The 248,635-nt window shown below is 37.3% G+C and overlaps 2 protein-coding genes across 2 annotated transcripts in view; one reads left to right on the top strand and one right to left on the bottom strand.

Moving 5' to 3' along the window:
• Positions 1-89,794: 89,794 nt before the first annotated feature.
• Positions 89,795-204,773, bottom strand: kctd16b (potassium channel tetramerization domain containing 16b). Its single transcript, XM_048166303.1, has 2 exons — positions 202,809-204,773; positions 89,795-93,102 (listed from the first exon to the last, which is right to left on the bottom strand). Exons 1-2 carry the CDS (start codon positions 203,623-203,625, stop codon positions 92,642-92,644), a joined length of 1,278 nt encoding a protein of 425 aa, XP_048022260.1. The 5' UTR covers positions 203,626-204,773; the 3' UTR covers positions 89,795-92,641.
• A 30,921-nt stretch (positions 204,774-235,694) lies between these two features.
• The window catches only part of yipf5 (Yip1 domain family, member 5), a 15,459-nt gene continuing 2,518 nt past the window's right edge, over positions 235,695-248,635 (top strand). Inside the window, exons 1-5 of the mRNA XM_048166011.1 lie at positions 235,695-235,831; positions 236,673-236,792; positions 239,460-239,635; positions 244,950-245,095; positions 245,294-245,475. Of these exons, the coding sequence (XP_048021968.1) occupies positions 236,683-236,792; positions 239,460-239,635; positions 244,950-245,095; positions 245,294-245,475 (614 nt within the window). The 5' untranslated portion in view covers positions 235,695-235,831; positions 236,673-236,682. The remainder of the gene's footprint in view (positions 235,832-236,672; positions 236,793-239,459; positions 239,636-244,949; positions 245,096-245,293; positions 245,476-248,635) is intronic.

Genomic DNA, 248,635 nt, shown 5'->3' with positions numbered 1-248,635 from the left:
TTTTCTAGAGTGGTGAAGCCAGGCCTTATTAATGCTGTCCTGAATTACTTCACTGTCTCCAGTCCAATATTTTATAATACCTACATTCACCATGTCATAATCTCATTCATAAACCGTTCATTGGTGTCTTGATGTGTTATATGAAAATAGACGACATAGATCATGGTGTTGCACTCTTTAAAATGAGACATTTTTTGATGGAAATTCCAAAAGTTAATGTATGCTAATTGTGGAAAACTTGGTCATGATATACTTTGAGCCTGTCAAGTAGCAGGGTTTCTTTGCAGAAGTTTCACCTGAACTTCACTGTTTTATTCACTTTGTAATCCTAATCATTGAGGTTCTCTCAGATTTATGGAGGGTGATATCAGTAGAGACAGGCTATACGAGATAGAGTGGATCTTTTCCTCAATTTGGTCGGGAGGAGAAGCGGTGTGTAACAAATTGTTTCATCATCTAAAACTGCCCCGTTGCACCCCCACACACTTTCACCCAGTCTAATCCGTTTTCCCTTTTCCTTCATCGCTCATATATTCTGCTTAGTGAGGTTTGAAATCCAATGGAATGCTGAGCATCCAACACCATGGATGTATATGGGTCGATGCTATGTTCCAAAATACAGTGGGTACGGAAAGTATTCAGACCCCCTTAAATTTTTCACTCTTTGTTATATTGCAGCCATTTGCTAAAATCATTTAAGTTCATTTTTTTTCCCTCAATGTACACACAGCACCCCATATTGACAGAAAAACACAGAATTGTTTGACATTTTTGCTGATTTATTAAAAAAGAAAAACTGAAATATCACATGGTCCTAAGTATTCAGACCCTTTGCTCAGTATTTAGTAGAAGCACCCTTTTGATCTAATACAGCCAGTCTTTTTGGGAAAGATGCAACAAGTTTTTCACACATGGATTTGGGGATCCTCTGCCATTCCTCCTTGCAGATCCTCTCCATGTCAAATGGAGTAATCCAATAATTGATGATATTTGATATTTATTTATTATTTTTTTTAACTAGAAAAAAAGTGTTTGGACACTCAAGTTTATTCAATGTGTAAAGGAAATAGTATATTATTTTTTACGGATACACCAGGCTTCTGTCACCACTCATGCTGCATCTGAAATCACATCCTGTCTTAGAAGGTATTATATTTGAATTTGAATGTACTTCTGTTAAAAAAGTATAATATATATATAGTATGTGGGTAGTATGAATGAAATTCAGACTGTCACGTGACCTACCAGCATCAATTGAGTCTCTTCGCTGCCATTCATAAATCCTCTCCCGTGGCCTAATGGGGTTCGCCTACTGTTTTTCGAATACTATACATTCAGACATACTACTCTTTTGGCTGTTTTCGCAAACTATATAGTAGGGAAGTATTTGATTTTGCTAAGGGAGCAGACTCTGCACGCAAACTATCACATGCTCACTGCTTTCAACTGCAAAAGATGAGGTAATTTGATTGGATGTCAAGTATTTGACCTTTTACGGCACTACTATTTTCCTGTTTTTACACTATAGAGGCGACATTTTGCCTGTGGGGTTGAATTAAATTAATGGCAAAACTAAATATTATGTTTGCATATCCCGTCCGTCACCTCGCATACACCAGTTTGGGAACCACTGCTTTAGGGGCTCCGTAGAATGCATTGTTCATTTTCCGTGACCTTCTGAATCTGGAATAAAGCTTCAGGCACATCTCTACAACCAGTGGTTGTCTAATCAACCTTAATTTACCAAAAATTCTGTCCATGTGAATAACCAAGCTTTTATCAATACTGTGACGACCTGACAGACCAATCACCAACAGTCCAATTATCCATGACTTCTTCTAAACAAAGCTACAGTCTTTCAGGTAATTGAATATTGAGCCAGTAGTTGCTGATTTCAGGAGGTCTGATATAGTGAAGCTTAAGATCAGTCCTAAGCCAGCTGATAACTTCAGGTGTTAATTACCTTCTAAAACTCAATACAGTTTTTAAAAACAGGGTTTTTGATTATTTTCACCCTCGTGAAGTCCAACGCAGACTCAGAGCCTGAGCTTGCCACAATGCCAGAGCAAACGCCAGAGCCATTTATCCCCCCGGAGCTGTACACATCTGACCAGGTGCGTGAACTGACAAAATTGTCCTAGAGGGATTACTGGTGGAGTATGAGGGGATGGTGTGGAGCCCTGTCCCATCAACTAAGGCGAATGTGGATGAGCTGAATTCTGAGCCCCTAATTGATTTAGAGGAAAGCACCCGCCCTGCATCAAGCCTTCATCAACACCGAGTTGATGAAGTCTTTGAAGTTTCCGCCCTGCCTCCCACTCCCACCTCCTCTGTCGGTTCCGAGTCGGCCAAGAGGGCTATTCCTGAAAATTCTGCCTGTCCTGTATTGGCTGAGGCACCTATGTTTAGATTGTTTGTGTGTGCACCTGTAGTGTAACCTACTTCAAATCATAAAATCATAAAACCACTAGGCCAATGTTATATATTTTGTTTACTTGAGAACTTACAATATCCCAAATGTTTCCAACTATTTGTAAATCGTGAGAAAATTGTAATTTTAACCAAGGCTCCGGGACGTGTGAGTCGCCGCCTGTCAATTGCGTCATACCTGCGATACCTCAGTTTCCGGTTTTATTTTGTAAAAACCATGGAAACACCATATATTACATTTTTTAATAGACGAGAAAAACACTATTTTGTCAAGTAGCTAACATAGCATAATTAGATGCAGCTTTATTTTTAGTAACAGTAATACAGAATTTTCTCCATCATATAATACGTTTTAAAATTAATTGCATGCCATTTATCAACACAAGCCATTCATGAACATGATTTCTTCCTGAGTGCTATCCCGATTGTTTCCACCGGCTGTGATGTGAATACCACATGTCTCAAGATTCCGCGCTCAAGCTACGCCTTTGTTTTGAATAGGCCTCTAGCGACCTCTAGCGGACATAAATCTTACATATTATAACAAAAACTACGACTTTATTCAGCACTGTATTCTCTTCCGGGTCTGTTGTTAATCCGGGTTCACGTCTCTGCAGTGACGCTGCTGACGTGTTATCCGGTGCGCCCGAGCTTCGTTTACAGTCTGAGGGAGACGCACGCTGTATTCAAGCTATTCTACATTGTTTGTATTTTGGTATTGCTATATTTTTTAAAATGGTGCGTAAGCGTGCATGTCGCGGATGTCCTAATCGCCAAAAACAACTACGTAAAAGTGCATTACCAATGCCTACAGATGAAAGGATTCAATGGAATCAATTCAATGGAATCAATTCAATGGAAAGGATTCTGAAAGAGAATACAATGCTGAATAAAGTCGTAGTTTTTGTTATTTTTGGACCAAAATGTATTTTCCATGTGACTTCGCCCCTTCCAGTCAACACACAGGTAAACGCCGAGTCAACACACTGAGACGGCACACGAGCAGTGAGTCTTGCGTTTTCACTAAACTTTGTCAGTTATGTGTTTTAAGGTTTGCCAGTTTAGACATTCAAACAATTTAGACGACCGGATGTGTATTATTTTATCGAGCTACCGTGCTCGCGCAGGTGCATTGTGGCACGAACACTCATAGAAACAGTAAAGTTAGCTGCACAAAACATGAAGATGTGCACTGAGGAGCAGAAACTAGTTGTCAGCACTGTCCTGTGATTTATCACTAAAGTAGCTTAGGAACTCAAAAGTTATTATAGCATATATTTTTCTACTTTTGAAGTAACTATTTACAACCCACAGCTTCACTATTAATAGAGAGACGGTATGACTAATTCACATATGCAATTGCTCTCATTACATACTAATACTGTGCTAATTTATCTTTACCTGATTTACAACGAGCAGAAATCTTTAATGCTGCATTCACACAGGGCGTTGGCATTAACGCTTCTTGTTTACTTTGAATGGGTGACGTCATGCGTTGCCGAACTTAATTGTGGGTTCTGTCGCGTCGCTTCTTTCTCTTTACTCGCGGCAGAAGTTGAAGGTTTCTCACGCTGCATTCACATGGGGCGTCAGCGTCAACGCTTGACGGAGGGCGTGTCTGAAGCTTGTGTTGACGCGACCGGTGTTATGAAATGTTCGGTGTCTGAGATTTTCGGTGACAGTGGGCGGAGCTAATGAATATTCAGAGTTTCCTGTTTTGAGTTAAAGCGCCACTGAAAATGTTAGTGCACGCTCTTCGGCTTACATTAAAGGTAATTAGCATATGTTTCAGCGTTAAACGATGTCAAGCTTATATTCTAACTTTACTATGCAAAGATTTTATATATAAGCATATTGTATTATGTCGTTCATGTGTTATATGTTTGATATGAACACAGCCAATGATTCACCAGAGGTGTCGTTAGGATTCGCTAAACGAGCCAATAGCTCGTTTTTTTTTAAGTAGCCTATTTTTGTTGTTTCTGTATTACCTTGAGTCTTTTAAGCATATCGTTTTGAAAGTTTGCCAAAATGTATGGTAGCATAATAATATTAATTGTAAACTCCTGTGGTGAAGGCAGCAGTAAACTTTCCTAGTTTGCAGAACTTGAAGCACTTCTAATCTGGGTAGACTTGAATTTCTATATGTATGTTTCAAAAATTGCACACATGCAAGAAAACATGTTGATGTACTTTAAATATAGTTTATTTATTATCCAAATAGGCCACAGTGAATTATGCATGCGATAACTAATATAATATCTATAGCCAATATTCTTCATTCCCAAATATGACTTTTGCCAGTAAATATCCTTGTACACCAGACAAAGCAGACACTTTTATTTTTCACTTTATTTTGAACATGACAGTGTATTAAAAATTTTAATACTGCATGTTTGTTGTATGTCATTTTATTATATATTTCAGATTGAATGTGTCAGTAGCAAAGGCTGGTATCACTGGAATCACAAGAGCAGACCAAACTTTCATTTGTCTGGGATCCCAAGACCCTGTGTAAAGTGTGTTAATCTGCTTGCTGTGAATAGAAACATGAGACAGTGATATTTGCTTCCCTGCAGCACGTTCACTATATGGAGAAGACAATTGGCAAAAGTATGAGAAATATTATTGTTATGTGGATAATCAGACATATATACATACTACTGTGATTGTCATTTCTTAATTGCTTGCTCATTTGGTAAATATTTTTAAAGAGACTTTATTAAATCCTAATGTTAAGAGTTTTTTTTTTTTTTCATAATTACATGACATACAAATTTAAATAATAAATGTGGAAAAAACAATAGAAATAACTATTAAAGTATATTTTAGTTTACCATTTCCAAACAATTAAAATTTTATGTATGTTAAATAAGCTGCTATAATAGACCATGTAGTAATTTGCATATCTGTAATATCAAAGATGAAAGTAAATAATGAGAGTAGTTTCATTAATAAAAAAGAGCAACTGTTCTGTGTTGGAATTTTATTCACAACTGAGAAGAAGTTAATATGACATATTTAATTAGCAAAAACACTTGATTTAAACAACTTTAACAGGGTCTTGGGATCCCAGACAAATGAAAGTTTGGTCTGCTCTTGTGATCCCAGATTCCAGCCTTTGCTACTGACACATAATCATATAAATAAAATGACGTAGAAACATTTTTAATACACTGTATGTTCAAAACAAAGTGAAAAATAAAAGTGTCCTTTGTCTGGTGTAATCACTATTTGGGAATGAAAGAATATTGGCTTATGTTCAATGTGTAATTCTAATTTGGATAAACTATATTTAAAGCATTTATAAATTTTTGATTTATAAAATTGCATTATATAAATTTAAACTATAATACAGTTTCATTTAATTGTAAATGACATGCATGTAAGTGTGTAAAATATTACATTTTACAAAATTACATACCATTTTGAAGTGTATTATTAAAGTGTACTTCTTTTTCACAAGAACATTTAATTTAATGAATTTAATATAAAAGGAGCATTCTTGATACACTACAAATATGGTAATCAGCAACTGATTTAATTTTCCCCCTCAAGTTCCAAAGCACATGAAAGAAAGGTTTTTATTTTCATATTGGTTTATGATTTAAACACTGATTTTTCTTTGGATTTGACATGCCCACAGGGCTTTTAATGCTGCACAGCTTAGAATTTCATCTCAGAGTAATCACTTTATGATTAGCATACATTATGTGTGTTTTAATACTCTCAACCTTGGATAAACCAAGTGGCAGAAGATCAAGTGTTTCAGGGTTTTTGAGGCTGGGGGGAATGTGTTTTATTAGCACACCTACATTGTTGGACGTGGGCTTGAAAATCTTCCTGAAACTGTGTAGAACAAGATCACCCACAATAAAACAAATCATGGTAAGTATAATTTAAACATTTTTATGCTAAAAAATTTTACACCTAAAGAAACTGAAAAATCTGTTACATAAAGGTATAGTTACCATGTCTGAACCATCACAGATCACAGAATACTACTACTTTGTACTCAGTTACCTGTCCTAATGTTGAATTGCGACTTTCTTGTTATTACAAAATCAATTTCAATGCAATGGTGATCTGTGTTCATGTCTGTTTTAGGTGGGTTTTAGTTCTGTTCTAGTTTTCAGTTTGTTTCTATGGTTTCTAGATTGATTTGATTATCAGTGGCATCTGTCTTTCATTTCATTAATTGATTAGGTTTAAGCTCGGGTTCATTGTCTGAGTATTTTGTTTGACGATCACACAATTGCAGCTTTTTTTCACGGTTAATTGCAACCTTATATCTCACAATTGATTTTATTTTGTACACCTGCAACTTTATTTCTCATAATTGTGACTGTTTCTCACAGTTGCAAATTTATTTCTTATATCTCACAATGTGACTTGATATTGTTATTTTTATTTACTCCAATGTGTTATTTTTTACTCTAAGGTGCAAAAGAGTACTTCATAGAGTATGCTATCCTCACTATACAGGATATTTATTCTGCCCAAATTCCAATACTGAAGACATTTGGTGTAAAGCTCATAAAGAGTTAAACTCTCACCCCCAAACCCGAATTCCGGAAATGCAGGGACGTTTTTTAACTTTGAGTAAAATGAAAGCTAAAAGACTTTCAAATCACATGAGCCAATATTTTACTCACATTAGAACATAGATAACATAACAAATGTTTAAACTGAGAAATTTTACAATTTTATGCCACAAAATGAGCTCATTTCAAATTTGACGCCTGCTACAGGTCTCATAATATTTGGGACAGGGGCATGTTTACCATGGTGTAGCATCTCCTCTTCTTTTCAAAACAGTGTGAAGACGTCTGGGCATCAAGGTTATGAGTTTCTGGAGTTTTGGTGTTGGAATTTGGTCCCATTCTTGCCTGATAGAGGTTTCCAGCTGCTGAAGAGTTCAGGTCATCTTTGATGTATTTTTCTCTATAGGTGAAATATCTGGACTGCAGGCAGGCCAATTCAGCACCCAGACTCTTTTACGACGAAGCCATGCTGATGTAATAGCTGCAGTATGTGGTTTTGCATTGTCCTGCTGAAATACACAAGGCCTTCCCTGAAATAGATGTCATCTGGGGGGGAGCATATGTTGCTCTAAAACCTTTATATACCTTTCAGCATTCATAGTGCCTTCCAAAACCGTATGCACTTATGCACCCCCATACCATCAGAGATGCTGGCTTTTGAACTGAACGCTGATAACACGCTGGAAGGTCTCCCTCCTCTTTAGCCCGGAGGACATGGCATCCGTGATTTCCAACAAGAATGTCAAATTTGGACTCGTTTGACCATAGAAAACTTTTCCACTTTGAAACAGTCCATTTTAAATTAGCCTTGGCCCACAGGACATGACGGCGCTTCTGGACCATGTTCATATATAGCTTCCTTATTGCATGATAGAGCTTTAGTTGGCATCTGCAGATGACACGGCGGATTGTGTTTACCAACAGTGGTTTCTGGAAGTATTCCTGGGCCCATTTAGTAATGTCATTGACACAATCATGCTGATGAGTGATGCAGTGTCATGTGAGGGCCCGAAGACCACGGGCATCCAAGAAATGTCTTTGGCCTTGTCCCTTACGCACAGAGATTTCTCCAGTTTCTCTGAATCTTTTGATGATGTTATGCACTGTAGAGGATGAGATTTGAATCGCCTTTGCAATTTGATGTTGAGGAACATTGTTTTTAAAGTATTCCAAAATCTTTTTACGCACTCTTTCACAGATTGCGTAATCTTTACTTCTGAGAGACTCTGCCTCTCTACGACATCCCTTTTATAGCTAATCATGTTACAGACCTGATATCAATTAACTTAATTAGTTGCTAGATGTTCTCTCAGCTGAATCTTTTCAAATTTTCTTGCTTTTTCAGCCATTTGTTGCCAACTTTTTTGAGACCTGTAGCAGGCATCAAATTTGAAATAAGCTCATTTAGTGGATAATTTCTGCCTGTAAACATTTGTTATGTTATCTATGTTCTAATGTGAATAAAATATTGGTTCATGTGATTTGAAAATCTTTTAGTTTTCATTTTATTCAAAATTAAAAAATGTCCCAACATTTCCGGAATTCGGGTTGTATGTTCCATTCATAAAAAATCGCCACTTCTAATGCCCAATACAGGCCGAGTTTCACAAGAACTAGAGGAAGAAATAGCACTTTCTAAGAAATGGTGAAAGCATGATGAATGGTGTAATGGTGCATGTTCATACACACACTCATATTTCACAAACTTTATTCCCTTTAGATTTGTCTTCTATGTAGAAAAAGCAATGAACATTCTCCATTTTCTCAAGGAGCCTTGCTGTATTATGCTGGTTCAACTTTGCATTGTTGCATAAGTAAAAAACAAAAAACAAAATAATATTGCATTTCTGTCATATTTCAGGAATCAACAATTGTCATCAAACTTCAAAAAGACCTTAGCTATGAAATTCATATTAATTTTATAGCTACATACTTTCTCAACAGTTGTTTCATTTTTGTCTATTTTTATTTTTATCCAAAGGAATTTTAGAAAAAAAATGAAATATAAGTCACACCACCATTCTGTCCACTGAGCTATAAATAAAATACAAATGTCCTCTTGAGTAACTCAGTAGCATCTCTTTCAAAACTGCGGCACACACTTAGACGTTCCCCGCCTGCAGCTTTAAAGAGTGATTGTGATGAATAGAATGGTAATGTGTCCCGGAGCAAGTTTATGTACACATGCACACAAACAGTTGGGCTGACAATATGCTTCATTAACCTCTAGTGGAAATTACATAACATGGTTTACAATGAACTACGACAACATCACAACATTTCTTATATATGATTTTTCTTCAGTACATATTTTGATTTCACAAAAAATTATCCATATTGAAATATTATAGGCAATATATAATAACAGTTTTTAATTAATAATATATAAAAATATAATTAATAAATTACAGATTATTTATTTTGAGTTACCGTATTCACAATGACAATTAAGCCACACCTTTTGTCCTGAGAACAATGTCTTCATCTTATTGAATAAACAGCTTGAGCTTGCAATTACTTCAAGTAATCTCAATGTTGTTATAATTGAGACTGTCATCAATAAAGCAATTTGTTTTTTCAAAAATGCACTAAAACACAGCAAACAGCAACCAAAAACAAAATCAAAACAGCAGTGACTTACCTCATGCAAATGGGCAAGAGGGCATACAGTAGTTACTACACAAACTTGTTAAGTATAAGTAGTTCTAGTATTATTAATGCAAAATTATTTGACCTTTTCTACATGTAGCACATTTCTGATGTCACTAAATGTTAATTAGCATGTGTTTGTTGTGGCACTCTAATTAACATGAATTAGCCTAATCCATTTAATTAAAAAACAGTCCTTTTTACAGATAAATCTACATCTGTAGCCCTCTTAAACATATTAGGTTCACACCACTGAAGTACAATGTGACAGTGTTGCACACCATAATTTATGACTAATTACATGAGGTAATTAGTGGTTTTGCCCAGACAACGGTACTTCTGGGAAATTTGCAACTCAAAGAGAAATAGAAAACACTAACAATTAGCTCCACCGTGACACAAAAGGGCAGAGGACACATCTGGAATACACTGCAATCAGCCAGTGGAATTAAACAGAGGAGCTCTATAGAGAATAACACTGGCTTTACCACCCCACAGGGGTATGTTGCAATGTTCGACTACACGCACACAATTACCACATTCACTTTTTAAATTAACAGTAGGAGACTAAACTGTGCAACGCATAATAAAATAAAGTCATTGTGACCTCATTAGTATTTCTGAGTATGGGATGTGTTCTAGCGCACATACAGTTTACACAAAAATGTACTATTATGATGTGTAGAATGCTTATAAAAAGTAAAATGTACAACCGGTAAGCAGGTAAATAATACTCTTTTTAACAACTGCAAAATAATGTATAGTTGAAATCCAACCGTATACAGTTGCTGTTGTAAAACAATATTTTATGCTGCAAATTTGTAATTTACTGCATTGCAAGCATGGTGGAAGATGGCTGTAAACTGCAAAACTACAACATGCAATTAAAAGAAAACATTTTCCATATGGCACACTATTTAACACTGCTCATTGTGTTGCCTTCATAACAGAGATTGTTGAAGAGAAACATTAGCTCAGATTTCATCTATCATCTTCTGCTCAATATGTAGCTGTAGCAGCATGAAACATCAAGGCACTTTGATCATACAGTGTTGCCTGATATAAAGGAAGCTTTAGACTCTGCTGAGGATACAGTATGCTGAATTTTGATGCAGTTAATCCTCGTTAAAGCACATTTTACAGCTGCACAGAAATTATTCAGAAGGAAGATTGTGTAATTACCCCTAATTCCGTTCAAATTTAATAATGAAATATGAGGTTTAAATTGATAGCTAAATAACTTTGGTTTTAAACTGAACCTGTTAAACATGATACATTTGCAAAAATAAGCATTTATATTTTAATGTCAACATTCTGATGCAGCGATGAGTTTCCTTTAAAAGGGATCTTAAAGGTGCCATCGAACGTTTTTTTTACAAGATGTAATATAAGTCTAAGGTGTCCCCTGAATGTGTCTGTGAAGTTTCAGCTCAAAATACCCCATAGATTTTTTTTTTATTAATTTTTTTAACTGCCTATTTTGGGGCATAATTAGAAATGCGCCGATTCAGGTTGCGGCCCCTTTAAATCTTTCGCTCCCCACCCACGGAGCTCATGCTTGCCTTAAACAGTGCATAAACAAAGTTTACACAGCTAATATAACCCTCAAAATGGATCTTTACAAAGTGTTCGTCATGCATACTGCATGCATGCGTCGGATTATGTGAGTATTGTATTTATTTGGATGTTAACATTTGATTCTGAATGAGTTTGAGGCTATGCTCCGTGGCTAACGGCTAATGCTACACTGCTGGAGAGATTTATAAAGAATGAAGTTGTGTTTATGAATTATACAGACTGCAAGTGTTTAATAATGAAAATAACGACGGCTCTTGTCTCCGTGAATACAGTAAGAAACGATGGTAACTTTAACCACATTTAACAGTACATTAGCAACATGTTAACGAAACATTTAGAAAGGCAATTTACAAATATCACTAAAAATATCATGATATCATGGATCATGTCAGTTATTATTGCTCCATCTGCCATTTTTCGCTATTGTCCTTGCTTGATTACCTAGTCTGATGATTCAGCTGTGCACAGATCCAGATGTTAATACTGGCGGCCCTTGTGTAATGCCTTTCATAATGTTGGGAACATGGGCTGGCATATGCAAATATTGGGGGCGTACATATTAATGATCCCGACTGTTACATAACAGTCGGTGTTATGTTGAGATTCGCCTGTTCGTCTGAGGTCTTTTAAACAAATGAGATTTATATAAGAAGGAGGAAACAATGGTGTTTGAGACTCACTGTATGTCATTTCCATGTACTGAACTCTGAACTTGTTATTCAACTATGCCAAGATAAATTAAATTTTTAAATCTAGGGCACCTTTAAGTTATTGATATGATAGCACTGCCCTATGTATATTTTTCCATGTGTAACAATATTTCAGATTCATTGCCCACTCATTAAATAATGTCCCCAAAATATTTTTGGATACTTGAAATGAATGTATATATATTTATATATTTCGCACCACCATTTTGTCCTACCAGCCTACATTTCACATATAGGCCTGTAGCACTTGGACTTAATTTAACTAACAAATGGTAAATCAATAAGATACATACATAATTACATAATACATAATACATACATAATACATACTTCAATCAATAAGTAATCAATAAGTACATACATAAGAGTAAACTGAACACTACTTACCACTCATATGGATTTTGGTGCTATGGTTTTGCAGAATGCTTTGTAGTCAATTCACATCCTATTTTTAAGCAACGAAATCCACTTGTAAAAGTAGACAAACCACAGATCTAGATCGCTCCACAAATGCAAATTGTTCTGTCCATTATCGGACTGTAAAGAATGATATCCATCTATTTTTTTATTTAAGCTATTTCACCTTTGTTAAAAACAGAGAGTGGCTATGTAGAGAGTGGCTATGTAATTTATGAATAAGACTGGGACATTGCCACTCCACTTTCACATTGTCCAATGAAATTTGAGCTTGTTGTGCCATATCATAATTGATTGATGTATTATACATAACAAACGGGCATTGATGAATGTGTAATATGTAATATTTTAAAAGGGTTAGTTCATCCAATAATGAAAATTCTGTCATTAATTACTCATCCTCATGTTGTTCCAAACCTGTAAGACCTTCGTTCATCTTCAGAACACAAATTAAGATATTTTTGATAAAATCCGATGACTCAGTGAGGCCTGCATTGACAGCAAGTTAATTTACACTTTCAGTGCCCAGATATATTTAAAACAGTTCATGTGACTACAGTGGTTCATCCTTAATGTTATGAAGCGACGAGAATACTTTTTGTGTGCCAAAAAAAAACAAAATAGTGACTTTATTCAACAATATCTAGTGATGGACAATTTCAAAACACTGCTTCATGAAACTTCAAAGCTTTACGAATCTTTTGTTTCGAATCAGAGGTTCGGAGCGCCAAAGTTACGTGATTTCAGTAAACGAGGCTTCGATACGTCATAAGTGTTTCGAAATTTCAATGATTCGCGTGACTTTGGCAGTTTGACACGTGCTCCACAGAGTTTTAATCAACAGAGTTTTAATTCAGTCGTGGTTCTTGATTGCTTTTGTAAACAGACTGTGGTCACAGCTCACAACTATGAATATGCAACAACTACTGAGATAAATTCCTTGTATTTTAATTTTATAGTGAGCAGAATAATTACAACAAAATGGGGGAAAAAAGAGTGAATAATGGTTGGCAAGCAAGCGGTGTCAGAATGCCAGTCTGTCAGTCAAGTCTGAAGCAAGGCGCAAACCTGTAGCAGCACAACGACATCTCAGACTGTGTGACAGCAGATAGGCTACATAAATAAACAAGAGTTTTCCTACTTTTGAGCGATTTGTTACTGTTTTGTCCACATTGTCATATTAATTAGAATTCAAATACATTTCATTTTATTGGCCACTATATTGTATATACTTGTTAAAAGGGGCACTTTTGATTAATTTAGAAAAAAAAAGCAAGGGCTTAAGCCACCAAAGAGACCCCATCCCCAACCCCCCGCATGGGCCTTTGTTAGATGGACTAAAATGGGTGCCACATCCAATTCTCTGAGATGTGGTGCAAATTAAATGGCGTGTACTTTTATTCCTCATTGCTGTTGGCATTTGACTGTTAGCTAATACATTTTCTACCATAAAAAGACATTCAGAGACACTGACAGTCCCCCAACAAATAACATATGTAGACACATTTGTGAAGTAATGCCTCAGTAAAACAAATAAATAAATAAATAAAATAGGAACAGTGTTATGATGCATCTGTGCTACATACACATATTCTGCTGTGCAATCCCCTGCTAATAGGAGCCAAGCAATAATGGCAGATAATAGCTTGTTTAGTTGCTTAATTACATTTTTGGCTGCTAGCACATATATCTGCTATTTCAGAAGCAGAGCAAAGTGTTCATGTGTGTTTGCATCCAATTCACTGCTCCAGGGTGAAAATGAACTGACATGTTGAGAGTGGCAGTACATGGCTCAGGGTTCCCTCAGGGAATGTTTATTGGCTAAATAGGTTTTTGGTCAATTTAAAGATCATGTTATATAATTTGACTCTGCTACCAGTATATTGATGTTACACTGTTCCTTAGAGGGCTGGGGCCTGGTTTCACAGACAGGGCTTAGATTAAGCCAGGATTAGGCCTTAGTTCAGTTAGAACATTTAAGTAGATTTTGTAAACGTGCCTTAGAAAAAAACATTACTGGTGTGCATCTTGAGACAAAACAATGGCACTGACATATTTTCTCTGGGAATAGGCTTAAACCTTGTCTGTGAAACCGGGGGTGGATGTACTAGATCTGGGCTGAGATTCCTAAGGTAGCATGTAAATAATACTAGACAGCAAATTTTTATATCATATCAACATACAGATGGAAACATCTGTAAATTAACAAGTACAGGCACATAAGCCACAAACAATTTATATTATTTTTTAAAAAAATTTTTATTGCAAAGGCTTGGTACACTATATTCAAGAATAGACAAAGTGTTAGTTAAGAAAAAGTGCCTTTAGAACAATACTCAGCATAAATATTTTTCATTTCAATATTTTCATTTGGACAAAGAGTGTAAAACCATTGTAAAATAATGTACAATAGTTAAAGGATTAGTTCCCTTTCAAATAAAAATTAGCCCAAGATTTACTCACCCTCAAGCCATCCTAGGTGTGTATGACTTCAGCTTACTTTGTAAGTTGAATACAGAAGGCGGTCTGGCGGAAGCTAGATATTTTACTTCATAACTTGTTAATTATGGATATTTTTTTACACATTTAAAAGTACAACAGTACATTTATGATGGATGGATGTGGATGGAGACACTTTCTTCAGCTTCATATTCATTGGTCCTGTTCACTGCCAATATTTCTCTGATTATGTTCATCAGAAAGAATAACGTCCTACACACTAGGGCTGGGCGATATATCGCATGCGATTCTCACGCGCATTTCGTCAGTTCGTCAGCCACGCAAAATCACGTTCAGTATCGAAGATGAATCGACTTCGATAATGAACCCGATATTGCGTGGCTTGTCCGTGAACTACGGCTCTGTCTATTAAAAGGCGCTCCATTTGAAAGCAGGTGATGGCGATTTAGCGGTAATCAGGGAACCGGCTTTACTGACGAAATGCGCGTGAGAATCGCATGCGATATATCGCCCAGCCCTACTACACACCTAGGATGGCTTGAGGGTGAGCAAAGCTCGGGCTAATTTTCATTCGAAAGTGAACTAATCCTTTAAGATTTGAAAGGGATAGTTCACACACACACACACACACACACACACACACACACACACGCACGCACGCGTGCGCTTACACACACACACTTGTATATTTCAAGTGTGTGTTACTTGAATTTCAAAAAAAAAAAAAAAAAAACATTTAGGATGTTTTTTAAGCCATTTGGTTTACAAGGACACAGGAAGTGTCCTCATAAACCATGTTTACGCTGTAATACCATGTCATTATACACATTTGTGTCCACATAAACCATGTATACAAGAACACACACACACAGGGAAATTCTGTCATCATTAATTCAATCTCATGTTATTCCAAACTTGCATTACTTTCTTCTACAGAACACAAAAGAGGATATTCAACTTTTTTGTTCCATTCAGTGGGGTCAAAAAAACACTGGCCTCCATTGACTTTAATTTAATGGAAAAAAACAAAACAAAACATTTTTTCCCCACTGATGTCGAAAAAAAGAAAGCCAGTGATTTGATCAAGCTGCAAGGTATGGTGCTAGCTGTTTTTTTGTTTTTTTTTGTTTTTTTAACATCACCTTGTCTATTTCATGCTTGGTCATTTTTGTCAATTTTTTGCAGTTCTCTGTATAAATCAGATGTATTCCCAGAAGCCACATGTTTGGGTATATTACAAAAATCCTGGCGCAAAATAGTTTTTTCTGCCACAAAATGAAAACTTATTTGAAATATGGCACAGCATTCTGTTCCTCTCAACACAAAGCCAAATATATACACATGGGTTTGGGAAATTTGCAGTTTTTAAGACAGGAATGGACAGTTTTTGCAAAACAACGCCATAAACCTTACAAACTCTCATTAAAAAAAAAAGAAAAGAAACGAAAAAAGAAAAAAGGAAAGAAAATCAAATTTTAACAGCCTAAAAACATCAAAACAACACTTAAAATGTCCAGCTAGCTAATGAAATAATATTGGTAAAACTGCACAGTGGAACCTGGAAAACCATAGAAAAATGGAAATGTCGACATCATTTTCTCACCTTCATGTCGATCCAAACCCACAACACTTTGTTTGATCTTCGAAACACAAATTAAGATTTTTTTAATGAAACCTGAGAGTTCTGTCCCACCATTGAAAGTAGCCAAAACTTCAAAGATCCAAAAAGGTTATAAAGGTTAAAGGTTATAAAAATCCTTTAATTTTTTGCAAAATATAAATTAATCCATGATATACAATTTCAGCATTTATCAAGTGTCTTACATTCTAATATTTCATGCAAATGATGTCTCCACATGCATACACTGAGCTAAACCCTGTATATCTACTGACTACCCTTAAAGGGTTAGTTCACCCAAAAATGAAAATTATGTCATTAATGACTCTCCCTCATGTCGTTCCAAACCCGTAAGACCTCCGTTCATCTTCAGAACACAGTTTAAGATATTTTAGATTTAGTCCGAGAGCTTTCTGTCCCTCCATTGAAAATGTATGTACGGTATACTGTCCATGTCCAGAAAGGTAATAAAAACATCATCAAAGTAGTCCATGTGACATCAGTGGGTTAGTTAGAAGTTTTTGAAGCATCGAGAATACATTTTGGTCCAAAAATAACAAAAACTATGACTTTATTCAGCATTGTCTTCTCTTCCAGGTCTGTTGTATAGCCGCTTTCACTCCACAGTGACGCTGATTCTTCTTCTTCTTTCCTGTTTTACGGCGGTTGGCATCCAGCTTATTGGTGCATTACCGCCCCCTTCTGCTCCGGACAGTGATGCGATTAGGACATCCGCGACATGCACACCTACGCACCATTTAAAAAAATATAGCAATACCAAAATACAAACAATGTAGAATAGCTTGAATACAGCGTGCGTCTCCCTCAGACTGTAAACGAAGCTCGGGCGCACCGGATAACACGTCAGCAGCGTCACTGCGGAGTCGTGAACCACACTCCGGAGCAGAAGGGGGCGGTAATGCACCAATAAGCTGGATGCCAACCGCCGTAAAACAGGAAAGAAGAAGAAGAATCAGCGTCACTGTGGAGTGAAAGCGGCTATACAACAGACCTGGAAGAGAAGACAATGCTGAATAAAGTCATAGTTTTTGTTATTTTTGGACCAAAATGTATTCTCGATGCTTCAAAAACTTCTAACTAACCCACTGATGTCACATGGACTACTTTGATGATGTTTTTATTACCTTTCTGGACATGGACAGTATACTGCACATACATTTTCAATGGAAGGACAGAAAGCTCTCGGACTAAATCTAAAATATCTTAAACTTTGTTCTGAAGATGAACGGAGGTCTTACGGGTGTGGAACGACATGAGGGTGAGTCATTAATGACATAATTTTTATTTTTGGGTGAACTAACCCTTTAAGGCCCCGGTATACTTCAAACGAAGTCGAAGAACGAACTGATGTTACGTCATTTCGAACAAAATCAGGCCAAAACGTTCGTTTTGTGTTCTTTTTGGAAGTTCAAAACGGCTTGCCAAAGCGAACTTTCAGGAAAAGTTCGCTCCATCTGCAAAACACCTTCGTACTACCATTGGTCAGTGACGATAACGTAATATGAGGTGTGCGCTGAGGCTCCGCCTTTATTCCCGTGGAACTAATCTCTGACTTATTTCATCTGTAGAGTTCGTCGAGGTAAGAGCTCCGTGTGAAAAAAAACATGAACACACTGGATAGCCGCTTTATAGTACAAAATGAAGTTGTGCTTTTGATGAAATGAGGCAATGACACTGTTTTTCATGTTTTATACTGTAAAGCTGCTTGATTTTAAGCAATCTATTGAATAAAGTGCTATATGAAGACGTGACGTAACTGGAGTGCTACTTTGCAGAGCTCATGCTAACATACCCATGTTGTTATGATCAGACGCTTTTCTTATTCTTTCTATAATAAATGCTTGCTGTTTTCTCATTTTTGTTGGGTTTGTTTTATTACTGAGAAGAAAGTGCACGGCACATATTTATATATTCATCTAAAAGTCGATCTCAGCAGTGTGGGCGGTGTCAGATGTTCGATTACAGTATATCGCTGGTCACGCATTTCGAACTTCGTTTTACCCCTAAACGAAGTACAAAAAAAAACTGCGTTTTAAGTATACCGGGGCCTTTACTATGTATTTTCTTAAAAATATGTATAAAATAAGGAACAAAATGAATGAAAAATGAAAATGTACACGTACGCTCACACACACTCACTTTTTATTAGCTGTTTTTATATACAGCTAATAATAAACAGTGATGGGAATAACAGCGTTACTAATGGCATTACTTTTTCCAGTAACAAATAATCAAACAAATTACATTTCCCCGTTACAACGCTGTTACCGTTACTGACAATAAAATGCGCCGTTACTATAATTGAGCTCACTGAAGCGGTTTTCATCCGAGGCTCTTGCTCAGCCATTGGACCTGCAAAGTTTTTTCTCTGGTGTGTGTTGGGGTGGGACACATGCTAACTGATGATGATTGGTGTGTGACTAGAGATGATAGACCTGCAAAGCATTTTCTTGTAAAGAAATACACAAATATAATTTTAAACTGATAATAATGTACGATGCTCTGTGTGTTTCTGTGTCAGAGCATGCGAGCGGAGCGCGAGCTCAAACTAGAATACTCTTTGTGAGATGCTGGATCGAAAATATGTAAAATACGTTTTTTTTTTCCTAGTCGACTATTAGTTGTTCAGACATTTCAAGCTTTCTATAGATATATTTCTCATGTCTGTGAGGCAAGCAGCCTATACGCCGAGTTTCGGTTCATTTAGATGCGCTCCAGTTCATGCGCAAGTGATCGCGCCTGCACCTCCATGTCATTATTATATTATCTTCTCTATTTGCTTCTATTTATTAAATCCAGAATACATCTTATGATGTATTCTATCTTACTCATGCTGTTCACTTTTCATAATCAAATAGATGAATTTAAAACATAACATAGGCCTTTTTAAACTTATATATGAAGCTACGTTTTCTTTAATGGCTACCAACACGTATTGTACAGTACAGAGAAATTTCATAAGCAAGAGCGGATCATGAGTCACGAGACGGATCAAGAATTATCTATTCTTAGACTTATATTTAATATTGGGGGCATCCAAGTTATTATTATTATTATTATTATTATTTTTAAGTAATGCAATAGTTACTTTCCCTGGTAATTGGTTACTTTCATAATGATGTAACTCAGTTACTATTTGTGAGAAGTAACAAGTAACTATAACTAATTACTTTTTAAAGTAACATGCCCAAAACTGATAATAAATACTATAACCTAGCCCTAACCCAAACCTTAACAGAAAAAATTCATGCATTTTTAAAAATAATTAAAAACAAAACAAAACTTTACTCCCTTTATTTTTATGCTGTTTTTACAAATAACACTCTAAAAACTGCTGGGTTAAAAACAACCCAAGTTGGGTTAAATATGGACAAACCCAACAAGTTGGGTTAAAGGGCACCTATTATGCCCTCTTTCACAAGATGTAATACAAGTCTCTGGTCTGGTCAAGTTTCAGCTTAACATACCCCACAAATTTGCCCCTATTTTGGGGTGAGCGAAACATGCCTTTTACTATATTAATATATTGCTGGCTAAAAAAATAAATCCAAAATTGGTTGAAAAAAATGGCTGGGTAAAAACAACCCAAATCCCTGGGTTTGTCCATATGTAACCCAGCATTTTTTAGAGTGAAGGACGTCCCCAAAAGATTTGTAAGATTTTTGGATACAAATTTGTCCCCAAAATATGGTTATGTACAAACACATTGTAAAAAAAAAAAAAAAAAAAAAATACAATAAGACAAGTCTGTATAGACAATTGACAGGAGTATTTTTACAGTGTGTACACCAGTCAGAAAAAAAACTTCATATTTACAGATTTTATGTATATTTTAAACCTAGAATCCCTAAACAGATTTTTCTTTTTTTCTTTTTTTTTTTTTTTCGGACATGGAACTTATTTATATTTCCCAATGCTTATGTAAATAATGTATGTAAATAAGGCAAAATAATTTCTAGGGAAGTATTTCTACTGAGGAAGGCAATTTATATTTGAGAGTGTTATATTAAACGTGCCAATTTCTTTAGGAAATACTGCTTGCACAGTACAAAAATAATAATAATAATAATAATTGGGTTTATAGTTCAAATTATAATCCAGGAAAGAAGCCTAAAGCTGCTATCTGCGTTCCTTTTCTTCAACCATAATTATACCATCAAGCAGCTGTTTGGACAAGTATTTTCCAAGGAATTTTCACTCCCAGAGGAAAACCTCTCCCCTTATCCTGCCAGGGTAATGTTTCACCTCCTCCTTATGGTGTAATTAGTGTCATCCATGTGTTTGAGCAGCCTTATGCCCCATTCACACTGACAGTGACTTGCAGCAGCAAAGCGACTGGATGTCATTCATTTTCTTTTAGAGTTGGCGATATTTAGCCACATGAGCGACAGCGATTGTAGAAACGCAATGTGGGCGCGTCTACTGACTTGACAAAGTTGAGAAAAGTTTAAATTTATGCAAATGAGCAGCATCTCAATGCAGTGTCTGTGAATGGGAGTGAAGTCAGTGGAGCTCATGTGATGAGATACTGTAGTTGAAGAGGAGAAGTTCATGGTACTGATTTTACTGTTCTATATGATTTTTCTCTGGCTGGCTACATAATAAATGGCTACACAAAGAGTATTATTATTATTATTATTATTATATTACACTAAAGTATATTGTGCTAAATGTTGCAATAAAATTATTGAATGTCTGAGTGAATTTGATCATTTAATTGAATATTTTGTTCATGATATGACAACACACTGTCACAGTTAGCTGTAGCATAATCCAAACAAAGAGGGATGCGTGACGCAGAATGACAAAAAACTCAGTATTGATTAAGCAGAGAGAGCGAGAATACTACAAATTTAACATAACATTAACAAAAGTCAAAGTACTGAGGAAAACTGAGGGCTAATATATACAAGTGAAGATCATTAATAGAACAGGGAACAGGTGAGACAGTAACAGGAAACCATTACAACTAATGAAAGAACTGGCCCTGCATCCCAATGTGCATACTATCCACCCTATCCGCCCTATGAACGTGAGACACATCAACTGTAATTTATATACAAACATTTTATAATATACAGACCTCCAGAATGCTAATTTTCTCACACTGTATCTCTGCTGTATATAATTAATTTGTGAGGAAAATGATATCTGAGGTCAGAAAGTTTCTTTACTCATTGTCACAGATCCCTTGTCTCCAGAACTCCAATTCCCATGATCCTCCTGTTCTCCACACCTGCACTCACTTCCCTCGTCATCTCCCCATCTTCACTCATCATCATCACCTGGACTTCCTCGTTTGCACTCCCTATATATATGGACTCACTCCCTTCACTCCTTGTCTGTTCTTATATGTTATACCTTGTGTTTAGATGTTGTTTCTCTACGTTGTGTCAATAAAATAATCATTTGCAGTGGACGTCCGTGAACGCCTCTTCTCTACAACATCGAACTGTAACACTCATGCTGTAGTTTTCAATTCTGGATTTTTTTTTTTTTTTTTTTTTTTTTTTTTCCTTCATTTGCTATGTTTCCTGTTCATTAGTTCATAAGAGAAGTAGATGTTATAGAAAAAAATTATACAGTTATTAATGATCAGTTCATAAATCGAGCTAATCTCAATGATCCTGTTGCAGCAGCTCACTGAAATACAAGATTATCAGTAAATAATAATTTTGATCTTTCTCACACAATGTTATCATATTATGCTTGACTTTTAAAGCTATACTCTGTAACTTTTTTAAATGAATAAAACGAAAAATAATGTGCGAGTACGTAATAAACTATCTTTTTAATGAAAAATAAAACTTTTTAAGGAAAAAACATCTTCCAAACCATGTTTTTGCCTTACCCTAAACCACTATGGTAAGCCTATTATAATTATTAATATTTGTTGTTACAATGGATTTCCTGGGAAACTGCCTACTTTCATCATTTGTTCATGCATGTTCACATCATATTTGTAAATAAATGAGGTCAGGCTACTATATGCAGTAGAATGCTACCACAACTGAATCTTAAACAGTAAAGCAAAAAGCAAAAAGGGAAAGTGACAGTACCTGTAATAAAACATGAATCATCATAGCATAGCATCATATCTGCTGTGCATTGACAAGGTTCACAAAACTAGGTTATGTTGGTAACAATTCCAATCTCTAAACCAGTTAGTATTTTCATCTGTTTGCCTATGCCAAGTTTTCCACCATTACCTGATCTGAACAAAAATCATTATGTCTAATGTCAGTATTGCCAAATAATTGATTTTAAAACAATTGATTTCAGTAAGCCAAAACAACAGCGCCACATTTTTCAGATATTGAGAGGTTTGTTTTTTTATTTTATTTTATTTTTTTATTGTTTTTGTGAAATTCAAGTTGGTGTACTTCAAGCTATCAGATTCATCTGAGCAGAATAGAGGAACTGAAGCACAACTCACGTTGTGAGTCTGCTCCAGAGCCCGCTCCAGCCCGTGAGTCCGCTCCAGAGCCCGCTCCAGCCCGTGAGTCCGCTCCAGAGCCCGCTCCAGCCCGTGAGTCCGCTCCAGAGCCCGCTCCAGCCCGTGAGTCCGCTCCAGAGCCCGCTCCAGCCCGTGAGTCCGCTCCAGAGCCCGCGCCAGCCCGTGAGTCCGCTCCAGAGCCCGTAAGGAGGGGGTACTGTCATGATCACGAGTTGGAGTGCCCTATTTAGCCACCAGAGGGCACTCCAACACGGTCTATTGTTCACCGCACTTGGACTTCAATTCCCATAAACCACTTCCCGGACTCATTATCCTGTCATTGCATTCAGCTGTTTGGTGTTTGATCATTTGTGTCTGTCTATTTACACCCTGTTTGTTCTGCTTTTGTTATTGAGGTTTCATTTACGGTCACCAGCTTTTCTGTTTGTTTTCCCTTGTTTTTGTATGGACTGTTTTGTGGAGTTTGACCCTTGCCTGTTCTGGATTACGTTTTGGATTACCCCATTAAAGCTGCATATGGATCTTATCTTCTTGTCTCTGTGCATTCCGTGACAGCATTACATATTTGATAATTATTTATTTAAAGCTGCAGTCCACGAATTTTGGCCCTCTAGTGGTTAATAAACAGAACTGCATGCATCTTGCGGAAGAACATTGTAGCCGGAGCTACTTTTCTCTGTGTACAGGTGCTGGTCATATAATTAGAATATCATCAAAAAGTTGATTTATTTCACTAATTCCATTCAAAAAGTGAAACTTGTATATTATATTCATTCATTACACACAGACTGATATATTTCAAATGTTTATTTCTTTTAATTTTGATGATTATAACTGACAACTAAGGAAAATCCCAAATTCAGTATCTCAGAAAATTAGAATATTGTGAAAAGATTCAATATTGAAGACACCTGGTGCCACACTCTAATCAGCTAATTAACTCAAAACACCTGCAAAGGCCTTTAAATGGTCTCTCAGTCTAGTTCTGTAGGCTACACAATCATGGGGAAGACTGCTGACTTGACAGTTGTCAAAAGACAACCATTGACACCTTGCACAAGGAGAGCAAGACACAAAAGGTCATTGCAAAAGAGGCTGGCTATTCACAGAGCTCTGTGTCCAAGCACATTAATAGAGAGGCGAAGGGAAGGAAAAGATGTGGTAGAAAAAAGTGTACAAGCATTAGGGATAACTGCACCCTGGAAAGGATTGTGAAACAAAACCCATTCAAAAATGTGGGGGAGATTCACAAAGAGTGGACTGCAGCTGGAGTCAGTGCTTCAAGAACCACTACGCACAGACATATGCAAGACATGGGTTTCAGCTGTCGCATTCCTTGTGTCAAGCCACTCTCGAACAACAGACAGCGTCAGAAGCGTCTCGCCTGGGCTAAAGACAAAAAGAACTGGACTGCTGCTGAGTGGTCCAAAGTTATGTTCTCTGATGAAAGTAAATTTTGAATTTCCTTTGGAAATCAGGGTCCCAGAGTCTGGAGGAAGAGAGGAGAGGCACACAATCCATGTTGCTTGAGGTCCAGTGTAAAGTTTCCACAGTCAGTGATGGTTTGGGGTGCCATGTCATGGCTGCTGGTGTTGGTCCACTGTGTTTTCTGAGGTCCATGGTCAATGCAGCCGTATACCAGGAAGTTTTAGAGCACTTCATGCTTCCTGCTGCTGACCAACTTTATGGAGATGCAGATTTCATTTTCCAACAGGACTTGACACCTGCACAGTGCCAACGCTACCAGTACCTGGTTTAAGGACCATGGTATCCCTGTTCTTCATTGGCCAGCAAACTCGCCTGACCTTAACCCCATAGAAAATCTATGGGGTATTGTGAAGAGAAAGATGCGATATGCCAGACCCAACAATGCAGAAGAGCTGAAGGCCACTATCAGAGCAACCTGGGCTCTCATAACACCTGAGCAGTGCCACAGACTGATCGACTCCATGCCACTCCGCATTGCTGCAGTAATTCAGGCAAAAGGAGCCCCAACTAAATATTGAGTGCTGTACATGCTCATACTTTTCATGTTCATACTTTTCAGTTGGCCAAAATTTCTAAAAATCCTTTCTTTGTATTGGTGTTAAATAATATTCTAATTTTCTGAGATACTGACTTTGGGATTTTCTTTAGTTGTCAGTTATAATCATCAAAATTAAAATAAATAAACATTTGAAATATATCAGTCTGTGTGTAATGAATGAATATGATATACAAGTTTCACTTTTTGAATGGAATTAGTGAAATAAATCAACTTTTTGATGATATAATATAATTATATGACCAGCACCTGTAGAACTGAAATGACATTCATTACAAGATGATTAGTTAAAACATTTCAAATGCACCTGCAGTGTTACAAGTGTGGTTGCAGCAGAGATGAAGAAGAATCGGACTTCTATAAAACAGGGTTTATTCAACAAAGGAACAGCAACCAAACACATATAGCAAACAATAGAACAGACAAGGAGTGCAGGGAAGTGAGTCCATAATAAAGGGAGTGCTGATGATGAAGTCCAGTTGCAGGTAATCCGTGGTGATGGGGAGTGGACGAGGAAGTGAGTGCAGGTGTGGAACAGGGAGGATCATTGGAGATGGAGTTCAGAACAGGAGGGACGTGAACTGTAACATGCAGTTTATTTTTCCAGTCATAAATTTTGTCATTGAGGATTTCTTAAAAATACTGTGCAAAAATCTCATCTCGTTCTTGTGAACCCAATCTTGTGTCTCGTCTCGTCACATATTTACCTCCACAGAGATGGAAAAGGGCTCAATAGTGTTTATTGCAGACATTCAATAGACAAACCATCTTATGTAGCTGTCAGTATGAATATGCAGAAAGACATATTAATCATAAAGTGACAATAATTCCATAAAGGAATAAGACAACACCATTACTGCTATAACTTGGATCACAGTAATAAAGAAAATGGATATGAGTTGCTGTAAATGGGCATACATGGGAAAAGCCTTGTCAAAGTGATGAATGCATTGAAGGGGTTTTCAACTGCATTTTTTTCTGGGGGCAAAATAATTAAAAAGTAAATTATATGGGGACAAACATTTTCTATGAGCAATTCTTCACATTAAAAGTATGTCAAAGGAATGACCTGCCAGCACTTTTATAAATGTAGGGTTCTCTTACTTCTATTTAATGATGTTGAAAAAAGTTATCAAAAACTTTGTCATGCTTGTCTTTTTTTGTCTTTTTTTTCCTTTGTTTTTTGTTTTTTGTAACTTTAATTTGGTTCTAGTTTTGCACTATTACAATTTTAATAAAGCATATTTTCAAAAAACATTTCAAATAGCCCTTTTGCGCATTGCGCCTCCCCCAACTCAACCTGCAACGTAAACGAAATTTGTGAAAAGGGAACATATCTTCCGTGCATACATCATAATGCTACAGAGGGCTTGCGCTCCAGACCGTCATGAACACACTCAGAACCATTTGTCGAGGCTGTAGATTACAGGTTATAATGTTGTAAATAATGTTCATTTTCTTGCACAGACCGACTGTTTCGCTTCAAAAGACCTACATGTATCGCCAGGAGCCATGGGTATTCATTTTGTTTTGCCTGTAGTTATTTATTTTTACTCTCAAAATAATGGTAGCCATTGACTTGCATTTTATGATTCGCCATGGACCATGGTTTCAGCTAAAACATTTTTTTTTGACTCTTCTACTGAAGAAAAAAAGTCAAATACATCTTCGATGGCTTAGGGGTGAGTAAATGAACAGCAATTTTTTTCATTTTTTGGGTGAACTATCCCTTTAATAGGTCTGTGGATAGTGACTGGTTGGGTAGCAGGGGGCATGAGAGGCGTTCTTGGAGGATCTCCAGTGCTGTAACAACAGGGCAGTGGACTGGGTTCAAATGACATTGTTCACACCACAACACAAAGAGCTGTTATTTTAGGGCATACAATTTCCTCATGGAGGAAGCTTTAGAACTCAGAATTATCTCAACAACCTCACTTGAGAGACTATGAGCTGGTACCCCTCAGGGGCCAGACCCAAAGCTTCCAAATCTCTGGCCGAGGATGAAAAACGACCACTGCACTTGACACAGAAGGTCTCTCTGAACAGGAGGCCCCCAGATAGAGCAGTCCAAGAGAGATATAAGATCTGAAAACCAGATACAGTAATAATAGGTGGACTCAGTCCTGGCAAACCCTTCCTAGAACTCCTTGGAGTTCCATCCCATGTGTTGAGGAGAACAAAACCATCACTTCCTGGAAAATTGACTTAAAATATCTATAAAATCCGGAAAGCCACTGTGGCTCTTTTTTCCTACATCATAAATGACTTGCGACTCAGAGCGCCCAGATGAATGCAATAAACTCTGTCATGTTATCTTGCATTGAGATGCCTGATGTTTGAAAATATATTCTTATCAGATAAAAAACATTTTTCCATCTCATTTGAGTGCATATATTTTATGCTCATTTTTAGAATTTATGTGCATCTTGGCATTTTTATCCAGCATTTTTATGCAATATCCTAAAATGCACATAAAAATCGGTAGATGGAAACAGCTACAGTCAGCCCCTTCGAGAACTGACTGAGCTTGCTGCACTTCAAAACAAACAACATTGTGTGAGTCTTCACCCGTGAGAAAGTGGGGCACAGCAGCACACATGTCCTAAATTGCTTGCTTGTCCATCTTTTAGTACTCCAATCTAAACAAAAGTCAAACAATACATGCAATTTTGACAGACAATTACACTGAAACACACATACCAGCACAGACAGCTGGGAATTCTGTGAGCCTAGATTTTACTATTTAGATTTGACTCTTTTACTATGTAATCTGACCTAACGTTGGCCAATAGAATTGGTGTGTTTGCACACATGCTTCAGACACCAGTCCTGCAGGAGGAGTTCCTATAGTCTGTTTATTTGTCCACATATAGAGAAAATGGGTTTTGACATACCAGCTAGTCATCATTTAAAAACTTAAAAGAAGAAATGTAAAAGTTGAATTGCTTGGGGGATAAAAGATCATTTGGAACTCTTTTTCATACAACGGGGAACACAATACCATCAGCCAAATGGCAACAGTTCAAAAGCAAAGGCCAGAGGGTGTCACTCACATGGTTATTTCCCTTAGTTAACACTTTCTCTTTATAAATACTTTCTATAGTTGATAATGTAATCCCTAACAATTTACTTGCCATTGTAGTGTCAATGCTATGATGCAGCATTGAGTTCTCTTCCAAAGGGAACAATAATTATGTTCATTTTTGAATGCTCCAAATACATTTTACCCATTTTTCTTGTTGCAATTAACTACTCATCTGTTTCTAGTTAACTATTTCACATAAATGTCCAAACAAGCTCTGTCACATTTATACCCACAAAAGTTTCAGTAACCACAAAAAAAATAATTGGAAATTAGTCAGGGCGGTAAATAGACATTTGTGAATATCAATCATGTTCGCCTGGGGAGGTAACGACAGGGGAGGTAGCAACAATTGGCCGCTTTTCATTAGAATCATTATCGGATGGAATATTGTCTAGACCAGTGGTCACCAACCTTTTTAAGCCCAAGATCCCTGACCTCGACCTTTTTGAAAGACAAGATCTACTAAAGACAGCCCAGATTGTATTTAGTATTTTTTTCGTGGTCAATGTAGATTCTGATTCATTTATTATTTTTACAAGCAAATTGGCCGATTCTGATACTGGTTGCAGATATTTATTATTAATATTATTATAATAAACAAAAATATGTAGCCATTTCAAATTAGAGGGAACCACTGCTTTTTAATCACAATCTAAACAAAGATGCTACGCACGTTGCATGAGCAGTTGTTTTTTATTTGAATTAGATTTAATTTCAAGATTTAAAGCAAAAACAGAACGGTCTGACTTTATCTTTGTGAAATTATAAATGCTACAGTACACACACACAAAAAAAGCATGAAACAAAAACAGCAGGCTGAATGAGACGCAGATTCACTCTCTGACAGCAGGTGGCGCTTATGGAGCAGCAGTGATACAGCGTTTCCTTGGTTACAGCTGTAAACAAAGCTGAAATGCGCTAATAATTAGCTACTTTATTCTTATTAGGTAAGAGGAAAATAAAACGCCATTGCCATTGAAATATTCCTGAAGACTGATCTCATTTTAGAGATGAATTCATAATCCCTCACCCCCAATTCAATATTTATATTTTCTTCCTATATTTCGAGCATCGTGAACAGTGAGCTGCTCTGCCTGCTAAGTTACAGAATTTTCTCCTCTTCGTGTCCGTCTTCAGCGTCTCTGGCCTCTTGTTAACGGCCGTTTACAGACTCAGACATAATGTGGTCTATTTACCTTTATCTGTCTGTCCCAGTAGCTCCAGAAAATAACATAAAAATAAATACAAAAATACAGTACAAAGACTGGAGAAATGTAATGTATTTTTGTACTCATATTTCTGTTATTTTCGCGAGCTACTGGAACAGTGATAAAGATCGACCAGTCGATCGCGATCGACGGGTTGGCGACCACTGGTCTAGACATTGGCATTATTTATAGTTTTATTAAAGATTTACATCTCACAAATACATCATAGTAACCTTCATTTAATTGTGCTATACAGTAAAACAAATTATAAAGTCATATAATCTACAGATAAGTAGCGTCCGAGTTGCCAGTGGTTTGAAGCTTTTCACAACTGAGCCAAGTTTTGAGCCAAGTATTGCAGTTTATGTGTCTACTTTTTCATTCAGTGCCAGTTTCTTAACAGCAGCTAGAATACATTCATTAGGTGCTTTCACACATAGTTAATGATAAAAAAAAAAAAAAAAAATCAAAATTACCATTGAAAATAATGGGAATTATAAAAACCACAGACACACATTAATGAGGCTCTTCCGTTCTTTCTTTTTATATTTTTGGTCGAAATGTAACCCAGTTTTTGTGAGATTCATCCATCTACTGTCTGAAAGTTCATCTTCTTTGATGAGTGCATTAGAACACTCATCCTTATTAGAAGTAGATTTGAGGCTCTCGTATGAGTCATGGTTAAAATGAGGTCACTTACAGTACGGAAACATCACTCCACAGCCTGTCACAATGAGCCCTTAATACAGTCTCACTTCTCTGACTTTGTCAAGCAACTCAACACCAAGGATATACAGAGGCCTTGGACTCAGAATATGTGACTCAGGATGAAACAAGTGAGCAAATTAGGGATGAATAAATCATTTATCTATCTTGATAGTACACAGCAAGACAGAGAGGATTGATCAGAGGTACTGGTGGTGATTAGTATTTTTGGTGAAAAAAAAGATGAGATGGAGATAAATGGTGCTCATTTGCTTTCACCTGTTTATCCCGTTACTGTTATTCTCAACCCCGGTGTCACAGTAAGATGTACAAATTGGCTCTTGATGGAACCAATGCAATTACTCAATGATTTATTAAGAATTCCTTTGTGAGATCTTAAATTGAGCAGTGAGCCATTTGCATGATGGCTCATTTTACTGATTCCAATCTTTTTAACTTTCAACTACAATAGAGCTCAGCAGTAGGGGCACAGAAGGTAAAATTATATCCATTATCCCAGTAAGAAACTAATTTTGAGGGTTTTTTTTAGGATAGTTCACCAAAAGCTGTCATCAGTTACTCACCCTCAAGTTGTTCCAAACTCATATGATTTCTTTTATTCTGCGAAACATAAAAGAAGATATTTGAATGTCTTAGCTGTTTTTGTTCATTCAATATAGGATTCAAATATCTTATTTTGTGTTTCACTGAAGAAGAAAGCAATGACATGAGGGCGAGTAAATGATGACAGAATTTTATGTATTTTTTGGGTGAACTATTCATTGGCCCAATGGTATATGCTACAGCAGAAGTCAAAGGTCTTCTAGGTGAAAAGCTACACTACCCATGAATTTAAAGAAAGACCCACCAGACTGTTAACCTGTGAAGCCCAGAAACTGCCTTTTCACTTCCCAATCAGTGTAGGTTTTTATCTCTCAACTCTGGTCTTTATTACCACACAAGCCACACATTAACACCATTCCAGCAATGGAGTGCTATACTGGTAAGCTTCCATCCGTTTTCAATCTGCCACTCTCGCTAGTGCAATAATCATAAGCCACACCGGCATCTAACACTCCAAATCCGCCCGCCTAGCTGGCATGAATTGAAGTGCTGCTTGGTAGGAAGCTAATTGTCATTTCCTCATCTCAAGATTCTTGATTGCACCCCGGCTGTTAAGGATGACGATCTCCTGTACAGGAATGGCATCGACACATCCAGCTGGAATGCAGAGTTCTCCACCCCACACTAATACTGCTGATGTGAAAATCAAGTTCTGTCAGTGATGTGCTGAGATGAGTGTTTTGAATCATTTAGTATAAGGTAATTGCATAAGGTAATTCTCTGAATAAACAATACAAAAGTAAAAAAAAAATTAAAAAAATGGTTTGGTAACACTTTACAATACGGGTGCACTAATATGCATTGATTCATGCTTAACTAATACACTTTGAAAATGTTAAATTAACTTGCTTGTCAATGCAGGCCTCACTGAGCCATCAGGATTTTATCAAAGATATCTTAATTTGTGTTGCAAAGATGCACAAAGGTCTTACGGGTGTGGAATGACATGAGGGTGAGTAATAAATGACAGAATTTTCTTTTTTGGGTGAACTAACCCTTTAATAGGCTATACACAAATAGTGGTTACTTCATTCTTTGTCACTCTAATTAACACAATTATTAATGTTTAATTAGTATTATATATATACAGTACAGTCCAAAAGTTTGGAACCACTAAGATTTTTTATGTTTTTAAAAAAGTTTCATCTGCTCACCAAGGCTACATTTATTTAATTAAAAATACAGTAAAAAACAGTAATATTGTGAAATATTATTACAATTTAAAATAACTGTTTTCTATTTGAATATATTTCACAAAGTAATTTATTCCTGTGATGGCAAAGCTGAATTTTCAGCATCATTACTCCAGTCTTCAGTGTCACATGATCCTTCAGAAATCATTCTAATATGCTGATCTGCTGCTCAAGGAAACATTTAATGTGTACAATTGTACAACATATTTGTGTACAATATTTTTTTTTTTTCTTCAGGATTATTTGATGAATAGAAAGTTCAAAAGAACAGTGTTTATCTGAAATCTAATCTTTTGTAACATTATAAATGTCTTTACTGCCACTTTTGATTGATTTAATGCATCCTTGCTGAATAAAAGTATTCATTTCTTTAATTTCTTTTCAAAAAAATAAAAATAAAAATTCTTACTGACCCCAAACATTTTGAACGGTAGTGTATAATGCTACAGAAGCTTTGTATTTCAGATAAATGCTGTTCTTTTGAACTTTCTATTCATCAAGGAATCCTGAAAAAAAAAGTACACAACTGTTTTCAACATTGAAAATAATCATAAATGTTTATTGAGCAGCAGATCAGCATATTAGAATGATTTCTGAAGGATCATGTGACACTGAAGACTGGATAACGATGCTGAAAATTCAGCTTTGCATACAGGAACAAATTATATATATATATATATATATATATATATATAGATATATATAGGGTGAATTCAGGTTAATTGGGACAGGTTTGACAAGTCGTCTCAATGGCAAAAAGTGTCCCAATCACCCTGAATTCACCTTATATAAGGAACACTTAATACTAATGCAATTAATGTCTAATAAAGGTTGGTTTAAAGCACTTAATTATTGACATTTTCCCATTTTCAGTAACCTAATCTAAAGTAAGAACTATTTACAGATAATAAGTTGTTAGTAAAGCATAAAATATTATCTAACTCGTTATATATGAGCTAAATAAACAATAATAATTGTGTTAATTACAATGACAATAAATGAAAAACTCATTATTTTTATATAGCCTATTAATATATTAACAGTGTAGAAACTACAATATATTAACTATGAATTAACTATAAACTAATAGTTTGCAAATTATTTGTAAGTACTTTATTACTGTATACTTATTAAAAAATGTTACCAAAATGTCTTGCATTAATGAAAAGTTACAATAATTTCAACAATATATTTTTGCAGTATACCATGTTACATTTTTGGTTTTATTATGCCATTTTAAAAGCTTCATTATGTTATATTTTTTTCTGTTTCTTTTGTATTCTGTTTTTTAAAAAAGTGAAATGGTTCATTATCATTAAATTGACAACAGACAAACAGATGCACCTCATTTCTGTGAAAATCCATTTGAAATATTTTAAGTAAAATGAGTGAATACTGGTTAAAATTGCACTCTAGCACAGATTATAGTGCTGAAAGATTAAAATGATGCATTGACAAATTTCTCTGCAGTCTTATGAATGTTAAAAGTGATTTCAGCAACAGCCCAGCATTAATCCAATATACATGCAAAGCTCTTGTGAAGTGCTGACTTTATTAGCAGGAGCTCTGGGCTATCAAAATTATACAGTTGCGTGCAATGCAAAACTTTGTCTGTTATCTGTCTTAAAAACTTTTACTGTTTTTAAAGTCAACATGAAATCAAATTTGACCAAATTTACTATTTTAATTAGAAGTAAGTTTTTATAACTTTTACATCAAAATGTATAACCTACATCACTTAAGTGTGCAGGCCATTGGGGCAAAATAGATATTTAGCCATTATTTTAACAAACTCACCTTCAAGGACTAGCTTTAAAGGCAACTTTTCATGCTGCAGTCAATTCCACTTGTTTTACTAAAAAAAAAAAAAATAGCTGAATGTAATATGTGTTTTGAACAGTTTTTAACAATAGTGATTCATAAAAAAAGGTTTTAAGAGTTCATGAGTTGGCGATTTTTAAGATGAAGGTAATGTCGTGCCTTAGACAATATTTATCTTATTATGTTGTGGAAAAAAGGTACTGCCAGAGCAATTTTAGGTGCATTTCAGCTCAAATTCAAAGGTGTGTGCTCTTCCTTTGCCGGGTTGTTCAGTTGTTCACAGCCTCCACTTGGGAACTGGTGGCAGAAGTAGGTCAACAACGCCTCAACGTTACTACTCAACACAGCCTGCACAGGCTCTCGACTAAACTGTAACTAGATTATTCTCAAACACAGTATTAGAATATAATAGAAATTAGGGAAGTGCTCAAAGCCATCTACCTTATTTGAAAAAAAAAAAAAAAAAAAAAAGATGCATTCTATGCCCCTACACAGTAAAATCCCCAGAGTTAAATCAACTCTGCTCAGAGTACATATGGTCCCTCTCTAAATAGTGTTAAAATAACACTGAAGCAGAGTTAAAGTTAATGAGATAATTAAGCAATTAATAAGGCTGTGACTGAAGTCAGTTGTAGTTCTTGTGTTTCTCTTTTCTTCAGTGATTCTGCTTGTTAACAGCAGGTGTTCATCACTAATGCACAATCACTTAATTAATTGTTTAATTATCTCATTAACTTTAACTCTGCTTCAGTGTTATTTTAACACTATTTAGAGAGGGACCATATGTACCCTGAGCAGAGTTGATTTAACTCTGGAGATTTTGCTGTGTAAAGGGGCATAGGTGATGGAAAATATATGTTTCAATACTTTTGCATTTCGCAATTATATATTTGGGTAATTATATTGGGTCCCACTTTAGATTATGTTGCCTTAACTACTATATACTTAGTTACATCAAAAAACAAGTACAATGTACTTATTTTGTGTTCATATTGTATTGAAAAACACCTTTGCTACTATTGAGATAAGGATATCGGTAAGGATATGGATGGGTTTGGTGGTATGGGTAGGTTTAAGGGTGGGTTAAAGTGTAAGGGAAGGTCAACAGTGTAATTATAAATGTAATTACAGAAATTAATTGCAGATGTAATTACAGACAGGTATTTTTTATAATAAAAGTAGAATGTAAAACATGTATTTATGAAATAAGTGCATTGTATCAAATTATTAATTTAAATGTAAGTACATAGTAGTTAAAGACACATAATATAAAGTAGGACCTTATATTGTACATAATTTGCATAATTTGGCATCAGGGAGCCTTCAGTATGCAGGGTTTTGGGGCAGTCTGGGCCTAATAATTAGAGAGTCAGACTGGTAAACCCGAAGGTTGCGGGTTCGAGTCTCAATACTGGCAGGAAATGACTGAGGTGCCCTTGAGCAAGGCACCTAACCCCCAATCGCTCTCTGGGCGCCACAGCAAAAATGGCTGCCAACTGCTCCGGGTGTGTGTGTCCACGTTTTGCAGTGTTTGTGTTCACTACTCCTAATGTGTGTTCACTAATAGATGGGTTAAATGCAAAGGACAAATTCCAAGTATGGGTTACCATACTCGGCCACATGTCACTCTTTAAAATCACTTTTGAATCCACTCTCGCTTTTCACTCGCTATCATGCGTACTTTGTGTATAGGGAGCGGCGGTACTGACCACACATTTTACAAGATATTTGTGAATGATGCTCAAGATCTGTTGCGCACCAAATCCTCTGCCATCGTCTTGTCAGTCATCTCTCCTTACTCTCGTCACGTGATCAGTGAAATCTGACTCCTGCTGCACTGAGCAGTGACAGTGACAGAGCAGACGCTTTGAGTTTATAATTGTAGCATCTGTTGTCCAACTGATCTAAATGGTTTTTATTTAATAAAATAAAAATGACAAAAAAGCTGTGCCGCAGTGGACAAGTAACGTGTAGTGGTGTATGGCCGAACACCGTGTACTGCAGCAAGCCTAACCTTGTCCCTTTAGGGGCTCTGTAGAATGCCTTGTTCACATCCTTAGTAGAAAAGTGAAGCACTACACTAGAATTATTTCTGAAATTATCTAAATGATTTTATATTTTATTGATTTAACAACTGACTGTGTCAAAACATCCTTTAGCAATCTAGCCCTGTAGACACAAATCAAATTTGTCTGTTAATGGATTTTTATCCACAGGAAATCTATAAAGAACTCCAAAATCATGACCAATAAATTTTTGGATCAAACTTAATCTGTCTGAGAGGCAGCCCCAGCTGAGTTATCCAATTCCACAATCTGTAGCCACTTGGAACTGAAACTGAGATGATATTCCTGGTGAAGTGTGTTATTTCTGCACCACTAGGAGCACAAAATGGAATTGCAAAAAATAATAATTGTTTGTGTCAGGCTGCTTGGGATGCTCAAACATATAGAACAATGTTCATGACAGAGGGGAACTCAACCTATGAATACTATTCAGTATCTTTAAAAGGGGATAGTATTTTAAAAACAATAAAATCCCATATCTTTAAATAAATATTTAACAGCATATTTGGTTACACTTTAATTTTAAGTTAGGTTTCAAACTAGTATTTACTAACATTTAAATTAATAATTTGATACAATGCACTTATTGTGTGCATACATGTTTTAACAGTATGCTTATCTTTAAAACACATGCATGTAATTACATCTCTAATTAATTTGTCATTACATATATAATTACACTGTTGACCCTTCCCGCCAAGTCCATGAAAGTGAATCTAACAAAACATAATTGTTTGATTGTTAGGGATGGGATTTTTTATTTTTATTTTCATATATCCATTTTGATTTGCAGAATGTGTTGTAACCAGCATGTTTTAGTGTCTTCACTGTCTGCATAAAATAAATAATTAGGTGAGATGCAAGAGTAACAAACATAGCATATATGTGCCTTTGTCTTTAGATTGTTTTGCTTGCTTATTTTTTGAGGGAAAAGCTATGGCCTTCCTCCTTTTGATAATTTTTTTAACCTCTTCAAAAGGTGGCTGGTAAAATGCCTGTCCATACTACATGTTATTCTAAGACACAAAGGTGAGCTGAATCAATCAGGCCTTTTTGAATTAATTTCAGCTTTTTTTTTTTTTTTTTTTTTTGCTTCTACATGAGCCAAAAATATTTCAACCATAATTATCTCTAAATGATATAGGATCTCAGAGAAATGACAGAGAATGATGTAGAAATTAACTTGTATGGTTGGCGATTAAAGGGTTAGTTCACCCCAAAAATATCCCATAATTTACTCATCCTCAAGCCATCCTTTGTTTATGACTTTCTTCTTTCAGTCAAACACAACCAGAGTTATATTAAAAATATTCTGGCAGAAGCCAGGGATTCTCAACATCTCAAGTTATCAATATAGGATATTTTTCTTACAAAAAACTTGCGTTGTGTTGCAGTTTTTTTTTTTTGCATCTTTAGGTTTGGTCTTAAAAATGACAACGTGAACACTGAAGGAAACACTGTAAACTCGACTAAGTTGGCAAAATTCAAAATATTTGAGGTAATCAGTTAAGAAACTCAAAGTTTACATAAGCAGAACTGGCAGACGTTTATTTTGTACATTTTAATTGCTCTTAACTTGAACTAATATTTGAGTAAGTAAACTCATACATTTAACTAAAAATTATCATGTAAATGCTAACTTCTTAATTGTTAAGACAATGCTTTGATAGCATTAGTATGTCATAGCAATTGCCCCCAACCCCCCCCCCCCCCCCCCCAAAAAAAAAACAACAACAACAAAAAAACAAAACAAGAAACTCATCTAAAGTAGCATAGCAAAACATAAAGCACTACTAAATCTCCCACTTAACATTACTCTTGCACAAAAAAAAAAAGAAAAGAAAAAAAAAACATTATATAACACTTAATTTTAACATTTACACACTCTTTAGAGTGTCATAGCAAAGCATGCTGGGAAATAGAAATTCCAGCACAGCTTGAGTTAAATTTAAGTTTGTCTAAATCAAAAGAAACAAGTTCATAAAACTCAAAACAATGAAAGAGATTTCTTAATTTGTGTCAGTTTTGTGAGCTCAAAAGTACGTTCTAAATAAAAGTTTGAACTAATTTGTTTAATTTAAGTTTACCCTACTCAAACCAATTAATTATTTTGAGCATTAGGGTTTACAGTGAATTTACAGGGTTTACAGGACTAAATATATAATTTTTTTTTTTTTTGGTCTGGAACAAAAGAACCAAGAGCACTGAACTACAAGTGTGAACACACTGTAAGGGTGCTTTCACACTACCACTTTTGGTGCGCACCCGGGTTCAGATGACGTCAGAGTTTGGTTTGTTTGGATAAGCGCTGTTTTCCGAACACAGGTGCGCACCCACAAACTTTAACCGAGTCCATTTGGGGTGGTCTGGGGTACGGTTCATGTGAACTCCTGTACAGTTCAATACTGATATAAATGCAATCACACTAAATCACAGAAGTGAACTGCTATTATGATTACATATGATTCGCTAAAACTGTATGTTTGTGAGTGTTTTCACTCACTTTCCTGACAAGCATGAATGACACACTACAAGTTGAGAGAATGTATATCATATTCTCATGACTTTAGTATCAATGGACTCATTTGGTGAATGTGATTTCGGATTTGAGGGACAAAATATGTTTATCTAGGAAAATTTCTTACTTGGCAAAAAACATTTGCAAAGTAAGTGACCAGAGCATTTGCAGTACATTCGTGGCAGATAGACGCAGGTGACGTTATGTGCTTTTGGTTTTGTTTCCATATAGTAACAACAACAAAAGTGATGCGAGCAACTCCGTTTTTTATCCATTTTTCTGCCTTCTCCTTCACAGCCGTTACCTAGCAACATGGGTATGCGCGCGCTGCAGCTTGATGACACAAACGTACCACGGTTCGGACTCAAATGTGCACCAGTGTGGGAAGGGGAGGGGGGAGCAATTGCACTCCACTGGACCACGCAATCGAACCAATTGTGAAAGGACCCTTGAATTGCTTTCAGTTGCTTTTTAACAAACAACAACAACAACAATTAAAAAAAAAACCCTCTCTGTTTCCTTTTCTTACAGGAATTATGAAATAGAATAGTTATTCAAAAGTGCAACATCTTAAGAAACAACATATAAGCTAAACATTTCAAGAAAGACTAACCATGAAATCTGATGTCATTAGAAATAGGTTTCTAACCAGCATGCACTGCTTCAAATCAGTGATCAGTCTGAGCAGCGTTGCGTGAAGTTGAACAGTGAACACATCTATTATATACTGCCTGTCATAAGACATTCTGCAATCATTTCTTGCAGTGTTTTAGAATGTATTTAACCCTGTTGACAATATATAATTCTGTTGTGATGCATAGTTGAAGTAAAATACATTTAGTAAAGTAAAAATCTTAATTTCAACCAAGAGTGTGTAAAATATTCACCTTTATTTATTCATCACACTAAATATGAGGTACATCCATGTGCATTTCAAATTCACGTATTTGGCATAAGCGTAATTTCACAATATATGTCCCTGCTTTTGGTCTTGCTTTCAGTTATGAAGCATCCAGTGTTTCTTCTTTCTTTTTCTTTTTTCTTGTTGGAGGTGAAAACCTGATGAAGGTTAGAAAAAGACTAGCAAAGCTTTGGACCTTCCCTGTATGGAGTATCATGAAGTCCATTGCAACAGACTACTATGATCAGACATCAGGGTCAATTGTCAGATCAAGAAGCCAGCTGCAATGCTGAAAGAGATGCTGAGCTGTCCAGAGAGCTGGGGAAAACCGCTCAGACATCAATAATCTCTTCAGCACTTCACATTCGGTCTCTGAGAGAGTTGCTAAAAGAAATACACTTCTGAGAAAGCTTAACATCAAGTCATGCCTGCAGTCAAGAACCAAAGAGTAAGGTAAATAGAACTTGGAAGCATTCTAAGGGGAGAATGCTTTGTTAAAGTTGGATAGTTTACTCGAAAATAGTAACAATAATAATAATAATAATAATAATTAAAATATCGAAATGAACTGTCCTTGTAAAGAGTTGTTTTCATGTTTATTATATTATTTTGTGTTCCACTGTCAGGATTATGTTCTGTTTAGTTCTTGTTTTCTCTCTCTGTCACCTTTGAGAGGTTACTTACTTACTTATTATGACCTAGTGTGTTTCCATAGTGGCTGATTAGTTTCACCTGCATTTCATTGAGCTCCCTATTTATATCCTGTGAGTCAGTCCTCATCGTTTCTTATTAATATATTGTGTTACTGTGCTCCTGTTATTACTCCAGTGTTCCTTGAGTTTTGTGAAGTTAACTAATTACGGTTATTTCTACCATCTTTGTCATTATCTAGTGCTGCTACCACACAAACATGAGAGAAGAACCGATTTCACAGAACGAGTGAGGAAGAAATTATAATTTAATATGGATTTGTTCACCTCCTCCTCCTCACCCAAGATGATCGCTCCCTTAAGGACCACACAAGTGAGTTCCTGGACCTGGCCTACCAAACACACGACCCCAACAGTGCACTTATTTCTTTTTACTGGACTGATTTAAATCCTTACATCCAACAACTTGTTCCCTTACCTATTGATGGTCCTTGAGGGAGATATATGGATTATGTTGAGCGGGTGCTAATTGACTGTGGATCCTCGTTCCCTGTAGTGGATCCCGATGAAGAGGATACCATCAGCCCGCGCCAGAATGCAACTCTGCCCCAGAGCCCAAGCCCCACAGTGAGTTTGACAGGTGTGACACCGTCCATCTCAGAGGGCATCCTCGTGGAGTGCGAGGGCATGAATTGGATCCCCACCCATACTCCCACCGCTGAGGTTTAGCTGTGTCCAGTCCCCATAAAGTTATGGGAGGAATTAGAAGAGGTTATTCCTCAAAGCCTCCCGTCGCCACTAAGTCTCCTGCATCTCCACTGGTCTCGCCCAGCTCCAAGTCTCATGCATTTTCAACAGGTCCTGCTCAGCACCAAGTCACCTGCATCTCTGCTGGTCCGGCTCAGTTCCAAATCTCCTTCATCGTGGATGGTCCTGCCCAGCCTTCCTCTCCTGCCTCCTCTAAGCCAGCCAGTCCTCTGGCCCTGCCTCCTCTAAGCCAGCCAGTCCTCTGGCCCTGCCTCCACTGGCCCCCTTTAGTTCTTCTGCTCCTCCTTTGTTGGCTCCACCATACTGCACTGATTTGCCTCTGTCCTTCCAGTCCCCATCTCTACCTTGGTTCGTGGATCTCCTGGCTCCACATCGGGCCACTAAACCTGTCACTCCAACTCGGCCCGTCGACCAGTCAGTTCCACCTGGGACCGTCCTACTCATGGCTCCACCAGGCTCCCTCGTCACTCCTGCTCCACCTTGGTCAGTCATCGCTCTGCCTATGCTATAGAATTCCGGGCCTTTGGCTGCGCCTCATCCCTCCACCCCTTCAGCTCCATCGGGCTCCTCATTCCCTCCGGCTCCGCAATGGTCCTCAGTCCCACCGGCTTTGCCGCATTCCTCCGGTACCATGGCTCCTCCTCCTCAGGCACTTGCCACCTTGGCCTCCTGGTCCTACATTGTTGCCTGGTCTCAGTGTCTCCACAGCTCCGCCTGTGTCTTCAACTCACTACTGGTGGTTGGTATTCTGGCTCCAACCTGGCTTCTCCAACTATCGGGATGGGATAATGTCAGGATTATGTTCTGTTTAGTTGTTTTCTTGTTTTCCCTCCCCTTGGTACGTATGCCCTAGGTTGTTTACATAGTGACTGATTAGCTTCACCTGCATTTAATTTAGCTCCCTTTGTTTCTATATTTGTGTTTTAGTCACTCCTGGTGATAAGTAATATCACTCAGAATGGCATTGTGGTGAGCAATTGATGACAGAATTTTTTCATTTTGGGGTGAACTATCCCTTTAAGGCTAAAAGTGTCATTTGAGAAATTAAGGGTTTGGCAATTTGTGGGAAGCAGTCAAAACTTCTAAGGCTCAAGCTTAAAATACATATTCTGAGGTGTTTGGAAATCGCATGCAGTGAAACTTGAAGACAATCATTAATGCATAAATATGCATGAGACTCTCAGGACACATCCGCCTCTAAACCCAAGTATTAGAAATGATGGGACCTAAAAGCTTATAATGGGGCAGAACGATTTGTAATGACTTTGCATTTTCCTGCCTCCCCCTCATAGTGCTAACTTGACAAACTTGTTTCTCAGAGGTGGCTCGGTCTTTTTGAAACTGTTGTCAAATTTAATGGCACAGTAAAAGACCATTCTCTTCTCTACATGTTCTCTACTAACAAGTTATAAACTTAAATTCCTATGAGTAGCTATGGAACTGATTTTTCTTTAAGACACAGATGACAATTATCAATTTAGATGAAGCCACTTAGGTGATGCTCTTAAATCAAATATAATCAAATTATATTGTCAAATGTAATCAATGATATTACTGCATTTATTTAATATGTTTTTTGTTTTTTTGTTTTTTATGGGGATTGGGTTTTTTTGATAGATATTTTTAAAATTTTATATTTATATTTTTTATATTTTGTGTCCTCTATGGAGTTTCACAGACATGGTCACTTTGAAATGTTGTATTAAATTAAAAGATGCTTCAAAAATCATCTTTTGTGTTTGATGGGAAAAAAAATCATATGGAAAGACATGGGGTTAAATAAATGATATATTTAATATTTAGGGTCATTTTAGGCATTGTTAAAATCTCTTGTGACACACTAGACACATGATACCGTTGTCATCTCTATGTGAACAAGAGCACTCGGCTTACCTGTTGCGCCACCACACATATATAGACTACGGTAAACTGGTGTTACTTTGTGTTCTCTCTATAGTGTTACAAGTACAGCTATAAACGCGCAGACTTTATTAATGACAACTATTAATGACAGCACAAATTATATGGATTAAAAGGCTGTGAATCGCCAACAAAATTATTAATGTAGACACAGTAAGTGGTGCGTGAAAATAAACGTGAAACGGCCTGTTGCTATACAATACAAACATGCGTTAAACTTTAAGCTGTTGAAGAAAGAAAACCAGCAGACGCAACATTAACAGTAGGTGCATTGAAGTGCATTAGGAATACACAAATGTAATAAAACTTCTGATTAGGTACGTGAATTTCTTTCACCATTTCAAACTAGGACCAGTATATTTAAATAATTAATTTAATGATTAATAATATTTTGACAGCCCAAAGGGCTGCAGTCCACATTTCAAAGTGTTAAAGTAGCATTAATGGAAAAAGTGTATTACAGTAGGTGCATTGAAGTGCATTAGGAATACACAAATGTAATAAAACTTCTGATTAGGTACGTTTTCTTTATTTGCCATAATTACAAATATTTACTTATGTAACTCCTTTTCTATACATATGTATATCTGTTTGCAACCATGCAAAATTGTGAAAAGTGCTACTTGAATTAAATTAAACAATAGCAAACCTGATATTCAAAGTGTGAGCAAATTATTAAAAAAGGTAAAGGTCATCATTATAAAACTTACTTATGATTATTTTTTGCAACTCAAAACACATTTCCTGTAAACTTTTAGCTATGCCAATACTATTTTTTTATACTAAACAAGTAGAACTCAAATACTGTTCATTGAATTGGACATTTAATCATAACAGGTCAACATAGTGTTCAACAAAAATAAATTACTAAAGTAAAAATGTAACAAATTAGATCATTTTATTTGCAAATTTCTCATGGCTGAGCTGTAGGCAAAAGTTGGATTTGAAAATTCTGCCCTTACAGCCTTACAATTAGCAGAAAAAAACTAGATGTTTCAGTTCATACCTTATGTTTTCTGTGGTTTGCACAAAAAGAAAGTCTCATCTAAAAAATTATATAGCATCATCTAAAAATAATTTGATCATTCTCAGACTTGAAATACATGGTGAGACTTGTGTCTTTAGCTACAATGACTTTCTAGACTCTAAAGTTTCCTTCTGACAAATGTGCCAAAACTGCAACACAGATTCCCATTAGTGTGCACTCCAGCGAGTTTGGTTGTTTAGCAAAAGTACAGCAAAACTGACTTGTCAGTGAGTGTGATGGCATTGGCTTTATGGCGTGTTCAAAACATATCAATCATTGTGGTTCAACCAGTAGTAGGACGTTGGGGCAGGCCAATGGGGGTCAAGATTTAGCTTCAGCAGTTACAGTGTTTTAAAATCAGGTCATAACGAATGTATTTAAAATGCACATGAACATCAGAACAACTATAATTATGAGTTTAGGTAACTCTGGATTTCCTTAAGAGTTTCAGAGTTAAGTATGTGACGGTGAGAAAACATGTCAGAGCAATGGATGCAGAGTCTGCCCTAGTGAAAAAAACCTACCAAAATGTATTTAAAATAGGCCTACATTCATTTCACACTAACTAAAAACCCATTAATATATAGTAGTCAGCATTTGAAGTGGATCAGAAAGTTCATCAAAGTTGTCCTTAGAAGGACAACTTTGATGAAGGGTTTTGATCCACTTCAAATGTTGACTATTTACAGACATACTGACATAAATATTTTAATTAAACTTTATTTGCAGTTCTTCTTTATTGCACAATGCACAATGCATATTTCTAAATATTAAGCATAAAATGTGTTTAATATCACTATTAGTAAGGATAGTATGATCACTGTATAATTTTAATGCAAGATATATATACTTGTACTAAAGTATACTTGCAATAGTTCCACTTATAATCATAATCAAATATACTTAAGTATATCTTTAGTTGGACCTTAACACAAAAATACCAGTTTAACAGACTTTAAGTATATCAATTTAGTATACTAAAAGTACAATTGCAGGGTATTTATATTAAGTACATGCAAATGTAAATGCAATTGTAGTACACTTAGCATAAAATAAATGTATTTCAAATAGATTTTAATATATTTATTTTTCACTAGGGCTGTCTATTGGCGTGTAGTCTTTCTTTAAAAAGTGACATCGCCAACTACTGGCCTAGCGTGCATAATACAGCATTTAAGTTGTTTTTTGGGGGCAGTCGTGGCCTAATGGATAGAGAGTCGGACTTGTAACCCAAAGGTCATGGGTTCGAGTCTCAGGTCCGGCAGGGATTGTCGGTGAGGGGAGTGAATATCCAGTGCTCTCCCCACCTTCAATACCACGACTGAGGTGAGACCCTTGAGCAAGGCACCGTACCCCCAACTGCTCCCCCGCGCCACAGCATTGGCTGCCCGCTGCTCCGGGTGTGTGTTCATGGTGTGTGTGTGTTCACTGCTGTGTGCACTTGGATGGGTTAAATGCAGAGCACAAATTCCGAGTATGGGTCACCATACATGTCACTTCACATTCACATTTGTGAATCATTTTGATAATGTCTGTATGTGAAAAATGCAAAGGAAAACCTTTTCTGTTTTTAGTACATCGTTGTTGTGTAAACTTACCCTCTAATTAATCTGCATGCTTTCTAGAAGTAATAAGTAAGATGCATAAAAGATCTCATGTATAATTTTTCTTTCCATCATAAGTAGATAAAGGAAGAGATAAAATGCCACTGCAGGTATTTATGTTGCAAACCCAGACTTGTTGTCCACCACGAAAAATGGAAGTTTTCAATTTTATGAAAGTGGTCTATGATATTTGTGTTGACCAAGCACTTGTGTACCCCGTGCAATTAATTAGTTATGCTATGCTTATATTGCTTGAATTAACTAGGTAAACAAGTGTTACAAAATATCAGTGTGGCCCAAACCACTAAGACACTCAGCATCACAGACTGAATAAACAAATTAATAAAGCATGCGTGTAAGATTCGACTTTTAAATGCTTTGCCATATGAGAATCAATGATTCATCTGTTTGTTGTACCCAGATGTTGGATCCACATTTAGATTTCTAAGATTGGTAAGCAATCTTCTACTCCACGTCATCCCTCTTTTTACTTTGATTAGAACATGTGAAGATTTGTCTGTTAGGACTAGTACATTAGTCACTGCTGGCAGATGGCATAACTACGCTATTTGGTTCTAAAAAGCGTCTTTCTCCAGTGGTGTAAATATTGTTAGATGCTATTTATACTTTATAAAACAGTATACAATGATAATATTTAGTGTACTGTGTATGATTATATGTATTAAAATCATAAATGGATGCTGCCTCACAGAATTAGAATGATTATTAAAACTCTATAGCTATCGTTAGTTATCATCCTTGGTGTGAGCTGGCCTACTCTTTCCACTGCTCCTGTTATCAAACAGGTTTCTTTTGTAATTTTTGGCTGGCTTAATGAGACAATAGTGGGTGGAGTTAATGTAAAAGGTTTCTGCCAACAAGACGGGCTATTTGCACAAGTGTAAATAGAATCTCCACTTTTTGCAATCATGATACAATATAGCCTATCATTACAGCATATTGCATTATAGCATAGTGTAGGGTCTCTAGACATATGTCCCACCAATATTTTATCTAGTTATTTAGGTTTTAGAAATGTTCTTTTGCACCTGCATGTCAATTTGCATCTTGTGCTTTGAAGATCAAAAATGGTTCTTCTATGGCATCACTGCCATTGAGATGAACAAATTGTTGTCCAAGTACAGTAATATAGGCCTCTTTGAACAGAACCAGTGCAGGCCCACACAAAGCCATCATTGTTCCCATTTGTTTAGTACAATATCATCCGCAGTTGAATTATTCGTAGTACTGTCTGCTGTAAAAAGAATGAACTGTACTTCCCCTGTGTAGAGCTTTAAATAAAACACCCTCCCACTGAGAGTGACAGAAGTTCTTTGATGTTTTTAAAGACTTGTCTACTTTAGTGGATTCAAGGAGCATGAGGATGACGCCACAGGACTGACATGCCTAATACTGGATTTCAAACTGAAGGAGCTTGAATGATGTGTGCAGTGATTCATACTGCTGGATTTTATGTCTAAACATATTTTTGGCATTACCATCTGGTGGTGCCTGTATAAAATATCCTTCTTCCTGATGTCTTCATTGCCTCTTCAGAGCTCAGGCAAACCAGCCAAATGTAAGTTACATCTTAGTGACTCTTTCACACTTTCCTCAAGCCAAGTGTGTGCTGCTTTGTTATTGGTTTCATGTGAAATATGAACGGTGATAGCATTGTACTAACCCACTGCAACTGTGCAAGAGGTTTCACTTAATCACAGTCTATAGAAATATCGCAATACTGAAATGTATAGTACATTTTTCTGTTTGTTTTATTTATATTTATCGTCCTACTTTATAGGTCTGTAAGTGCTGTTAAAGGTGCCCTAGAACCAGTTTTTACAAGATGTAATATAAGTCTAAGGTGTCCCCTGAATGTGTCTGAAGTTTCAGCTCAAAATACCCCATAGATTTTTTTTAATTAATTTTTTTAACTGCCTATTTTGGGGCATCATTAACTATGCACCGATTCAGGCTGCGGCCCCTTTAAATCGCACGCTCCCTGCCCCCCGAGCTCTTGACTATAATACAGTGCATTTACAAAGTTCACACAGCTAATATAACCCTCAAATGGATCTCTACAAGATGTTCGTCATGGATACTGCCTGCATGCTTCGGATCATGTGAGTATAGTATTTATTTGGATGTTTACATTTGATTCTGAATGAGTTTGATGGTGCTTTGTGGCTAAAGCTAACATTACACACTGTTGGAGAGATTTATAAAGAATGAAGTTGTGTTTATGAATTATACAGACTGCAAGTGTTTAAAAATGAAAATAGCGACGGCTCTTGTCTCTGTGAATACAGTAAGAAACGAGGGTAAGTTTAACCACATTTAACAGTACATTAGCAACACGCTAACAAAACATTTAGAAAGACAGTTTACAAATATCACTAAAAATGTCATGTTATCATGGATCATGTCAGTTATTATCGCTCCATCTACCATTTTTCGCTATTGTTCTTGCTTGCTTACCTAGTCTGTTGATTTGGCTGTGCACAGCTCCAGACGATAATACTGGCTGCCCTTGTGTAATGCCTTGAACATGGGCTGGCATATGTAAATATTGGGGGCGTACATATTAATGATCCCGACTGTTACATAACAGTCTGTGTTATGTTGAGATTTGCCTGTTCTTCGGAGGTCATTTAAACAAATGAGATTTATATAAGGAGTAAACAATGGAGTTTGAGACTCACTGTATGTCATTTCCATGTACTGAACTCTTTTTATTCAACTATGTCAAGGTAAATTCAATTTTTGATTCTAGGGCACCTTTAATATTATATACTATATTATACACTATAGGATATTATGTACTAACATTTAAATTAATCATTTGATACAATGCACTTGTTGTGTATATACTGTGTTTTTACATTGGATTTATATTTTTAAAAAAAAAATACTTGCATGTAATTACAGCTGTAATTAATTTCTATAATTACACTACCCTTAAACCTAACATACCATTATGTAAGTGCATTGTAGTTAAAGACACCTAATATAAAGTGGGACCATATATATTTATTATCCCTGATAAATCTGAGGAAAAAACTTAATGACATGAGGGGTCATTTTTCTGTCCAAAAGCCTTAATAATAATAAAAAAGAAAGATATGACATCCAAAGTATGTAAAGTAGTACAACTTTATCTCTTTTATTGAATCCAAAAGGTTTTAATTATATTTTCCTACATATAAATGTATTTTAAAGAAGTGTCAAAAGGTCATTTGGTTTAACCAAAGGCCAATACAGCCATTTCATTTGTGATTAAAACATCTTAAAATGTAACAAATGTATATATTATTTATTCTGGCATGATTTTATAACATCATATATCAGCATAGTGCAAAATGATATTAAAATTATGCGTAGAAGTTATTGCTTTGTTATGAGAAAGATTGTCCGGAAAAATGAATTTCACTGATTTCATTCAGAGTAACCAATATAAAGGAGCCATTTTGGATCAAGTCATGCGGTCAATATCATGTGACAGGATGTGACATCATTCAGACACCTGCAAAGGACCACATGGTCATGAAGCAAAGTAAATCTCTTTTAACTACTTGAAAAATTCATGTTTTCACTTGCTCATACACATCATGAAACATCAGGTCATTCGGTACAACCGCTATAAAACATGGAAAATGTTGTAATATTTTAAAAACTTGTACTAAATATAAAATGTTTAATTGTCCTTTTACTAGCTAGCTAGATATCAGCCTGTTAGCATTGTTTCAAAATATCATCGGTATAACCAAAAGTGTCATAACCAAAATTTTGTTTAAACCGAATGACTTTTTTGGTGACATCTTGTAAAAAATGACAAAAGCAGTGTTAATTGATTATAAATCACATAATCTCATTGTTAACACTTCAAAATTAATTTTGTTAAACTGTTTTTTTTACATTTTTAAAAACCTCATTCATCAATGACCCATATATATATATAGTTTATTTTCTTCTTCAGAAGGCTGCTAGCTTTATGTGAAATAAAAATGATAAAAGAAATAAAAAAAGAAACACAGGTCAACTGAATTTTTTTACTGATAATTAATTCACTTGGAGTTCTGATGAATTATTTTGATACTCTCAGGTTGGTTGTGTATTGTTGTATGCTGAGAGCTGTACTAGCTATAGCTGTGAAGTGTTTCACACTACATTTTGAAGCATCTTAGCATGATACCCACTGGTGTTGGTGTTGGCATTAAGAAGCCAAAATTAAACTGCTCATTCTCAGATTTTCTGTTGATGGCAGTCGCCACAATTGGCTCAGCTTCACCCCCCCACCCCCCACAGGGAGCGAGGGAGATGCTTATACTCTTCCTTTGTGGTGCTGCTAAAAACATCAGACACTGGGACACCCAGAGCCAGATGGTCTGGCGCTATACTTTTGTTGCACTGACATGCTTATTTGAGGGTGAGAAGAAATATGTAACCCTAATACAGAGCACACTTCCTGCCACCTATGAAACACAATGCCCTTACAGCTCAGCCGCTTATTATTCAACTCTATTACAAAGTTAAGTGGCAAAAGTTTTAGTGATGCCCAAAGTCTTGAAATGTCCTTCCTGTAACAACTTGTATTGTTATTTTGCTTAGTGAACCCAGCTTTATTGTTTCTCTGTGTTGTTGACGTTATAGTTGTGCCGTTAAATTCCCTATTCTCATAGAATTAGAGTGATTATTAAAACTTCATGGTTGTGGAAATTATTTTGTATTGACAACAAGAAAAACCATAAATTGGATGTTATTTTGTGAAGCATCACATACAATTTCTTGCTCTTGTTGTACAGTTCAGCTGCAGCAACAACATAACTGCCATAGTATGATAGTATTTATAAGCCTAACCACTACAGTATGATGCATCAATGAAGAAATTAACTAGCTATCCTTGTGAAAAAGAATTACATTTTAGCATATTTTTTAAAAGAGTACTTATTACGGAAGTAATATACTTGTATACAAGCTGAATGTAATGTTTTCGGACACTAAATTTCATGTTATTTAAAATAAAATGAAAATGTATGATAGTTTAAATTTATGTTAAATCCATTTAGTTGAGACTTTGAGACATAATTTCATAATTACTTTTATTGTCTTTGAAAAATGGTTAATGCGTGCTGCCAAATGCTGACAAACATTGATGATGAACTAAAATTTACTCTAATGTCATTTACATTGAAACATGTCATGTATTTAAATATATTTGAAATTACACATTTGTAATGATTAAGCTGCAATTTAACACATTTGAACATATATTAATTTTAAATGTAATGTAAATTAAATTTTAAAATTAAAATTGAAGTACTTTATGTGCTTTAGCATGTTAGTCAACACATCAAAATGAGTGTAATTCTTTAAAGCATGAATATGGAGGCTTGCTTCCACCATGGAATAATAATAATAATAAAAAAAAAAAAGAGTTTACCTCTCACAATCCTGACCTTTTTTCTCGCAATTGTGAGTTTATATCTCACAATTCTGACGGGGAAAAATATTAAACATTTTTTAGACTTGAGTTTATTACGCATTTCTTACTTTATCATGCAACCGTGAATTGTGAGAAAAAAAGTCTGAATTATGAGATAAAAAGTCACAATTACCTTTTTTACTTTTTATTCAGTGGCAGAAACAAGCTTTCATCCATGACAAAAGATTATTAAAACAAAATTATTTAAAATGTACTTGCCACACTCGTGTCTTGTATAGTTTCATTGTCATGTACTGTTTAGTTTTGTTTCCATAGATTTCCTTGTCTCTGTTTTGCCTGCATGTATTCTCCATCGTTCATTTGTTGTCATGGTTTCTGGTTAGTGCACACCTGCTTTCTGTTTCGTTAATGATCTCCTTTGTGTATTTAAGCCCTTTGTTTCCTTAGTTCATTGTCCTGTTGATGTGTAGTGTGTTTAACGTTTTGGTGTTCTAGTAAAAGTATCTTTATTCATTCACTCTGGTCAGGCATATACAAACCCGATTCCAAAAAAGTTGGGACACTGTACAAATTGTGAATAAAAACAGAATGCAATGATGTGGAAGTTTCAAATTTCAATATTTTATTCAAAATACAACATAGATGACATAGCAAATGTTTAAACTGAGAAAATGTATCATTTTAAGGGAAAAATAAGTTGATTTTAAATTTCATGGCATCAACACATCTCAAAAAAGTTGGGACAAGGCCATGTTTACCACTGTGTGGCATCCCCCTCTTCTTTTTATAACAGTCTGCAAACGTCTGGGGACTGAGGAGACAAGTTGCTCAAGTTTAGGAATAGGAATGTTGTCCCATTCTTGTCTAATACAGGCTTCTAGTTGCTCAACTGTCTTAGGTCTTCTTTGTCGCATCTTCCTCTTTATGATGCGCCAAATGTTTTCTATGGGTGAAAGATCTGGACTGCAGGCTGGCCATTTCAGTACCCGGATCCTTCTTCTACGCAGCCATGATGTTGTAATTGATGCAGTATGTGGTCTGGCATTGTCATGTTGGAAAATGCAAGGTCTTCCCTGAAAGAGACGACGTCTGGATGGAAGCATATGTTGTTCTAGAACTTGGATATACCTTTCAGCATTGATGGTGCCTTTCCAGATGTGTAAGCTGCCCATGCCACATGCACTCATGTAACCCCATACCATCAGAGATGCAGGCTTCTGAACTGAGCGCTGATAACAACTTAGCTGGTTAACAACTTAGCCGGCAACAGCGAATGGCACGGCGGATTGTGTTCACCGACAATGTTTTCTGGAAGTATTCCTGAGCCCATGTTGTGATTTCCATTCTAGTAGCATTCCTGTATGTGATGCAGTGCCGTCTAAGGGCCCGAAGATCTTGGGCATCCAGTATGGTTTTCCGGCCTTGACCATTAAGCACAGAGACTGTTCCAGATTCTCTGAATCTTTGGATGATACTATGCACTGTAGATGATGATAACTTCAAACTCTTTGCAATTTTTCTCTGAGAAACTCCTTTCTGATATTGCTCCACTATTTTTCACCGCAGCATTGGGGGAATTGGTGATCCTCTGCCCATCTTGACTTCTGAGACACTGCCACTCTGAGAGGCTCATGTTGTCAATTGACCTAAGTTGCAAATTGGTCCTCCAGCTGTTCCTTATATGTCCATTTAACTTTTCCGGCCTCTTATTGCTACCTGTCCCAACTTTTTTGGAATGTGTAGCTCTCATGAAATCCAAAATGAGCCAATATTTGGCATGACATTTCAACATGTCTCACTTTCAACATTTGATATGTTATCTATATTCTATTGTAAATAAAATATAAGTTTATGAGATTTTTAAATTATTGCATTCCTTTTTTATTCACATTTTGTACAGTGTCCCAACTTTTTTGGAATCGGGTTTGTAGAAGAGAACAAGAAGAGAGGCTCATAGAAGAGAACAAAAGTACTAATGAGCTGAGCTGGAGAGAAAACTACAACACAACAATCAGGTGTGGAACAAAATTGAGGACAAGCAAGTGTAACCCGTCCTGGAGGTCTGAACTGTATTACAGGTTCTCACTATCTCAACTATAATTGAAGGTGAATAATTGAAGGTCTAATTCTGGCCTTTCAAGAGTTTAGAGTCAGCTAGACCCTAGTTGCATCTTTACTCTGCCTTAGTTAGCATACAGACTGCTTCATAAATGACGGATAAAGTTTCGGTCTACTATAAAATCAGTGGTTTGTCTACTGACCATCATGTCACACAGAAAATCAGAATTATTTATTCAGTTGTAAGAACAATATGGAATTGACTAGAATTGCATTGGTGGATTAATAACAATCCTACATTAATCCAACTTTGATAAGATCATATTATTGTCATATTTGTAATATTTTTAATTTTGTAAACTGCACTGCACCCCTAGTAAAACATCACTTTCTCTTCAAGGCACTTTGACAGGCATCATAAATTGGCAAGTCTTATATTCTGCTGCCACAATTGCATCATGGATGGTGAATGCATAATATATATTAAAGGCCTACTGAAGTGCCTTAAAATGTGCAGTGTTATTCAGTGTGTTGACATAATTTCCATTGAAACAGAAAGACAGGGTGAGACATATTGAGCAGCTCCTCCCCTTTTTAAAAATAGCCAATAGCTTTTTGCTTATATCACAGCACGACCAGAGCCATTGAGCTTGGCAAAGCCTCATTTGACAGCCACATTCCCCTTTTAGATTTAATAGAAAACTGTGGATGTGTAGTTTGAAAAGTGTAGATGTGTCATTTTGAAATTTACGTTGGTGCATGCATGGCACCAGTGTTATCTCTTCTATGGGTCTGATATGTTTTGTGTGCACGCTGCAGCATTTCTCTTGACACTAACGCAATACCAGACTTCATTTGCATCAATGGTAAGCATATTTACACTGTCTGAATCATTCCCTATCCTCTATATAGTGCATTATATGGCATTCACCATAAAGAAAACAGTAATTGTGTGAACAAGTAACCAATTTTAGCAGCATCATCAGCGTCTACTTATAGTGTAGGGGGCGGGACATTTCAGCTTCAAGAGAGCACTTGATTGGACAGAAAATCTGATAATGTAGCATCACGCCAGCAGAGGGAGCCCTCTCCCGAGTACTGACTGTGTTCCGCTCCCTCTGCTTCACGAGTTACTTCCTGTTTTGTAGACATTTAAGCATGGCCTGGCTATCAGGCCATTGTGTAGTATTGCCAGTTTACCTGCCTTACCGAGCGTTATAGTATCTTTATCTTGTTTCTCTTGTGTATGACCATTGCCTGTTTAGTTCTGTTTTGTCTCTTGGATTATCCCTTTGCTCTGTCGTTTGGATTGGACTGCTTTATTATGTGTTACCTCTGCTTGGCTCATGTTTATGCTGTCTGCCTGCCGATTTGGATTTGTTTGCTGTGGACTTTATTAAAATACTGCACATGGATTCTAACTCAGCTTCTGCCTCATTACAGATAGGAAGCTGAAGTGCAGGGTGATGTCATCAAAATCACTGATCCATATTGGCAGAAGTGAGAGACTGGAAGTTTTGAACACTTAGATCTTCTCAATGTGAATTTTTTCATTGTTTTAGAGCACACTGGCTTATAGATAACCTTAAGGCTAACATATTCATACTAGAAATCATTTTGATTTCATGGGGACTTTAAGAGTTGGAACAAAACAATGCATACTCAATTTGCAATCTGATTCATAAAGGGCTAGATAACTTTGGACTGCGTTGTGTGCACTCTGATGCAGAACCTGAAAACAGAGTTTGAAGAATTTATGGTACATCAAAGAGGTGTTATAAGGTAACATTTTATTGTTTGCCATATAATAACTGGTGCAGAAAGACAGAGTTCTGAGTTCCTCATCCTTCCTTAATGGTATATCTACACTGGAGCTCCATGCTCTTTATTTTTGAATGAACAATTCCATGGATGTGTTTGTCCAAGAATCTACAATCTGAGTAACTGTATCAACCATTCCAACCATTTATCAAATTACAACTCTGAATAGTGACAGATTCCATGAAGCCAAGTCTTTGTGATGCTGGATAGCATATATGACCTTTGGGCTGTTCCATAGAGAGCTTAGTCTGAAGTGCAGAAATGTCAAAGTGTAATGGAGGCAAGCTAGTAAGAGCTGTGTGTAAACCTCACTGCCCCTGGCCTCAAGAGGCACACTAGTCTTTAGTGTCCTTGTTAACGTGCCCGCCTCCCATGCCGGACATGCCAGTTTGAATCCCACACAGAGCAGGTTGAGTAAGACTGGTTACAAAAGCACATGGATTTGGGAAAAAAAACATTAAAGGTGCCCTAGAATCAGAATTTGAATTTTCCTCGGCATAGTTGAATAACAAGAGTTCAGTACATGGAAAAGACATACATTGAGTTTCAAACCCCATTGTTTCCTCCTTCTTATGTAAATCTCATTTGTTTGAAAGACTTCTGGAAAACACTCGGATCTCAACATAACACCGACTGTTACGTAACAGTCGGGATCATTAATATGTATGACCCCAATATTTGCATAATGCCAGCCCATTCGACGCATTATACAAGGAAAGGCAGTATTAACGGCTGGATCTGTGCACAGACAAGGTAAGCAAGCAAGAACAATAGCGAAAAATGGCAGATGGAGCAATAATAACTGACATGATCCATGATATCATGATATTTTTAGTGATATTTGTAAATTGTCTTTCTAAATGTTTCATTAGCATGTTGCTAATATACTGTTAAATGAGGTTAAAGTTACCATCATTTCTTACTGTATTCACGGAGACGAGAGTCGTTGCTATTTTCATTTTTAAACACGTGCAGTCTGTATAATGCATAAACACAACTTCATTCTTTATAAATCTCTCCAACAGTGTGTAATGTTAGCTTTAGCCACAGAGCATAGCCTCAAACTCACACAGAATCAAACGTAACCATCTAAATAAATACTTTACTCACATAATTCGAAGCATGCATACAGCATGCATGACGAACATCTTGTAAAGATCCATTTGAGGGTTATATTAGCTGTGTGAACTTTGTTTATGCGATGTATATATAGTCAAGAGCTCGTGGGGCAGAGAGAGCGCATCTCTTAAAGGGGTGGCACGCTGAAAAAATCAGTGCATAGTTAATGATGCCCCAAAATAGGCAGCTAAAAAAATTAATAAAAAAAAATCTATGGGGTATTTTGAGCTGAAACTTCACAGACACATTCAGGGGACACCTAGGACTTATATTACATCTTGTAAAAAAACAATCTATGGCACCTTTAAAGTATTTCCTACCAAAATCCAAGTCACAGTTAAAGGGTTAGTTCACCCTAAAATTAAATTTCTGTCATTAATTACTCACCCTCATGCCGTTCCACAACCGGAACACAAATTATTATTATTAACTCCAACTGAAGCTGAACAGATGAGCAGCACGACGCATGCATGTGATACTGACACAGAGTGTGCATATACTTAAGTCCATGCCAACACTCATATTTATAAAAACGGTCTTTGACATGGAAAAGTGCTTAGAGCCACGTCAGGGTCTGAGCAGACGTACGCACTTGTCATTGTCAGATTACTGCAGGTTTTTGCAAATCTAAGCTATTCTTGCAGCTCACTAAGGATTTGGACGATGACTGTTGATCTTTATATGTAAATGACATTAATTAGGTGTCGTTTTAAACGCGGAGAACTGAAACCATTCAGCTGCGAGCAAGTTCAAGATCATTTGCGATTTATAGATTTCACATCTGAAAGAGAGGCGCATGCTCGTTTTCTGTGTACATTCATTCTATGAATCACAGGTATGCACATCTGAGAAATGATTGTAAGATCAAATTTAGGATGGTTTCTTTGCAACATTTTATAAATGAGGCCCATGTTCTTTGTTCTCAGTTTCCCGCTACTTGTTTATTACTATGGTTTCTAATTTGATTAGTGTTTGAGTTCAGCTGTGTCTCGTTACTTAACTCCTCAGTTCTGTGTATTTAAGCCCTGTGTTTGTTCTGTTCAGTTGTCAGTTATCCGTTATGTTCTACTGGTTGTTCTGTTTGTTTCATAGTCATGAGTGTTTTGTTTCTAGTTTTTGTGAATAAACCTTTACTGCTGTGTTTAGATCCTGCATCCTCTCCTTTGTCTTCAACCATCTGGGACAGAAGAACTGATCATATTATGAATCTAGCAGCAGTGGAAATTCTCCTCCTCTCCCAGGTGATCTGTCCCTCGAGGCCCACACACAGAGGTATTTGGGTTTGGTTCCCTTTGTTCATTATGGTGACACCAGCCTCTGTGTTTTTCCTCTGTGTCTCAGAGCATGCCTGCCTGGAGATGGGCCTTAAGGGAGCTTCCAGAGGTATGTAGAGTGGGTGCTTTCCACAATGGATCCCCCTTGACCATCGTGGAGAGTGAGGAGAAAACCAACGTGCCTGCCCCTGACTATCATACAGTGAAGGCTCCGGCCCCAGCCCCTGTCTGTCGTCCAGTGAAGGCTCCGGCCCCAGCCCCTGACTGTCGTCCAGTGAAGGCTCCAGCTCCAGCCCCTGACTGTTGTCCACTGAAGGCTCCAGCTCCAGCCCCTGACTGTTGTCCACTGAAGGCTCCGGCCCCAGCCCCTGACTGTCGTCCAGTGAAGGCTCCAGCTCCAGCCCCTGACTGTTGTCCACTGAAGGCTCCAGCCCCAGCCCCTGACTGTCGTCCAGTGAAGGCTCCAGCTCCAGCTCCAGCCCCTGACTGTTGTCCACTGAAGGCTCCGGCCCCAGCCCCTAACTGCCATCTAGTGAAGGCTCTGACCCCAGCCCCGACTGTTGTCCAGTGAAGGCTCCAGCCCCAGCCCCTGACTGTCGTCCAGTGAAGGCTCCAGCCCCAGCCCCTGCCCCTGATTGTCATCCAGTGAAGGCTCCAGCCCCAGCCCCTGACTGTTGTCCAGTGAAGGCTCCGGCCCCAGCTCCTGACTGTCATCTAGTGAAGGCTCAGGCCCCAGCCCCTGACTGTCATCTAGTGAAGGCTCTGACCCCAGCCCCTGACTGTTGTCCAGTGAAGGCTCCAGCCCCTGACTGTCATCTAGTGAAGGCTCCAGCCCCTGACTGTTGTCCAGTGAAGGCTTCAGCCCCTGTCCAGAGCCCAGAGAGTTCCCGTCCAGTGTCCAGAGAAGACACCAGCCAAAAAGCCCGTTCCAGAGTCTGCTTCAGCCCAGGAGCCCATCCAAGAGTCTGTTCCAGCCCAAGAATATGCCCCAGACCATAAACCCTTAGGTCCTTAGAACCCTTAAATAAATGTCCAGTATGTCCTCAGCCACAGTGGTCAAGCAAAGCCCCCAAAGTGAAGGCCATGGAGGCAGTACCGCCATGGCCCCCTGAACTGCCGGCGCCACCCTGGCCCCCTGAACTGCCGGCGCTGCCCTGGAGGCTTCCTGTCCCGCCTAGCCATGTCCTCGTCAGCCTCCCGCCTTCCCACCCTTGTGGATGTAATACGGCGCAAGGCCGCGCCTGCCGGGAGGGGTAACGTTGGAGTTTTGTTCTATTTAGTTGTTCGTGTTTAGAGTTTGTTTTCCATTAGTCATATGTTCTTCTTTGTTCTCAGTTTCCCACCACTTGTTTGTTACTATGGTTTATGATTTGATTAGTGTTTGAGTTCAGCTGTGTCTCGTTAATTAGCTCCTCAGTTCTGTGTATTTAAGCCCGTGTTTGTTCTGTTCAGTTGTCAGTTCTCTGTTACGTTCTACTGGTTGTTCTGTTCGTTTCATAGTCAAGAGTGTGTTTTTTTTTTTTTTTTTTTTTAAGTCCTTTACTGCTGTGTTTAGATCCTGCATCCTCTCCTTTGTCTTCAACCAGCTGTGGCAGTAGTCATGATGACTATTTTAACCATGTTATTTACTACCTTTCTGGACATCAAAAGGTGCAATGCTGCTTTCTGGACATCAAAAGGTGCAATCCAAGGGTATCTGTGGATCAGCGATAACCGATGATATATGGGGCCGGACCGAGTCTCTCCTGCCCAGCCTTCATCCTCCCGTCTCGCGGCGCCGTCATTTGTCGACTCGACAACAGTCGGCAGTTCGTGCCCACCAGTGAGTGCAAGTTGCCGAGTTTGCTTATGTTTTAATTGGTAGGTAGTCCACAGTAACTCTACTAAAATTTGCAACCATCTAACGTGATTCTTTTGTTTATATGCATCAGTATGTTTGACTCATTAGACTCAAGTCAGTTGATGAGATGGCAGCTCTCGCGAGTGGGTGTGGTTTCAGCGCCAACAGCGGACATGCCCCCAGCGTTTGAGAGCAGAGAGCGTTGCCTATTTTTTTTTTTTTTTTTTTTTTTTTTTTTTTTTTTTTTTCGAGATTTTGATGACTTGTTTCATTTACTTGCAGATTTTTTTTAATCATTCAAATTTGGCTGGGTGGTTAATAACACATTTTTCTGCGGTGTGACAAACTCAGAACACATACTTTAAAATGACTTTACAGGGACTTTAATAACTTTAAACTTTAATAATTTTTTGGGTGAACTAACCCTTTAAGGGTCAAAAATAACTTAAGAAGTGAGGCAGTTTAAAAAGATGAAACGCTGAGATTTGATAGTTTATTGTGTCTATGTGGCTACTCGTTTTTTTTTTTTTTTTTTGGTTTTTTTTTTTGACATTTGACCTAAATCTCATGTTATAAAAGATAAAGTGCTAAGCACAGGCTTTTTAAAGACAATATTGGCTATGACTTGACTAATAAGACTAAGACCATCTTATATACAGTGTTTCTTGAGTAAAGAAAATGCTGTACTTAGTACCGCATAGCTTAATTTGGCAACAATTTAGACACTTTGGCTTTCAAACAATGTCAGGCCTTTCTCCTTTATATAAAAAATCCCTCTTTTATCTTCCATCTCAGATGGAGCTTTTGCATTATGGTTTAGAAGGGGCATTGTAAATATTAATGACCTCTTTCATGAGAATACTTCTATAACTTTTTCATATCTCAGAAATTCAATCTTCCAAAAACTCACTACTTTTGATATCTTCAGACTTGTAAATTCATAAGAAATTCCCACTTTCCTCATGAACCTCCTAAACAAGAGATTGATAATTTTGGACATTGTTGTCACCAATATTTACAAAACAAGTTTTTCATTTACTTCATTCTCAGATTCCTCACCTATGTCTATAAGATCGGTTTCCCAATTATGCTTTATTAACGTTTTTACTGAAGAGGAATGGTCTAAGGTCCTTCGTCGTGTACATACCACCTCTATTTGTGCTCGTCACTCACTAATACAGTTTAAGTTGTTACACCGAATTTATTGGTCAAAAGCCAAACTATCTAAAATGAACCCTGATTTAATCCCACTTGTGACCGACGTCAACAAGCTCCGGCTACTCTCTATCATACTTTTTGGCTTTGCCCTGCGTTGACCTCTTTTTGGACATCAATCTTCAAGTCAATTTCTGATGTTTTTATTTTAGATGTTGAGCCATGCCCCTTAGTGGCGTTGTTTGGTCTTAATCCCATAAAGGTGTCCTTATCACTTGTACAATCAAATGCCCTAGCTTTTTGTGTAATTATTGCTAAAAGGCTTATACTAATGAACTGGAAAAATCCTTCCCCACCCAGTTATTTACATTGGATGGATGACCTATTACAGTTTATTCAAATAGAAAAAAAATGATTTACAATGCTTGGCAGAGCAGATCAATTTTACATGATTTGGCAACCTTTCCTCTTATACTTTAAAACATACTTTTTCTGTAAGTAACCTTATATGTAGCCCTGCCTCTGCGTTTAACCCTTGCTGTTCTTGTCCTTTCTCATGTCCATGATTGATTAAGAAACAGAGTACATAAAGGAAAGAAGTTGTATTTGGTTTTCAGTTGGCAGTGATTGTATAATGATTGTGTTGTCTGTTTTTGCTTCCACACTGTATATATGTAGCACATATTTTAATTTAATATTATTTTAATTGTATTGCTTTGTAATATACTAATATGTTTTGGAGCAAGCATTTATAATCCTTTTGCTTTTTTAAACCAGAAAATGCTGTACTTATTCGATCAACCGTTTCTTTATTTACCCTTGCATTGCAAACAAGCAGAGATGGTGCAAAATGTGTGCAGCACTTAATTCAAGACTGAGGAGGGTAGAGTTATGAGGTATGACTGACCGATTGAGGATCCAATGGAGTTATAAGATTTAGTCATAATAGCCTTTTTAATACTTTAAACAAATAAAATATTTGCAAAACCAGCAGACAGACATAAAAGGTGAACAATGGTAATGATATATCATCTGTAAAAGGTATACACCGATCAGGCATAACATTATGACCACCTTCCTAATATTGTGTTGGTCACCCTTTTGCTGCCCAAACAGCTCTGACCCACTGAGGCATGGACTCCACTAGACCCCTGAAGGTGTGCTGTGGTATCTGCACCAAGATGTTAGCAGCGGATCATTTAAGTCCTGTAAGTTGTGAGGTGGAGCCTCCATGGATCGGACTTGTTTGTTCAGCACATCCCACAGATGCTTGATTAGATTGAGATCTGAGGAATTTGTAGGCCAAGTCAACACCTCAAACTCGTTGTTGTGCTCCTCAAACCATTCCTGAACAATTTTTGCTTTGTGGCAGGATGCATTATCCTGCTGAAAGACGCCACAGCCACCAGGGAATACCGTTTCCATGAAAGAGTGTACATGGTCTGCAACAATATCAAGATTGTCCAATGATGTGTAACAAAATTCCATTCTATTTTGCTGTAGCTTGGAATTGTCCACTTGAACAAAATGGAAAGCATGAGAGATGTTTGTGGTGATTGTGTCCTGTCTCATATGATATTCATCACACGAACATGCAAAAACCCACAGTTATATATAAAGTAAGTAATAATATGCATTATAATCTATAAGTAAGATTAGATAGGTCTTGTTTTGGCAGCAGTCAGCAGACCCAATTTTTCCAGAAAGATGTGGTTTGTATTAGTTGTATTAGTCCATGAGATGCAAAGCATTTGTCCCATGGGGGCAGTAAAGGAGAGATGGAGCACTCATACTTTTTCTTAGCTTTACTGCACTCAATTTTAATGGATGTGAAAAATGAACTTCCCATCTCCTACATAATGTATGAGACATGACTCAATCTAGACTGAGTTCTACACACTGTAGCCTTACACTAAGATGAATATGCAGTCATACAGTATGTGTGTCTGCTGGAGGAAATCTTTAAGCAGCAGCTGCTTTTTCATTCTCTGGATATGAACCTGTGCTTTCTGTTGTTATATTACTGTGCAGTGGGTTGACAGATCCGTTTTCATATATGGAGTGATTTACAAACAGGACAAGGAAAGTCGATCAAACTAAAAATATGCTATTTGTTTTACTTTTTACATACAGTATTATGCTGCATATTGAGCGAGAAGACTTCACTTACAGGAAATGTGATTCCAGTAATTTCTTGAATCTATGAGGATATTTATAGTGCTTGGAATTCAGTAGTCTACTGAATGCGCTTTATGGTGCATTAAACACCAACAATATCAAAGAGCATTTTTCTCTAGCTCTACAACATCAGGAAAATAAGCTCCCTTCTCCGGCCATTTTCTCCTTCTCTCTCGCTCTCGCTCTCCGTCTTGTTCTCAGTCTTTCTTTTCCCTTCCCATATCTCTTATTTAGATCCATTTATTCTTGTTAGGTTGAGTTCAGCCAAATACTGTAATTGCATGAAAAAGAGCATCAAGAACACAACATCTTTTTTGTGTGTTTCATGGCAGAAAGAGTAGTGTAAATAATAATAATTTTTATTTAGATTTTATTTTTGGCTGAACTATTCAACCTAACAAGAATAAATGGATCAATAAGAGATATGGAAATTAACGAAAATGAAAATTAATATTTGTGTCATTCTCAAAACTTTTGGCCACGGCTGTACATTAAATGAGGATTGAAACGTTCAAATTTCCAAAAGGTTGGAAAAGTGCCATAAAAATATCATAAAAGTGTCAGTTACACATTTTTCGTAAGTTGAATAGGGAAGGCATTTTAAACTGCAGGAGGTGTTACACTTTCTTCCTAAGCTGAATACAGAAGGCGGTCTGGCAGAATTAAATATGGATATTTTTCTTACACAAACGTGTCGCTTCGTTTCAGAAGGCTTTATTAACCTCCCAGAGCTGTGTGGAGTACGTTTATGATGGATGGATGCACTTTCTTCAGCTTCATACTCGTTGTTTCCCATTCACTGCCATTATAAAGCTTGGATGCTTCAGGATATTTAATAATATAACTCCGATTGTGTTCATGAGAAATAAAAAAGTCATATACACCTGGCTTGAGGGTGAGTAAATCTTGTGGTAATTTTCATTTTAAAGTGAAGTAATCCTTTAACCCTTAAATGCATACTTCGGGTCTTTAGTGACCCGGGACGTCATTCACTACCCTCCTCCTCGTTCATTTTTTAAAGTTAGACCTATTAACCTTCTTGGTATTCCTCAATCAATTCATTATAAAGAATATAACAAGAAAAAAAAATCATAAAATTATAAAAGAATGCCTATTTTTGTATTAATTTTTTGTGAAAATTGTATAGGGTCGCAAACGACCCGAGGTGTGTATGAGTGCATGTATATTTTTTCTGCACAACAATAATTGAATCTTAGATGACGGAATAAGTGCAATTTACTGCAGAGCAAGTACTGAACGCAATCAAATATTACTGTAACTGTTACAGGATGAATCTGGTGAAGCTGTAAGCAATCAAAATATTGATTTTGAAGATGTTGAAAATTATATAGTTTTGAGAATACGTTTGAGATCGCGAATGGGCTCATATTTGTGACCTCAAACATAAAACTAGCCCATTATTTGCTGAATTTACTGGGAAATGAGCTCTGACGAGGACAGTGATAATGACATAAAACATCTGCTCAAACCGAGCAGTTTCAAGCTCCAAAAGGTAACAAAATACGATTTATTTTATTCTTCTGTAATTGTTACTCTAATATCAGAGGAGTTTTATATTATCGCGACAGGTAGAGATCCTTCCGTGTTAGATATAGATCCGGGTCGATAAAGACCCGAATATGTAAGAATGATTGGCGAAACAGTCATGCATTTAAAGGTTAAGTTGTTTGCGTTCATTATTATTGTAATGTTATGTGCTTTGAGGCATGAGGTGGTTTAACGCCGTCTCTCGTGGCGCTTTTGTTTGCTCCCTGCTGTACGCGTTCACGTGTTTTGAAGGAGGCGTGGTTTTGGAGATGCTCTGAAGGGAGGGTGGGATCTTAAGCTTTCAAAGCTAGCTCACTATTCCTAGCCTCTCTGAAAATGACCCACCTTACCTTTAAAAAAATAAACAGAAATAAGTACTGTATCTCTAGACATGTTTTGAACCCAAAAAGCAATGAAATAGTCAAAGACAAAACAGCATGGGCGGACACAAAAACACTTCCATTGTGAATGACACAAACAGTTTGTAGGTGAATATATCTACTTCATCCTGTGCTGTTTGTTCTCTGTGTTTTTAAGTGTCTTGATACTATCTTTTTATTTGAATTCAAATTCAAACAAATACAAATCAGTTTCAACCCTTTTGCAAACAAAAGCTCAACCAACTCAAAATAATTCACAAATTATTAAGTCCAAAGAAAAAAATCTCAGGTCAGTCGGCTATGTGTATGTGTGGTCCACATGTGGAACGAGTATATATATGACATATAAAGATCTTGATTTTGATACAAAATCATACAGTTTTTGAAATAAATTAGGGTAAATAATGACAGAATTTTAGTTTTACAGTGACCTGTTCCTCTAAAGGTAAGGAAAAGACTTTTCCCTTCCACTGATACATAAATCTACATTTATAGAGGCCTCCCATTTTCTTTCTACACCAGATAAATCCCTGTCCTCATTAAAGTGTTTTGAATAAATGTGTCCTCCTTCTGTAAGGCCTTTTGTTAATGACCAATGATTCATGTGCTGCATTTTCATGGACATGGAGACTAACACAGGGACTCAGAGGCAATTATCAGACTCCCCTGGTGCGACATAAGCATGTTGGACAACTGAAAGGAGAATTCCCCTGTTGTTGGAGATGTAGGATTTGATATTTTCTATAAAAATGTGTTAAATAGGTGTTAGACACTGAAAGGAAAAAAAAAAAAAAAAAAAGGAATCCTGTGTGACAATAGATTGATGAGAGATCTGTAACGGATTGATCCAGATTTTTTTTGTAAAGCAGACTGTGTATACATAGTAACATTGTCGACAATAACAAAACCTTTGTGACATTCTTGTTAAGAAAAAGCTCATGCAAATTATTTGCATGCAATTATATGTGATTGGCTGATGTGGTCAGAGGTGGCCACAATACCACATCCCTTTGGTGTGACGTTTATTTGCATAATTCATTCACAGTTAGAATGGCGTCTTAAAAAGTTTCTGAATAACTATGATTGAATTATTTATGATTAGATCACTTGTAAATCCACTTCCAGATTAACCCAAACATTGGGCTGAAAACATTAAAGTCCAACATCATGCACTCATTTGTGCCTAAATATGTAGGTTTGTACACGTCACAAAACAGCACTTATGTAGTGTATACAGTTCTGTTAGTGAATATGGAGAGGATCTGCTCCATTTTGTTTAATAGACATAGATCTATGAAGATCTGTCCTTCCTTTGTTGCTTCACCCAGGTTGCAAAACTTGTTTTTCCTGGGAGTCCTAAAGAATATTCGATCATTCACACCTGTGGATATGAATGAGGGAGAACAAAGTAGTTCCTGTGATTGAGGTAGTCAACCCTCCTCCTGTTATCCACAAGAATAAGTGTTATCTGAAGGCAAAAGGCATCTGTTTTCATTGTCCCCAGAAATCCGATCACATTAAAGTGAAACTCTTTCCACACATAGGGTGGAAAGGTGTTGCCATTCTGTTCGTCTGCTGTTCACTAAAACAATGACCCTAAGCACACAACCAAGAAACGCAGGAGTGCCTGAGGTGCGACTCTGTGAATGAACTCAATCAACATCTCTGGAGAGACCTAGAAATGGCTGTTAATTTGTGGTTCACATTCAACAGGACAAAACTTCAGATCTGCAGAGAAGAATGGCAGAAGATCCCCAAACCCAGGTGTGCAAAGCTTGTCACATCATACCCAAAAAGTCTTATGGAATGGAATGTATGGAATGTAGATTGTTGTAAGAAAAAAAAAAAAAAAAAAAAAAAAAATCGATTATTTTCTCATCCCTAGCCTCCTCGGAGGAAATGCCCCTGATAGATATATATCTATATCTATATATCTATATCTATCTATCTATCTATATATATATATATATATATATATATATATATATATGCAGGTTCTACTAATTGACTCATGGAGCTAGTCTTTAATAAACGAAAGAATGGTTTTTTTAATCAAGCGCTGTTAGAGTTGAGATTTAATGCAGGGCCTAATGATCTAATTAAATCCAAATTTTGATATCCAATATATTTTTATGATCCCTTGAAGTTTCCATGGAGCAATACTTTATCATTCTAATGCGCAATCAGCCCTTTCATGCTGCTGTTTCTGTACAGGTGCATCAAAGCTAAACATGCAAGCTTTATACTAGTGGTAATAGACTAACGAAATCCAAATTTTGAAAAATGTTTACCAATGTGGACCCTTGAACTTTGCACATATTATTACTGTTGAATTCATTTCACAACTCTGTTTCTCGTGGCCACGTAAATACTTTAACAATCTAACAATATTACTAATTTTAAACAGCTTTTAACGTACCAGGCTTTTTAAATGACGCTTTAAATTCGCATAGCTATATAAATGACTTGGCTAATGGTTAAAAAAAAAGGGGTACTATAGTAAAATGTTCAAATGTTAGACCTTTATCCCTTTGGTGTAAAGTGCTTTTATTTAATGCACCCTATAGTGGCCAAGAAAGGTAGCGGGAGCATTTCCATTGTGTTGTGGCTTTTCTGTTGTGCTGTGGTGTGATTAACTTGTTAACTTGTATTTGCTTTTTTGATTTTTGTTGTGTTGTGCATTATTGGGCCACCGTGATAGAAAATGTCATAATGCATGAATCAAAACCTGAAAAACATGAAAAGGTCTTGGACCTTGGACCTGTCTGGACATGTTATTTGAGATTCAGTGATCTATTCTTATTAATAAATATAGTCTTCGAAAACATGCCAATAGTACTCACAATACAGTGCCCTTTTCATTTTCATTGTCTTGTTAATACACACAGCTTGCAGGGCGAACCTCTGGCATTCAGCATAATGTAGGACAAGGCATTTAATGCAAGCCACTTTGACCTCTCCTCTCTTTTTACCTTCTTTCTGCCGCTCACAGAACTAATGTCCTTCTCTTGTATAATATTCATTGGCCTTACTCAGAGAGATTGTTTTGTTTTGCACTGTTCTTTTCTCCTTGCTTTTCTCTTTATTCATCCTCACACATCTACTTTTTCACACTGTTTCCCTCCTCTCTTCTTTTTTTCCTTTTCCATCATCAGCTCCAGCTAGCTCTGAAGTCTTAATGATATTCTGAGAAGGATGCCCACTGGGCTTTATTTGTTTTTGTTCTTTGCTCTATTTTTCCTCGAACAAAACCACAAAACTGATGCCAAACAGATTTCTGTTGTGCATGTTAATCGCATACATTCTTCATCTTTCCACACTTCAATCTGTCAGGTTTTGCCTGTGTTTTAAGGCTGGCCCACACTAAAAGATTTTGAAAATCTGATCAGGTTTTCAAAATTAGATTATCAGATTTTCAAAATGTGAGAGACCCCAAACATGACAATAAAAAATCATAGATTTAATGTTTTTTTTCTTCCCCTCTAGTTCCGCAACGTGACCAAGACAGCACACCACACACTAACAGATTCCATTCACAAACAACCAGAGTCCTAACTGTGAACATGAGAAATCTTGCAAAATCTCTCGTGGTCAAACGTGACTTTAGAGTAAACAAACATTGCAGACGATGGGCAAGAAGAAATGGTGATAATAGCTGGACTGCTTTTCACAGAAAATTCATGGAAAAAAAGAAAAAGGTTTAGATGAATTCATGTTATGCTTGCTTCAGCTCACTTTCTCGTTCCACATGAAGATCTACAGAGTGTGTGTGCTTTTATCCCCAGGGTTCCCACCACACAACAGATCGTAAATATTCAACATGTTGGATATTTATACTTTTGATTGTAGAGATTGTTGCAGCCCCGACGTCTTTCTGAGCAGATTCAATCACTCTTAACACACCTCACACCACAGGAAAATCTGATAAGATGATCTGTAGAACCATCAAGATACTCAGGACTTTACCTAGGATTTGTCAGAAGGGGGAATTGGGCCCAAAATCATCCCATCCATCCATCCATCAATCCATCCAATCCATCCAATCCATCCATCCATCCATCCATCCATGCATGTCCCTTGTTGCTTTGGAGCATCCCGGACGAGCCCCCAAAATCCACTTTTTACAGAAGAAACATAAAGCTAATAAATACATGATTACAACATAAATAAATAAGCTGAAAGAATGCAGGTTAAAGACTCCAACATACTTGTGCAAAGTTCTTTTTCATTCTTCTCTTACCTGAGAAGTGGTATATTGTGAACATCCCGAACACAAGTCAAATAAAGCACGTCACAATTATTCAAATAGCACTTTATACAATACACTGCTTTAAAGCAGTGATCTCAAACTCAGTTCCTGGAGGGCCACAGCCCTACAGGGTTTTGCTCCAACCCTAATTAAACACAACTGATCCAGCTAATCAAGGTCTTCAAGATTACTAGAAACTTCCAAGCAGGTGAACTGGAGCTGGATGGAGCTAAACTTTGCAAGGCTGTGGCCCTCCAGGAGCTAAGTATGAGACCACTGTTTTAAAGAAAGCAGCTTTATAATATTAAACATGAAGAAACTATAAATCAGGGGCCGTATTCACAAAACATCTTAAGGCTAAAAGTAGCTCCTAAATTGCCGATTTAGGAGAAACTCTTAAAAATAATGGGCGTGTCAGTCCTAATTTTAGGACTCCTAAATTTTTGCTCTAAGAGTATTTCACAAAGCATTTTAGCGCTAAAACTAGCTCCTAAATCTGTGAAACGTTAGGAGTAGTCAAGAGGACTCCTAAGTCACTAAGACCAAATCACAAACAGTCCTAATCCACCCAAAGACACTGAACACCATTGAGACAATAGCGATAGAGCCTTAGGTACTGAACCTTTTCTTCATAAATGCAATAAAATGCAATGCAATAAAAAAAAATTGATTTATAGATTTGAATCTATGATGAGACGCCAAAAATTAATCTTTAACAAATAAATAAATATTGTCCGATTACCTGTGGCAGTGGTTTTCATGGGTTCACATTTACAAATAATTTAATAGAGTAAAAAAAAAAAAAAAAAAAAAAAAAATATATATATATATATATATATATATATATATATATATATATATATATATATATATATATATATATATATATATATATATATATCTCATCTGTGTATTTATTCCTCTTCGCGTGCTGATTAGAAAGACCGTTTGAATGTGTTTCTCCCAAACTTTGTTTATAAAACATAATTTGTCGGTTGAATTCTGCATTCTCTTGACATGCAGACATCCAAGAGGTGGACAGTTAACTCTATATACTAGTTTAATTAGTGACACTTAGCCTACATTTTAAAACCTTTATGGCGAAAATATCTCAACATTTTATTTTGACTCTGGGAACATTTTTATTAAAAAAACATTTATTTGAATAGGGCAACATTTGTATTTTAAAACCTTTAATTTAATATGGAAACATGACACCTCATTCTACAATATTTCTATGATTAAATCACTGACTCCTCCCCCATCAGCCAATCACTTTGTGTATAGTCCATAGCAACGAGGTCAACCCCGCCCTTACTCTTAGCTTAAGACTTCAGTCTATTCCTTAGTAAAAGTTTGTCTCAGCAGCTTTGTGAATAGGTTTTAAGCGAAAACTCTTAGCTAAGAACTTTTACTGCTATTTAGGAGAACTCTTAGTGGTAAGATAAAATGTTTTGTGAATACAGCCCCAGCTCTCCAGTGTGTTCATGTTTTTACCCATATATGACCTCAATGAACTAAACAGAAGAAATTAACTGGGGAAGATTTTCACATCAAAAAAAGGCAGACCTAGAGAAACCTATGTAAACGTCACAGACTAATGACGAATAACTTTGTTTTGTCCTGTCACACCAGTTTGTTCTTCAATTTCCTTTTAAGTATATTGGGGCCTTAAAGGTGAAGAATGTAGTTTCAGCAACACTAGTGGCACCTAGCGGAATTACAAAAATAACGCATATTTTCTAACAACCTTGCAAATGCAACTCTCGCACTTCATACCTCCCCCAACATCACAAACACACGTCTTATTGATGCTTGTGAAGTCATGTCTCAACAGGTAAAAGTAGGCTCATTTCAATAAATGGTCCAACATACTTTGTATGTATGGTGCATGGTAGTGAAGCGTCCATTGTAGCATGTAGCGTCACAATACCCTGTTCGCTTCGATGTCTTCATGACCTGTATATTCTTTGAAGGTCTAAATGCAGCGAATTTTGGCTTGCATTTCTGTAATCAAAGCTGAATGTCTTTGCCCATGTAATGCATCAGTCATGGTCCCACACTAAATGTCCTCTGGCTCAGTTGCTACAGTAGCCATTCTCCAAACTCTTGCTCTAGGTTGAGCTGGAAAGAGATTGACAGATCTGAGTAGACTGATCTCAATGTTTTCATGATGCCTGAGGGGCTCAATGTTTACAACCCGAATTCTGGAAATGTTGCGATGTTTTTTTAAATTTGAATAAAATGAAAGCTAAAAGACTTTCAAATCACATGAGCCATTATTTTATTCACAATAGAACATAGATAACATAAATGTTTAAACGGAGAAATTTTACAATTTTATGCACAAAATGAGCTCATTTCAAATTTGATGCCTGCTACAGGTCTCAAAATAGTTAGGACGGGGGTATGTTTACCATGGTGTAGCATATCCTCTTCTTTTCAAAACAGTGTGAAGACATCTAGGCATCAAGGTTATGAGTTTCAGGAGTTTTGGTGTTGAAATTTGGTCCCATTCTTGCCTAATATAGGTTTCTAGCTCCTGAAGAGTTTGTGGTCATATTTGACATATTTTTCATTTAATGATGCACCAAATGTTCTCTATAGGGGAAAGATCTGGACTGCAGGCAAGCCAGTTCAGCACCTGGACATTCCTACAATGAAGCCATGTTGTTGTAATAGCTGCAGTATGTGGTCTTGCATTGTCCTGCTGAAATACACAAGACCATCCCTGAAACAGACGTTGTCTGGAAACCTTTATATAACTTTCAACATTCATAGTGCTTTCCAAAACATGCAAGCTGCCCATACTATATGCACCCCCATACCATCAGAGATGCTGGCTTTTGAACTGAGCACTGATAAGTTGCTGGAAGGTCTCCTTCCTGTTTAGCCCAGAGGACACGGCGTCCGTGATTTCCAACAAGAATGTAAAATTTGGATTAGTGGATAAAGGTCAGCATAGAACACTTTTCCATTTTAAATGAGCCTTGGCCCACAGGACACAACTGCGCTTCTGGACCATATTCACATATGGCTTCCTTTTTGCATGATAGAGCTTTAGTTGGCATCTGCAGATGGCACAGCGGATTGTGTTTACCAACAGTGGTTTCTGGAAGTATTCCTGGGCCCATTTAGTAATGTCACTGACACAATCATGCCGATGAGTGATGCAGTTTCATGTGAGGGCCCAAAGACCACGGGCTTCGGCCTTGCCCCTTACGCACAGAGATTTCTCCAGTTTCTCTGAATCTTTTGATGATGTTATGCACTGTAGATGATGAGATTTGAAAAGCCTTTGCAATTTGACATTGAGAAACATTGTTTTTTAAAGTATTCCACAATCTTTTTACGCACTCTTTCACAGATTGGAGCGCCTCTGCCATCTTTACTTCTGAGAGACTCTGCCTCTCTAAGACATCCCTTTTATAGCTAATCATGTTACAGACCTGATATCAATTAACTTAATTAGTTGCTAGATGTTCTCCCAGCTAATCTTTTCAAAATGTGTTGCCCCTGTGCTAACTTTTTTGAGACCTTTAGCAGGAATCAAATTTGAAATGAGCTCATTTAGTGGATAAAAGTGTAACATTTCTCTGTTTAAACATTTGTTATCTATGTTCTATTGTGAATAAAATATTAGCTCATGTGATTTGAAAGTCTTTTAGTTTTCATTTTATTCAAAGTTAAAAAACTTCCCAACATTTCCAGAATTCGGGTTGTACACATTTGGGAGAGATAAACCCTTAAATGGCAGTTAGGATAATGTATTTTAACATTAAAAAATAATCTTATGCACTTCACCTTTAAAGTGTTTACATGTCAGGCAATATTGGGGTATAATATAATTAGAAAAAAATCTAACTGTGCCAATCAGTTTGTTCTTAAAGGGAACCCCTGGTATTAAGGCTTAATATAACGTAAATTATGTCTCTTACTGAAATATGTAGAAGAAAACCCATGAAAGTTTACATTATTTAAAAAATCCATGACATATTTGGACAATGGGGGGCACCATTTTGTTTAGGTGCACAGTGCATTCTACGTCGATGACGTCAAATGGTTGCACTCGGTGAGCTACTGACGCTGCCCTGTTGTCATTTTTACCGCAACACAACTCAGAATATAATATACGATGCCAATTTTCAGTTGATGGGCAACAAGAGAAAAGATGTAAGTCTTCATTGCTTTACTAGCAATAAGAGGAGAAAAGAATGGGAAGTTGTGATGAATGTGGACAAATAAAGAACTGCGTCTTTGTTCTCTCAAATTTAGCCCTGATGCCTTTGATACTTTTTCATCTGTATGTATTGGAGCAACAGTAATCTAGTAACGCATACAAGTCTTAATACCCGCGAGGTTCCTTTTAAAACCCAATCAGCCTTTTCGATTTGAGCCAGAGTGCAAAATTAGTGAGAATGAAAACATCGAAGCCATGTAATTACACACTGTTAAACGTTCTGAAAAGATGCTGCTGTTTTATGCGATCACAGATATCCCGTGCATCACAGCACACACAAGCTTTGAGGCAGTCTGTCTCAATCGAGATGTGTTATAGGCTGCCCTCATCAGTCTCCACGACAGGTGCGGCATTTGGTTAAAGCCTACGCTTATATCCGTCGCCAACTGTAAGCTCTTTCAGTAGCTGTGGTCTACTAAAAGCCTCAAAGGCATCAGGTCTAAAGTGAAGAGAACAAAGACGCGGGTCTTTAGGAAGTTTTATTCGTCCACATTCTTCACAACTTCCCATTCTTTTCTCCTCTTACCGCTAGTAAAGCAGTGAAGACTTACATCGCTTCTCTTGTTGCCCATCGACTGAAAATTACAACCAAAAGCTGCACAATGTGGCATTGTATACTATATACTGAGTTGTTTTGCGGTAAAAATAGCAACAGGGCAATGACAGTAGCGCAGAGGGGTTCCCTTTAAGCCATTAATAACCTTATGCCAATAAAGGCAAATGGTCTAACACATTTACAGTAAACGACCATGCACATTGTCGGCTTATTAAGCATAATTGGCTTAAAAATGTACATGTAAACAAACTCAATATATGTAAAAATCATTCATGGTATCGGCTTGAGATGATGTGTCTATTTGGTACATAATGTGACTGGATTCGTTTGTAAGTATCCGTTTGAGAATGGGTTAAATGTGGCCATAAAGGGATGCACATGGTGCACAGCATTCAAATGATGCTTGAATGGTATTAAGAGGGCTAACGTGTGCCAAGAAAACATTCTCCACACCATAACACCACCAGAACCAGCCTGTGCTGTTGACAGAAGGGAGAATGGATCCATGGATTTTGGCTGTGTACACCAAATTCTGACCTTACCATCTGTGTTCACAGCAGAAATCAAGATTCATGAGAAGAGGCAATATTTCTCCAGTTTCAAACTATGTCCAGTTGTCCAGTGATCCATGTTCTTGCTGCAGACCTACCATGGGGTCTAAGGTTGTTAAAAAGTTACTCTGGGGTCCTTAGAGGACAAAAATGTCCATGTCAAAACGCGAAGCTTGAAGCTTTGGAGTACAGACTTAAGTTTGGTCTCATTTTAAAGAAGACCCTTGGTAGATTACTGCTGAAGTAAAAAAGTTTTTAAAAAAGTCAAACAAAAAAAAGTTATAGAGGTTTGAGTTTATGAACATAATTCATGAGTAATTTTTTATATACAGGTGCATCTCAATAAATTAGAACGTTGTGGAAAAGTTCATTTATTTCAGTAATTCGACTCAAATTGTGGAGCTTATGTATTAAATAAATTCAATGCACACAGACAGAAGTACTTTAAGTCTTTGGTTCTTTTAAGTGTGATGATTTGGCTCACATTTAACAAAAATCCACCAATTCACCATCTCAAAAAATTAGAATACTTCATAAGATCAATAAAAAAAGGATATTTTAAACAGAAATGTCAGGCTTCTGAAAAGAATGTTCATTTCTATGCACTCAATACTTGGTTGGGCCTCCTTTTGCATGAATTACTGCATCAATTTGGCGTGGCATGGAGGCAATCAGTCTGTGGCACTGCTCAGGTGTAATGGAAGCCCAGGTTGCTTTGATAGCAACCTTCAGGTCATCTGCATTGTTGGGTCTGGTGTCTCTCATCTTCCTCTCATAGATTATAGGGATCTCATAGGGATGGGCAACTTCAGTCCTGGAGGGCCACTGCCCAGCAGAGTTTAGCTCCAACCCTAATCAAACACACCTGAACCAGCTAATCAAGGTCTTTAGGATTAGTAGAAAGTTATAGGCAAGTGAGTTTTTATCAGGGATGGAGATAAACTCTGCAGGACACTGGCCCTCCAGGACCAGAGTTGCCCATCCCTGCTCTATGGGGTTCAGGTCAGGCGAGTTTGCTGGCCAATCAAGCACAGTAACACCATGGTCATTGAACCAGCTTTTAGTACCTTTGGCAGTGTGGGCAGGTGCCAAATCCTGCTGGAAAATGAAATCAGCATCTCCATAAAGCATGTCAGCAGAAGGAAGCATGAAGTGCTCTAAAATTTCCTGGTAGATGGCTGCATTGACTGTGGACTTCAGAAAACACAGTGGACCAACACCAGCAGATGACATGGCAGCCCAAATCATCACCGACTGTGGAAACTTCTCACTGAACATGAAAGCACATGCTTTCTGTGCTTCTCCACTCTTCCTCCAGACTCTGGGACCTTGATTTCCAAATGAAATGCGAAATTTACTTTCATCTGAAAAAAGGACTTTGGGCCACTGAGCAACAGATAAGACGCTTCTGATGTTGTCTTTGGTTCAGAAGTGGCTTAGTATGTGGAATGTGACAGTTGTAGCCCATTTCCTGAAGATGTCTGTGTGCGGTGGCTCTTGATGGACTGACTCCATCTTCAGTCCACTCCTTTTGAAGCTCTCCTAAGTTCTTCTCAAGCCTACGGTCATTCCTTTCACTCGTACACCTTTTCCTACCACACTTTTTCCTTCCAGTCAACTTTCCATGAATATGCTTTGGCACAGCACTCTGCGAACAGCCAGCTCTTTCAGCAATGACCCTCTGTGGCTTACCCTCATTGTGGAGGGTCTTGATGATCGTCTTCTGGACAACTGTCAAGTCAGCAGACTTCCCTATTACTGCTGTTGGGATTACTGACCTAAACCCAGTATTTATACCCTGAGAACGGTAATTTAATAGAAATTAAATATTCTAATAATTTGAGGTACTGATTTTTTTGGTTTTTGATGAGCAGCAAGATGTATTCATCAAAATGAAAACCAAAAAGTCTGGAAATATTTTACTTTGTCTATAAATCTAGAATATATTTAAGTTTTACTTTTTGAATTAAATTACAGAAAGAAAGAAAAAAAACTTTTTTTCATGATATTCTAATTTATTGAGATGCACCTGTACAATATATATTTTATAAAACATGTTGAACGGAAAATAATAATAATAAGAAGAAGAAGTGCAGGTGCAAGTGATCTTGAATAAAGTCTCATCTGTGCAGATGCCAATTTGTCAAATTATCTTTTATTCAATGTGAAAACAAACAAAAGCCTCATCAGGAATGTGAGTTCACATCTTCTTTCTTAGTTTCCATTTCTCTGGCTTATATAATGGCAAAACTATTAACACATCCAGTGAATAAATAAATATTTTCAAAGCAGCTAACATATTTGATTTCAATTACAACCATCAAACCAACTCTTAGTAAGCACTGGAACATCATTTGGAATTACAAAGAGCTTTTGCACTGAGCCACTGGCCTGGAGGGTTTTAATTAAAACTATAAATACTTGTACATGACAGACAATAATGCAACATAACTCTATGGATGATATCCCCATTGTAACCTTTTTAAGATTTCACATGGCTTTTCCCTAGAATAATGTGATGCTTTGGGTATGAATCAATTGTTTTTTAATTGGCATACAGTGCAAGGCGCATATCAAGACCCATGGTTGATTAGTAGAATATTTTTTTATATATTATATTACACAGTGAAATCTCCAGAGTTAAATCAACTCTGCTCAGAGTACATATGGTCCCTCTCTAAATAGTGTTAAAGTAACACTGAAGCAGAGTTAAAGTTAATAAGATAATTAAGCAATTAATAAGGCTGTGACTGAAGTCAGTTGTAGTTCATGTGTTTCTCTTTTCTTCAGTGATTCTGCTTGTTAACAGCAGGTGTTCATCACTAATGCACAATCATCACTTAATTGCTTAATTATCTCATTAACTTTAACTCTGCTTCAGTGTTATTTTAACACTATTTAGAGAGGGGCCATATGTACTTTGAGCAGAGTTGATTTTTGCTGTGATTATATTATATTATATTATATTATATTATATTATATTTTTTAATAGTTTTAAACAGTCACTTAATATTAATGTAAGGTTACTATTGCTCATATATTTGTTCTTACATTATGTGTTCTTATGTTTGTTTGTTATAAGAAAATATACATTTATTAGGAGTGCTATTTTGGATTAATGAAATTTTACAGTGGGTGGAGCTATTGTTATTAATGGGGGGGAAATGAAACAAATAATTTTGATGACCTTGGAAATAATAAATAGCAATAACACTACATAAATAAAGCAAAATGTTGGGGATCAAAAATAGTGAAATACTCTCAGGTGCCATGTTTGTTAGAGCAGCATTTCTGAGAGATTACATCCTAGAGAAAGCTGCTGACTGAACGAGCCTGATTTAAAAAATGATCGTCTTTCTGTTGTTTATGTAAATTAATTATAATAATATGCCATTAATTGTGATCTTATTAATTTCCAGTGTCCACCCACTTTTTCCTTTGGTTCCAGAAGTATTTTTCCATTTATTTTTCCCATATGGATTAAAAAAAAATTAAAAGCCATTAACAGTGTCAATCAGCTACAAAGTCAATCATTACATAAACTTTTATTTGATGCTAAATAAATAAAAATAAATAAATTTGAAAATCTGACAAAAAGACAAAGGTACAAAAATGTGTACTTAAGGGCTTTGGTGAGGGAAGAACTACAATCCCATGAAGCATTGCAAATGTCATGATCGACTTAAAAATGATGGAGAAATATAAAACATTCATTTAAATATAAGTATTTCAACAGCATAGGGAGACTCGATAACGCAATTTGTGTTGCTTCATGGGTGTGGGGATTCTCTGCAGAGTTCTTTTGCCGTGATTTCCTCGCCGTGACTCTCTGATTGGTGGAATTTTTGTACAGCATAATGGGTAATGTAGTTTTTCACCACAAATTCACGTTAAACACATTTATTTTAAAAAATAAGTTGAAATAATGTGAATAATGCAATGGCTTCATCTAGCATATGTCGATTTACAACTTTGGAACTCACTGGTCTGTCTTGAAATGTTTATAAGTTATCATTAAAAATCAGTTTAGAATGACTTCAAAAATTGAGTTTTTACTTGAGGAACCAGACTGTTGCACTATTTTGTTGAGCCAGCGTGGTTCAAACAATGGAGGTGCATGATGTTACTACGGTTTTGGGAAACAGTTGTGACTTGGAAGTTAATTTCTGCAAATATGCATTGTAATACTGTGGTCAAGCAGCGAGTTACTCATTGTACGTGAAACTCATCCCTGGTTACTTGGATTAACATGGAAGAGATTTTATTGCTTGTCGCTCTTGGTTCATATACGGTGTAAAATGGGAATTTGCTTGTAGAGCTCATCTTAAAAGCAGCTTGCAAATGACAGCTCATTTTCAACCCACAAGAGTATTGTTCAATGTTCATTGCGTAAACCTAAATCTTACATTAAATGTGCAGTGCACCATTGTAGTCAGTGTACTGATGTGATTTACGCAGATCACCCACCGTAATGTTAAAATAGTTCAGTGTGCTTGACAAAATATCTCATCACAGATGTGCTGCCATTATACGAAGGCTGGAAAATGGAACTAAAGTGAAATTGCTCACTTCGAAGACTTTTATGACAGAATTTATATTTCTGAGTGCACCATTCCTGTTCTACGCCTGTCCCATTCTCAGGTACTGATGGGAGAGAGAGCGAATGGAAAATGTAATGGCTCCATCTGATTCTTTAATCAGAGCTGGGTTGCGAGGGGCTAACTGTCTCTGAGGGGCGGATACCAGCCAAGCTGTCGGCCAGTAATGGGGCCGAGGAGCTTCGTGTGTAAACATGATCAAAGATAGCAGAAATGGAACAAAACCAAGGCTTATCAGTTATTATCACTGTAAGGTTTTTGATATCTCTTAATTGGATACAGGATCTTGTTTCTGAAAATGGCATGTTTTTTTCCAAGTAAACATTACCAGTTAAAAGCATTAACTTCTAAAATATCTTATGCTCACTTAGTCGGCATTTATTTTAACAGTAATAATTTTAAAATAACTGTTTTCGATTGCATATTGAATCGGCATATTGAATTATTTTTTGAAGGATCAATTGACATTGAAGACTGGAGTAATTGCTGTTGAAAATTCAGCTTTGCCATCACATTTACGTTTTAAAATACTTACAGAAAATTGTTCTTTTAAACTGTATTATTTCACAATATTAGTGCATTTGATTGATCAAATTAATGCAGCCTTGAGCATAAGAGACTTCTTTAAAAACATTTACAAAAACATCTTAATTATTCCAAAGCTTTGACAAGTATTGTATATGAAATAAATGATATTGACTGTCGAAAAGAAATTAAGGTTTTTGATGAAAACATTCAAGGATTATTCTCCTTATAGTGGGCTTCAATGGCCTCCAAACGGTTGAAGGTCAAAATGACAGTTTCAGTGCAGCTTCAAAGGGCTTTAAACGATACCAGACGATGAATAAGGGTCTTATCTAGCGTAACGATAGGTCATTTTCGAAAAAAAATGTAAATGTATATGCTTTATATAAACAAATGATCGCCTTCCAAGTGCTTCCGCCAAAAGCGCACTTTCGTGTTCTTCAAAAAGCTTACGATGTACTTCCTACACCTTCCTTATTCTACTTACAGAAAAAATTGAACTGGCGCTGCGTTCGTTCCGTAAGTTGAATAGGGAAGGCGTAGGACATACAGCGTAAGCTTTTTGAAGAATACGAAAGTGCGCTTTTGGCGGAAGCACTTGGAAGGCGATCATTTGTCAAGCTGCACTGAAACTGTAATTTTGACCTTCAACCGTTTGGAAGCCATTGAAGTCCACTATTAGGAGAATAATCCTGGAATGTTTTCATCAAAAACCTTAATTTCATTTTGACTGAAGAAAGAATGAACATCTTGGATGACATGGGGGTGAGTAAATTATCAGGAAAATTTTATTTGAAAGATGGAGTCATTTGATATAACAACCAAACTGAATGAAGAAGAAATGTAAAGTTTTACTCAAAAATCTTTCATCATTTACTAACTTTCATGTTGTTTCAAACTGTTTTTATTCTGTAGAACACAACAGGAAATGTTCTGAGAAATGTTTTCACTGCACTTTCTCAATTAAAATTCGTTTGCATATTAAAACAGAAACAAAATTCAAGTGACCTGAGAGTGAGTTCATAATGACATGAAAAGTGAAAATATTTGTGTGCTAAAATTAACTTGCTAATAATCGCAAACCAGAATTAGCTAATGAGTTATTCCAGTCGGTTAAATGGAAGATTTGATATAACACATCTCTGGCTGCATATCCGTTTTGGTTTATGAGCTGTGTTATACCAATCATCTGATCCCATCTCCAGCTGAAGCATGCTCATCCATTACGCTGAAAAATAGATGAATGCTGTTTCCTTATCTGTGTAATCCTGACAGTACCACAGCCCCTCCCTATGAGATGAAGAGAAAGACAGCACACTCTGAAGAGAGATCTATGGAAGATTTCTTTGCTGTCTCCAGCTAAATGCTGTCCTCAGAAATCCTGCTTGGGAACACAGGCAACAGCAACATCACAAGATGTGTGGGGTCTCTCGCCTTTCTTACCTTGCTTTCCAGATTTATTTTTATTTCTTAGCAATAATGGATAAACATGTTGTTAGTCTGTCTAACAATGAGAAACAATGTTTAGAATGAAAATAAATGCATACTAAAATAGCAAAATGATTTATACTTTTTGCTAGCAAAAGTATAAGTCATCTGCAAATATGCGTCAGGTTTTAAAGTGACAAAATTCAGCACCCAAAATGTCATTGTCTGTCTTACTTGGTCTTGTTTGTCCCGTAGTTAAAATATCATGCTGAATAAGCAGCAGTTTATACTATGCATGTCTCCGTGACCGTGATATATTACAGAAGGAGACATGTATGATCTGTGTGTAGTGTGCTTGGGATCAGAGCATACATAATCAGCTCTTGAGGGTTAATTGTGAAAGTCTTCCATTAAGGACACTCCAGGCATGCCAGGCGGCTCAGATCATGGGGGTCACAGATGGAATTAGCGGAGCTTGAGACGAGTATTTTCCCTTTCTCAGCTCTCACCTGCTGGTTCCAATGCTTTTATTCCGGACCCGGAAGCATATTCCGTGGTTTCAATTGAGTGAAAGATATGTATTGACTCTGTCCAGGTCTGAGGAGTTGGATGTTGTCAGCACCGAGGCAGGGGAGTTTGAAGATTTGCCATCTCTCTCCCTTGCTTATGAGGAACTTGTGGAGGTTGTGACTCAAGCTGTGGCCAAATTTAACACTGACTGGCAAGCGGAAAAACAGGAAGTGTGCCGTACTCACAGCCTCCACATTGGGGCCTGCCATTCTTTCCGGATATCCACACTGATGTGTCTTTGGCCCCTCTGTGTCAAACTAATCTTCGATTATGGGGCTGAATGAATAGGGGTATGTAGCAATGCCCAGGGTTGAAGAGATGCTTGTGAGCAATCTCTCAAGCTATGCTAGTCTACATCATCCCTTAAGACGCCGACTTTACCCACCAAGCCATGTAGAACATCTTCCTTGGTGAATAAAGCCTATGTGGCAGCAGGTCAGGCTAGAGCATGTCTGCACACTATGGCAATACTGCAGACATACCAGGCTGACTTGTAAAGGGACTTGGATGAAGGTGAGGGGGTGGGCTCGGATGCTGTCAAATCATTCCTCAACACAGGAAGGTTTGGCTTTGGGGGTAAAGCTTACCAATATTGGGTTCTTCCTTTCACCCCGCAACTTCAGGAAGTGCATGGACGCTGCTCTGGCTTCGTTGCTACTCCAGGGCATTCATGTAATCAACTATATTGGCTACTGGCTGATTCTGGCTTAGTCCAAGGATGTGGCGGTTTGGCATCGAGATGACGTCCTCACCCACATGAGGTGCTTGGGGTTAAGACTAAACTCCAAGAAGAGTGTACTTTCTCCAGTACAGAGAATCAATTTCCTAGGAGTGATATGGGCATCATCAGGGTTATGCACAGATGCCTTCTCACCCTAATGATGTAAAAGAAGCCTTGGTTCTTGGCCCAGGGTCTTGTGCTGGGGGCTTCCTGTTGTCACAAAACGCTAATGACAGATGCTTCCCTCACAGGCTGGGATGCAGTCCTGGATGGCTGCTCGATTCAGAGTCTGTGGAGAGGTCATCGTCTTTCATGGCACATAAATTGCCTGGAGATGATGGCTGTATTTATAGTACTGAGATACTTCTTCATGGATCTCTGAGACTACCATGTCCTTGTCTGCCCAGACAACACATTGTTAGCCTCATACATAAATGACAAGGGAGGTCTGTGGTTGCACACTGGAGCACCAGATTCTCTTCTGGGCCCAGGGCAAGCTGCTCTCTGTGAGGGCAGTCTATATCCCTGGGCATCTAAATCGGGGAGCAGACATCCTGTTGAAGCAGGGACTGAAGCCGTGGAATGGAGACTCCACCCCGGAATCGAGTTAATTTGGAGGAGGTTCAGTCAGGCGAAGTGGACCTGTTTGCATCAAACAGGAAACAAACACCATTTATCATCCTCAACCGGAGAAATGGAATCTGTGGGTTTGGCCCTGAGGTGGACCAACTCTTAAACTCTGGTCTCTCAAACAAGGTTGTTGAGACCATTTTTAACTCTAGAGCTCCCTCTATGAGGAAACTTTACACTTTAAAGTTGAGGTTCTTCACGTTATGGTGCAGGGAGCACCAGTTGGACCCAGTTAACTTCCCAGTTAGTTCAGTGCTGGAGTTCCTTCAGGATTGCTTTTCTGATGGGCTATCCCCCTCCACTTTAAAGGTTTACGTGGCAGCTATTGCTTTAGGTGGTGATTCATTGGGGAGACATCCTTCAGTGTCCCATTTCCTTTGTGGTGCTATGCCTCTGAGGCCTGCTAGTTATTTAAAAGTTCCGGCCTGGGATTTGGCCATTGTTTTGGAGGGTTTGTCTATGGCACCCTCTGAGCCTATTAAGTCAGCTTCAGAGAAATTTTTATTGTTCTGCAGGCCTTTTGCCCTCCTCCCTTTCAGAAAGACACTCAACTTGCTTTGCCCAGTTATGACACTTATTTGCTATGTCCACCACTCTTCTTGGTGGCATAAATCTGATCAATTGTTGGTCTGCTTTGGTTCACCTAGACGGGGTTCCTCAGCATCTAAGCAACGAATAAGCAAATTGATTGCAGACTGTCTTTGTGACTTACGAGGTGCATGGTGTTCCTTCACTTCTAGTCATTATAGCCCACTTTACAAGGAGTATGGCTGCCTCCAAGGCATTGTTTTCAGGGGTTTTCCTTCAGGAGGTTCAAGAGTTTACACGTACATGAAATCAAAATAAAGCATTTCGTATAGTAATTTATGCATATTTGGCATGCTGTCGGGGGGAAGGCTATGAACTCGGCCCAAACCCAGAGTACTCCCCCTTCTAAACTGGGATAGATCCAGCCAAGAGTGCAGTGGTGGAGTGGTGGAGGGATGCTGTGAAACTTGTCATGGGATAGAGGTGAGAGACGGCTTTACATATTGGTTTCCTCTTGCACTGATTGGTTGATTACCTGAATGTGCGCCTCCGGAAGTTTGTTAAATAAAACTTAATTTTGTGATGCAGCAGGCTGGTGTATGATGCAGTATGGCGTTGTGGGTATGAACAATAGAGTAGGCATTCTGAAGCAGTATTGAGTTGCCTCGAAAAAGTTACAACTGTAACCCTGGTTCCCTGAGAAGGGAACAAGATGCTATGTCACTTTGCCATACTTCCGGCATGCCTGAGAGCAAGCGATTTCACCCAGTCAGATGCTGTTTGATCCAGATATGATGTATCACCGATGAGAGTGGAGTGATTTCACACATGCTTCAGTCATGCAGAGGCACTTCCCATAGCGTCAACATTCTGACACAGTGTCTTGTTCCCTTCTCAGGGAACCAGGGTTACAGTCATAACCAAGATGATATTTCTACTAGTAAAATTATGAACAGTTTTAACAAATAAAATATTCATAAAATGATATTGAATATTGTTTTTTTAACATTAAAGCGACATTACATAAGTAATCCAAATAAATAACAAATTTAATATGTAATTATTTCCTTTAATGCTTTAACATTTAAACAGTATAATATTTAATTTTTCATATATTTTTTTAATGTTTTTATAACATAAATAACATTTTATAACACTATCATTCTATGATCTTCAAATGTACAAAGATATTTCAAGTAAAATCAATCTTTGCATGAATGTCCTATCAATATCTTATGTGAGTAGCCCAGAATCCCATAAGCTGGCTGAATAACAAAATAAATTACCATACGCCAAGAAAATCAACAACAAATGTGTCCAGCAAACTGGACATATGGAATATGGAGTCTAAATATGTAACATATGGACATTATTTGTGCAAATATACCTTCAAAATTTGTCTGGACCCACATTCCATACATATTCTCTCTCTCTCTCTCTCTCTCTCTCTCTCTCTCGCTCTCTCTTTATGTACTTCAATTATTTTAATTCTATTAACTTTTCAGAAAGTATTAATTCCGAGCCAGATGCTTTAAATCATTCATTTAATATCTCAGCACCACAGGCAAAACAGTGTTTCTATAGAATTTTATTTCATGTACTTATACATTTTTAAATCCTCTATGCTTGTATCTAAAGACATCTCAGATGATGCTCTCTTTTATACATAACAATATACAGTACATTTGTGGCAAACATTAGCAGACACAACCCACACTTTGTGCTTTACCTTTTTTCCCTGTGTTTTTGGTATGTTTCAACATCTTCACAAACAGACAAACATTTGCAATATTTCATACACTGGCATGCGCACAATCATCTGGACCTTTTTGAAGTCAAAACAACACCAAACAACCTTCTTGTGGTGTGCTCTGCAAGTTTTCAAATGAGCATTTTAATGCATTCATTTATTGGTTTTATTCTCAGACATACGGTTTTGTCAGTTTTATGCTGTTGATTTTTATGTGGGTTAAAAAGAAAACATAACAAGGACCAAACAATGGGGGGTGTAGCTGTTGATACGCCAGGCAACATTTTAAACAGGTCTGCCTGGTGGGAGAGCGGGCCATGAGTGTGTGAACATCTGAAAGGAGTGGAAACAGACGCAATATCTCACAACATATGTGCCAAGTGCTTTTTCTTGCTAGCCTATTTCAAAAAGTTGCTCGGTACCATCAGATTTTCTTTGTTTTAAGACTAACCTGTTTTCACACTTCAGTTTGACTTGATATAAGCTAGTAAATTTACATGTATTGTCAATGAATTATGAATTTTCATGAACAAATAAAACCAATGAGCTAAAAGTCAACAAAGCCTGCATTTTGATGCATAATTTTCATTGTTCATAATGACACATCTATAACATTCAAAATTCTAAACATCTCTTTCATTCCTCTGTGTGCTTGTGATAATACAGAGTAAATTTGGTAACAGTTTACAACAAGGTTCCATAAGTTAACATTAGCTAACTATATTAGTTAACATGGACTAAAAAAAAAAAAAAAAAACCTTAAGCATGTATTAGTCTTAGTATGTTCATTTCAACATGTACTAATACATTATTAAAGTCAAAAGTTGCATCTTTTAACGTTAATGCACTGCACATAAACAAATAATGAACTATTGTAAATTAACTACTGTTAACAAAGATTAATAAATACTATAACTCATTGTTAGTTAATGTAACTTAATGCACTAACTAATGTTAACTGGGACCTTTTTGTAAAGTGTTACCATAAACTTTAAAACACACCATTACGATTCATTAAATAAGACCTTTTACATACATCATATACAGTATTCTTTAATGGGTACAATAACCTGACCTCACAGAAAAATGTTACTATTTTACGAGGTGGCGATTTTGTATGAATTTGTACGATGTTAGCTTTTGTAGCTCTATCCCTAAACATAACCGTCTAAGGCGTAAGAAGATTGTACAGAAATGCACAAATGAGATCATACAAATTCATACAAATTAGCCACCAATTTGCCAAAACGTAAAATATTTATGAAGACTGTGCTGGGTACAATGATAAATGATTTTTTATCGTGTTTGAATTTGAAGAATATTTACAGTGTAGAAGTAATGCATATTTTCTTTATAATATAGTTAATTAGCTTTTACAATATAAAAACAAAAATTCTCTATTTTCAATAGCAAGTACATACACACTTCTTGTATTTTGTGTATGATATATTTTAATGTACCATCTTTATTTAAACTATCAATTTATTTTAATTAAACATCAATTTGAAAAACAAAATAGACCATCTGACATCATAAGCAGGTGTTTTATTTTTCTGCTCGCTATGGTGAGGCTTTTTTATTTTGCATTATCACTGGATAATGGATTGGAATGGATTTTTGGAACCCTAAATACTGGATAATGGAACCCTGGAATGTTTTTTTCCTTTTTATATTTTTCAGATGTACATCAAGCAGTGTGGTCTTCATTTATGTCTAAGGCCTATATTAGAATATTATGAAATATATCAAATATTAAAGGGTTAGTTGACCCAAAAATGAAAATTCAGTCATTAATAACTCACCCTCATGTCGTTCCACACCCGTAAGACCTTCTTTCATCTTCAAAACACAAATTAAGATATTTTTGATAAAATCCGATGGCACAGTGAGGCCTACGTTGCCATCAAGACAACACTTTAAATGCCTACTAATGATATATTTAAAACAGTTCATGTGACTACAGTGGTTCAACCTTAATGTTATGAAGCGTCGAGAATACTTTTTGTGCGCCAAAAAAACAAATAACGACTTTATTCAACAATATCTAGTGATGGGCGATTTCAAAACACTGCTTCATGAAGCTTCGAAGCTTTACGAATCTTTTGTTTCGAATCAGTGGTTCGGAGCGCATATCAAACTGCCGAAGTCACGCCCCCCAGTGGTGAACCATTGAAATTACCAAACACTTCTGACATAACGAAGCCTTGTTTACAGAAATCGCATGACTTTGGCAGTTTGATACACGCTCCGAACCACTGATTCAAAACAAAAGAGTTGTAAAGCTTCGAAGCGTTGTGAGGCAGTGTTTTGAAATCGTCCATCACTAGATATTGTTGAATAAAGTCGTTATTTTGTTTTTTGCCGCACACAAAGTATTCTTGTCGCTTCATAACATTCAAGTTGAAACACTGTAGTCACATGAACTGATTTAAATATGTTTTTAGTAGCTTTCTGGGCACTGAAAGTGTTAATTATCTTGCTGGCAATGGAAACCTCACTAAGCCATCAGATTTTATCAGAAATATCTTAATTTGTGTTCCGAAGATGAACAAATGTCTTACGGGTGTGAAACGACATGAGGGTGAGTAATTGATGACAGAATTTTCATTTTTGGGTGAACTAACCCTTAAAATAAGAGAAAACAAAGGGATCACCACATTTTGAATATCTGTGTCATTTTTGTTACTTTCACTGGTATTTGTACCCTAACCCTTGGCTAATTTCTGACCCTGGCTTTGCTCAGTTCATTAGTGGAAATGTTTTTTAGTTGAATTGAAATTATTGGTAGTTGTGAAACAGAAAAAGTGCACTGAAATGCTATGGGTTTATGAATAATCAATAAACATGTACAAACACTAGCATAACACTGATCTCAAGCTACAGCTTGCTGCGGATTATAATAATAGCAATATGTGAGCTTTTCATTTAAAAGAGAAAGGGGAATCCTGTCCAATCTGATGAAGACAAGATAATTTAAGAGAACAAAGGATACTGGCCATTTTCCCATTATTTTTTGACAGTAACAAGAATATTGCAGAATATTGAAAAAGGTGCCAATGTGAAACTGCTGAGAGCTATATATTTGAGAGATGCGAGATGAATCTCTGAATCAAGAAACCTGTGTCATGGGCACGCCATTTCAAATGAACAGTAGATGCTGTGTCTCATGGTTTAACTCTGAGGCCTGTTTCACGCCGCATGCACAAGCAGCATGTGAGCAAAGCAACAGCAGGTTTGTTCTGCTTCACACCAACAGCATTTCTGCTGCATAGAGCTGCAGATCTATACAAAAAGCAAGGTCATTACTACATTGAACTTTTCCTCTAATAATGCTCATAAATTACAAAATGGTTATCAAGACGATGCCATTAAGAACTTTAACAAACTTGATCATCTTGAAATCTATTTTATATGAGGAGGGGGACCATATTTATATCCATATAGTTATATGGAAGAGAGGTCGATCCGCGAGACCTCAAGCAACTGATACTGATATGTGCATGGAAAGCGGGAGAAAGAGAAATGACTCGTGGGCTCCTGCAAAATATAATTATCTAATAATAACAGCACGCAGAAATCTGTAACTGGAGATCTGAAGTGTTGTTTGTGTGGAAATTGAAAAAAAAAAAAATAGCCTATAGAAACCGAACTGGGACTGAAAAAAATAAGCGTAGACCTCTTCCTACTGGCCTTTGAAGGTGGGAACGGGACAAAACTTTAAAGTTTCAGATGTTGCTTTATAAAAGTCTATATTACAAAAGATTGTGTTGATAAAAGTTTTGTTTTTTTTTAGTATTTTTACTGTATTTTTGGGTCAGTATGAATACTGTAACATGTTAGATTTGTGGTGATTTTACACTGCTTTTGTACGCTGTATGAAAGAGGCCTAATTTCTAGTGATAGTAATTTGTCTGTCCACAATGAATGTGCAAATGCTACACGCAGCACAATAACAGTCCATATTTGATGTTTAATATAAACCATTGCAAGTGTAAATGCCCCTTTAAATGTGAGAGACAACTTTTAACGCTGTGGCTAGCTGTTAAATCATAAGCACAAAATTGCACTGGATTTTCACTGAGTGACTGAGTTATAATCATAATGCCATTAATTTCAATCTCTGACTTTACAATCTAATCAAATGATAATATATTGATCTCCCTTGTGAGGAAGTGCACTTTAGCATACTTTTTTAAAAAAGCGTACTTATTACAGAAGTACAGTACTGTGCAAAAGTCTTAGGCATGTCAGTATTTTCACCCCCCAAAAAAGGTTTTAAGCCAGTTATTTATATCTTTTGCTGTAGTGTGTCAGTAGGAAATATCCGTTCACATTTCCAAACATTCATTTTTGCCATTAATTGTAATAATCCAGTGAGATTTTTGAATGCACAAGGAGTCTGACAACAGCCGGTGCTCCACACGGAGATCTGATCTCACCATCATCAAATCCATCTGTGATTACATGAAGAAACAGATGAAACTGAGACAAACTAAATCCAGGAGAACTGTGGCCGTGTCTCTAAGACGCTTGAAGAAACCTGCCTGCAAAGATACAGTACTGTGAAGAGTTTTAGGCACTTGTGGAAAAATGCTGTAAAATGAGGATGCTTTCAAAAATACTGCCATAAATTTTATTTATCAATTAACTTCTTTTATCTAAATCAAATCAGTATTTGTGTTTAAAACAGCTTTTGTCCAGGTACACTTGGGCATCATTTTTCAGGTAGTTTCTTCAAACATCTTGGAGACACGGCCACAGTTCTCCTGGATTTAGTTTGTCTCAGTTTCATCTGTTTCTTCATGTAATCACAGATGGATTTGATGATGGTGAGATCAGATCTCCGTGTGGAGCACCGGCTGTTGTCAGACTCCTTGTGTATTCAAAAATCTCACTGGATTATTACAATTAATGACAAAATGAATGTTTGGAAATGTAAACTGATATTTCCTACTGACACACTACAGCAAAAGATATAAATAACTGGTTTAAAACCTTTTTTGGGGGATGAAAATACTGACGTGCCTAAGACTTTTGCACAGTACTGTATATACTTTAAAATAATATATTTAAGTGTTAACTTAAAGTTATGTCTGTGGACAATTAATTGCATATTATTTACATTTAAATGAAAATGTATTATAGTTTTAATTGATATTAAATGTAGATAGTTGAACATAAGAGTGCATTTATGACCAACTTAAGTACATCCTTAAGTACATCCATATGTAATTTCATAATTACTTCTATTGTCACTTGTATGTAATGTATTTAAATATATTTGGAATTACACAAAATGCATTTTAAAGTGTACTTAAAGCTGCAGTCCGATAGTTTTGTCTTTTTGTCGCCATCTCTGTTTGAAACCTGCAATTGCAGTTATTTGCGGAATTATTATCTTTGCGTGGGTTGAGCAAAAAAATTCTACGTCTTGGAAGTATGACCAAAATAAGAATTATTAATATTGTTATAATTTGTTCTCAAATTGTTAATGTTAACAACATCAGCATTGCGTGACTATATTTAGTGTGTATTAGTGTTCCTGTAGATTTCAATTTCAGTCTAATCTCTAACGTTAATTTGTCATACCATACAATCCGCCATCCAAATGATAAGTTTAATTATTGCAGCTGCTGTGAGAAAAGGCTATAAATAATCCGCCTGACATGCGATATAGCCTACTAGCTGAGACTCGTTCTTTATGTAAACAGACGTGACGTAATGACGCAAAGACAACCGGCAACATGTTCAAATTTCCCGCGAATACCCACCAGTACCACATTATTACAAGCTTACCGTTGTGCATCGGGCAAAGGCAAGGTGTTTTGAACACTGGCAGGTTATGTACTTGCTGGATCATTTTTAACCAAAAAAAGTTACGGACTGCAGCTTTAAGTGTGTTAAGAAACAGAGAAACATGAAAGTACACTTAAGTGGCCTTTTAAATTGCCTGCAAGTACAGTGTTTTTTAAATATACTTTTAAGATTTAAAGTACTCTACAAGTATGCATTGATTAAGCACACTTTTTCACAAGGGCTCTCTGTCTGGCTACCATACAAGTTGCTTTTACCACCAAAGGCCTTGTCTATATATCTCCCAAGTTTTGTAGATATAGATATAGGCTTATATGAAATAAAGAGGAAATGGCCGATTATAGAATCTAATGTATCAATGTGTGGTGCCTGCACAGCACAGCTAGAATGCCACCTGAATCTCCAGGTCCTTCCTGGTAAAAATGGCAGTGAGTTTGTGCTTTAGATGAGTTGTGCTCATGTGTTACACATAACAGCTCAACTTTAACTTCCACAATGGGCTCTTTTCCTATTCTGTTACTGTAGCTTCATATGATACTTATTTATTACATAAATATTGACATATAATTACCATTCATATGGATTCCAAACACTTTTATTATAATTTAGCTGTCTTGAGTGGTCAAAGAGTAATCTTTTACAGATTACAAGGGTAATTCATATAAAATACATTTTAATATCATGTTATTTACAAGTGATTTGCAAAGCTATTATTTTACAGTATGGACAGTGTTTGGAATAGAGCAGGAAAACAATAAAATAATGATTTTAATGTATCCTGTAAGTACCCAGATAATAAATCATATATATTCTATTATACATGCTATTCTCTCTCCCCTTTAATTTCATATTTCTGGTGAATAGACTTCATGATATGGGAATGAGATGCTGGAGGCTACATTTTGATTAGCACTCAATAAATCTTAATTTATATTCTAATTCAAAAGGCTACTTTGAGAAAAGAAAGTTCTAAATCAATTTCATCACTTGCATCTGGAGTGTATCACACTTCACAAAGTGAGGTTACAAAGATATTTGCTATATCTTCTGAGCATATATATATATATTAATGATAGATGCTCAGTACACAGAATTGAATGCTAATCAAAAGGTCTTATGCATTATATCTGTGATGAGAATGTACCTCTCTTTTTAACATCCAGTCACATTTTTTTGACAATTAATTGTATAAGATTAAAAATATGTGTAGGTAAACTTAGGTTTAGGCTGTTCATCATAGGCAGTTAAGGTATAATATAAAGGAAATTAGCAGAGAAAGAAAGAAAGGAAAATAACTTTTTGTAAGAGGCAGATCATTTTTTCCATCTTCCATACTTATCAGTTGTAATTTAACCTTGGCATCAGTTGTTTGAAAATAAATGTATGGTATTATTATAAATTTGTAGCTATTACTCTATACCCCTTACATTGAAGTCTGTCTACTATAGTTTGAAAATAAATATAATTCAATAGCAGCAAGTTATGATGCTTATATTGGTTTTTAAATCCTTGCAAAATGATTGTTAAATTAAACTTAACTTTAAATAGAATTAAATATAAATTAAAGATATATACTGTATATCTAAGCTGCTTGGTATTGGTGTGTCTAAAAACATGATGTTTATAAAGGATTGTATTCATTATTAACCATTACGTACACCAATACGTTTACACTGAATTATCATCAGATATACATAGGTCTCATTATGTCTAATAGTCCTTCCGGAACATATAATCAAAGCCATCAAATTCACTCAGTATTGTTATTGATGGAATGAATACAGCAGCATAAAGATTGCACAACCCTAAACTATGTTTGTGTTGTTCAGTGTGTGATTGCTTTCAGAATATATCCCTAATGTTGTATTTCCTTTCCTGTTAAACGGTTTTCCCAAACATTCAGTATTTAACCTGTGACCTCAAGAGTAAGCCATCATCCACTCCCATTTGGAATATCATGTTTAAATCAATATGTTTCAGGCAGCAGTTTCAAAGCCTTTATGTGATGCTATTGAGTTTCCACCCACAACCCTTTTATGTCATGACTGTATGTGGAGGGGTCTTCACAGCCACTGATTGCAGCTTTGCTGAGGTACGAAAATGGAACGTGGAGAATCTGAAAAAGGGAAAACACATTTGGCTCCATAGTCTTCTGTGCTTCTCAGAGTTTTGAAATGGAAACCCGCTCACACGTCCGCCAAGGCAGTGGCTATTCTTAGAAAGGGCACAGTTGGGACCACATGCATTATTTATGAGGTGGATACACATTCATCTTTCAACCTCTGGGCCACCTCAACTCAATCGCTGTGGCACTAACATACCGAGGTCAAAAATTCAGTTGTAACAAACATACAATTACACACAAATTTGTGTAGCTCTGCAAGGGAGACCGAAACCAATGAGACGAGTAGCTGTGTGTCTTTCGAAAACACTTGCGTCTCTCTGGAACTCTACAAAAATGCAGGTGTTTACAAGTAAACAATTAGCATTCAAGCAGATGAAGTGGTCGCTCGGGTTATCGACCGGCATTGACAAGAAAGTCAGAGGCAGTAGTAGTGTGGTGTGTACTAGCAATAGTAGTTGTAGTAGTGAACACGTACATTGTTGTAGCTTGCGCTCAAGGTTTGAAAACGGTTGCCACCGTTCCTCAAAGACGGTATTTGCGCAGGAGGTCGGCCTGCCACATGTACTTGCGCTCGGGAAAGTGCTCAGGAATCTTGATCTTGCGGAAGTCCTGGATGCACTTCTCTAGTTCCTCTTCCACAGTCAACTTTTCTTTCGCTGGCCGCTTCTTGCAGGTGCTGGTGTCCCGGGAACTCGCGGTCAGCGTCCGGAGTAGGTCGCTCTTGCGGCGATGCTCGGACTGCTGCTGCTGCAGGAGATGCTGAACGGGGCCTTTCTTGGGAGGCCTGTCCAATGTTTGCACGTGTGTCTGCCGGCTGACCGGGCCACGGATGACGGTGCCTTGCGGGGAGCTGGCCTCGGAGTGGCTCTCCGAGCTGGAGGTGGAGAGCTCGTTGAATGAGGTTCCACTCTCACCTTCGCCTTCACCTTTGTGACCCTTGCAGCAGCAGTCGCAAGGTGGAGATGACCAGCGAGATGGGCCACCTGGAAAAGAGAAGAGAAGAGTTCAGCGAGGCCTGAAGGCATTTGTTTTCAGGGTGGCGTAGACTATGAGTGTGTTTACATGCACATTCTTAAGCCGATTATGCTTAATACGGGGTCAACGCATTAACCTGTTTTCCTTTATCAGAGTAAGGTCATAAACGGCTTAAGCATCAACCGATTGACACAACTAGATTTTTGCCTAGTACTCTGATTTTGCCCTGCATGTAAACACCTAAAGCAGAAAGTATACTTTGTTTTATTACGCGTACGCTCGAGTATGTGCACAGTCAAACGGACAGCCTTGCAAAGTATACTTCACTTGACTCATATGCGTACACGGGCGTTCGATGGATTGCGCATTGCGACAAATTGCAATACCTCTATGAGTTACAACCCATATAAACATCTTTGTATACTTTCATGCTAGAGTTATACAAATGAGGGTACTTTCTAACCTCTTCCACACAAGTTTCTCGTCTGTGTAGGCCTCCAATTGTTGCTGTAGCTTGCACACATTCTGGGGCGTGTTTCCCGAAGCGAACTATGGTTGCAAGTTCCGTCGTTACCAATAGAGTTCAATGGGACTTACGACCATGGTTCACCAACGATGCTTTCGGAAAACGCACCCCAGGTCTGTTCTGTTTATGCAGTTTTTCTTTGACTATCTTGTGAATTGATGCCCCCAGGGCACAACTGCCACCTTGTGGATAAAATAATTACTGCAAAAAAAAAATAAATGCGCATGTGCGACCTGCGCATACAAAGTATGCGTGGTTACCAAAATCTGGCGGTACACGTTCAGTACGCACAAACTATTCTGATGACGAAATTTGTAGGGCTTGCCCCCTAATAGTCGATGAGAAGAGGCTTATTCGACCAAAATTGTCTTAGTCGCTTAATCGCAGGAAAAAAAAAAGTCCACAGGAAGTGGCAAAATCATGCAGTCTGTGATCGTTATGTGGTCTATGTGGTAATTACAGTACATCGGGCAGGACAATGCTCGCCGATTATTCATCAACATCAAATATGGCTTATCATATAAACGTAAGTAGTAGTAACTTTACTTGGCCGCTCGCTTTAACGTTAACCTAGAAACATGTGGGCTATTCAAGTGTTTGTACGGAGTGTGAAATCTGAATAGTAGCACGCTTACTGCATGACAGCTAACATGGAAGGCGCCGGTGCGATCACTTGCACTTGAAATACGCCATCATTTTTGGTATTACAGATAAGAGTAATACATCTTTTGAATCTGTGAAGAGTCTACTTTTGTGTGCACTCACAATAACAAAACGCATTTTGTGTAAAATAATGAAAGCAAACGGTGCGATTTCTGTCCGTCTCTCTCTGTGAACTTGAGTGCGCCAAAAAAAGTAACCAAAACTCCTCCATGTAAATTTTCCTCACAGACATAAAAAATATATCCATAGAAAGCAAAATGTCTACTTTCAAATGAACAAATTTAAATGGAAAACAAACATTCCCAGGTTATGTAATCCATATGAAATGTGCATATAGGCGCTTCCACTACTGCCGAGATGACGAGTCAGCTTCATCACTGTAGCCGAAAATACAGAAAACACTAATTTATCAATTAATTATTAATATGTTAAAGCAGTCTCCTTGCTGTTTTTCCCGATGCATTCATAATCATTAGTTCTGCCGGTGCGCTGTGGCAAGCTTTATGTGTGTGTTTGAGCATTAAAGGTGCATTATTATTAATTATATGGTTTATTAATAAATGTGTGATTAGTCGAATGATCGCTTAAAATGAAAGACTACTAGTCGACCAGAAAAATATTTAGTCAAGGGCAGCCTAGAAATTTGTGTCATGTGCACTGTACACTGTCCCTCGTGTACGTGTAAAAAGTGAAGTATACTTTGGTCTTTAACCTATATTCTATCTACTTATTGAAGTGTGCATATCTAGTCATGGCTATGTCAAGTCAAATCAAGTTAAGCCACCTTTATTTACTGTATATATCACTTTATACAAGACAGTTAAAGACTGTTTTAAAGCAGCTTCACAGTACAGGATGGGCATTATTTCAGATATGTATATTTAAAATACAAAATATTACTTTATATTTTGTATTTTAAAGCCTTTGAAAAAAATCGAATGTATTTTGAATTTAAATACATTCAGGTTTAGTATTTTTGTATTTTCAAAATCCATAAAACACTTTGTGCCTCTCAACCTCTTCATTAGGCTGCTGATTTCCTGTACCAACCAGTTCAGGTCCCCAAACCCAACCTTTCATGCACATGAGCTGCAGAAGTACGACTCCATCTAGCATTGGGTGAGCAAATTTTCTGCATTAATTTGGAATAAGATAAGGTCAGGATGTCATGGTCGATTCTGCTTGTTGATTAATGTTAAATTGGAACATCATTCAAATTTGCCTTCAGTTAACATGAAGAAATAAAAGAGCACTGGCAAGGTGAAGAACAGAGTTAGCCAGTCAGTCTTGATAGTTAATCGTTTGTTGGTTTTATCAGCTAGCTAGTCAAATGTGTTTAAGCATTATTGCTTGCTAGGGCTGGGTGATATGAGGATATATATTGTGGCGATGATATAACGTGTGAATTGATTTAACTTTTTCTATATCGTTTATATTTTGCCATATGCAAATGTTTTCGTGTAGCTTTTAGTGGGCATGACACATTAGAGGAACATGGATGAATGAGTAATAAAGAGCTGGATGTGCTTGATGTGCTTTACTTGTCAGCAAGGGGTTGAACCTAAAACGAAAATAAACGCTGGATCTAATCGCAAGCAGTTTCTTTAATGAAAATAAACTCAACTAAACACTTCTTGGATACTCGGGATACAAAAACCCGGCAAACAGAAAAAACACTTATTAAAGATGAGATCAGACAATGAACAGAACAAACTCACAAATAACATATTTCAAATCAGCAACAAAATCTGATATGAACTGTCCCATAAATGTTGTTTCTTATGCTCAAATAGCACTTAAAAATCTTATTTTTCAGGCTAGACGAGTCAATGCAGTCTTAAGCGCCAGTCTTAAGTTTCTATGGGAACAAGTTTCTATGGGAAGCTCCTAATGTCGGCTGCAGTAACGCAATGACTTTAGCAATCAGCAATTGGCTCTTTTACTTAGAAGACGGGATGTATTATGCCATATTGCGCATTGCAGTTTCTCCCATTCGAAACTAATAGGAGTGAACTGTCTTTCTATATCTATTGTCTTTGAACCAACTCAAATTCCAACTGAAGCAAAACAATAAACAGACCAGATGTGACACTTGTCTTTAATAATTGCCATTAATAATCTGGTATTGAGAATAGTTTAAATTTCACTGGTATCTAAAATTTCAGTATTATAACAACCTTATTTCCAGGAAAATACTATACTACATACTATATAATGATATATATATATATATATATATATTGCTTACTATGAAAATTACTCATATTGTGATATAAGAATTTGATCATATCGCCCAGCCCTACTCCTTGCTAGATGGCAGGAAAAGTTCCCACAGTGTTCACCACAAGTAATAGGCTAATAGTTATACTTCACTAAATGGCCAATTTCACATGTATTTTGTGTATTTTCAAAGCACAAAAGACTGCATTTGTACAGTACCCAGTATTCCTGAGCATTCAGCTACAGAATCGTGTCAGCTCCAGTGCAGAGCTGCTCAATATCAGCAGCAGGTGGATGTGATACATCTGCACACACAGTGAGGCCAAGACCTATGGACAATGGCCTGGTGTCAAGAAGGGCTGCAAAGAAGCCACTTCTCTCCAAGAAAAACATTACGGACAGACTGAAATTCTGCAGGAAGTACAAGGATTGGACAGCAGAAGACTGTGAAAAGTTATTTTCTCTGGCGAAGTCCCCTTCTGACTTTTTGGGACATCTGGAAAATCAATTGTCCGGAGAAGAAAAGGTGAACCCTACCAGGAGTCCTGTGTCGGGCCAACAGTGAAGCATCCTGAGACCATCCATGTGTGGGGTTGCTTTTCACTCAATTCTGCCTAAAAACACTGCCATGAATAAAAAATGGTATCAAAACATCCTGCAAGAGCAACTTCTCCCTACAAACCAGGAGCAATTTGGTGATGATCCATGCATTTTCCAGCAAGATCAAGCACCATGTCACAAGGCAAGAGTGATAATGAAGTGGCTCTGAGATCATTACATTGAAATTTTGGATCCGTGGCCAGGCAACTCCCCGGATCTTAATCCCATAGAGAACCTGTGGTCAATCCTCAAAATCGGGTGGACAAGCAGAATCCCACAAACTGTGAACAATTCCAAGCACTAATAAGGCAAGAATGAATCACCATCAGTCAGAATTTGGCTCAGAAGCTGATATCCAGCATGCCAGAGCAAATTGCAGAGTGTATGAAGAAAAAGGTTCAACACTGTAAATACTGACTTTGCATATTGAATGTTTTGGCCAATTAAAGCCTTTAAAACTTAATGAAATGCTTATCATCGTTTTCCACGATACCATAGAAACGTGAAAAATACTGAAGCAGAAAACTTTGTGAAACACTTATGTCACTGCTAGTACTTGTCCACAGCTGTATTAAACAGGAAAATAAGAGAATTGATCAAATATAAGATGAATTTAATTTCTGTTGTAAAGCAGCTCTAAAAAAATAGTGCCATTATTTAGCTCAAGTCAGTTCAGAGTTTGTTCAGTATAGATCAATAACTGTGTAAAGTTCATCAATGAATGAGTTCAATGTACAAAACAATCGTCCTGGCAACACAAGTAGTCATTTTCAATACAGTCGCTAAGTGGACGCAAGATGGCGCCAGTGAGTCACGGTTTGTTATACAGCAGTTTTTTATACAGCTTCGTTGTTATTGACGACAGTCATTATCAGAAAATATCAAACCTCGGAATGTTTAAGTAAATAGAAAACTGTACGCATGCTGATTGCGATACGTTAAAATTTGAACTTTTAGTAATAAATGGATTAACATCTCTTTCTATCTCTCTCTTATGGACATATTAATGAAGAGAAAAGCTGCATATACTACGAAAATATTGATAAAACGTAGTAGTAGGTTTAAAGGCTAGATTTTTGCTAGCTGTGTGAGTTAATGTGACTAACTTTTGTGGATGCGATTTCTCATAAAATTTGATGTTGTCGTTCCGGTGTCTTTAATTGTTTTCCCGCATTCTGTGCATCTAGCCAATCTGACATGTTAATAAACGAAAGAACATAAGGCACAGTGGCTCCCGTCATGTTTCGTGGGACTCTTATGACATTTCAGAGTATACACAGACATAATCAAATTCTATGACAAGAGTCCGATCCACTACGACACGTAGGGAAATATATGTGACGCAGATATTATAAAACCATTCAAACACAACACAAATTCGTTATTTATTATATGAGTAGTTAAGGGTAAAAGACTTGAGTTGTTTTTAAAATATTCACAAGTCTTTTGTGTCGAGTCAAGTCTGAAGTCTATTAAAAAGCGTCTCGAGTGCGGGTGTGTCTCATACGTCCTGAAAAGTGAAGCTTCGGGCTCTTTGATCGCCCCCTAGAGGCTGGATGCAGTACAGGTCATAAACCCCGCCCTCTCAATGCAGACGAATGAGACTTAAGTTAAAACATAAAAATAAATTATGCTTCAAAAAAAACTTTCCGAAAGATGGTTTTGGTCTTTTAAGGTAGTTGTTATCACGCTGATATATATTCAATTGTTCGTTTTTGTGATCAGTTTGATTTTAGCTAGCAATTTAGTGCTATAGAAACGGGGCGTGTCATCGTGATTCACAGTTGATTGACAGCTTCTCTGAGGACTGTCGGGGCTTCGAGAGGAGAAGAAGATATATAAATAACTATTAATTTTCAATTTCTGTGTTATTTCACACCGACAAAATGAGCTGTTCAGCAGTAAACTGTACTAACTGACCTACAGGAACTGACGGATATCTAAGCTTTTCTCGGTAACGTTTAATTTGGGCTTTATAAGCTAATTAATAAACGTTATTAGTTAAGATAACACGCATAACATTAGCCATGACAGGAAAAAAAGCAGGTGATCGTTATCTGGCAGTTACTAATTATTTTTATGGGTAGAAAATAATAATTAGCTGGATAAAACTAATGATAGCCTACTCTAATTAATTCTAGAGCACTGTCTACAGCAATCGATCTCCTGTAACGTTAGTTTAACCCTTTATTTAAAATGGCAGGACCGTTTCTGCATTTTAGAGTTGTTTCTAGTGGCATATCTACAGTTTATCTACTGAATTTGCTGTTTCAAAAATATTATTGCTCTAGAAACAGAATAGCTTATTATTTTATAGGTAGAATTTTAAATTGTGTATAATTTATATAGCCTTTTTAAAATATATATCAATGATGACACAGTCGTCTGGGCGGAAGTTTGATATCACGACTCCACCTCCGGGCTCCACTGATGATTCTTTCTGCGCATGCCCAGGCTCCAAACTTTTTTTTTTTTTTTGACGTTTTTGCGTAACGTGTTAGCGCCCATCGGCATCCGTTTTGGCTTCAGTTCAATACAATGGAAGGAAGCGGCGTCGCGTCGTCCATCTTTTTTTTTACAGTCTACGCTCGAGTGCGACTCGAGTCTGAGTCACTAACTCGAGTGCCCATCTCTGCGTTATTCAGCTTGAGTCAGTTTAATGTTGTTTCAGTTCAGTTCAATAACAGTGTCAGTGTTGCAAAATGTGTCAATTTTTAATCAAATTCGTTTCAGCTATGTGACAGAAAAGTGTTATTACTGCAGACTTAGGTGCATCCAGCCACAGTGAGTGTTTCGTGGTAGGGGAAAAGAAAATATATCACAAACTCCGACTCTTTCTTGACCCAGGAAATTAAAAAATGTGTTTTCATCTTGTGCAGCCTAAGTAGAAGTGCTACAGTCAAAATACTGCATCCGTTACTGCATGAGAGGAGAGATTCCTGCTGACATTTTGGAATACTATAGAGTTTTTAATGCTTTATTTAATATAACAACCTGCATAACAAATGGGATACTTTCGTTTTGATGTCACCACTGGGAAATAACCTGATTCTTGTAAACTTGGTTTACTTGCATTGCAAGGTTATTGGTTCGCATGTTGACCGGGACAAGCAGATTTTTGAGAGTTATCATCGTATTGGTGTGCATGTAAACTTGCTCAATGTTTATGGAATACTAGAGTCTGCATGCTGTGCCGTATATATAGTACTACTGGGCACTGTTTTTAAGAAATAGTGTAAGATAGCATTCTGTAAGCAACAATAAATGTTGGCAGAAGCAGGAAGGGAGCCACAGTTTTGAGCTCAGCAACAATATGACAATGTTGCTGTCGATGTGCCAGCCCGTCCAATTATATTCAATTATATGAATATAATTAAATTCCTAGATTCTATTATAGACCTATTAAATACCCATTATCAAATTCATTTCCACTTTTTTGAATATTTTCTTCAGTTTTATTTAAAATAAATCCCTATTTGGGATGATATGAGATATAGGGCGAAGAATGGGTTCAAACTTGGGCGGGTCGTGTCAAAAGCTAAATCCTCCATCCTTTCTCTGCAAGCCACTGCTCCTGTTACCAGATTTTTTTGTAATTTTGTTGTCAACCATCAATGGCAGGCAGAGTTAGTATAAATACCCTTTGCCAACAAGATGGGCTATTTGCAGTTTCCAACTGTGGTATGCTGCATTGATTGTCGTCACATTAGCTCATCATATTGGGTGCGAGAAGAATTCAGTTATTCTGGAAATAGTGTTACTGTATGTCTGAAAACCCAAGTGGTGAAGGCTTTGATCATTTTGGCATTTGTGCAACAAGGCTTACTCCAAAAAAAACATACTATGTCAACTACAAAGCATTACAATCAGGAGTGCGAGACAGACAACGTTCAGTGTTATTCACCTAACAGAATGAAGCCAATTATACAGGCTGTGTTTTCTAAGGCCTGTCACTGATGAACTATGTCTGTTATTCTCCACCACACTGATCTGTGCTATTTCACAACACTGATCCATGTCAGATTTTTAATTATGCAACCTCAATCCATTTGCATTTAATTATGCAAATGAAAGTTGGGGTGTCAAAAATGATTCACGGCGAGAGTGGCGGCACTTGATCAAACCCATTAGCTGCCTATATGAGTGTTTATGCACAAAGTCAGGGCCACATAGTTATAATTAACTATAATATAAAAGGTAATTGTGCAGTTGTGTCCACATTTAGCAATCTAGATTTGGCGAGCATAGAGCCTCGGTTGTAAAATGATCATTTTCCAATGTGAAACACAATAGTGTGGCACAGAAATATCCTACACTAAGTATCCTAGACTACTAGGTTTTGAATAATTAATATTTTTAATCTTTTTGAATCAAGTCTCCTATGCACACAAAGGCTTTATTTATTTGATAAAAAAGTAAAAACAGTAATATTGTGAATTATTAAAATAACTGCTTTCTATTTGAATATATTTTTTAAAAAATGTCATTTATTCCTGTGATGTTAAAGCTGAATTTTCAGCAGCCATTTTTTAAAGGGAAATTAATACTTTTGTAAAAAGTAATGTTACAAAAGATTTTCTTTCACAGTTTCCACAAAAATATTAACAGCAAAAACTGTTTTCAACATTTATAATTATAAGAACCGTTATTAAAGGTGCCCTCGAATGAAACATTGAATTTATCTTGGCATTGTTAAATAACAAGAGTTCAGTACATGGAAATGACATACAGTGAGTCTCAAACTCCATTGTTTCCTCCTTTTTATATAAATCTCATTTGTTTAAAAGACCTCCGAAGAACAGGCAAATCTCAACATAACACCGACTGTTACGTAACAGTCGGGGTGTACGCCCCCAATATATGCATATGCCAGCCCACGTTTCCAACATTATAAAAGGCATTAGACAAGGGCAGCCAGTATTAACGTCTGGATCTGTGCACAACCAAATCATCACACTAGGTAAGCAAGCAAGAACAATAGCGAAAAATGGCAGATGGAGCAATAATAACTGACATGATCCATGATAACATGATATTTTTAGTGATATTTGTAAACTGTCTTTCTAAATGTTTCGTTAGCATGTTGCTAATGTACTGTTAAATGTGGTTAAAGTTACCATCGGTTATTACTGTATTCACGGAGACAAGAGAGCCGTCGTTATTTTCATTTTTAAACACTTGCAGTCTGTATAATGCATAAACACAACTTCATTCTTTATGAATCTCTCCAACAGAGTAGCATTAGCCGTTAGCCACGGAGCACTATCAAACTCATTCAAAATCAGAAGTAAACAATATAACAGTATACAATACTCACATAATCCGACGCATGACGAACACTTTGTAAAGATCCATTTTGAGGGTTATATTAGCTGTGTAAACTTTGTTAAGGCACTGTTCAAGGCAAGCGCGAAGCTCTGTGGGCGTGGACCACGGGATTTAAAGGGGCCGCAGCATAAAATCGGCGCGTTTATAATGATGCCCCAAAATAGGCAGTTAAAAAAATTAATTTAAAAAAATCTATGGGGTATTTTGATCTGAAACTTCACAGACACATTCAGGGGACACCTTAGACTTATATTACATCTTTTAAAAACATAATCTAGGGCACCTTTAATAATTGAGCTCCAAATCAGCATATTAGTATGATTTCTGAAGGATCATGTGACACTGAAGACTAAAGAAATGGATGCTGAAAATTCAGCTTTGCCAACACAGAAATGTTAAAATATATTAATACATATACAAATACATACAGCCTTGATGAGCATACAGGGAAAAACATTAAAAAAATCTTTTGACCAGTAGTATATCCAACAAAGTCCAATAAGGCTGTCTGTTAAACAAATAAATTTTTTTAAGATTAAGATTAAACCTATTTATGTCATCGTTAGATATTATTAACAGTTCAACACACCCGTTGCACCTTCAACTGTAATTTTTATCATAGCGTCACAAAATTTCAGCTATAAATACATTAAATTTTTATTTATAGTCTATTAAGGTTTAACATTGTTCACAAGGTGCATAATCATGCAAAAGCTGCAAATCCCAGAAAAATGTTGCTGCAGTGAAACTATTTGGTAGCGCTATTGATCCTACACCAGCAATGGAGACCTTGTATTGCCAAACACTGCAATAAAACAGATGTGCTGTGTTGCAAAAACAGACGTCAAGCCTCTAGGGATCCACCACAAGCAAATGTAATGAGGTATAAATATGATTTTAAAATTAAAACTCTGACTCCTTTTAGCAATAACATCAGAGGGAGACAATATGCCAATAAATATCCATAGTGCTCAAAACATGACCTATCTTTATTGGGACAGTAAGAGGCCCAACAAAAATGACAGGAAGTTGCGTTTCTCATTATGTGGCAGAGTCTGCTCTGGAATTCATTTGTGTCACTCAGTATAAAAGGGACCTTTGATCGATGAGTCGAGGCCTTGATAATTGGTGTTTTGAAAAATGGCCCGGCTTGGCAAAACAGCTAAATCAGCCGGTGGCCAATTTTCTTGTACAAACGGAATTAACAGGATGCGGCAAAGTAGTGTTGACAAATGCCAAGCATTTAAAAGCGCCTCAGTGAATAATATAGTCGGTCATGGGTAAATGTTGGATAAGTGCATTAATGTATATATTAATACTGAATACATTTTTTGCCCTTCTTTAAAGTTGTTGCATGCTTTGTGTTTGTGTGTGTGTATTAGTGGGGCTAAACTCTCCATCACTAAGCCTTAAAAGGTTAGAATTATCCACCTCTATAGTTTTCGTCATTCTATGGAACAAAAAAGGAGAATGGCTTAAGAATCCTTGGAATATAATCATATCTTGACCACTTTTATAGTGCTTTCATGTTTTGTTTTTTAGGCTCCTTTTTGGAGCCTAATAGACAGGGTCACTTTGAACTTTTGTTCTACAAAAAGTGTTTGAAGATTCTTCTAAAATTCTCCTTTTGAGTTCCATGGAAGAAAGAAAGTCATACAGCTTTGGAATGATATGGGCATGAGTAATAATTATTTTAAATTTTAGGTTGTTTTCCTTTAAGACAATTAACAGACAATGCATCATCAAATAACAGACAATGCATCAATGCATGTTGGTTTACTGTAGGCTTTCCCATTAGCGATTTCTTTAGGAATGTTAGTAACGAGAATCCATGATAGCTGGATAGCTTCTCTTAAGTGATAAATACATTCTTTTGGAGAGCTCTTCTATCCCTGAAGGCTGTGCACTTGCTCACGGAGTGCACAGGAAATGTCCACAGCTAATTAAAGCCTTTCCTGTGCATTAGGGTTGGGCAGTATAACTAAAAGATGACATATTTTGATCCTATTCTATATACTCTTACTCCCTTTACCTTGGGGCACCAGCTAAAGAGTTTCACATTAACAGTTAAGATAACAATCAAAGATGATTGTAAAGATTAAATAAAATTATGGGAAAGAGTTTGTCATTTGACCAATCTGAAGCATTTGTGAGATATTGGTAACTTGTAGAGCCTCTTCTGTATTATCAATAGAAGGAAGACATAAGTGTAAAAAAAAAAAAAAAAAAAAATCAAAAAGATGAAGAATAATCAACAGAACTACTGAATGAATACCATGAATGACAAAGTGCATAAGATGCTTAAAATGCAAGTAATTATATTGGGGGTGGTAATGGCAGTGTTATGCTCGCTTATGGAAAGATAAATTGTTTTAACTAATAAGCTAAATAACCTTATTATGCATCAAACAAATAAATTAAAGTTAACTTATCAGCTATTGTACCTCTAATGTAATTTAAAAAATAATATACTGATAATATGCCACAGTCTCTGGAAAGAGGTTTGGTGATGGTTGAGTGAGCATTTCGATGGCGGTGACTTCGATAACGATGCAGTGGGGAAAGAAGCCAGACAAACTTGAACACAAAGCTCTGTGGGATGCTGATCTCCTAAAGCACCAAAAAGGGGTCCTAAAATCTGGAACACACAGATGAGGTCCTGACATGTGTGCAGAAGGTTCTTAACAATCTGGAACACGCAGACAAAGGTACCTTAAAGTGAAGGTTTGCTCTCCTGAGCAGGCCGGAGACTCAAAACTTGTATTTGTTACAGTCTCACCAGACGGGAGACTCAGAACCGAATGATGTATCTGTTAATGTCTCACTGGATGAATTAGAGACTCAGAACGGCATTGTTACTGTTATCATGTCACCTTAACAGGCCAGAGACTCAGAACAAGGAGTATCTCTTGAAAGAGTACATTTATCCTTTTCCAATGAGGAAAAAATGTTGCACTACATATAGCTGTCACTGAAAATACTTATTTCTCTAAGTAAGTATAAAACAAATATGTTTACATCAGTTTTAAAATTTCCAAACACAGTTATGAATGGATTTGGATAGATTCTTTGTTTCAACCACTGCGCTTGCATCCAAAGGCTCCTAAATATTTTTTTATGGTTGTTGGGATTAAACCATAGAGATTATTCTCAAGATGGATGAAGGACAGACACTGACTGTGGGCCAATTAGAAGTTCTGTCCTTCCTGCTCTTGAGGTGTCTGTCTGTTGTCCTATAGCATCCTTATCTTCTCCACGGGAGAAAGGTTTGCTACCTTATGATTGGATCTTGGTATACTAGCACATACACTTAGGAGTGGTTTCCCGGACAGAGATTAAGCCTAGTCCTAGAATAAAATGGCCCTTTTAAACCAGATTAACAGAAATCTGCTTTCTTTGTCATGGTTTAAAATAGTCCTAGACTTAGTATAGTCCAGAGTTTAATAAGCTGATTTCCTAGAGAAAGACTAGAGCTACTCCAGGACTAAATTGAGGCTTAAATTAAACCTACCAGGAGGCAGATTTCAAAGAAGACACATGTATTATTGATATACACTGTATGTATGCAATATATATATATATTTATTTAGATTGTTTTTTTTTTTTTTTTTTTTTTTTGGTGCTGTTCACTTTATTTAAACAATTTATTTTGATTTAACACCATTGTTTGAAATGGTTACTAGAACTCACTTGATGTTTTCATTTTGAAATAACATGTTTCAGTCAAGTAACCCAATCAAACAGGACTTTCACTTCCCATCATGCTTTGCAACGGCTGAATTAGGAGAGTAAATGTTGAAATGCATTTTTTTAGAAAGGTGAGAATATGGAGAGACTTCTTACTGTTTAATGTCCTATTATGTAAATGTATTTGTTATGTTAATGTTTTTTGGAGATTTTTTGGACATTGTGGTGAAGTGTAGAGCTTGTGCTTGGGTTGAGGATCTGCTGACAAGAATTGCCTTTTTTATATAATGAAGCAACCACTATGATAGTGCTTTGGATCAAACCAGTATCATTTCTAGACTGCCAACACCAATCACATGTGTAAATAGTTATGTTTACTTTGATGCTATGTAAAGGATGAAACAAAAGCATTAATAATCATATGATTATTGTATATATATAATTCATCTATTTAAAAAGAGTTCATTACAAACAGAGGCATTTTTTTTTTTCACAGCTGATGTATTTTGTTTGCTTTAAAATTAATGTCTCTTGTTTAGTTAAGTTTTAGTTAAGTCTATTTTGCTTCCATTGTTTTCCTTGGATTTGCTTCTGAGTTCCATGCAATTTTAAGCTTTTCTTGGTTCATTCCATGTTTTACAGGCAACCTCTCTCATGCTAATTCAGATTAGCACAGTTGGTTTTAAATTAATCTAGTTTATTTTAATTCAGGACTCCATAGTCCAGGTTTTAGTAATCTACTTAATCTGTGTTTCAGAAAGCCATTTTTTAAACCATTATTAACTATTCTGGATTAAGGCTTATCCTGTCTTAATTTAAACCCTGTCCGGGAAGCCGCCCCTAAATGGGTTAGTTCACCCAAAAATCAAACTTCTGTCATTAATTACTCACCCTCATGTCGGTCCAAACCCATAAGACTTTCGTCTTACCATCTTGGGAACACAAATGAAGATCTTTTAAATGAAATCTGAGACATTTCTGTCCCTCTATTGACAGTCGTCACAACTGATATTTTGACACATTAAAAAGTTCATAACGATCGTAAAACTAAATCGTAAAACTCATTTTATATGCTGAACAGACTGAATTTAGGCTTTTATTCACCTATAAACATTTGTAACAGAGTTTAAATTATATTAGTTAAATTCAGCTTAAATTGGGAAAACTCGCCATTGGCTGTTGCGTTGCTTGCATTTGTACATGATATTGAGGGGCGGAGCTATGTAATCAGCAGAGTCGCATATATCGTCCTGCTAGTAAGTCGCATCATTGATTGCTCCATCTTAATAACTAAGTTTGGATTGTTTTCAAGCCCAAGTTTGAACTTAAAGCTACACAAAAGTTTACTTATTTTGTCTGTCAGCTCCTGGTTGTGTTAGTTGAGTCAAATATGTGTTATTTGTGACAATAAGATGAAGAGTGCTTGTGAACTCCAAACTTCTGTTTATTTAATTTAGTTAAGACTTCTCATGCAACATCGATGAACTGTATGCTAATCAATCTTTTGGTGCTGTTTGTCCCATGTATGTGTCTTTTTTGGTTTTGTCATGTTCTGTGTTAAAATAATATTAGTTCAGTGTTAGCTATTAGCACACGCGCTGTATGCTTTTGCATGTGCTGTAGTGTGTAACTGCACCATTTTAGGGCTGTGTTCTTCTCTCATTTCATTTATACAAAATATGTAAAATGATGGTTACTTAAGTTTAGTTTCTCTGTATGTATGTGAATTGATGAGAAATAAAAACAGAGCATGTTTTATTTAGAATTTTGTCCACTATGTTCACGATCACTTTGTAAAAATGTGTCGCATATCTCATCCTGCTGTTAAGATGTCTCATGCAACATCGATGCACTGTATGCTAATCAGCCTTTTGGTGCTGTTTGTCCCAGTGACCATCCACCTTATCTCAGCTTGAATTACTCCATCCAACACACACACAGTCACACATTGATCAGGGAACATAAACAGAAGCTCAACCGTACCTGCTTGACACACGAGAGCAAACCTCATTGTTTCTTGCGGAAGCTCAAATGTGCTGCGTAACAAGCGAGAATGAAGCTTTTGGTTGTTCTATTACAAATAAAGCACATGCTATTCGCACAAGTTCATCTGAGGCTGCAATCATGAGTGACACAAGAAAAGCTCCAGATAACTGAGATAATTCATGCTTCAATCCAAAACAAAGTGTCCACATGCCATTGACAGCTGAGCCTCAACATTTTTACAACAGCTGACAGGGGCACCACCCCGTCACAGCTTCACACCCTCCGTGTGCCAACCGTCAAGCCCCGATCAATCTGCTGTTCTAACACACACCAGCCCGATCTGTCCACCCAGACGCCCAGCCATCCATCTTCACTCGCTCTTTGGCTGTATCAATACATCAGACAGAAGGTGGAGGTGTCTGAACTATTGGACCCCGATTGATTCTTGTCATATACTTTGGCAACATGCTGAAAATGGCATGGTAAGATAAACGTCAACACTGCAAGGACAGCAAATAATCCCTCTCATTGTCAATTATTTAGTTTGCTACTGTCTTATCACTGATGCACTTTTTTAATGATTTAGGACATTAAATTCAAGAAGCTATTAGCAATGCCTTTTTTTAGATGCCAATAGTCTCACAAAAATTATGAGAACTGCAAAATTAGACAGGACGGTACAAACATTTGAAGTAAAAAAAATTGGGATCATTAAGATCACAATCACAAAGAAGTCTCATTCTCCGCAAGGCTGCATTTATTTTGTCAAAAATACAGTAAAGACAGTAATATTGAGAAATGTTATTACAGTTTAAAAGAAGTATTTTCTATTTTAATATATTATAAAAGGTAATACATTACTGTGATGGAAAAAATGAATTTTCAGCATCATTAGTTTATTATTTATAAGTGTTAACTACTGTTCGATAATTCATAAATATCATATATGATATGTTCTAAAGTAATATAAATGTTTAGAGAAGATTTCATTGGCCTGTTTTGGATAGTTTATTATAAGTGTTTACTGTAAAACTGTAAAACAATACATTTCTATGATATAATATAAACATTTGTATTGTGTACTGTGCGATAATTCATGCATGCATGACAATACTAAACCATGTAATGTGCACACAAAAGGTCAGGCTGCCAGGGCAAAATGCAAAAGGTACCAGCATCAAATGGACAAATGTGAGCATCAATGAGCTGTACAGCTACACTGGACTGATATTCCACATGAATATGGTGAAGGTGATCTCAATGACTTGAAGTAGGGACGTTTCTTCCTCTGGTGCATAAAAACACCAAACACCTTGGGAATGCGAGGTATGTGATGTTCACTTATATATTTGAACAGGATTTGTTTACAGGTATGACTATCAAAATGTGCCTTTGACCCTCATTTATATTTGGATTATATTGTTAAACCTAACTTACCCCAGACTTTTGAATGGTAGTGCATCACGGTTTCCACAGAAATATCAAACGGCACAACTGTTTTCAACAGTGATAATAACAAGAAATGTTTCTTGAGCAGCAAGTCAGCATATTAGAATGATCAAGTGACACTGAAAACTGGAGTAATGATGCTGAAAACTCAGCGTTGCCATAACAGGAATAAATTATATTTAAAATATTGAAAGTCTCACACAAGATGTGCTATGCTAGGCCAGTCCTTGAGGGGACTGACTGTGTATAGCGTGAAAGTTTTAGTATGAGTAAGCTCCGATCTGCTTGGATCTCTTCCTGAGGGATGAGAGTGGCTTGGGTCTTGCTGCTGCCCAGGCAGCGTGATGACTCAGGTCATGGGGATGGCAGGTCGAGTTGGCAGAGGTCCTGAGGCACTTCAAGAACTCCACCGGGCCACAGATCTTGCCCTCCATGCAACCAAGTACACAGCCCGCTCCATTGGCCATTCAATGGCTGCTTTGGTCACCATGGAGTGGCATAATCTAACAGGGATAAAAGAAAATGATGAGGGAGAGAGAGGGGTACACAGGCGGTACTTCATAGCATCCCAAAAGGACAGGGAGTTGCATCTGATTTTAGAACTGCAGGGTCTGAACTGTGCTCTTCGGACATACAGATTTAAAATCCAAACTCTTGTTGCAAATTCAATTCAAAAACTGGTTTATGACAATAGATATTAGCCCAGTCAGAAGAGTTAGTGATGTCATGCCATATGTTGATGTCATATAAAGCATCTGGCACTGGGTTAATCCTCAAGAAGAGAGGGCTTTCTCCCAAACAGAGAACCACCTTTCTAGGGGTAGTATGGGATTCGACCATGATGCAGGCACATCTGTCTCCTGCACATGGATATTCGATCCCAACCACTGTGAGAGACATCAAGCTAGGCCAGAAACTTTCAGTTCTAGAAGTGCAGAGATTTCTAGGTATCATGGCAGCAGTGGACAATGTTATTACATTGGGCCTGCTGCACACGAGACTGTATGAGTTCTGGCTCAAAAGCATTCAAAAGTTTTCATCCTCTAAATTATTCTTCCAGGGTTGTAGAGGTCACACGCTGTGAGCTAGGTGCTCTTCAGCTGTGGAAGAGGCCATGGTTTCTGAACAGGGGCCAGGCACTCTAGGCGTGCTGTCGGGAATGCTGCTTTTGTAAAGGCAATTTATATTCGGAGGTGAAATAATGTGGGAGAAGTTATCCTATTGAGACAGAGGCTGAGGCCCAGGGAATGGCGACTCCATCCTCAAGGGGTGGAGTCCATATGGCAGAGATATGTTAGAGCAGAATTTGACTTGTACGCTTCCAACGAGACAATCACTTTCCCCTCTGGTTCGCCCTCACACCTCCAGCTCCCCTGGAGCTGGACGCCATGGTGCAAACTTGGCTAAGGCTTTGTCTGTATGCCTTTCCTCCAACAGCTCTGCTCCCAGTAGTTCTAGCAAGGGTTCAACAGGGCAGAGTTCACTTCCTTCTAGTGGCTCTGTTCTGGCCCAAGTTTGGTTTGCGAACCTAGTGTATCTCCTGGACGGAATTCCCTGGGAGATCCCCGTCCAGAGAGATCTTCTATCTAAAGTTCAGGGGATGATATTTCATCCCTGGATAGATATCTAGAAAATTTGGGTCTGGCTCTGGAGGGGTACCAGCTCATATATTCTGGTCTTTCAGCTGAGGTTGCTAAGTCAATCCTGAATTCTAAAGCTCCGTCCACTAGGAAGTTGTATGCCCTGAAACGGCAATTGTTAGTATCATGTGTGAGCGAATGTCAATTTAACCCAGATAACTGCCCTGTTGGTACAGTGGTGGAATTTCTTCAAGAATATTTCTCAGCAGGGTTGGCCTCTGCTGCTTTAAAGGTTTACGTGGCCACTGTTTCTGCTAGTCCCATACCCTTAGAAGGTTCTGTTGGGAGGCACCCCTTGTTGTCTTGGTTCTTGAGCAGTGCCAGATGGATGAGACCAATCTGTCAGTAGCGAGTTCCCTCCTGGGACCTAGCATTGTTCCTAGGGCCCTTAGCAAAACCCATATTTGAGCCCTTGGGGTCGGTCTTAGAACCCCAGGGTCATGAGTCCTTCAGGATTGATCCAGGAATCAGTCTCAACAATTGTATGTGCAGATCACACAGGCTTCTGGGGCAGGCTCTCTTCGCGTGGCGTCGTGGTTGTATTCACGTTCCCATAGCATCAATGCCATGACACAACGTCAAAGTTCGACTTCGGAGGGTAACATCTGGGGTTACATATGTAACCTGGTTCCCAGAGAAGGGAACAAGATGCTGTGTCACATTGTCACACCTCGGTTACGCATGTGTGTCTTCTTCATACTATTTTTAACAGTGCATAATTTACTGTAGTGCATTAGCATGCAAGAATGCAGCACATTTCAACAATTAGCTACCAACAGATTTAATTTTCTTAATATCAAGAATGCATTATGACATTGCATTATTAACTTGCATTTTATGCATATCAGATCTAATTAAATGCTTTATTTAATGAGTATTTCAGATGTTTTGTTTGTGAGTCAGAGCATGAAAAAGTCTCTATTACATTTTGCTACTTGAAAGAAGAATGTTTTGAGATGATTCTAACATCAGCCATCTCTTTTAAGTCAAACTCAGCTACAACTGAAGTGCTAGAATGTGTGTGTGTGTCAGCATGCTCGTCCATGTGTCTTTTATTCCTAGCAAGCACCAATACATTCTCCATACACAAGACTGCCTCAACTGCTGAGCAATATGCCAGCTGTCAGCCAGGCATGCTGTGTTCTCTGTAGTGATGGAGTCATCTTAATTAGGCCCATCTATTTCTGGCCTTGAAACCCATGACATATTTTCCATTTAAACTTTGCTTAATAGTTTTATATTTTTGAATTATTGCTCATGTCTTCTTGACTTAGATACACAAAACAATATTGTTAAATACTGTGTGTTCCAGAGATGAAAGAAAGCAATACATTTGATACATTTTCCTTGTCTTATTGTGCACAATACATCAGAAAAAAAAATGTTGGTTAATTTTGCATAAAAATTGCATAAAAATTTCACACTTGTCATCCAAACACCTGGCTTCATTCTGGTATGGAACAGCCACTTTTCAAGATCCAATCAATTATGATGGATAAAATCAAGTCTAGTCCCAAAAGTTTTGCATTTCAACTCCGAAATTTGCGAAATATCATGTTCATATCATGTGTTCCTCATTTACTCTGTTAAAAAGGCATACTGTGATATAAGATAGAATGAGAGATTTCAGTAATTTCATAAGTTTGTATCATGAATATCAATACACTCTTTATTTAATATGTCGAACAAATATGTATTACCACAACAACATTGGTCCTCTTATGTTTCAGAAGGATTTATGGAAATCAAACCATCACAATCAGTGTTTGGATAAGAGTGTAATCTTCAAGGATCAAATCTTATCTTTACAACTACATAAGGACAAAACTAAATCTTGTCATTTGCATAGGATTTTCTACGGATCACAAGTCAAGAGAAATTCTTTTCAAGAAAAAAAATAATTAAAAAGATGTTTTTGAGACAAAATTAGGTAAAATGCTTTTGAAAGTGTCCTTGGGACTATAATTTACTGATGCTGCAAGAAATTCACCACAAAAATGTAGGAAACACAATTAATATTCTCATCAAGTTGCCTTTTTTCATTCAACTATCCTGAAAGTCAAAAATATTACTTCTATTGTCTTTGAAATGTGGTAAAAGTGTACCGCCGAATGTACTGACAAGCATTTATGACTAATTAAAATATACTTTAATGTAATTTCTATTGAAACTTGTATGTTATGTATTTAAATATATTTGTAATTGCACATTTTTGCAGTTTAGTACATTTAACACATCAACGGTAAATGTAACCAAATAACACAATACAGTTAAAATTATAACTTTACATGTGCTTTAGTATGTTAGTCAATACACCAAAATAAGTGTACTTCTTTAAAGTATGATTAAAATGTACTTTACAGTACAACTTTTAATTTGACATTATTATAAAGTGCACTCAGAGATGTATACTTACTCATCAAATGTATTTAAATAAAATACAAATACTGCTGTATTTTTTTTTTTTAAATTTACAAATAATTTGTAATTTGAAAATACAAAAATATGAACAAAATTTACACGCAATCATTTCAAGTGTGAGAGTAACACTGGAGTTAGATACACTTAAGAGAGAATTGCTCTCAGTTGCTAAGCTAAAGCATTCGAAAAGCACTAACAACTATTTAACAGTAGCATTCAAGTAAGAAATAATACAGAAATTGAATAATCAAATGTAAAAACACTGCACAGTCCTTACTGTAAGAATTAAATGTAGATTGATGATCCTTATAAAGATATTAATGTTATTTAGTCAGGAGCAGTGAGTGATTTTCTCTTTTTCTTTTGTTGCTTGATTAACATTAAAGGTGCCCTAGAATTAAAAATTTAATTTACCTTGGCATAGTTGAATAACAAGAGTTCAGTACATGGAAATGACATACAGTGAGTCTCAAACACCATTGTTTCCTCCTTCTTATTTAAATCTCAATTTGTTTAAAAGACCTCCGAAGAACAGGCAAATCTCAACATAACACCGACTGTTACGTAACAGTCGTAACGTCCCCAATATTTGCATATGCCAGCTCATGTTCAAGGCATTAGACAAGGACAGGACGTCTGAAAGTGCACAGCTGAATCATCAGACTAAGTAAGCAAGCAAGAACTATAGCGAAAAATGGCAGATGGAGCGATAAAAACTGACATGATCCATGATAACATGATATTTTTAGTCATATTTGTAAATTGTCTTTCTAAATGTTTTGTTAGCATGTTACTAATGTACTGTTAAATGTGGATAAAATGACCATCGTTTATTACTGTATTCACGGAGACAAGAGCCGTCGTTATTTTCATTTTTTAAACACTTGCAGTCTGTATAATTCATAAACACAACTTCATTCTTCATAAATCTCTCCAACAGTGTGTAATGTTAGCTTTAGCCATGGAGCACCATCAAACTCATTCAGAATCAAATGTAAACATCCAAATAAATATCATACTTACGCGATTAGACATGCTGCATGATGAACACTTTGTAAAGATCCATTTTGAGGGTTATATTAGCTGTGTGAACTTTGTTTATGCTGTTTAAGGCAAGCAAGAGCTCTGGGGGAGGGGAGCACGAGAATTTAAAGAGGCCGCAGCATGAATCGGCACATATTTAATGATGCCCCAAAATAGGCAGTTAAAAAAATGAATTAAAAAAAAATCTATGGGGTATTTTGAGCTGAAACTTCACAGACACATTCAGGGGACACTTTAGACTTATATTACATCTTTTGAAAACATGTTCTACGACACCTTTAATGACAGACAGCAGCAGGTTTATTAGGCTGCTGTCACTTTAAGAATGAACGCACGGACCGAATCTACTGATACACATCCAGTTTTCACTTAAATGGTAACATTAATTTAAGACATGACTGACTGTGTTTTCACCCGCAATTAATCAGAATGTTATTTTTTATTACTTGACCCACCCGTCTGTGGATTATCTGCAGCACCCACGGATATGACCGCAATCCGTGCATCACTGGACAGCGCACGTCATGCTTTAGCTATCAAGTCAGTTCACAAGTTCTAGCTATTTGCGTTAATCTTCTGTCCTATAAAGACATTCAGTGAAATCTGAATCTGACATTCAGAGCGTATGCTGCGTTCATGCCATAACTACCGTAATAAGAGATGGCAACCCATGATGTTATTCTAGGAGCAGCTTGTGACTCGAATTTATGCGTTTCAATGGCAACACTATCAATGCCAAAATTAATATGCAGCAGTCAGGAGGTACAGATTAGTGCTCTTTAAGTTGTTTATGTTCATTATTATTGTAATGTTATGTGCTTTGAGACATGAAGTAGTGTAACGCCATCTCTTGTGACACTTTTGTTCCCAGCTGTGTTTTGGAGGAGGCGTGGCTTTGGAGACGTGGGATCTTATGCTTTCAAAGCGAGCTCATTATTGCTATAGCCTCTCCGAAAATGACCTACCCTACCTTTAAGCCTGGTGATGAAAGTTATTGTATGCGAAAATAAAATATTTGGATGTATTTTAGGTATTTTAAATACAAAATCCTCTCTCTCAAAGTATTTAATTACAAATTACATTTGATTTTTTTCTTTGTTAAGGAAAATACAAATTACAAAATACTCAAAAGTAATTAAATACGTATTTCAAATACATTAAATTAAAATACTGCCCATCGCTGAGTGCACTTTTTAAAAAGTGTACTTACGTGTGTTAAGTGTACTTTCTTTAAGTACACTTAAAGGAGGACTATTATGCCAATTTTTTCAATATACTGTACGCATCGCTTTGCTTCAGAAGGCCTTTATTAACCCCCCGGAGCTGTGTGGAGTACATTTATGATGGATGGATGTGGATTGAGACACTTTCTTCAGCTCATACTCGTTTGGTAACGCTTACTACCATTATTAAGCTCGGATGCAGCAGGATATTTATTAATTTATCTCTGATTGTGTTCATCAGAAAGAAGAAAGTCATATACACCTAAGATTGAGGCTTGAGGGTGAGTAAAGCTTGGGGTAATTTTCATTTGAAAGTGAACTAATCCTTTTAACTGTCAAATACACACACGTTTTTGTCAAAAACAGGCAGTTCAGATAAACACAGTCAGTTATGTCTGTGAACATAAACAGCAAGTGAAGAAAATGCATGTGTATATTAGATCTGTGTATTAAAGTGAAAGCAACATAATATACAATACCTACTGCTATACAGTATATGCTGTTAATATGAATCAAACAACAAAATAAAAACCAAAAATCACTCACTGCTCTTGATTGAATAACTTGGTAGCTTTAATAAGAATACATTTCTTACTTGAATGTGGTGAGGAGATAAACATGGCAGACTGTGTACAGCTCATTCAGGGCGGGGTCTATGCTAATAGGGCAGAGTCCGTCAGCGGTCGTGGGCGGGGCCACTTCACAAAAGCTACAATCTGCAAATGGCTTGTTCTGAGAGACTGCTTAGTACGGCCACTTTTGATATTAACCCCCGCTCTGTTCAGGGGCTCGTTATTCCATTTCTGCTCGTCAAATGTCTGTAAAATTTGTTCAGTTGTTGAACCTTTATATATTCATACAAATATTTACATTATTTGTTAGAAATAAAAGCAGTTGAAAGTGAGAGTATGTTTTTTTGCTGAGTATAATTTTTTGCCATAAATTCTTGTATACACTATAAGCGGACAGCAAGGAAAAATAAATAAAAGCATTATGATACATCCGCTTTCAATTTCCACCCAATGTTTTTTTAATAGACTTCATCTAGTCTGTCACCTTCTGCCAAGGTCTCCAAGTGCCTCTAGCAGTGTTCACATCTGTCGTGGCACTTACGATGAACAAACATATCGGCAAGGCTTATTCATCTAACTGACCACTGGAAGAAAGTGTTGATGCTGCATTTACTGCTGCACCTGCAGATCGAGACCGCCGATAAACAATGTGACAGCACAGGAAACTAGAGCAGCACTGAGATCTCCCTCCCCCTCTCCCTGACTCACTCCGCTGAACGACTGTGCGGTGGGATCAGAGTCACAAAATCAGGAAAAAGACACGCTTGCTTGCTTAATAACTGAAGCAAAGTGAAAGTCTGAGAGGGTGATGGAGGCTGATAAAGGGTGATAGGTACTGGATCAATACTGTGCATCAAGAATAAATCTTCTTGTCATGGTTCCAGCCTCACCCCACAACCAAACCCAGATGCTTATCTTGAAGGTCTATGTGCTAAAGTGTTCGTGTGCAGCGAACAGTTACATTTAAAGAAAAAAAAAAAAAACATGGCTCAGGCTCTTGATGAAGACTGGAAAATGACAACACGGTAGTGAATCCACCTTTTTTTATTTGATTTTTCTCTCGTCTCCCTCTGAAAGAAGTCCAATCTGATAGTTCTCAGAAAATGAACTATAACTTATGAATACTAATGACAAAATGACACTTATGTCTAAAGAAACGTTGAAATGTCAGGTTTTAAATCATGCAAGTCAAATCGAAAACAAACATTCTGTGTTTATGTAATCTGTATGAAAAGAGAGCCATGTCAGAAGTCCGTGATTCAGCTCATTATCCGCTAATGCGGCTACGCCCACGGAGCCAGCACTATTCAGACGCAAATTCAGAGGCAATACATGCATTCATCGTCTCAATCGTGTATTTATTGTCCTGAAAAGTGTTTATCTGGATGTTAAAGCCATGGTTAGCGATCTCTAGAAGACATGCCGTTAGTTACTGGTTCCTTTTCTTCTTTATATGAATTTGTACATAGCGCCCTCCGGCTGCAAGTATGAATTGAAAACACAGTATCCAGCACTCATAGTGATGACAATAAATATAGAATAAATATTACTCCTCTGTATAGAAAATTGACATAAACATATAAGAATCCTTCAATATTTCTCCAAATGTGCATGCTTTTAAGCTAAAAGCCAATATGAAATGCCATATGGGTAACATAATTGTTCAGACACTTTGCATCACAGAAATGCATTATATTTTAAAGAATATAATAGAATACCATTATATTAAATTGAGCTGAGACATGATTACAGAGCGCTTTTTCAAAGCCTACCTGACTGAAAGTCATTTCAGGTCATTATTATGTGATTCTTTTGTCTTCTCAGGTGTAAATGACCCATTATTCATGATGATTCACGCCTCCACGCATACAGTGTTTCTTGACAAAAAGTGTCTTACAAAAACTAAATCAATATATTGTTTTATATGAAGGAGTAGGCAGCATAATTTTTACATAATTCTGAAGTAAAAACTCTAGTCTACAACCTCCAATACCCAGAAATCTTGTGAACACAGATTTAATATACTTTTTGGCCTTATTTCAGTGACTTAAGTTTTTTGTTTTTTCAATAACCACGCATAAACATTATTCCTTCAAAAACAAAAACATGTACATATATGTTCCTCACATATTATGGTAGCCTAGTTTGAGCTGAATACAGTGTAATGACACTTGTGTCATTAATATGTTTATGAACAACTGAAAAAAGCACAAATGTCAGGGCATGTCAAAACTTCTCCAGGCCCCAAATCAGCCTCAGACTCCAGAGGGTTAAAGCAAGGTTGATTCTGTAAGAGCAGGTTTTCATGTTGTCAGTCTCATTTTAAAGGAGATACCAGTTTGCCTTACGAGCAAGATCCAGGAATTGGAGAAAGCTTATATGAGACAGCTGCAAAGAGAAAATCAATGGAAAATGTAATTTAGAAAAAGCTATCATTTCCAAATAATATCACTATGTATTCCAAAGTTATCTGTGGGTGTGTAACATCCACTAAAGCTTTGCTATAGACTGGCATGGTATACCTAAATTGCACGTCCTGATTTTGCCAAGTTAGACATGTTCCTAAGTCATATTTTGCTGATCTTGGAACAACATTCCTGTCCGAAAATGTTCTCTTTAAATTGTAATCTTAACCATATCACTACCCTAAATCTAACCATACCCATTAGTTATCCCTAACATCAGAGGGAAATGTTAAGTGAATAACACTGATGTAGAAGCACCAAACTCTGGTTGTAAGCCTAAACCTGACTTGATAAAACTTGATAAACTGTAAACATGTCCCTCAGATTTGATTGGTTGATTGGAATGTTGTCAACAAAGGGGTTGATCCAGAAACATGTTGCACTTGGTAAAATCAGGTTCTGCATATATTATACCGTTTTAATATGTTCCTTGAGGTTCACTTATAATGTTAACAAATATTTTTGCAAACAAACGTGTAAAAAAAAAAAAAAAAAAAAAAAAAAACCTTCATTCTGACCCTCTGTCTGAAATGATCCGTTTTAAGGGACGGTTCCTTTAAGTCTCATCAGTATACAGCCACTCTTATAATTGGCTAACGTCACTGCATAGGAAACAGTATCAACGGCCACTCACTATTGCAAGCAAGTGTTTTGAAAACATTATCCGTATAAAACTGTCATTTACAAAGCATTATGAAATCGTTTACTTAACGATTTGGGATGTAGCTGCTGTCAGATCCAATACAGCCAACTGCTTCATCTGTCAACAAAAGTTTCTTTGTGAACTCTCTATTACACTGTGCCTCATCAAAAGAATCTGCAATCAAAATCTCAGAACAAACATATAATCCTCCGACACAATCTAGGATGCCATTAAAAATAAGCCACGCAGTTGTTCCTGACGTTGGTATCCTTCTGAAGTCCGTACAGAGACACATACGAGCTGTTTAAACTAGACGTGTCAAAAAGGGAACGTTCCTTTATGATTCTATCTAATCATCCATTTGTCCTCTTGTCAGCAGACTCAAGTGCATGAAGTAAAGTGAACACATCTGTTTACTGTATCCAGTGTCGACGGCATCATTTATCATAAAGCAGCGGCTATTTGCACTAAGTGAAAATAGCATATTTTCATAGCAATAGATTCTGTTTATACCATGTAAAATGATCAGTTCTTTGCAATTAGAGTAAATGGTAATCAGATTCTATCTATACTTTATATTAGCAGATACTATTTGCACCTCAGTATTTTTGTATACCTGTATACCTCAGTATTTTTGTACATTTACAGGATGCAATAATATCATAGAATGTAAATGATTATATTTATTAAAATTATTAAATGGACGCTGCCTTATTGGGGGAATGAAAACCTTGCCCTAACCCTACCCGATAAACACTTTTAATATTATTAAACACTCGTTCACAGTTTATTTCCACTTTTAGAACATTATTTTCATTTCTATTGAAAATAAATGTGAGCTCAGCAAAAGACAAATTCGAACCCGGGTCGATCACGTTAAGAGCTAGCTCTGTGAGCCTTACTCGCTACTGTTGCACCACTAATCTTTAAAGATTCTGGATTATATGTGTCTTTTTTTAAAACAGTGTCAGCTGTTAAGCTACTGAACATCAGTGGGTGGAGTCAATGGTGCAATGATGTAAAACAATGCGTCAATGTCTTGCTCTGGAGGCAGGCATATGCAAATGCATTTGCCCAATATCTAGGAAAATATGTAGGAAAAAAACGCAACCCTGGCTTGAACTATGGGTGATTCATAGGGTCAAAAAAAGCCTGCTTTAACGTCACTATTTTAAAACTGTTATTGCGTTAAAATTCAACACAAGAATGATATTCTTCACACACAGTATGTATGAGTTGCAGTCTGAACACGTCTTTCTGCACCCTTTTGATTGACAGGATATAATTGGCCCTGATCATCGGCAATTTTTAAACAATCGGCCGATGTCCGATAGTAGTGATGATAACTTTTATAGCTTTTATAACGTTATGATTTAACATTAAAAACACAGGCAGCAGGAACTCGGTATTTGTCTGAAATAAGCATGTGTGTGCTTCGGATGAGCGCACACACAAATCTTCTCACAGTGCGCGTGAGTTCTCTTTCGCGTCTTGCTCTTGAATGTTTAAATTAGCAAGGTTTATATGAGTTTAAACACCGATAGCAACGTGTGCTGTTCAGGTCTCACCTGCGTTCGTGCGCTATCAACAATTGTGATGACGGCGTAAATGACTGGACATTAGAGCATACGGCACTTGAAGTGAACAAAGTTTACAAAGAGTAAACTTTTGTCCACGCTTTTTGATTATTGTTGTTGTAACACTTTGGGAAGCCAGAATGTGCATCCATCGACTGAAACGTACATTATCTGAACTCTGTCTGTCCGTTTTAGACGTTGCTATTTTAAACAAACCATATAGATGTGTCGTCGTTAGAGATGGACCACGGTGCAAGTGCGTGCCGAACCGTAAGTGGAGAACGGTGCGGTTCGATTTTTTCCGAGAACCGTTGCACCCCTAATCTGTATATATATATATGAAAATTATACTTATATACTGAAAAGTGCTTACACAAAAAGTAACGCAGTTGTTGTTGTTTTGAAGTTTTTTGCTTTATGGAAGTACAGTTCCTAAACCACTTTCTGAATACATAAAGAGAGAACTGTAATAATGGACAAGGACAGATTTTTATGAGCCGCTGTCAGTCACAGAGCTTCAGTGAAAATGACACCAGCAGTTTCTCTCTTGCTTTTCTTGTCATACTTGCCAAAAAAACTGGCCTTGAATTTTAAAAAGAAGTAGGAGCCATGGGGAAATCAGTGGCGTGATTCTCCAGGGACTCATTAGTTGTGGCATGTACAACACAAAAATTCAGGCAAGGGTTTAAAGAGGCTGATGCAAGTACCAGTGAAGGTCTTAAAATATGCAAGTTGGATATTAATTTTATCTTTAACTGAGCACGAGCAATATGCTTGTCTGCAGCTGTGCAAATAAACATAACTACTGAAGCAAAAGTGTTTCTCAAGCTTGAAAATATTTCATGGAATATGTCCATACGTTTGCATCATGTCCAGTCTTTTAAAACTTTAAAAGTAAGATAATTTACGCTAATACTGGTTTGGAAAGGATAACTGCCACCATTTACAAAAATGCAATTACGTTTTTGTCCACTAAAGCACATGAGGTGCTCCTTTTTGAACACATTTTCTCATGGCTGCAAGGCTTTATGACTTTGTTTTTGTAGACTAAAGACATTTCTCAGACCCCTTTCCAACCAAACAGCCTTATGGGAGGTTAATTCCAACAGAATAGCACATTTTTGTGCTGTTTTGTGTCTCAGAGTCAGGGTGTTTTATCATTGGCTCTATTTAACAAGTATTCAATGAAAGTTCCAAGAGGTCTCAATTTTCTTCCTAGCATAGGTTTCAGTAGCCAATGTGATTTTTAGAGGTAATGAAATAAAATATAACTGACACTCCTAAAATCTGTACCGGAAGGGTTTTGTCCTGTATAGGATCTATAAAGAATAGGGAAAAAAAAGTAATAAACTGTGCAATAAATGCAGCTTTAGACTTCAGCACAACAGATATTTTGACTGTTGTCATGACAATCTGGATGAAAGCAATATTAATTGTCCATTAATAGATCACAAGAAGAGGGCAACAGAGCAGAGCAAAAGTAAAAGTCCCATTCATTTTGTCCATAGAGAAATTTATTATAAGTTTTTCTGTGATTTTCAAATATATTAATTAGAAATATTTTCAAATCAAGATGTACACACTACCATTCAAAAGTTTGGGGTCACTGTATTTTTTGTTTGTTATTTTCTCTCAAAAGAAATTGATACTTTTATCAGCAAGGATGCATTCAATTGATTAAAAAGGGCAGTAAATACAATCTGTTACAAAACATTTCTACTTCGAATAAATATTGTTCTTCAAATGTTCTGTTCATCAAAGAACCATACAAAATACAACAGTGTTGTGGTATCCACACTTCATTAACTCCCTGAGGTCCGAAAACGCGCCGGCGCGCTTTGCAGGATTTTTTTCACATTGCAGCAAAAAAGACTTAAAATACTCCGTCATTTCTTGTCATAGAGACATAAGTAATATATCAATTGAAACTATAGAATGTCTTCTTTTATTTGTGTACACTCAGAGTAAAAACACAATGTTGTGCTTTTTGTAAAATAAAGAAAACTAACATAATGCGTGATCTCTCCTCTCCCTCTGAACGAAGTCCAATCTGATAGTTCTCAGAAAATGAACTGTAACTTATGAATACTAATGACAAAAAAAATGACACTTATGTCTAAAGAAACGTTGAAATGTCAGGTTTTAAATCGTGCAAGTCAAACATTCTGTGTTTATGTAATCTGTATGAAAAGAGAGCCATGTCAGAAGTCTGTGATTCAGCTCATTACCCGCTAATGCGGCCACGCCCACGGAGCCAGCGCTATTCAGACGCAAATTCAGAGGCAATACATGCATTCATCGTCTCAATCGTGTATTTATTGTCTTGAAAAGTGTTTATTTGGATGTTAAAGCCATGGTTAGCGATCTCTAGAAGACATGCCGTTAGTTCCTAGTTCCTTTTCTTCTTTATATGAATTTGTGGCCTAAAGGTGTACAGAGTGCCCTCCGGTTGCAAGTATGAATTGAAAACACAGTATCCAGCACTCATAGTGATGACAATAAATATTACTTCTCAGTATAGAAATTTGACATAAATATATAAGAATCCATCAATATTTCTCCAAATGTGCATGCTTTTAAGCTAAAAGCCTATATGAAATGCCATAGAGGTAACATAATTGTTCAGACACTTTGCATCACAGAAATACATTATATTTTAAAGAATATAATAGAATACCATTATTTTAAATTGTAATAATATTTCACAGTATTGCCGTTTATGATGAGCTGAGACATTATTACAGAGGGGTTTTTTTCACAGCCTACCTGACTGAAAGGCCTCATTAATATGCAAGTCATTTCAGGTCATTATTATGTGATTCTTTTGTCTTCTCAGGTGTAAATGGCCCATTATTCATCCATTAGTCTTACAAAAACTAAATCAATATATTGTTTTATATGAAGGAGTAGGCAGCATAATTTTTACCTAATTCTGAAGCAAAAACTCTATTCTACAACCTCCAATACCCAGAAGTCTTGCGAACACAGATTTAATATACTTTTTTTGGCCTTATTTCAGTGACTTAAGTTTTTTGTTTTTTCAATAACCACGCATAAACATTATTCCTTCAAAATTACAAACATGTACATACATGTTCCTCACATATTATGGTAGCCTAGTTTGTGCTGAATACAGTGTAATGACACTTTTGTCATTTATATGTTTATGAACAACTGAAAAAAGCACAAATGTCAGGGCATGTCAAAACTTCTCCAAGCCCCAAATCAGCCTCAGACTCCAGAGGGTTAAACAGCACAATAACTTTCAACTCTGATAATAATAATAAATGTTTCTTGAGCACCAACTCAGTATATTAGAATGATTTCTGAAGGATTATTTGACACATTTTGACACAACAGTAATGATGCTGAAATGATGCTTTTGATTTTATTTTTTGATCAAATATAAAGCCTTGGTTAACAGGAACCTTCTTTCAAAAACATAAAAAAATCATAGTGACCCTAAACTTTTGAATAGTAGTGCATATTTTGATTAATCTCAGAGCTGGTTTGGGTCATGGCTATTGACTATTTTTTGAAAGAGGCTTATTTCATTTATTCATTTTTTTTAAACCACTGTGGAGAAAATGAAAACTTCGAATATGATTGCTGAAAAACATGGGCGGTTACTGTTATGCTATAGGTGACCTCGGCTCTATTTGCTGTAGTTAAAAAGATTAGGTCTCCATTGACTTCTATTGTATGAACCACAACATTATTATTATTATTTTTTTTTATGTATTCTTTTGTGTTCCACAGAAGAAAGAAAGTCATTCAGGTTTGGAATGACATGATGGTGAGTAAATGATGACAGAATTTTCATTTCTGAGTGAATAAACCCTTCAGGACTCAAAATCGTTAAATTGTAGTTTGTTATCTCAAAAGCACCTCTTGTGATCAGCCGGTTAGTGGGTTGCAAAATCAAACCAAATCAATAGCAAAAAAAACCAAAACAAAACATATGAACAGAATCTGGAAACTCTGCTATTTCCACTTTGATAAACATCATCTGCTCTTCCATGTCTTCACCCCCAATCCCAGTATGTGGTAGGTCATTAGGTACGACATATTTTGGCTCTCCCTGACTTCTCCGCTCAGAGATGAGCAGGCTCTTGCAGACTTTCTCACAACGTGACAGCTTTTCACACATCTGCTCTTTTGTCAGGCTTCAGGGCTGCTGAGTTCTGCCACACTAGATTGCTCTCACCATGGCTTGGCAGCTGAAATCTTCATGTAGTCACAACATGCTCTGTTCTGCTTGGATAAACGTTGTACTTGGAGAAGAAGAATGTTTTGTTTTTTTCCCTTTGTATAAGGAATCAGTTTTGTGAAAACATACAGTATGTTATGTAATATCTCATATATTAATCAATATAGCCTACTCCTTGGTCATGTCTTTCACACCTTCCTTTGAAGATCCAGCTTGGCATTACTGTGGCTATAGCTCATGGTAAGGTATTTGAACATCCCCTTAACCCCAGTGTTCACGGATACGCTAGGCAAAGACAATTCTGTGCTTTTCCGTACCGGTTATTCTTCTTGCATACCAGCAGCTCTCACAGTACTCTCTCCTTCTCTACTCGGCATGGCAGTCTGCCCTGTCGCTCTCGCTAGACAAAGACTGTTAGTCTCACAAGCCACTATCGATATTAAATGTGGTGCATATTGTAGGGGTTGCGCCGACTATTCGACTAGTCGATTTTAATGCTCTGCCATGAACGCTTTAAGCTTGACGTCGACTAGTCGCGCTGATCATGTGACGCTATGAGTTTAGCAATAAACAACATGGCCACATCTAGGGCTGGGTATCAAACACGAGTATCGAAAAGTGTCTTGTCATTTGGTACCAAACTTCGATACCTCAGAACAGAGCCGGGGAGAGGGGGCAGAGAAATGCTTTCTCTTGCGTCACTCTTACTTTCACTTTGAACTGAACGTATTTCTCTTCAGAGAAAATTAATCAAGGAAAACGTGTGCCTAGAGCACCTCCTAGTGGTTATTATATAAAACACAATGATATTGCTTTATAACTTAACAGCTTTAACTAAAAATATACACAAGGTTAACTAACAGAAATTATATAATTATATATCCAGCAATGATGTAAGGCAACAGAGACAATTTAAGGTTTAAGTAGGGCCCTATGAAATCCGTTTTATTTTTTCCCAAATTCCGTTTTAATTTTTCTGGATTCCCTTTTTTCTGTTTTATTTATTTTTTGACTCCATTTTAATGGTTAAATTAAATTTTAGTAATAAAAAAGCATATCTAATTAATTGAAATAATGAATCTTGTCCAATTTACCAACAATTTAATAAAAGTTTAACAAAAAAAAAAACATTTTTTTTAGGGACCTATGATAAACGTTTTATTCTTTCCCCTCAAATTTTACTTTTACCAAATTCTGTTTTCTGGATTCCATTTTAATGGTTTAATTCCATTTTAATAATCAAAAAGCATGTCTAATTAATTGAATTCTTAAAAACAACAATATTTATTAATTAAAAAATATATTTTTATGAATTTTTTTTCAGAAGTTCTGTTATGTATTTAATTTTTTCTGGCAATCAAATGAACGCATACCAATTCATTTATCTTTTAATCATGAAATTAAACTTTTTTTTGTCAAACAATGTGCTGCACAACAGAGCTTTACTGTTAAGATTAAAACATTGAAGAAACATTGAGATTATTGTTTAAAAATATTTTTTAATAATTTATTGTTAAATTAATGTATCTAAAATCTACTGTACAACAGTAATATGTTTCTGTCAAGTTAAATCGAACTTTTATTTTGACAGTTTGCCTAGAGCTTTAGTTTCTCTGTGTTTATGACGGTAGTTTTCTCAAACGAAACGGTTAAATGCTGATGAAGTGACTTTCAGAGCAGCTCTGGAGATGAATTTGTGCGTTCATATAGTGAGGCAACAGAGGACGAAAACACCGCGAGCGTCGCATGTGCTTCAGCGTGCGTGCACGTGCCCCCGTGCGAGTGTGTGTGAGGCGGTGTGAGGTAAATGAAACTGCGCTTCCGCATCATTCATTTCAGAGGCACACAGGCATGCAGGATTTATGTTTAAATAGTCTTTTTTCGGTTTAATATTCAGTCACTAGTCTACAGTATATCGCGATTTAATTTAAGTGTACTGACCTGCTTTTAATTCATTCATCAAAAATTTGACAAATTCCGTGACATTCCGCGTTATATAGTAAATTCCGTTTTTATGAATGGATTCTGCGATTCCATCCGCGATTCTGTGATCGCGGAAATTATAGGGCCCTATTTAAGGGAGTAAAGCCTCTTTTTAGGCTGTTAAGGAAATAAAATTAAACCAAATAAGGACTTTAATTTTAAATAAATGTTAATTTATAAGCAGCCTACTTCAGTGTGATAAGTTACCATATCATCATGCTTAACACTGACAATTTTAATAATTGTAATGTGATGATCAGATGCAGATAACCGGATAAATCAGAGAGTATCATCGGACGGTTGGCGAGTGGATGCACAGACTTTGTCTTTGATCAATTTGCACAATGAACATGGGTTGGAGCTCTTTATTTTGAACTCTCAAAGTGCACCAAATTAATGAATTTATTTTAATTATTATTATTTTTGAAGAAGAAGAAGAAGTAGAAGAAGAAGAACAACAACAATTGCTGAGTGATATAAAAAGATCTGCAGTGAGCCTCACATACTGACTTTTTGCATTGAAAACTGAACTTTATTAAAACTATTTGCACTGATTTATTGTGTTGGTTAAATTTTGTTCATTTGTGCTTTTTTATTCCTTTGTGCAGTGGCTCAGGAGATGAGTCTTTGAGTCTAAAAAAAAAAAAATGTAATGTAAAATGTTTTTTAATGTAAAAAAAGGTAATGTAATCTTGTTAAAACAGATTTTATAAAATTGGTATCGGAAAAGGTATCGTTCAGGAATCAGTATCAAAGTCAAGGTATCGGTATTGTATCGGTATCAAATATTTTTGAACGATACCCAGCCCTAGCCGCATCGCAGACGACAACAGATGAGGAACCTGGTGGGTCACTGCAGAAAAGCAGCAGTGGTACATCAAGTGTTTGGAAATACTTCCCTAAAGATGAAGCTAGTACAAATGTCACTTGCAAAATATGGAAGTCTGTCCTGAAGTATGACAAAAGTACAAGTTAAATGCACACTCATCTGAAAAGTCATCCGCTAACGGCAGACGAGGAACAATCTCGACAGCAGTCAATTAGAGACTTCGCCAAACTCCCTGCTGAGTCAGAGAAAAGATGACAGCAAATCACCAGTTTACTGGTGAATTTCATTGTCAAAAACATTCGACCATTAGCTGCAGTGCACGGAGGAGGATTTTAAAAAAAAACTGCACTTTTTTTAACCAAGCTACGCTGTTCCATCTTACAGCAAATTGTGGAACACTATCAAACTCCAGTACGACATCCTGCGAGAAAATATTGTGGAGGAGATGCGAGGCCAGACCGTGTCACTAACAACTGACTTGTGGACGTCCTCCACCATGGAGCTGTACATTACAGTAACGGCACACCACATCACCGACACATGGAAACTGAAGACCCGAGTGCTGTGTACATCTTTGATGCCAGAGAGACATACTGCAGCCAACATTGCTGATCGTCTTTCTGAGATTATCAAGGAATGGGGCATACAGGTGTTTTGCACAGTCCATGATAATGCCAGTAACATGAATTTAACCATGGAGCTATGCAAAATGTTTCCTAATGATCTGGGGTGCACCGGATAAACACTACAATTAGCAATAAAAACTGGCTAAGTCCTACCTGAAGTTTCAGAGACTATTGATGCAGCAAGAAGAGTTGTCAGCCACTTTCGCCACTCAGCGGTGGCCACTTGTGCCCTGAGGAAACAGCAGGACAGGGTTCCTACACATTTTCCATTTCAAAATTCCATACTTTTCCAGACCTCCTTCCAAACGATTTCTGCCATTGGTGAGCCTCGGGCTCCTTTTCTATGTTTTCTCTGCTTCTTGTTTGCCCTAGTCTGGGTCCTACAGTCTTTCAGTGATTTTTAAATCAGTGTTTGATTGTTGAAATGAAGTTTTGTATTTAGTATTCAAGTCTAGGCCCTTCTCTTCTTAAAACCATGTACCTGTGTGACTTTTGATTAATTTACAAGAACTAATATATTCCCTGTTTAACTGGGTGGCTTAGTGACTTAGTTTGATTCCTTTTTTCTAACCATACAACTCGCTACATAAGCGTAAATATTTAATTTGTTTAAAGGTGCCATAGAATGTCTTTTCAAAAGATGTAATATAAGTCTAAGGTGTCCCTGAATGTGTCTGTGAAGTTTCAGCTCAAAATACCCCATAGATTTTTTTTAATTAATTTTTTTAACTGCCTATTTTGGGGCATCATTAACTATGCGCCGATTCAGGCTGCGGCCCCTTTAAATCTCTCGCTCCCTGCCCTCCCGAGCTCCCGACTATAAGTGCAGTTATACAGTGCATAAACAAAGTTCACAAAGCTAATATAACCCTCAAATGGATCTTTACAAGATGTTCGTCATGCATACTGCATGCATGCGTCGATTCCTGTGAGTATAGTATTTATTTGGATGTTTACATTTGATTTTGAACGAGTTTCATAGTGCTCCGTGGCTAAAGCTAACATTACACACTGTTGGAGAGATTTATAAAGAATGAAGTTGTGTTTATGCATTATACAGACTGCAAGTGTTTAAAAATGAAAATAGCGATGGCTCTTGCAGGTATGATAAAAAAAAATGAATAGAGCCAATAGTCTGGAAACACAAATATTTTTCCGTACTCTGATTTCTTTTTTCCATACTTTTCCAGACCTGGAAATTACTCAAATCAAATCCCATACTTTTCCAAACTGCGTAGGAACCCTGGCAGGAACAACTTGGCATAAAACCCAACAAACTCCAGACTGACTGTGCGGACCGCTGAAATTCCACATACGTCATGATCGAGCGTCTGTTCGAGCAAAGGATTGCGGTGAAATCTGTGCTCGCAGATGAAATTGTCACCAAACCAGCTATCCAAAAGTCACTCGCCATGAGAGCATCACAGTGGGAGCTGCTGGAACAGTTGATTCCAGTAGTGCAGCCTTTGGCCAAGGCCACTGAAATAATGTGTGGGGAGTTGCATGTGGGGCTATCTTTTATCTTTCCAGTCATTTTCAACATGATCAGCACCACTCTACGCATTGAAGAATCTGACATGACAGCAGAACGTGCCTTTAAGAACAATATTCGACGGCAGTCGGAAACACGGTTCAAACTGGAGTCCGACAGTCTGACAGAATCCATCCCCACTGTGGCCTGTATGCTCGATCCCTGGTTCAAACATCTTCATTTCATCCCAGTGAATAAAAAAGAGGCCGCCCACAGCCACCTGAACAGCCTGCTCCAAGTTGAGGGAGAGCCGCTTGCAGCAAAAGGTGGGTCTGCTGAATGAAACTGCGAACATTGATTTAAAATCTGTAAAATTATTAAGCAATGTCATGTATTTGTGTGTGTGTGTGTTATATAATGACTAGGTGGTCCCCAATGCATAAGTTTTCCTTGATTGGTTTTCACTGAACAGAAATTTAATTTTTAAAAATGAAAGTAAAAGAGGCGCATTCATTGCACTTTACCGGGAAATGAGAGTTCAGTCTCTTTATTAAAATCATTGAAACACGTTTATTAAAATTATTATTTATCTCTAATTCACCTGTAATTAATTGAAATATTATTTTGCATTACTAGCTCATATGCAGGTGTGCTGAATTTAGCTAATATACTTTTCATCCTAAGTGATGATGTACACTGCGAGGACACAGTTGCTAACGAAGGTGAGCCAGTAACTGGGAAAAATTCCAGACCTGAACAAGATTTTGAGCAGCTTTTTGGGCCACACTATCACAGTGGGAGGAAAACGGGAAGCTACTTCACAGCAGCCGAAGAAATGCGTGAATTTTTTTTAATACCGCACATTCCCACCACGGAGAACCCCTTGCAGTGGTGGGTCCGCCACCACAACAGTTTTCCCCGTTTGACCAAGCTTTGCAAAAGCTATTTGGCTGCCCCAGCTCTGTTCCAGCTACCAGCACCCCGAGCGAGAGAATTTTTTCACTGGCTGGGAATACCATCAGCTGACAACGGGCGAGCCTCCATCCAGCCCATGTCGATGCCCTCATATTCTTACATGCAAACCAGGAGCGAAAAGTAAAAACTGTGACTGAGCAGGACTGTGACAGTGAGTAGGCTTACAGACTATGGGCCCTATAATACACCCGGCACAATGCGATGCAAGGCGCAGCGCAAGTGTGTTTGCTAGTTTGCGTCCGGCGCCGTTCGCGTTTTTTCCCGTTCAGCGCCACGTCCTTAAATTAGTTAATGCATTTGCGCCAGTTAGTGCGCCCATGGGCGTGCTGGTCTAAAAAAAAGAGGTGTGTTCAGGCTGAAAATAGACTGTGCCATAGACCAACTCAAACCTGGTCTAAAGTCTAAAGTCAATGGCGCAATATTTTTTTGTTAGAGCACGTTGGTAGAAACTGCGCCTCTGGGCGCATCCACAGTGGCGTTGACTTTGCTTATTACACACAGGGATGCGCATCACACAAACATGCCAAATATTAAAAACAAAAGGATTACAGTGTAAAAGAATATTATTGTGTAGGCTACATAAATATAAAAATGTAATGATGAATAGTCATTGCGTGTATTAGAATTAGGCTACCTATTTTCAATTCAGCCTATTACTATTTATAATGATGAACGAAATTGGCTAATTAATTGAACAATCGTGCCAATACACACACATATATTAACTTCGCGCACAAGCAGATCTGTTTCTTCGCTTGAAAAGCGTTCAGCTTTTCCGCCAACAAATTCCACCATGTAAATAGCAATCCGCCATGGCGCGAACGCATCTCGCTCTTAAAGGGAATGGGAGATGACACTCTGATTGGTTTATTGAACGTTACGCCCATTACTCATTAAGAGAATAGGGACAACCCATTTCAAAAATGCGCCCTGGCGCACGGACCGTTTTTCCGTCATTAAAATAGCAAAAGTGGATTTGGACACGCCCTGAGTGCACCTGCGCCGTGCGCTTTACACTTTGCGTTTAGATCGTTAAAATAGGGCCCATTATCTTGCATTAATGTCATTATCATGCTGATACGTGCATCAATCATTTTTCTTTTGTTCTAAAACGGGATATTGTTAATGTTGCATTGTTACTGTTAAGTTGCAACCAACCTGGTCTCATGGGAGAGAAGTAACCGTGGGCACATTTTCGCGAGACACAAAATTACAAACCGGCGCGTACGTCTGGCTGCAGTTTCCGACAGAAACGAATGCTAGAGGCCGGTAAAACGTCAATGAGCGCTTTGGCTCGTTTTCACAGACGGTTTCGACGACGGCCGGGGTTGGATTATGGATTCGTAAACCCTCGTTTTGACGTCTCCTCGCGCAATATCATGTCACGACTTCAAAACACTTCTTACCGGAGTGCCCGATTTGTAAACGAACGTACTTTGGACTTTCCGGCTCTACGCGTTCCGCTTTGTTAGCTCGGCCGATACGGAGTTGGACTTACGACGAGGAGTCGACTCCCCCTGCCTGGGTACGAATCCCGTCTAAACGAGAGAGATCTAAACGAGCTGAAAAACGGTACACGATCGCGGACGCTTCTTACGTCACGTTTGCTTTTGTTAACGCCATCGGGTCGGTTTAGGCGTACCGTCGGTGGGACGTTATCTTAAAATGAAACGGAGCGCAAATGTCAAAACGAGAACCGCGGCGTTTCGTCTAAAAAGCAATGTCATAAAAACGTACCGCGTTCACCCTATTATCTGCTCTGGCTTTTAGCGCCGCTCAGTGGACATTTCTCAGCAAAACTGCAGCGATATGTACTCACTGGTACGTATTTCGCGACTCGTGAAAACGTGCCCACGGGTACGTTTTCGTCATGAGACCAGGTTGGTTGCGACATGTTATGATCTGTCAGTATAAGTTTAATTGACTGCTAATAAATCAAAAATTGTCATGTTGCAAAGCATTCCCAGCTCTTGTGTTTTTATTAATGACGTCATCGGCGACTGACTTTTAGCACATAACAGTCGACTTCAAAAAATCGGAGGTCGTTCAACCCCTAGCATATTTTAGCTTATTCTGACTGGGAACCATCCATTCAGATATGAGGGAGCTGTCTGACCTACATACAACACTACCTTCACGCTTCACTAAAGATTGCATGTGATCATAAGAGAGTGAATAGACATCTTGTCAGCTAACAGCCAACAGAATGTTATATATGTACAAATATTAGAGCTTTTTGAGTTTACATATATTGATTTATTGTTTTAAGATTTATTAGTTCTAGTAGTATTTCTCTTTATTTGGTTGCAGTAAAATAAACAAATCAAACCATAATATTTGTGTTTGTATGGGGAGAGGGAGGAATTCAAATTCTTCTTAAGTTTTGTCTTTAGAACAAAACAAAAATAAAAATATACGAACATTCTTAAGAAATGTTTTTGGGAATACAAAATATTCTTAACTTTATTCTTATTCTTAGTTAGAAAAACATTTTTAAAAAAGATTTTAAGAATATTTTAAGAATATTTAGTGAATCCGGACCCAGAACATAGAGTCTATGAAATGCACAGTCAAAAAGCAAGTGTTGGCATTTTGTAAATCTGCAATTCCAGTTTTCTTCTCATTATACAGATATCACTGTCTGTCATCTGACAAGGGCATAACCCAATGTGCTCCGCTCAGAGGAAGTGTTTAATGCGTTTAAATCTTTCAATGGCTGCTGTATACTTGGCAGCACATAGATGCCAATATGTTGCACACTCATCCATAATGCAGTGCATTTAAAAGTTCTGCAGCAACACAGTGGTATTAGCTAAATGATGTGTAACCCAGTTAAGTCAAAGCTCGGGGGTTGAAAGCACTTGGTTCAAACTTTAGCATGTCAAAAATTCTATTGTGCAAAGCAAGCAAACTTTGACTGGGTAAAAGAACACAGATGAGAAAAGGTGATAGATTTATGGTTATATAACTGCCTTTCCTTGTTTTATGTCCTTCCATTGTGCAAACGCAAACGGCCCAGAAAGACTCATCAACTCCTCCCTCGGATATTCAGCACAGCTGACAGATGTTTGCACAGAATAAAGGTGTAGAACATAGATATTCCTGAGAAATAAATGGCACAAGGCAGATGCTACCTGTTTAAATGAAGTTTTAGTCTGATTTCTCAGAAACATCAGATTGTCATACTGGCATTCATTTCATTTTGACATTCCACATCGTACAGAGCATATATTTCTAGTCTGTAAAGTACGGAAGAGGATTAGGGCCAAGCAATAATAAAAAAATAAAACCATCTCGAGATTAAAGTTGTTAAATTTCAAGAAAAAAGTCTCATTAAATTACGAGAAAAAAACTCGTTAAATTTCAAGAAAAAAGTCGAAATAAAATGTTGAGAATAAACTCATTAAATTACGAGAAAAAAGTTGTTAAATTATGAGAACAAATTCATAATTTAACGAATTTGTTCTCGTAATTTAACAACTTTTTTCTCATAATTTAATGAGTTTATTCTCAACATTTTATCTCGACTTTTTTCTCCTGAAATTTAACTAAGTTTTTCTCGTTAATTACGAGATTGTTAAATTACGAAAAAAAATTTTAAATTTCGAGAAAAAGGTCGAGATAATTTGAGAATAAACTCGTTACATTACGAGAAACTCGTAATGTAACGAGTTTATTCTCAACATTTTATCTCGACCTTTTTCTCGAAATTTAACAATTTTTTTCTCGTAATTTAACAAGTTTATTCTCAACATTTTATTTAGACTTTTTTCTCGAAATTTAACGAGTTTTTTCTCAAAATTTAACAACATTAATCTCGAGATGGTTTTATTTTTTTATTATTGCTTGGCCCTAATCCTCTTCCGTAGTAAAGGGCACCGCCTAAAGCCATGTATAAAACAAATAGAGTGCTATAGGGTTAGATTTATATACACAATTATACAATGTCATCAGCTCAAACTCTGTTTGTGCAGTGCATTCAAAATGATCAAATTATTCTAACTTCTGCCTGTTCACTGTGAAGGGAGCACTGAACACTTTGTAGGGACCATGAATTGGAACGCAGCAACTCTCTTTATGACTCCCTTGTGGATCTGGGCTGTTAAATGGTGCCTAGCAGGTGAAGATCTTTAATCTTGAGATTGGCAAATGGCATTGCTATTACCTAACTGATGGGACAGAGAATCGATAATGAAGCAGTGCTAAATGGTGAGCTGCACTCTACATTTTACGTGAAGTAATCATTGCTGCATTTATCCTCTGCTGAAGGAAAAAAAATCAAATGAAGTTGTTGCAATCATTTTAAATAATTTGTTAGATCCGTTAGATTTTTGCTCAACAGCCTTATTTTTCCAGTCTCCATCACCTTGAGGCCAGAACTAAGACTTTAAGTAGCAATTTTGAATTGAGTATTGACAAGCTATTCATTTTGATTTGAGCTAATGCGGCAGTTGTACTGTTTAAAAAGTTCACAGACAATTATATAATTAATTAGCATTACGAGTGTGATATTGTGTTTATACAACAGTTCAATGGCACAAGTAAGTAAATAAATAAGAAACAACAACGGAGTGTCTTTAAAAACTCTTTTGTGCAGAACTACTTCTTCTTCCACGGATTCAAATCTCAAGTTGACAGTTAAACAGTTGTGACCAAGGTTGTTTCTCAATATGCGTTCTTAAGCGATCTTACGTCCTTGTGTTCTTGCTCTACGTCATCATCAACCGTCGAAGTTCAGTTCCAATACTCAAGAACAGAGGACGCATGAAAGTACCCGGATGTGTTCTTGATATCGAGGACGCATCGAATGCAAACTTGAGAGAATAGAACCGTTAAAAATCCCAGAAGATGCTGCGGGCGGTCGACGTACGGAAGCCTGCAAGCTTTAAAGTTCTCGTTCTCACTTATGAAATTCCTTGAAATTCATGAAATTCATTCTTCAGGTTGATGTCCAAAGAATTATATCCATTATAAAAAAAATCTAAAAAATCAGTTTGAATGTCCAATGAGGAAAGCGATATCTTTGTCTTTGTGCTATTAAAAGATTTCCCATGAAAGAGCTAAAACAACTTTCTTGTTTACAACCATTTCCTTTCAATTTTCTACTGACTCACTCATAAAAACAGTCGTTGCTGCCATCTAATGGTGTAATAACATAACTTTCAATGAAGTCGAAATCAAAATCACTAACGGACCCTTTCTCAATATCAAATATGTCATATTATTTATAAAAATTAATATTTATTGAACAATAATATTTAAATTAACAGCAATAGCCATTAGACAATAGTAAAAAAAAACACAAGCAATTAATTCAATCAAACATACAAAAGCAGCGCTCTATAAATATAACCCAAATATAAAGTTATGAAACTTAATTTTCTGCTTAACCAAAATCGATTTGCTCTGGAACAAGCACTAGATTAATAAGGCCAAAGATTGGCCGTTTGATATACCCTAAATTAATTTTATCTTATTTAACCACTACCTACATGAGAGCCAGCAGTAAATTCCCAAAGGACTGGCCGAGATGAAGCTGTTCTCGGCGGATACATGAGCGCTGAACGTCTGCTGACGAAAGCATCTAAACAAAATGTAAAATAGGGGCTATGGTTATTTACAGTATGTCACATATTTGAGGTCTGAATAACTACATTCTCGCCTACAAAACTACATTTCGTGACCCAACAGCAGTAGTATTTGTAAAAAATATGGTGGATTTGTTCGACCGCCATGACAGTCGCTGCAAACGGAGTGATACAAACGGTGAAACGGTTTCAGTGCTGATAATGAGGGAATATCGCACAGCTCTCAGCTTCTTTTTTTTTTTCTTTTTGAGCTTGGGTGAGTAAATGATTGAATTCTTGAGTGAACTATTCCTTTAAATGGACCTTCACTGTAGGCCTTAATGAGTGGAGGACCAAACTGAGTAAAGGGCCAGACAGAATCCATTTGGTAAGAAATCTTAAAATAGGAAAAAGTATGTCAGAGCTGTTAAATAATTTAATGACTGCAGACATTGTTATATTGGTTATCTTCTCTACAGTGGAATGAGTTCGCCTGTAGCAAGATTGGAAGAAAAATGACGTGGTTCTAGTGTCTTATTTTGGGAGAGTTGGTTGACAGAGTGCTTGTGTCAATGAAATTTCTTTTTGCTTGATGTGCTCAGGCCTAAACCACGAGTTACTGAGACAATGTCAGTGTTACATAACGGATTGATCTTGGTATGTTGGGTATAGAGTTATAGATCAAATTTTGTGTTCATGTCTACAGAATATAAATAGTATAACATGAGACACAAATCTTAAATCTGTGCATTCACTGAAACGTATGCTCAAGCTAATTATGGCTGCGGTTCTGACCAAGGAAGTCTATAATACCTGGAGAAAGCTATCCGTTTGTCGCATTCCCATTCATGGCAATGGTGAAATTGGGCACTGGTAAAACATCTACTAATATGAATTGATGACCCCTTGGTTTTAACATATAATACTTCCTGGCATCTCTGTTTAAAGGCCTATTTACACCAAATGCAAATGTTTGCAACAACTTTGAATCAATAATTTGCATTCATTATGGACCTATTACAGACTGATTAAATAAATCAGAAAAAAAAGAATGACAAATAAGAAGCTCATTAGAATGAGCTTTTGGAACCAATATTCCAGACAAACTTCTGGAACACAAGGAACATACAGTGCCCTCCACAAATACTGGCACCCTTAGTAAATATGAGCAAAGGTGGCTGTGAAAAAAAAAATCTGCATTGTTTATCTTTTTGATCTTTCATTCAAAAAATTCACAAAATTCTAACCTTTCTTTGAAGGAAAAGAATTGAAAATGAGGGAAAAAGCTCATTATGAAACAAATGTTTTTTCTTTTCCAAAACACGTTGGCCACAATTGTTGGCATCCCTAGAAATTCTTCTAAATAAAATATCTCTGAAGTATATTCCCATTCACATTTACATTTTTTAGCATACCAGGGTGACTAGGAGCATGCAATTGTCCAGCCATGGCTTCCTTTTCCACAGGAGTACAAATATGTGTAAACACAAAGGCCAAATCCCCTTAATCATTCATCACAATGAGAAAAAACAAATAATATAGTTCTGATGTGCAGCAAAAGATCGTTGAGCTTCACAAAATAGAAAATGGGTATAAAAAAAAGCTAACGCATTGAAAATCCCCATTTCCACCATCAGGGAAATAATTAAGAAGTTTCAATCAACTAAAGATGTTACAAATCTGCCTGGAAGAGGACGTGTGTCTAAATCGTCCTAATGTGCGGTGAGGAGGAAAGTTTGAGTGGACAAAAACTATTCAAGGATCACAGCTGGAGAATTGCAGAGATTAGTTGAGTCTTGAGTCTCAGAAAGCCTAAAAAAATGATCAAACAGCACCTACATCCCCACAAGTTGTTCGAGTGAGTTTCAAGAAAAATCCTTCTTTGCACATCCAAAAACAAACTCCAGCATATTCAGTTTTCAGACAAGACTGGAACTTCAAATGGGACCGGCTTCTGTGGTAAGATGAAACTAAAAAAATAGCTTTTTGGCAGCAAACCCACCAGATGGGTTTGGTGCACACATGGATAAAAAGTACCCCATGCCCACAGTTAAATATACTGCTGGATCTTTAATGTTGTGGGCCTATTTTTCTGCTGGAGGTCCTGGACATCTTGTTCAGATACATGGCATCATGGATTCTATCAAATACTAACAGATAAAAAATCAAAACCTGACCACTTCTGCTAGAAATCCAATAATGGGCAGTGGTTGGATCGTCCATCAGGACAATGATCCAAAACAAACATCAAAACCAACACAAAAATGTGTCACTGAGCATGAAATGAAGCTTCTGCCATGGCCATCCCAGTTCCCTGACCTGAAACCTAAAGAGAATGAGTGAAGTGAACTGAAAAGAAGAAGCACCAACATGGAGCTGGAATCTGAAGGATCTGGAGAGATTCTGTATGAAGGAATGGTCTCTGATCTCTCCTCAGGTGTTCTCCAAACTCATCAGGCATTATAGAAGAAGACTCAGAGCTGTTATCTTGGGAAAAGGACATTGCAATAATTGGGTGCCAATAATTGTGGCCAACATGAACTAGAGAAAAACATTTATCTCATAATGAGCTTTTCCACCCATTTTCAATTGTTTTACTTAAATGAAAGGTTAGAATTTTGTGAATTTTTTTGAATGAAAGATCAAAAAGATAAACAATGCAGATTTATTTTCACAGCCGCCTTTGCTCATATTTACCAAGGGTGCCAATATTTGTGGTGGACACTGTATAAATACAATGCTATACATTAACATGATGTTTGTTTAGAAGCACTTGTGTCCTAAGATAAAGTGTTTATGTGCATAGTCTAAGTTCAGTATTACAAAAAAAAAAAATATATATATATATAGAATAAAGGCGAAATATAAAGAATAAAGACAGTAATTATACTTTTAGTCAGTTTCTTGTGCTCTTCACTGATGCAAGATTTTCACTGGATTTGCAATGGCAATTAAAATGTTGAACTGTGAGTCTGTTCATCTTGAAATATTTATGAAGTTGCAGCTAAGCTGATGTGTGTAATGGTGTATGACACTTTGGTGTGACATTAACGTTCAACAGATGCAATGAAGTCATTTGTCAGTGAGCCAAAATCAAAGTGATTGATATCAAATGCATTTAATCCACTTCATTCAGTGCTTTAATTCAGTGCATCAAGCAGTAACTCGTATCTGTGTGTGGTCAATGGCCACCAATGGTTGATAAATCTAAATTTGCACCAAACAAACAAAACTATACTGGTAACATTTTAGAATAAATTTGATGAGTTCTTAAACATTTTATTGTATGTTTTACAGAGCTGTAGTTTAAAATAGGAATATGAAATAATATTGATCAAACATTCATGACATTCATAATTAAACTTATTAAAGGGACCTCCTATGCAAAATTCACTTTTATTTTGTTTTGTTTTAATTATGTGTTTGCAGGTATGTGTCCACAACAAACCCAAAAATGGTAAAAATCCATTCACTCTGTTTGTTATTTTCACCATAAATCAAAAACAGTTGCATATTATCTGCATCTGTATGCATATTATAACATATAATCTGTCTTAACTAGCTTTCTAAATTAGAATTAGTGTGTCCCAGAGTTGTAGTATGCTGTAATAAGTATCCCAAAGATACCCAGATGGTCTACTTTTTCCAGTTAGAATCCGAAGTGTAGTCCCACCTCGCTAGAAATTGCGTTTCCGACTGCAAAGAGGCATTTTCACTTTCACAATCAATGGGAGATTGTGATTGATTTACCAAAGAATCCACAGTGAAATGTACTGAATACAAATGAATAAAGCTGAACTGAGACATTCACATTGTTGAAAATAACCATATTCATAGCATTAGGATCCTTTGAAGGGTAATGTTATTTTAGTCCTGTATCGCTCTTCTCTCCTCCTCATCTCACTAACACGCCAGTGGGCGGGGCTAATGTTACAATGATGAAGTAGGCATTAATTTCTTCTGCAGAGGCAGTGTTTCACCTGTCTATCATAGATAGATATCATAGGCAAATTTCAGGGCGAGTTGTTCACTGGGCCTGGACTCAATAAAAGCTTTTATTGGACTAACAAGGAAGTTTTAAGTTCTGAAACTTACAGGATATTCTAGTATGATGACCTCTTATATAACAAAAGCTCAAGGATAAAGTTTTCTCAATTCATAACCCATTTAACTGTGACAATATGACTGACAGGCCAGTTTAAATGTTCACATGGTGCACGTAACTAAGCGACAGAGCGGTCCATTAAAAATGCAGTTATGGACGAAGTAGTGTGTCCCAAAGCTTGCCTACTATTCTGCTACACAAGTCAAAAAGAATGTAGTTTTTTCTTTACAAAAACTGTACATACTTTAAGGGCGTAGTATAAGTAGGTGAAAAGGGATGCAACTAGTTTCTCAAAACAAGCCTTTCAAGAATGCATCCATTGTGACAAGATTTTGACCACATGAAGCAGACTACAACTTATCCAAGTAGAGGTATGGTTTACCTTGACTGTTCTCTCAGACAGACAGATGAGGACACAATGCTGTGGTTTCTGATGGACAGGTATATAATGCCTCCTAATCGTACCTGACACACTATCGGCGACTTGAATCTGATCTGAAGGGCAAACAGAAATAGCTGAGAACAGAATGAACGACATATAAGACTGACTGAGACGTCACACGTTTCATTTACTTTGACTTGAAAATGCAATAAAAACAGTAGTGTTGCAAAATATGATTACAAATTTAAATAACTGATTTCTATTTTAATGTTTTTTAATGCAATGTATTCTTTTGATGCCAAAAATAAGCCGTTACTCCAGTCTTCAGTGTCAGATGATTCCCTCAGATCCTTCAGAGACTGATTTGATGCTCAAGAAACATGCCTTATTATTTTTAATGTCGAAAATAGTTTTGTGGAAACTGTGATACTGTGAAAGGAAAGTTGAACAGCATTTATTATAAATTTATATATATCGCCACCAGCTCCACAAAGTGAGAGAGAGAGTTGCCGACCAAGAATAGTCTACAAGTAGCCCTCTCCTATGATCAACAAATCATTCATTCAACCGAGTACTAATACCTTCTGAAACAGTGATATAAGACATCAGTGACATCAAATGCCATCAGCCTTCAGATGTTTCTTGACCAAAAATCATGACGTGACATGTCTGAAGACATGATGTTTGACGTAAGTTGCGAAATCAAACGATAGACATTATTCCTAACCCTCAACAACCAATCCGAAGCGGACATGACTCAACCCACTACAAGCAAATCTGCACCATTCTTGAAAAAAATATGCAGTGGTCTGTCCTCTATTCTACAAGATGAGACTACCAGTGAGTGCATTTTCATATTTTATGATAGCACCATCAAAGCTGCCTTGTTCATTCACTCCAGTGACCACTCTACTGCACTATGCTGGCCTGGAGAAATCTGCAGATTCCTGGAGAAGGTAATGAGGCGTAGACCCCACCATCTCAGTCTATCCCTTCCCTAGCTAACATATTCATGGACCTCAGAGGAAGATTACTTATTCACAGAGAGCACCATAAATCATGGATTTGAATGTCAGAATGGGTAAAACAGTACAGCGGCAGCGGAAACATTCCAAGTATACAAACTGCTCAAACTAATGTGAAATTGAAGAAGCTGTATTAGGTCATTCATTAGTGTCTTCATCAAAATGTGTTAAATTGAATTTTTTTAACCCATCCCTTCCCACCAGTGATGTTTTTTTGCAAGAAAAAAGTAAAGAAAATTAAAGTAAATTATTTTAATAATTTAATAAAGTAAATTATTGAAAATAAAACATTATTATGTAGTTTGACACATTTTTTATTTCTTTAATATGGAAAACAAACAAAAAAAATTGTCCACCAAGTCAAAGTCAATGGTGCAACCAATAAAATCATGTGGTCTGAACACATTAATACGCAGAAAATAAAAACCAAAAAAGTGAATCAGAGAGAAGACCCCTGAATACATAACTGACGAAAAATCTCTTAAAATATCAGATCATTTGACAATCCAAAATTTACGATATTTATGAAATCTATGATATTTATGATGTATATTTTTATATACTTGGGAAAATTTAGGTAAAAACTAGGGCTGCACGATAATGATTAAACCGATAATCACAATTATTTTGCTCAAAATTATAATCATGATTATTAATCACGATTATTCTATCAAAAGGAGTAATGCAGTTATGACCATTTTGCCTACACTTCTACACTTCACCCAAAAGGCCTGTAGGTGGCACACCGACTTCATTTAACCAACTATGATAACTTTGTTAGATGGTAAATCAATACAAATCACATGGCTTTGGTGAGCGCTTTGTAATCTGTATTCACATTAGATTTTTAAAGCAACACAATTTGTTAGCAAATGAGTCAAAACACATTCAGATTGCCCTGCAAATTCGTAAAGCAAAGAACAATGCTCTTTGATATAAAAAAAATATATATCCCTGGTTATATACAGTAGAATTTTCAACTGATTAACATTATGAAAACTGGTAAAACCTTTAGGAACTTCAAAAGATAAAATGGTGAAACTCCTAATATTATTTCCAATAATTCCAAATTATGTTCATTTTCCCGATTGAATTGTCACATAGGTTGCAAAAGTGCATTCTGCAAACAGTAAGGTGGAGATCTGTGTTGCATTTGTTGAAATTCATCTCTGAAGATTTGATCATGGCAGATTTAGTCACACAAATAGTACAAGTGGCTTGTGAAGAAACAAAGACTGGCTGTATGACACTTTCAGTGAAGCAGAATTTCCTGTGGAGATCGCTAAACTCCAGCGCACATGTTTGTTTTCAGATCATCAGCGCTGCTTCTGCATTTAGAGGGAGCGTGTGAACAGAGTTGCCAGATTGCACAGATTAAGTAAAACACCAGGAAGAAAGTATATCCTTTTAAGGGAAAAGCTCTATTTGGGGGATTTAAGCTCTTTGCATCTGGCAACCACAAGCATATCCCAAAGAAAAAAACACGTTTTCAGGATAAATAACAAGCTGGCCAATATCGTGACTGTGGCGAGGGGGGCGTGGTTCAGCGAGGTCTGCAGCGGGAGAGAGCATCGGGAGATCTTTGGTGAGTGAGCGGGTTAAATGTAAATCATGAACACCTGTTTCTCATTTCAGTAATTGGCGCGGAGACAGGTTAAAACGCCGCGAGAAGCAGGAGTCGGTGAGAGAGAGGGGAACTGCTGACTGAGCCGCTGGTGCACGACAACACTGCTGGAGTGAAGCCCATTGTGGATTGTATATGCCGTGACCAGGAGTGAAGCCCATTGTGGATTGTATATGCCGTGACTGGAGTGAAGCCCTTTGTGGATTATTTTGTTTTGCTGTTGTGCGTTGTACAGTTTTTGTTGGACATTTGTGATTATTGAAATAAAGCTCAGTCAGCAGTTGAACGCCGACCCTGTCCCCTTCCTTCCTACACTTAAGAACATTATCTTTACTACACTGGTGCCGAAACCCGGGAAGGAAGCTGGGTGGCCGCTGCCATGCAATCTTCGTCCTCCCCATCTACATTTGTGGAAGTCATCGCGTCCCTCGCGGTCCTGCATCAGGAGCAACATCAGGCCCTGCTGGACCTGCGAACCGACCAAGAACGGCGCTTCCAAGCCATCGTGCAGGCCCAGCAGGAGGACCGTGAGAGGTTCCCGAGCTGGATTGACCGGGAGGTTCACCAGGAGACCATCGGGCAGCAGCTGCCAGCAGAGAACCTCCTGGTCTTCGACGACCTTCGGCGGGCCATCGTCCAGCGGGTCGGCCGGACCCCAGAGCAGCATCGTCAACGCTTCCGCTCCCTGGACCTGGGCGAGTCCGGCCGGCCCTTCGTGTTGGCCCAACAGCTCCGGGACTCGTGCCGCAAATGGCTACTGGCTGAGGGAAGCGACGTGGACCTGGTTATCGATCGCGTGGTACTGGAGCAGTTTATCACTCGGCTCCCCAAGAAAACCGCCGAGTGGGTCCAGTGCCACCGCCCCACGTCGCTGGACTCAGCCATCCAACTGGCGGAGGACCACATGGTGGCATGCCAAGGGGTCGGCGAACCCTTACCATCTGCCTCTCTCTCTCCTTCTTTTAATTCCCCCTCTCTCTCTAAACCTGTCCCTCTACCCAGGTCTCGTCCGCCCGGCCCGCCACGTGGTGGAACTGAACAGGGCCCGTATTATGGACCAAGAGCCCCGCCCAGGGGGGCGGGACTCCCTGCTGCCGGGCCGGACCCTGCTCCTGCTTCTCCCCTCTCTCCGCGTCAACCATTTAACCCGCTCCCTGCCACAAGAGCGGCGAGCAGGTCTGGGCCAGCCTGTTGGCGTTGCGGGGACCCGGAGCACTTTGTGGACAGGTGTCCAGTGATGGAGGTTGGGACGTTGATCTGGGTCCCGGACGACCCGCAAGCTGCCCCCGGTCAAGCTGGCGAGTACCAAATACCTGTGAGTGTCAAGGGGGGTACCTATCAGGCTTTGGTGGACTCAGGATGTAACCAAACCTCTGTGCATCAAAGCCTGATTTCATCCGGGGCATTGGATGCAGGCCGCTTGGTTAAGGTGAGGTGTGTGCACGGGGATGTGGTGAAATATCCGTTAGTGCCCGTCATTATTCAATTTAGGGGTCAAAAGCATAGTGTGGAGGTGGCAGTTAACCCGCACCTCCGGCATCCGATAATTTTGGGTACGAATTGGCCTGCATTTAATAAATTATTGGGATGCTTATGCTCGGATGCCTCTTGGGGGGAAAAATCGCAGGATAAGGAGGTGCGAGTGCAGGTGGGAGAGACTGATCAGGGACCAGTGAGTTCAGCTTCAGGGGAACAGAGCGAAATTGGAAGACTTATTCTTTCGGATTGCGATGACTTTCCCCTGGAGCAGTCTCACGATGAAAAGGTCAGTACCATCGATGGTCAGCCTCTCCAGCCTGGACGTCCACTTTCTTATCCGTATTTTGCGATCATAAAAGATCGAGTGACCCAAGACACTTAGACAAAAGAAGATACGACCCAATTATTAGTTCCAAAGAGCCGCAGGGAAATGCTTTTCCACGCGGCTCATTCTAATCCGATGGCTGGGCATCTAGGACAAACGGCAACACTAAATCGTCTCATGACCCGATTCTTTTGGCCGGGCATTCACGAGAATGTGCGCAGGTGGTGCGCGTCTTGTCGGGAATGTCAGTTGGTTAACCCACCGGCCACCCCAAAAGCGCCGTTGCCCCTTCCCATTAATGCAGGTCCCCTTCGAAAGAATTGGTATGGACCTCATCGGGCCATTAGAGCGATCAGCAAGAGGGCATCGCTTTGCATTAGTCATTGTGGATTATGCAACGCGATATTCTGAAGCAGTGCCGCTCCGCAACATTTCCGCTAAGAGTGTTGCGGATGCACTGTTTAGTTTAATCTCCCGAGTGGGGATTCCGAAAGAAATCCTCACTGATCAAGGCACAGCGTTTATGTCACGCACGTTACGCGAACTTTACGAATTGTTGGGCATTAAATCTGTTCGTACCAGCGTCTTTCACCCACAAACGGACAGGCTGGTCGAACGGTTTAATCGCACGCTTAAATCCATGATTTGTGAATTTGTTCAAGAGGACGCCAAAAATTGGGATAAGTGGTTGGAACCTCTGTTATTTGCAGTGCGAGAGGTCCCGCAAGCCTCCACGGGGTTTTCCCCCTTCGAGCTTCTCTTTGGACGCCAGCCCTGTGGGGTATTAGACGTCCTAAGAGAGACTTGGGAGGACGGACCATCTCAGGCCAAAAATGAAATTCAGTATGTGCTGGACTTGAGAACAAAACTCCACACGTTGGGGCGGCTGTCTATGGAGAATTTGTTACAAGCCCAGCACAGACAGAGCCAGCTGTATGACAGAGGAACTAACTTACGCAAATTTTCACCGGGAGATAAAGTACTTGTATTGCTTCCCACTTCAAGCTCGAAATTACTTGCAAAGTGGCAAGGACCATTTGTGGTTACACAGCAAGTCGGCGAGCTCGATTATGAGGTTGTGCGTTCCGATAGGAGGGGAGCACGTCAGATTTACCACCTCAATCTCCTTAAAAAATGGAATGAGGCGGAATCAGTGATGCTGGCGACGGTGATTAGCGGAGAGGATGATCTCGGGCCAGAGGCGAATATCAAAAAACAGTCCCTCGCTCTGGCCCCTGGGGGAGATCACCTCTCGCCCTCACAGCTCACTGATTTATCCAAGTTACAAGCAGAATTTGCAGACGTGTTTTCTCCCCTACCGGGCCGTACAAACCTCATTCAGCACCACATCGAGACAGAGCCGGGCGTGGTGGTTCGCAGCCGGCCGTATAGATTGCCTGAACACAAGAAAAACGTAGTTCAGGCAGAATTAGGGGCTATGCTTGAAGTGGGAGTAATAGAAGAGTCCTGCAGTAACTGGGCGAGCCCGATAGTTTTGGTTCCCAAGACGGACGGCTCAGTTCGGTTCTGTGTGGACTACCGCAAGGTGAATGCAGTGTCGAAATTCGACGCGTATCCAATGCCTCGGGTGGACGAGTTGCTTGACCGGCTAGGTACGGCTCGATTTTATTCGAAACTGGACTTAACAAAAGGGTATTGGCAGATCCCCTTGTCGCCATTATCCAAAGAAAAGACAGCTTTCACGACGCCGTTTGGATTGTACCAATTCGTTACCCTTCCGTTCGGGCTGTTCGGGGCACCGGCTACCTTTCAGCGTCTCATGGATAAAATTTTGCGGCCCCATGGTGCATATGCTGCTGCCTATCTGGATGATATTATTATCTTCAGTAATGACTGGCAGCGGCATATGCAGCATTTGAGGGCCGTCCTGAGATCGCTGAGGGGAGCCGGGCTCACGGCCAACCCGAAGAAGTGTGCGATTGGGCGCGTGGAAGTAAGGTATCTGGGCTTCCACTTGGGGCATGGACAGGTGCGTCCCCAAATTGATAAGACGGCAGCGATTGCGACCTGTCCGCGCCCCAAGACCAAAAAGGAGGTTAGACAGTTCCTCGGGCTGGCGGGATATTATAGGAGGTTTGTTCCTAATTATTCGGCCCTCACCAGCTCGTTGACTGATCTAACTAAAAAGGATGCGCCAGATACGGTCCAGTGGACGGAGCTGTGCCAGCAGGCCTTTACCCAGGTGAAGGCTGCTCTATGTGGCGGGCCATTGCTTCACTCTCCTGATTTTTCTCTCCCTTTTCTGTTGCAGACTGACGCGTCGGACAGAGGGCTGGGTGCTGTCCTGTCCCAGGAGATAGAGGGGGAGGAACGGCCGGTGCTGTACATTAGCCGTAAGCTCTCAAAGAGGGAAGCTAAGTACAGCACCGTTGAGAAAGAGTGTTTGGCTATTAGGTGGGCCGTCCTCACCCTCCGCTATTATCTCCTGGGGCGGGAATTCACTCTCTGTTCGGACCATGCTCCCCTGCAGTGGCTCCACCGCATGAAGGATACCAATGCGCGAAGGATACCAATTTTTGGCTGGGTAAACATAGATACTGTTTAGTGGAAGTATAGTGGTAATGTGGCGGTGAACTACAGCAAATATAACTATGTGTTCTCATTTTCCCCCAGCAGCTACAGCTCCTTAAAAGTAATAATAAACAAGTCAAGTTAATATAGTATCTGGTAAGGACATATTATAATAATAATGCAATCAAACAGTCAATAAATAAAGTTTAACCCACTTGCATCTGGTCCATTGATGAAGCCATGTCTAATCGTTTTACAACAGGCGTCCAATCACAACAGACTTCCGTAAAAACTGAATTGACCAATGACATTTGAGGTTACACTGAAATAAGTAAAGTCTCGCCCCACAACTATCAAAAATCAAAAGTGTTTGCGGAGGTGAAATGGAAGATCGAGCGCCAGTTGGAAGTGATGACACGCGTGCTGCGAGTCGTGTCCGAGCACGCGAGGGCTTGATCTGCGCGAAGAGGAGATGTCATACATGCGCGCGGGTTTAAAATGGGCTCGCAGGCTCCCATTTCCTCGCGTGTAGATCTGTTATCCTCTCGCGGAAGTGATTTACTATGCGCGCAAGCATCAGTTGTTCGCTCAGTCATTAATGGCATTATAATACCGCCACAGCAACTGCGCTATATGTCGCCGCCCTGCCCACTAGACTATTGGTGCCACTGTAGTTGAAGCCAACATGAATGCAAAAAGTATATTTCTAAGAACTTGTGTATTTTAAACTAGATTTGTTTTTTAATATTTCCTTTTCTTTATCTTGTACACTCTCTCTGTATCTCATTTCACTCTTTATCATTGATCCATGTAATACCCACTTTACATAATCCAAACAATTATGTCTCATTGTACCTCCTTTGCATGCGAGTGTATGGGACCCCAGACATATGCTTATAACTGAAGCTGGATTGTGCATTGCTAGCAAAATATGTTGTTAATTGCCAGTACAATTAAACCCTAAGACATCAAGGAAGCAGGTAGAGCAATTAAGCAGATAAAAGGCATTTCTGGCTGAGATGACAGGTTGTATCTAACATGCTTGCAGCAGTTGCAGATGACTCATGGTCTCCACTCCCAGAGATGCTGATGTTAAGAACTTAACAACAACTTACACAGTCAACTTGAGGGCTTAATTAAGTATCTGAGGCAATCCTGCTTAATGAATGCAAAACACATGTACTAACAAGACTGTAGAGTCTAAATGGCTCCTAGCATAAGCTGCATGTTCAACATTTGCATAGGACATTGCAGCTTTAAAGCCAAAGCATCAAACTTCTTCACATCGAAACTCAACTGATGTCCTTAAATATTTAGACTTGTACCAAAGCAATACTCAGCAAACAACTACCCAGCAATCCTTTTTTTTTTTTTTTCCACACTGGAAAATGCAGCAGCAAGGTGTAGTGCATTATAAGCATGTGACAACCTCATTTTTTTAAGATGAAATGAAATGTTGGACACTTTATGAACTCAAAACCACATTCAATACACATGATCACACTTCTTTTTAACAAGCCATAGTATATCATTTGGGACACAACTACTGTTTTTAGTCACACTTTAGATTAGGGTCCAATTTTCACTATTAACTACGACTTTTGCTTCAATAATCTCATATTTACTGCTTATTAATAGTTAGTAAGGTAGTTGTTAAAGGGATAGTACACCCAAAAATGAAAATTTGATGTTTATCTGCTTGCCCCCAGCGCATCCAAGATGTAGGTGACTTTGTTTCTTCAGTAGAACACAAATGATGATTTTTAACTCCAACCGTTGCCGTCTGTCAGTCTTATAATGGGAGTGAATGGGAACTTGGACCAATAAGAGTCAAAAAACCTTGCACAGACAAATCCAAATTAAACCCTGCGGCTCGTGACGACACATTGATGTCCTAAGACAAGAAACGATCGGTTTGTGAGGTCTGATCGCGCTCTGACAACGGCAGTGATCTCTCGCGCTTATACTTCAATGAGTGCCAGACACCACTGCCGTTGTCAGAGCGCAATCAGACCTCACTAAGCGAGTGCTGAACGCAGTTGGACATAGTGGTGTTTTAGAGGTAAAAAATTATATAAATACTGTTCGGTTTCTCGCACAAACCGATCGTTTCGTGTCTTAGGACATCAATGTGTCGTCACGAGCCGCAGGGTTTAATTTGGATTTGTCTATGCAAGGTTTTTCGACTCTTATTGATCCAAGTTCCCATTCACTCCCATTATAAGACTGACAGATGGCAACGGTAGGAGTTAAAAATCATCATTTGTGTTCTACTGAAGAAACAAAGTCACCTACATCTTGGATGCGCTGGGGGTAAGAAGATAAACATAAAATTTTCATTTTTGGGTGAACTATCCCTTTAATAGGGCTGCAACAAACAATTATTTTGATAATCGATTAATCTACCGATTATTGGAACCGTTACTCGACTAATCATCGATTATTATACTGGTTGATCAGTATGCTTTGTTTGATTATTCCACGAGCAATTAGTTAAAATACTGAGTTATACTTTAATAATAAAAAACAAGGAACTCATTTCAGCTTTTGCAAGTGTATTTTTAATGAATTTGTTAATAATACTGTTAAAATGACATACTGTGTTTTTATTAAGTCTGGGAATTGTAATAACTTTTTAATAAGAGTAAAAATAAGATTATGTAATATTGTGCAAAATTTTCTGAAAAAAGCTTCTCTCTAGATTTCTTCTTTTTTTTACTAACTATCGAGTTTATGGTCACTGAATGGCTTTCCTGAGGTAAATATAACATTTTGTGACATATTTGTTTGCAAGCTGTTTTATTGACTTCTTTCTGCGGTTGAAACTCTGATTAAGTGATTACATTAGAGCTGGATTAATTTCAGTAAATTGTACTGTATCTTTCAACATACTTTTTAATGTTTCATGTTTATTTTGTGCAGTATGCAGAAAAGAGGAAGAGATAATAGGTTCACGTGCCGCTTGACTGAGGCCTACACATTTCACTCCACATTAAAGGCCTCGAAACCACATTTATTTTTTGAATACCTTAGAAAATTGACAGAATTTAAAAGTTAAGACTTTGTTTTATATCAAAAGAAACTATCTGCTTACTGTCGGCGTGCTGTCTGTGTCCTCTAGCTCTACGAGCACTTTCACTGCGTGAGAAAATGGACTTGGCGAACAGTGAGTTTGAATGAGAGTTGGTGGCCCTGCATGACAGCATTTTTTGTAGTTATGCTAAACGTTATGTTTTATGCTATGTTAAACTCCCACATTTTACAGGTTCGACTTTGTTTGCACTATGCACTCAGAAGCACCGTGTCTTCTTCCATTAGATTTGATCCGGGAAGGCTGCATTAAAGTATTGCGCTACAGCACCCCACTGGTCAAACAGTGTTACTGCAGGCCCTTCAAATAGGTCATATGAGATCAAAAGACTATTCGACAACAAAAATATTTGTTGGCATTTTTTTATTGTCAGTGTTGTCGATAATGTTGACTAATTGTTTCAGCCCTAGTTGTTAAGTTTAGACGTCAGATGATCAGCAAACAGAATGTGCGCTGGGTGTGTCGTCTGAGGCAGGTACTAGTATGTGTTGTGTTAATGACAGATGGGGTGAGATGGAAATGAAATGGATGTACTTAGAGGAAGTTAGTTTGTGCATATCAATGGCAACAGACTTTGAGTTAAAGAGAAATGAACCAGAAGCAAATGCAGTCATTGCGAACAACTCTAATTGCCTCTATTAGCATCATTACTCTTGTATTCATAGGCACTCTCTTGTCGTGGTGGTTTATGAGCAGTCTTGGAATAGCTTTGAATTTGAAATGACATATTTGATGAAGAAAATGGAAATGGGGTGCAAGAATAGGGACAAGCTCATTGATTTTGGTCTCATATTTTATCCTGACTCTGAACGTTTCTCCATCTTCTTACAATATGACGCTAATAGGATAGAGGACGTCTTGACAGAACATAAATGAATGAGAACTTGCCGTTTCTGTTTTTGTTTACTGATCCCTGTCTCCTGCCTTTGCAATTACAGCCAAGTGCCTCTCCAAGCGCTCTTTCATTACAGATGTAAACTGTCTTTTGTTTTGTTTTGCTTGTCAGAGACAGGGAGGCCCTTGCCGTAAGTGAGAGCTTTGCTTTATTCCTCTATTCCAACTTTTATGTGTAAGGTCGAAAGACCCTGATCCCAAGCCCTTCACAGGCATACATAAAGGTGTACTGGAAATTGCTCATTTACGCAAAGAGAAATCTCATTACCGCAGAGGATAGGAAGGGTGGTGAAAACATCTGGGCCTCTGAGATCAGAAACCTGTTTATGTTGTCATCTCCCTCTGGTTAAGGAAACAGGTGCGTGTTAAGAATCACGTATGGAAAACCTCTTAACAAATACCCTAAGATAAAATGAATTCTGATTAGTAATGTTATTTGGAATAACAAACTTATGCTGTCTTTATATTTTAAATAGTATTATATAGGATAACATTCAGCAGTAAATGCACACAAATGGACAATGCTTTAGGATCTCTTTGTCATTTCATTTAATTAAATATTAATATTTTGTAAGGAAGATTCTTCAGTAATATTTTCCAAAAAAAAAGAAAAAAAGGGAAAAAAACGTACAATGCCAATACTTGGATATCACCTCTAAAAATATGAAAAGTGATAAAGAAGTCTGTGTATATACATTATTTGAGAGAATTTCTCGAAATTTTAATTTCTTGATTACTAAAATTATATAAACATTTGACATTAAAATTGCATTTATTCTTTCTAATTATTATTCCTTACAAGTACTAAAGTAATCATTACAGGAACCAGAGATGGACTTATTAGTAGTAGTAGTACTCCCATCTCTTTATTATGGAAGCTTGTTTCTGCCACTGAATATAAAATAAAAAAGGTAATTTTGACTTTTTATGTTACAATTCTGACTTTTTTTCTCGCAATTGTGAGTTTACATCTCACAATTCTGGCTTTATAACATGAAGTGCAATTGCGATATAAAGATAATTTTGAGATATAAACAATTCGCAATTCTGAGAAAAAATTTTTTCCCCTGAATTGGACTTTCTAACTTGCAATTACGAGTTTATATTACATTACTGAGAAAAGAAGTCAGAATTGCAAAAAACATGAATTGGAGAAAAAAGTAGAATTATGAGATATAAACTTGCATTGCGAGAAAAAAAGTGAGAAAAGGTGAGAGTTTATTTCTCGAATTCTGACTTTATTTCACACGATTGCGAGTTTATATCTCGCAATTCTGGCTTTATAACTCGTATTGAACTTCATATCGGAGTTCTGAAAAAAAAGCCAGCATTGTGATGTAACCTTGCATGTCAGAATCGTAGATAAAAAGTTTGCATTATCCTTTTTTTATTCCGTGGCAGAAACAAGCCCCCATACTTTATAGCATTCTTTTTATTTGTCTTTCTTCTTGATGATTTGGATAGATCTCAATTCTGATTAGAAATTTGCCAGAATCTTATCTTTTGAAACTGCCTTTGTGTGAGGAGAAAAAAGAACCATGTTTACATGCACTAATTTCCATGAATCTCAATGAATCCAGTCAATTTTCAGTTCTGAAAGTTCTGTTTATATGAACTCTAAACTTAAAACTAATGGAACATTTAAGGGTGCAAAGGCATGTGAGATGCAGCCATTTGCCTAATTCTAGCATATTTACTGTTTTGGTAAGATGTATCATCCCTGTCAAAAGGCACTGCGAGAGTGTTAGATCACTAATAGCCAGAGTACGCCCACTACAGACCTGAGCAGACTTCCTCATCAGAACCACCCTTTGAACCTCAGAGGTACTGGATACTTATTGCCAGTGTTCGCAAATACCAATGGTAATCAACTGCTAATCTGCACAAAGCTCTTTAGTGTGTCAAAGGAAAATGGCAAGGGGGCAAACTATGAGCCCGTCTTAATTTTCTCTGCACTTTGAGTACTTTCATTTGGAGTCATTATCCTGCTGAATAAAGCATCTCTAAAGTTCACAAGACAAAGATCTGTTGACTGATCAGTGATGTTATTAATGTGTTTCTAATGAAAGCATCACTAATGTTCATACTGTACTTGAAAATCCTGTCATCATGCCGCACAAGTATGAGTAGGTCGAGCTTTTGTGTTTACCATGTTTGATGAGTTTTCTCTCTAGAAATGACAGCAATGGAAAAAGTTGGTCAAAAACGTGCATTTATACAAAAACTGACCACCAACTGCAACATTCAGATGCCTTTGAATTCAGATGTCTTTGCCATGTAAAACGAGTGTGCCAAGAAATACGGTGTCAGTGTATAATGTTAGAAGATTGCGAGCGCAAAAAGACTTAAAAAGTCTTAAAAAGGCTAACACTGAAGATTTCACTTCTACTGTTAATGAAAATAAAAAAATAAAAAATAAGCTAATGATTTTCAAGTACTTTATGATAAAAGGTAGACAAAAAAATTCCAGACTTGAACAAGAAGTAGTGATCTGAGCAAGTTATATAGATCAGATTATCATCCAGATTAGCCCTGTGCTCTTTTGACTTGGGAAAGCAACAACCTAATACCTTTTAGAAACTGCACAGCAACACACTGGCACAACAATCATGATGGTGAGTTTTGCACAGGCAAGCAAAAATAAATAAATCTGGTTCTAAAGAAATCCTGTATATTTTAATGAAGTTCAGGAAACTGGCATCTAAAGCAATTTCCCATAAAGCAATGTGTTACGCGTAAGTTTTGGCCTAATCGTTTTAATAAGAATGCAAAAGCAAAACAGCTTTTTTGTAGAGGTTGTTAAATCTTGCACTATAGTGGAAAAATAAATAAATAAAATCCTGATGCAGTGAGAGTGAGAGTGCGATCAATGCAGGCAGTATTTAGGAGTGTAATGAAAAAGGCTGGGCCTCAACATATTAAAACTGCTTTGAGTGAAATTACTTGTCCGGCCAGCAGACGACTTGCTTCAGAGGAAGTGTGGAAGGACAGGAGTAGAGGTTGTCTGAATGAAGTTATCGACTAAGTTTAAGTCTGAGCGAACCTGACACCATGATCCTGTCAACTACATACCACTTCCTCAGTGCCCTCGAGCCTGCAAAAGACACCAACTCAAAGAATGTGATCTACAAAGACTGAAATTGTGCAAGGACCCTGAAAGGAAGCTTTCTGACCGACACCTGCTAGCTGAGAATCTTCGAGGAATGAAGAAAAAGTGAAAGGAGGTGGGGAAAGTTGCCAAATTTTCTGCTTGGCAGAATGAGAAAATGGGCTGAGCGGCAGAGACAGGTTGTGTGTCACATAGCCGCTAACTAAGAAGATAGGCCACTTGACCTCTTCATTTCCTGTCTTCAAGGGAAATTACTGCAACTAAATCCAAAATGACTGCTAATGAGCCTTTTCTATTCTTCTATAATTGGCCTATAATATGAATGTAAATTTACATGGGACATTTGCAATGTAGTATATGTCAGTTATAATAAGATTATAATCATTTATTAAACATAAAAATCAATATCGACCTAAACCTTTCTTAATTAAAAAAAAAAAATAATAATAATAATAATAATAATAATGACAATAATAATTAAAATGTTATGTTAATTAATTTTAAGAAGAATCACAAAAAAGCTTTTCTAAACACTTGTCCATCTGCCACATAATAATTCAAATTAATTCATGTTCAATTTTAAGAATCGCAACAAAAAAAAAAAGAAAAGCTTTCCCAAACACTGCTTTAGATTTGAATATATTTTAAAATATAATTTATTCCTGTGAAGCTGAATTTTCAGCATCATTACTCCAGTCTTCAGTGTCACATGATTCTTCAGAAATCATTCTGATATGCTGATTTGATCTCCAAGAAACAGTTATGCTGTTTAATATTTTTGTGGAAACTGCAATATTCCAGTGACGACCGCGAGGTGGAGCCGGTGTGTCGGAGGGCTGAGGTGGAGCCGATTTGACTAAGGACCCTAGAGGAGCTGGAGGGAAGGCAGAGCCCGATGGAGCCAAAGGGGTGGAAGGACAAAGCTCAGCTTAAAAGGATAGTTCACCCAAAAATGAAAATTTGATGTTTATCTGCTTACCCCCAGGGCATCCAAGATGTAGGTGACTTTGTTTCTTCAGTAGAACACAAATGATGATTTTTAACTCCAACCATTGCCGTCTGTCAGTCAAATAATGGGAGTGAATGGGAACTTGGATCAATAAGAGTCGAAAAAACTACCATAGACAAATCCAAATTAAACCCTGCGGCTCGTGACGACACACTGATGTCCTAAGATACGAAATGATCAGGTTTGTGCGAGAAACCTAACAGTATTTATATCATTTTTTATCTTTAATACACCACTATGTCCAACTGCATTCAGCACTCGTTTAGTGAGGTCTGATCGCGCTCTGACAGCGGAACCGATGTCTCACGCGTATACTTCAATGAGTGTCAAACATCACTGTCGTTGTCAGAGCGCGATCAGACCTCACTAAGCGAGTGCTGAATGCAGTTGGACATAGTGGCGTATTAAAGGTAAAAAATGATATAAATACTGTTCGGTTTCTCGCACAAACCGATTGTTTCGTGTCTTAGGACATCAATGTGTCGTCCCAAGCCGCAGGGTTTAATTTGGACTTGTCTAAGCAAGTTTTATTTACTCTTATAGTAGAAGTTCCTGACTTGCATTATACGGCTGACAGACAGGCAACGGTTGGAGTTAAAAATCATCATTTGTGTTCTACTGAAGAAACAAAGTCACCTACATCTTGGATGCCCTGGGGGTAAGCAGATAAACATCAAATTTTCATTTTTGGGTGAACTATCCCTTTAAGGCCCAGAAGTCTATGGCGCAGGCAGAGCGACATCTGACCAAGGAGAAGCCAGAGGAATGAGGGAGCCTGGTGGAGCCATAAGGCCGATGGTCCCAGGTGGAGCCAAGGGAGGGAGGAGGCGGAGCCGACAAATCGACGGTCCGAGGTGGAGATTTGTTTGAATGAGTGAGAGTTGGTGGCCCTTCATGGCAGCATATTATATTTTATGGTTGCGTTTGCACTCCGAAGCACCGTGTCTTCTTCTATCGGATTGTATCCAGGAGGACTGCATTACAAATCACGTTATTGCAGGCCCTTCAAATAGGTCATACGAGATCAAAAGACTATTCGACAACAGAAATATCTGTCGACAATTTTTTATTGTCGACGATGTCGATAATGTCGACTAATCGTTTAACAAGAACCAACAGAGAACTGAACAGAACCAGGGGTATAAATACAGGAGAACAAAAACAAAGCAGAACATACACATTAGAACTGCTTGCAAATAGATCCAGCTCTTTTATTTTTGTCTTTTATTCGAACCCTGCATGACACATGTTTTCTTTCCTCCTCATCTCCAAAGCATTTGTCTGGAGACCAGGCAAGTGTATCTGTGCTTGACTCCACTGCTGTGGTCATTGTTTAGCCGGCAGCTTCTTCCACTCCAGTGTGTCTAAAAGTTTAGCAGGCTGACTGCTTGATGTGAAAAGCAGCAGGGTTGCAAGTCACAGCTCAAAGATATGGGGTCTTTGGGTAAAGTCAACGGACTCTTACTGAGTCAACACTAATCTTCTTTAGCACAAACTCGAATTGTTGTTACCGCAGTGTGGAATGAAAATGTGGAGCTTTAATGTTTGTGGAAAAATTGCACACTGCAGTATATGGTTAGTTTGTGTGAGGGGTGTGTCAGCACAAGGAACGCTCTTCTTTTTAATGAAGGACTGGGTCTCTTTCATGAAACACAAGCTGACTGACTTTTTGTGAAATGTTCATGAATGAATTGTAATTGTACAGATTGAAAAACATTTACCTAAGAATGGTTTTATGAACAATTTGTTTTGCTTGCATTTCATGAAGGTGACCAAATGACATATTTAATATTTCTATTTTACTTGGCAACAGTGGCTGTTTGGTATTTCAGAGCAAATCCTTTAATACTATAAATGATTGAAAACTTTGATGCTGTAAATGACTAAAAATGTTGATACCTGGTCAGTATCATCTTATACATTGACAGCTGACAGTCACATCTCCTTTCCCCATGTGAATATAAATGTCTTAAAAATAAAAAATAAAAAATAGAGACATATTCTAAATACAAAAGACATACAAACTAGACTAGTTTGAAACATTTTGGGTTGACTAGTCAACTAGTAAACTTTTCACCTCACTTATTTATACAATATGGTTTGAGGGTAAAAAATTGTGTTTGGAACCAAGAACTGGTTAAATTTTGTAAACACCTTATATATAATAATCTTTCTTTTTTCCCTAAAAATTCTCATTAAGACCAAATTTATGTTTTTATCTAGAAGATCTAAAACACTACCACATGGTTCAGATGTCTGTTTATAGTAAATATTGCTTTACATGAGCAGTCCTATTTCATGGGCTTTTTTGAATAATAAACAATATTTTCATGACATTTTCATTATTTCTGTTAATGGTTCTTGAATAGGGGTGGTTCAAAATATCGATACAGCGATATATCGTCGTCCTTCTCTGTGCGATACGAGAATCAATATGGCGCCAAATATCGATATTTTATTTAATAAAATAAGGCGCTCTAAATAGATTTCCCTGCTCACTGCGTTGCTACTTCAAGGTGGCGCTCAACACATGAATTTTAAGAAATAGAGGTTTTTAACGGGACAGCGGACAGCAGTGTGAGTAAAATAATAATAAATGCCCCAGCCACGTTTAAGTTTAAAGTCTTGACGCATATTTATACCATTGATGTGACAAACGTAGACATCTTTGATGTTCTTCACTGAACGCTTACACAGATAGGCATGGGAGCATTTGAAAGCAGGCGTTTATCAGTGGATTCGTGTATCAGTGGATCGCTAATTTATCTGCTGATAGACAAATTCGCTGAAACACCCGTCTTAAAACGCTCCTGTGTAAATCTAGGCGGCAAGCGCTCAGTGAAGAGCATCAAAGGTGTTTATTTACAACAAGTTCGTCAACGTGAAGCATTTATCTTTGTAGCCAATCACAGACATGTATGTTGAGAGCGTGAACACACAATAGCCAATCAGAGGTGTTTAAGAATCCGCTTAACAGCGTTCAAAATGCTAGGCTAAGCTGGTATTGTCACATTTTTGACATTTTAAAATACCCAAGTTGGTACCTTTGACAACACTATTCCAAGGTTTAAATAAAACAAGTCGATAAGCAGTTAACTTAGGCTAAATGTGTTAGTTTACAAGCAACGAAAAGCTTAAGCTTTTTTAAAAAAGTATAAGCATAAAATGCTTATATTAATTTACTTAAAATGTTAAATTTAATTTACAGAATGAATAAGTTTTTGTGCTGTTTTCTAACAGTTTGGACTTTAATAAAGATAGAAAACCTGCACTTAAACTTTTCACTGGCATTTTGTTTTCATAGTCAGACAGATATCATGATGTATTATTATAGGAGGATTGTCTAGCAGTATATCGATTATCTCAGAATCGCTGTATCGTGATATTATCATTATCGTGAGCCATGTATCGTGATCGTATCATATTGTGAGGTTCCCTGCGATTCCCACCCCTATTCTTGAACATGCATTATACCGCTGACGTGAACAGAACACTATACTAAAATGCAAAATATCAAAAGTATTTCCTGCTGTTGAATCTACAGTTTCACAACAATAGACATGGTAAAGTTGTACACTTGCAGTCTGAGTTCAGTGCAAACAATATAATACAACGTACAAAGACACTACTATCGACAAACAAATGTGCGAGTTTTTGTGAGTTGTTCACAACAACAAACAGAAAGTGCGACCTATTAGCCAGTTCTTTTTAAAAAGTCAAAAAGACTCAACAAAACCTTGAACTTATGAATTGAATCAGTCACTGAATTGGTCAGACCGCATCTTGACCTGGAGGGAACTGGAACTGTTAAAATGAATCTGAACCAGGGACATTAAATTCCTTATGATTTCCATCCATAGCAAACAAAGAGTCTGTAGATTTAATGCAAGTCTAGCAGATTTTTAGTGTGGCTAATGCACAAGCTCTGGAAAGAACAAAGTCCAGCAGCCACCTCTCTACCTCCATTCAACCACCTTAACACACACATAATGAAGGTAACCTCCGACTGAGAGGCTATTCAAGGCCCTCTAATCACATTGCCATTGAATGTGGCTGAAGCAGGGGACTAAATGCATGCTGTGAGCCAATCAGAGCAGGCAGTTTATTTATTTATTTCAACTTTGTTGGTTAGCACATTAGATGCATCGATTCAACAGCAGCCAACTTGATTGTTTCATTATTCATGGCCTAAGTTTGAAGAAAGTGGGCTGCCAGAACCCATTGGACAAATCACCAAAGCACAAGACAGTGATCAGCGCTAATGGAGTATTCTGGGTACACATCTTTTTGCCATCAACACATTTTTAGCTCTGTGTGCCATGAATGCAATGTTCAAGCAGCACAGCCCTAGGGATTTCTGGTAAATGTCGCTGATTGCTGTAATGCATGTCTGTAATGCATGAATGTCTGGATGTCTTTAGCATCCCTCTATGGTCCATACAGTCATCTTCAGCTTTTTTAATGGAGTTGGCAGTTGACAATTATGGCTTGAATTACATGAGATTTGAGAACTATGGTAGAGGGAAATACTTAATAATTTTCAATCTGTTCCTCAAAAAAAAAAGCTCTTGTATGGCTTATTTAATTTTTTATAACTTTTTGGGAGCTTGACATTCCCTAGTGTCCCTGGCTTTTGCTGTATGGAAAGAAGCACTATTCAATCATTCTTGAACATTTTAAAATTGTCTTTTGTGTCCACTGGCTGGCCCATTGCTATAGTTATATGTTTAGCCCAGTGACGAAAATATCCTTCTCATGCCATTTTCATACCATGCCATTTTAGTAAATTATATCTAATTTTAGTTGATAAAAAATTATTTTAGTGGAGATAAATTGTTAAATGTAACCAAACATTACAATATTTTATGTATTAATTAGTGAAACACCAAAAAAAAAAAAAAAAAAAAAATATTTTAATAATCACCAAATTATTTAACAATCGACTTTTTAATAATATAACTTTTTCTCCAATTCATTGTTGAAACATGGTGGCTGCAATAACGTTTTCATGACATTTTTATTCAAACATACATTTAGTAATGATGTAAAAATATAAAGAATATGTAATATAGTGTATATATTTATCGAAACGAATAACTAGAGTTATTTTTTAGCTGACTAATGAGCTATGGACATTGAATGGCTTTCCTGAGGTAAATGTGACATCGTTTACGAGTTGTTTCATTGGCATCACAACACTGAGTGATTACATAAGACGTGATACACATTATTTCAGTAAGTTGTTATACCGTTTCTTTCTATACCTTCTAATGTTCATTCATACTTATCTACGTTGTGTGCATGAAATATACACTAACACTCAAAATGCGTCACTTGAGAAGCGCTAATTAAATGTTACCATTTCGTTCAATACTTTCAGCCACAGTTTCAACTGAAACTGAACATTCATTTTTGAACAAATATTTTTTGGTTTCCAAAATTTTGGTGCATCACTAACAGCATTTACTTAAACATGAAAACCTGAGAAAGAAAAATGAGTGCTGCGTAACGGTGTTGATGAGTATTTGAAGATGTTTCTTACAAAAACCCATCGCTTCGCTTCAGAAGGCCTTTATTAACCCCCTGGAGTTGTATGGATTACTTTTATGATGGATGGAATTTCTTTTTGGGAGCTTCAAATCATGGTTAATCTTTTAATATAAATCTGATTGTGTTTGACTGAAAGAAGATCATATACACTAGGATGGTTTGAGTGTGTGTAAATCATGGGATAATTTTCATTGTTGGGTGAACTAACCCTTTAACTTTTGGTTGAATTATTCCATTAAAAGCAATCCATTATCTTTAAGCAAACTCACAGTTTTTCTTTAAAACATTTCTCCCAATTGAGGTTGTTTCTTTTTGAAGTCCAGAGAGCAAAAACACTAGACTACAGACATATCACCTCTCTGCTGGAGCGGTGACACACCACAAAGCTAATTTGGTCAGCGGTGCCAATCCTGTTCATGGCAGATTATCAGCGTTACTGCCATGTGTTCCTCTATACCTCTGAAGCACTGAAACCTTGCTGAGCTTTGATGTAGCAAAGTACCGTGGAAAACTTCAGTTGAAAACTGTCTCTCAAGACTTCAAACAAGATTAGGCAAAGAAAGCTGTTTGATGCTGGGATGCAAAACCTCCCTGATCGCATGTGGGTGAAGTTGTAAGAAAAAAAAATTGTATGAGATTGTACAATGTGATTGATATGAAAATGTATAATTTTCTAAAAAGAAAAGTTAGCACGAAAGTCCACCTCTAAACCAAACCGTCGGTGGGCAAAAGTGGATTGTATGAAAATGTACAAATGACATTGTAGAAATTCATACAAATTAGCCACCAATTCCCCAAAATGTCAAAAAATTATGAATTGCCATGAGAGTGTGTTGAGCAGACTGTTTTGGGATGCTGATGTTTAAGCAAGTAGCTTGAAATGTAATTTACCTAAAGTCCGCATGAAATCAAAATTGACAACTCTTATTTTTTTATGGAATAGTATTTATTATGAATAATTTATCCGTGCACTTCATTATTTTTTAAAAATTCATGTGCTCTCGTAATCTTTAATGAAAAACATTAACCTGCCCTACCTGTCAAAACGACTCATCGTCTCTTCCTGTCACATGCTATTACGTGAGGGCGGAGCTATCTGGAACTGCCAGCAGATCCAGTGACGTAAGGGGTAAATGCTGTCGCTGGGGTAAGCTGATGCTTCACTTTATAGAGATCAGTGCATTAACCACTGCTGATGCCAGTCATTGTGGTGTACAGTACCCTTAAACATTAAAAGGAACCCGATGGAGGACACGCTCAGTCAGTCAGTTTTTCACTCAGTTTTTAAATTCATTCCTATGGAAGTTCAGCTCAACTTCCATAGGAATGAACCCAAAACGTTCATTTTCCTCCATTTGCTCTGCGCCAACGGACACGCACAGTCAGTCTCTCTCTCTCTCGCACGCGCTCTCTTGCTGTTTACCGTTCTTGTCATCCTCAATAAATAAAGTTCTTACAGTAATGTGAGGGTGCTCGCAGTGAGTCCGGTGGAGAGAAATCCCCACAACTGACTGCAAATGGGCATTCCGATCTGCCTCCATTTTGTTAGCAACGCCCAACTTCCAACGAATTTCAGATGCCGACAGATGTCACAGTAGAGAAGAAAAGACAATCACAACTTCCGCTTCATGCCGACCTTAAACACATCAGATAAAGATTGAATCTTGAAGAAACTGGATTTGCATCCATGACATCAATTGATCTTGTTAAAACCGAAACTAAAACACAAAAACAAACAAACTGAACATACATCTGACTGTCTGCCAAATGCATACATGTAACGTGATTCTACCTTAAAATATCATAAGGTGTGGTCACTTTCAATGTTGTTTGGTGAATTTTGGGGGGCGAAATCAAGTGTGACCCATGTGATTGGGAATTTCACAACAAACAATTTCCCCACACAGAAATGCATTGTGAACGGATCAACAGAAAACTGGTTGGTTTAAAACTGTGTGAGCTGTGATTCACAATTGGGCTGTACAATTAATCGCACGATTATAAAAATAACTGAAATCACACTTAAATGATATGGCTTAGTGCGATTATGAAATCGCGATTATTATCTTTTTATGCTCGGCTTGTCAATGAAGTATGGCTCCAAATGCTAATCCATCTGAAAGCACTGCGAGTTTGAGTCGCTTATAATGTACATTTGAAAAAGCAACACGCATCAAAACATCTTTCCAGACATGAGAAACATTTATTAACATCTTGTCCAACAAAAGACAACATTTAATAACATGTTTTACTCCAAACTCACTTCATAACGACAGTTGCTCAGCGTCCTTCTGTGAGATGATGTGGCTTCTCACACATAATAAGGCAGTCATGTGTTTATTAATCACGTTTAATCAAAGCTTTTCTGTCTTCTGTTTATTCAGCTACAGCTATATGACGCGATATCTTCTTCTGTGGAAGGCCATATTTGGAGTTTCTGCGCAAGGGCGCCCTCTGGCTTTCAGATGGAGAAGCATTTACTACTGATCACAGAGCCATACAGCTCTGACAAGTTGCGCATAAAATAATTGCAGGCTTTGCCAAATTGAGTGCGGTTTAATTGTCCAGCCCTAATTCACATTAATGAACCTTTTTTGCCTTAAAAAGAAATGACTCTAATATGACTCTACTTTTAGGCAGCACAATTATGCTGCATATATTTTCCAACAACCTACTCATTGGGATCATACCTATGACATCATCTAGGGTTATGTATGTAACCCCGGTTCCCAGAGGGGCCGTTTACATGACACCGTTTTCAACTAAAAACTGAAAACTTTTTATGCGTTTTAGCCAATAATTTACACGACAACAGTGTTTTGGGGGCCTGAAAATGCAAACTTTTGAAAACGTGTTTCAAAGTGTAAGGTTTTGAAAATGAAAAAGTTTACAAAAATGCAAATTTGTGAAAAAGGTGGTCATGCATATTAGTGTTCAGTCTATAAGTGCGTAGTTTTTCTTTAAGTGACATCGCCAACTACTGGCCTGGTGGCATGATACAGCATTTTTAGTTGTTTCCGCGGATCAGTGTGAATGGGGATCATTTTGACAATGTTGTCATCTGTTAGCAAAAAATGCAAAGGAAAAACGTTTTCCATTTTTAGTACTTTGTCGTCATATATAAGCACCCTGAGAAAGACAACGAGACAATGCGTCAGCTGCTGACGCTATGGGGATGTGCCTTTACATTCGAATAACTCGATGCCGAGTGGACCACAAAGGCAAAGTATGAATGTCTTCAAACTGAAATGATGTGCATTCACAGGTGTCTGGATATTTGCTATATTGTAATGGCTTTGAATGTAACTCATGCAATTAGATATCACTGACTGTAAAATTAAAAAAACAAAAAGTTATGCATTTATTCATTTCCCTTTCTTTCTTTTTCTTCTGCTTAACTGGAAGATCAGAGCAGATGCAGCAAATGCTCAGAAGCAGTTCTGGTAATATTCTCCTTGTGACTCAGCTCTGAGCCGAGGGTCAACTGTGACACCCTGTGCTCCTCAGCTCAGATTAATCCTATAGAGTGAGGAAATTGTGTGAAGAAAATTAAATGAAGATGATAATTTAGAGGATTACTCCAGTCAGGGAGTTGCAATTATATTCAATCTGTTTTAAAGAGCTATGATTAGCCTTGACAACTTTAGATATACATTTAAGGACAAATGGAGACTTGTAAGGCAGATAAAATCACTGTTAAATGTAAAAAACTCCCCAAATAAGTTGATCTTTACCATTAACATAATTGACTTTTGAAGCCTCGTGTTTCATAATGATGTGATGATTGAGAAATTAATTCTGTCTTCACGTCTGCATAATTTCTCCAAGGGCTTATTTTGCAAATTGTTAAAGAGGACAGAAATCAACATACATACAAAAAATTTGACTGTTTTACAGTTACAACTATAAAATGCTTTAAAGGTCCCGTTTTTCGTGAATTTTTGAAGCTTTGATTGTGTTTATAGTGTGCAATATAACATGTGTTCATGTTTTGCGTATAAAAAAACACAGTATTTTTCACATAATTTACTTATCTGTATACCGCTGTTTCCACTGTCATAAAAACGGGCTGATGACTTCCTTGTTCTATGAAGTCCCTCCTTCAGAAATACGTAACGAGTTCTGATTGTGCCAGCGGTTCCTGTGTTGTGATTCGACAGCAGTTTAGCGCATCTTGCCCGGAAAGGTCACGCCTCTTACCATAACGTGGAGATGCACGCGCTCAGTGTTATTGTAAACATGTCTTTAATTTTACCCTATCAATTTGAGCCGGAATCAGACCCGGTGATTGGACTGCGGGATGAAAATAACAGCGTTTCGACGACATGGCGACAAACACACTCTACAAACGCAACTCTTGTGTATTCCTGTGGGCGGAGGTTAGTCAAAAAACTGTTTTAGTGACGTCATTAAAGAAGGAAGTAGAGGGATGTAGTCCAAACTGGCCGTTCGATGTAGGCGACTTCTGTTAAATAAAATATCTCGCTTGGCATTGAACTTTGAGCTTTAAAATTTTACAGATTTTATTTATACTCTAACAACAACATTACACACTAACTAAAGTTTAAAACATGGGATCACGAAGAACGGGACCTTTAAAGTAGATGTTAAACCATGTATATATATATATATATATATATATATATATATATATATATATATATATATATATATATATATATATATACAAAATATGAATAATAATTTAATGTTTCACACTAATGGAATCTTTTCTAGCATCACAGGTGATACAAAAAAAAAAAAGAACCAAAAGCAATGTTAACAGCAATGATGTCTAAAAAACACATTTGAGCTATTAATTTGTCACAGTGACAGACAGCATTCAACAGCTTTAATCTAACAGCAGTGACACATAAACAAGGTTTTACCACATTGTGTGTGATAACCACTTACAGTTTCTCAAATAAACATTGTAACTGCAGTATCAGACACAGTTAGGACTAAAGCCTTTTAATGCCAGTCGTCTTAACACTAAGCAGCTGTTACTGATGGGAGAGATTAGAATCCAGCATGCTTCTTGCTGTGATATTTAGAAACTGATCATTTTTCTCTGATTCATGTGTGGCAGGCCCTAGTGTGTATATGATGACTTTAGGTTTTTCAGTAGGGGAATAAAGCTAAAGTGACAGGCCTTACAAAACAAGAAAATTGAATGCCAATCATCACAGTGCTCAAGCAATGCCAACTGGAGGCTGGTGTGATGGAAAAGACATTCTCCTAGAATCTACCAGGATTTAATGCTGAGCTTAGAAACTCAGATTTCTCTGTAAACATAATGGCTATAAAAATGGCATTTAGTGTAAGCAGAAAATAATAATAAATCAAACACAGAGATATAATTTTAAATATGGATATTTTTCTTACAAAAACGCTTCACTTCAAAAGGCCTTTATTAACCCTGTGGAGACCATATGGATTATTTTTTATAATGGATAGATGATTTTTTGGGGGGCTTCAAAGTTGCCAGTCAGCGCCAGCGTTTTTGACAATTTTCACTAAATTTTCATGGCTCCCAGAATATTTTGTTATCTGAACATGCAGTATGTAAGGGAAAATGTACATCCAGTCAGTTATCTCAGAATAAACCCAGACAGGGTGATAGGGGTCTTGTATCAGCCTGAAGGGGTTTATTCTGAGATAACAACCGGCTGGATGTACATTATCCTGCTTATTACACGGCTACTTGCCACATAAGTAAATAATTAGGTGCGAAATATTGATCTTGAGTCGAAATATTTTATTAGCTCTTTAAATGCAAAAGCTTCCACTGAGAGAGCAACTGCTAGTTCAAACTAGAAGGACATTTAAGGGATACGGTACAGTCTGACCACTTAAATATAAATAATTATGGGGATAAGAGATATTGATCTGAGATGAAACTGTTTTAAAATCATACCTGTTTGTTATCTTATAATCCAACAGTGTACAAAACAGTAGTCGCAAAATGGCAGCAGCTGCGTTTGTATGAAACAAGAGAGAGTGAGTCTGTGATACTGGATGACATAATTAAATCACTGTACACAAAATATTGATTTGACTGAGTTTTATTATTTTATCAGCTCACCAAATGCCAAATGTTAATGAAGAAAAACCGTTCCTAGCAAGCGTATAGCACTGCTGACTTCAGTAACCCAGATTATCTGGGAATAACATACCGCTGGATGGCTCGATTGACCAATCAGAATGAAGTATTCCACAGAGCCGTGTAATAAATCAAAATAAAGAACAGAGCCTCTACTTTTAAAACTACCTTCAAACATTCTTTTTTCTTATCAACACTTGAATATAGGTAGTTTTCATTTAAAAAAAAAAAAAGCAACATTTTGAGCAAAAAGCTAAGAAAATCACTTTTTTATCAAACACATCTGAATCATATTCAGTACGAGGATCAAAGCATAGATGCAGTAGATTGATTCCATCAACACCCCCAAAGCTTCATAGTCCTATACCACTTCCTGGATCGACATTTCACTCAGTAACACTAGGCAGTTTTCATTTATATGCTGTTATTCATATGCATCTGCTTACATATGAGATCATTATGATTGTACTGTACAATTAAATACAATCATTGCTAAGCTCGGTCATTTTACCTAAGGGCGTAAGCAACGAAATTAATTAAGAATCTCACCTGAAAATTCTAACATCAGCAATCCTCATTTACGCAGCTGATTTCCATATTTTGTGTTTAAAGAATATGTGGTTCGTGGCATACAATTAAGATTATTTCCCAACTTCGCTGAGTACTGCTCTTTTTTTGTATCGTTGCGCTACTCTACGCTATCGAAGCGTGTTGTGACAGTAGGTGGCAGCACATTACAGTGTAATGTAATCAAAAGTTACATATGCTTTCATATGGAAAAAGTCACCAAAGCACAAAGTGAAAGAGTACAAAAGGCTTCATTTATTATACATTTTATTCAGACTTCAAGCTGTAAAACTATGAATATAAAGCTGAATTTATCTTGCAGCACAGGGTGCTTATTTATGTGTTATTTTGTATTATAGTGTTATTATGCCGCCAAATAGAGTGTAAGTCTGTGGGAAACACTGTCTGATTTCCTGAGGGATGACTAGAGCTGCTCCAGAACTTAATTGTGGCTTAAATTAAACATACCAGGAGGCAGATTTTAACTTCAGATTATGGTCACCTGGTATGTTCTCCAAAAATTGCTGGCTCTCAATTATACACCTGACTGTAATTCATCCATTTGTAGTATCTTTATCCTTCGCCAGCCTTAAACCTCTCTCTTCAGAATTCAGCAGCAGTTTTTTTGTGGTTATTTTTATTTTCTTCCATAACATTTGTATTGAATAACTACTGTAATGTCAACCCACAGATTTCACAAAACAGCAAGGAAATAAAGCTGATGATTCAATCTTACCTGAAGTTGTTCTATTGTTTTTGTAGTTATGTGTTCATTTGAATTAATTAATTACAAATAGATTTCTAGGCATTCCTTTTCTTTAAATCCACAGCTGATGTGTGCAGTTTTTCTTTGCCAATTGCTTTAAAAGAGTTTTTAAAGGTGCCCTCGAATGAAAAATTGAATTTATCTTGGCATAGTTAAATAACAAGAGTTCAGTACATGGAAATGACATACAGTGAGTCTCAAACTCCATTGTTTCCTCTTTCTTATATAAATCTCATTTGTTTAAAAGACCTCCGGAAAACAGGCGAATCTCAACATAATACCGACTGTTACGTAACAGTCGGGGTGTACGCCCCCAATATTTGCATATGCCAGCCCATGTTCCCAACATTATAAAAGGCATTAGACAAGGGCAGCCAGTATTAACGTCTGGATGTGCACAACCAAATCATCAGACTAGGTAAGCAAGCAAGAACAATAGCGAAAAATGGCAGATGGAGCAATAATAACTGACATGATCCATGATAACATGATATTTTTAGTGATATTTGTAAACTGTCTTTCTAAATGTTTCGTTAGCATGTTGCTAATGTACTGTTAAATTTGGTTAAAGTTACCATCGGTTATTACTGTATTCACGGAGACAAGAGAGCCGTTGCTATTTTCATTTTTAAACACTTGCAGTCTGTATAATTCATAAACACAACTTCATTCTTTATAAATCTCTCCAACAGTGTAGCATTACCCGTTAGCCACGGAGCACTATCAAACTCATTCAAAATCAGAAGGAAACAATATAACAGTATACAATACTCACATAATCCGACGGATGCATGACGAACACTTTGTAAAGATCCATTTTGAGGGTTATATTAGCTGTGTAAACTTTGTTAAGACACTGTTCAAGGCAAGCGCGAGCTCTGTGGGCGGAGAGCACGGGATTTAAAGGGGCCGCAGCATAAAATCGGCGTGTTTATAATGATGCCCCAAAATAGGCAGTTAAAAAAATTAATTAAAAAAAATCTATGTGGTATTTTGAGCTGAAACTTCACAGACACATTCAGGGGACACCTTAGACTTATATTACATCTTTTAAAAACATAATCTAGGGCACCTTTAAAGCACCATTGTTTTCTTTGGATTTGCTTGTCAGTTCCATACAATTTTAAGCTTTTCTTGGTTTATTTCATGATTTAATGGAAATGAAAAACTTGCTCATTATAGAAGAGGAGTATTCGAATCATTGTAAGAAATGCATTTTAATGTTTTTTTGTTTGTTTGTTTTTTTTATAAAATCATAGATCTGGACCAAAAATTGAGCAACAAATCATTGATCCATACTATAGTTGTAAATGGGATCCAGATCCAATCACACAAAACATCTGTTTTTTGTTTTGTTTTTTCCTCCAAAGTGTTTTTTCCTTCTTCCCTAAAGTACCTTAAAAGCAAGTATTGTGTGGAATGAAGCACTCTTTCATCATTTTACTGCTATTCTTTATCATTTTACTCCAAGAGAGACCATTTCTGATTCTGATATGCCAGGTTATTGTTTGTTTTGTTTTTCCTTCATCCTGACATGAATTTGCTTGTAAAAGCAAAGGTCCCCGCCTCCTTAGACCCAGTGGTGTCATGCACAACAGAGGCCAGATGTCTGATGGAACCACTGTGGTTTATATACCCCTCAGCAATCCGATCAAACATGTCCCTTTAGTGGAATGAAGAGATGAACTAGAAAAGCTTCACAGGCTAAAGAAAGTCTTGTGACAACAAGGCTTTCATCTGTCCCTTGCGGTGCTCTGTGTTTACTGAATATCCCTCATATTGGTTTTTGTGTATCGGAGATCCCGCTGGGCTCGCTGAGGCAATTGGCTAGACAGCCTCCTGCACTGTCAAGGCACCAGCTTCAAGAAGATCAATTTAACTGAAAAGACTGCAAGCAAGCCAGTCAATCAAGAAGAAACACGTCTTGATGATGCGGGGTGATTGTTTGTTTAGGAATCACGCCACTACATTATTCAAGTTCAAGTATAGTGGTGTTTCTTAAGCTCTTGGTTACAGCAGAATGTCTGAATTTATTGAAAAAAAAAATGAAATAATAATAATAATAATAATAATAATAATCACTTACAAATAAAGGTTAATTTGTTTTTTTTTTGCAGCGGTGCCATAGAAGAACCTTGTTTTCAGAGAAGAGTGTTTAAAAAAAAAAAAAACATTTTTTTCTTAGTGTAAAGAACATTTTAATTATGTAAAGAAATTTTCCTCTATAAAGAAACTTTGCAGAATTAACGTTTTTCTAACGTTCCAATTAAATTATGAAAACATTATTTTTGAATGTTCTCTAAACTTTCAAAATGTCGTTTTTATTTTTTCTTGATTATGAGAATGTTGAGGTAACATTCCATTTTATTGTTTTGCCAACATTATGGGGACATTACTTTTTAAAGATCACAGAACATTCTGAAACAAAAAGTAACATTTAAAATTTTTAAAAAAATACTAGGAAAATGTTCCTAGCTTGGAAAGAACCTTGCCAGGAAGTTCTGAGAATGTTCCCTGTTAAGGCTGATTTATACTTATGATTTATACGCTGCCGACAGCAGCGTCTTTAAGTGCGGCATTTATAAACGCTAAAAACCGGTTGATAAAGGATGCCGTGATCGGAGCTGTGTTTGTTGTGTGTCGTGGGTTTCATGATAACGGAGATGGAATGTAAACGCACAATTTACGTGATTGAAAGAGCAAAAAGCGGGGCTAAGAGACAAAATCTCCTATGACAACTTTCAGTATTACATATCATCGAGGCGGAGAAAAGAACACAACCCTGCAGACAACAGGTAAATGATGTTATCACTTTTTTCCATGTTCGTGAAGTAAAAATGTTTACATGTCTTTTTAAAAATGTCAGGTGCCTGTGTTTGACGTCTGTTTGACCAATCAACGTACACTCACATTACTGGTAGTTCCTATAGCGCTCATTTAGACCCTACTCTAAAGTAGGAGCTAATTTAGTTCCCCCAAAAGGAGTTCCTAGAAATAAAATCGTTCCTAGTTCCTGCGGTGTGAACGCGGCAAAATCAGGGTACTTCATAGTTCTAGGAACTATGAAAAGGTTCCTCCGGTACGAAAGCCCCTATTATACAGTACAGTCCAAAAGTTTGGAACCACTAAGATTTTTAATGTTTTTAAAAGAAGTTTCGTCTGCTCACCAAGGCTACATTTATTTAATTAAAAATACAGTAAAAACAGTAATATTGTGAAATATTATTACAATTTAAAATAACTGTTTTCTATTTGAATATATTTCACAAAGTAATTTATTCCTGTGATGCAAAGCTGAATTTTCAGCATCATTACTCCAGTCTTCAGTGTCACATGATCCTTCAGAAATCATTCTAATATGCTGATCTGCTGCTCAAGAAACATTTAATGTGTACAATTGTACAAAATATTTGTGTACAATATTTTTTTTCAGGATTATTTGATGAATAGAAAGTTCAAAAGAACAGTGTTTATCTGAAATCGAATCTTTTGTAACATTATAAATGTCTTTACTGCCACTTTTGATTGATTTAATGCATCCTTGCTGAATAAAAGTATTCATTTCTTTAATTTCTTTTCAAAAAAATAAAAATAAACCCCAAACTTTTGAACGGTAGTGTATAATGCTACAGAAGCTTTGTATTTCAGATAAATGCTGTTCTTTTGAACTTTCTATTCATCAAGGAATCCTGAAAAAAAAACTGTTTTCAACATTGAAAATAATCATAAATGTTTATTGAGCAGCAGATCAGCATATTAGAATGATTTCTGAAGGATCATGTGACACTGAAGACTGGAGTAACGATGCTGAAAATTCAGCTTTGCATCACAGGAATAAATTACTTTGTCAAATATATTTAAATAGTACACAGTTATTTTAAATTGTAATAATATTTCACAATATTACTGTTTTTTTACTGTATTTTTAATTAAATAAATGTAGCCTTGGTGAGCAGACGAAACTTCTTTTAAAAACATTAAAAATCTTAGTGGTTCCAAACTTTTGGACTGTACTGTACATTATATTCAACATTATATATAGTAGTTTAATGTAGTATGTCACAGAAACACTTTTTCTCAAACAGTACTCGCTCTTTCAACGCAGACATTCTTTGGATCTTTTACACGCCGCGCACGCAGACTTTCCTGCCTCTCACGCTATTAATGCACTATACACAGAATAAATCATCGAAAACACTTTGAATAATCATACTACTAAAACTAAATATGGTGATTTAAATTTTTAATTTTTCACTTTGAGGAGTGCCGTTCCAGCGCGTATGTGCTTCAGATGATCAATGCAATCAAAGTTCTAATCGTAAGAAATTGTGTCAAAATGACTATACCCAAACTGTAAATGGTTAGTTCATCCAAAAATGTAAATTCTGCATTTACTCACTCTCATGTTGTTTTTGCGCATCACGCAAGCATTTGTTTACTTCTGTGTTTACTACCGTATGCGTGTTGTTGTACATCTATTCATCATATAAAGCCATCGTGTCTCTTTGGAAGACTTGGATTTGGATTAGACCACCTTAAAACTAAAGCAATGTTTTATGTATTTGTCCACCTGCATGCATGTGAGGGTCAGAAACGCTGAAGTATTCATATACTGGTTCATTAACTTTAAATGAGTGCACAAGAAAAAATGTAACGCGTCGTGGGCAGAGACAAAACCAATAAACATTTTATAAGGCATTCATAAATGTGTAAGAGCACAAATGGAATCTGCATACTTTCAGCAATCTGTGGATTTCAGCAGAATTCATTATTTAAATATGGTAAAATGTGTTAAACAGAGCTCACTGTATGTCTGCTAGAGTGGTCATTTTCAGTTCATTCTCTATGGGAGCTGAGCAGCAGACTGACATTTTTGCAGAATTGACAGATAGCATAGCAAGTTCTGAGAGCGTCATTGTGAAGTGTTCAGCTTTATTCAAGAGAGGTAAGAAATGATGGGCAGCATCTAACTACTGTGAAATGGAGTTATGATGCCTGTCATATGAAGTGTTTCAAAATCTGCCCAAACTGCTGGAGTTTCTAATGTATCATGTATAATAAAGGATATTATACTATCGTGCTGTTGATTGCTTGATTCTGATTGGTTGTAGTTCTAAGGTGTGCAATAATTTTCCAGGAAAAGCATAACAATCAATAGGATAAAAATGACATACTACTGTATTTCCATGTTTTTTCCTACGAGAAATCACATTTTATGATCCATGTAAAGTGTTCTTTCCTTCTCCCACTTTCTCTAGGGACATGCACAGACATTTTGGAGGGCAGGGGCTCAAGTGGAAAAGGGGCACTTCTCATAATTATTCAAATAAAAGAAATAAATAAACAAAACACAACTTTTCCTTACCAATTTATTTGAATTCCTTCACATTCACACAATGGTTTCATAGTCAACAGATTTCTACAAAATAATCAGTTTTGAGATTTGATCTATTTTTGCTTCCATATCCTCTTTTACTCTGATGGAAAGAAAGCTTCCAAAATACACATTTAGATGGTGTTTGTTTTAAGCCTACTACCCTCCATCTGTTTGCATCTGTAGATTTCTTCTAAATGAACTAAAACAAGCTAATCTGCATATTTAAACACATAAGGGCCAGATTTACTAAACGGGGCAAATTAGCGTGAAAGCACAATTCCACAAATGCACCGATGGGAGTGGCAAGTTTTGCGCGATCTACTGCCGACACACAAATTAAAGAACGCAGATGCAGTCAAATCATTTACATAATGACCAACGCAATTTACCAAGAGCAACGCAAATTAGCATTAGGCCGCAAATAAGCAGAGCTGATGCTCATCAGGTTCAGGTCAACCCAGTCCACGCCTTTTCAGCGCTAATTTTGCACTGCGTGTCTTTGGTAAATCCTGACAGTAGTTTTTTAATGCCAAAAGAGGGTTTGCACTGGCACAAGCTGTTAGTAAATCAGGCCCCAGGAGTCTTTTCCCTTGAAATGTTACAAGTACATAATATGTATTATAACAACTGCCTGCAGAGGGCACCAAAATTGCTCAATAAGCACTCAGAATCAAACATAGTTCCAATTGATTACACCTGTTAACAATCAAAGTCAATTATGTGAACAGCTATAGTATACCACAATTAAAACAAGACAACCACACTGAAGCAAAATTTAAATGGGTCATTGACAAATAAGGTTTTTAAAAGTGTAAAAAAAAAAAAAAACATAATGGAGAAACATAAGAACATAATATAATTAATTTTGAAGTTTTATTAAGTGTTAACAATGAGATTATGTGGTTTTTATAATCAATTAACACTGCTTTTGTCTTTTTTTTTCTTTTTTTTTACAAGATGGACAAAATCTGTCACCAAAAAAGTCATTTGGATTTCGGTTTTACTGAATGACACTATTGGTTATACTGAATGACGATATTTTCAAACAATGTTAACAGGCTGATATCTAGATAGCTAGGTAGTTAGCTTGTTAGCTAGCTAGCAAAAGGACAATCAAACATTTTATATTTAGTTCAAGTTTTTAAAATATTACAACATTTTCCATGTTTTATAGCGGTTGTACCGAATGACCTGATGTTTCAGGACATGCGTATGATCAAGTGAAAACATTAATTTTTCAAATAGTTAAGAGAGAATTAGTTACTTTGCTTCATGACCATGTGGTCCTTTGCAAAGGTCTGAATGATGTCACATCCTGTCACATGATATTGACCGCATGACTTGATCTAAAATGCTGTCTTTATATTGGTTACTCCGAATGACATCAATGAAATTTATTTTTCCGGACATTCTTTCTCATAACAAATCAATGACTTCTACACATAATTTTAATACCATTTAGCACTATGTTAATATAAGATGTTATAAAATCATGCCAGAATAAAAAAAATATATACATTTATTACATTTTAAGATATTTTAATCACAAATGCAAGTGGCTGTATTGGTCCTTTGGACGGTTAAACCAAATGACCTTTTGACACTTCAAAATCTTTAAAACACCTTTATATGTAAGAAAATATAATTAAAACCTTTTGGATTCAATAAAAGAGATCCAGTTTTACTACCTTATATAATTTGGATGTCATATCTTGTTTTTTTATTATTATTAAGGCCTAACAGGTCTAAAAATGACTTGTCATGTCATTGATCCCAAATACAAACACAATATCCAAAAACTTTCAAAAATCCCAAAACAACTTTAACACAACACCCAAAGTGTGTGTATGTATGTGTGTGTGCTTGACGAAAGTCTTTGACCGAAACGTTGCCACTTTCAACCTTTTCTAAATATAAGGGAGAACAGTGTGAAGATCTTTTTTGTATTATTTGATGTATTTTTTTTAATCTTGCACCTGGCCAAGACGCTTTGGATGTGCGTACCTTGACCTTTTTTAAGAAAACATCTGAACAGTTTCTTGAGGTGTGGCAAGCACATGAGCAGAATAATTGATTCCGGGTGGTTGAATTATTTAAAAAAATGAATGCTCACCCAAGGTGTAACGAGTATAAACCAGAGGTTCTGACTGACAAAAAAATCTGAATAATGAAATGTCATTTACATTAATTGATTTAGCAACATTTGTAATTATGCAGAAAAAAAAAGTGAACTAAGTAAATGTTTAGGCATTTACTTGTACTGTATATTAATAAACAAATGAATGTATATTAATATTAATTATATTGTCAGTACAGCCTGTATGTTGTTTCGTTTTCTATTGCAAAAATATACATAAAATATTTTACTTATAAAACATAAAAATCGCTCTTACAATGTCCCAAAAATAAATGATTAATTAAACAGTTGTGCCGCTTTGCAAGAGCAATTTGAAAGTAAAAGTTTGTACAAAATAATAAAAAATCCAGTCATTTTCTCACTTCAAAGCACTTTCATCTGTGAAAAACTGAGATAAAGGATGAGAGGATGGTGAATGTAACCATCAAACTCTAAAAGGCACATAAAAGTACCACAAAGATGCACCAACATCACATGCATCATCGTCCACGGGATTTGAATGTGTGAAAGTGAGCGAGATTTGAGAGCTAGGAAATACTGCAATACTGTTGAGTCCCACGCTTTTTTTTTTTTTGGAACAATGCTATAAACATATTGAATTTAACTAACCTGCTTAAACGAAGTCTGCAATGACAGTAGCTGACATGAAAGAGAAAACTGACAATAAGAGAAGAACAGCGCCATAGTGCAATAACGCCTCTTGGGGCAACACTGAGAATGTGTTTTGAAAATGATGGATGTTCCAATTCTTTGGAAATCTGCTGAGCTGTCTGTGGCAGATTATGTATGGCTCCGGCCATAAGAGACATAGTAATTTGGATTAGCCTCTAACCACAGACAAAAGCTCATTAATTTGGGTGTTAACTGCGCTAAAACAGCAGTTCTGCCAAACAACGCATGCTGGAAGGAAGGAACAGAGTTGTCGGAGGTCATTCTCCATCTGTCATTGACTGTCCCTGTCTTCTCTTTCTTTACATCAGCAGCTCCAACTGGAAATGCTGTGGCAGGTGCAGAAATCGACTGTCACAAAGAGAAGAGTCTTTTAGGTTGTATTAAGTGGTGAATAGCTTTTGCCACCCACCACTTCTCCTTTTTCCACATTGCCAGTGTGAAGACGAAGAGAGATAATGCAGGGGGCAGCCAAGACAGCTTCCCTCGGGAGTTTCTTGTATCTTCCAGACACTCAGCAATTCAGCTGCAGGGCGAGATTGAGGCCAGTCACCACAGTGGTGTGTCTGCAACCTTTTCCGACCTGTCCATCAGGGTGGACTGTATCCTGGAGGCTGGAACTCTACAAAAGGCTCTTGACAAATGGTGTGCAAACCGGGGAATTTTGGTGTATGGGACATACAATGAAAGGAGAAGAGAAATGAAAGAGAAGCAATCAACACCACCATCAGCAGCAAGAACATTTGGCTGTCGACCCTTCTGGGCATATTGTGCAACCCCGAAGTACTCTAATTAGTTTTTTTTTTCTTTTTTCTTAATATCGATTTTGTCTTCCACTGAAATAAAGAATAATAGTTTGGAATGTCAAAAGGGTGAATGGATGATGACAGAATTTTCATTTTTTGGTGACCTATTCAGTGCCCTTTTAGCCAGGAAATACTGTGAGTGAACTGCACAGCGGAACACGCAAACCACAGAAGGTGACCTTAAACACACAAGGAGCTTTTTTTTTTGGCACAGTGATGTTTACCAGCACACCTGATCCTTCAGTAACCTTCATTTATTGATTTAGGAGGTGCTGAGTACTTTCTGTACTTTCTCTTCCAAATACAAAACTTTTGGTCAGCGAAAAAGCGTGTTCTTCTCCACCACATACCCCATACTTTAAACAAAGACTCAGAACTTGTCTACAATATATTTGATAAAAGACAGTATAACTGCAGCTGCTATAGTGAAAGCCTGTTAATATGATTATTGGGAATCATCCAGCTATTTGGTGTGTGGTAAATCTGTTTAAAAGGACTATGTTCACCATTCAAAAGTTTGGGGTAGGTAAGATTTTTTTCATGTTTTTGAAAGAAGTCTCTCATGCTTAACCAGGCAGTATTTATTTTATAAGAAAATGCAGTAAAAACAGTAATGTTGTGACATTATTACAATTTAAAAGAACTGTTTTCTTTTTTAATAAATATGTTTTAAAATGTAATTTATTCCTGTGATGCAAAGCTGAATATTCAGCATCACTACGTCAGTCTTCAGTGTCACATGATCCTTCAGAAATCATTCTAATGTGCTGATTTGGTGTTTAAGAAACATTTTTTATTATTATCAATTTTGAAAACAGTTGTGCTGCTTAAACAGTAGTGAATGCTGTATATAATACAAATAATTTCCCTGTTATCTGTTGTTCTTATATATACACTGTAGATAGATAGATAGATAGATAGATAGCGGAGATTATTTGTATTATATACAAACAATAGATCAATGAACTGTTTTATTTTTAGTATTTAGACAAAAAAAGTCTAGAATTCAGTTATCTACCATGACATTAAAATAATTATTAATATAATGGGCTATCAATAAAACTTGGCTGCCTATGCAGTAGAAAGGTGAAAAAATGGAAATCGGTGTTACCGGATTAGAAAAAAAAAAAAAACGAAGTAAAAATGCTGTTGTCTTCCCTTTTGCCAAATATGTAGAAAAACTTCAACACCCATAACGCACTGGGCATGTTGCCATCCAAGGCCACTCCCAGGTCTGCTCCTAGGTAGGTTATACTTCTAAGCAAACTTTTAGTCATAATGATGTTGACTTGTATTGTTCAAGGGTGCAAGAATTCTAAGAGTAATTGTTTAGTGGGAGTGAGTTACTTTTGGTTTTCTGTGAAGGATCCAACACGTCCAAGGCAATGGCTAAAGGCTGCAAAGAATCATAAATACGAAGAGAACGCTGCAACGGGAAATCTGAAAAACCTCAGTGTTTGTATTCAACATTTCAAACTGGATGTTTTTTAGGCCAAAAGGAAGGGAAAACTGAAAGAAACTGCTGTTCTGTCAGTTCTGCCCAACCCCCGAAGAAAAACACCGTCGTGTACGGTGAAAGCTGTTGCCATGAATAGTGTTTCATATTTACCATGATGCAGTTTAAAGAGTAGATACCATTTGGATACCAAAGTACAATACCATTTTATAAAGGTTTTATTAATAACCCTATGTCGATCCGACTGTACGTGGAAGTATAATCTGTCATTTTCAAGAAAGCCATGGAGCTGTCAAAAGTCTGCCAGATGATGCATAACTAACTTTTTGCTGACAAATAAACGTGAATTTCTCAGTTCAGGTAACACAGAGATTAACTCCCTCGGGTTGGCGGTCACGCCGGCGTGATCACCGCATTTTTTTTCTAACCAGTGTGAAAGAGACTCAAAATACTCTGTCAATGTTGCACATACAATTAAGAGTTATACACCATTTTAATCTGTGGAATATCTTCTTTTATTTGTGTACACTCAGAGTAACAACAAAATGCTGTGCTTTTTGTAAAATAAAGAAAACTATTTTGTGATCTCTCGTCTCCCTCTGAACGAAGTCCAATCTGATAGTTCTCAGAAAATTAACTGTAACTTAGTGAATATTAATCACAAAAAAATTAGACTTATGTCTAAAAAAACGTTGAAATGTCAGGTTTTACATCGTGTAAGTCAAATCGAAAACAAATATTCTGTGTTTATGTAATCTGTATGAAAAGAGAGCCATGTCAGAAGTCTGTGACTCAGCCCATGGAGGGAGCGCTATTCAGACGCAAATTCAGTAAATACATGCATACATCGTCTCAATCGTGTATTTATTGTCTTGAAAAGTGTTTCAAATAGCCATAGTTAGCGATCTCTGGCCTCTGTTAGTTCGGTTAGTTCCTGGATTGCCTATTCTTCTTTAGCAGGCATTTGTGGACAAAAGGGGCAGAGCGCCCTCCGGCTGCAAGTATGAATTGAAAACACAGTATCCAGCGCTCATAGTAATGACAATAAATCCTGAATAAATATTACTCCTCTGTATAGAAAATTGACAAACATATGAGAATCCATCATTATTTCTCCAAATGTGCATGCTTTAAGCTAAAAGCCTATATGAAATGCCATAGAGGTAACATAATTGTTCAGACACTTTGCATCACAGAAATACATTATATTTTAAAGAATATAATAGAATACCATTATTTTAAATTGTAATAATATTTCACAGTATTGCTGTGAATGTTTGATTTACACCATGATGAGATTTGAGACATGATCAACAGAGGGTTTTTCACAGCATACCTGTCTGAAAGAGCTCATTATTTATGCAGGTCATTAGAGCTCTTTATGCGATTCTTTTGTCTTCTCAGGTGAGAATCACCCATTATTCATGATGATTCACGCCTCCACGCATACTGTGTTTCTTGACCAAAGATGTTTTAGAAAATTTAAATCTCTCTATTGTTTTATATGAACAAGCAGGCAGCATAATTTTTACCTCATTTTGAATCAAAAACTCTAGTCTACAACCTCAAATACCCAGAAGTCTTGTGAACAAAGATTTAATATATATTTTTTGGCTTTATTTCAGTGACTTAAGTTTTTTGTTTTTTCAACAACCACGCATAAACGTTATTCCTTCAAAAACACAAACATGTACATACATGTTCCTCACATATTATTGTAGCCTAGTTTGTGCTGAATACAGTGTAATGACACTTTTTCCATTAATATGTTTATGAACAACTGAAAAAAGCACAAATGTCAGGGCATGTCAAAACTTCTCCAGGGTCCCAAAAATCCTCAGACCCCTGAGGGTTAACACTGTTTATTAACATACAGTACCGACATTGTAATAATACATAGCGGGTTGAAAATCTGTGAAGTTACACTTTAAGCCAGTAAGCAACCACCCAGAACACTAAAACCTCAAAGAACACCTTAGATACTGCATAACTACAGACCCTAGACTCATTGTGGCAAATTCTGCCTGTGTAAGTACCACTCACAGTTTTTTTAGAATATGTAAAATGACATTTAGTGATATTGTTATTGTGACTTCTGACTGTTTAAGTACACCGGATTCATACTCTGAATAGTACAGAGTGGTACACTGAGTGAAAAAAAAAAAAGAAAAAAAAAAAGGAAGCTGATTTGACCTTCAGAAATCAATAGAAAAGCTTGTCTTAATGCTCTAGCCAGCAAGAATGTAAGGAATTTCTTTCATGCTCCTAAAATCTTTGCTATAAGATGCTGTATTTCATTAAAAATAAATAAATAAAAATAAAAATGAAATATTCAATTCAGCTTTTGATTGCGTTTCTTTTCCGTCACTATTTTTATTCACACCATGCAACCGAATTAAGCAAAAAAGCCTTGTCTGAGCAGCAAACACAGTTTCTGCAGTGCCAGGAGCACTTCCTCTGAATTCACAAGCTTAAGAAAACAGTTGGCTCTCTGAAGCAGTTCAATAAGAAGCAGACACATGTCTGGATGGATATGGGGGTGAAAATCAAGAAACAGCAGAGCTCGGGAAAACTAGGACTCAGGAAAACGAGCAACGTAAAACAGTCCCACGTAATCTATCCGACAGTTTTAAGGACTTATGATTCTTGACTTGTAAATGCTCTGTGCAGAAGCACCTGGTATTAATGCTAATAAAATGACATAACCATCCAAAAATAGCACAGGGAGAATTCAGAATAGTTAGCAAAGTCATGGTGCTGCACTGGAATCTGTTATTGGAAGCATAATTGCCTTAACTTGCTTGTATTCTCAGGCATATACTGTAAAAAGTAGTAACATGCAATTGATACCTATTTCTACTTGATCTAACCTATGAAGATTACTTTCGTTGCAGTAGTCAGGTTGATTTAGTCACATTAAACAATATTTAGGTCCTGGATTTATACTGTTATGAAGATACTTTCAGAAATTTAAAGCATACAACTTGCATACAACTTGCATACAATTTGGATGCTAGATGCTCTTATGGCATAATTTCCATTGTGCAATAGCTTTCCCTACACAATATGGAGCAGGGGAGCAGGTTTGATTTTAAACTTTTTAATTGAACTGATTTATTTTAACTAAAAATTAAAAATAATGTAAAGTTTGTCAAGTTAAATTTTAGTGTTATTCATCAAACCTCAACCAACAGGTCAAACTGATTTTCACTCTTTTTAGGGAAGCTAAAGAGCTCATTCATAATGGTCTTAATTTCTAAATGTGAATGGATTCATAGCTTTGTTTTTTTTTTTTTTTTTTTTTGGTTTTTTTGTTTTTTGCTTTTTTTAAACTGTATTAATATTTCAGACACTTCTAAGTCACAACTTCTTGCTACTGGGGTTCCTCAGGGCTCAGTGCTTGGACCACTTCTCTTCTCCGTCTACATGTCATCATTAGGATCTGTCATTCACAAACATTGATTTCCTAACACTGCTATGCTGATGACACTCAACTCTACTTCTCATTCCAACCAGATGATCCAACGGTAGCTGTACACATCTCAGCCTGTCTGACAGACATCTCTGGCTGGATGAAGGACCACCAACTTCAACTCAACCTTGCGAAGACAGAACTGCTTGTGGTCTCAGCCAACCCAGCGCTTCATCACAACTTCTCTATACAGCTAGGTTCGTCAACCATAACTCCTTCTACGACAGCCAGGAACCTTGGAGTTGTGACTGATGATCAGTTAAGCTTCACAGACCATATTACTACAACGGCCCGGTCCTGCAGATGTGCGTTATATAACATTAGGAAGATTAGATCCTTCCTATCAGAGCAGGCCACAAAACTCCTAGTTTAAGCTCTTGTTCTATCCAGACTGGACTATTGTAATGTTCTCTTAGCGGGCCTTCCAGCATGTACTATCATGCCTCTGCAACTAATCCAGAATGCTGTGGCAAGAGTGGTCTTCAATGAGCCGAAAAGAGCGCACATGACACCTCTCTTCATCAGTTTGCACTGGCTGCCGATAGCCGCTCGCATCAAATTCAAGGCATTGATGTTTGCCTACATGACAACTACTGGCTCTGCACCAAAGTACCTAAACTCGCTAGTTCAGACTTATGCGCCATTCAGAAGCTTGTGTGCCATGATCTGAAGCCATTTTTGCAAGTCGTTTTAAAAAGAGAAAGAGGAGATGCTGTAGAGCGCTGATTCACTTGCACTATTTGTGAAATTACAGTCTGAGAGAAAAATTCAAATTATTGACTTGATCAGTTGATCTGTGTGGATTAAGAGTGGATCTTGTGGGAAAGAGTAAAATTATGTGCAATACACAATTCCACGCCGAAATTCAAGCCCTGTGATTTTCATTACTTCAACTCTTTGAAATTGAAGGCTCTTCAACTCTTGTGGTCTCATGGGATAGCTAATTGCACACACAGTATCTCGGCAGATGCAATGTGTCATATGGGTATAATTCACCCACTCTATCATATATGCTGAATATTTAGACATCCTATTAATTTGACAGACTGCCTTTGCATACTGTGTAGCAGGTATAAATGTGTATATGTTGGACATATTGAGGTGTGGAATGGATAGCTATCCAATTGTGGACAATAGGAGAGATATTAGGATTTCAATATTAGGGGGGTTCAGCCCCCAATAAGGGTATTATTATAAAAAAAAAAATATATATATATATATATATATATATATATATATATATATATATATATATATATGTAATGTTATATATATATATATATATATGTGTAATGTTTCCAACACTATTATTTTTTAACTCAACATTTGTGAAGTAAAATTAACTTTAAAAAAACATCTACATTTCTCATTTTCATTAATTGGGATAGCATGGAAAATGTGTCATACTTTAGTGGAGGATTTCTGTCACCTGGTGGAAAACAAACACTCTTTTAACATGAAAATGACACAAAATTAACACTGTAACCAGTAGATGGCTGCAGAGGATCACTGATTAGTTCATTTGCCATTTCCACTCCCTTTTAAAGTTCTTTTTGTGTGTTTTGCTTTTGGATTTATTATAAAATGAACATTATAACATTTTTTAAAGCAATTTTATTGCACTAAAGTATGAAGTATGGCAAGAAAAGTCACAATGTCTCCCCAGATAAAAAAAAAAAAAAAAATGCTCTATTTTTTTTATAATTTTGTACTTAATATACTAAAAATTCCTAAAAATGATTTAGTACTTCTTAAGATAATCTTATGAACATCTAAGTGTACTCAACTGTGCTATTTTGAGACACCATGAATATGAACCAAAATGTGCTTTTAATATACCATCTCTGTATTAAAAAAAATTTATTTAGTATGGGTGTCCCCGACTATGGATTTACATAGTGGAATCAGATCTGAATCAGATTGCCTATAGTCGACTGATAGTCGAATCATATGTATGTGATGGGGGAGGGAGGTGCTTGAAAAACAGCAGTCCACTAGATAGTGCGCACAAACGTGCTCAAGGCCAAAGGATTATCGGACTACTTTGGAATAGTTTGGAAGGCTCACACTCTCAACTGTGCACGAGATGGAGTGGGACACGAAAAATGAAGTAAGGCCTATACCTGCGACTTAAAACTACTTTTGTTTTCTTTCACACACAGCACAGAGAAACAACTTTCTAATAAAGCGACCAAACTGCCTGTCAAGTGATGACAATTACTTTTTATATATTTTAAACTGAAATGAAAGGCAATGTGGATAAACATTAACGGCCACAATCTACAGAACACCGCACAAAGATATAGAAGAAAAAAAATGGATCAATAAACATAAAAAAATATGTAAATAACTGCAGATAAGGCCACACCGCAGATTTCACACGTCGGCAAATCAAATTAAATTCGGCTAAATTGCTTGTGCGAGCATGCTTTACTCTACACCGCAACATCGATGCACCGAAAAACAATAAAAAAAATTAATTTACAGAATTGAATTAGAACAGAATATAACGTTCTAATAAATAATTAAAAAAAATAAATAAAAAGTCATAATCAAGTCACAAGTGCAAAATGCCTGAAGTGCCGGGGGAACATATATTCAAAACACAAGCCACAAATAGCTAAATTAGATAACCCAGAGTGATCAATAAATAAATTCAAATTAAAGAAATTATTAAAATAACGAAAGTAGCCTTTAGCCAGAATTGTCACCTTTGTCATTTTAACTGCAGAGACAATAAACGCTAAACTGGAGTTGCAGTTTTTTTTATGCATGGAAAGTGAAACTTAAAGGGCACCTATTATGCCCCTTTTTACAAGATGTAATATTGGTCTTGGGTGTCCCCAGAATGTATTTGTGAAGTTTCAGCACAAAATACCCCACAGTTAATTTATTATAACCATTTGAAAATGTCATTTTTGGGGCCTGTTTTAAAAAGAGCTGTTTTGGTGTGTACCACCTTAAATGTAAATGAGCTGCATATCCCCGCCCTGCCTTTGGATGAGGGCGTGACTTGCATACCTATGGCAATAAACAGTCGTTAGAAGCAGAATGGCTGAGAGTGAGAGACCCGCTGTTTTGTATGGCATTCAGCCGTACATGTTTGAACCGGAATCACACCCAGATGATGAAGAGACTCCGGCAGAAGAAACACAATTGAGAATGGAGCAGGACGTCTCTGAATGGTTATTTGATACATTTATGTACTTACAGAGTTTTAATCGCGTCCCCTTTGCAATTATGGATGTGCAACACACACACACACACTGTGATAACGTTCGCGCAATTTTTTGAAACTACAAACACAAATACTGTGATAACGTTTGCTAAGTAAACATACACAGATTTTAATACAATATCTTTAAAAAATATATATATATACGTGTGGATACACACTATACAAACAAGGTTTAAATTATATACACAGACATTCTACGACGACGACAACAACTTTAGACGCATTTGTTATTGAACTGGCTGACATCGACTGAAATGACTATTTGCTCAAAAAACATTAAATACACTTACTTCTTCTGGAGGTGACATTGGATCGCGAACAGTAGGCAACGATCCACACTTTAGGATTAACTTTGAAGCAAGACCTGCTTTGAATTGACCCTCGTTCTCAAAACAGTCAGTCAAAAAATGATTCGCGCAAACATAAACGTATTTTGGAATTTTGAGTGGCGCCTTTCCTTCGTAAATAAAATCCATCCACTGCGTTTTCAGTGGCTCTGATGTTGGAAGTAAGTGAAAACTACTATGTTCATTATTACATCCCACAACAGAACACTTATGTCTCTTAGGAGACATTACCGGCTGTCGTTGAAACAATGGAGGATGGTTGACAGATCACCGAGGTCGGGGTCTATGCCAAAACCAGATTGTCAATCAAACCACGTGGGTGGGGCTTAGCGCAATTCTATGTCACAGTGAGAGCAATCTTAGAACAGGGCGTTCTGAGACAGTGCTTATGAATTATTGAGATTGTAAAAAAAACACTGGGTGGATTTTTCTCATTCTAGGGTGGTTTTGCTCACACACTGCCAACACACATTTATGGTCAAACACCATGTAAAAGTGAATTTTGCATAATAGGTGCCCTTTAAATCTGTCACAGGGCTGGTTGGACTTATTCACGCACATTAAAAATATTTATTAAAAGTTTCTTTCTTTTCACATTTTTATTTCCAGTATTATCATAATAGGCTGTATATTAACTTATTAGGAGAAAACCGGTAGGTCTATGAAAATCTAATATTGAGCACCCCCATATCTCGTCTCATAACTAGGGTTGGGTATCGAAAACTGGTTCCATTTTAGAACCGGTTCCAAATTGCAAAGAACCAGGTATTCGATACGATGCGTACATTTCGATTCTGTTTAACGATTCCTGACTTCTTTTCAGTCATTCTCGCACGGTGAACAGCAGTGAGCATTTTTTACAGTTGTATCTGCTAGGACCTGCAAAAAGGACCTTATCTCATCACGCACATATGCAGTTCATTACAATCGGCATTGGCTTTTGCTTCAACACGGCATTAATCTGAAGGAATGCACCGTGTTTGGGGCCGTTCACATGTTGCATCTAAAAACGCGTGGAAAGCGTGTCCACGCCTCTTTCTCCTCCTTTCCACAGCGCTTTCGCTCCCGTGGCGTCTGTCGTTGCTATGCAACCATGAACTGCGCTCTGCAAGATGACGAGGAAGTATCAGCAAAGGATTCATTGATTTCTAGCCCTTGCATTAGCTTTACTAGATATATTTATGGAGATGAGAAATAAAACCCAGCTGAGCTTTTGATGTTGTTACGGAAAGGCCGAAGCTGATGGCATTCTGAAAAGCATATAGGCGCGCCTGGAAACATTTGAGCGAATTAACGAACATTTGAAATAACGAACATTTGATATAACACGCCTACATTTGAAATAACAAACTGTGAACTCTAACCTAGCCGTGAGTCCTAAAGCACCAGATACAGCTTAGCAATAGCAGCATCTCACACTCAGGTACAAAAACAGTTACAGCCGACTGGTTATAGCCTATAGTTATTCTTGCTTTTTTTTTTTCTCCATAAAAAAAAAATTGGAATCGGAATCAAGAATCGATAAGAACCGGATTCAATAAGCAGAACCGGAATCGGAATCAGAATAGTTAAAATTAAAACGATACCCAACCCTACTCATAACACCTCTGCGAAGATTCGACAAGTTGAATCAGGCTCCTCCTATCGAAGCATCAAATTGTCGACTATTCAGGGTCACCCCTAGTATTTACCACTTGTAGTACACTTGGCAATTTTTAAGGGGGCTTTTTGGAAATTTGGGGGTGGGGGGCTAAAGCCCTCTTAAAATGGGCTAGTGATGCCCCTGGTGAAAAGACCAGGTGTAAATGCATTTCGAGGCAGATTTTAAATCTGATCACTCAAAGCACTTCAGGAGGTGGTTTGAGACGCATTCCAAACAAAACTGGACAAATGTCAATGCATCTGGTTGTTGAAACCACATTTGTAAATTTTACTCCTCCCAAAATGAGAGCGTTATAGGCTATATGACGTTACAGCCAGATATGACAGCGGTACTACAACACACATCGCCGGAGATGAGTAGTCAGTAAGCGCAAATGAAACTGAAAGTCAACACATGAGCATCTTCATTAAAAGTATTGAGACTAAATGATGTTACCAGTGCTGATGCCTCTCTCTCTCTCTCCTATTGCGGCCTTTGATCTTAAAATGAAGCTGATGATAATTAAAATTTGCATATAGAGCAGGAATTGAAGTTCGGATTTACATTAGTTTTGCGGAGGCACATTTATGTGGCCAAGTGTAAATGGAACAAATTTAACAAATCAGATATCTGATCAGTAAAAACACACAAAGTGAACAGGTCCATAAAAGATGAGCCAAACGATTAAGCAGCAGCTTGGCCCAGACATATCAGGCCAGAACTTCACCTAATTGGATGAAATGAGATTCAGGGGTGATGGATTTTGATAATTGTTGGCGCTTGTTTGCCACATCACACGGGCCCTAGCATGCTGTCATGAATATTAAGCCACAGACCTCTACTTAATGGGTGATGGAGACAGACTTTACTGTTATCTCACTGACTCCAAGGCAGGTTAATCAATGCTGTTTATCAAATTAAGAACACTTTCCAGAAGCCTAATAAGAGACATGACAGACCGGACTTTGATGGGCCGGGATTTGAAGACTCAAAGGCCTTACACCAGCTGGAGGACCTGCAGTAAATACTGTCAAGAACTTTTCGAGTTTGACCTTCATGTTAGCAAGAATGGGGCAGTATTATAAAAATCAGAATGCAGCTTGGGAGGTTGACATTACTGCACCCTCACTGTGGCACAAATGTCAGCAATATACTGTTTTCAAATAAAAATCAAAGAGTTCTAAGAGTTCAAAAGATTCTGACAAAGCAGTTACAAAAGTGGAAGGGTAACGGGCCAGCTTTAAAACATGCTTTTCTGAAATATGCATCAAAGCACAGTGAAGTATGGTTGTACTATATGAGAGAATTCCCAAATGGGATTAAGCCATATTGTATTTTCTGCACTTTGTAATTCTCCCAACATTTGTCTAATTGCAGGTGACCAGACATGGAGAACTGAAAGAGGATGAAATTTCTGTCAGGCTCATCTTTGATTTCAAGGTATATTACACATCAAGTCTTAACAGTATGATTATGTTAAATCATGAATACCTCAAGTAAAGATCGTTTACTGATCATTTCTTTAAAATGCACATGCCACCTCTTAAAATTGTAACCCCTGTATCCAAAATGTTTTTGAAAAACTTTTATACCATGCATCAACTAAAAATATTTCCTTGCACCATGACATGTTAGTTTTCTTTAACTATCTTTAATTATTTATTTTGAATGAATTATTCATAAACATCATTACGTGTGTAGGGAGTCACACCACATTACATTCCACAGCCCGAACTAGCCTTTCAAATAATCAATTTTAAGAGACCTATTGTTTCTTATTGTTTCTTAAGTTGGTTGCACATCACATTATTTTAAAGAGATAGTTCACCCAAAAATGAAAATTTGATGTTTATCTGCTACCCCCAGCGCACAAGATGTAGGTGACTCTGTTTCTTCAGTAACACAAATGATGATTTTTAACTCCAACCGGCCGTTTCAATCAATAATGTGGATGGGAACTTCTACTATAAGATAAATAAAACTTGCATAGAAAGTCAAATTAAACCCGCGGCTCGTGACGACACATTTAAGACACGAAACGATCGTTTTGTGTGATAAACCTAACAGTATTTATATCATTTTTTACCTCTAAAACACCATGTCCAACCGCGTTCAGCACTCATTAGTAAGGTCCGATCGCGCTCTGACAGCGGAAGTGATGTCTTGCTCTCATTGAAGTATATGTGCGAGACATCACTGCCGTTGTCAGAGCGCGATCAGACCTCACTAAGCGAGTGCTGAATGCAGTTGGACATAGTGGTGTATTAGAGTTAAAAAATGATATAAATACTGTTCGGTTTATCGCACAAACCGATCATTTCGTGTCTTAGGACATCAATGTGTCGTCACGAGCCGCAGGGTTTAATTTGGACTTGTCTATGCAAGTTTTATTTACTCTTATAGTAGAAGTTCCCATCCACTAGCATTATTTGACTGACAGACGGCAACGGTTGGAGTTAAAAATCATCATTTGTGTTCTACTGAAGAAACAAAGTCACCTACATCTTGGATGCGCTGGGGGTAAGCAGATAAACATCAAATTTTCATTTTTGGGTGAACTATCCCTTTAATTTTGCAATTAAAATACAACTATATTCAAATATATATATATATATATATATATATATATATATATACAAATATTCAAAATGTAAAAAAAAAAAAAATAATGTCACTGCTTTGCTGCTTTTTTGAAAGAAAAGATAAAAGATTAGCTTTTCTATTCAATTTATTTTAATGAGATGTTTTTCTTTATTTTTATCAAAACATAATGCAAAAATAAAATACCACACAGTCAGAATTCAGAAATATCCAGTAGGATCGTATGAGAAAACAAGAATTTTACAAGAGGGCAATTTCATATGAATTGGTACAATGTACAGTAATTTGTACGAAAACATACAATGATTTGTATATGCATGACACATGTTTGTGGTCTCTCACATTTTGAAAATCTGATAAGATTTTAAAAATCTTTTAGTGTGGGCCAACCATAAGTGAGTACAGTTACACTAAAGCAGTGGTTCTGAACTGTGTGAACTGATATTAGGCTAATATTGTAGATCTACCGTTGTGGTGGGTTTTGCTCAATATGATGTTAAGTGGCAGATCAGTGGGCTTGCTACAGTTGAATATTTAAGTCAAGTCAAGTCACCTTTATTTATATAGCGCTTTTTACAATGTAGATTGTGTCAAAGCAGCTTCACATTGATAGTAAAAGACATCCTCTGTCCCAGACGAAAACTAAAATACTATGTGGAGAACACAAGATAATTTAATAATTATAATATGACCGCATTGGGAATCTATGAACCTAACTCATATTTAAACAACTAGCGTTTTGTGTTACACATATCCTTATAAGTATAATTTTGGCTGTATTATTTCTGTCCCCTTCAAAAATTGCTCTTGATAAATATTGTTTATTGTCTCCCCCAAATGTTCGATGAAATGCATGCCCATGTCTTTACTAACGAGCTGATGAGTTGAATCATGTGTGTTTGATTAGGGAGACATCCAAAATGTGTATTGCTGGGGTACTGTCCTAAAATAACAAGCTTCTGTCTCTTTGCTAGATCCTTGTTGCCTTTGTTTCTTCTCTCATTGCCAAAATCTGCTACGCTGGGGTGTGTTTCCTGAAAGCATAATTTGCCAACTATGGCTCAGAGTTCCATCATTATCAGCATAGTTCAAAGAGACTCCCTGCATCCCAATGTCTATACTATCCATCCTAAATAGAATGTGAGATTAAAATAAGTGTGTCCCAAAGCATAGTATGCTGAAAATAGTATGCCAAAAGTCCCCGGATGGTCTACTATTTCCGGTAGATTTTCGAAGTGTGGATCCGTGCACACTGTAAAGACTAATATTGCCCACAACCCATTGCGCGGTGGACGAGGAATCAGTTCAGAACTACAAAGACGACCGTGCGACTGACACTGAGAGGTTTGAGTGACTAATAATCGGTTCAACCTGATAGAAAATATTTATTTAATGTTATCCGTGTTATATTTTATCTGCAAATACCAATTTGGCCTTTTATAAATATCCGATTGGCCATTAACTTTTAAATGCATCATTATGCATTAATATGAGAAGAGTTCTCCACATGAAAGACCCATGACTGCAGATCAACGTGGTACTGCATTTCTCTCCGATATGGTAGGAAATTAGCTAAATGAAATGTGGAAGACGTAACATGATTGACAGGCCAGTTCACGGTGACAGGATGCAACAGAGAGCAAAGACACAACTGTATGACGTGATAGTATGTCCCAAAGCTTGTCTACTCTGTTGCTACACACTCAAAAGTAAGTACTTTTTTGTTCACAGAAAGAGTACATACTTTTAGGGAGTAGTATAAGTAGGTGAATTGGGACGCAGCATCTGTGTTTCAACAGATAGTTGCCATAGTTCCAACGAACCTTCGCAAACAGTCGCGCAAAGTTGTGTGGTTGGAATGACAGCTCTCGAGCTGTGGTTTGAGGCATAGTTCAAATTCTTATCTTGAGCAAAATAAGCAAATTGACATTCAGTACAATCTATATCTTTATACAAATGTAATTTCCGTCTTTTAGTTTGTCAAGCGACATTTTTAAAGAGTGTGCATGTGTGAACCTGCTCTAGTACGTAAGAATGAGCCGATGATTGAATCTGGAAATAAAGCAAAATAACAGATAAAAATGAGAATACAGCGGCTAGCGTACTTTTCCAATTGTTTTCAATGGGAGTGCCGCATTTTTTTAACGGCAGGAGCGTAACGAGGCGCTGGGTGTCTTTTTCACGCTCTAGCGCTGAGTGCTCGGTGTTTTTTACCAGTCGCCTCGAGTTGAAGAATGTTCAACTTTGAGTAAAACGCTGCGCTCATCACTGTCACTTTTTAGCCAGTCGTCCAATCAAAGTGGAGGAGGGGTGGGACAAATACAACACCGACCAACTGTCACAACATTCTTGCTGTACAACGACATTAACAAGCAGAGAACGGAACAAAACGGGTGAGAAATTCCATAGCAAGTACTCTACATTGTGTCAAAATTTTTAGTCTGAAACAAATTTCCTGCGAAGTAACAGTGCCACGGATATTCCGTATCATAGCAGCAAAGCATCTCAACTTAAAAAAAAATGGTGCGCTGCCTGCACCTCACAGATAGGCATTTTCAGCAGAGCGCCTAGTGTTTTCAGCTAGCTAAAATGCTTTGGTGGACACCCAGCCTTAGCCCTTAGATGCCATATCTGTAATTCATAGCAACAAATCTAGCATTAATTCCATCTCAGACAGATTCATTAAAAGAAGTTATTACTCCACCACCTGCGTGACATCATTCACCAACATGGCTGAAAGACACATTTTTGACAATACCGTTTCGGGAAACAGTCGTGACTAGCTAATTGATTTCTTCAACGTTGCATCGTACTATGGTAGTTAAGCAGTGAGTTACGATGTTGTGAGGGAAACGCACCCCAGATCTCCTCACTTTTTTTTTTTTTGTAACAAAACTGTTTTGGTGACCAATGACTTTCATTGAATGGACAAAAGAAAACACAAAAAATCCTCAAAATTTTGCAGAGAACTATCCCTTTAACTCCAAAAATCCATTCAAATTTAATCTCTGTCTCAGTGAATAATGCAGATGCTACATTCAGAGTTCAGTCCCCCTGGACTGAGCAGGGAAGCAGCTGCGCCTAACAAGTGGAGCATCAAAACTGTCATGGCTCATTCTCTAGGAAGACAAATCAGTTTAAGCAGGACAACACCACTCCACTAACCCTGTCCGTTTTTTCCCCCAACCAATCCCATCTATTGCTTCATTCACTACTTAACATCTATATGTATACACCAATTGTTAAATCTCTACTGTATGTACATTTGTGGGAATGCTAGGGAATTCAGCAATTTCTAAATGAAATAAAATACATCTACTACATCTACTATTATACACTGAATTCATATTATTATATATTAGTCCTGCGATGGATTCTTCCAGTTTGTTTCCCTGCCTACAACCTGAGATGCTAGGATAACTCTATCCCATGACCCTGCATAGGATCAGTGGTTTGGAAAGTAGATGGATGGATGGATATATTTTATATATTAAATTAACATTTAAATAGTAGTTGTTTTAAAAAGTAAAAATCTGGGTTACAGTGAGGCGCTTTCAATAGTAGTGAATAGGGCCTATCTTTAGCTACACGTTAAAATACTTACTGTTTCAAAAATATAGCAACAAGACATAAACAACAAGCATTTTAACATGGTTTTAGTGTGGAACAAACTGCTTAGTAATCTTTTCTGTGTAAATTTGCATCAATTTTACAACTTTGTCGCCATGACCCCTACTGTAAAAATTATTTAAAACACTTCATAGCTTAAACAATACATACAGAAGAATAAATGTAATGGGTAACACTTTAGAATACTGGTCCTTCATTAATGAATAACTACACAGGAACAAATGAATAATGCATTATTAACACTCTAGTAACTACTATTAACTAACAATAAACTCTGATGAATGAATTAGTAAGTAATAGTGCTCAGTTGTAGTGGTAGTTCACTATTAGCTAATCAGTAACTACTGTTTTTTTCATACCTCTAAGCGAACTACTAAGAACTACTATATACAGGTTCATAATTAACATGAATGATGCATAATGTATAATTAAGTAATTCTCAGAAGTGGATGTCATCAAGTACTAATAGTTGGATCAGTATTCTAAAGTGAAAAACATGATAACTCTTTATAACTACTGAAGTCTTTGTAAACTTTTGATGTTTTTGTATGTTTTTGTACAGTAATTCCTTAATATAATTTGGTAACACTTAAGTAATTACTAGTGGGTTACTATGATCTTCACTTTAGAATACTGATCCAAAAAAGAAGTAGTTACTTTAGAGTTATATAGTAACTCTTGAGTTATTACTATCCAATACTTTACAAAAACCTCAAAAGTTTACAATGACTACAGTAGTTACTACAGAGTTATCATGCTTTTCACTTTAGAATACTGATCCAAAAAAAGTATTTGGTAGGGTGCACCGAAATTTCGGTCGCCGAAAATTTCGGCCGAAGAATGGCATTATCGATTACAAAAATCCAGCCGAAAATGTCAACCGAAAATGAATGTGAACCGCGCCCCTCCCATCTGTGCGCTAGCGCAGGTCACTCCCTAAGCCGGTGTCAGCGGTATGGAAGATTTTAAAGTTTCACTCAAACTTGCAATATGTAACGTTTGTTCTGCAAAAGTCTCACGAGGGGTACGTGCCAAAGAACTTTTCGACAACAGGTTTGATACACCACCTGAAAACACGACATCCAATGAACATGAGGAGTACCGCAAAACAACATTGTTAATTGTTTACATGCAGCAACAGAATACAAAGTATAACATTGTGGATTGTTTTTCCCCCCACAAATGTTAATCTATTATTCATAAGAAAATTTTTTTTATTTAATTGTTAAAAAATATTTTAGGTTTTGTTATGTAACAACTGGAAATTTGATGATTATTCTATTGGTTTGTGATTTTTCATTTCAGATCCATTAAAAATTAAGCAATACGTTTTAAAAGAAGCCATTTTCGGCATTCAGTTTCGGTTTTCGGCCAAGTGCATCCTAAATTTTCGTTTCGGTTTCGGCCCAGAATTTTCATTTCGGTGCATCACTAGTATTGGTAATACTTCATTCATTACTAGTGGGTTACCAAGGCCTATTACTTTAGAATTGAATTATACATTATTCATTATTCACATTGAATTACGAACTTGTATATAGTACTTTTTGTTCTCTGGCAATGAAAAAAAAAACAGTCAGTTACTGATTAGTTAATAGTGAACTACCACCTTCAACTGAGCACTATTCCTTTAATTCATCATCAGAGTTACTTGTTAGTTAATAGTAGTTACTAGAGTCTTAATAATGCATTACTCATTTGTTCCTGTGTAGTTATTCATTAATGAAGGATCAGTATTCTAAAGTGTTACCCATGTCAGTAATGTAAGACACCTTTACTGGAATGATTTATCTGTAAATGTTTCCAAATGTTGTGTTGATGCTAATGTCAAGCTAGGGTGATGAACCTTGTTTTTGGTGGGTGGGAAGAGGTGACATTGTCACTGCAAAAGCCTATGATGTGGTTTACAGCATAGTGGGCAGACTGCAGAAAGTCCTCGACCTGTAACAGCCAATGATTGACTGTCAATCATTCTAACCATGCAACAAATTGGTAAATAAATTTGCCTTCAAGGGACTGCACTCTGGGTAGACTTTGCGTCAGAGCAGCAAAGCCTATAAAAAGCAACTGGTGCGATCCAGAGGCAAAGCAAATTCAACAGGCATGCTGAGTTCTGTCGGAGGCTTGATATCGACTCTGAAATCATTTACTGAAACTTTCTAAACTCCTTTCTGTTGCATGCCTTTTTCACAAACTTTGGTTGGTGGATGATTAATGTAAGGGATGATATTAATACTGTGATTCTAGAACCATTAAATATTGCATTAGTTAGAGGATTCTGTTTCTTTCATAATATTTTAACGTATACATTTGATGCTGGATTTGAAAAGATAACATGTATGGCACATGTATTGTAAATGTATAAATGCAACAACAAAAATAGGACTATTTCTTGGTCATAGGATGGGGGGGGATTTGTATCACTACCTCAAAAATGTGGTCAAATTGACACGTATTCATTTACTATGGAATTTTGACTCACAGTATTTTTGGATACATTTGGAAACACAAGAATTTTTTTCAGACACCAATCCCCTGTCTGAATCTCTATACTATATGGTAGTTGAAAAGCAGTATGTGAAATGAGTAGTATGTCTCTATAAAACAGTAGGGGGAAAAAAGTATCCGGACAACTTACTACTTCTGCCACGATTCTGAAGTTCACATCCAATGGACACTTTACGATCCATAGACCATGGGAGAGGAGTTGGGAATGGCAAAGAAACAACTCAACTCACTCTATAGCTCAAGAAAATGGTAACATGGTGGCGGATCTAGTACATTCATACTACACACATTCATGCTTGATAATATTCATACTATACACATGCATACTTTTGTAACAGTCATAAAGTTCTTCATCAAATGTTGAACCTACTCAGACAGTGTATGTGATTTCAGACGCAGTAGATGAGTAGAGAAAGGCTACAGGAATGGACAGCTGAAGGCCCAAAAAAAGGAAGAGGTGCAATCTCTGCCCAAAAGTTATGCTTAGAAAGGTGTGAATCTTATGTGGAATGTTTTGTCTCTGTCTGAAAAGATCATTTTCACATGTTCTGTGAGAAATGTGGGGAGTGAAGGTTCAGACTTGAATATACTCTACAGTAGATCTAAATTAGTTAAGAGTTTGTTTAGAAAAAGTACAACTGCATTATAAAAAGAATACATTTCATATTTTGTAATTCATATATACAAGGAAAGTGGACAAATAAACATGTTTGATATATTAAAACATTTGTGTATCATCATTTATTTTAATTAATTAATAGGACACCTGTTTTTGTTTTGTTTTGTTATTGAACAAAACTAATTGTTGCCAGTGTTATTACTTTAGTCATTATGCGTGTTATTTTAATTTCCCACACCAAATCAGGGCTCCAGACTAACATTTGAGAGCAGGAACACCGGTTGATTGGGATTTTTAATCATAAAGGTAATTTAATTATGAAATTACTATTGTTTTGCATAAATAAGTGCAATAATATTACATATTTATTTCTTGGAAATGCACATTTGACAGTAAAGCCCTGAGCTTGAGTTGATATGCAGATAAAATTTCCATGAGACTTTTCCTACTTCTTACTTCAGAACAAAAGTGTTAAACTTTAACAAAAATTGATTTCTTGATGATTTGATATTTTATAGTAGTGATTTTATAATGTCTAAATGTAAATTCAAAAGCAAAATGTGTGAAAAAGACATATTAGGGAGCGGAAATGGCCAATAAGCAAAGTGTTTGTTAGCCACCAAGTGTTAGTTTTCCTACATCTTGAAATTCTTAGTTTTATAAATGGGGACAGTCTTTGAAGGATGAACAAATAATGTTTTTGATCATCACATTAAAAACAACATAATATTTAGAGCTTTCAAGCGCTAGAAAAAGTACTTGAAAGTCCTTGAAAAGTGCTCTCTAAAGGTTGTCACTGAACCCTAAAATGAATAATATAAAAATATTAGATTATTTCTGCCACAATACCATGATTACATTTAGTGTTATTACATTAAATCCATCATGAATGTTGGTGATTTGTGGACTGAAAGGCCTTCAGTAACTTTATGGCACAACGTTTCACCTGGTTTCCATGTCAAGCGCTGTTTTATCTGATATCTATAACAGAAAATGCTGTGCCGAATTTGAATGCTTTTCACTAGATATTGCAGCAATGTTATTAATACTGCAGTGAATTCAAACGCTTTCTCACTGGACCTCTCAATGTTGTGTAGTAACAATGTCACGTGATTGAGATGGGCCCGTGAGTAAACCTGTTCTGAGCTTACGCTCCTTTGTGTATTATTGGTCTGAGCTTATAAACAGTCCACACTGTGCAGCTCAAATAAGTAGCGCAGTTTCGTTCTACTTTAGTTTCATTTGAAGTTTAATGTTTCTCATATGCAAATGGCAGCTCCTATCAGTTGGGCAACGTGGTGGTGGCACCAGTGCAAACTCTAACAAAATTTAGTCACACCGGCAGGAAAAAAGGTCACAAAATGCAACCATTTGGTAGCAGTCTGGAGCCCTGCAAATGTGGGTTAATTTTTACCCAGTGGTATAGTCATTTTTAAACAATAGCCCAGCATGTTGAGTCAAACATTTAATCCAAATGGGTCAAAACAACTTAGCATTAGTTTCATCCCCAACAATTTTAATGTGTTCTTTTCAACCTAGATTTGCTTGTTGGGGTGTTTTCTCACACACCAAAATCACTCAAGTGGTGATTGGTCAGCAAGAACTGAAAAAGTCATAATGGTGCATAAGAGGAGGAATTAAAATCCTGTTGATTGGCTATAACACACAGTTTATTCCAGACTGTCAGTGATTATTACAGGCTTTCAGTCTTGGTGGCACTCAAAGCCTGAGGCTTTGGCCGTAGTGGGATTATTTTTGTTGGGCGGAAGAAAGATAAACCAAAAATAACTGGTCAAAGTTTGTTTTAATTGATTGAAGGCGAGCAACTGCTCACTCTCTTAAGCATAGGCTATTTATTTACCAACGTTTTGGCTAGTAGCCTTCGTCAAAGCCTTTTGACAAAGGCTAAAATCCTGAAATGTTGGTAAATAAATAGCCTATGCTTAAGAGAGTGAGCAGTTGTTCTCCTTCAACGGTCCCACTTTATATTAATTGGCCTTAACTACTATATACTTACATTTAAATTCATAATTTGGTACAATGCACTTATTGTGTACATACATGTTTTTACATTGTACTTATATTTTGAAAACACCTGCATGTAATTACATCTGTAATTAATTTCTGTAATTACATTTATAATTATACTGTTGACCCATCCTTTGCACCTTACCCCTACCCTTAAACCTACCCATAGCTTTCCCTAACCTTACCCGTATCCCACCTCAATAGCAGCAAAAGTGTTTTGCAATTCAATATGAATCCAATAAGTACATTGTACTTATTTTTTGATGTAAGTACATAGTAGTTAAGGCCACCTAATATAAAGTGGGACCCTTCAACTCGTTTTTTCCCTCAACTTGCACCTCTATAGGTGTTTGTCTGCTTTGTTCTAGCAAAGTTTGTTTAAAACACAAGTTATTCAGTATTTATTCAATAATGTTAATTTAACTTTTAAAAAGCAACTTCGTTTAACTGTATAAGCTGTATAACTGTTAATTTGCCTTTCTTTTCTGCATTTTTTCTCACTTACATACACATGTACAAATTGTTTTTACTTTTCCATTTTTAGATGTTCTTTCTTATCAGTAAATTCACTGTTGGATTATTACGATTGCCAGTGTTGTTACTGTAGTCATTCTGCTTGTGTTAAAGGATTAGTCCACTTTCAAATAAAATTTTCCTGATAATTTACTCACCTCCATGTCATCCATGATGTTCATGTCTTTCTTTCTTCAGTCGAAAAGAAATTAAGGTTTTTGATGAAAACATTCTAGGATTATTCTCCTAAACACAAATGATCGCCTTGCAAGTGCGAATGCTTTCCGCATTCTTCAAAAAGCTTACGTTGTGTGTCCTACGCCTTCCCTATTCAACTTACAGAACGAACAGGGCACCAGTTCCGTTTTTTCCGTAAGTAGAATAGAGAAGGCGTAGGACATTCAGCGTAAGCGTTTTGAAGAATGCGGAAAGCAGAAGCACTTGCAAGGCTATAATTTGTGTTTATAAAGCATATACAGTTTTGCTTTTAGTAAATGACCGATCGTTTTGCTAGATAAGACCCTTATTCCTCGTCTGGTATCATTTAAATCCCTTTGAAGCTGCACTGAAACTGTAATTCTGACCTTCAACCGTTTGGAGACTATTGAAGTCCACTAAGGAGAATAATCCTGGAATGTTTTCATCAAAAACCTTAATTTCTTTTCGAATGAAGAAAGAAAGACATGAACATCTTGGATGACATGGGGGTGAGTAAATTATCAGGAAATTTTCATTCATAAGTGAACACATTTTTTAAAGTGATTTTAATTTATAGCCCATTCTAGGTTAGTTTTAACCCAGCGTTATAGTAATTTCAAACAACAGTTGATTTAAAAAGCAGCCCAGCATGTTGGGTCAAACATTTAACTCAACTCAGCATTGGATTTGACCCTTTTTTGACCCAGCACTGGGTTGCCAAAATGGGTTGTTTTTAACATTTTTAGGGTGTAAGCATAATATTCAATAGCTTGCATACCGTAGGATGTTTCATGCATTTGTAAAAAGTAAAAAAAAAAAAAAAAAATCTAGTAGTTTTGTGGTTGTATTTATGACAATGTCCACCAAGACTGATGTTACATTTCCGTGTAAGATAACAAGGCTGTAAAATGTTAAAAATATCAATTTAAATGACTGTCTTGTGAGAATCTGTAAAGCTTTATAATATGCCAGCTGCAATCTCTTTAATGGGCTCAGTATAAAGTCCATTATGTGCTTCCTCCATTTTGCCTTGTGGCATGGCCACTGCTGGTTCGACAGCACATTAGCCACTACCAGTCTGAAGTGGGTGGTGTTTTGTTACATCATAAAATGTTATGAGAGCTATTACAGAGAGCCATCATCCTCAGCCACTCCATTGAGATGCTCACAGAGATAGACATTCGGGTGGGGGAAGGGGTCTCTCTTTTAGAGAAATTACTTACCAGGTAAGGGTCTTACATAAAGGCTTTCAGTTTCTGGATACATCAGAATATGTACAGGAAAAAATAACACAATTGTGTGTTGTGTCTTGATAAAAACTGCTGTATCAAGTGAGCAACAATTAGAATTAGACGCCGTGTTTGGGTCGCTTTGGCAACCCAGCACTGGGACAAAAAAGGGTCGAACCCAGTGCTGTGTTGAGTTAAATGTCCGACCCAACATGCTGGGCTGCTTTTTAAATCAGCTATTGTTTGAAATTACTTTATTGCTGGGTTAAAACTAACCTAGAATGGGTTGTAAATTAAAATCACATTTTTAATTTACAGTCACATTTCAAAATCACCTAGCATTTATCTATTAGATACTTATTCCTATATCAATCTGTCAAACTGGTCACTTATTCCTTTGCTATGAATTTTATGGGGATCCGTGATTCGAGTATCAACTACTCACTTACTAGTAGTACGTACTCCAGCTGGTGCTAATTCCAGTTCAACTACTTATTCTTTAGTTTTCTCCAACTATTCAAACAGATAGTATCTATTCTAGTTTTCCTAGTATGGAACAGAATCAAGTAACTGTTCATTAGACATTAGTAAGTATACCAATTTTTACTGTTAACTTATAAATCTCCAGTAGATATTAAAAACTACTAGAATAAAAAAGTACTATTATCTAAGGAATTGCTAGTAAAACTGAAGTAGGTAGGCTATATGTGAATGGCAAAAAAAAATGCAACACTGACTAGGAGATGGAAGGTAGTCAGTATTGAAATAAGTAGTATCTCTTGAAAAAGTAGCAATACTATTTGTCCCTTTGAGACCTCGAGTGGAGGAGGAGGCAGAAAAAAAGTATAAACCGAGTGCGCCGTCTAGTGGCAATTCAAGGAAACCTCAGTGCACCTACAAAGCAGGTAACCTTACAAGATTACGTTCAGCAAAAGTGGCAAAGCATGCGAAATGCAAAACTTTAGAAAGGAAACTTACGGTAAAAGACGTACTCAGTGTAACTTGACCATATCTTGTCGTCAGTATGCTGGTTGACGAACGAGGCCGTCACTGACGAGTTGCACGCGACCATCTGGAAACCACACTCCGAGAGCATGTCGAAAGAGCGCTCCAGGTGCTTGAACTTGAGGTAAAAGCGGGACGTGTACCTGTCAGGGGTCCTATCTGGGTCCCTGCTCTCATTTAAGGTCTCGCCAAAAACTTCTTTGGCCAGCGCGATCCTCCCACATATCATAATCCGTGGCACCCTCCGGAATTTGGCATCGGTTTGACTCTCCCTACCCATCGTACAAGATCCGCGATATCCGACGGTTATGAACCCGCTTTTTCTGTCGGCGGGAACGAGCGACGGCGGAGGACACATCCTCTGGTCGCTTCCTTGAGACCCATCCTCGTAATCACTGTGGATGTATTCGTCGGGACTGGGCTTCAAGTCGTCCGGGGTTAAGAGTTTAACCAAATCAGGCAATTGAAAGTACTCTGCTTCTTTCCTCAGCCTCCCCTTCTCAGGGAAGTGGTCAGGGAGGACAACTTGCTTGTCTCTGAGGTAGTCTAACACATATCTGAACAAAAACCCATCCCGGTCGATGAAATAACGACCTTTGGGGTCCCTGGCAAGATCATTCGATGCGTTATTTTTAGGAGAGAATATTTTCCCCAAAAGGGAGCCAGGATTGCTGATTAATGTGACGTGACGGGTATAATACACTTGCCCCCCGACGTTTAGTTCAATAACATCTGGAAAACTGTTGTCTTTAGCTCGAGAGTTTCCACTTAACGCCATTGTTTCAGTCATGGGTGAAAAAAATATCCGGAAAAAAAGGCGGCAAAGTTCGCTCTACAGCTCAGGAAACGGTTTAGTGAATACAGACGATGGACCATGCACATTAAATGGCAATAAAAATAGCATTTCAACTAATTGGAGCAGGTACCTTACAGTTACGTTATTTTAGAAATCCACGTCTTCTCCACAAAAGATCGAAAGTACGGTGAATATCCGAGGAGGAACTACACGCGCACACCAGAGAGTGACGGTTGCTCAGCAGCGTATGGACACGGCGATAGACAGGGGCGCTTGTTTCTTCGCCTGAAAAAAAAGAGTACATTTGTATGCAAACGGAGGCTGCTGTTTAAATTCGGCACAAGCATTATAGAATAAAACTATATATTTTGTTTTCTGTTTGGCAGTTCTAAAGTTCCATACAAGTTCAGAAGCGGAACTTTTGACGACCAAATAGACCTAGAATTGATAGTTTTTTAAAGGAAATGATTAAAAACAGTCAAATTTCGTTGCTACAATTGTTGGTTAGTAATCCCAGCTATTTAGAAGAAAATCCAGTGAGTGATCCTCTGAAATAATCCAGGGTTTTGCATGTTGGAGGGATTTAGGAGTGAAGATGATGCAGCATCACTCTCTGTGCGCTCGCGAGCAGGGCTGTGGCGCGGGAAAATAACCGCCTCAGCTGTTGTTGCCTCAGCGGGCGGGAAAAAAAAAAAAACATAATGGGTTATCAAAAATTACATCATCTTAAAGGAGTATGCACGCGATGCTGGTATTCTCGTCAGTCAGCCAGCTGTGATAGCTATACTTCATGCAGTCAGGATATTGATTTGGTTACAGGAAACCCATTGCCTGGAACATTTTCGTGCCTTAATTCAAACATTTGATAATGACTTACTGTATTTTTAGAAAAAGTATTGTGGCGCTCAGTCAATTTCAGAACCTTGGACAGCGAAAACAAAACCTCCTCTTCCAAGCTTGCTTCTCAGCAGGGGTGCTTTACAGCAGGGCTGCCAAGAACCCTCAAATCAAAGTGATGATCCTGTAGGGAGAGACGCCCTTAATAAAATACAAAGGCCATTTATACAGATTCATTTATAATGCTTAAGATAGTAATTAAGCATGATAGTATACAGACAACATGTTAAATTAAATAATTTAACAAAACGGAACCTTTAAAAACAAATGTAATGTCATTGTTCGAAAATAAATAAGTCATTAAAATGCTATCTGTAAATATTTACTTTGTATTAAGATGCCTGAGTATCTTTTTCTGCATATTATTAGGCAGCGACAAGGAGAAAATCCTTGAAATGTACAAGTTTGTCTGTTTATTACATTTACAAATAAACAAGAAATACTACTTACTTTTAAAAGACTTTTAATCTAGTAGTTTATCATGTTGCCGATTTATGTGGTTTTGATAAATATCAGTTTTGTTAAAGGTGCTTAACCCTCTATGGTATGCATTATGTTCTATCCATGAAATGTTGTTTCAAATATGTTTTTATTACATGAAATAGCTTCAATCATGCAAATGAAAAAAGATTTTTGGGGAGTTACTTAGGGAAAGTAGGCTGTACCACAATGGATAATGGTCAAAAAAGTATTTTTTCTATAAAATTGTGATTTATTTTCTTCTTAAATGCACATTTCTTTTGGAAATTAATAGATTTAAATACTTGGAACTCAAGTAAACCAAAAATCCCTTTCATTTAATCCTTGTCATTTGGCTAACTCATCTTTACTCTCGTCACATGGAAGAACTAACTTTGCACTCTTCCTATTGCCCTTTCAATAAAACATTGCTGTATTCATTTTCTGAAAAGAAGAAATAATTTTGGTAACACTTTATTTTAGGGTCTAATAACTAGTTGCTTATTAGCTTGCACATTACTAGAATATTGGCGGTTTATTAGTACTTATTAAACACATATTAATGCATGACATGCATGACCTTATTCTACATTCTTAATCCTACCCAATACCTAAAATTAACAGCTACCTTACTAACTATTAATAAGCAGTAAATTAGGAGTTTATTGAGGGTCGTAGTTAATAGTTTATGTGTTCCCTATACTAAAGTGTTACCATAATGTTGTTATTTATACATAAATACAACTCTCTTACAATAAACAATTGATATAAATAAATAACTCCAATCATATCGTTGATGTTACTATCTAAAAAAAAAATCCCAACGGGGAAATACATTACTGCAATTCCACTGTGGTACAGTGTTGCCGTATGTAAACATTGATATTTTCTCAATTTACAGTAAAACTATGTTAGACAAAGTTGATTAGTGAATAAAAATATCTAATTAGCTTATCACAGATGCTGCAACAACAAAAAAAAAAAAAATCCCCCTTGAGAAGAGATTATTAGAAATTAGGTTAATAGAGCAATTTCTGGAGCACTTCAACAGGTGTCTTCTGTGTGAGGGTGACAGTGGGAAAGAGAGTTTTGGAGGGACATTCAAATGTCATTTGACTTAAAAACAGCACATCATTGGCTACCTTAAAGGGCTAGTTCACCCAAAAATGAAAATAATGTCATTTATTACTCACCCTCATGCCGTTCTACACCCGTAAGACCTTCATTAATCTTCGGAACACAAATTAAGATATTTTTGATTAAATCCAGTGGCTCAGTGAGGCCTCCATTGACAGCAATGACACTTCCTCTCTCAAGATCCATAAAGGTACTAAAAACATATTAAATGTGAGTTCAGTGGTTCTACCTTAATATTATAAAGTGACGAGAATACTTGTTGTGCACCAAAAAACAAAATAACGACTTTTCAATAATATAGTGATGGGCTGATTTCAAAACACTGCTTCAGAGCTTTACAAATCAAATCAGTGACTCGGAGCACCAAAGTCACCTGATTTCACGTGATCCGAGTCACTGATTTGATTCTTAAAGCTCTGAAACAGTGTTTTGAAAGCTGCCCATCACTATATTGTTGAAAAGTCATTATTTAGTTTTTTTGGCATACAAAAATATTCTCATCGCTTTATAATTTTAAGATAGAACCACTGAACTCAAATGAACTGATTTAAATATGTTTTTAGTACATTAATGGATCTTGAGAGAGGAAATGTCATTGCTGTGAATGCTGGGCTCACTGAGCCATCGGATTTCGACAAAATATTTTAATTTGTGTTCTGAAGATGAATCAAGGCCTTACGGGTGTAGAACGACATGAGGGTGAGTAATAAATGACATTATTTTCATTTGAACTAGCACTTTAAGGCCTGCCCTTTTAATTCCCACAGTGCTACATAAATGTATATTCTGAATAACAAGGAAATGAGTAGAAATTAATTGTTGGCAAATGGCAATGCTGTACCATAATGGGATAAGTTTAGTTTGGTGAAAAAAATGTATCACCAAAAACTGTTTCTCCATCAATCTAAAATAAAAATAAAAATTTTTCTTCAGTCTTCTCACACTTTACAACCAGAAACAAATACTGTGTACTTTGTGGAAAGTAAGTGGAGGATGGATGGATGGATGGATAGATGGATAGATAGATAGATAGATAGATAGATAGATAGATAGATAGATAGATAGATAGATAGATAGATAGATAGATAGATAGATAGATAGATAGATAGAGCGACAGTGCATTCATTTGTAAGTAGGCCATGAGCTGTATTCATAAATGCATGCATGCCTTCACCTCTTGTATGCTGCTCCTTTTTCAAAGATATCTGAGTGAAGCAGTTGACTGGCTTACTTTAAATAGCTCAAACTCGACTCACGTCTGGCAGATTTCCTGTTGTTATTTCATGACTGTATACTACATCTCTGAAAGCACTGGCATTCTTAATTTTTGAAAAGCTTTTCTTTTTTTATATGAAGAGTCTCTAAGGGCTCTCAGCAGGTAGCTGTATTTATCAGACAGGCTGGTTCCTCTCGTGTGTCTCTCTCGTGTGCTCCCTCAGAAGAATCGTCTTTGAAAACACAAATCTTTATGTTTCAGGTAAATCAGATATACCAGATAAGTCTGGCTTAGAAAAGGTAGCTAGATGTAAGGATGGAGTCTGTCCTGTGATCGTCTTTCTTCACAGTGTCTCTCTAATTTAATGCTTTTTATTCATTTTTTTATCAGTGCTTTTTATGATCATTCCACTGGAACATTAGAACCAGTCCAAACTCAAGCTTTTCTAGTTTTAAAAGGTACAGATAACAGTTACAAAAGACTTGCACATCATCACAAAGGTACCTTTTTATTTAACTAATTAAAAGCTGCTGTACGAAAGAACAAATCACCAAGCTTTCCAGTTTTAGGATAGAAGACCTCTTTCGTTCTAGAGTTTAGAGGAGTCTTCCCTGGAGAGGCAATTATCCTGGAAGACTTCGATGGTCCCTGCACGGTCTTCTTTGATTAATGTATTTCCGAAGGTCAGTTAAAGGTCTTCAAGGGCGCCGTTTCAAAAATAAACCAGGTCTAATTGATGTTTTATGTAATATTACATTTTTCAGTAGTTTGACAGTAGTGAATGAGTAGCTGTGTAGCAACACAAAATGCTATGAACATCTGTATGCTTGTTTACAATATGAGCTAGCAATGCCTAATCGGTTCTTCAGTAAGTAACCAAATTGGTTCAGTTATTGGGTTGAATTATTTTTACTCAAGTAATGAAAAGTTAAAACAGTAAATCAATTACTCACGCACAAAAATTAAGATGTTATAAAAGGCACTTACTTTAAATTACCATGACAAATCCTCGGGCATTACCATGTTTTCGGATATGTACAGTTTGTTTTTTCAGGATATTTGTGTAAAGGCTTTTGTTGTTGACAAAAATGGAACAGCATTTAAATGTAGTTTTATATAAATAAAGTAATTAAAATAATTAAGCTTATTATTGCCTGTGCAGGGATTTTGTTTTTCTGTTCTTTTTCTCCATGTAACGGGGATCAGTGTGAAATATGTTCACATTTATCTGTGTAGCACTTTTCAAGATACATAACATTTCAAAACGGGTGTCCCGAGGTAAAACAGAAAAGCAAATGGAGAATAATTAGCGTAGCTGCTGTTCATAACATTAAGCAAAGATAGTCATGTGCAATTGATCTGATATGAGATGCATTATGCGAATGCTTGGCTAAAGAGATGCGTCTTTAATCTAGATTTAAACTGGGTGAGCGAGTCTGAGCCCCGAACATTATCAGGAAGGCTATTCCAGAGTTTAGGAGCCAAATGTGAAAACGATCTATCCTAGGTACAACCAGAAGTCCAGAGTTTTGTGATCTTAACGAGCGTGAAGGATTGTAGGGCGATAGAAGATTGGTTAAATACACAGGAGCTAAACCATAGCAATACTTTATAACCGATATGGAACTTAATAGGTAACCAGTGTAGAAATTATAAAATTGGTGTTATATGATCATATTTTCTTGACCTGGTAAGAACTCTAGCAGCTGCATTTTGTACTAATTGTAGCTTGTTTATTGAGGAAGCAGGACAACCAGCTAATAATGCATTACAGTAATCTAGTCTAGACGTCATGAAAGCATGATATACCCAATGCACAATATACCGGGCAATGCACAATGATCTGATAAATAATGCATATTAAATTAGTACATATTACTCTAAATATATATTTGTGATCTGATTGCTACTCAGTGAAAATATCGCCCCTTTACACCTTCAAAGTATTAGCTACTTTTTTTCTTGGAAACATCTTGGGGTTATGTATGTAACCCTGATTCCCTGAGAAGGGAACAAGATGATGTGTCAGACTGATGCTATGGGAACGCTTCTGCGTGAAACCGGTGTCTGAAGCATGTGTGTCAGTGGACCAATGAAATTGGCCTTTGAGCTATAAATAGACTACAAATAGACTTCATCAGATTGTATTTGTCTGAAGGAAGACGCCCAGGCAGTATGGTAAAGCAATGCAGCATCTCATTCCCTTCTCAGGAAACCAGGGTTACATACGTAACCCATAAGACATTCCCTTTCAAGGGAATTAAATGGGAACGTCAAAACCCATGCCGCCATACTGCAAAATGGTCAAAGGTTGTGAATATGAATATGCACAAGTGTAAGACCAAGCCAGGAAGAAAGGATGATTGCTTCATTCACTATAGGGGGGGTCGCAGCTGCAACTGCATCCGTCCACACTATCAACAGAAGGGCGCAGGTTGCTACCATCTTCGGACTAAGCAAAGATTGCAACACCTCTAACTATACTGCTATTCTTGTAACAGGAAAGCATAAACAACACTCTCGCCTTCGGCTCATATGTTGGAGTGGGTACTGTAGCTGAGGAAGTGGGAGCTCAGTAAACTAGGGAGGCCGCAACTACAATCACATCCGCCAACAACTCCTTGTATGCAGGGGTGTGGAAGGAGGTGGCCTCAATAGTTGTTTCTGCCTCAACTTTAAACACATCCAGTGGTGTAGTCTACGTGATACGCAGGTATACGCCGTATACCCACTAGGAAATGTCAAGGATTTCCGTATACCCACTTAAAAAAGCGCGAGGATACGTAACCATCCAGTTAATCACAATAAGATTTGTGGTTTGTTGCTTTTGATATGAAACATAGTCTCATTTCAAATTCTGGCCATTTTACTACGAAATGAAAAAAACATACCGTTTTGGCGCTCTTTAATGTGTTGTGACCGCTGTAGCGCCTCATCAGTTCAAGAGAAGCGGCTGCGTGACCCGCCCGTGAACTGATCCTCTCCTCCGTTTAATACCAGTTACAGCGCGAAATAAACATGAATGAACTTCCGAAGGTATGTTAAAAGATACAGTACAACTTAACTAAATCCGTGTTATGTCTCGTGTATTCGCGTAATCAGTGTTTTAGCTTGTAAACAATGTCACGTAACGTCACATTTACCTCAGAAAAACATATTCAGTGACCATAAACTCGTTAGTCAGCTATATATTGTGACATACTGATAAGCCTCATCTTTCCATTATTGTTACACTCTAAAACTGCTGGGTTAAAAACAACCCAAGTTGGGTTGAAAATGGTTTGGGTTGTTTTAACCCAGCAGTTGGGTTTAAATGTTTGCCCAACCTGCTGGCTAGTTTTATTTAACTCAACTATTGTTTAAAAATTACTATCTGGCTGGCATAAAATGAACCCAAAATAGATTGGAAATTAAAAATCTGATACATAATTACTAGAGGCAACAATAATAATCAAAAGGTGATCATTTATTAATAAACAATTTAAATGTTTATTGTTTTATTATATTTTGGGGTTCATTTTAAGCAAGCAATACAGCAATTTTTACACAATAGTTGGGTTAAAACTACCCAATTGCTGGGTTTGTCCATTTTCAACCCAACTTGGGTTGTTTTTAACCCAGCATTTTGTAATAATAGTTGCAACTTGCACTCTTAAATGTGCACTTGAAACTTGCCAGCTGAAACTTAAGATCCAGGGACCATATTCATATAATTTCTAAGGTTATCTTAACTGGCTGAGTTAGATGGTGATTGACACTAAACAGTAGAAAATCATCCAATCTCTTCAGCTGTAAATGCCATTGGCTGTTAAATTCTTGTTTTGCCCAGATTTAAGTCTTTCAGAATGCTCTCAATAACATGTAGCCTAGATCAGATGCATACTATATGCATTAGTGAGTGTGGCGGTGCTTATGGGGTGTCGGTCTGGGCCGGGTGAGTATGAGGTTGGGAGGGAAAAATCAGAGTATACTCACTACAAACAACTAGACTACACCACTGAACACATCCAACTCCTCAGAGTCAAGTCAGGCCATTACTATGTTCTCAGGCAAACCAGAAGAAGCCACAGACTCCCAAGCTAGCGAGTGAGAATTGAGAAAGGGGAATACCAGTCTCAAATCCCTCCGCTAACTCAATCTGCGATCCCCACGATCTTAATCTCTGAGCTGTCTCAGCAGCCACGGGACCTGAACCACAGGATGCAGTTGCAGGTCTCCCATTATCATTAAAAAGTGCCCGGTGGGAGTAAAGCTTTGCAGGCAGCCGCCTCTCTCAAGAGATGACCACGCATGCTCCACTCCCAAACTGAGGATGCACAAATCATGCGTATCATCCTCTGTAAGAAAGCATCTTTTAAAGTGCTTGCTTGCTATAACCGATGGAATCTAAGACAAACGGGACACACACACATCAACGGCTCACAGAGCCGTTTCCATAGTGTCAATCTGACACAGTGTGAGGAACTACATTTTTCAGAAGAGTAGTCTGTCTTTGAACTACTTGCTTTAGTTTGAAGTGCTTAATATGACCCATTCTCATGTTTAGGAGAACTTTCCTGCAGCAGGACCCACTTTGCATTGTACATAACAATTTTTTATTTATTTATTTTTTGACTAAGGACATAGTAGTTAAAGACACTAATATAAAGTGGTACAGAAATGCGTTATTCATTGCTGTAAAGTGACGTGACTAGAGCTACATGGTGTTCTCAGAACATAGCAGAAAATACGTTCGTCTTGTCAGTTGCCAATTTAATTAACTATAATAGGAGCACTTTGAGACACTCTGAGAAATATTCAAAACAGGACATTATTTTGTTTTGCAGCACTCTGAATAAGAGAAAAACTACATCATTACAGGATAATAATTCATTTATGACCCGTACTCAGTGGGGTCAGGGCTACACAAACAACTTATTTTAAGAAACATGAGTAACGCAGTGTTCCATTGCCATGTCGAACAAATACAGAGAATACATTTCACAAAATTACATCTTTTGTCCTAGAAGTATCTAAAAAAAAAAAAAAAGCATCATCTCTGAAATTGTGCTGTCTGGTGCATTTTTTTTTTTTTTTTTTTTTTTAAGTGAGGGTTACTTGTTTTCATGCAATCATCACAAATTAAACTATAAGGTAATATTCTTAATTAGAATTATATACACAGTTTCTAAACTCATTTTGGCCATGGATGCATGTGTACTGCATCTTTGTGCATATGTGCATAATTCAGTAGTTTTAGTTCTATTTCTTGTCTGGTGGTTTGTGTACTTGATTATTTTTTCTTCAGTCATGAAGGTTTATGATAAATGTGTTATTTTGCTGTGATTTCACTTTAAATTTAATCTTGAAGTTTTGGATAATACGTAAAGGATTAATTGAACATAAACTAATCCAAGTGTTTGGATTATTCATTCATTCATTCATCCATTATTTATTTATTTATTTATTTATTTATTATACATTCATTTATTCATGCATTCATTCATTATTGCAATATCTTTAGGGCCATTAAGTACCATATTTTTTTGCATTGTGACATAATTTTCCTGACAATTAAGCACATCTCTCCATAATATGTTGATTTAAATGAATAAAAATGAACAGACGCATTAATTTAATGTGAATTTAGACACACTCTGCAGTGCAGTGCTGGAGGGGGCAGTCAGAAAGCAAATGGGGATTCTTCCATTCTGCATTTTAGGTAAAATATGAAAGTGAAAATAATATGACAAAAAAAACCCAAACCCCTTAATTTTTATTTATTTATTTATTTATTTATTTATTTTATTATTATTACATTGCCATAAGGTTCACAGAAAACTGGCCTTCTGTAATTCTATGCATGAGTATCATCAAGAGGATTGTGCCAGAAGTGTGAGTGTGCGACTTAAAATATAGTTACGTTATGCAGTTCTATGAATGTTTTATGAAATCACACTAAAAGAAGACAGCAGAGAAAATGAAATGTAAGCATAGGTCTAAGTCTTCAGATTAATGCTGATACGACACAGTTTCTTATTTAACCCTAGCGTTTTACTTTGTATAGCACCAGCAGTGCTTTCAGGTTTTCCTGGCCCCACCCAGCAACTGTTGCGACCATATATTCACACACACACACACACACACACACACACACACACGCGCGCACGCACACACCGCTAAACTAGGTCTGCCAGATTCTCAAGAGACAGGCTGCCTCACTGAACATTAAGGGCACTAGCTAGTTTGCCCGAGCTCATAAACCACTATAGGTGAGGGTAAAACATTTGTCTTGGGTCTTCATTCTGTCTCTCTCTCGCACTCAATTTCAATTGAATTTTAATTTAAAGGGGTCTTGACATGGATTTTTTAATTATTATTATTTTAATATGTTCCTTGCGATTCACTCTTAATATTAATAACATTTTTTGCAACAAACATATTATCCTTTGATGTGATCCATGACAGCATTAAAATAAAAAAATCCACTTACGACTTATACAACTTACGTTGGTATCCTTCCGAAGTCTCTATGAGCAAATGAGCTCATGAAAATGTTTAAACAGGACATGTAAAAATGAACGTTCCTTTATATATATATATATGTATATATATTACACACACACACACACCCACCCACACACACTATGATTTATAAATATATATATATTTATATATTTAGAAAATATTCTTTGAAACAACATTAATCTAAAGATAAACCTGCCTCCTTCCTGGTAGGTTTTTTCGTGTCTGATTTGTCTTTGAGTTTAGTTTGAGTTGGACTTTTTGCACTGTTGCCTGTATTAGTGTTTTATCTCCATGGTTATTCATTGATTGTCTAACGCACTGTGCCTGTCACTCGTTTCGTTCATTGATTTGTGTTGGTATATATTGAGCCTGTTTTCTGTTAGTCTTTGTTCAGTCTTTGTGTTAAGTTGGTTGTTCTGTTCAAGTGTTTTGATATTCAAATTTCCTGAGAACCTGTGTTTTATTTTGAGTTTGTAAAATAATGATTTTACTGCAATTAGATCCAGCTTTATTTCATCTCCATGTCAACTGGCTTGTGACATGTTCAAATTAAGCCTCAATTTAGGCTATTTGCTTCAAAGAAGTTTTCTCTTGTTCAGTAAAGTGTTTTTTTTTTGTTTTTTGTTTTTTTGCAGTCTTTTGGTCGGCCGTGCTAATTCAGATTAGCACAGTTGCTTTTAAATGAATCTTGTTTTTTAGTTCAAGACTGGACTTATGGTGCGATAATGCAAAACTATGCAATGCAAAACGTCAATGTCTTGCTCTGGAGGAAGGCATATACAGGTTTATTTGCCCATGTGACATCACAAATTTTGCCGTTTTTGGAGCTTGATTAAATGAATGCTTTGTTTATAATGAGGAGGATGTTTTAATGGCACAAAGACCACTTACATGTCAAAAGATCAAGGCAAATTTGATTTGTCATGTCATCATGATCCATTTAAAGTATTTTTGGCATCCCGATAGTGTTTACATACAGTATTGAAAAAACATACAGAAAACAATTAAAGGCAAGAAAATGGAATATAATATAATATATACAATATAACAAATAAAAAATGGCACAATTTTGGCTTGTTTCTCACAACGCAATCATATGATTTATAATTTGAAATAAAGTAGCATTAATGTTGTGATTGATTGATTGATTGATTGATTGATTGATTATTTGTTTGTTTGATTGATTGATTGATTGATTATTTGTTTGATTGATTGATTGATTGATTGATTGATTGATTGATTGATTGATTGATTGATTGATTATTTGTTTGTTTGTTTGGGGGGTCTTTTGTGGTCCTGAACAGACATGATCATTAACTCTCATATGAAAAAGAGCTATGAAATGCTCTTTTTATGTTCTACAGAAAAAAAAAAAAAAAAAAAAAAAAACAGCATGCAAATTTGGAATGATAGGAGGGTCAGTAAATAATGAAACCTTCATTTTTGGGTGAATTATCCCTTTAATGCACTATAGGTTCATTATAAGCTGTTGTGATCCTGCAGGACAGTGCAGGTGTGGAAAGGGTGTGAGCACACTGTCTGGAAGCATAGACTATTTTAGCAACACTGACATACAGGCCCACACAGAACCTGCACCTGCAGAAACCTGCTGAAAGATCCATATTTTTCAGCAGAATTAAAGCGTCCAGAGTTCTATAGATAATCAAATCCTTTTGTGTTTATTATTTTGACAAATACAGTTGTTTTCAGCTCCATTTAACACAGATTCCACCTCAAATCAGCACACACAAAAAAAGAAAAATCTGGAAAAAAAAAAAAAAAACAAAGAAATAAAAATACAAATACAGTACGAGACTAAAGATTCATACAGCACAGAAGCACAAGGGCAAGTGCTTAAAAGATCACACAAGACCTTTATTTGTTTGATCTTTTATGTATTTCAATTAATTTTTAAATGGCTGCTCAAACCTGAATGCCTACTTAATGCAATCTCAGTAGCCTAACCATAGGAAGGACAACATAAAGTGTATTGAGTGCAACAGCCACTACATTATGCATTACATACATGACTTTCAGCCTGGGAACAGAGTTGATTTTGTTTATGTTGTCTCTCATTAATTCCATAAACATCCTTAATAATGGATTAAGGACCTTTGGATGTAGTTTTTGTTTTGCACAAATGACGTTATGCTTACTTTGTGGGTGGGTCCCTTAGATGAGATGTTGCTAAGTAATGGCTTGGCCCGGGAGAGGGAAGTGGAGCCACGTTTCTTCGAAGCACCATGGGGATTTTCAGTAATCAGCATGAGTTCAGCATCTTTTTTTATATATTTTTTTTTTTTCTCTCTCTCTCTACCACTCAAGGTTAAAGTAAACTTCTGAAGTTTGTTTTTCTGTTTTCTTCAACTTACAGGAAAGTTTCATTGCTCAAAGGTTCTGTCACCAGTTACCCTGATGTTGTTTCAAACCTGTATGACATTCTTTCTTCTGTAGAACACAAACGATCTTTTGAAGTGTCTTAGTGTTTGTTTGTCAATGAAAGTCAATTGAGTCCAATGTTCTTCAAAATATTATATTTTGTGTGAATTTTTTGGGGGGCATAAAAGATCCATTACTTTCAAATCAAGCAGGTTTATGTTCATCAATGCAGCATATTCAATCAGACCAACATGAACCTGTTGTGAAATCTGCATGGGGAATTATTTCGCTCTCACAAGAAATTCCAGATCATGTGGATTCCTATTGAAATTGCTGAATTTTGTTGAACAATCAGGGCCGTACGCAGGGTTTTATGAATACAGAGGTCCCAAAACTGATCTTGCTAGTGGGGTTAAACCACTTCGGTAAAGTTGGTTTTATATTCACACATTCGGACTTCTGATAAATTCAGACTTTCCAATAAATGTGCAATAAATTAATGTTTGCGAATTTTAAGCAGCGACATGATATTGGCAACCAACGATTGTCAACTTACAACATTTTTCACAGTCGATCAAAATAGGCAAGTATTGTTTTAATGGCATATTTACTTGTGAATGTCCACTGAATGTCCAATGTAGTGTGATTAACAAGGCTATTGAATACGGATGTCCGAATGTGCGAATATAAAACCAACTTTACCCAAGTGGTTAAACCGGGGGATAGTAAAACAGCTGTCAAATATTGAATGCTTAATTTCGTTACTTATATTTTATCTTGCACTTTATGACCATCAACTGAACCATTGCTCTGGAATTAGCACTCAGCATTGTCTTAAAGCCTGCCTACTTTGATTGGTCATTTCAAACATTATGATATTGGCAAGTGCTATTAGACCTCTGAGGCAGCTCATGAGAATGCCACCAGTGTCCCAATATGGCGCTGACATCTTGAGTCTCGAGTCTGCGAAGTAGTAAACTTGGAGCCTGAGTCCGGGCAGTAGTGAGCGCAAAGTGGAGCCGCGATATCAAGATCCCGCACACACTCAAAACAACTCATTATGTCAGTGTGAAATAAACAGTTCTGGAAATGTAGAAATTAAAGCTCCAATCTCCACGCGAAGATCCAGAGAAAAGTCCGTTGGCTCCTCAGTAACTACTTCGCTCTGAGGAGCTGTGAACCTCAGCTGTCAATCATGACGTCTCACCCACGTTTTTATAGCATCAAATAATAACTAAAACCAAACTTATTTAAAGAACGAACATTTGAACTAACACCAGCGTGATAAAAACTGCCTAAAATGATAGAAACCGTCCTTGGAAAAAAAAAAAAAATTGAAGTGTAATTTGATTGTTTAGTTTGTATCCCGTCCCATTACATTTCATAGAGAGGGCGGGGTTTATGACCTATACTGCATCCTGCCACCTGGGGGCGATTGAGACACTTAGGCTTCACTTTTCAGGAGTCGTGTGGCAAGCTTGATTTACATGGGTTAAGGCCTTTGCACACTGAGTCCGAAATTCGCATGCAAAACTTTCGCACATTGAAAAATAAATTCGACCTCACGTTATGTCAATCACGTTTACACACTGCCTCCGAAACTTTCGTCCGTCGTAAAAATATTCAGATCAGGTTCGATTTTCTGCATTTTTTGCATCCGTGGCAAGCATTTTGAGAGACGTTTTGACAATTCAGAGCCACCGTACACGAACGCAAAAATCCAGAATGCCATCTGACAAGTTACAGCACAAAGCAGCAGCACTGTATGACAAACAAAGTGTGGAATACAGAGAGACAGAATATAAAGTCAGATTGTGCCAGTAGCAAAGCATCAAACTGAGCCACTGACATCCTGAAGTAAACTTTGAAACGCTCGGGATGAGGTGGAACTCTCCTTTCTCTCTATGCGATCTCTGAATTGGATGGACCGAATATTTCCTCTTTCGTTTTCTCTTTTTAAGAAGAGAAAGGACAACTAAATCGTGCTCACTGCTTGAAGACTTTATTTTGTAATGTTTTGCGGTTTTTTTCGTAACGGATTCATTAATACACATTGGACTCAGTGTGCAAGGTCATTGCACATGACAAATGTTTAGGATTACAAATACGAAAAAACGGACTCAGTGTGCAAAGGCCTTTATGTGAAAAATAATGGCTCATTTCCACTGAGCGGTATGGTTCAGTACAGTACAGTACTCAATTATTTCCGTTTCCATTGTCAGAAGTTGTAAATGGTACCAAAATACCAAACCGTACCGTACAACTTTTTTGGGACCCTTCTGTTGGGGTACCTAGCACAATAATGCAAAAATTAATCTTGTTTTTTAGTTCAAGACTGGACTTATGGTGCGATAATGCAAAACTATGCAATGCAAAATCAATGTCTTGCTCCGGAGGAAGGCATATACAGGTTTATTTGCCCATGTGACATCACAAATTTTGCCGTTTTTGGAGCTTGATTAAATGAATGCTTTGTTTATAATGAGGAGGATGTTTTAATGGCACAAAGACCACTTATATGTCAAAAGATCAAGGCAAATTTGATTTCTCATGTCATCATAATCCATTTAAAGTATTTTTGGCATCCCGATAGTGTTTACATACAGTATTGCAAAAACATACAGAAAACAATTAAAGGCAAGAAAATGGAATATAATATAATATATACAATATAACAATAACAAATAAAAAATGGCACAATTTTGGCTTGTTTCTCACAACGCAATCATATGATTTATAATTTAAAATAAAGTACCATTAATGTTGTGATTGATTTGATTGATTGATTGATTGATTGATTGATTGATTGATTGATTATTTGTTTTTTTGATTGATTGATTGATTATTTGTTTGTTTGTTTGGGGGGTCTTTTGTGGTCCTGAACAGACATGATCATTAACTCTCATATGAAAAAGAGCTATGAAATGCTCTTTTTATGTTCTACAGAAAAAAAAAAGAAAAAAAACAGCATGCAAATTTGGAATGATAGGAGGGGCAATAAATAATGAAACCTTCATTTTTGGGTGAATTATCCCTTTAATGCACTACAGGTTCATTGTAAGCTGTTGTGATCCCTGCGGTACCAAAAGGGTGGTGCTACACTCACTGCAGAACGTTGATTGGTTGACAGAGAATCGTCACTTGCATGTGCTACGAGGGGAATGACAACACAATACCATTGCAACACAATGTATATATTTTGGCTGTTTTACCTTACAGCCTTCAGCTTTTGCTCAAACAAAGCTACTGTATTTCCTCCATTGTTGTTTACTGTCACTTTTTTCTTCACTCAAGAATGACGTTTTTCACTTTCTGGCACACGCCATGCCTATCAAGTAAGGGTACTGTTGGCGGTGGAAACACAAGCCAGATCAGGGTTTACCATCCCAAATCTTACTGTACTGTACTGAACCGTACCATACCGCTTGGTAGAAACCATTATTCGTATGTTCTGATAAAATGATCAAATGATATTAGATTTAAAAAGCTAGCAGGCTAACACACCCATTTCAGGTTTCAGAGTTTCTTCAAATGAGCCGGGCTGTGTTTCCCAAAAACATCATAAGCTTAAAGGGTTAGTTCACCCAAAAATGATAAATTCTGTCAGCTTTGTAGCTTTACAAATCTTTTGTTTCAAATTCGGAGCATGTATCAAACTACCAAAGTCACGTGATTTCAGTAAACGAGGCTTTGTTATTTACTTCATAAGTGTTTTGAAATTCCAATGGTTCCACCACTGAGGGGCGTGACTTTGGCAGTTTGATACACGTTCTGAACACTTCAAACAAAAGATTCGTAAAGCTTCGAAGCTTCATGAAGCAGTGTTTTGAAATCACCCATCACTAGATATTGTTGAATAAAGTCGTTATTTTGGGGGGTTTTGGCTCACAGAATGTATTTTCGTTGCTTCATAAGATTAAGGTTGAACCACTGTAGTCACATGAACTGTTTTAAATATGCCTTTAGTAGCTTTCTGAAAGTGTTAATTATATTGCTGTCAATGGAGGCCTCACTGAGCCATCAAATTTTATCAAAAATATCTTAATTTGTGTTCCGAAGAAGGTCTTACGGGTTTTGGATGACATGAGGGTGAGTAATTAATGACAGAATTTTCATTTTTGGGTGAACTAACCCTTTAAGTAGTTAGTTGAACCATCGCCACCAATGGTCATTACGATCAACTTAAGGCTTACGATGCTTTTGAGACAACACAGCCCTGATGAGTTTAATCACGTGTGTTTAATTAGAGTGACATCTAAAATGTGCAGTGTTGGGTGTTGTCCAGGACCCAAGGTTGAGAATCACTATATGAATAAAAGTATTAGGACATACCTTTTAATTACTGAAATGATGTATTTCAATAAAACCTGCCACAGGTGTATAAAATCAAGCTCCTAGCCATGCAGTCTGCATTTACAAACGTTTGTGAAAAAATGGGTCGTCTGAAGAGCTCAGTGAATTCAAGCGTGGTAATGTGATAGGATGCCACCTTTGCAATAAGTCAGTTTGAGAAATTTCATCCCAGCTAGATATTCCATGGTCAACTGTAAGTGGTATTATTGGAAAGTGGAAGCGTTTAGTTTGCCTTCTGATAAAGGGAAATCTCAATGCTTCAGCATACCAAGACATTTTCATACGAATCACATCTTACTAATTCATACAAAATCGCCATAAATTGTTTTGTCATGAGATTCCATTGTTTAATCTCATTACCATCTAGGAGAAAGAACTAAGACATCAAAGAGATCCATCAAAAAAAGAAAAGAAAAAAAAAGAAATGATAAATGAGCTTTCATATAATTCATGTAAATATCTCTGTAGGTTGGAAAGGCAATAAAGACTCAATGATAATTCCTAAACATAAAATGATGCAGTGCAGTGGATTTGTTTTTCTATGTGTAGCGTTATTTAAACGCAGAGCCATTCCAACCATTAAAACTGAAACGGCACTTTGCCTGCACATTGTGCTTATTGTAGTTTCATATCCTCCTCAGTATCTCATTAAGCCCAGGCATAGTTTGCCATTCCTGGCTTCTGCTATTTTTGGATCCATGGAGGGTATTGCATGATTCACTCTCTGGATCCTAAACTAACTTTTGTCAGGCTGCAGGTCTCCAGCAAGGAGCAGCTGATGATGAATTATTTGTTCGAAGGGGGTTTTAAGGAGGCCTGCTTGCCGCATGGGGTTAGACTATAATTGAGACAGAGCCTCAGCCACGGAGGGACTCTGCCACTGCCAGCTGTGATTCCATTAGACGCTGCCATGCCCCTGTGGTACCCTGTCCTCGCATTGCGCTGTTTTTCCCGTCACACTTCTCAACCCTGAAAGGCACAGCTGACTCGCAATTTTCAGCATAACAACAGATCCTGCTGCATGGATTTTTCTGAAGCACTTGAAAGGGTGTTGATGTATTATGCCCTCGGCTACTGGATTTTGGCATCTGGCTTCATGTGGGAGATAATTGTTTAGGGTAGCGAGGGAGCATGCTCGGATGCATGTGCTAGCAAACATACATAAGCACATGGTCAAATCGCTTCTGCAAAGTCTAATGACTTATTTATTGCCTTTAACCCACACATCAAAAAGGTTTGAAATATAAATGAATGAAGAGGAAGCTAAATATAACAGTCTGCAGGTGTTCATGCTCTGTTCAATACTTAAGCATTTCCAAAATTATGCTCCCACTAACAGACCTTAAAGGAAACAGTGTGTTTGCAAACAAACATGCCCTATTTCCACAGGTCTCTGATGCATTCAGTCAGAGCATGGAATCAGAGTGAAGGGAGGAGGTGTGTGTGTGTGTGTGTGTGTTTATGCGCTGGAAAAACAGGTTGTTGTAATCTGCACATACAGCCAGGCAATATCACAGGATTAAAGCACAACACATTAGCAGAAGGTAATTATGCCAGAATGGCGATTCACTGACCTAGATTTGTCTGTGCACCCTCTGACACTTTTCAATTTTCTTTCATTAAAGGAATAGTTCACCCGAAAATAAACATTCTGTCATTATTTCCTCTCTCCCGTGTGACTTTGTTCCATGGGACACAAAAGGAGATGTTTTGAAGAATGTTCATGCTGTTCTTTTCTATACAAGAGGACCAAAGGCTGTCAAGTTCTGAAAAGCACCATAAAAGTAGTCAGTTTGACTTGTGCTATATTCTCGTCTTCTGAAGCTATATGATTAAGGCCAAAAACATGTTTTGCAAGCCAGTTCAGTGTCCTAACTCAGCATATTCTAAGCCAACTTTTACAACTTTTTTTTAATTTCACAATCTGTAGCTTTGGTTATGCACTATTTTGTGCATAATAACATATTTTATACACACACACACATATATATATATATATATAAACCCGTCGAGGCATGGACTCCACTAGACCCCTGAAGGTGTGCTGTGGTATTGTTACAAACCACCGGTTCCTGCACTACACTTCCCAGCATCCCCTCTGCCCTGCACCTGCTCATCATCATCATCACATGCACCTGAGGACAATCTGTACATCTGTACAATCATTAGCACTCATTGGGACTTGTATATATTCACTCACCCTTCACTCTTGTGTTTGTCGGTTATACGTTGTATGTTAGTGTGTGTTACTCTCCTGTGTTCCCTGTATGCTATTTTGGATTATCTAGTAAAGTTGGACTTTGATCTCATTCTCCTCATCTTACGTGTTCCTACACACTAGAAACGTAACAGGATAACCGACCGCCCTAAATGGATGAATGGGCCAAATTCATCGCCTTGGCTCAGGAGAGCCATGACTTTTTTGTTTTTTTTGTGGGTCCCTGCCGTCAACAGTCAGCTGGAGGATGAGGAATTGAGGAAGTTATACCGGATCGGGGCGAGCTACAATGGACCTTGTGTGCTGCCTGATACCACCGGCTTGAACTGGAGGGAAGCCATGCTTAAATGCGTGGAGTTCAAGCGGCCCCGATCCAGAACCCCTCCGTACCCAGTTCCCAACCTGAGACCCACCGCCGATGGAAACGACGACCCCGCCGTGACGTCAGAGCCCACGCCAGGAGGAGCGACCGAGCCTGACATCACCCCGGAGCCTGAGGTATTTCCAACTGAGGAGAAGTTCGAGTCAGGGGTCCCTTTCAGCGGCGAGGGAGTAGGTGTTGAGGATTTCGAGCTGGAGAGAAGCCCCACCCACCCATCACTGAGAGTGAGTCCACCGACAACATCACTTCCCAGCTATTTGAGAACTCTATATTGGACTTTCCCATTTCTACCAGTCTCTCTCTGCCACATCCTCTACTGGAATGTACTACAGAATCTCCATCTCTGCCTTCTTCCCTGACCCCAACCAAGTCTGCTGTTCTTCCCGAGCTGTCTCCCATCAGTCCCGCTACACCACCATCACCTCCCCTCAGTGACGTGGTGACACCGCGGGACCACTGTGAGCCATCTCCTCCGAGGCATGAAGTTCCCGTGGCTCCGCCTCCAACATCTGTTCTCGTCTCTCCTCCTCAACCCGTCGATCTGACTCCTTCACCTACGCTCCTCCCTCCCTCGTCGTCTGCTGGGACCTTCAAGCCATCGGCTTCGCGGAGCTGCCTCGGACCGTCAACTGCACCTGGGTCGGACGTCACACCGCCTACGCAACGGACTTATGGGCCATCCGTTGCTCTCCGGCCCTTCACCCCTACTGCTCCAGCTAGCTCCGCCCTCCCTCAGGCTCCGTCGCCGCCCTCGGTCGCTCCAGCTACACCTCAGCCCTCAGGATCCCTGCATCCTCCTCGGATGGTCGTCGCTGTGGCTCCGTCGCGGTCGCCTGGGTCGTCGTCATCGAGCCGTGCCATCTGTCATCCATCTGCGCCGTGGGTCCCTCCTCCATCGCCGCGGCTGTCTTCGTTCGTCCCCAAGGTGGCGCTGATGCCTTCACCACCATGGCTCCTCCCTTCAGCGCCGCCGCCGATGTACAGCATCCTGGTTGGGGACTGGGCCTCCGTCAGACTCATCCTCCAGCGTCACCGTCCACCCCCTGAACCCCTCCGGCCTGCCCCTTTAGATGTTCCTCTACGGCGCGAGGACGCGCCTTGCCAGAGGGGGGCGGTACTGTTACAACCACCGGTTCCTGCACTACACTTCCCAGCATCCCCTCTGCCCTGCACCTGCTCATCATCATCATCATCACATGCACCTGAGGACAATCATCATCATTAGCACTCATTGGGACTTGTATATATTCACTCACCCTTCACTCTTGTGTTTGTCGGTTATACGTTGTATGTTAGTGTGTGTTACTCTCCTGTGTTCCCTGTATGCTATTTTGGATTATCTAGTAAAGTTGGACTTTGATCTCATTCTCCTCGTCTTACGTGTTCCTACACACTAGAAACGTAACAGGTATCTGCACCAAAATGTTAGCAGCAGATTCTTTAAGTCCTGTAAGTTGCGAGGTGGAGCCTCCATGGATCGGACTTGTTTGTTCAGCACATCCCACAGATACTCGATTGGATTGAGATCTGGGGAATTTGGAGACCAAGTCAACACCTCAAACTCGTTGTTGTGCTCTTCAAACCATTCCTGAACCATTTTTGCTTTGCGACGGGAGCATTATCCTGCTGAAAGAGGCCACAGCCACCAGGGAACACCGTTTCTATGCAACAATGCTTAGGTAGGTGGTACGTGTCAAAATAACATCCACATGGATGGCAGGACCCAAGGTTTCCCAGCAGAACATTGCCCAAAGCATCACACTGCCTCCGCCGGCTTGCCTTCTTCCCATAGTGCATCCCAGTGCCATGTGTTCCCCAGGTAAGCGACGCACACGCACCCGTCCATCCACGTGATGTAAAAGAAAACGTGATTCATCAGACCAGGCCATCTTCTTCCATTGCTAGCCTTTCACGGGCCAGCCTTCACTCCCCACCTGCATCAGCGAGCCTTGGCCACCCATGACCTCTCGCCAGTTCACCACTGTTCCTTCCTTGGACCACTTTTGATAGATACTGAGCACTGCAAACCGGGAACACTCACAAGAGCTGCAGTTTTGGAGATGGTCTGACCCAGTTGTCTAGCCATCACATTTTGGCGCTTGTTAAACTCACTCAAATCCTTACGCTTGCCCATTTTTCCTGCTTCTAACACATCAACTTTGAGGACAAAATGTTCACTTGCTGCCTAATATATCCACCCAACAGGTGCCGTGATGAAGAGATAATCAGTGTTATTCACTTCACCTGTCAGTGCTCATAATGTTATGCCTGATCAGTGTATATATACTGTAATGTAGTCTGGTTTGACTTGATGTTAACATCATCTCCTTGTAACCAAGACAGACACTGCAAGAACAATGTCACTATGTTACAGCACTTTAAGATATGTCAGTGCTTTAACTGTTTATTACAGTTCTTGTGGAATTTTTGAATCTCAAAATGAATATTTCTGCAGTGCTGTCAGTGCCTTTGGCTTCTCTGCCTCCACTTTCTGAATATTTACTCTACATCCTACACTCAGATCTTCTGGCATCCATGTGCAGAGTGTGATGAAAGAATCATGAATGGGACACTGCTTTATCTGCTGTCATAAAAGTTTAATATATTGCAATGTTTCAACCAAACAAGGTCTTCATCAGAATGGACACTTTTCATGACTGTTAATGCATTTCCACAATTATTAACATTGTAAATCTAGTAAAGTTTTTCATATTTTCATTTAAAAAAAAAAAAAAAAAAAAAAAAAAAAATTAATAGACATTTATAACGCTATTGTCATGGTGTCACCAGGGTTAGCACCCATCCAACACTCACTGTCACCAGAATTCTAATCACCTGCACCTGTCCCTCATCAGCTCAATCATCAAATACAGTATCAGGAGCACACACTTCTCAGTCACACATCAGCTGGTCTCCAATGTGGATTACTGACACCTTATCGGATCTACTTACCAGAGGTCTCCTGTGAATTCCCAGTTATACTCCTAAGATCTCCTCGTATTCCTCCAGCGTTCTCCTAGTAAGACTCTCCAAATGCCTACCTGTGTTTCTTCACCTAATCCCTGCTCTGCTACTCGCCTGTTCCAACCATCCAAGAAATGTATGTTCTCCAGTCTCCTCCATTCACCAGTCATCGTCTCATCCCAAGCTACCTAGTTAAAGGAAAAGACTTTGTTATTCACTATTCATCAGTCATCAATAACTCTGATTTCTCTATTACTCATGCATCTGTTCAATACATACTTGTTTGGGTTTGACGATAATCCTGTCTCTGTGTCTGGTATTCTGTTACAGCTATACTTTGTGTTATTACCTTGGCAGTAAATGACAAAAAAAAAACTAAACTAATGGGTTTCTTCTGACTGCTGTAATCAATATCTCTATATATTTTTTTCCTTTTGGTAAGTTGTGGAAACACTATCAGGGATTTTTTCTTTTACTAATGGAGGAAATGGAAATATAAATTATACTTGCTGCCGTCTCCTGGTCACCACGATAGAAGTTTACCCAACTATGACTAATTCTGCTTCTGAGAACCCTGGAAATGAAAAGGTATATTCTAAATTCCTGCCACTAACAAAGTGTCTGAAGCAGTTTCGTATGGAAGCTTGTTTCCACCACGGGAATAAAGAATACAAACTTTTTTCTTGGATTTTAAGTTTGTATCTCATAACTGAAAATATCAGATCTGCGAGTTATAAACTCAGAATTCCAAGAAATAAAGTCAGAATTGTGAGATATAAACTTGCAATTGTGAGAAATAAGACAGAGCTGTGAGTTTATGGCTGGTTTCACAGACGGGGATAAATCTCACAATTCTGACTTTATTTTTTGCAATTATGAGTTTACAACTTTCTTAGAATTGTAAGTTTATATCTTGCAATTCAGACTTTATGGGCCAGTTTCACATACAGGGCTTAGGCTAAGCCAGGATTAAGCCTTATTTCAATTAGGGTATTTAAGTGGCTTTTGTAAACATACCCTAGAAAAAAAACATTACTGGTGTGCATCTTGAGACAAAACAATGGCAGTGACACATTTTTAAGATCTATATTTTAAGATTAAATCAGCTCAAACATGCATTTTAGTCTAGGACTAGCTTAAGCCTTGTCTGTGAAACCAGGGGTATAACTTTTAAAAAGTCACATTGATGCTCGAGAGGTTTAACCAAAGATGCCTCTCCGTAGCCGCCGATGGCACGGGCCATCTCTTTAGTGGCACGGAGAGACAAATTGGTGGCCCGATGCAGCTCTTTAGTAGCGTCGGGCCCAACCCCCTTGAATTCTTCCAGGTCCCCTAGCAGGTCAACTTAGTAAGCTTGCAAAATAGCGATGGTATGCAAGAAATATACCTGCCGACATATACTCCTTGCCCATCAAGGAAGTAGTACTGCACTGTTGTGTGGGCAGTGTAAGGGCCTTTAAGGATAATGCAGCATCAGGAGAGAGATAAGCTGCCAATGTCTCTTCAACCCTGGGCATCATCCCATAGCCATTCTCCTTAAGTCCCATAATAGATGAATAATTATAGACTGTGGGGCTTGATAGGTGGGAGGAAAATGGCTTTTTCCAGGACCTCGACAATTCAGTGTGGAGATCTGGAAAGAAAGGCAGGCCTCGACGTGAAGGCTGTAATTTTGACTGCTGGAAGCTCTCACCCAGCTTGCTTTTTCGGAGCACTTCTCGGCCGGCCATTCGATAGTAAGTTTGGCCACAGGCTCAAATTACAATCCTCCACAAGTATGCGTACTGTGGGGATAGGTTTGGTGAGTCAACCATATCACTCGCTTCAAAAAACTCCTCCAATACTCCATCTGAGAACCCCGAAGGTGATGCAGCACCAATCAGGATTGGACTAATTGCACACATGCTTCAGATGCAGTCATGCAGAGATGTTACCCATCATTGGATGCAGCGTAACTTCCCTCGAAAGGGACCTAATAGTATGTCCATATTAGGGCTGCACGATGTATTGCACGATACAAAAAAAATAACATTGAAATCGCGCTTAAGCACTAATTCAAATTCGTAAAGGCTGCGATTCTTTTTTTATGCGCAGCTTGTCAGTGAAGTATGGCTCCAAATGCTAATCCATCTGAAGCTAATCCATGCTAATCCATGATGTGGCTTCTTACACAGAATAGGCAGTCATGTGTTTTTTAGTCATGTTTAATCAATAAAAGCATTTCAATCTTCTGTTTATTCAGCTACAGCGAATGATGCCCATAGGGATTTCCTGGAATGACGCATGTTATCTACTTCTGTGGCAGGGCATATTTGGAGTTTCTGCGTGAGAGCGCCCTCTGACTTTCAGATGGAGAAGCATTTACTACTGACAAGCTGCGCATAAAATAATCGCAGCCTTTGCCAAATCACGTGCGATAAAATTTGCGATAAATCGCGATATATCATGCAGCCCTAGTCATATCAGGTACTGATAAGCAGGGCGGGCGAGAGCCGTGAGGGAATGGCGCGAGGCCGGTGACGCAGGTGATAATGGGCATCACCTGCGAGGCGCACCGGCCTTGAGTCTCTCACGGAGGAGCTCCGGGAGCATAAAAGGAGGAGCGACGACAGTGAAGGACGAGAGAGGACCAGGCCTGGACTTTATTTTATGTTTTATTATGTTTGTGTGAGAGAGCGGAGGAGTCGCCGCCGTTCGCCGTGGGCCGGAGCTTGCTGCCGTCCACCATGAAGGGGAGGAGCAGGGAATGGGGGACTCGCTGTCAGCTGCCCTCAGTTGGAGGAGCCATCGCCGGCCACCAGGGGGCGGAGGGGGATCGAGCCGTCCACTGAGTGTCCAGTACCATCGCATGGCACCGCGAGGAAGAGCCTCTTGGCTGGCTGAGGACCGAGCGGCAGTGTGTCTGGGAACCGGACCAAGAATTTATTTTCTCTTTTTCCTCTCTCCCCTCTCTCGTTCTGTCGCTCCCCTTGCTTCCATCTCCTTTCTCTCATCTCGTCTGTCCTTACTCCCAGGTGCTGCGGCCACCGAGACAGGCCCCGGGGGGGAGTAGAGCACAGTTTCGGGAGTACTCCACGGCCGAGCCGTGAGGGAACGGCGCGAGGCCGAGTGACGCAAGTGATAATGAGCATCACCTGCAAAGCGCGCCGGGCCTCGAGTCTCTCACGGAGGAGCTCCGGAGGCATAAAAGGAGGAGCGACGACAGTGAAGGACTAGAGAGGACCAGGCCTGGACTTTATTTTATGTTTTATTATGTTTGTGTGGCCGGTAGACGTCCGCGAGGGTCTGCCGGTCTTTCGTTTTGTTTATTGTTTATTTTGGAATTAAAGTTATGTTGAATGTTCGCCGGTTCCTGCCTCCTTCTTCCCGTACATACGAACTGTGTTACATTGGTGCCGAAACCCGGGAGGAAGGAGAGACATGCTGTCGGAGAGCCCTCGCTGCTGAGGGGGATCGCGGTGCTGTGGAGTTCAGGCAGCGCGGGAGTGAAGACCGCGAGAGGCTGCCCGAGGCGGTGGTAGCCTTGTGAAAGGTAGAACGGAGACCCGGATGCTACCATCTGAGCGGCAGTGTGTCTGGGACCTGGACCCAGAATTTTTTTTCTTTCTTTTTCCTCTCCCCCCTCTCTCACCCTGTCGCTCCCCTTGCTTCCGTCTCTTTTCTCTCGTCTCGACTGTCCTTACCCCCAGGTGCTGTGGCCGCCGAGACAAGCCCCCGGGGGGGAGTAAGCGCAGTCGCGGGAGTACCCCCCGGCCTGCGAGGGGCGATGGGGGTATGTGACGAGCAGGGCAGGCGAGAGCCGTGAGGGAACGGCACGAGGCCAGTGACGCAGGTGATAACGAGCATCACCTGCGAGGCGCACCGGCCTTGAGTCTCTCACGGAGGAGCTCCGGGAGCATAAAAGGAGGAGCGACGACAGTGAAGGACGAGAGAGGACCAGGCCTGGACTTTATTTTATGTTTTATTATGTTTATGTGGCCGGCAGACATCCGCGAGGGTTTAACGGCATTAGTTTCGTTTTGTTCTTTGTTTATTTTATTAAAGATTATTGTTTCAATGTTCGCCAGTTCCCGCCTCCTTCTTCCCATACATATGAACTGTGTTACAGTCAGTTTGTGGCTTTTGTAATGGTGTTTGCTAATTTTACACATTTTAAATGGTTGACTTAAATTTGATTCATTCTAACTCAATTCTTATATGTTGAATTTAATTCAATCACATTGCTTGTAATCTGTTGCCACAATTTTATTGAGTAGATAGATCAAGTCTCAGTGCTGTTGGACCATTATATCAGCACTATTGGAACACAGATTCAAAAACCAGAACTAATTGTTGTATAAATAATTATATAATTCAAATATGATATTTCAGGTTTGATGTCAACAATAGGTAATATGTGGTAAAATCCTGTAGACCAAGAGTAAACCCCTCAGATATCAAAATGTCCTGCTTGAAATTCCTCCAAAAGGTTCTAGACCAATAACTCTAAAGGTTTAATGAGTCTGTCTGAAGACTGTTCGGCTGGTGGAGAGGGCATCATTTCACACAGCTCACTTCACATAGAGTCTCCTTTCTTTCCTCCATTCTGTTTCCTTTAGATTTGTCTGACACAATCGACACAGTGAAACGCTGGCTGAGCTTCTGTGCTCTCCTTACAGCACAGCTAATGGACTGCTGTCTCTTACCCACTGGCCATGATGCATTTACGTTTTGCCTATAGTGCTCTCAGCTCCACCTGAATGAACTGCACTGAGCTTGGAGAAAACTTGATCCAGGAACCTCTCTGTGCTTGTCCCTAAACTGTTAAGGCAATTTTAGACTCTGGCCACATTTTTAGAGAAACCTTAAAGCTAATCTTATTAAAATGAGAAAAGAAAGGTAAAAATATCTATCTATCTATCTATCTATCTATCTATCTATCTATCTATCTATCTATCTATCTATCTATCTATCTATCTATCTATCTATCTATCTATCTATCTATCTATCTATCTATCTATCTATCTATCTATCTATCTATACTTCTGTTTGACTGTATGGCTTGTAAAACCTTCAAACATTAAAGTTTGTTGTGACAAACTCTAGCTGTATATTACTTTGGTCAGAAAGCATTTGTTTATAAATGCAGGTCTAAATGTGGAAGTGCTGATTTTGCTGCTGGTGATCTGTTTTATGCTTACTTTTCATTTTAGTAGATGCTTTGTCTCCCTGGAGTAACTTGAGTAGTGCTTAAGGACGCACAATGCGACTGTGGATTTCATTAATGACTCAAACATAACTATGATGGGACTTTTGTGTTACCAGCCCTGAGCCTCAACCACCACATTATCACTCCATTCCACCTGCACCATTATGCTGCTTTATGTCTGTTGCATGAACATTTCAGTGGGACGAGCCTTTCCTAATCTCTCCCTGTATAATGCAACAATTCACCCCTCACATATAACCTCTATTATTCCTGCCAAATAATAATAATGATGATTTCCCGGCAGATATTTATTTTTAGTTCCTCTTGACACCAACACATCTGTGTCTGCTTTGTGTAACTGCCATCACATTGTATGCTGGAGTAGATGATTAATGATTCATACATGCAACACGCTTTAGACCAGGCGCATGTTCATATTTTACCAGACTAATAAAGAAATCAGGGCCTAATAGAGGTAATTGCTTTTTTAAATGCTGAAACAGTTTACTTTCATTAATAGTAATCCACTTTTTTAAAGATTGCATATCTTGATGGTACAAAGAAACACAGATAATGAAACAATGAACATTTTCAACAAATCACTTACTGAGTTAAATAATTGCTTGTATACGTTGTTAGTACGACAGTATATTCAATATTAGCAAATAAATGTTCAATTCAAGGATCACTACCTAGTCAAATATTAATATGAATTTTCATGGCTTTTCTATATACTTGAACCTGCATTACTTAATCTGTTTGATATTAGTATTAGGCAATGTTTGTTAATGTTTTATTGATTATTATTTTATGTAACTGTTTTACTAGTAGTAGTAGTAATATTTTTATACTGTGAAAACAGACAAAACTGTCCAGTCATGTCAGTTTGTACATCAGCCTTGAAGGATAATTTGATATGGATTCCCTCTAGTCAATTAAAAAATAGTTCTATAAGTTCTCATTATGACAGTGTGTTATTTATGTTTTAGATCTAAATATTAAAAGTCATTTTAACCACTGAACCTAATTTACGCATAAATCCAAAACTACCATTCCTAAACAACCTGAATTTCCAGAGGGGTAACACTTCAGGATACTGTTCCTACACAGAAACAAATGAGAAATGCATTATTAACACTCTAGTAACTGCTATTAACTAACAAGTAATGATGAATGAATTAATAAGTAATAGTGCTCAGTTAAAGGATTAGTTCACTTTTAAATAAACTTTTCCTGATAATTTACTCACCCCCATGTCCATGTCTTTCTTTCTTCGGTCGAAAAGAAATTAAAGTTTTTGATGAAAACATTCCAGGATTTTTCTCCTTATAGTAGACTTCAATGGGCACCAAACAGTTGAAGGTCAAAATTAGTTTCACTGCAGCTTCAAATTGTTCAACACGATCCCAGATGAGAAATAAGGGTCTTATCTAGTGAAACCATTGCTCATTTTCTGAAAAAAATTGAAAATTATAAAAGTTTTAACCTTAAATGCTCATCTTGAACTAGCTCTCTTCTTCTTCTCCTCTATTAGAATTCCAGCAGTGTAGACACTGCTAAGTGTATTACTGCCCTCCACAGGTTAAAGTTTGAAATTGTTATATACTATTGAACTAGCATATTGAATATAAAAATTTGTTCAAACTTTGACCTGTGGAGGGCAGTAATACGTTTAGCAGTGTCTACACTGCTGGGATTCAAATAGAGGAGAAGAAGAAGAGAGTTAGTTCAAGATGAGCATTTAAGGTTAAAACTTATATAATTTTTTTCAGAAAATGAGTGATGGTTTCACTAGATAAGACCCTTATTTCTCATCTGGGATCGTGTAGAACATTTTGAAGCTGCAGTGAAACTAATTTTGACCTTCAATCGTTTGGTGCCCATTCAAGTCCACTATAAGGAGATAAATCCTGGAATGTTTTCATCAAAAACTTTAATTTCTTTTCGACTGAAGAAAGAAAGACATGGACATCTTGGATGACATGGGGGTGAGTAAATTATCAGGAAAAGTTTATTTAAAAGTGAACTAATCCTTTAAAGGTGGTAGTTCACTATTAGCTAATCAGTAACTGTTTTTTTTTTCATACCTCCCAGAGAACTACTAAGAACTACTATATACATGTTCATAATTAATGTGAATAATGAATAATGTATAATTAATTCTAGAGTAAAAGCCTTGGTAACCCACTAGTAATGACTGAAGTATTACCGACTACTTAAGAAGGAAGTTTACTAATTATTTGGATCAGTATTCTAAAGTGAAGATCATGGTAACCCACTAGTAATTACTTAAGTGTTACCAAATATATCATAAGGAATTACTGTACAAAAACATACAAAAACATCAAAGACTTCAGTAGTTACTAGAGCGTTATTATGCTTTTCACTTTAGAATACTGATCCAAGTAATTCCTTCTTAAGTATTTAGTAATGCTTCAGACATTACTAGTGGGTTACCATGACCTTCACTTTAGAATTAATTATACATTATGCATCATTCATGTTAATTAGGAACCTGTATATAGTAGTTCTTAGTAGTTCTCTGAGAGGAATGAAAAAACAGTAGTTACTGATTAGCTAATGGTGAACTACTCCCTTCAACTGAGCACTATTACTTACTAATTCATTAATCAGAGTTTATTGTTAGTTAACAGTAGTTACTAGAGTGTTAATAATGCATTATTCATTTGTTCCTGTGTAGTTATTCATTAATGAAGGATCAGTATTCTAAAGTGTTACCTCCAGAGGATATCCAAGAATCAGCCTTCTGTTTGGCCTACATTACTGACAAGTTGGTGTCATTTTTTTATGGGTTTGTTCAGTGCCTTATTAGAAATGCAATTAAAAAAAAAATCTTTCTAATTTATTGAAATTAAACATTCCCTTTCTTCATCCCTTTCTTTTTTTCAGTAGCCCTGGTACATACATGAACGTCTAATTGAAAATATTGAATATTAGCAGACAAGTTACTTTTGTAACTCTTTTAAAGCTGTTTCCACACAAAGGCAGTTCATTCAGCAATGTGAAGAGCATCTCACCCATATACAATGCCCGACCAAAAAATGATGCACCTCTTCGTGGAAATAACATCACAACATTTATTTCCATCGAGAGGTGCATCAATTTTTGGTCAAGATCTTGTATTGACAATGCAAGAGGTGAGCACTCTGTAAAGTCTCCTCCAGCACATCCCACAGACTTTCAATGAAATTAAAGTCTGGACTTCATGTTTGAAAATGATTCTTCATGCTCTCTGAACCATTCTTTCACAATTTGAGCCTGATGAATCCTGGAATATGGCCATGATGCATCTTAATACATGGTTGTTTAAGAAATGAAAAGCTACACACTCCGTCAAATAGGATTAAAAGAATTGTTTCCAAACATATAATATGCTAGAAATATAATAATCAGAACAATAATGATCCAGTCATAGACTCTTATGTGCTTGCATATTTAAATCCAAACTGCATTTAAACACTTTCCAACAGGTTCAGCTTCTTGTTTTTCTGTCAGGATCATTCCTAAACTTGAGCAACTTGTCTCCTCAGTCCCCAGACGTTTGCAGACTGTTATAAAAAGAAGAGGGGATGCCACACAGTGGTAAACATGGCCTTGTCCCAACTTTTTTGAGATGTGTTGATGCCATGAAATTTAAAATCAACTTAATTTTCCCTTAAAATGATACATTTTCTCAGTTTAAACATTTGATATGTCATCTGTGTTGTATTCTGAATAAAATATTGAAATTTGAAACTTCCACATCATTGCATTCTGTTTTTATTCACAATTTGTACAGTGTCCCAACTTTTTTGGAATCGGGTTTATATTAATATTGAACAACTGAACTCACATGAACTGATTTAAATATGTTTTTAGTACATTAATGGATCTTGAGAGAGGAAATGTCATTGCTGGATATGCAGGCCTCACGGAGCCATCGGATTTCAACTAAAATATTTTAATTTGTGTTCTGAAGATTAACGAAGGTCTTACGGGTGTAGAACGACATGAGGGTGAGTAATAAATGACAGAATTTTCATTTTTGGGTGAACTAACCCTTTAATAATATCATAAAATGCATTCATTGAAAGCATTTGAATGGATCTGACCTGAGAATAACAACAAGACATTTTAAACACTTGTTTAGATTGTGTTACTAACAATACCAACAGCTTCTATTTATAACAAAAAAGGGGGTTGAAAACAAGCAGCTTTGTCATAATTACAGCAACAATACAGGAAATATCATAGATTTGGACTTCGAACATTGTGTGGGGGGCCTTCGAGTCAAAAAAGTCGAGAATCATAACAAACCCTTTTTAATTACCACCGTTTATAAAAGTGTGTGTAGTGAGCGCTTCTTCCCATAGAGGACGCACTTCAGATTTCTGCAGCCGAAACGTACACAGTGACGTGATCATCCCCATGACCCGGAAGTTCTGCAGCTATTTCTTGACACGTAGTTAGCGGTGTTGGCGGACTCTCGGGCGATTAACGGTGTGAGTAAAGCTGCAGAATTTACTTCATTGCGTCTTTATGTTTTTGCTGTATTAGTTACATGTTTGAAGTTGTGTGTAGGACAGTGTTTGAACGGTGCTGACAGAGACTGAATGTGCCGCTGCAGTGCTTTTGTTGAGGTGTGCTAACTGAACCCAAACAAAACAAACATGATTTATGCTAAAATCACCTTTAAATGTGTGTGACTTCTACAGATATGTGAGAGACAGAATTAACACGGCATGCTTTGAGTAAACTTACAATCTGGTCTATAATGTATACTGCTAATCTGACAAAAAAAAAAGTAACGTGGTTTCATTGTAATAGCAAGTTATTTTACATATTTCATGGTGATACCATGCTTATTTGGACATGTACTATAGTAATACGGTGGTTTTACTATGGAAACATCATTGTACTGTGATTGTCACACCATAGTTCTTTCCAATAAAACATAGTAGGACCATAATACTTTTTGGTCCTTTTTTTGTAAGTGTAATCATTCAGTACTATGGTATTAAAATCTGATTTTGTCTCTTTACCATAGATCCTTTTATGTATATTGATTCTTTATCCAGGTCATTTGTGCTTGATTCATTAATATCATCCATCTTTTTCTTGTCAATGAATATAATTTGCATGCATTAATGATTAATCCTTATTTGTTCCAACAGCATTTGCGTGTGTGATTTAAAAATGTGTCGTTGGTTTCATCTTAACCGAGATCTCCACCCAAATGAGCCTCTTGCCTTCGATACTATTAGATAAAAATAGAATCTTAGATAGTATATGAGATGATAATGTCCACTACTAACTGATTTTTCTGCCTGATGTCTTCCAGGCTGCTTGCAATGTCAGGGTTTGACAACCTCAACACAGACTTTTACCAGTCTAGTTACAGTGTAGATGACCAGAACCAAGCAGGATATGGCTACAGCAACACAGATGACCCGTACAGCAAGTAGGCCTGAGCCTTGCACAAAGTCCTGATGTTATTATTATGATATAGCTCTGTTTGTCAAGTCAATTTTATTTCTAATGCTTTTTCCCAATACATATTGTTTCAGAGCTGCTTTACAGGAAATCATGATCTTTAAAGGGTTAGTTCACCCAAAAATGAAAATAATGTCATTTATTACTCACCCTCATTCCGTTCCACACCCGTAAGACCTTTGGAACACAAATTAAGATATTTTTGATTGAAATCCGATTGGCTTGGTGAGGCCTCCATAGCCAGCAATGACATTTCCTCTCTCAAGATCCATTAATGTACTAAAAACATATTTAAATCGGTTCATGTGAGTACAGTGGTTCAATATTAATATTATAAAGCAACTTATTTAGTGATGGCCGATTTCAAAACACTGCTTCAGGAAGCTTCGGAGCACAAATGAATCAGCGTGTTGAATCAGCAGTTTGGAGCGCCAAAGTCACGTGATTTCAGCAGTTTGACACACGATCCGAATCGTGATTCGACACGCTGATTCATAATGCTCCAAAGCTTCCTGAAGCAGTGTTTTGAAATCTGCCATCACTAAATAAGTCGTTATTTTGTGGTTTTTGGCGCATCAAAAATATTCTCGTCACTTTATAATATTAATATTGAGCCACTGTACTCACATGAACCGATTTAAACCTTTTTTTAATACATTAATGGATCTTGAGAGAGGAAATGTCATTGCTGGCTATGGAGGCCTCACTGAGCCATCGGATTTCAACAAAAATATCTTAATTTGTGTTCCGAAGATTAACGAAGGCTTTACAGGTGTGGAACGGCATGAGGGTGAGTAATAAATTACATTACTTTAATTTTTGGGTGAACTAGCCCTTTAAGTTAATGATATCTTAATATCTTACCTCATGCCTTATGTTGCATTTAGCAGATTTGAGGTGGTTGATGATATAGTTTACATTTTGTGATGATATAAACAATGCAGCAGGTGAGATTTGCTATATAGTATATATCTCGTCAAGTGAGTATACTGTATGCGGATAAAGTTGGATGTATTCAACTTGATATACTGTATAGAGCTGTGCGATAATATAGTTTTACAATGATATAAGCAATCACACATCCGAAATTTGCTATCTAGTTTGCATTGCTTTGAGTCAACTGTATGTATGTGGGTAAAGTTGCATGCACTATATATTAGGGCTGGCCTAAAAAACTAAAATTTTTTGTAGTCACTCATTTAAGCCGTTAGTCAACTAGTCTGACTTTTATGATTGTATTAAATTACTTAAAGGGATAGTTCACTCAAAAATGAAGATTTTGTCATTACTTACTTGGTAACCAAACAGTTGACAGCACCTATTGACTTCCATAGTAGGAAAAAAGGTACTGTGGAAGCCAATGGTGCCGTCAACTGTCTGGTTACCAACATTCTTTAAAAATATCAACAGAAGAAAAACTCAAACAGGTTTGGAACAACCTGAGGGTGAGTAAATGATGACAGAATGTTCATTTTTGGGTGAACCAGGCCTAACCCTTTTAAATATATACTTGGGGTTAGGGAGTGGCATTGGTAAATGGTTTCAGGCCTGAGCAAGAATATTGTATGCAACATTGTTCTACATTACAGAGGAATAACTAAACCATAATAATGAGCGTTTAAAATATTAAGTACGCACGCATTAAGCTTGATGCAGAGCATTGGCAAAAGTAATGATTATGAATGTTTTAAAAATCAGCAAGGAGTCTGTCTGAACATTTTAACAACTTATTAATAAACTAGTGATTTCTGAGTCCGTGTCGGCTGATGTAAAGATGAAGTTGACAACGCTGACTCGTCATCTCTACAGTATAGTGGATGCAGCTTTACAGAGAAATTCACGTTAAGCTCACCGCATGAACACTTGGATGTGCATCTAATAATAGCGCACATTTATTTGGGTTAAATAAATGTGTCATTTGAGCAAGCGGGCATGAAAAGAAGCTATGACTTGCATGTTTCAAATGATGAGCCATGTCTGAGCTCGATAAATGTTCAGGCAAATGTTTGGATTTCCTGCCTGACATAATTACCATATGGGAATAACCGTGCTAACGATCTGTCCGTCACAGGTTGCGTGACTTTACCAATTCCTGTAGTGTTTTTTTTTCTCTTTCTGAGACTGAATAATTACAATTTGGTCTACTCTTAGAAGGGAAGCCCTATATCCGAATTTAAATATATATATATATATATAATTGGTTGATAACATAATTTACATTTTGCAACAGTATAATCAATCAAGCAGTTGAGATTTGCTGAAGTTATATTGCTTTAGGTGAGCATATGTATCAATGCAGACAAAGTTGGTTATAGCTGCACAATGTCATAGTTACATTTTGCAACAGTATAAACAATCACACAGCTGAGATTTGCTATATTGTATGTATTGATTACCTGAGTGTAATATATGTGTGCTGGTGAAGTTGGATACACTATTTGACTTTAAATATATCACTTGACTATAATATACAACTTTAGACAGTAATCAGCAAACCATTATGCAAATTTGTATTTGTCAAAATAGACGAGGTGTTTTTATTTCATATTTGTAATAAAATAACAAGCCCTACATGTTGAGTATGAGAATGCCTGTCACCTAATTATGACACTAAATCTCTCGTTGCGTCCGACAGACCGTATGGACAGTATGATTACTCCCAGCCGATGGGCTACTCGGCACCTCCGGGAATGATGCAGCCCCAGCAGCCGTACACGGGGCAGATCTTCCAGCCCACGCCAGCGTTTACACCCGCCTCCCCTCAATCCATGTACACTAGCAGCTTTGAGGACGAGCCCCCGTTGCTGGAGGGTAAGTGAGACCTGCAACTGCTTTGATCTTGAAATTAGCTGATGATAAATAAAATGAAGCTCATATCTTGCTTTCGTTGATGCGTTGAATTTGCATATAGGGCAGGAACTGAAGATTAGATTTGTATTCGTTTTGAGGAGACACGGTTATGTTGCCAAGTGTAAATGGAACAGTTTTAACAAAACGGATAGATATGCAATCAGTAAAAAGACATGAATGACCAGGTGTAAATAGGCCTGTTGGAAATCTGTTCTTCAAAGTGTAATTTAAACCTGAAAATAGACAAACTGAAGGATTTTGACATTTAAAACAAATTTTAGGAAAAATTGCCTCATAAATATTTTTAATAGGTTCTGCACTATTTCTATGCTAACCATTATGAATATTTAAAATATGTTGGTGTATTTGTACGTAATGGGGGAGGTTGTGGATCAGTGATTATCTCAGAAACTTAAAACTGGCATTTCATGACACAAAGGTTGTTTAAAGGGTTAGTTCATCCAAAAATGAAAATTCTGTCATTAATTACTAACCCTCATGTCGTTCCACACCCGTAAGACCTTTGTTCATCTTCAGAACACAAATTAAGATATTTTTGATGAAATCCGATGGCTCAGTGAGGTCTCTATTGACCGCAAGATAATTAACACTTTCAATGCCCAGAAAGGGACTAAAAACGTATTTGAAACAGGTCATGTGACTGCAGTGGTTCAACCTTAATGTTATGAAGCGATGAGAATACTTTTTTGTGCACCAAAAGACAAAATAATTGCTTTATTCAACAATATCTAGTGATGGGCGATTTCAAAACACTGCTTCATGAAGCTTTACGAATCTTTTGTTTTGAATCAGTGGTTCGGTTTATCAAACTGCCAAAGTCAAGGTGAACCATTGAAATTTCGAAACACTTATGATGTAACGAAGCCTTGTTTACTGAAATCACGTGAGTTTCACGCTCCAAAACACTGATTCAAAACAAAAGATTCGTAAAGCTTCATCACTAGATATTGTTGAATGAAGTCAGTATTTTGTTTTTTTTCATAACATTAAGATTGAACCACTGTAGTCACATGAACTGTTTTAAATAGGTCTTTAGTAGATTTCTGGGCATCTGAAAGTATCAATTATCTTGCTGGCAATGGAGGCCTTACTCTGAGGATTTTATCAAAAATATCTTAATTTGTGTTCTGAAGATGAACGAAGGTTTTACAGATGTGGAACGACATGAGGGTGAGTAATAAATGACAGAATTTTCATTTTTGGGTGAACTAACCCTTCAAATGATACAAATGTGTATTTGCTAAATGCTGATGGTAAATGAGGGCTATAAAAAAGGGTTTTTTTGTATTGTTTACTTTCTTTGCTCAACAGTTCTCTGTAATAATGAATTAGATGGGTTCGTTAAACTGAGACCGTCAACTAATGAAGACAGAGAATGGGAGTGCTGTGTTCAGGCTCTGGTGGTCTCAGTGCCGTCAAAATAAAAGTCCTGCTTCCGACACATGAGGCAAACAGAAAAACTTTTCTGCCGATATTTTAAAAATGCTAAATATATCGACCTTGGCAATAATCGGTCATCCACTACTCCAAACCCATATGATTTTCTTTTTTTTTTTTTTCTGTGCAACACAGAAGAAGAAATATTGAGAAATGTATTTCCCACACTTTTGGGAAATGGGAAACTGGGCATGATACAGAAGTGTCATAAAAGTAGTCCATACGACTTGTGCCCTGTATTTCAAGCCATACAGCATGAACAGTTTGGTTGTCGCTCTCAGAGATCATTGTAATAACATGAATGTTTTTCTGTAGTTTTACACTAACACAAGAAATGTATATTATTATTATTAATTAATAATTATCCTTAATGATCACTTTTTTTTTCTTTTCCGATAATCCGTTTTAAATCTGATGTACATCACAATATGGAAGTGTGCAAATACCTTTGGGGTCACTAGATCAATATATGGAAATATTTAAAAAAAAAAAAAAAAAAAAAAATCTCTCACACTCCTTCTCTACTGAATGAGTCCTTTTCTCTCTGCTGTGTTTGCATTGTATAATGCCATTATCAAGAGTAATTACTGTAATTCTGCTGAATTGCTTTGAAGTTTGAGACTGCACGTGTTATTAAACAATGCAAATGCAAATTTGAGTGTGCTTAACACACACACACATATATATATATATATATATATATATATATATATATATATATATATATATAAAATTGCATAATTTCATGTGTAAAGCCATAGTTCACTTTTGGGTCAAAACGGACCAGAAATGAATGTATCTTACTATTTTTATTTTATTTATTTTTTTTAAATCTGAGAAAAAAAAAAGAAAAAAAAGTGTATATATATATATATATATATATATATATATATATATATATATATATATATATATATATATATATATATATATATATATATATATATATATATATATATATATATATATATATATATATATATATATATGTATTTGATTTTGACAGTCTTTAACACATTTATAAAAAATAAAAAATGTATTGTTGTTTTGTAATGTATTGTGGGTCAAAATAGACCTGAAACGCTTTAGTCCTTGTTATTCTGATTGATAAATGAGGAATTTTTTAAACTCATGACATTTTTCTGTAGTACTTCAGTACACATGTAGAATCATTTTCAGAATCAGTGATTCCCTTCTCTTAGTCACACTGCTGTGATTCCCAGGGGTGAATTTATTATTGTTTACTGAGAGAATCAATAAAGCATTGTCTCTTGCGTCCAAAAGCCAGAACTCTGAGAATAACGCTTCAAAAACAAATATGTGTCACCTGGGGCTGTGTTTAGTACAACCACATCTATGTCCTTGCATACTGAAGTTAAGTAGTCCTTGTGAAACCTACTTGAACCTGATAATCAGAGCTGTGCTTAAAATGAACCGGCAGTCGGCAGAGAAACGTGGAGAAATCCACTTCACTGATTACTGCTGGCTGCTGTTGTCATCCAGTATCGGAAGAGCATTTATCATGCTGTGCAATAATGTCAATCCTGTCTTATTCTAATGTTCTGCTTTATTAGCAGTGCTCGCTGAGGCAAGCATCACTATTACCACTATTAGCTTTACTCATTATCGTTAGAAAATAAACAGTGAAGCAGTTTTGTTAAAATTGTATAAAACTTTTAGAAAGTTTTGTCTGGAAAATCAAAACTGCTAAAACAATAAATTATATCATGGAGATAGAGGATTAGATTTGTTGCGTATTTCCAAATAAATAGATTATGATTCACAATTCTCAAATTAAACAAATACAATGAGATCTACAGGTATGTTAGAAGTTTTGCCTACATTTGTGGACTTTGAAACATTTCAGGTGTCAAGATGCCTGTAGTATAGAGCCCTGTTTCCACCTGGTATTAAGATGCGTCTTTGGTCGATCGGATCACAAGTAGACGAGGGATACACATTCCCATTTACACCTGGTGTTTTAATCTGTCTCTTTTAATCTTTTAAAATTCTCTTTTGTCCATTTTCAACCACTTCTGTCCTGATTTCTTCGAGGGGAGGGTCTATGGGTGGGTAAATGTATGGGTTTTTCAGATCTTTCGATCTAATGGACAAAATAAGATCACGCAATTTACGTATGAACGTGACTGGAGATGACATTTCATGACATAAAAGTTGTTTAAAGGGTTAGTTCACCCAAAACTGAAAATTCTGTCATTTATTACTCACCCTTGTGTTGTTCCACACCCGTAAGACCTTTGTTCATCTTCAGAACACAAATTAAGATCTTTTTGATGAAGTCTGAGAGGTTTCTGTCTCTCTATAGAGATCCAACGCAACTACCACTCCAAGGTCCAGAAAGGTAGGAATGACATTAAAGTACTCCTTGTGACTTCAGTGGCTTAAACTCGATTTTATGAAGCAACGTGAGTGATTTGTTTGCGCAAAAAAACAACATAACACTTTATTTACAAAATAAGATTATCCAAAGCATGTTCACGCAACAATGTCAGCTCTCGTGTGAACACAACACATGCGTCGCGATGCTCTCATGAACACTCACTTGACACGTGAATCTGAACACAACAGGTATGCGTCGTGATGCTCTCGCAAACGTGTGTTGCAGATCAATATTTTTGTAAGTACATTTTTTTTTTTGTGCAAACAAAGTACTCGCGTCACTTTACAAAATTGAGTTTAAGCCACTGGAGTCACATGGAGTACTTTAATGATGTCTTTTTTCCTACTTTTCTGGACATTGGAGTGGTAGTAGCATTGGATCTCTATGGAGGGACAGAAACCTCTCAGACTTCATCAAAAAGATCTTAATTTGTGTTCCAGAGATGAACGAAGGTCTTACGGATGTGGAACGACACGAGTGAGTAATTAATGACTGAATTTTCATTTTTGGGTGAACTAACCCTTTAATACCAGGTGGCAACAGGGCCTAGGGGTTTCCAATCTTCTTCTTCTTTTTTGTTTTCTTTTTTTTTTTTTTGTCAGGCGAACCCTTTTGGCATAACACATTTTCTTTGAAGCACCCTCTGAGATGTTAAAGTGATTGTTCACTCAAAAACAAAAATCCGGTCATCATTTACTCACCTTCAAGTTGTTTCAAACCCATTTGAGTTTCTACTAAAAAGAAAATATTTTGATGAACGTTGGTAATCAGACAGTTGATGGTAGCCATTGACTTCCATAGTAGGAAAAAAAATATTGTAGAAGTCAATGGCTACCATCAACTGTCTGATTACCAACGTTCGTCAAAATATTTTCTTTTTAGTGAAAACTCAAATGGGTTTGAAACAACTTGAAGGTGAGTAAATGATGACCGAATTTTCATTTTTGGATGAACTATCCCTTTAAAGCTGCAGTCTGTAACTTTTTTTTTTTTTTTCTTTTTTTTTTCTTCTTCAAAATTTACAAAATGCGTATACTGTGCGAGTACATAATGAATCCATTTTCCCAACCATGGTTTTGTCTTATCCTGAATCACTACAGTACATTGATAATATAAGTGTTCATATTCTGACTATTTTAGACTGGTCGGGTCGCCACTGCTGCGGAGAATCCCAGTACCCGTGTGACTCGTAATAGATGTAAACAGAGAGAAGTAGCTCCGGCTACAATGTTCTTCTGCAAGACGCATTCAGTTTTGTTTATTAACCGCTAGACCTCCAAAAGTTACAGACTATAGCTTCAAGTTAATATTTCACATTGGCCAGTTTGGGAAACCCTGCCCTAGTATCATGGCGGAGCAGTGCAAACACCACTTATTCTTCAAAAAAAAAAGTGAAAATGTATTTTCCATTTCTAGAGCTGGGGATCAACTTTGACCACATCTGGCAGAAAACTCTGACTGTGCTGCACCCGTTGAAGGCAGCAGATGGCAGTATAATGAATGAAACGGATCTGGCTGGTCCCATGGTGTTCTGTTTGGCCTTTGGGGCGACGTTACTCTTGGTAAGAGGCAAGAGTTTTAAATGACTCAAGACAAATATTGGTACATTATCTTTTTGAGCTTCGGAAGCATTTTTTTTTTTTTTTTTTTTTTTTTTTTTTTTATTCATTTATATTCTGATGATGGTAAATCTGACAAGAATATTTTTGTTAAATGATGAAAGTGCCAACCACAGGACATGTTCTTCTTCCTCATTTTAGACGGGTAAGATCCAGTTCGGTTACGTGTACGGTATCAGTGCCATCGGGTGCCTCGGCATGTACTGCCTGCTCAACCTCATGAGCATGACGGGGGTTTCATTTGGGTGTGTCGCTAGTGTTCTCGGGTACTGCCTGCTCCCCATGATCATCTTGTCCAGTTTTGGGGTCCTCATCTCCTTACAGTAAGTCATACTTTACAACCTTTTATTTGAAATTTGAAATAGATTACTATAGTTTAAAATGTAATTTATTCCGTTGTTGGCAAAGCTGAATTTTCAGCATCATTTCATCATTTCAGCATCATTTCTCCTGTCTTCAGTGTCACATGATCCTTCAGAAATCATTCTAATTATGCTCATTTGGTGCTTAATTGTTAATCAAAGTTCTATAATAGTAAATAATAATAGTAATACTAAATAGTTTTTGCTACTTAATGTTTTTGAGGAAACCATGATACTTTTTTTTTCTGATTAAAAACAAAAGAACTGCATTTATTTAAAATATAAATCTTTTGTAACAATTTCTTTACTCTTGGTCAATTTAGCGTTATTAATATTGTATTATTAAATTTAAAGGTGCCCTAGAATTAAAAATTGAGTTTACCTTGGCATAGTTGAATAACAAGAGTTCAGTACATGTAAATGACATTGAGTTTCGAAACTTAATGTTAGCTTTAGCCACGGAGCACTATCAAACTCATTCAGAATCAAATGTAAACATCCAAATAAATACAATACTCACATGATCTGATGTATGCATGCGGTATGCATGATGAACATCTTGTAAAGATCCATTTTGAGGGTTATATTAGCTGTGTGAACTGTTTATGCTGTTCAAGGCAAGTGCGAGCTCCGGGGGCGGGGGAGCACGAGAATTAAAGGGGCTGCAACCTATATATCGGTGCATAGTTAATGATGCCCCAAAATAGGCAGTTAAAAAAATGAATTAAAAAAAAATCTAAGGGGTATTTTGAGCTGAAACTTCACAGACACATTCAGGAGACACCTTAGACTTGTATTACATCTTTTAAAAAGAAGTTCTAGGGCACCTTTAAAACTACAAACTTAGTAGTTTAGGGTAGTGTATCAAAGTTTCTACAAAAATATTAAGCAAAAACTGATTTCAATGTGTATAATAACAAGAAATGTTTCGTAAACAGCAAATCAGCATAGTATAGTGATTTCTGAAGGATCATGTGACACTGAAGACTGGAGTAATGATGCTGAAAATTCAGCTTTACATCACAGGAATAAATCTTAATGTTCCAAACATTAGTGTGTGTTTTTAATATACAATAAACTATTTAAAATATAAATTATTAATAACATAATCTATAATAAAATATATTGATATTGAATATTATAAAGTGTTTTTTTAGCGCTGCCCCCTAATATTCAATCAAATGTTAATCAGAAAAGGCTTGGTCTACAAAACTGTTTTAATTAGTCAGTTGGTCGCAGAAGTAGGAAAAAAAACTCCACAGGAATTGGAGTCGCGTATTACGTGACAGACAGATCCTTAACACAGCTGGTCCATGTGGTAATTATATTGGGCAGGAAATCCAATGTGTGGGATCATTTCAAGAGGGTAAAGGGTGACCCCAAAAAGGTGACGTGCAAACGTTCGCCTATCATTAATCAACCTTAAATGTGGCTTATCGTTTGAAACATGTAAGTAGTACCCTAACGTTACATGGCCACTCGCTCTAACATTAACTTAGATAAACATACGTTATTATTATGCACATATCTAAAGGTCCTGATATACTCATGGCAGTTCTTTTTCATTTTTCACTTGGGAGTAAAATACTGTTAGCGAACATCCCCACGTTGCTGAGAGCGACATTTAGTTGAATATATAAATATGAGCTGCGCACTTTCCTTTTAAAACAAAATAAACACAACTAAAACGACAACACTAAGAAAACAGCAGTTAAGGAAGCATCTGATCATAGTGATGTGGATATGTTTGAAGCAGCTCTGCAATTCAGCGCTTAAGTCGCGTCACGTTTATTTATTTAGCACGTTATACAATAGATTGCTTTAAAGCAAGCAACTTTAAAGTATTAAACATGAAAAAACTGTCAGTGTCCCCTTCAATTAGAATTACAACTTCACTTTCTACTATAAAGCGACTGTCCAATGTATTCTTGTTTGTACTTGTGGACGTCTGACCTTGATGAACTGAATGGAAAGCTTCTCCACTTAATTTCTTCTATGTCAGTGGTTCCCAAACTTTTTAGCTTGGAGTATCCCCTGATGGGATTACCATCCTTCTGCGTACCCCCTCTCTTCCATTTCGACTGCAATCACACCTTTTCCTTTAAGGGACAATATTCGCCCCCTAAATTGATTTTCCAGTGCATTTTTTTTACCTTTTATAAATAATTTTATAAAATAAATGTTTTAAATAAAAAATGTTCAATAGAGAAATATGCAATGATGGTAAAACTAAGTAAAACTTTTAAATATTAAACTAAAACCGCCAGTAGGTGGCAGCAAGTCACTGTTTTTATGAGTGAGTCATCGAATCATTCATTCAGTAACGAAGCAAAGTGGCTGTGAATGAATCATTGAATCATTGACTCTCACGATTCGTTCAAAGCCGCAGAATTGTTCACGAAACACAGACGTGTGTTGTAGTTCTGCTGTGGTTTTCGTTAGAACTATTATTACATTGCAAAAATACAGTAAATAGGCTACTACTGTGTTTAAAATGTACGTTTTATTTTTTGACCTGTTGTATAATAATGTCACGTTCGCAGTCATGTGGATATTTGGGAACAATTGCATTCTTGCTCGTTATCAGTATTAAATACAAGAACTCACACATGGTATGTTTTTGTATCGGAGAAAGTTTGAGTCTTAAATCGAAATTAATCCATTATCTGTGTCTATATTTGTTCTTATGCGAGTAAGTGCTAAATCCCCACTTTTACAAAGGTGCATTGTCAAGAACGACAGTAATTTAGCGCGATTTAAGGCAGCAGAATCTGCACGCAATCTATCATATCCATGCTGCTTCTGTGGATACAGTTGTTTTTGACTGCAAATGATGAGGTAATTTGATTCAATGTACTGGATTTACGACATTTTGGCATTTAGAAATACATGCTCGATTTTAATATTATTTTAAGGTTTAAGAATTAAATGAACTACTCAGCATTTTGTTCGCGTACCCCCTTTTGTCACCTCACATAGTTTGGGAACCGCTGTTCTGTCAAAGAAGGCGGAGCCACAGAGCTACATTTGCCTATTACATAATCGCCAAAGACCAATGGTAGTTTGATGGTGTTTACCAGCCAGAGCGAACTTTTCTGGAAAGTTTGCTTTGGCAAGCTGT

This window comes from Megalobrama amblycephala, linkage group LG18, assembly GCF_018812025.1.
Source record: "Megalobrama amblycephala isolate DHTTF-2021 linkage group LG18, ASM1881202v1, whole genome shotgun sequence".
Lineage (NCBI taxonomy): Eukaryota > Metazoa > Chordata > Actinopteri > Cypriniformes > Xenocyprididae > Megalobrama > Megalobrama amblycephala.
This window is presented reverse-complemented; position numbering and strand designations above follow the sequence as displayed.

What these genes read in the sequence shown, in the direction of transcription:
- kctd16b (XM_048166303.1), bottom strand. Translation starts at nt 203,625, where the DNA reads ATGACTGAAACAATGGCGTTAAGTGGAAACTCTCGAGCTAAAGACAAC. An exon ending in CACTGAGTACGTCTTTTACC is followed by an intron (nt 93,103 to 202,808) that starts GTAAGTTTCCTT and finishes TCTCTTTTCCAG; the next exon opens with GTGGCCCATCTCGCTGGTCA.